This window comes from Nymphalis io, chromosome Z (assembly GCF_905147045.1).
Source record: "Nymphalis io chromosome Z, ilAglIoxx1.1, whole genome shotgun sequence".
Lineage (NCBI taxonomy): Eukaryota > Metazoa > Arthropoda > Insecta > Lepidoptera > Nymphalidae > Nymphalis > Nymphalis io.
Genome location: NC_065918.1, coordinates 9,389,303 through 9,594,603, shown reverse-complemented (window position 1 = coordinate 9,594,603; position 205,301 = coordinate 9,389,303). Strand labels below are relative to the sequence as shown.

At 30.9% G+C, this 205,301-nt stretch overlaps 9 protein-coding genes across 16 annotated transcripts; 3 read left to right on the top strand and 6 right to left on the bottom strand.

Annotated features, from left to right (window-relative positions):
• Positions 1–1,414: 1,414 nt before the first annotated feature.
• Positions 1,415–156,090, bottom strand: LOC126780394 (uncharacterized). Of its 2 annotated transcripts, XR_007670491.1 has the most exons (3): positions 155,818–156,090; positions 154,387–155,727; positions 1,415–1,482 (listed from the first exon to the last, which is right to left on the bottom strand). XR_007670491.1 is itself a non-coding variant. In XM_050504861.1 (2 exons), the coding sequence occupies exon 2, from the start codon at positions 155,662–155,664 to the stop codon at positions 155,146–155,148; it is 519 nt and encodes a 172-aa protein (XP_050360818.1). In that variant the 5' UTR covers positions 155,665–155,727; positions 155,818–156,090; the 3' UTR covers positions 153,476–155,145. The 2 variants fall into 2 exon arrangements, 1 of the variants encoding a protein (XP_050360818.1); XM_050504861.1 differs by lacking the exon at positions 1,415–1,482 and having other exon boundaries at positions 153,476–155,727.
• Positions 60,041–114,899, bottom strand: LOC126780388 (protein apterous-like). Of its 3 annotated transcripts, none has more exons than XM_050504852.1 (6): positions 114,748–114,899; positions 108,050–108,385; positions 80,259–80,432; positions 79,860–80,116; positions 69,844–70,046; positions 60,041–62,609 (listed from the first exon to the last, which is right to left on the bottom strand). In XM_050504852.1, the coding sequence occupies exons 2-6, from the start codon at positions 108,118–108,120 to the stop codon at positions 62,403–62,405; spliced, it is 912 nt and encodes a 303-aa protein (XP_050360809.1). In that variant the 5' UTR covers positions 108,121–108,385; positions 114,748–114,899; the 3' UTR covers positions 60,041–62,402. The 3 variants fall into 3 exon arrangements, with proteins under 3 accessions (XP_050360809.1, XP_050360807.1, XP_050360808.1); XM_050504850.1 differs by having other exon boundaries at positions 108,050–108,372; XM_050504851.1 differs by lacking the exon at positions 69,844–70,046 and having other exon boundaries at positions 108,050–108,372.
• On the bottom strand, positions 117,187–121,614 carry LOC126780651 (probable NADH dehydrogenase [ubiquinone] 1 alpha subcomplex subunit 12). The gene is made up of 4 exons (XM_050505274.1): positions 121,481–121,614; positions 120,992–121,115; positions 120,537–120,731; positions 117,187–117,218 (listed from the first exon to the last, which is right to left on the bottom strand). Exons 1-4 carry the CDS (start codon positions 121,592–121,594, stop codon positions 117,187–117,189), a joined length of 465 nt encoding a protein of 154 aa, XP_050361231.1. The 5' UTR covers positions 121,595–121,614.
• Positions 127,524–140,676, bottom strand: LOC126780385 (inositol polyphosphate-4-phosphatase type I A). Its single transcript, XM_050504846.1, has 19 exons — positions 140,289–140,676; positions 139,995–140,150; positions 139,726–139,917; positions 139,286–139,437; positions 138,893–139,054; positions 138,032–138,387; positions 137,665–137,855; positions 137,421–137,577; positions 136,089–136,282; positions 135,890–136,005; positions 135,003–135,440; positions 133,934–134,099; positions 133,015–133,199; positions 131,366–131,577; positions 130,349–130,445; positions 130,074–130,260; positions 129,837–129,959; positions 128,815–128,950; positions 127,524–128,528 (listed from the first exon to the last, which is right to left on the bottom strand). The coding sequence occupies exons 1-19, from the start codon at positions 140,404–140,406 to the stop codon at positions 128,396–128,398; spliced, it is 3,471 nt and encodes a 1,156-aa protein (XP_050360803.1). The 5' UTR covers positions 140,407–140,676; the 3' UTR covers positions 127,524–128,395.
• Positions 141,694–149,888, top strand: LOC126780386 (importin-7). Its single transcript, XM_050504847.1, has 14 exons — positions 141,694–141,873; positions 142,353–142,904; positions 142,985–143,169; positions 143,258–143,431; positions 143,579–143,724; positions 143,798–144,601; positions 144,673–144,896; positions 145,513–145,689; positions 145,772–145,908; positions 146,986–147,188; positions 147,492–147,631; positions 147,751–147,862; positions 148,102–148,245; positions 148,641–149,888. The coding sequence occupies exons 1-14, from the start codon at positions 141,790–141,792 to the stop codon at positions 148,694–148,696; spliced, it is 3,138 nt and encodes a 1,045-aa protein (XP_050360804.1). The 5' UTR covers positions 141,694–141,789; the 3' UTR covers positions 148,697–149,888.
• Positions 156,091–156,515: 425 nt separating the features above from the next.
• Positions 156,516–167,213, top strand: LOC126780395 (uncharacterized). Of its 2 annotated transcripts, none has more exons than XM_050504862.1 (10): positions 156,516–156,638; positions 157,162–157,203; positions 161,050–162,271; positions 162,387–162,527; positions 162,995–163,267; positions 163,369–163,457; positions 163,779–163,925; positions 164,020–164,288; positions 164,549–164,925; positions 165,027–167,213. In XM_050504862.1, exons 2-10 carry the CDS (start codon positions 157,193–157,195, stop codon positions 165,231–165,233), a joined length of 2,736 nt encoding a protein of 911 aa, XP_050360819.1. In that variant the 5' UTR covers positions 156,516–156,638; positions 157,162–157,192; the 3' UTR covers positions 165,234–167,213. The 2 variants fall into 2 exon arrangements, with proteins under 2 accessions (XP_050360819.1, XP_050360820.1); XM_050504863.1 differs by having other exon boundaries at positions 156,523–156,561.
• Positions 167,214–167,586: 373 nt separating this feature from the next.
• Positions 167,587–168,931, top strand: LOC126780405 (succinate dehydrogenase assembly factor 3, mitochondrial). Of its 3 annotated transcripts, none has more exons than XM_050504881.1 (3): positions 167,587–167,636; positions 167,991–168,214; positions 168,344–168,931. In XM_050504881.1, the coding sequence occupies exons 2-3, from the start codon at positions 168,038–168,040 to the stop codon at positions 168,548–168,550; spliced, it is 384 nt and encodes a 127-aa protein (XP_050360838.1). In that variant the 5' UTR covers positions 167,587–167,636; positions 167,991–168,037; the 3' UTR covers positions 168,551–168,931. The 3 variants fall into 3 exon arrangements, with proteins under 3 accessions (XP_050360838.1, XP_050360836.1, XP_050360837.1); XM_050504879.1 differs by having other exon boundaries at positions 167,605–167,751; positions 168,344–168,797; XM_050504880.1 differs by lacking the exon at positions 167,587–167,636 and adding an exon at positions 167,844–167,909.
• Positions 168,932–169,876: 945 nt separating this feature from the next.
• LOC126780398 (calpain-C) lies at positions 169,877–189,982 on the bottom strand. Of its 2 annotated transcripts, XM_050504866.1 has the most exons (14): positions 189,846–189,982; positions 186,002–186,140; positions 179,374–179,443; positions 178,480–178,591; positions 177,489–177,629; positions 176,594–176,762; positions 176,446–176,511; positions 175,942–176,039; positions 175,629–175,861; positions 175,274–175,493; positions 174,794–175,133; positions 174,164–174,428; positions 172,273–172,331; positions 169,877–171,426 (listed from the first exon to the last, which is right to left on the bottom strand). In XM_050504866.1, the coding sequence occupies exons 2-14, from the start codon at positions 186,137–186,139 to the stop codon at positions 171,400–171,402; spliced, it is 1,938 nt and encodes a 645-aa protein (XP_050360823.1). In that variant the 5' UTR covers position 186,140; positions 189,846–189,982; the 3' UTR covers positions 169,877–171,399. The 2 variants fall into 2 exon arrangements, with proteins under 2 accessions (XP_050360823.1, XP_050360824.1); XM_050504867.1 differs by lacking the exon at positions 172,273–172,331.
• A 6,877-nt stretch (positions 189,983–196,859) lies between these two features.
• On the bottom strand, positions 196,860–203,687 carry LOC126780399 (uncharacterized). The gene is made up of 13 exons (XM_050504869.1): positions 203,626–203,687; positions 203,205–203,358; positions 202,709–202,881; positions 201,734–201,847; positions 200,522–200,722; positions 200,009–200,163; positions 199,700–199,844; positions 199,350–199,501; positions 198,748–198,961; positions 198,076–198,291; positions 197,586–197,753; positions 197,154–197,245; positions 196,860–196,967 (listed from the first exon to the last, which is right to left on the bottom strand). The coding sequence occupies exons 1-13, from the start codon at positions 203,684–203,686 to the stop codon at positions 196,860–196,862; spliced, it is 1,953 nt and encodes a 650-aa protein (XP_050360826.1). The 5' UTR covers position 203,687.
• Positions 203,688–205,301: the final 1,614 nt, after the last annotated feature.

The following is a 205,301-nucleotide window of genomic DNA, read 5'->3' as shown; positions in this document are numbered from 1 at the left end:
TAGTGGATATCGAATAAACATTAACAATCGCTCTCAAGGGTCAATTAAATGCGGTAATTTACAAATTGGATCAACTGATTGGACATATCTAATAAGGTTTTCACGATATCATTAGCATAAAAATAATAATGTGGTGTCACGAGACGCCCAGTGGACCTGACACGTCGATATTGATGGTTATTCAAAGGCATTATAATTAAAAGAAAAACAATAAATGAATATGGAATAAAATAAATAAAAACATAGTTTCCTTAATAAAGTAAATTTAATAAAGTAATATTTTGTATAAATTAAATATATTTATATAAAAATATATTTTTCCTTATAAAATTATAATAATACATATCAATGATGTATAATAGTCGGTACATATATGCGCCTCGCGTATAAAAGTGAGCAGAGAGCAGCTTCGAATATGACGACGTAAGAGAGCGGCATGTGCATGTTGTTCGTTACGGCATACGATTGGATCTCACTCCCGAGGCGCGCAAAAAGATTTTTTGCATAGAAAATCTCGACAAGAGTAAAAACAAAAAGAATACATTCCAGTCATTCACTATAGCTAACAGAATTCATTAAACACTGACCTGACTGATTGTGAATAAATGATGATTTTGAATAACAAAGGAATTAAGATATCTTATAATTTAGCTTAACATAATGTGCAAAGGGCGTTTTTAATATTATATAAAACTAGCTATTGCCTGCAGCTTGGCTCGCACTTTAACTATTAATTATAAATGACTATTTGGAAGTCTATGATCTTAAAAAAAAAGCATAAAATGTCATTCTGGTTAGAAAAAAGAATATTAAGGGGTTTTTTTTTAATTTTAGGTTGATAAATATTTTTTTAATAATCATCAGTGAACTAACTTACTGTGAATCCCTGTAATTTGACTTAATTTATTTTATAGTGACTTAAATGGGTTGAAGAAAAAAATCACTCACTGAAAACTTTATTTATAATTAATAATTGAAGCACCTCTTTGTAAAAGACGTTTGCGGTATTTCCTATTGAGGCAAATTGCTAAGTTACTCGCTGAGCTCACTCTGGAGCATGCAAAATAAAAACTGTCCATGTGATAACAGCCCTCACTAAAATTAATGCCAGTCATGTTCAACGACAGGCCTTGGGAGTTATTGATTGTCATAAGGAAACACACTTTAAGAGGAAACTATATACTTTGAAATTCGAAAATTTGTAGGAATATATATTTTTTTTTTATAGAATAGGAAGGTGGACGAGCATATGGGCCACCTGATGGTAAGTGGTCACCAAACGCCCTTAGACATTGGCATTGTAAGAAATGTCAACCATCGCTTATAGCCAATGCGCCACCAACCTTGGGAACTAAGATTTTATGTCCCTTGTGCCTGTAATTACACTGGCTCACTCATCCTTCAAACCGAAACACAACAATATCAAGTATTGCTGTTTTGCGGTAGAATATCTGATGAGTGGGTGGTACCTACCCAGACGAGCTTGCACAAAGCCCTACCACCAGTAAAAAAATATATAGGGGTCATGTTGATATAACTTTGGACTTTAAAAGTGGGTATAAATCCATCTTCTATAATTTGTTTGACTCTAAAAGAAGTCATTTGCAAACATAATTCTCAGTGGTAGGGCTTTCTGCAAACCCATCTTCTAGGTAGGTACCCACTCATCAGATATTCTACCGCTAAACAGATAGATAGTATTATTACGTTCCGGTTTGAAGGATGAGTGAGTTAGTGTAATTACAGGCGCAAGGGACATGACATCTTCGTTCCCAAAGTTGGTAGCGCATTAGCGATGTAAGGAATGGTTAATATTTCTTACATCGCCAATGTCTATAGTGGTGACCGCCTAATAACAGTTTGCCCAGTTGCCCGTCAGCCTACCAATACCTTAAAAAAAACATTGCTTATACTGTTAACGGTATTAGTTTCACTATGGTAGGGAAGTTTGTATAAAGAAAACGTATGTCTTGCATCCGTCTTCCCTAGGGGATATTGATATTAAGTCATTGTCTATTTTTCATTTCGTTACTTGCACCCAAAACTATGTATATAAAGTTTTGGGTGCAAGTTTTTAGGTAGTACATCTATACAAACGTTTTAACCCTTAATTTCTAAAATATTTAAATTCATGTTTATCACCTCAATTTAGAAACAAAAATAGTAAATATCAAGGAGATCAGATTACTTTTTAAAATTGTTATACTAATTTTTTACCACCCCATTTCTCCCATCTGGGGTTGAATGTCCAAAAACGAATAAAAAGGTATGCATTATTTTAGACATTTTTTTAGATAAAGCTTCTTAAAAAAAAAAATTAACTCTACACAAAAATGACCCCATACAATTTTTCAACCCCTATTTTACCTTCTTAGGGGGTAGATTTTCAAAATCACTGCAATACAAATTTATTTATTTTTAACCCCCAGCTTATATATGAAATTTTATGCTTCTAACTTTAAAAAGGATGGGTTTCTATACAACCATTCATCCCATATATTTTCCCTCTTAGGGGTCAAATTTCCAAAAATCCTTCCTTAGTGGTTGCCTACAGTAAAATGTAGTAAAATGCCTAGCAGTAAAATGTATCAACTGCTAAAATTTAAAGTTTCTGACCCCTGTGGTTTGGGCTCTGCTTTGATGAGTCAGTCAGGACAAGTAATTTTATATGCATAGATTATAACGGCTCCGTGCGGTTTCACCTGCGATAAATGTACATTTATCTTCACCCTTGTGGGTCGTAATGTGATTTTTATATATTTAATATTTCTTAATAAATAGATTTTTATGTAAAAATAAGTTCGATTTTGCCATCATGGGCTATTATCGTTGGACTGGGCCAAAATTTACGCTTAATTGAAAAGATAAATAGAAATATTAGTACATTTTTCAAACGTTGCTATTATTATTCAAAGAAAACTGATTTGCACGTTCGAACAATCGAAAAAGCTCATCACTTAATAATGTATCCATTATTTTTACATAATCTACTTTAGTTTGATTGTTCAAGTCTGTTAAAAGCTGAGATGGTCGAGTGGCACACGTGAGTCTTAATTGATGGTTGCGGGTTAAAACCCGAGCAAGCGCCACTAAATTTTTATGTGCTTAATTTGTGTTTATAACTAATTAATTTCGTTTTAGGCGGTGAACGGTGACGCAAAGCTGCGAGTCTATCCCCTACGATAAACCAGCGCAACGCACCTAAAGAAGTTTTCACTTCAAATACAAAGTAATTTTCAGCATTTTATTTAGTTGGTAAAAAATCAAACGACTGCATGCTAAAGTTCCTGTTGTTGAATAGGTACCATATCTATTTAATAAAAATATTTAAAAAAATTAATCCTAGGCTTATTTACATCAATCTTATCAATATTAAAAGTATTTCTAAATCATCATCAACAACTTAAATGTATAATAAGAACAAAGAAAAATCATCCGTAACTTATACATTACATAAAACAGCACGAAGCGGTTGTTATGGTTTCATGTAAGCCTTCGGGGGATCGATCGATCGCCTACTCGTATATTCTTTCAACGTAGATCAATGCTATTATAATCTGGTACAAGAAGGGTGAAAATTAAATTAAATACATGACAACAGTAGCGCAAAGCTTCCAATTAGATTTGAGAGTAAATAGTATACCTAAGTTTATTAAAGCTGTAATGTATAAATATACTATACATAAATGACCAATGTGGGAATAGCGCTTCTAAAACATAATATTTGTAAACGATGCATGAAGCACACAAATAACTTTGAAGTATTCTGTACTTTATCTGAAGTATTTTATTCTAATACAGCATCAGCGGACAAAAATTATTTATAATAATATTATATTAAATGCTTACACTTTAGTTAGAAATTTCAAAACGAATGGAACAGTTACATAATTTTTTCAGTAAAAATAGTAATTCTACAAAATATGGTATAAGTGTGTACTCTATTTATAAACTTTTAAATATATATTGCACTAGCTACCCATGCCACATAAGAAGAACTAACATACAAAGACACAATCTTGCTTTTTTTCGGTCAGGGCCTTCTCGAGGGTACGCAAAACATTTAACCAAAGCTTTATCGAAATTGTATTAATAGAACGCAAAGAGGATAAACGTACGTACATTTATATTTGTATAGATTACAAACATTATTTTTATGGTATTGTTGTATTATTTGCTGATAATATTACATTACTTTTTTAAGCTGACAGGAAAACGTTAATTAAACAATATATATTTACATACATAAATATTATGTTATTACTTACATACAATTAATACTATAATATCATTCAAAATAACTACACATTCATGGTTCCAGTAAGTGGAATCCTCTGAAATTCGAATTGCATAAACCGATTGACTCGCCCTCACCCAACACAATGATCATTCGCTATAGCTACACATTATTTGCGGACTGCATTTGTTGACTATGCAAATGTGATATATCGTATAGATTTAAGATCAAACACGATTATTAAAATACAGTTATGTTATAATATAATTTGTTTTGTTATCAGTACTGTAGTGATTTTCAATCACTCTCTACTATCACTTACAACATTAAAATCACACAGCGTAATAAATAATAATCAGGAAATAATAAATTTAAATGATAAATTAAACAATTACCTAATAGTAAAAAAAAATAAGATAATACATTTAAAAATCTTATACGTCATATTTGAAACATGAAAATATAATGCGACAAAATATTACAGCAGTATAGTTCCAAACGATTTTCATACAATGTAAATATATCAACAAATGTTCTGGGTCTACAGTTCTCAGTCAACAGAGTGTAACATCAGTCATCAACCGCTCAACATGTCTAACAAGAGCTTCAGGTGTCACAGTGGAAGACGCACACTCGCTCTCCCATTTCAAAGAGGCGGCGGATCAAAGCGCGCCCGCCTTATTCCAGTCACCCTGACGTAACACACGTGGCGTCTTGCAAAGGGGTGACGTAATTGGACTTACTCGATTTTCCCCCAATTACCTTTAAATAGACTTGAACATTTTAATGTATATTTACTTTTTATGCGAATATTAAAAAATAAATAAATGTAGCACATATTTTTCATACACGACTCAAATGCATATTGTAGAATTAATTATTTATCATGTATTAATTAAATTATCATATATGTAGGTAATTGTTATAAACTAGTGTTCGCTCAATATTCGACTGTAATAACCTCTATCAAGTGCGCGAAACGCTAACTTAAACTATATTAAATAACGTTCTGTTGCTAATTCTTTTTAATTGATATCTCTAAAGCTTGGCAATAAAAAAAAGGAATATGGGTTGACAAATAGAGGAGAAAATGTAACTGAGCTATTTTATCTTCATCTATTTATACATAGATGCTTATACGTAAAATGTACTTATAACATATAACATAGCAATATACATAATATCGACGACACGACCCTGTTTGCATATTTGCATGTTGTCTGACGCTGTTTATATGGAAAAATTGCTTCTTAAAATGGAGCGCGAATGTCAAGAATTGGGATTAAAGGTTAACCGCAATAATACGAAGATGTTAATTGTAGACCGGACGAAAAACGACTCGCCCGAGATCACTCAGATTGCGAACTGTGAGGTCGTCCAATCCTATATATATATCTGGGCGCTTTAATATCGAATAATGGCGGATGCGTAGATGAGGTCAAGCGACGTATGGCAATTACGAGAACTGCTATGGAGAGGCTGAAGAAAATATGGAACAGAAACAAAGCAACCAAGATCCGGCTCGTAAAAACGCTTGTTTTCCCCATATTTCTATACGCTGCGGGGACGTGGACTTTGCGGCAGGTCGAAAAAGAGAAGATCGATGCTTTGGAGATGTAGTGCTGGAGACGAATGCTAAGAGTTTCGTGGACCTAATTTCGCACCAATATCTCCATTCTCCAAGAACTCGGCATCAAACAGCGTCTTTCGGAGCTGGTTCGAAAGCACATACTAACTTTTTTTGGACACGTCTCTCGGCAAGGAAATAACTCCATAGAACGCCTTGTCATTCAAAGCAAGGTGGATGGCACCAGACCACGTGGAAGGACACCCATGCAATGGACCGAACAAATAAAAATAACTGTTGGCGGTCCTTTGCATGAATGCACCAGGCTTACCAATAATTCATCTTCACTAATAATTCAATTGGTTTTGTATAAATTTTAACATTTGCAAATTGCAAAAAGTAATTCCCTTGAAACGCAATTCTGTTTATCGAGGTAAAAATTGATCCAGAACCCACCCACTTATACAAAACAATAACCAGATGAGTTGACGTTCCACCAGTTATCCAATTGATTCGGATAGCATTTTCATTCACATTGACATTGATTTATATTTACTGGAGGAGAAGGTCCAAGTCCTACTCGAAAACTTCAAGAAAGAATCGACAACCTCGATTCATCTGTAATATATTTATATACATTTTATGTTTGTATGTTCGTGTATAACTTTTTTTTATGAACCGATTAAATATATCTACAAGGTATATTTAATATGTAACAATATTTGTTATGTAAGTAGCTATGTATGTATATAAGAATAGTTTGTAGTTTGCAAACCTAACATTTTTCTTTGTTGTAGGGCTTTGTGTAAAACGGCCTGGGAAGGTACCACACACTCAGGAAATATTCGTCCACTCCGTCAAATATAAACATTCAGTGTTATTGTGTTGGGTTGGATAGGTGAAGGCCAGTGTTTCTTACGGCGCCAATGTCTACGGACGGTGGTAACCAATTACCATCTGGTGGTCCATTTGCCCTCCGTCTACCTATATTATAAGAAAACATAGAATTTACGCTTTAAAATATAAGTACATGTAAATACTATTTGTACTTCACAAAATAAAATACATAGGTCCTGAGAAGAATAATGAAGTGAAATAGAAATCGTTCTGAAGGTGTGAATATCTCTTTTATATAAGTTGAAATGCGCAGCTGCCTTGAACAAAGGGATTTTTGTTTCGTACTGTTTTTACTTAATAGAAGAGGTGTTAAATGCACACTCACGGTTCACTGTTAACGCGGCGATAATTGAATGGTGTCTGTAAAATTTATATGGAATCGAAATTGTTAACACATATCGTTACAGATGCCTTTATTATTTAATATATTCCCATTTCTAAGTTATACACTTTAATACTATGCTTATACTGTATACTCATTAACTTCATCGAACAGTTTTAGTTTCAATAATAGTGTTTGATACGAACGATCAAATCAATTTTCAAATATTTACTCAAAACATAGAATCTATCCACATTCACACTACACTTGTAGTTGTGTTAAGTTATTATTTGTTTCATTTTTAATAAACTTACTTAAGCAGTTATAACACAACTTTTATTGTTGTTAGTAACTTATTAGAAAAGCTTTACACACAAATAACTAAATAAATTCAATAAATAATCTCGAGAGAACATAAAAATCTAGTAAGAACGTTTGAATTTAATTAAGTAAAAAAATGGCTAAATACAATTTTATCGTCTTAAAATTTATATATTTAATAAAAAATACTGAAAATATTTATATAAGCAAATTTAAAAGGTCATTACAACGCCGCCTAACATTAGCCTCAATTAGCTAGTAAATAAATTTAACTAGCTACCCGATTCATACAAAAGATACCCCGCCCTCCTCCTTATTTCCCTCCTTAAAGTTGAAATTACCAATAATACTTTCTTCTTTGTCAGTCAGGAGAAATAATTTTACAAGTATTTATTTATTATTTGATATATTAAATAAAAATATTATTTTATTTTAATTTAATTATCTGATTAATCATCATCAGATAATGTTTAGTTTATAACAGTAACAGCCTGTTAATGTCCCACTGCTGGGCTAAGGCCTCCTCTCCCTTTTGAGGAGAAGGTTTGGAGCTTATTCCACCACGCTGCTCCAATGCGGGTTGGTAGAATACACATGTGGCAGAATTTCAATGAAATTAGACACATGCAGGTTTCCTCACGATGTTTTCCTTCACCGTTAAGCACGAGATGAATTATAAACACAAATTAAGCACATGAAAATTCAGTGGTGCTTGCCCGGGTTTGAACCCGCGATCATCGGTTAAGATTCACGCGTTCTTACCACTAGGCCATCTCGGCTAGTTTATAAACTTAATATAAAATACACGTCAGAAACACTTTTATTGAATTAACTAATTAAACGAATTCCTAATTTTAATTATTAAAAATATATATATTTTAGTTTTACGAGCTTATTGTATAATTTATATACTTTAAAACACTTTTGCTACATCAAAAAAATCTTAACTGCATTTATAAGCTTGAAAAATATATTTAATTTGATATAACTTTTGAAAGTAAGATAAATGACTTTTTTTGTAATGTAACTTATAATTTATGACATTTCTAAATAGATATGAATGAAATATATTGAATAGTTCGTCTGTGTGCTTGAATCAGACGTTTTGTTTTACCTATATATCAAATCCTTTAGAAAATGACCTAATTAGTAGCATTATTTGACTGAAATATATAATAGTACGTTTAGTATGAAACTTACAATGTTTCTGCCGTTTTGCGTTTGTCTCAATTTTAATGCTTAAGGACAAAACGTCAACCTTTTTTGGCGATGTTCTCTCAAAACAAAAACGGTAATGTAAAATGAAATATCCATAATCACTCTTTGGTACGGCTTTGTGCAAACCCGTCTGGGTAGGTTATTCTACATCAGATATTCTATCACCAATTAATCTACTTGGTATTGTTGTGTTCCAGCTTGAAGGGTGAGTGACCAGTCTAACTACAGGCACAAGTAACATAACATCTTAGTTCCCATGGTTGGTGTCGCATTGACCACATACAGGTGGCCCATTTGTCCATCCAACTACCTACCACCTATTTTATGAAAAAAAAACCACGAAATTAAATTAGTAATTAAATAAAAACCTAAATATTACATTTAAATCGAACTCTAGTTATTATATTCAATATAAAATTATGGGAGCATTACCTAGTTACGGATAATCAAAGTAAAAACTACCAAAACAAGCCCACGACCAGAAAAGAACCAGTGAAAAAACTCGGTATTTTTTTTTACAATTTTCAATTTGATAAGTAAATAGCCAGGTAAATTATAACAGTTTTATGTATGTTAACTGTATAATTATATTTACTTCAAACAATGACACTTCCAAAACAATTAAAGTCAATTCAGTTCTCAGAACAGGACGATATAGATTGTCGACATTTGATCTGTGACCGAGTATTACGAAACAATTGAGGAAATGATTGCTTCTAGTGTCACGTCGAGCAATCGTCAACTAAACGAAGTTCATTAATGTACAGTTGTATCAGACTATATACGGTTATATCCAGTTATGTCCGGATATTATATTCAGAAACGTTTGGTTTTGCATTGGATGGTAGAAATTTCTTCGGGGTGTTAGTTATAAGCGCTCTAATAAAAATCATTTCGTAACTTTTGAGGTCGAATATGTGTGACGTACAAAATTATATGAATCCCTTTAGCAGTTCGTTTCATCGCATATTAAACCTTTTATACATTTGATAAATATACATTAATATATACAACTCAAACATCTCAACTCCGAGCTCAGATGCCCAGTCAATAGAACTTGGGAATATTAACCGAAGGTGGCAGGTTTAAGCCCAGTGAAGCACCGCCAAATTATGTACTAAATTTTTTGCTTATAGTTCGTTTTGCTATGAAGAACAAACATCGTGAGGAAATCGGCATGAGTCTAATTTCACTAAATATCTGCCACATTTGTGCCACCAAGCCACATTGGAGAATCGTGGCTTAATAAACACCGAATCTTCTCCTCAAGAGAGAGGGTAGTCCGGATTACGATACAATAGTAAAATGTGATGCAGGACTAGCTGGACCAGGAACAGCTCTCACAGCAGCAACCGGATAACTCTGAGAAAGTAATGCTTTCACGATCTTAATCAAAGGCTGCAGTAAATTTCCTCTTTTATTCAAAATTGTCCGATTGCCTTTGCAATTAATTATATATCTAAATCTTCTATTTATATGGTCGTGCGATATACTTTATTACGTACGGATCAAAAGCCTTTTTAACCGTTTCTGTGTATAATTTTTTTAACAGAAAACAGATTACAAAGATATACTTTGTTTGTGTTTGCGTATCATTTTAATATAACATATGTTACAAGTAACAATAATGTTGATTTTTTGACATGACCGAAGGATATTAAATTTTTCGAATGAACCAGAAGAAGTAGACCACTCACTTTATATATATTATATTGATCACAAACAGTTGACACAACGTAAACATATTAACATTCTGTATATATATATATATATATATATATGTATTATATATATATATATATGTATATATATATAAATATTTATTTATTTATTTATTTAGTGTACAGGAAACAAACAGTGAAATAATTACAATAAAATAAAAAATATAAAACAATTCTTAAACCAAAACAGTTTCCATTTATAAATTAATCATAAGTAATTACAAAACAAGACATTTTTTATATTTAATAGGTGCATGAAATTATATAATTCATTTATATAATTTAATTTATATATTATATATATATATATATATATATATATATATATATATATATATATATATATAAAATTATAATCAGTGAATCAGACGTTATCATACATGAAATCAGACAGTGCTATAAAATAAAATACACTGCAAAGTAAAATTATACAACAGTTTTTTTCTCAATACATTCATTTATCTGAATGGAATGCTATCTATTTTTAAGATCACATTCGTGTTTCAAATAATGGAATAAAAATCAAACGACAGCATCTTTATTTATTATCGTGGTAAATACAAGTCACAGCTTTGCACACACATGTTAAATAAACTAATAAAATGTATATGACATGTTTTCATTATTGCTCAGTTCGTTTTATTAGTTCCACAACGTGAACTGTAATTGTTCGATAACGCAGTAATTTTTATGTGTATACGCAAATATGACCTTGAACAAAACAAACAAATTCTCATTAAAAAAAAACAATTTGACATTTGGTGATAAACAAGAGACTAAAAAAAATCGAACGCTTTTTAAAATATTAATTTAATGATACCGTTTGAAATCGCGAATAAAAAATTTAATATTATACATATGAAACTGCAAACGATCAACATGAATGAAATTAAATAAGGGCGACTGATTCCAACAAATTGACAATTGATCGCAATCGATTCGAACCGTAACGTTGCCGTTTACCTGTATTCCTATTTTACTAACACAACGATCGAAAAGTTGCGATTTAGTCCAAGTTGGATACGAATAGAATCGGGAACCGTTCTAAATTAGTTGAATTAGGCCCTTGTTGAGTTGGGTTACGATTCAGCTGAGGTTTATTTTTGTGAGAAATAGAATCGGCAACGTATCGACGACCTTAATAAATTCGTAGAATAGTCCCTCTTGATGAAATCAAATTTAAACAAGATGCATAAAATATGTCCATTTATAAGTCTACTATGACTCAGGCGTATACTCAAACAAATAACAACCTATAAATATATCACTGCTGGGTTAAGGCTTCCTCTCATCTTGAGGAGATGGTTTGGTGATTTATCCACCGCGCCGCTTAATTCCGATTGGACGCACATGTGCCAGAATTTCATCCGACACATGCATGTTTCCTCAAGATCTTTTTTTTTTATCGAGCATTAAATTAATTATAAATACAAATTGCAGGCAGATAAACACCGACTTTAAACGTCCGTATTTTTGCGTCGGTGTTATAAAATTTAAATAATAGACTTTTACGATGATTTATATTATATTTTTTTAAACAATTTTCAGAAATAATACTGACAAAGATCTCCTCATCTGGTTAAGAGAAAGATTTAGTGAAGTTTACAAGATGTTACTCTACAGAGATTTTTTTATTTTATTTTTTTATTCTTTTGAGTATACATATACGTACAATAAAGGCACTTGTACTTATGTAGTTCTGACACTTCACAATATACTTTTAACTTTACAAGCGCGAGAATTAGAAAAAAGCAAGTGTTTATCTGGTTGTCTTGTTTCGGGACCTGCTACATTCGGCTGAGCCTACTTGGTTGTTTACACTAAAACATTTCAAGATGACATATGAAATATCTATCTCTTATTCTATTTTATTTTATAAGAAAATCGAGACAGTATATGAACGATCTTTGCATCGCTTGGGATCTTAATCGAACGCATGTTTTATGAACACCACTGTTACGTATATAATTTCATTTTTATGATGACGTAATAACTATCTTACAAGCTTTCGCTATGAAAATACATCGCTCTCCGTCCATTACTCGGTATTCGTTTAATATTATTTTTAACAGAATATGTTTGCCGGAGCTATGATAAAAACGATTTAGTCCAATCTGTAATTACTAATCATTTGTTTTAATACATATGATAGTACTATGGATATTGCTTGGTTAAAATAACATTAATACAAATGTGAAAAATAAAGTGTGTCTAAATTAAATAAAAATATTTACATGGTTAAAAAAAACTTATATTGCATTCAGAATAATTTTCGTTTTTTTTTTCATAGTTTACAATAACATGTTCACAACATTAACATGTTTTACATAAATTACCTTTGAAATATCGACTATTATAATAGAAAATTATATTTAAATATATTGTTTAGGAAAGCTTCTACTGTTTTGAGTTAGCGTGACTTTTGCTAGGTCACAATGAACAGAGTATTTCAGTCATAAAACATATAACATGTCTGTCTATACAGCTCGCCGGCGCTTGGCCTATAATCAACGATTTATTGCTGTTAACTCTATCAAATTCGAACGCATGTCTTTATTTACTACCTCGTGAGAAAATCGACCCGAGTATTCTCAGAAATGTTACCTTTTAATTTCGAAATAAAGACAGAATCCTACAAGTTTTATTGAAGGACTATTGGGTGCTGTATTTATCCTTTTTTTTGTTACTTCGAAATGAGCGGCCGACATTTCGAGTATCGTATTTTTTTTATGTTTATGGTAAACGGTATCGGTACCTTTGTGACGTTTCCAAATTTACAGTAGCTTTTAAAAAATACCCTTTCAATGTACAAAATTAAGTTGTTATTATAGGATATAGCGAATCATTCTTTTACTGACTTATATATTAAGACAAAATGAAACTAAATTAATAAGATAGCATCTGGATCCTGAATTTCTACCTTTGCTATATGACTAAATGTTGTCAGTTGGAAAAAAAATACAATATCAATCTATTATCTATTGGCCGAACGGTTTATTTTTTTTTTAAATGAGGCCATTGTTTATTACCATGTTGTTCTAGATATCTACTGTGGTATTACATAGTTTCTACTCATCATCATTGAACACTTCAAAATTTGAAAGTGATTGATCTTATGTGTCAAATCTTCTTTACTAGACATTAGCAAAAAAAGATTATTGTTTTATTTTTTTACAAGAACACAAAATTCACGCTTAAATCTCGTCAATAGTCTAAATATAAATCGGGTGAAACTTCGAAGCGCTTATAAATATTAGTTTTTTTTATATTTATGCCAAACAAACATCTCCTCATTAATTTGTCTTGATTTTTATGTTAGTAAATATTTTAATATCATCTTGTATTAAAAGATTTTTCATTTTTACTCCATTTTATATTCGTGTACAACTTGAAACTTTAGGCGTTTTTTGTATTTTCGTAACAGACAAAAAATAAATATGATGTAATAAGTAATTGTGTACATACATACTTACACTATAATATTATACGCTTATAATAGGTACTAATCACTCTTGATAAATACAATGCAATTATAAAATATTGATTTAAAAAAAGATGACCCGATCCTATGTTTTATTGTAAATTTATAAATCATTTATGTAACCTGTGGTACTTTACAGATACAATTATATAAATAGATTAGAATAAGAGTCTTAACGGAATGGACTAAGGTTCTAATGAACCTGACGTCTGTTTGGTAAAACAAATAAAATTATATTGTTTTGAAGAGGCTTGGATTATACAAAGTAGCGCTAAAACTTTTATAAAGCTGCTCTACAGAAGTCCGTCTATCGATCATTTAAGTGGTATTATAACTTTATTAATAGTGTTATATTTAGCTCTTTTATTTTAATTTTATGTCTTAATTCTAGTTATTTATGTTCAAGGCCAGGTCATCTATATAAATCTAGGTAAACTAGACTACTAGAGGGCTCGAATTTATGAATCGGTATTCTTGTCTATACATATAATAAATCTGTAACTGATCGCTGTCTGTACATGTAAGATATTGTGTCTGTTTGTCAGTTAATCTGTTTGTCAATGCGTTTGTGCACGCTAATTTTAGAAACTGCTTAACGAATTTGAGTGCGGTGTACACTAATGTATTGTGGCTAACTTCACGTTAAATTTAGTGGTTCTTTAGTTATGTCAAAGTTATGTCAATTTAAACAATCTATTCAATAAAATTGGAATAATTAATAATATTCTTCCAATGTAAGTTGAACTCAGATCTATATTAAATAGGGTTAATATGATCAATTATATTAAATAGGGTTCAGTTTATGTGTATCTCTTTTAAGGTTGACTATTACCTTTTGTATGGTAATCAAATTTGTTCTAAGATAATGCATTATTTGCAAAGTTGTTTTTATTAAATATTGAATCTTATGAAAGATAACAAGATAAGATCATAGACAGTTTTTAGTACTTTTTGAAGTTTGGAGTTTTAAGTTTGACAATTTATTACAACGGGTAGTTGAGTAGGTTACTTGAAAATACTCATACATACGTATTTATTTTCGATTTGTAAATAACTTTGTAAGTTAAAGTTTATAGGTTAGGTAGGTATTTCGTTTCGTTGCCGCATTTTTTTTTTATGGTTTTGTTAAATTTATACTTAGTCGGTTAGTTTGACAAGTGAAGTAATATATACAAAGAATAATTTAAAACAGGGCAAATCGTGACCACTTTGGTGCCAAGAATGCTAGCAGTATTTAAATCACAATTCTGATTATCTGGGCGAAAAATGAACTAGTTAGTCGGTTAGTTGATAATAAATACTTATTTAAAAAAAAACAGATTTACGTTTTAGTTTTAAAAGGACACATTTTTCTTGTGAAGGTATCGTTTGCAGTCACAATAAATAAAATACAGGGAAAGACATTTAAGTATTTCGAAATAGATTTAAGGGAATGGTGTTTTTCCCATGTATGATTCCAATTGTATGTTGCCCTATTAAGATTCGGGTGCCCTAGCAAGATTCGGGTGCGGCAAAAACCGCATAAATACCAACATCACACCATTATAATTGCTCTTAGTGATTTTTTTAAGTTATACGCGGATGAAACCCCATGCACAGCTAGTTTACAATAACAATATGAAATATTCATTCTTACTGTAACAAAATTTATATACCATTATTATAGACTTTGACATTTAAAAATGCCACTAAGTTATCATCATGTAATTATAATCATATATTATTTTGTTATAATAAAATATTAAAATAAATTAATACTTCAACTTCATAATCACGATAATGCCAAAACACGGCTTTAGGGCGCCACCCTCGTGGACTTGAGTCGCCTTAGGGCTTAGACCAATTATTATACTCTACCCATATAAGTATGTATGTTTTTGTTCTCTTCATTTATTTTAATATATTATTTTTTGTTTTACTTAACGGTGTCATTTTAACTAATTGCTAATAATCAACACCAAATAAGGTAATAATTAACCAAAAAAAAGTTAAAAACAAAGGGATTAACATACTTATATACATATTTTGATGCTCTTAGAATATAAGTTGATATGAAATACTATCACTTCTTGGTCGATATTTCATTTTGTAAATTGTATCAAGTATTTATTCGTTGTTATTTTATATTCATAAATTCCGATGTTTACACCTAGATAGATCTAACATTGCTTAGCATTGTTCATAGATAAAATTATAATTTCAAGTGCTTAATGGTAAGATTAACTATGTCTCTTTTTACACGAATTCAGACTTATGTAAAGCGGTCACCCCAAAGACGATAAATTGGAATAGACTTATTGAATAGAACAAATGTTTTATGCTTGGCAATCGCCATGTCCGATAGGATTATCGAATGTTCAGCTTAACACCGAACATGACATTTACTTGTATTAAAGAGTTATTTTTAAATTAATAATCTTACATCTGTTAAAGGTCAAAATCGACCGAATTGCGCACAACAAAGTGACCTTTACTAACTTTTTATTTATTTGCCTCACTGTGTTTTTGTATATATAGAAAATCGAATATATTTGAATATAAATTATTAGACCAGTATATAGTTCGACCTGAGTAGACGTTCATTTTCCGCGCGAGCCAAAATTTTTAGACTTTTGAATTAATTTAGTAGACCGCGGCGGCTAGCGATCCAACTAAGCAGCCCGCCGCGCATAGTCAGGCCTAAGTCATATAATTGTATTAGTAGACGGCACTCGTTATTCATTGACATATTGCCGCGCGAGCCAATTCGCCAACCGTCCCAAAAGCGCACGCGCGGTCGCCTGAAGCTCCTTTGATGCGGTCTCAAAAACCGACAACGAGCGGATCGCCCAGCGGCACGTTCGAGCGCGGCAATGTTCGAGCTGCCGTCTCCCGTATCCCGTCCCGTACCCCGTCTCCATAGCGCGCGGCCGCAACCCCAGTTAATGTTCGAGGGTTTGCCGCGCGTAATGTATACGCAGCTTTAGAGAGGCTTACTAATTGCGAAGATCTCGTATACAACTTAAGTACGGATATTATATAAAATGGAAATTGAAATTATAGAGAAATTAAAAACCTCATAGTCTGCATTTTAAACGATTGTATTCTCAGTGTTATATGCACTGAGAATACAATTAACTAAATATTTAATTATTAAGAATTTGTATAATGTTAAAATATTTCTTTAACCAACGGCTTTTTTGTAACGAGTAACATGTGTGAGATAAATTTGTTTAAAACACATACATAAACACCAACTAGCCCAGGAACAGTATCTTAAAACAAGCACCTTCGCCTTAACAGGCAGATATTCAGCCCACATTTACGAATTTATATTTAACTAATTTTGAAGCCTCTGATTCTATCATATTTTAAATACATAAATATAAAATGAATATTTTTTATTCACATGCTATTAATTATTATTCGAGCGTTCATACCCTTTTTTTCTTCTTAATAGACTCCACACGTAACGTAAACGAGACAAAAACGTCTCAATTGCAAAAATAAAACAATGGTATTTGACAGCGAATTCATTTAGCGCCGGCAGCCCATTCATCAGACTCCTAAACACACACGATCGGGTCTGAGGTTCGATTCCAATAGTTATGCAAATAGCGATGGAGAATGTAATGAGTGGCCGGCAGTTATTTAGAACTGCCTCGTAAGTCAAACGCTGCTTCGAGATTTAAATGTGCTCACAAAAACGAATAGAGTGGTTCTTGATTATTTTAAAATTATAGTCCTTAAAGCGTTAATATATGTTTGTGTGAACGTACTGAGAGTAATATTTCAAGGTCGAATCGGCTACGGTGCAACGGTTTCTTGTAATTTTTGATCAAAACCTATTGACATACCTTCCTCTCTTACTTGAGCAGTCCTTTCATAGCTTCGAATTTATTTGTTAAATTAACAAATATTCAATTTTATATTTTTATTGTATCAAGTATATTTTTGAATGATTTAAGAAAATAACCTTATAACGTCGGTATTGTACAAGATACGAATCACACGAAAATGCGAAAAACATTTACATGATAACGACTACTCCTCGGACATCGCTGTGAGTTCATCTCACACCTTTGCCGAGCACGAAATTAATAACATGTTGATTTTTAATTTTTGTTCTGCTCTTGCACTTATTATTATTTAAACTGTATTTCGAAACATTATTTATGACTATTTATATAACATATGTTGATCATTTTTCAATGTTTCCACACAATTAACACTTCATTTCACTGTTAATCTCTTTTTGGTCAACGGATTTATTTCTCTCGTTTATACCGCTTTGGCACCGGTGCAATGCGCCGATAAATAACAATACATCGATGTTCGGGTGTAAATTGTTTTGTAACAATACCTTAATTTGGTTCATTTGTTAATCAAATTTTTTTTTTACATAAACTAATAAATATAAACTTTATCGCGTTTTTAATTTTAGAGTTCGGTTATGATATATCTAGAACTACAATTAAAAATATGAACTAAAAATTTATACATAAAGGAAAATTATGAAAATGTATTTGATTGAACTATCTGATTATGAAGCTTAAATAAGGTTACGTTATACGTAATGAATAATAGGTCAGTTTGTGGAGTTGACTGTGGTTGGTAGTTGCGGTCTCCCAAATATGGGTCGAGAGAGAACCTACTCTGGTTGTATAATTATTTATGAGCGAATAAATAACGAAACGAAATCGAATCAACGAAAAGTCATATGTAATAATAGTAATACTGTTAAACCTCAGATAAACTCTACCCGCAACTGTTTTAGCTCTATATAACGGCGGCTTTTCCGAACCGATACGACCTGGAAACCTTCAAGGTAAGAGAGTCTACTCTTTTTTTAAAGTCCAGCAACGCAACTGCAAACCTTCCGGTGTTGCAGTCCATGGGCGGAGGTAGCTATTTTCCATAAGGCGAAACACCCCGTTCAGCCCCTATACAATAAAAAAAATTTAGTGGTCTGGCTATTATAGATTGACAGTCAGAACATTGCTTTTTAAATATATATGATTGTTAGACTTAGGTGCTCGGTTTCATTCTGTCAAGTGGTTCCGTCCAGTAGAAATACCGGTCGTTTATGACCGAACAATTATATTGTTTTTTTAGTGTTTTGCCGGCGGTTTATTGTCGGTTAGTAAACGCGGCGATCCGATCGGATTTTGTTACGCTGTAAAATTTGATTGTTTGATTTTTAATTGCTTTACTGCACTGCCGTGTTTTGATTTTGAATACAACTTTTAAAATATATACAAGCTGGTATATACGTCTAATGATCATTGTATACAGTTGAATATGTAACGATTTTTTGGCGTAATAAAGCACGGTTAGCTTGTATGTATCCTTTTACGAAAAGGTATTATAGATTATTCCAACACACCGCTCTTATGCGGATTGATAGATACTGGATACACATGTGTCAGGATTTCATGAGACACATGGAATTCTCTTAACGATAACGCTTTCATGTCTTAACTAAACCAATCAGGATGTGCTTACACGTTGTCAAGGGAACAGAAAAGGATACCTGCCCGACTCCTTTTTCTATAAGAAGTTAAAGACACTGGTAAATTGGATATTTCCCCTTAATATGACAATTAATATAATGGCTTATACTGTATCGGCCTGACCTAAAACACGCTCGCCTACAGTTTTATTGAAATATAGTATTATTGAAACATCTATCCAATCTATACATGAACAAATGAAAAGAACAAGTTACGATGTATAATTACAAATTTTACAACCTGACATAACTTGGAGCTTCAAGATTGGAAAATGTCTATTTAAAATATGACCTTATATTATTACAACGGGACGGAGTATGCGGTCTCCAGTCATACTATAACTACTTAAACGTGCTATTGTTATTAGTTTTGGTGTTTAATAGAGTCGTAACTCCGCGAGATCATGTTTGTAATATATTTAATAAATTAAGATAATTTTAAGCCCACGTTTCCCACCGCATCTAATTTTGGATAATAATTTTTTACTCTTTTATGCTTTGTAGGTAAATGCTAATTTAAGAACTAAAACTTTCAAATAATTGATGCGTCGTTGATCAAATATAGACTAGCTTAAGCTGCGGACCCCTTGGTCCTAGGTTCAAGTTCCCATTAAAAAGGTATTAGATTTATCAGTCGAGAACTTTTTAGTAGCAGTTCACGGAGTCTGGAAGTTGGTAGTGTTGTCACTCCCGTATCGCAGAAACCACGTAAAACCTTGTCTTGTGTCTGAAATCTTTCCGGTTGTGACAAGAATGTACTTGTGCTTGCGCATAGACCTAAATAAAAAAATAAAAAATAATTATAATATTAGCTCATCTGCATTAATAATTGATATAATAATAATAATAAAAAATGAACAATATTTTTATACGAACTAAACCTTAAAATTTAAAATAAAAGTATTTTACCAGCCTATAAATATCACACTGCTGGAATAAGATATCTATGGAAACAGTTTGATGCTTATTCCACCACGCTACTGCGACGCTCCTAGTTATTATTATTAGTACATATTGCAAATTTTCATTCGACACATGCAGGTATTATCACGATGTCTTTCTTTACTCCCGAGCATGAAAAAAAATTGAATAAAGCACATGGAAATTCAAAAATATTTGTCCAGGTTTGAACTCAAACGCTTCGGTTAACATAGTCTTTCTCGGCTAAAAATTTAAATTAAGAACATAAAAATCATCTTCAAATCTAGACAAGAATATTTTATATTCTAAAAACATCATACTTGTGAACAAAATCTTTGCATAAAATATAATTTACGAGACAACCTTAAGAACTGTGGATACTGGTTTTATAATAATTTCATAATAAATAAAATTAAATAAAGGAAGATTTCATTTTAGAGTAAAGAACGCTTTTATTTCCATGCTCGCATTTTATGACAGAAGCGTTACTGGCCCTGTGATTTGCTTTAATTTATTGTTACTTGTGAGTTTATTTCATTTGAAATTGCACTTGTAAATTGAAGTAACTGCTTCATAGCAGTCAGACCTATGATTAATACACCATACAAGATATATTGTGCTGGTACACAAGAAATGACCAATCATGAAGTAGAAACTTATGCCAATAAAAACTAACAAATACCAACTATATATAAGGGATATAATATTTTGAAATGTAAAACAATTTTTATGAGTTGTTATTTATTTGTAACTAGCTGCCCGCCGCGACCTGGTCCGGGTTGAACAATTATCTTTCTTGGTAGATTATGGGGTATCATTTATTTTAAAACGACTCAAAACTAATTACAGGAAATGTTCGACAAAAGTCACCTACAAAAACTCCATTAGTTTTGTCTAAGCTTCTTAGGTCTCTTAGATTTCTGTCACAGCTTCTGTGTGTGAACTCATCATACATTCATCCCACATTATGAGACAGACCTCTTGATATTTTTTTAAGTGGTCATTACTACACATATAATTTGGCGCTATAAGAAATACTAACCATTCTTTTCATCGCCAATGTGCCACCAACCTTGGGAACTAAAATGTTATCGATCATGCACCTGTCGTTACACTGGCTCCCTCACCTTTCAAACCGGAAACTAAGTATTGCTGTTTGGCGGTAGAATATATGATAAATGGGTGATACCTACCCAGACAGGCTTGCACAAAGTTCTACCAACAAGTTAACATGAGACATACGAATACAATGACAGTAACAGCCTGTGAATGTCCCACTGCTGGGCTAAGGCCTCCTCTCCCTTTTTGAGGAGAAGGTTTGGAGCTTATTTGGTACATACGAATAGAACATAAGAATTCTTTGTGCCGGCTACTACGCCATCGCACCGTTGACCACCACCATTAATATTTTTATAGAACGTTTTAAAGTTTAAATAGTAACAAATATAACAAAATTATAAATAAAATATGTAGGTAAAAAATTGACTAAGCGTCGTAGTACTGTTCGCTCCCGATATCCGTGGTTCGCTTCCACCATGGTATTTTTCTTACTCTTTACAATATTATACCAGTCTTAACTTCTAAACGTAAGGTCCGATTCAAATAATTTAAAAAGGAATTCACATCTGGATAATCAATCTTTATTATGAAACTATTTAAATTTAATTACATAAGGATTAATATCATAATACGACTGTCATCATCTCTCGATTCTACCCGTGTTTTGATTGACTAATTTGAACCAAAAAGCAATTCTTGTGACTTAACTATGATATTTAGATATATATATATATATATATATAATATAATATAATATACTTAAGAATACAGAAATTATTATTACAATTACTTGCTGTTGGGAGCGCTCTGGAGTTAGTCGTGATGATGTCAAAATACCTGACGGATAGAAAAGTGCTGAAAGAACGATGCGAACAAAACGCGGCATTATTCGTCTGCAAGTTGAAATAATATAATTGTGCTTTCAGAAGAAACACTTGATATATAATAGTGCAAAAAAATCCCAAAACATATAAAACCCTTTTTTACATCCACTGGTGACAAGCTGGTTCATCTTTAGCACAGAGAATCGAAATTGCGATTCGATGGGGAAAAATTGCTAGCATTCTTGTTACCATTCTAACTGATCATTATTTGTAAAATAATTACTTTTAATTTTGATTAGTACTTATGTATAATGTGTATTGATTAAAAAAAAGTTAATTCAAACAAAAAAATATTTATTCAAAAATACGAGGCTTTAATTTTATGTAAAGGAATATGCACATCTGCTATTTTTCACCTGGCAATTAACGATTAAGTATCTCGTGTTTTAATTTAAATGTACGTTTTTATTTTGTTAAATAATACAAAAAATATCATAGAGATAAAAATGGCAAATTAATTGATTAAATATTACATAATATCTAATAATTTACGAATACCTTTCTATACACTTACGGATGGAACGGAAACTGTAAGAGGACATATTAAATTATCTTACTAATTTGAACTTATTCACTTTATTCAAACTATTTTTTGAATTAGTTTTTAGTGTTCTTAATTGACTTAAATAATTTAATGAAAATTTAAAATAATATTCCTAAATGAAAATCTATTTATATTTCACAGCAATTTTTGTTTTATTATTATAATCTTATCAGATCCTCTTATAAACTACATAATACTAAAAATATAAATGTTTAATGTTAATCACACATAAGTTATCTTTATGGTAAAATTTGAACTTCACAATGCATCTAAAATGTTAAGGTTATTATAACAATCTTATAATTGCCAATTTATAAGTACGTAACCCAATGTTATCTCTGCGCTGTATAATATTATATTTAAGTTACTTAGTTTTATAGAATTAATCATCATTTTTAATGTTAGGAACCCACATTATCCGACTTCATCCATAACGGTTATAAACTAAATGATTTTATTCAAATCATATACAAATAGCAGGTGTGTATATGTTATATTTATAACAGAGATTAATTTATGAAAGTCTAAAATGAATCTTATACTATATTCCTAAAACTTAGAGTATGAACTCCGCATCCGACATTACGGCGTATCTCAACGACTTATCTATTATAATCACTGCGTATAAAGTAAGGTAACATTCATATTTTGTTACTGTACGTGTGTATGTTAATTGAACATTAGACACACATTGAAGACGCATTTAACTACGAATACTTTATTTTAAATTTAAGAAAGACGATTCCACATTAAGATAAAATAAAATAGATCATAATGTTATTGTTATCAGCTGTTTTACTTTTGTCAATAACTGTGAAACGAAAAAAAATGTAAGTGTTTAACGCATATTTCTTTAAAAATCTCACGTAGCCACGTTCAGTGCGCTTAAATTTAAATTAAAGAACAGCTACTAAAACTTTAATTATAATAACTAATAAATTAACCTCCATTTTTTGTTTCTATGGAAAATTATAATTAAGTATGAAATTGTATGAAGAAAGAATTCATAATAAAACACTTCAATTGTATTATTTTCGATTTGAAATAAAAGGTAATGTTATTTTTAGATATTTTCGAATGTTTATTGTAATATCACAACGACTTTAAAATGTACCTCTCGAAGCCTACTCTACTTGAACTCATACATTCATAGAACAAAAAAGTCAATAGAAATGGCTTGAAACAATAGTGTCAAGCAGTGGCTTCTACATCATAGATGTGAATAGTTACTGCATATTTGATAACAACACTATACTTAGACTCACCGGTAATTTATAGGAATTATTCGAGTTTATATTATTGCTTACCCTACACCAAAACGGAACGTACGCTATCGATTTCACTGATTAGCCGTTCCAAACAATATATTATTTTGGCCTGCGTTTTTAATCTCGACTTTGTTACCCTATTGATCAAAATCCAATACAATACCGAAGAAGCTTAATCACAAATATTATTTATTAATATTAGGGCCTTACTTAAATATAATTTTATATTTTAAACATTAAACTGAAAACAAGTTATTTAAGTAACACTTGAAACAATATTCACAAAATAATCGTCAATTGCTTTGAATAAAACACTTTCTTACACTGTATATAAAATATTTTCTTCTATACAAATATACTTTAATCAAAAACGCTCTTAGACGTACTTGAAACGGTAAAATTAAAGCTTTCGAGGCGAATTAAAAGTTAGGCTACCATTTCGGAACGTAAGTACTGCTATCTAAAAATGGCAAGATATTGAGTAGGCAATCTTTTCCGTAATTTATTTATATATCTAATATATAAATAAAATGTATCCATCCCAAATGAAAACCAACGACTCTTAATCTAGTCATCTTATACACATACTTATTTTACCTGTTAATGTCGACGATGTCAGTTTTGTCACACCGCACCGCCTCGTCTGATATACGACACACACAGGCGAAGGAGCAGTGGCCTTAAGGGGAAACAAATGACTGTCGTGTATCACTTGTTCGAGCGACATACATACTCGTACACCTCCTCGGGCTAACGAATATCTCATCAAAGTATCGTATTTATAATTTGTAATATTGCTTTCGAATTCTATACAGCAAATGTAACTTATACTCTGTCCATTTGGTTATTCACTTTTTGACATAAACTGTTCCAGATTACATAATACATACATAAGTTAACTTAAAAATGCGTTATTAAAAAAATATGTATATTATCTTATTTATGACTTGTTACGCATATTATAATACGGTTATTGTATCAGTGTTCATTAACAAAGGAATAATTGTCTTACATCATAGTTATATTTACATTTTATGGCACTTCGTAATGGGATCGAATGTACTCGCTACAAATAAAAAAATCGAAAATATATTATTTATTCAACATTGGCTACCCTACAATGCTCGTAAGGTGCTTTTATGAACAGTGATATGCTACCACCGATTGGGAATGTAGATTCTACCGAGAAGAACCGGCACGAAACTCATTAGTTACCCACTCATTTCCACCAATTTACATAGGAATGTTAATAAAATATATTCATATTATTAATCTTATGATGATAGTTTTAATTATTAATCGAGTAATAAGCCATCAAGATTTTTTTTCATTTTGGTACATTTTTTAGTCTTACTAAGTCGTCTGATGCTATTTTTTGATATTTACGATAACTTTCTTTACAGACGTGGTTGTTGTTTGTCAGTTGTCAATATTATACTCGAATATATAATTAATTATATAATATAGTTGCTAGACTTCACCCGAAATTTTATTCAAACGGAACTATCACCATAATATATTTCACATTCTTCTTCATTTTTATAAAATGTTATCAAAGTTGGCTTAGCGATTTAGCCGTTAAAAAGTAACAGACAAAGAAAATTACATTTATAATATAAGTGGGGAAGAATATAAACTCATTTCTAATGTGATAGTCTAGCTATCTACAAATTAAATGTTACAAGTATTTCATAATAAAAAAAATATTAAAAGTTAGTTGAGCTTTTAGTATTGTTATAATATATAAGGAAAACCATAAAAAGTATTAAAAAAACATAGATGGGCTTAGGATTTTTTTTACATTTTTTAAAAAACAATCATTCGGTTAAGTTTAAATACATGAAACTATTACAAAAATTAAATAAAAAGTAATTACAAAAATACACGATGTTATTCAAACAAGACCGCTACCAACTTAATGTATCAAAATTAAACTAAGAAGCTTAATCGTATAATTTACATCGAATTTGTTGAAAAGGAGAACATTAATTTTAAGTGTATTTATATCAAAGTTTAATGACCTCACGACCGAATTTCAGCCGTGAAAGATTTCGAAGACTTGCCATCTGCGTAGAAGGTATTGTGTTCGCTGTGTTCGTTACACACTATTGTGACTTCTTAGACAGATACTTAATTGGCCTGGCCTGACTTAGGATTTTGTACCGGACCCTGGAGCTCGAGATCTGCAACAATATATCCACTAAGCCAGCGAGGCAGTCTGTAAAGTACACAACGAAAAGAAATTACTGACTTTGATATCACTACTAAATAAAACATAATTATATCACAAAACTTTAATAGCAAACAAATCCTATAAAGCCTAATCGGATCTAATCAATAACAAGGTATTCAATTGATGTTTGCGGTTTCATTAGGCTGCATCTAATGCGTGAGTCTAAAGTTAATGCATTGCATGCATTAGGCAATTTAAATAGAAATTTGAATTTACAAAGAAAATCAACATACATCAATCGTTTCCACATATTACATCAATAAAGTTTATTATTATGTTTCGTTAAAGTATTTTACATTGTAAGAATAACGAGCTTTACAAATAAACAAGTAAATTGTGGCTGCTTATGATATTTTTATGATACTTAGATAACTATATTACATCACGCTTCTTCAATGCAATTAATATTCACGTATTCACTGGGCCATCTCCGCACTCGCTCATGTAGAAAATTCAAATGCAATTCTAGTTACGATGATATAATTACATAAGCATATAGCGCGCGATAGCTCAGAGATGCTGGATGCCGGTTAAAATCCCGGCAATCTTCAGTTCTGTCAGTGCTTACATGACGCAACAGCGCTGTGTCATTGTAATATATATTAAATATAATTATAATATTCGATAATCTCTCGGGTAATTTTTAATGCGTTGAAGGTATTAGAACGTTTTTTTCTAGATTCTCGGCGTTCAAGGCTCGTTAACTTTGCGAAATTTAGAAAAAATATATACATTGAGCGGATGCATTCCTACTCGCCACATTTGTGCGACTTGATTTTCATTACCATTGTGATTTTGTCGTTATATATACATATATAGCGAACACAAAATAAAAATAAAATTTTACTTATACTAATACTCATACCATATTCATACTTGCAAAACCTACCCCGCACCTATTATTATTTTTTATTTTAATTATCAATGAAAATCTAAATATTTCGACATGCAATAAAAATATTGATTTAAATGAGGTTATATTTTAAAATTCTATTGAATAATTATATTGAAAAAAAACCTTTAAGACCACAGCGATTTATAACATACTTTTTAATAGATGAAGTTTAACAAATTGCAAAAGTTTTCACCTTTAAATGACTTACACAATATTAATTAATGGTTACATAAGTTACGTACTCTTGAATTATAAGTACACAATTCCAGCATATTCTAATTATACTTCAATTTTAATAATTTCAAATTAAGTAATCTAAAATTTTAAAAAGCCTACATATTACTTTATGGATTCATGATCTTTTACAGATACGACATTCGTGTTTTTTACGTATAAGTCTAATAAAGCATCGTTAACATGATAATATTTGGATCGTGCTTCATCTAAATGAAGCACATTACTAACTAGGCACATAAGCTTACAGAGCGTATGACAGCTACGATAAATTATATACTTCTAAAAATTCATAACAAAGATTAAAAATAATGTGAACTGTAGTAATTACTAGTAGTAAACTTTCTAAGTAGTAGTATTTTATTTTAAATAATTTTAGCTAACTTAGCTACTTATTTCGTTGCTTAACGAATGCAACGTTACTGTAATAAAGAAAATAAGATTAAAAATTAATAAAAACTACTAGTAACTACGAAACGAACTAGTACAATATCTCTCTCTGACGAGTACGAAATCAGTAAATATTCGTGTCTTACTATCTTATCTACAAAGTATTCAATAATTAAGCAACATTTTACTAGGTGGTAGGTACCATCCGCTCATCAGATATTCTACTGCGAAACAACACTACCCGCCTACCTATGATATATAAAAAAATCTAATAAGTAGAATAAGCAGAGTAAGTATTTTCATATATTATGATGTTCGGAGTATAGCCGTGGTAACACTCAGGATGAGGTCACACGTTCTCCACACAGGCAGGACAATGTCTGCCGGTTTTGCTAGTACATTAATTAAACAAATTGCTACATAAAAAATATTTATTTATTATATAAATCACTATTATTATTTTATTGTTGACCGTAAGGAAACATGCATGTGTCAATTGTAATTATGTCCCACGTATAGCAACACACATCGGAACTTTTACTTACTCACACCGGAAGAAAAAAAGAAAGCAATACAAAGTACTATTTGGTAGAATAATTGGTCATTGGGTAGACGGACTTGCACAAAGCCTTAAGAGTTCATTTAATGTTTTTATAGATTTTTCTCCATTACGTAGTTCATAAATTGTAATTAAATTCGCAGTTTTTTTTTCTCAGCTGTTTTAATATTATTTATTTATATATACTCAATAATTCATTAGTAACAAAAGATAAATCTTAAGTGGCCTTTTACCACCCAACATTAACATAGCTATAAATGGTTTAAATATTTTAAAATAAACTCATAATCATAAAAAAAAAATTAAAATAAGAGATATGCATAAGATTACGTCTAAACGGGCTCATGAGACCATCATTCATAAGCTAGACACATAATGCAAAAAAAATGAGCGATTATTTTGAGGATGTGTCGTGTTTTTGCCGTGTTGCGCATGAGTGCGGGCGCGGCGACGGCGCCTCGGCGTTCGTCTCCGGTTACAAAGGACAACCCGCTCGCGGTCCCTACTATGCATACGAAACGAGAATTGAGTGAGAAATGCTTCCATCTATCTATAAAAAACCTTATTACGATAACTAAAAAATAAAAGAATTATCATCTGCAAACCATTACATATTTCCCATTTTTTGATGTGATGTGATTTTTCTAAAAAGTCAGAAAACATATTGTTAAAAATAAAAAACATATTAATAAAAACTTTAAGAACAAAACAAATAAAGCTTCTACATAACACGTTAAGCTACTATGCATGTCAACTGAAACCACCATTGAGTTTTGTTAAAAATCTGAATGGAAACATTTTTGAGCTACGAATAACTAATTTGAAAGTAGTTCTTGAAAGTAGTTCTTTGATTGAGTAGCTCTTGAAACGTCACTAGTTATAGTTTTAAGATATCCAGTACTGAGATCTATCTATTAATACTATTGCAATACCGAAATTAAATAGCACGTTGCATTACGCTTTGCTGAATTGTTAACTTTGTTTTTATTAGATCATTAACAAATGATACTAATCGATAACTTCTATTGCACTTAAATAATTATTATATCACGTTATTACTTTTCCCGATAACAATAATTTCAATACACTTATACTCAATAGCAGAAATGCAAAATAATTTTAAAATTAATTAAAATTGTCTTGCAAAACAATATAAGTTTTATATGTAATAATGTTGTAACTATCTAATTACGAAAATTATATTCACATACTTTTATCGAGTAAATGTGGTTATTTTATTAATCGTTGAAACATTTCTTGGTGTCGTTTGCTCCACCGTGAAGTGGGTGTTACATGTCATAATTTATGATACATTCGCTTTTAGTAGAAAAAATCTACCATTAAGGAACCTAAACGGTAAACTGGAGATTTAGTTTCCTTCCAAAGAAGCTGCGACATGACAAATTTCATTACAAACATAGAAATTAAAAACATACGATTTCAACCCTTAATATTTAAAAAATAAGGTTGTGGTTATTATTACAAAGTGATATTCTTGAAGTGGTCTTTAATAATTCATTAGACCGTACGAGGGCCGACGAGCCGTTATTCACAGTATATTTTTGATAAATTGCAATTTGAAATTACTTTGTCTAATTTCACTTTTCCTTTTAACTTTTAAACAAATTATTTTTCTTCGTTTGTTATTTAAGTTTTAACAAGACTATAACTAAAGTTTATTTTTAATTACTAGAGTTTGAAGCGAAAACGAAACGGATAACGCGTATTTTTTTATTGATTTAAGTCATATTTAGTTAGAAGTATAATTTTGAAAAGCCTTTATTAAAAATAAAGATTAATAAAAACGTTGATAAAATCTTACTACATGGAAAGAATTGATGACAACGAGCTCCACTGTGTTTTGAACGTAGAATCAGTGTGTTAGGAGGTGGTCTTTATTTCTTAAACTTGTCTAGATTTATTCTCACAATTATCTAATAAAATTATAAAACTTTTCCAAGAACCGATTCTCGTGGTATTCCCGACCCTGGCGTCTGGAAGTTGGTAGTGATCGGAGAACCCGTAAAGCCACTAGTCGGCCACCTAAACTTTTCTATTCGTGTAGGATTTGCCATCCCATTGGATTATTAGAGCAAGGACATAAAGAGTGCTTTTATGTTTGCGGACACACTTGTGCACTATAATATGACCGGCGCAGTTGGTTAGTCTCTCTTTAAAATGACCGCAGTGTCTACATTCGGCCAGAAAAGGAAGTGACGATTTGTAATCTATACACTTGCAGAAATTGTAACAAAATAATCTTTTGTCATAACTCAGGGAAAAACAGACGGTTTATTTTTCATTTTACGGCGTACTGATGGTGATTTGCAATAAAAATACTACTCGTAATGTTAAAATCCGTTGACGAACGTAGGTAAACATCTGGCTGACACAGCTGGCAGACTTACAAGCTTAGATATGGTTATGGAGAGGCCACGTTCCAAGGACTTATAACCGCTGGGGAGAAAGTGCTTGATTGAAGACCTTAGTCAAATAGCAAAGGAAAGCAAAACCCCTGGACCAGTTGAACTGGTGACTCCTTTTTTCGGGTTAACAATGAAACGTAACGCATCGCAATCGATAATGAATCACAACGCTTGATCAACGATTGAAAAAATTATGAGGGCAAATTATGTATTATGAAGAAATTACCCTGCAACGACTTATAATGTCATAATGTCATACATTTTAAATTCTGAAACAAGGCTTTATCACTCGGTTAGCATTGCTGTAAAGTTGCAAGAGAAAATAAAGTTTTATGTCGCTACGTAAATGTTGCGGTTAAAGTAATAACAGTCCACGTAAACAAAGTCATCTAAGTTTCAAATAGTACAAAATATATATACGGACGGACCTTTACAACGTCCATCTGTTATTTTAGGTAGAGATCGCAACGATGGGACTTGCAACTGCATTTTAGAGATTTAATTGATTTTATTATAATATCGCTTATATTAAAAGTACACGTTGGACCTTCGTTTCTGATTTGTATGACAATAGTTTTCGGCCGTGGCTTCGCGTGCGAAGGGGGAGGGGAGGTATGAAGCATATGTTAGATATAAAAACGAAGCCGTAATTCTTAAAAAAAATAAAGTAAATAAATAACGTTTTTGTGTACTGTTTTTGTGTCTTTCAAATACTTTTACACAAAACGATAAAGGCAAACGTTCAAATTTATTTAACATTTTTATTGCTTGGAATTTCAAATATCTCTTCAAGTGAACTATTGCTATTATATAAGAATCTCCGACGTCATGCGAGAATGAATCGCTCAATCAACAGACTAACACTAACTCTTTCATTATATGTATAGAAATGCGTTTCATACATCACATCCGCCGACCGAAACCGCGGTGAGTTAGCATTATGTTACCAATGGAGTTTGGGTGGTAGAACGGATAAGCAGCGGCGTGGTAGTCTTAAAGCGAGAATATTCTGTAAGAGTTTATTCGTAACTTATTCTATACGTGTATATTCGTATCTATAATACGTATCGTATAATACGTGTATTCTTTAAGTATTATAAATAAGTTCATTAACTTTTAATACACGCATAATAAGTTTTAAGGCATCGCATATGAAGTTTTTCCAGTCTCTGTCATTTCACGATTGTAATCTGCACTGACTTTCTATTTTTTTACATAACTCTTCTGAAACCAAACTCCAAGCTTCAAGTGAAATTTCTTATGTCAGGAGTACATACACATGGCACATCATGATCGCTTTAATTCTATCTGTATTATAAACAATTTCGAGAAAATAACAATGTAGAACTAACTAGAAACATTGTATGTCAATGTCTAAATATTTTTTCAATATAGAAAGTTCTGTAAGATCAAACTCGAATCCCACCGCAAAAACGACAGTGAGATGTAGAATGCGTTATGTGACAGTGACCATAATAATTATAACATTTCAAGAATACACGCAACATATATATATATATCACCATAAGTCACATATGTATATCACCATATGTATATCACCATAAGTCGGCTGTCAACATTTCACGGATGATTCATGAAGTTAGTTCTTACAGAATCTGGTAAACTACTGGTGCGTATTGAAATACCTCAAACGTGAGTAAAACCCCCAAAATATTTTTAAGCCGTCCCCACGCGCATGAATTAATTTTATGATTTTATTTAATATTACATAATTCATATGAGCCGTGATGGCTCAGTGTTTAGAATCTTAACTAACTATTCGAGTTCAAACCCTTTTATAATTTATTATGTGCCGCCGTTGTGTCGAAGGTAACCATCATGAAATCTGCAATTTCTTTTACTTTACTAACATATACCATTGTTATCGGCCTTAGTGGTTCAAGACGAGATTGGGCCCAATAACAAAAAGAAATTGTGATTTCTGTCGAAGAGTCTCGAATAGCAGCGCGGAGTTTGGAAATTGGATGTTTATACACTCTCTTGTCTCGGAAAGCAGTTAAAGTCGTTGGTGCGCCTGCACTCCGCTAAGCGTTAATCCACTTGACTAATCTCTCTTGAGATTAGCCGCCGTGGCCGAAATCGATTAAGAGGACATCATAATATTTCATGTCTTTGTAGATATTAGTATATGAAACGTAATAACTAAATGTCCGTTAATAATATAACTATAAAGATCGTTCTGCTATAAGCTTAACACTTGCCCCACATGCGCGGGAGCTATAAAAACTTTAGTCTTACTCGCAATCATCAATAACGATTATCATTAAATCTGGTGGAGGATGACCACGCGAACGGGAAGTGCACGTGCTCTCGTCACGTAGCTTCTGTCGCCAGTGATGGTCCAGCGCTATTCATTTAAAATTTCAACATATACTTATATAGATAAAATTAAAAAGGTAAAATTAAAACCTATCTATAAGGGCCTTCCCTTTTCTTTAAATATATTTAGCGTATTCCAGCAGTATTTTATTTACAAAAACTGTATCGTGTATCGCTATATATATGCCATGTCATCATTTTTGCGGCTGCCGTGAGCAATACAATACCATTTACGATAAATTTAACCTATCATTATTAATAAGTATTATATCGCATTAACCTGAAATAAGTTTGAAATTAATTTCTACTGTCAACATTGTAAAAGTTAATAAAAAATTCACATTTCAGTAATCAAAGAGTGACAAGTGGCGTTGCCACGAACAAGTGGACAGCGGTAACGTTTCAATCACTACTAGAAACGCAAAGTCACGGCGCGAGCAGTGACAGGCTCGTGACCAGGAATAGCTAAGGAATAACATGATATTTATTTATTATTAAATTAAATAATCAAATATTTAATTTAATTAATTTAATGTAATTAAATATTTAATATATTCTTGCATTAAGAGTGTACTTAAATTAAAAAGTTGCCATTTAAAATGTAGACGATGCCCATGTTACTAATATCATAAACTCGTTTGTTTGTGTTTGTTCACTCGATGTATGAATATTACCGATGTAAATGGTTTAAAATTAAACTTGATGCAAAGATAGAGATAATACTCTAGAAATATAATACTAATAGAAAAAAATATGTAGGTATCCTCATCAAGCGATATAATTTACTTTGCATATTAAAATACGACTCATTTTCGCTTACAAATGACGTGTAACTGGTATTATTACGAGTATATAGAATTAAAATATTTACTAACGAGGCATAAGTAAGTAACTAAATTAATATATTTTAATTTCGGAACAGTTCACACTCATTAAAACTTACCACCAGCACCAGAAAATAATTGAAAATTGCTTTATGCATTACCAATAGGTGTAGTATCAAAGAAATTCCAACCAAATTTAGTCGTATTAAAACTTAAATGTGTTCTTAAGAACCTCTTAGAAAATATTTTATTTACATAATCTTTAATACACAAATTCCATATTTATTTTAAATTATTTTCATATTATTTATCTATGTCATTCAAAATATTACAATCTTGCACTATCCAAATCCATTTGAGTCTACGTACATCGGAACTGTCATATTCTGCTGTAGTTTGATAAATGACCTCAGCTACTATCCGACGAGGTTTCAACGCGTCTTCATTTGTGATATTCAATGGAATTTAGATCTCAAATCAGAGTCTCCGGTACAAGTTATAACCAAAATATTTTTTTACTTCATATAAATAGTACAGTCATTTGATAGTTTTACCTGAACAGTTTTCTGGGAGTTTTGGAAATTGGTATTTACGTAGATTTTGATATGCTCTTTCCGAATTTCAACTTTGACACCTCATATCTTTGCCGCTCGCGCCGCTATATTGTCACGTTAGGTGTTAGATATAAAAAATCCTTGGGGTTTAAGCTTGCTTCATACCAAATTTCATAAAAATCAGTTTCAGATGTTTAGCTGTAACGACAACATTGCTATCAAATTTATAATATTAGTATACATTTATCATAATAATGTAAGACTAAAATATAAATTCAGCTTTGTTATATAAAAAATAAAATATGTAAAATAGCGATATTGTTAATAAAGCCTGGATCTCACAACTTATACCAAAAACATTCATACATTGTTATTAAATTATAGAGAAAGAACAAGAAGCAATCGCGTTAGATTCAATTATGAAAGGCTTTTTATGCAGCCTTTTTATTCAACCATATTCTTATTAACTCAAACTTAGCTTAAGTTAAATAAATCTTTCGTTCCTAATTTAATCACAAGCCAGATAATATTATTCATAATAGGTTGCAAAGAGAATACCATTGAGATTAAAATAATAAAATAAGCATATTAAAATACATTAAGTTAACTCAATTAATCAATTTTACAATCTTTTGAATGTACTGCATATTTTTATTTCTATTTTGTGAAATTATCAATGTTGATAAATGTTGAATTTATTTTATTACATATTAATGTTATTTTTTATTTTCAACATATAATTTATTTAACATATCTAATTTATATTTCTCTAGTTCTGAACAGCCACGCTAATTCAACGCAACAGCTATTCCCACAAGCAAAATATCAGTCGCACGTACAGTTTTATCGCAAGACGTTGCAACGTGAGGTGCGATGATGTCGCGATACGCCGCCTGCGTACGTGGAGCGCCCGACGCTAAATTTACGGGACGCTGCATCTCAAACTGTTATATATATAGACTACTAGTTATCGACCTTTGCTTCGCCCGCGTGTTAGAGAGAGAAGGGCGGGTATAGGGTAAAAAATAGCATATATGCGTCCTTGGCGTTCAAGCTTGCTTCATACCAAATTTTATCAAAATCGGCTTAGTGGTTTAGTCTTGAAAGCGTAACAGAGAGACAGAGTTATTTTCGCATTTATGATATTAGTATAGATACTACTTTCTATTAACAAGCCTTAATATTTATGTACATACTAGTTCGATGGAGTAATAGCTAAATTACAATATCAATTTCATTTTTCATTAATAACATTTACATAATCAAATTTAAATAATTATTTGAGATATGTGAGAAACTAATGCTATATTATTTTACAGGTTATTTAATTTAAATATTGTTTTACTTTTCGCATTGGAGAGCACTGGTTTTGATAATACATTTTGTTTATGTAACATACCAAGCTAGTGGATGGTAGATTTCACAGTATAGCGGTCAGGTCTACGCGGGAAATTGTAGTTAACCGGCACAACTAATCTTAACGCCAGATAAAATATTTTAAGTATTTAATATTGTTGAAATCTAAATAAACGGACGAATTATGTTTGCAGAAGATACTAAGTGTAGCTGAACATAATTGTTCTTATTTTTATTACATTTCTAATAAGGTGATGTCATGATCATTGATTATAGTACAATCAGAATATATTCCTCTTGATTATATTACAGTAAAGACAAACGGATATCAATAAAATTATCAAAAACATTGTTGCATAAAAAAATGGTGAACTGCAAGAAAATGCCGTTGACCTTTCCAACATAACAACAAAAAAAGTACAGTTAATGTTTGTATTCGTAAAATTCATAAAATAAATAAAATCAACAATAGCAAAAAAAAAACTATAATTCATCACATGTTAACAAACCCAAAACGTATCAATAATTCACTAGTCTTCGTGGCATGACTTACGATTAACCGTTACGCTTCGTTACATCGGCCTGCAATTACAATTTAGAGTCACGGAATGCCAAAAACAAGAGAAACTCGCTCAACTAGGGACTAGTGTTTTTTAATACAATGATATTACGTATTTTTTCATTCTCGCCTGAGCCGGAAAGCCCTATTGAACTAGTCATTTCACACTCGTAGAAAACACACATAATTATATTATTCGACAGTCTTGATTTTTTGTTAACTACAAATTATGAACGATTGAAATTATCTCGAGGAGCCCATGATTGTAGGCTGGCGGGTGACGCGGCAGTTTCGCAGGAGCTGGGGCCTATTCTAACGTCAATCTTATATATAGTATACTCACTAATTGTGAGTTAAAGAAAAAAAAATATTTAGATATAAAAACGATTTTATTTAACATATAAAAAAAGCTTAATAATTTATATATTAAATTAAATTCGGATCGAAAAGATATTAAACACAATAATGTATAATTTAAATGAAGTCGTTTTAAATCACAGCGTAAAACGTATATGTTATTAACCTATTTTTGTTCTGCCTCAAGATTCAAATGCAAGTTATTTTGTGCAACAAAGATTCATGAGATTACATATATCGCACGTTTAATCTATTTTGTAAGTTCTGCAATGTCTGAGTTTACTGATATCATTTGCAACACTTAGAAATAGTTAACTGCAAAATACTTAATTTTTACCAAATTTATTTTAAAGTCATATAATAATGTATTTCCCAAAACTTATTAAATAATTACATATATGAGAATAGACCCCAGTTTGAACAAGTCGGTGGCATTAAAGGGAATCGTCGGCGGACAGGCAGGTGAGGCTTAGTACGAAATATCGGTACCGACAGGACATGTTGAACTTTGAAGTATTAGGGTTCCTTTTAATAAGAAAGAATCCTAAAAAAAATATCGTTTGATGTAAAATCAAACTATTTTAATAATCATTTATATATTTATGTATAAGTAAATCTTTTACTACGCTATATTGTTAATGGTTGCATTGCATAAAGTATAGGTAGGCGAATGAGCAAATGGGCCACCTGATGGTAAGTGGTCATTAACGCCCATAACCCTGGAAACTAAGATGTTATGTCCCTTGTGCCTGTAATTAAACTGGCTCACTTACCCTTTAAACCTATTTTATTGTTTATTGTTGTGTTCCGGTTTGAAGGGTGAGTGAGCCAGTGTAATTACAGGCACAAGGGACATAACATCTTAGTTCCCAAGGTTGGTGGTGCAAGTACTGCTATTTTACGCTATAAATTATTATTATTATAAATACGGTATACGTTTTTTATATATTACTAAGTTGTTTTATGAAAAAGAATTATCATCATAAAGCATTATTTTTCACGTAGATATCATTCTTAAAAATTAATCGAATTTCATACTTCAAAAGATTATCTATCCATTAAATACGTGTTTGCTATCAATAAAACTTTAAATAATATCATTAAAAGTAAAGGAAAATAATTTCTTGTTACACTTGTGTATTTTTAAAGGCTCTTTACGGAGCCGACACTTATTAGACATGTATGTCAAGCACACAGCGAGTGTTACCTCTATACAAACCGTACAATGCATGTACTTCTGTAAAGTTTGTTTTTATTTTTCTTATCCCTTGTACAAAATAAACAAGACTGTCGAATATAACATAAAGAACTTTAACACGAATGACACATTTTATAAGACAAACTATACGACCTAATATTTTTTATTCTTATATGATAAAGGTGTAATTTTTTCTTGTTCCTCTTTTCAACATATATATTACTACTAGAATTTTACGATATGCTAACTTTTTTACTATGGTAGTATTAAATGGTCATATGAAATGTATGTGTATAGTATAGAATCGTTTGTCCTGACTATCAAACACAGTCGAATCACTGATTCTAGAAAGCTGAAATTCGAAACATAAGTTTATTTTATAAAGTGTGCACCCGCTAAGATTGCTATTGGAAATTTCAACCTTTTTCTTTTAATTGGAGGGGTAACTTTGTATATTCTTTCAAGTTGGAAACATGGAAAAGGTTTTACTCGTGCTACCCGAAGCCGGAACGGTAACTAGTGCATTATATGCACAATACAAATATTTAGTGCCTTTAATTTAATGGTTTTTCCGTTCGATTTCTTTTTTTTTTACAAAAAGTATATTATGAGGTTTATGGCTGCTTCGTTGAAGAGCACTAGATAAAATAGTAAAGTATATGTTACAGAATGTCATCAGAGATATGCCGATTTGCACATGAAAACTCTATGAAACTCTACTCCATTGAACGGATTAGGACCCGCGTTCCTCGATTAAGGTCTACTTTCTCTACCCACTGAGGCTTTATAGTCTAGTCAAACAAGTAAATTGGAATTTGAACAAGTTTACTAAATTTTAGATGTATATTAATTTAAAGTTTGCATAAAGTAGGTAAAAACGAGTTGCAGGCTTCCTCTCCACTTTCGGATAGCGTTCGGGACTTGTTCACCACGCTAGTCAAAGGCGGGTTGGTGAATACATGGTTTTCCTCAGGATGCTTTCTATCAACAGCCAAGAGATGAATTATATACATAAATTAAGCACATGACAATTCAGTGGTGCTTGATTGACTTGAGCCCACAAACGACGATCAATATTCATGTGTCAATGAGTCATATCGGCTCTTGGGAATATTATATTATAATATAATGTTTATAAATAGAATATATTATATTGCTCATAACTAATTTTCAAAACTCTGTTTATAATATTAATTGTGCAAAAACAATATGGTAACGCACTGGAGCAGCGTGGTGGAATAAGCTCCAAACCTTCTCCTCAAAAAAAGGGAGAGGAGGCCTTAGCCCAGCAGTGGGACATTTACAGGCTGTTACTGTTACTGTAATATGGTAAGCTTGAATCAAATTTATAAAGCATATGAATTGAAATGTATAAATTATAAAGCGTATGTAAATGTAAATTTATGTATAGTGTGTAAGGTGTGATTAACGATTCAATGTTTTTTTTTTTATATGAGTAGTTAATATCCTCATATGTTACAAAATTAGGAGCTAAATAAAAAGTCAACTTTATACAAATGCTTCCCTTCAGTTAGCTTAATCTAAAATGCGTACAAAATAATACCTTGGTCATTCGCCGCATCTCATTTCATAGAGATCAGGTGGCGAAGGGAGCATTGTAGCGGCTAATCCGTAAAATCTGCTGCAAGTGACGCTTGACTGTACCATAGGGGATCGCATGAGGTACCCTCGACCCCCGTGACTTATGATACACCCAAGTAAGATTACACACGTTTTGATCTCGCACCTGTCGCTCCCCGACGCGGCGCAGCTTTTAATATTACACGTCAAGAGATAACGGATCATACAATAAAGGATGCCTCAAATGTTACATTTGCATAAAGATAAAAGTACTTAACTGTCTTTATATCCCGCTTTTTAGTTGTTATGTTTTGTTTTGAATTTTAATTTATAGCATATAAGAATGACGGAGACTTAAAACATGTTCTTTCATATACAGTTAGTCACCCACTGTTTCGAATCGCTTTTTATTGCTCGGAGCGCTGTTGCGCCTACCAGCGAGAAATAGGAGACCGCAACTTATGTCTATAATTCAATTACGTAAACCCACGATACATAACTCTACAGTCACAATCACACTCTCTACGTTAATGATAACGATGTTTGTGTAACGAGCCTCGGAAGCCGGCAATAAAGGCAACCGACATCATTACCACGCCAGCAAACACAAATTGACAAGCAATATTTCAAACTCGATGATTATCATATCGGGCGGCGAATACCATAAAATTAAATCGCTAGGGTTGAGTTCAGTGAATGGAACAATTACTCGGTTAGAGTGCATGTGTCGGTGTCGCGACAATGACTTCATTAGTGGCAAATTGCGTGGTGTGCGAACAGCCTTATGATGTATGGTGCTTCACTATTGTAACGCGTTTTGTACTATTGTCACATCAAATGCCTTATTGTTTTTTTTTTTTAGTTGTAACGCATAATAAAATTTATGTAAGATAATCCACGATAATTAAAGTCATCCGAACTTGGACTAATTAAAAACTTAAATATGAAATAAAACAATTATATGTGATGTGTGGCTGTGAATTATAATATTCTTTTTTTTTAATTACTACTATAATGACAAGCTTATATTTGAAAACTTTACCGCAAATTTAAATAGTTGTAAAGTTAAAATTTGATGTGCACATTTTACGGTTGATTGGAGATAATGATCCAGTCAGAGATTGGCATATGTCAGTGATCATCCCCTGGCGCTCTTTGCCAATTAGAGAGGCGTTTGTGAGGGGCACGAGGGGCGATCGTTCAACCGATAATATTGGTAATGATTTATTTATTTTGGTAATTAAATCACCCGGAATCATATAAATTTAATGGAATACATAAAATGCATCGTTCTGCGTGAATGAATGTATCGCCGCACAGCCTACATATAATACAGAGACTGAAAATTTGGAAAGAACCCTTGTATTTTGTATTGGAGAGACATGGTTAAAAAAGACTTTATGAAAGTTTCATGTCTTTATGAAAGTTTCTTTAATGGTGGTAGGGCTTTGTGCAAGCTCGTCTGGGTAGGTACCACCCACTCATCAGATATTCTACCGCAAAACAGCAATACTTGATATTGTTGTGTTCCGGTTTGAAGGGTGAGTGAGCCAGTGTAATTACAGGCACAAGGGACATAAAATCTTAGTTCCCAAGGTTGGTGGCGCATTGGATATGTAAGCGATGGTAGACATTTCTTACAATGCTAATGTCTAAGAGCGTTGGTGACCACTTACCATCAGGTGGCCCATATGCTCGTCCGCCTTCCTATTCTATAAAAAAAAAAAAAAAAATGTCAAAGGGGGCGTTGCACGCCCTCAATCCTATACTTTACTCGATCGTCCAGCTTAATGTATCATTCTTCCCCTTAATTATGCCAAATGTCACGGCTCTATATATTTTTAAGCTAAAGCAAACGCAACGCGCTTAAGCCGTACAAATATGACTTACGTCCAATTCGCTCGATTGATCCGTTCAAGGTTTGATTTTTCAATTGTTCCGGGAAAGCAAGCGTCATAGCTAGCTTAAATTAATATCTCTTATAGATCTTTATCTTTCCGCTTAATTTAATTTAATTTCATATTGCTTATTTTACTAGAATCGATACTTTATAAGCCCCGTTATCCCTCTGAAGTAAATACGTTTCGATTGACTCGTTTTAAAATGTATTTGACAGTTTTCGCCTATTTTAACTCAAGTCTGCCCTGAAATCAAAAGCCAAACTTTCCTCTTCATAATATTAGCATGATAATTTAAATATAATTATTACTTTTAATTAATTTTTAGAGATTGCATTTTATTTAGCAAGTATTGCTATTAATATGCTAATTAGAATATTATATTATTTTCTCGTACTGTTTTTATATGTTAACATTAAAGACTTAATTAAATACATACAGATTAAAATTAAAAATAATTACTGTACAAATTATAATCGCACGGAATAATACCATAGTGATATATGAACATTTTAATTTTTAAATTACTTTAGCTAATTTATTCTATATTTTATATATTATATATAAAATCTTTTATAAAAGTTCTATCGTTGAAATTCCTCCGTAAAGCAATCATCCCATTCTGCTATACAGAATAATTGCTAAGTACATTAATTAATCGAATTAAATGGAAGATTTAAGCGTAGGTTACTGTAAAAAATTGCCCATTCAATTCAACTTGCTATCCTAAACATTCCTACCATAGGACAGAACAATTGGATCTACTTTTTTAAGTCAGATCAAGATTGATCGTCAATTTTTATGAATGTAAACCTTATTATTAATTTCCTCTTTGGAATAAGACGCAGTACAACCTAATTGAGACCATTTATATAACAGGTTCTGCAACGTCAACCCCTAGCGGAATGAAATATAAATCGAGATTGTTATTGCTATTTGAATGCACAGAAGATCACACAAAATCTCTCTTTATAGTTTTACTAATGGAAAAGTATATTTTTTGTGTAGGAATTACGCAAACATATTGTGCTAATTAAACATTAACTAATAGGAATTAACGTTGCAAAGCGGTAGTTAAACAAATCTTTATATTATTGTATCGACTGTCAGATTAATGACAAAAAAAATAAAAAAAATAATGTGTAACCCGCTGTATAAGGTTTATAGTCAGACCTAATCTTGCATATAGATATAATTATGACATGTCGTTATCATTAGCATTGTAAGCCACAATGAATACAACGATTCCCATTACCTCCTGGGAAATCCGAGTCGGTTTCTGTTGCCAAACCGAGACCATGTAAAACGCGGCGCGTGCCTCTGCAGTGTCCACACTTAGGTCGTCCAAACGATCGTACATGTTCAATCATTACACATGGGCTTTGTTGAAATTGCATTTTGTTAGCATATTTTAAATATTTTTTTTGCATAATTTAACAATTCGTGAAAACGTGATCAGTTTGTAGTGTTCATTTTATATATTATAATTGATTAATATTGCAACTTTATCGTAAAACCAAAATAAAAAATTATTTATTTTAAATAATTTTATTTGTGGTCGCAGTGGCAAGTTGCAAGTTGTGGCAGTGTGAAAGTTGCATGCCGGAAGTCTGATTTTGCTGGTATGTAGTTAATTGATGGATTCGCTTATCACGAATTCCCCTGGTCGACTCCAACGACACCTACAGGATGAGATGGAACGGATCTGTCGTACCGTATTTATTTATATAGAAAAATAAACACTAAGTTTGATAAACAGTATCTTATAAAATATAAAGTTTTATTGCATATAATCACCAAATCTATAGTGCTTATATAGATGCTGTATCTGACCCTCTTTACCTGTAAAGTTTTTTTTTTATGTATAATTGTGTAGGGTGTACTGTTTTAAGGACAAAATAATTCGCCGATGTTTTTTGATTTTTTACTAAATTCTTGTATAAATTGATAGATTTTAATGAATTTAATCTCTGTTGAAGTTAAATTGATTTTATATCGAATATACAATCATAACCAGTATTAATAAACCTAATTATTACACGTTAGTTCAAGTCTAAAGAACGCGCCGTCGAGCGTAACAACTAGAATGAACATATTTATCGTTATGTCAATAAAAACGCGAACATAATAATATAATATTTAAATTGACGTGTAAAATCAAAAACTTGTTATATTACTCTAAAAGTCGCCTTTGGAACTATTTTTAGGTGTAAGCCAGCAAGTAAACTCTACTCACTTCCACTTTAATGTTTTAGCCGGCTATTATCCCCTCTCCCTATCTTAAGTGATACACGCTGTACATAAACTGTCACCATTAATTTAACTACCAATGATTCTCTATCCGTTATACTATAGATATAATTATTTTATTGAAAATTAAAACAATAATACATTTATCCTAAATAATAATCGAAGAACCTCACGTTGATTGTTGATACATAAGTATTTGTGTTTATTGTGTATCATAACAATACAATGGCACAAAGGAAAAATAAAAATCAAACAATGTTCTCAAATTTTAACAATCCGTAAATACATCAACCCCAGCTTGAATATTTTAATGTCGACTAAACACTTGCAACGGTGCTTTGGACTAAGTTACTTACGTCAAGCGACTAACGTGTAAAATATTATTATAGTGCAATTGTGAGATTCAATACAATACCACTTACTACTTAATATTATATTTTATTCCAGAAAAGTTTAAGTGTAGCGAAAAATTAGGCATTAAATGAATAATTACTAAGAACGTCTAAACTTTATCAACATGCGATACATGTTGACGGTACAGTATCCTGGATTACTCTATATAACAAAAAAAATGTATATAGAAATGTAATGTGTCATGTTATTGTTAAACTTTCTGAAGTATTACAGACACATAAATTGCCAACTATTTCAGTAAATCGTATACGTATCATAATTTAAAGGTAATTAAATAAATTTTATTTATAGGATATAATTTTGATTAGTTATTATTTTTGTTGTTAATTATTAAAATAAACTTCGTAGCATTCATAAAACTTAAATGCTTTGACTTGCACCGTTAGCTTTGGACAAATAAAGCAAAGAAGATTTGAAAAAGTATAAACCAAGGGGTGGAAACAATTAGTTCTATTTGAACGTAGCAAGTTAGCAAATATTATAAAATATGAACAATTTCACGGTCCTACTGGTGTTGATAATCATTGGGGATGGACTTTTTTATTTGTATGACTTTTGATATCATATTTTAGTGTCCCTCTTTTTTACCATAAATATAATTATTTATTATTTGTTTTAAAAATAGTAATAAATTTTATATTTACATAAATCATTACAGGAAAACTATACACTAATAATATTACCATATAAAACTATAGGTTTTTAATTAATTTTATTGTAAATAAATAAATTAAAAAAACAAATGTAATACTTGGCTTAAAATGATTATAAATGACACTTTTGTTTATTGTTTACGATAAACTATGGAAAAAATTGAGATAGCGCCTTCGACACCTGTCCTTTGTTTCTATGAAAGGTGTTATCTTGACCTAAGACATTTTTATCATATTCCATGTGAATGAATTTCGAAGCGAACTGTCATCATCACTTATAACACTTATACCTTTTTTTAGATGGCTAAGAACCGATAATTCCGGAGCTTAGTAACAAAATGTCCATTCGTTTATCTATCTCGGAATAAAGTACACTAGTGTAAAAGATTACAATCGCCACTTATTCTATCTACATACAAACAATAGACTTTATAAATGATATTCAACATTATAAAATTCAAAGGTAAACAAACTTTAGAACTTTTCCTGTAACTGAGTTAATTTATGGATATGTATAAATTTTTTATAGTTCAATAGAACATACTACAGTACAGAATGGTACCTATATAACTGGTGTTCGACAGAATAAACGCAGCGTGGTCTCGGCGGCCCCGTGTACCGTGTGGTCGCGCACCCGCGTGCACTAATGACTACGCACGGCCGACGCACGCGCCGGGTCACGCGCCTCTCTTCATTACTAACCTCTTTGCCAACTTTATTATTTTTCGCCACGTGTCTATTATAGCGGTTTTTACTATTTTTTGTCCATAAACTCCTTTTGGGCCATGTAATCGGATCCCATTGCAAATAGGGGCGGATTATCAAAGGCCTAATAGAATAGACGCGATCGTGAGTGATATGTGATTCGATCAACATAAACAAGCTATTTAGCAGGGTTTGAGAGGTTAATGGTAGTATTGGTCAAATGATAATCTACGTGCACTTAATGTGGGATTCACGATGTAAACTCATGTTGATTAATTATATTTTTCCCATTTATGATTTTTTATTCAGTATCCTAATATAATAATAATCTAAAATAGTAACCTTGTAATGAATATTGATCAATTTAAACAGCTTACTTAAGTGATAAGCTTATAGAAAATATTATTTCGATCTCATTCGAGGCGACAGTAAAAATCAGCGATTCGCGCAACCGCGTGGAAAGATAACACGAGGCGAAGCGATTGCAACTACAGATATTCACCAACACAAACAAAGTTTCGAAACGTATACATTTGAACGAGCATGGTAACATAAAAACAATTATAACGAAGAAAAGTGTTAAAATAATTAATTTTTTAATTAATCATTATCATTTCAACTCGAACAAATTATTTATAAGAGGACGTTCGTCGCTTTTAGAGATGAATGTGATCCACAGTGGGGGTCCTTCATCGGATGAAGTTTCGCAGTCCCTCCGGAAGGCACACGCTCATTAGAAAGGCCTGTCGGCTTTCCAACATTCACTATTGCCAAAGAACGTGCGCTAGAGCATTTTATACGGTTGAAATTGAGTATTATTTGTAAGGGCGCGTGTCCAACGCGTGACCTATTCTATGCTCAGTTGTTTTTATGTGATTTAAAATGTTTATTCGGCGAACATTTCTACTATTTCAGCAGTTAACTCTCGAGATTCTGTAAGTATTTAGTATTTGTTATACAACTAATTAGTTGATGATACATACAAGGTATTTTTCTCGAGCCAAAATAGCTTAGTAAGTTATCAATGCTAGTGTAATCGACTGGGAGTAGCTATATACTGAATATATACTACGCTTTAGTACTTTTCTTTCTTTTATACTAAACTTAGTTTAAATAAAGTTTTGCTAACCGTTAAATACTGTTATTTTTATAGTGATAGTGTTTATATATTTATCACGGCGCGTATGTAGTTTTTAGGCTCTACTTGACCACGCTCAGAATGACTAACTTATTTCGAAACGGGAGAAAAATATTTCATAATATATGTACATTTAAAATTAAAAATTAAAACAATATTAAACTTTGTAAATACATAATTATCATTCAATTAAATAATGCGGAGCACGTGCACATGGTTCTTAATGCACACGAATTCGGTAACAAAATTAGATTATTTCTGCTCACTGAATGAGGTAGTGGGGGAACGATTTGATTTACACTCCAAGTAGACCAGGTGTTTAATTTCAACTTCTATAAAGGTATACACATACATATCATTATATAAGCGGATGTTGGTATAACTGTTTTACATTATTACACTTCGACACTGTTTGAACGATTACCAACTATGTTTAATTTTTACATATATATATTTTTACATTGATATGGTGCCGTTAAAGCGGTCGCCATGACAATTGATAGCTACTGATTCTATATAATATTATTATTTATTAGTATTTACCGGTATAGCTATATTTATATGTATACACTGGCAGGAAAAGGTCAGCGCGGGCTATACTAGTAATATACAAAGATACTTAGTTGATAGTACTTGCTGTCTATTATTGTTTTTCATACGACTTTACGTTAAGATTCAATATAATTATATAATGGTGTAGCGTTATTTTCGATTTTCGGAAATAAAGTTTAAGAATTACTGTTTTACGCAAACATATAAGTATATGACTATATCATTTCAGGTTGCAGCATTTTACTGACATGTTAATGACATATACTTGACGATCATAAGAAAACTAATTAACTCACAGTCATAACAAAAATAAAAATCCTAAATAAGACTTGTAGATGTAAACTTTAAATAAATCAAATATTAATAAATTGAATAGAAGTGATATTCTAATTGAATTAAGACTATGATTTATGAATTATGAATATTTACAAATACCTCGCGTTTGTTCCAGTGACCTCACCCACGCAAACACCACGGGAAAAAATTAATACAAAGAGGCGTACTAATAATACCTTCTATTGCTAAAACTACACCGCTTTTTCCCAAGAATGCTTGTTCTTTTGTTCCTTTAGTGGAGGGAAATTTACGTGAGTTTTGGCTTGTTTTTTTACCCTAACAATGAGTCTATAGAGAGATGCCACGTGTCGGAAATGTGAACCCATGATTTAAATAACCAAAGCAAAATAAATCATACGATATTGTAATAGTGCTTAAATTTTCGTGACAAATCAAATGAAATGACGTGATGCGATTTCGTAATTACTAAAAGCACATTTTTATATAAGTAAATAAGGTCAAAATTTAAAATTCCGTTTAATTTAAGATTAAACTAATTTATTTATACACCTACGATAGATTAATTATCTATAAAATTAATCTGGCTTTAATAAGATAATGTAGTGTGTATGTTAATTTGAAAAAAAGAGAAAGTTTATATCTAGTTATCTTATCTCCGAAGCCACGGATTCGAATTTGGAAATTTCTATACATAGGCACTGTTTTACTTGAACTTGGGCTATTGAACATACTCATGCCATAAAATAAAGACCACTAGAAATATTTCAATATTCTGATATATATTTATATATAGTTTCCACCCGCGGCATTGCTTGCGTTTGGAAGGGAGATTTTAGGTATAAGGTAGATAAAAATAAATCTTAAATAGATAGCTTAAGCATGTTGTTACGTAATATAGTACTTAATACATATATTTTTTTAATAAGTAGCAGTATACATATAGCATAACGTCCCATTGCTAGGCTAACGCTCTTCTCCTCTTGAGTAGAAGGGAAGAATCCGCAATACTTAGTAAAGAGACACGTATGATAAGCACTGAGCCACTCGCCTCTCATTATAATATTTTATTTTTTTTACAATTCTATTCAACATAACAAATTATGCCATAACTAATCATAATAACTATATAAATTTCAACCTAAAAAGCAATTAGCTAAATAACATGTCCTGTCTTATTATAACAACGAATGTGTGTCATATATTAAATCCTTTTCATACTTAACCTCCTATCTCATATATCAACAAAAGTTTTGAATTACAACTTTAATATACATTTTCTAAATATATTTTTACATTTAATTAAGACAGTTATAGTTTATCGTATTTACAGAACAAATTAATGACATAATTTTTTTATTAAAATTACTTTTATGTTTGAATAAATCAACCACTCCAAACACCGGAGCGAGAACAACACCAAAAAAATATATCTCAAAACATTATTTCCTAAGACGTTGACAACATAAGCCAGTGCGTCCAAGCATAGAGTTAAAGAAAAAAAATAACTAATACGAAAGTGACAAAAACCCATGTTCAACTTGACAGGGTTGACAACGTCATCGCACGATCACGTCGGCGTTCGATCAATTATGTTTGATTCATTGAGTTCACCTGACAGAAGGTATCGGCGTCTCTCGTCGCCTCCAAAATATTGTGATTTAGATTTTATCTATTTATCCAAATTATTATTACCTAGTCTTGCTTATACTTATCTATACATATTTAAACTTTATAAAACAGTAAAAACTGTTTTCATTGTTTACAACCTAGATAACATTCGCTAAACTAAAATCTTACGGAACACTATTACATACATACAAAATTGGCACACATAATGGTGCATATATAACTTACTTAATTTTGGTCACAGAATTAAAATAAAGTAAAACTAATTATTGTCTTGATTTAATTACAGTTTCTGAAATCCGAGATCAACTAAATTGTATTATCAAAGAATGGCTCTAAATTTTACATACACATATGGATAACATTAAGTTAATGATATTTATTTATGTCAGAACGTAATTATAAATTAATACAGTCGGAATAATATGTGTACATTTTTTCCATACATTTGCATAATTAACAAGCGATTCACTGACCACGCCGGTCGTTGGTAAACCACAGTATCCGAGCCGTCGAAAATATCATAACATCGAAATTAAGCTATTTTTATTATCAGAATATTTAATATTGTTTACCTTTTGTCTTGCATAAATAATTAAAATACAATAATGACTTATTTTAATCATCAATCGGTAAAATGAAAAAATCTTTTCTATTCTCTGCGTTTCGTGTTAAGATTTGCGGTTTTAGTTAAAAGCGTATTAATGTATCATCATAGGTTATGAAAAATATTGCATTAACATAATAATGCAGTTTCCTATTGATTTTTTAAGCAACTGATCAATATTTCTTGCAGTGCCAATGTCTAATATTAACTATCCGTTACAACAACAATACGCCAACAATCTTAGGAACTAAGATGTTATGTCCCTTGAGCCTATAGTTATACTGGCTTACTCACCCTTCAAAACGGAACACAACAATATTAAGCAATATTGTTTAGCAGTAGAATATGTGACAAGAGGGGCCTTTTTTTTCTCGCTGGAAAAACACATTTATTTGTTTCCCCCACATGAGGTGGGGGGGTATGTGGGATTCGCCGGCGCTGAAGGCGCCGGAATACCCACTAAAAAACCAGCGGTACCCACTCCGTCTTGTCACGTCACGGGATCGCTTGCGCATATTGGCCTCCAAATCCTAGGGGGTTCTCGGGGTACAGAGACCCCCTAGCCCCGGCGACACTCACGGCGGGAGGAGAAGATGCGCATACCGCCGACATCTTCTCCCCGGTCTTCTTCGGCGAAGCGGGTCAGCGGAGGCACTCTCCTCGCGCTCCCGCTCCGCGGCCTCCTTCTGCGACATGACATTTTCGCAGAAGGAGACCATCTCCATCCAGCACCTTTAGCTACCAAGCATGGCATTTATCACGCTCGGCAGCGAAAGGTCTCCGCCGATTAAAGTCGCCAGGGAATGCGCTGAGGCCCCCAAGCGGCACACTCCATCAGAGTGTGGCATGCCGTGTCCGTAGGCGCACCACACTCTTGGCAGGAGGGCGTTACCTCCCGCCTGACTATTCCGTGCAGGTACTTCCCGAAGCACCCATGTCCAGTAAGCACCTGAGTCACAATTACCGATAACTTCGCCTCGCGGCAAAGTATTTATTACTTGACAAGAGGGGCCTGCCCAGACGGTTTTACACAAAGTCTTGCCATCAAGTAAAGTGATTATAGATAAGTTAAGAAACAAACCAGTTACGGGTTAAGTTTAAAAAAAATAACATTAATAAAATCACATATCTATGTATCCAATTCCAAAAAACTTTTACCATTAAATTATTCTTTATTACTTGCATAATAAATATACATATAAAATAACGTTATATTAATGCTATAAGTTTTATAGTAAACTATTTAAAACTGACGACAATCATTTGATCCTGTAATAGTATATTTTATACTAATATTATATAAAAAGAAAAATGAAGTTAATTTTACGTAGAAAATAACGTCAAACGTGAAATAATATAAATATAAATAACGTGTTAAAATTTGAGGACAATTCGCAGTCTTTGTGCTAACCTTGACAAGACTACCAGAAACCTTCACAAGACCGGAAAGATTGAAGGCGTAAAAATAATTCATTCATGAATTAATCAAACAATAACGGCATTAATGAACGCAACATTGAAGAAAAAAATTAATATCTTATATATACATTAAAATATTTTTTTAAGCATTTAATTATTCTAAATATGAATTTTGTAATTAGGAAGCTAAATTTCTACTAATTTAAAAAGATTTAGTCCATTTAATGTTCGTACTTGTTGTTAGACTGTAGCGTTTTTATGTTACTATTTTCCGGCTGGTGGTCGAAAATTGACCATAATCATTATTTCCAATTCGTTTTCATTGACAGTTGTTTATTAACACATGTTTATTAATACTAAAGCTCAAAATGTCATGTCATAAAAAAAAATCAGTTTGCAAACGAAGGGGGACAAGTTGTATTGTCTTTACCTGTTTATACATACATACATAATGACAGACCAATCAAATTCCTACGGATAACAATAAACGTTAGACGTCTTTTAAATACGTTAAAGTAAATCTACAAATCCTTCGAAGATATAAATTTAACTGAATATGAAGAAGTGCTACACTTCTCTTGTTATCTTATTTATTATTTGGAATTCTATGTTGATTAATAACGTCCCGTCTTTAACTAAACAATTTCACACTAAAACTTGTATTCACTAATTGTAAATTATATGAATCTAATAAATTTAGACTAATTAACTAAATCTAGGAATCTTTAGAAGGTTACTAGTTACGTCACTCATCTTTCTCTCCCTTCTGGTAGTTTTTGTGTCGGTCATGGACCATTTGCGGCCCGGATGCGGTAACTTTAGATGTACCAGCCTATTTCTGTACATGTTTTTGCCGGCGCTCAAATTCTCTGCTTGTGTAGCTACTGTTTTGATTAACATATCCATATAATACTTTCTGTAGATGTAATCGTGTATAACATTTTAGCTACCTACGTTTAAATTAACTGTACAACTATTTAAGGTGTTTGCTTTATGTACTACATAAATTTGAAAAATAATAAATATTATGATATAAAAACTTTAATTTATTTATATATATTAATTATAACTGTGACAAGAAAAAATTATGTTAATCTCTTAATTTTAAAAATCACTGTATATAAATAAACAAATAAAAAATAAATCATTAAATAATTATGCAGAGGTATAAACTTTACTTGTCAACTGTACTTCAAATCATTTGACACAGCCAAATGTGGCTTGAACGCCCCAATATTTAAACTGCACGGTACATTGCGCACACCCATGATTTATATGAACCTACTCGTACATAAAAACAAAAGAATATCGTTGTGGTTTGATCTCAGTGTTTAATTTATTTCACTAGTTATCTTAGTCATTTAATTCCATGGTTTTGTTGCTTAAATGAAAGAGGTACTTGTATCTTTTTAAATTAATTATGTATTATTTAAAGCCTTCAATATACAAATATAAATTAAAAAAAAACTACTGTACAATCTGTGGATGAAAAATGTCAATCTCCTGTCACCAGTAGAGGCAATAAGACGAGGTGTTATATTTTAAATGAAAGTATTTGCACTCTTAGTCCAACAAATCATTATGTCCTAATATAAGTACTCGTATAAATATTACAGTAGAGTGTAAGGAGAGAACTCTACTTATAATGTAACACAATAGATTTTTGTAGTTTAAACTATTTAAGGATTACCAGAGCAACGGAATCAATAGATCAATCGAATCAAGTGATACACAAACGAATGTTCGCCAACTTAGAAAACTTGTAACATGCACATGTAGTGCAGCAGTCGAAGCTCAAAAGACGCTCCACTCACTGTAACGTATTCTCCATCGAAATCCTAATGGTTACATTATAAATGAATGCTCTTGGTGAAAATCAGTTTTTTTAGGCAGACTCTAGAAGTTTACGCTCCTTTGTGGTCGTGTTGGATCCTCAGTCACACACACACAGTCCCTTCGAATAATGAGAGTGCACTTGTGTTAGCGCACAAACTTGTGCACTATAATTAATATTCCCTTCGCAGAAATCGCTCAATAGGATATCAACGTAGTGACGTTAATAATAATATAGAGTATTTAGAATTAAAAAAAATGATTTTCTTATGTTCTTGAATTTCATATAAACTGGGAATAAATTAATACTTATTAAATTTTTACGATATTTAATTAAATATGCATTCATGGTGACACTTTGTGCCTAGCCTCTGTTAGATACATAGTATATGTTATTTATTCCATGACACACTAGCGATGCTTACGTCAGCGCAACGTAATGAAACAACCAAAATTTCTCCCCATAGACCATTGTTCTATAATTCTAAATACGAAATTGTTTATTCACTAATGTAAATAACTAATATTTCTTAAGTCAATTTATTTTCTGAATATATAAAGTCAACTGAGCATTACTGATTTGTGTGTTTTCTAAGAAATACTGACCCAGTTAGTTCCAGTAACGAACTCTGGAGCATTGAATTCAATTAATTACGTTAGCGCTATAACTAAGCTGTTAAAATAAAAAATCGCATATTTATATTACTTTTATAACTTTATAGAAAATTCATATAAATTTGTAGGCGAATACTGTTTTTAAAAATACTACATTTAAGGAACAATAATAAACACTGAAACCAATTATTTTAACGATATTAAAATGTCACAACACTACATAAACATTAACGCAAAAACAGTTTTTAAAATGGAATCTTAATGAACATCCACGAACATCGTATTTTCTCTGTATAAATATTATAACGTGTAACAACAATTTGCATTGGTTTGACTAAAAAACAGAAATCAATCACATTTCCATTTTCGAAATAATCATCGGTAAGGTATTTCCTCTCGAAGTAAATAGGAACTTGCCAACACAAATCGATGAAGCACTTTTGTTCGATTCGAAGAATTATTTACATAAATAAAGCAAAAGTGTGCGCCAAACTTAAACCGAAAAGTGGTCTTCCCGTTAAACGACACTATATATCTATCCTTTTTATTCGTGTACTGTCAATATATATTTCATCTCTTTTACCCTTGAATGGTGACTACCGGATTGCAGACGTACAAGATCGGGGACCAGTTTTTGCGCACCAACCACATCAAAGACATGCCCTCAAACAGAAATTTGTGAAGATGGAGTCACCGTCGAAGAAATAAATATGTAGAAAGTAGTGCTTATATGAGCGAATCCCAATGACAAGGTATGATGTATAATTTAAAAAATAATATTTCATAATCGTACGGACACCGTAATAAGAAATATAATCGTTTTCAAAGTTTACTTGTTATTTCAACATGTCTATATTAATTAAATGGCAATGTTCAGTTTGATTGACTATCAACCTTACAGCTTAAACCATACGACATAGAGACTTGTAATTCGGAAAAGACCTTAGTTTTGTAATGTAAGAAAATATTTTGAAAAAAATATTTTACGGGTCTGTGCATTCTTGTCTTGAAATTCATAAATCGAATAATATAAATAGCGTCTTTATTTTTAAGATACGAAGGTAACTAAATATGATAATACTTTTGTTTTTGGCATTGGTAAAACAGCAAGGGCACCGCGCTCAACTGATTATTAAGCTAAGCTGTTAAATACCAATAGATAGTTCTAATAAATATAAAAATAAAATTAATTAATTATAAATTCAAAATCTGTCATATCATACGATAATACAAATTTAGACGTTATATATCTTAAAGAGATATAATATCCATAAAAGTTAGAGTTAAAGTAAGTATTTTAAGGAATTTACTTAAAGTATCATTATTTTCTGTTACTGTTTCTGTCAAATTCTTAAAGTTTTCGAGAAAAAGTTTCTTAAAAAATAATAATTTCGAAAATTAAATTAAGTGGTGATCGCATGACCGAAATCGGTTGGAGACGAAATTAATTTTACGCAATCATCCTCCAAAAATGGTTGTTGCGTTGCTACCTCACCTTACCTCTTTGCATCCTCCACTCCTCCCACTTTATAACGCCACTCATCAGCTGTGCTTGCTTTTTTAGTTTTTTTTTAATTAAGAACGAAAGTATAATTAGAGCTACAGAGAAATTCATGCATATATTCGATATTGGCAAATAATTAAACTATTCTATTATTCTATTCTAAAATGATATATTAAATTATAACTTTATCAAAAGTTGACTCATAAAACAAGTTAACGTTCTTAGACGTTTTGAGATAAAACAAATTCCAACTTTATGAACAAATTAGGATAGGTCCTAGCAATATCACCTCACTTCCACATAACTGAAACTATAAACACGGTTGTTTTTTTAGGTACACAATCACACACCTAAAAAGGTTTTAATCACCATGACAGTGTCCACAGCAACAAGTCACAATATTGAGTTAGACAGTACTGAATTTTGTGGCTACTCCTTCACGTGCCTAAGTAAGGCGTAGTACAGATCTTCGTCGTACTGATAAAGCCAGGTATTTTCGAATAAGGAATCCAATGGGACCACCCAAAGGCCCAGCTGCCGACCCGCCTTATTTATTGTTTTAATTAAAACAACATAACTCAAGTTCCTCCATTGGACGCGCCTATGTGACAGCTCGTAATTCTAAAGTTTAGCTTCTGAACGCGATCCTTAAATTAAACGACTCGTGCAACTTACACGGGGGCCCGTTCCTCCTTTATCTATAAGCAAGAACTGCCGACGAAATATGACTTATAAAATAAAAATTTTTACAACATATTTGATATATTTGTCTTAATCACCGCCTTTATACAGAGAAGTTTTAGATTACTAGAATAACAATGCTGAAAATAACCTCTTGTTATTTTTATTTCATACTAGTACGCCTTCGTACGGGTAAAATAAAGATTTTATTCCGTGCATTTTTTAATTAGTAAAGTGTAAATATTCGCCAGTCGATCTATTCGCCCATACAATTAAGTGCTAAGTAACCACCTCGTTGGTATAGTGCCTAGATATAAGGTTGTATACCCCGATGTCATGGATTCAAATCCCAGGTCGGGCCATAAAAAAGTTATTTTGTTTTTCTGTCAAAAAATCTCACAATCTCTCAAAATTTTTTCTGTCAAAAAAGCAGCCCGAAGACTGGAAGTCGGAAGGGTGTACACTCCTCGAACGAAAGGGTGTACACTTCGAAAAAGTCTTTGGTCCTGAGCCTGAATTTTTTCCGGTCGTGTCGGATTGCCGTCCCATCGGATTATGGGAGTTAGGAAATAGAGAGTGCACCTATGTTTGCGCACACACTTGTGTACTATAATATGTCCTGCGCAGTTGGCTAATCTCTGACTCTCTAATATCTGACTTATCACCTGAGATTGGCCGCCGTGGTCGAAATCGGTCCGGAGGACATTACAGTATATGTCGTTTACAAAGAATAAAAGATGTAGGTAAATAACAAATAACCGTTGTACTGTTCGCTCCCGTTATGCGTGGTTTGCTCACACCGAGGCATTTTTCTTAATTTTTGCGTTATTATACCAGTCCTAACTTGTAAACAAAAGGTCCGATTCGAATAATTAGTTTACATGCTTATAATCAACCTTTATTATAAAGCTATTTAATTGCATTAGGATTAATCATCATCTTTCAATACAATATTTTTCTTTTATTATAATTATAATTCTTTAATACTTTATATACAAAAGTACATTTAATTCTAATTTGAACAGTTATTGTATTTCAAATATAATAGTTAGATGTACAGCTTTGCGGACTTTTTTGTAGGTAATAATAAGTACTATAAGCATACAATATTCAGCCTATTTTAGGCATCATTAATAGTTTTCGCAACGCACACCAATTAATGATTTTTATAGGAAAAAAATTATACCTTGGGTTACGGTATTGCAATTTTCGTAGGAATCTCAAATATTTTTAAAAATAAAATTTAACCTATGTTTCTCACTGATAATGAGCTTTCTGTAAGTTTAAGAAATATTTAGATCTTTTAGTTTATCCATTACAAACAAACATCCAAAGAATCAAATTTTCTAAAAAATAATAATTAAATTTTGCTATAGGAAAAGGTACCTACCAATAGGGTCGCCCTGTTCTTATGTGTAATTTCTGTTTAAATTTGTGTGTCCTTCTATTCAATTTAATGGCTACATTTTTTTCGACTTCTGCTTTCGATGAAACAAAGCTAAATATTGTTTTACTTTTATTGTATGACATTTTTTATAATTGATTGAGACCGGTTTAGACAAACCTTTAAAATATAAACAGTGCCATTTATGATTTTTTTTAATAACAACTATACACGTCAACTAACTTAGCTGTTCATGTAAGTGCGGCGCTAATTAAAATCTTTTAATTAAATTCATTAAATAACGTTAACTCCGGGTATTATTAAATTAAAAACAATCGGAATAAGATATTTTACTGTGGTAAAATGAAGCCTGTATTTTAAGTTAGACCTCTAGCAATACATCAGTGAAAACCGCATTCAATTCCATGCAGTAGTTTTTGCTTGATGCGATGACAAACCTACAGACAGACCGACAGACGAACAAAAATTTCAAAAAACTGTTGTTTGAGCTTCTATTGCTTTAATAAAGATTCCCATTCGTTTTTTTCAATATATTTAATGTATAGACATCGCCCAGTTACAATTTTATTATGTGTATATGCTAATTTAATAAAAAAATAAAAAATGATAATTTACGTTTTTTAGTATTATAATTATTATTTGAAATTTATGTTAGTATTATTAAGTAATATTATTAAATAATTAATTTCAGTTATTATGATGTCCATATTACGTATTTAAATACATAGTTTTAAATACATAGTTTAGAAAAGCCGAGATGGCCCAGTGGTAAGAACGCGTGAATCTTAACCGATGATCGTGGGTTCAAACCCGGGCAAGCACCACTGAATTTTCATGTGCTTAATTTGTGATTATAATTCATCTCGTGCTTTACGGTGAAGGAAAACATCGTGAGGAAACCTGCATGTGTCTAATTTCACTGAAATTCTGCCACATGTGAATTCTACCAACCCGCATTGGAGCAGCGTGGTGGAATAAGCTCCAAACCTTCTCATCAAAAAGAGGAGAGGAGGCCTTTAGCCCAGCAGTGGGACATTCACAGGCTGTTACGGTTACGGTTTAATAAGATTATATACGATTATAAGATTTCTATTAAAAAATAATTATAAATTAGGCTGTATTTTAAAATATGTATTTTATCATCTCGACACATGGATTGAAAGTATTCAAAAACAAGTTTAAGTTATCAACGCATGTGTTTGATCATAATTAATTAATAAAAGTTAATTAATCCTTGTCAATAATTTGCAGTAGTCGGTAGCCTCGTGTAAGCTGCTGTTGATTTAGCTTAACCGATAAACCTGTTACCATCATAACCTCACAACTTCACCAGAAAATAATTTCCTTATGACAATATCTATAAAACTTTACTTATAAAGCTAACGAATTACTAAATTTCACAAATATACCATTGTTCTTTCTACCACTAAGATCCTTCGTAAGCTATACTCCTAAGTACGTATGCTTTACTTAATGAGAAAATATAGCACCCGAGAATGCTTACGGACTTCTTCTCCTTCTTCTTCTTGGCGGCTTAATTCAGGTCTATTTTAGTAAAATGTTTCGATTGGTTAGATTTTAGTAATTTTACAAGACAAAGTACTGTCCAATATATATTAGGTCCTTACATATGAAATTGGCTTTTTGTATTCCCGTACAGAGGAATATAAAGTCAATTTTTTTTTTGTAAAATATATTTAATTAATTAAAGTATACACCGTTGTTATCTATGAACTTTTGCCATCTCATAGGTAGTTCATTGATCCCTTTACTAAAAAAAACCATGGGGTCGAGAATCAATAAACTCTTTGAAGGCGGTTTGGACTGCCGCATCGGAGTTTAATTTTTTTCCTTGTAAGAAGTTGTCCAAATTCCAAAAAATGGTAATCTGCTGGAGCAAGGTCCGGGGAGTACGGTGGATGTCGCAGACATTCCAATTGTAGCTCATCTAACTTAGTGGTGTTTGTTGTGCAGTATGTGGTCTTGCGTTGTCGTGAAGTAGCAGTCGCCTAGAGCGATTGACCAATCTCGGTTGTTTAGCAGATAATTCTTCCTTTATGGTTTGCAGTTTCTGACAATAAATATCTGCCGTAATCGTTTGGCCAGATTTTAGAAAGTTGTAGTGAGCGACACCGACACCAAACACTCACAAGTAACTTTTTCTGAGTCAATTTTCGTTTAGGGCAGCATTTGGCGGGTCTCCAGGGTTCAGCCATTGCGACGAGCGCTTCCAATTATCGTACAGTATCCACTTTTCATCACAAGTCATTACTTGTGATGAAAAGTGGATACTGTTATCATACACATGCATCATTATGCATGTGTATGATTTTTATTTACGAATAGGTGCAAGTTACCCGAGTTAAATATTCAACGATTTTTAAATATTCAGTAGATAGCTGCTGGGCATAGATTACTGCTTTTAAAATTGTATTTCTATAAGAATTCTGTGCAAATCATGTAAAAAAAATCAATCGCTTCAAAGATTTGGTCAGATAACGTGACGGACAAAAAATTTAAAACAGTGTGATTCAAATAGATTTATTATTTATGAAAATTAGTTTTATGATCCGGAATAAAAATTTTATACGATATGTAAGGACGCATGAAGTATTATAATCAAGATAATAATACAAAAATAATATAATTTTACTCTAACCGCTTTGGAACGGCACTCCCTAGGCACTTTAACATTTGAGGCCCCCTCAAACGTCAAAGCGCCCAGGGGCCTTGGATCTCAAATTCCGGGTCTGTTCACAGTCGTATACAACAGTACACCAGTATTGTTCATAGCTTGTTAATTTATTCGAAATAGAGGTTGCGAATGGATCGAGAATAAATTTCACATTTTCATAGAGGTATCAAAGATTATTATTATTGGTATAAATACTGATCATGGAACAGTGACATGGAACCTTCACAGCGAGTACATTAGCAGTGCGACATTAACAGGCTCTTACCTAGGCTTTATATAGTTTCGTTGTTGGGTCATTTAAACACAAAAAATCGTAGGTTGGAAATATTTTTATTAACAAATCTTTATAATTTTAGACACGTGAATAATTTATCCAGTTTAATGGCTATTGCTAATCCGTATTAAGAACTTTCACCTTAAGCTGTTACAGTTTTGCCTTTATAGTGTAATTGCCTATTGATTGGATACAAAACAAAAACCTACTGTTATTTGAAATTAACTGCGTGATCTTGAAATTTAAAAAAGGAAAGAATTTGATTGTGATTTCAGTAGGTGCTGTAATTATGTCTTGATGGTAAAAAATATAAATAAATACTACTAACGTTACTACTACTTAATTTTCCCTATTTGAGATATATTTTGCATTTGCTATAATCATACGATATTACATGTAAATATTTTAATAAGAAATATTAAGTTTATACAAAGAGGAACTACGAGTGCACGTACTTAGCTCAAATGTAATAATATATTCTTACTCTAAAACTATTGTTACATTTTACGGAACATTTTTATTAATATTAAAAATCTTTTAAATTTTAAATTTATTAGTTATACCATGAATGTTGTTTATGTATTTTTTCATTAAATTATGTTTTTAAATAAGTATTATTTGAAAATATAATTTAAAAAACAATACTTTACTCTCTCGAAAATATTAAGTTATTTATTGTTTTTAATGGTAATTTGTTTGACAATCGTATGTACGTCTTATAAATTTAATCAGTAACACAATAAGATTTATAAACGTAATTAACGTTGAAATCACAAGTTTTCATGAGAGAGAATGTATCAATGAAAATTTTGTATATAAATTCTTTACTCATGGAACAGTCTATTACTGAACATTTTTTAAAAACTCTTATAAGTAATCTGTATAACACTAAACTATCTTACTATGGAAATTTTCATATTCACCTACTGTACCTTACATACTAAATTAAATATAGGAGTCAATAAATAAATAGTATATATTAATTAAAAAATCTTCCATCATATCATTTCAATAAAGTCAAAAAAAATTATAACCTCTTCCATTTAAGAAGCGTTAGAAGTTAATCTTATGTTATATCCACAATATAATAAAATTAATTGTCTAGGTTGTAAATGTCTGTTCTGTTTCTTAGAGATCTAGACATTACAGGCGTGTAATAGCACTTTCAATAATATTCTCGTTATACGTTATGGTGTTTTTTTTTTCAAGTTAAATATTTGCCTTATCGAAAAACAATAAAACCTCTTTTTTGGGCATACCTCTACATAAAACTTGTTCGTATATTTGCAATCATAATTAGCTTCTGAAATATAATTTAAATTTAGTGATTTATGGTAATAAGGGAATAATATCCTTCTCGGTAAGAGGTCTTTGCTTAGCATGGGGACACTTACGTCCTTTTATTTTACATGTCTATTATTGTAACACGTTTAGAGATTCCAAAAAATGTCGTGGCTGCTTCAATTGAATTTAATAAATTATGTATATTTGATTTGCTATAGACAACGAACATGTGTTTGATAGATACAGTGACTACGCTTGATCTTATTTAAGGTATATAAATATGATTGCATATTTTTATTCACAATCTAAGAATCATCAATCATCCTATTGTGTTGAAACTTTTGTGTGACAAAAACAATTCAACGCATGCCAAACCTTAACTAAACTAGTTAATTTTATATTTTTAAAATAATTATTGTCAATTTAGAAAAGCAACAATGACCAATTGCTATAACTGTACTGACTTTATTTCGATATAGTACTATAATTTTTAAAAACATTAAAACTTTGCGGGCCATATTTAGTTCATCGCAGAAAAATATTTAAGCAAATTTAAAATTGAACTATTATTGCATTTATTTCATAACTGCATTAAACTTCAATGTTTTTGTTTTTATTTTATCCACGTTTTATGCCTCGATGCCATACCATAAGTGTTTTATTAATTTCCAAAATGGACGGATATAACTATACGCCGTATTTTTTTAACTTCAGTATTCCGAAATGAAAATTGTAAGTAAATACATATCCGTGATATAGAGCTACGTATTACAATCATGCAAGCTAATGTTTATAACAACTTTATCAATGGCATAAATTATTTTGTCGATATTCTACAAAACAATGTACAATTTAATGTCTAAACAACGAAAAACACGTAAATATTATTGCATGTCATTTTACACTGGGACAATTATTTTAGCATCACTTTAGAGATTACCACCTTTACTTTGTGTAGTCCTTGGTATTTAAAATTTCCGTAACAGATTACAACGTGATCTGTGTCACTGTTAAGTTCCACAAACTTTCACAGAATTCTTTTGGAGCGCTGATTGTGTGTACACTTCGATTGTAAATGTTCAATTGCAGAGCGCTCATAAAGCGCAAAATTGTGGCTATGGACAATCCATGGAGTTGGGACTCGGAGGGCCGCCCATCACACTGTATGGTGGACTGTGCGGAGGTAGCGACTGTATGGAGCCCATCGGCCCGTGGTACATGTCCATCTCCAACGAGCCGTCCGGAGAGCACTTCTCCGCCATTTTGTTTTCCTGTTTCGTGACCATGCGTCTCCATTTCGCTCGTGCATTCTGGAACCATACCTGCGAACAAAAAACTTAAGCTTGATGTCGGAAATGCAAAAAAATGCGAACGCCTTGCAATAAAATGTCGCGGGCACAATAAAAGTGGTTTCGCCTTTATAAGTAAAGGAATCACGTTGCAGAACAAAATGATGTAAAAACAAGTAATGCTGAGGTCAACATTTTTAGAAATAACTTAATGTTTCGCCACGAATAATTATAGTTAATTAGCAATTAGCTACTGCATTTAGCAGCCTGCTTTTTAGTGTTCTGTATAAATATAAACCGTTATGATAATACTTGCTTCTATCTGCTTGTTTTAGTTGTGAATTACTCAGTTTTTATTAAGCTTTCAGTCTTACAGGTACAGTTTAACTAGAAAATTTTAGTTTTATATTTTTGTTTTTAGATGCTAGGTCTGTTTTTATTATCTGCTCGAAATGTGTATATTTTATGAGTAATTTCTATATCCACGTTTATTGGACATGTAATATTTTGTTTATTTAATATATTTATCATAAACGTTTATATTAAAATATAATGTTTTTTTTCCGGTTTATGTTTTATATCAAACAATTATTACTAGATCAGTATATGTAAACTATATTTAAATTATTATAAATTTAGCCAAGCATACATAAATATCAAATTTATGTAGGTTTCTTATTCGACTATTCTTATAAGTTAGCTTGAGTTCTTATGTCATTAAGCTTCAAGTTAGCTATTTGTAAGCTCTTAAGATCTATTTGTAAAAATGGTTTAGGCTTATATAATATCACAAAAACTTAATTTGAAATGACTTATAATGTGGTACAGAATCCGCGCCGTGAATCTCTGTCGAGTTTTTTTTAATCATCTCATATCTATTTGTGACTTTTTTTGTAAAACACGTCTAGGATATACGACTGCGTTTTGCGTTCCAAAGTGTAGATCCAATCTTTAATTAGCATGATTACCCCGCTGAGCTCCCGCCGCCGAGCGTGACGCTCGCCGTCGCCGACCGACACGCCGCGAGCCGCTAGCCTGCGCCTGCGCAGTGCCATTCTATACAAAACAACGCCGGATCTTTGCAAAGTATATGCTTAACATTCCATCACGATGTTCCCGCCGTAACAATTAAACGCACGCGCTAAAACTGTATTCTAAGAACTCGTGATAATTGTTAGTCATTAGGATATCAATTAAGCTCTTTCATGTAGACATGGAAAGTATTTAATATTTATTATTTAAGTTCTGCATACAAATGTCCTGACTTGTTTTGGATGTATCATCGGGATAATCCTGTAACCATTATCAATAAAGATTGCAATGTTATATGTATCGATAATATAATGTGCGAAAGTAATCTATCCTACCACATTTACAGGACGTGCAAATATGATGACCAATAGCGCGCAGACGTTTATTGGCCCCGCCCACCGCGTCATGGCCGCTACGAATGTTGTCTAATGCCAAATTTAGATTATCGTTTCTTTCTCAACAACCAATACCCAATCAAAACTTATGATATAAACCATAGCAAAATATATCTATCTAAAGACAAACGTGATTTTAGAAGTATTTTTTGACTTAATTAGCATTGCCCTCGCGTCAATCAGCCTAGTCATAAATTCATCATAACATGAGAAGTAAAACGATAGCGTCTAGAGGCATTCGGATGAGAAATGGGTGAAAAGCGCAGGAGACATGCGCGCGCGCACGATTGATGATGCCACGTCCGCACATGCCCGCCGCTGTCAAACCCAGATAAGACTGAAGCATGGTGGTCCCAAAAATATTTTTTCCTTATGAATGACTCGACTATTATCTACTAAGTCCATTCAACTTAACGACTTGTTCATACATATAAGCGTTTCCTCAATATTGTAATTTTAAGAGATTATTTAAACATATATTGTCTAAGTACAGGTAAATAACAAACTTATTATGAAACATTATTATAATCTTAATTTACTAAGAAATGAATAATTTATTTAAAAAAATATATCATTTATTATGTTAATTAATATGCTAATAATATTATCATATTTTGATAATTTATTAATTCTGATCATTACTAAGATATCCAAAATAAATAGCATAATTTATTTATACGTTTTTTAATAGCAAATGTTTTTTTAATTGTATATACTGAATTATATTGTATTATAATTGACAACAGGCAACATAAAATAATGAGTGCCGCGTGCTTGGGTGCCGCATTATTACAACAACATTGATATCTATTACACGAGTAAGTCGAATAATGAGAAATATCATGAAAAGAAAAATTTTTAATTGTGTAAGGAAATATTTTAGATTCTTACAGCAAATGATAAACACCTGAGTAAGGTATGAGCGGTAAGCGGGAAATGACAATAATATCAGGATCACAGCATTCTTATAAGAATATGAAAATATTGTACAATAAAAAACATACCTCACCATTTAAACCCGTATATTTATTTACGAAAATAATTCAATTAGATAAGGCTATATTTAAAAACTTAAAAATAAAGAACTGCTTAGTGTCATTATTTACTTTCACACATTATTGACAAATACGTTTGGAAATGTTTAAGACAACACTCAAATAAAAAGTTAAATAATTTATTTCTGTCTATAAACAAAGACAGTGCAGTGTAGTGTTTGCACTTGGACCGCAACTTCGAAATTCTCGCGGTTAGCTCGTTTGAGTTTGCACTGACATGCCATCGGACAAGCCATTTGTTATACCGTCACATAAACTCGTATGACATTTGAAAATAACTTTTCTCATCAAACATTACGTCTCAATTTGCTCCAACATATAGATGTGTGCAAAAACTGTTGTACCATAACGTGTAATTTTTTAGTGAACATATCGCCTTATGCCTGGTAGCAATTAATGTAAAGATATTATTAAGAACGATGCATATAATTGCATTTTTATACGAATACTCTTGTAGTAACAAACGCATCGCAATTGATTATTTTGAACAAAGTTTTAAGAACTTATTATTGTGGTAAGTATTTATTATCAATAATACAAAAAACGTAAAGGTTGAAATAAAATGTAATGGTGATATAGAATTATTACTAGAATATGATGTGAATCTGGGCCGCGCTTCATCTATGACTCTGATAAAGGGCTATTAGTGTGAGTCAATATTAATAAAGTTTGTTGTTGCGTAAAACAGCTTTCGTATTTGCTATTGCTAAAAATTTTTTTTTTAATGTATGATATCTTCGCAGTTTATTAACTGGAATTGTAGTAATCAATTATTACTGCATATTGTACCTTATATGATAAAAAAACACATAAAAATAGTGTTCTTAATGTACTTCAAAACAATCAAAACCACTAAGTGATATCATTTAGGTTAAACTTTTTATTTTTATTATTTTATTTAAATCATTTCAGCTTACAATTCTTATTGCATATTCATTTTGTTTTCATAAAAAGTAGTGTTGGTTTTAAAGTTAGTAATTACATTGTGCACTAAAGAGTAATAAATCATAGATAAGTGCTAAATTATTATAAAATACCAACTAAAAATAATCATTTAAAATCATATTTACATATATTGTACATAAACTTACAAAAATCAAAAGCCTCATTAAATGAACAATTGAAAAATCTCTCAGTGATGTAAATAATTATGGTTTGTTTCCCGGCCAACTGTACCGTAGTATCTGAGTCGTGACCAAATTACTTATTTATATCATGAGATTGATACTGGAAATTCTTTTGTACATTGTGCGGAACATAAATCATCTAGACATTATATGTTTGAAAATTATAGATTTACACAAAGTTTTAAAATATTAAACTTGTATTTATAAGCAAATAACACACATACCTACGTTGTCTACAACATATCCATTATTTTTATTTATGTACATATTTCTTTTAAAGATGTAGCTGTAATTGACATTAATAAACACATTTATATAAAAAGCAGTATCAATAAAGCTTAAATAGCATTCGGCTGAAATAAGCGTCTAAACAAACACGGCGATCAAAGAGGCTCGAGCATTCCACTAATGTGTAAATAAAAACTGAAGAGATGTGATTAATTGTCGCGTTTTCCTTACATAAATAATATTTTAATAAATTAGAAGGCAGACATAGCACGTCCGCTCGGCGCGAGTACGCGCGACCAAATGACAAATGGATGCCTTTTGAAATCGCGGCGGAAATTATCTGCCCAACCGAGCGTCTCAGGGCGATGCGTTCGTACTAATTACTAGAGCGTTTGATTGTGATCTTTAATCCTCCACATGCGGATAAAAAACTTATACTTTAGGAAATAAGGCCGCATTTTCTTTAATTTCGTCTCCTTATTATTGTCACTGAATGTACTTAGAAAGTAAAATTATATCTGGCCTAATGTCGAGGTGTGACCATCCGCTTCTAATTGCTGGGGTTGAAACGCCTTCTGAACTTCTCGGGTTATTTGTGGGCCGTTAAGAAGCATCTTTATAGTGTTCATAATAAAATTAGAGCAATAAAATTTAAAACGTTTTAAATATAGATGGTACCAATTTAATTTGACTTTAAATTTTGTCAAATTTTATAGAACAAAATAATTGTATTATTTTTTAAATGAGAAGAACTTGTGTATGTTTTAACTTGATAATGTTTAAAAAAAGTGTAAAACCAATTTTTTAAACTTCGATAAAAGTAATGGTAACGTTAAAATGCGGTAGTGCATACTGAAAAGGAGTATCAATTGCGTCATGCCAAAGAACAAGGAAAGGCACTTTTTCAATCAACTAATTATGCAGTGCTACTTGAACCTGAGTCATTTTTCACTTAAGAAAAAAATACAAACGGAGCGAGTGACAAATCACGCAATTGCGGACGCACGGAGAGAATTATGGCGCGGTTTGTTCTAAATGCGCCCGCGTCGCGAGTCGGGGTTACGGTGACGGCGTGCCGCGGATATATTACTTGAGGCGCCCGCACAGACTGAAGCAATTAGACGCTCGCTCGCCTGCGCGAGACTGGCTGGCTGCCTTAATCATCTCACAACTATCCTTCGAAGCAACATCGGGAATTCAGGAAGGTTCTTCGGAAGTTCTTCTTGTTTCAGATATAATCAGTTAGAGCCGCGCTGTGGTGAGTGGTGACAATAACTGTCCGAAATGTGGGAAACTTTTACCATTAGCAAAACGTTAGTTGTTAACAACACTGGCACTCGATTATCATTTCGTAAATAGTACCTAAATCATGTTTTATTCTTTAAGTTCAATTGAATTTTTATTTAGAAAAAGGTATCATAAACATTCCAAATGTATTTATAAATTCAGTATTATTCCATACAACCGATCTGCACCTTTTGTATAAAACTTAAATTGATTATAATATAAACATTAGATTAGATTATAGATCTTTGAATTACTTGAGTTTAACACTAAAACAGCGGTACATATTCTACAGCTGGTATGTAGTAGTTACCGCTTTAATTAAAACATCTCACTCTAGTTTTAAAATTAAACTGCATTTCAAAAAGATTCTATTCAATATTCATAAAGTGAGAATAAAAAAACATTTTTTTCACTCGCTATATAGTGCCAGTACATAAATATTTTGAAATCCTTTCAAAGTGAACGCTGTAACTTAAATGAATATTTAATTTTATACAGCTGCGATAATCTACGAGCGCTCCGCGCAGCGAACCTTCGAAGTCCACTTGTATAAAAACTTGTAAGCCAACTATGCTTTTAGTGCGTTGCAATCTTTTACAAATAAATATCAGGATTCCATCTGATGCTATCTTTAAATACAAAAAACGTTCCCCAACATTTCTCCACGGGAGCGTTCGGCCAAAACTCAGGGTACGCAAAACGAAAAAGCCCTTATCTTGGTAAAATGGCGAAGGCAAGCCGTTCGCTTTTTGTGACAAAAAATCTCGATCAATATTCGGAGGTTGGAGGGAGAGAGGGATTCTCTTTCTGTTCGTATAATTGGTTGAGGGAAAATTTATGCGGCGCGCGCTATCTACCTTTCGGGCCAAGTCGGCTTGGCTCGGCATGTCGATAAATGGTAAGGGTACGATGCCTACCGCTTATATGCCTCGCTACGACTTTCAAGACGTCTCGGCTTATGTGTGCGTACCTACAGTTGTGAAGCAACATGCAAAATGACGACAAAATTCTCCTCGTCTTTTCGTAAGTAGATTTTTTTAACGTTTAACATAAATTTTATATAATGTTTTAAAGTAGCAAGTACTCGTGTCCACGTACCAAATACACACGTATTACTTGCGTGTCATTGGATTGACAAACATGCACGTTTTACGCAAGATGTTCGTATCTGAAAAAAACGTTGTAATTACCAAAACAAAGGAGAAGCGTTTGAGTGTACCGTGCATGATCCACATTAAAGGGCCGCAACGATAAACAAATTAGAAGCAATAGAAAGGTCTAAACAGTAAAGGCTCGCCGAAGTATATTCAAGCTATTAGAACAGGCTAGTGTTAACTGCGGCTGACGCGGCTAGTAAGACAGTTTGCTTTCAAATTGTTTGGTTTGGGGTAGGCGGTCTGCGGTTCAGTTCAATTATTACTGAATGCATCAGCGTTAGAGTACTTATGTAGTCAATTACACGTCTTTATAAATACCAAAATGTATATAATACATACTTTCGTATTTTTGTCTACTGATTTAAATATAGTCACTTACTTGTCCAACTGTCCTAAGCCGCAGTATATAATGTTCACAAACTTACCTTTTCTTAATTAAACAATTTTTAAAAAAACAGCTAACAACAGTCGTGTTACGTCATTTTCCTGTAATTTAAAACTAAATCATTTAATAATTACCCAAATTAAGTCGTAAACTCTCTTCCGTATTCTTGAAAGAAAATTCTTCTATAATCTATGATTAATAATCATAGATTACAATTAATCTATACAATAAATCTATGATTATAGAAGAATTTTCTTCCTTCTTTGAGGACTTTTGAGTTAAAACAGTTTATATAGTTGGTATTGTGTTTATCGCAATAGAAAATTATTTCGCTGTGCAATTTATAGTAGTAAGAAGCAAAGCATATATAAAATAAATTCGCCTTTTTAATATGATTAATTACCAATTACATGCGAGTTTAAATTAAGTATTATATTTAATTATTGGTTCTCTACCTTGAAATGAGCACTAAAGACTAAAACATTCCTGATTCTTTTAAGGGATCGTACTTAAATATGGTAATTTTATTAAAAATTCACTTTTCTCGAATACTCATAACATGGAAGAGATAAAAATGTTTCAAATAAGAAATTCGTTATACCTGAAGCACTCTTTTCGGAAGACCAGTCTTCTGGCTCAATTGCTTCAAGTCCTTCGCGTCGGGGTTATGATTGATGGCGAAGTATGACTTCATGGTGCGTAGCTGATGGTGCTTGAAGCTGGTGCGCATGCGCTTTGTGCGCGACGTGGTCCCCAGAGCGCCACCGCCGCGGAAACCCATCTCCAAGTACTCAGGATTCAAATCTGGTAGGAGAAGATCACGCTGCTAAATGCTAAACATGACACGGGTTAGTCCGAGTTGGAGCTCTTTGACTCTACTAATCATACGTTTTGCAATATTGCTTTGCGATAAGACCTCTTACTGCAAACCAATATCTGTTTTTATTTACCCGCTAACCAAGCTTTTATTGCTACAATTAAATAATGGCAATAAAGTGTCTAATATTTATGCATCTTATATATAGTTGCGTAAAATGATTTATTTTTTAAATAACTGTTTAACTGGTAAGGTTATTTATGCTGTACCTGAAATCACATAACATCTTTATGTATATAATAAACAATGAAATTCGTAAAAACGAATTATCATAAAAAAATCGCATCGCTCATTCGCAATACTTAGCATAAAAATATATTTCAATATATTTTGACGTAAATTCATCATTCGGTTTTAAGAAAGTGGTAGGTGATATGTATACATATAAAATAAATTGTATTATTACAAGAATTCCATACCCATAGTCCGTTGTCGACGCAAATTTACAATCGTTTAAATAATTCACTATTGCGTTCAAATATTTCGGTAGTAATCCGATCGTAACGCAAGCCGCTCATTGTTTTCCGTTACAATTTCTCAGCTTCGGCGTGACGTATCCGTGACGAGAATGGAACGCTGCCGCAACGCGACGGGTTTAACGACCAATAAAACTGCTGCCAATAAATATTCCGAAACCATAATATACGTGCCGATGTGGACACAAAAATGATATGAGAAACTTTTACTTATTGTTTTCTAAAAATTAATTTTGAACACAGTACTCACCACCACTATTTAAAAAAAGATTTTAATTAGCTAATATATAATATACATATACATTTCACTGCGGGGGTGACTAATGAGTATAGCAAAAAGTACCACTGGAAACTGGTAAATAAAATCTAATATGTAAGTCAAAAATGTATAAAGAAAAACAACGCACATTTTAATAAGAGCAGTGGATACATAATTTAAATTATACAATTGAAGAACACGCGACACACTTATTCGTTCCGAGATCTGAATGCGAACAATTAGCCCTGTAGGTAATTATCCGGGTACCCGTTGGATTTTACTCGCGAGCTAATGGCCGCCGCGTGCGATTTGCGTAAAATGGAACGCTTTCGAGCGAGCCGCCCGCCGCGTGAGGCGAGAATGTTTACCTTTCGAATGAACTACGATCGTGAGCGTAGGAAAAGTTGCAGTTGACATTATTTAACCTAAGAATCCTAGGTCAAGGCTAAGCTTAGTTCGAAAAACACACAACAAGAGTAGGATTTATCTTCCTACAATAATTAAGATATTTTCAAGTATCTTATCTGTACTAGTATTATAAAGAGGAAAGATTTGATTTTTTGTTTGTTTGCTTGTGACGATCTAACTCAAAAACTATTCGACCGATTTTAAAATATTCTTTCACTATTAGAAAGCTACATCTTTAGCAAGTAACATAGGTATATTTAAAAAAAAATAGTGATCCCTACCTAAAATGGATCCAAATAACCCAAGATATCAAAATGTTGCCTATAAAAGTAATTATTTTGCGTGAGCTGCAAAAACTATTGACGATAAATAAAAAAAATCTTAAATATATGAATAGCACTCATAATTGCTTACAAAAAAAAAGTCCGCGATGGTATACGCCTAACTATTATAGTTAAGCCATAACAGTTTTTGTTTGAATTATCAAGTTCAAATACATGTGGAATCGAATAGTATCATGATATTAATCCTTTTCCATTTAAATAGTTTGATAATTAAGATTGATTATGAACGTCTAAATTCCACTTTAAATTTTTCGGGTCGGGTTTTCGTTTAAAAGTTATGACGGGTATAAAAATTCTCTAAGTAAGAAAAACGACACGGTTTGAAAAAACTGTAACTGTATTGTAAACTGTAACTTTAACTGTATTGTATTTACGTTAAATCATAGTTTTTAAATTTTCACGGACGAACTCGCGTGCGAAGTGCTGATATCGTAATATCATACTGTTTTTCAGCCTTATTTTGTTGAAATTGTTTCATCATGTATTAAATATTAGATATTTTAAAATTAAGTAAAACATATAAGGTAGAGTTATTTGAACATCACATAACTTCCCTATATTAAATTTGATTCGGTAATATTTACTAAACTAATTAATGTTGTTGACGGAGTCGTAAACGTACAACTATATTATACATCAAGGCTATCCGGTAGCATCCATGAAAATATAATTTATTGAGCCACTTAACTATTTTATGAAATGAATTTTAGAAAAAAAAATCTAATGAAATATATCCTTCATTATGGGAAACTAGAGAAACATAAACTTCTAATCAATATGAACTAGAAGTGATTATCAATTCGTGTAATAACGTTTCATTTCTCTTAACATTTATAAAAAAAATATAGGCAATCAATTTATGTCTAATAATAATAAAATCTGTTAAATATTTTATAATTATAAGAATAACAAATTTTATATTCATTTAATGAAAAAGTAATCAAAGGTTATAAAAACTTTTACAACCTTTGATGAATAATGTTTAAAAGCTCTATCCATCAGACAATCATCCAACATAATAAAGGTGGTCCCACACCGATTGTAGTCAAGATGCGCTGCGTTGACGGAACGTTTGTATTTACTTGACATGATTTACGCACCCACTGTCAGCGATAAAACCAGCAACAAAACTGTTAAGAAACATTTGTGACCATGAAATAGCTCTTTCCCAGTCGCCTTATTTGTTGAATCTTGTATAACGATGGGTCCTCCTAGGCTGGTTACGAAACGGACGCCTCGAGCGCTCGTGCACCGGCTAGGTGATACGGTCGCTTGGCAAACAGGGAAGGATTTGCATACAAGAGAATTTCCATGTTTTGCTCACCATACCTAGTACGTCCTCAACTGAAACGCTTTAAATCAAAATACATTCCTACCTTTATTCTGTCTATACATTCCCTTATAGCATAACTACATATTTCCATACGTTGGGGCACGTCCTAATCGATTAACTGCTAGAAAACGTCAAACTTGCTAAAAGAAGACATTATTAATAGACGGAGACACAAAATGTACAAAGATAACTCGAGACAAAAAAACAGGTGACTTATAAAAAGATCATTGTGATCTCATAAATCGTACGCACCATTCATGTTTTAAGGTCAGCAAAAAATCGAGATTTCCTACACGATATCGTCTCGTCCGGTGGCCACTAAATTTTTTAAATGTGACTTTTTGTTAATACCAATGACGCTGCAAAAACCGAAACCCTGAATGATTCTGGTGCAGAAGAAATTCGTTAAATATCATACTGGGTCTAAGCCCATATCATTAAAATATTTTTCAAGTTGTCAGCATACCGAGCCAGTGTGTAGGAGTAACGATTATTAATTTAGTCGGCGATAGTGTTGTAGCGCATAGCGTGTCAGCAGGGGGCGCTACCGGCGGTCCTAACTCATACGCGACCGACTGGCGCGAACCATTGAGCGCCGGTCGTATTTTAACTGTTATTACTACTAAAAATTGTACACTTATACTATACCGATAGATATCAAAACGGACATCAAATAAATATGAATTTCTTTTTTAACTATTTTTATTTTTAACTTGAATTTTTTATACATCCACAGCTACGCTACCATTGTATACCTATGGATATATATTTTTTGTATTTTATTTTAATTTGTGATAAAACTAGCCAGCATTATTTAATTAATTACAAATTAAAACTATGAGAAAAATATATATAAAACTATTTTGTCATAAATATATTTATCATGTATTCTTTTCGTTACTCAAGTGAAACTCTACCATAGAATAACGTAAATTGATTAAGAAGTAGAACATAAATTCATGGTCAGAAACCTAAGTAAGACAAAAATATTTCTCACGTCTCTTCCTAAGTAACTTAATCGATATGTCTCATTTTTTGCCTTTAAAAAAACAACATCCTTATTCCGAGTTCCACAAACAAAGTGTCGTATTCTAAATTCGAGAGAGGTTGAAGTAATAAATAAGGCTTTAATATAAAGCTATTGAGTCGGTGTGCCACTGATACAGATGTCTCGTGTGAGATAGCGGCGGTTACAAAACGAACTAACATGGATATCACATTAGCCGACTGACGCGTAGTAAGACCATGAGCCAAAGAAAATTATATATACATACATATTTATTCTGTTAAATTTTCATAACATTCAGGTAGCTTGTCAACGATACGTATGTCAAATTAGTTATATTAGCTTGATTAGCTTAATGAATTCTATAATTCGTTATACCTTGTTCATTAATATTTCGAGTACTGTTTTATGTAAATACGTGACAGAAATTAACATATATAATAAGACCATTTAGCTAGAATTTGTTTTAAAGTAAATAAAATTAAATAATATTTTTCATTTATAAGCTTGGTGCTATACATATATACTTTTAATTATATTTTGCCCGATTTAAAGGCTAAAACGATTTTACGTGCATGAAAATGTCATTTAATTTTACTAGATGGGTGTGGTAATACTCCGAGATGTAATTCGTTTGTGCATATGTATATACATACATAATTTAATTACTCAGGTATGTTTCGTTAGTAATTGATAAATAATCACTAGAGTGGCTTATTCAAGCATTTTTATATTTCGTATATATTTGTATACATTAAAAATTACGTTTCTCAAGGAACAATCAAAGAATGACATCTTGATACTCTAAGTCAACGCAAACGTCGCAGGTTCATAAGCTCGAACTTAATAAAACTTGCTTCATCGACACCACGCACTGTTCACAACTTTCGTGATGGTATTATCTTTTATCGAAATAAAACAAAGAACACGGAAAACCTTAAAAGTATCCAAACGGACTTTTGTTTTAACTAAAAATAAAAGAGCTCTCCTTTTTTAAAACCAACTACCGTCGGCTACGGAACGCGACCACCATATCTGTATAATCGTCGGACGCTACTCGAAAAGTCCAGTGCTGAAAAGAAATTTAAAAAAATATACCAGGCACATATTTTGGCGGGAAATAAATCACCAGTGCCCTCGGATGTATACAAAATTTATGGCGGTCTAGAGAAGACTCGACTGGTAAAACTACTAAAACAAAAGAAAAAAAGGAAAGGTAAGATACCACGTGACCCTCGAAGCAGATGCGACAACTTCATTACGACATATAATTTACTTCGCTCCCGTTATTGAAGTAGGAAGCGTTTTTTTTTTGTCCGCCTGTTAGTACGTAATTTATGGTTACACCGCTCGAAAAGTTAAAGCGAGCTGACGGGTTCTTGTTGATGTCGAACGAAAAGTGTAATTATAATTATGTGTATGAGTTAAGTTCACTGCACTGCCGAATAATTGTTCTCGAAATATTTTTGAACATTTTCCGAGTAGATTGAAATTCCGTTCCGAGAAAAGTATAAAAAAAGTTTTATTTATGGCTTGTACGCTTATCTCCTCGTTGCGTTTTATCATTATTTCATATTATTAAAACAAAAGATATCCTGAATTTTATAATCGGACTTCATAAGTCATAAATATATAGGTTACTAAGCTTGTTTCTAATTATTGTTATTTAAGATACAAATAAATATCGTTAGACAAAATTGAGGAAGAAATATACGAGTAACAATATTCTAATTTTGGATTCAAATACTTTTGGGGAAATAAATATCATATGGCCTTAATTATAAGCTTTGTATAGCTGGTGATCAGATAAACACTGATTAATTCTCTCTTTTGGTCACCATTGATATAAAATTGAAAGAAAAAGACCCAACATTATTAAGTATAACTAACAACATCAAAATTTATAGGTAAAGCAGATATTTCAAGTAATTATTTATAATATTTAAACATTCCATTTTATATCTGCAATCTATTACATCATTTTATTACATACTAATTAATATTTAAAACTGTATCACTATCAATATGTTCAAATATTATTTATCATTAAAATATCCGATCGTAAAATTACGAATCAAATTTTGTTAGAATAATAAATATATTTAAAAATATATAATTAGTTAAAAAATAACGGTGTAATAAATTGTCTTCTTATATTTTTTAGTATAGCGATGATCCAAACAATGTAAACAAGTAGGAAAATGGTTTTAATGGTCTATTATGTGACGATACTAAGAGTATGAGTTATTTACGTAAGATTCGTTTTGATTCACAAGTCACCGAGTATTGATTAACGCAACGATTGATTAACGAACGTTAAAAACATGATCCGATTTCGGTGATGAAATATTCAAATACTTTGAATTCGTACTTGGTTTTTATAATGGTGAGTTCTGTCGTGTTGTGTGGGGGCAGGTACCTCCTCCGCGTAATCAAATAATCTCACTTATTTGTACTGTTTTGGACATTAAATGTAATAAAATGTGTATTTTTAGGGACAATTTAAGTTATCTGTACCTTTTAATATTTCTTCATTAAAACGATACGTACGGTGTTTTAGTTGTATTTTTAACGAAATGAGTGAACGAAGAAAATAGTTATGTATGAAGTTTTTATGATAACTTATATAAGATCTAAGGGTCATTTATTTTAAATAAATATTACCTTGGGATCTGATTAAGACTATGTACAATTATGGTTATTTTTATTGTATTAAAAACAAGCATTTCATAAATATAGCTAAGACACAATTTCCAACACCGAGTAATGAACATAAATGTTGTCGAAGGTAAAAATAATAATTGGAACTATTACAAGTTTTACTCTGTAACAAACGTCACAATATTTTAATACATAAAGATTTGATTGAATCAACAATGGTAAACTGAATTAATTGCACTTTTAACTACAGGTAATTAAGTCGTGCTTAACAATTAATTAAAACCAAAATAAACAAAAAATAATAATATAAATATTAAATATAATTATGGAGCTAATAAGTGCAAACGAATTTTTGTTCATCTATTTTATAAATTGCAATACATTATCATACCAAAAAAAAACACATATTATTAACGTATTATTTAATTTAATAATTTTAGTGTTATTTATGAAGGGTCTTAGTAAACTTTTCTTAGTGACTGTTTAAAAACTGATTTCACTCTTTCTGTAATTATTCATTTATAATTTGAAAGAAGAAGACAGATAATATAAATAAAGATGTAAATCGGAAAAAATATTAATTTAGTACTTGATACGTAGGCATATAGTATGAATTTAAATAAACGCGTGGGACTCCGGTGTTGAAATCGGCCTGTCACCACATTACGCAAGTCCACGTTCCCTTATAATTGATATGGCAAGCAAAAAGGGCCGCTAAGCGACCGGCCCGATCCACGAAAACTGCTTCCATGGCAAAAACACATCTGACCAAAAGGACAGTCGGAATTTTATACGGCACATCCTACGGAACAGCGGAGTGTCACGTTATAATTGGATATACATATGTACATACTTGAAACGGCTTTATGTATAATTTAAAATGTGCGGCGCGTGTCACATATGGTTATGTGCTTGTTAAATGTATTTTTTTTCCGCAATTTATAATTTAATATTATGCGTACTAACTGTATATAAGCTATTGCAAAACATTTTATAGAATGGGATATTGATGTACCTTTTTTTAAATTAACACGAAGGAAGCTCACGGACAGTTTATATTAAATATTATCGATTCAGTTATTTCACGAGTTGTTGTCACCATCTTCTCACATTTAATATTTTACTTTATGTACTAACTCAACTACATCCCGAACGACATTCCTTATGTATTTACGAATGTATATAAAAAATACCGCCCCTATCCAGTTCAATATTTATGGGCTAGATATATGAAACAGGAATTAGTTTATTATACCTCATGTTTCAGTCTCATTTCGCTTGGGGTGACGCACCCTCGACAAATATAAGAGCAATATATTTATGAAACATGATATGAAGCTAACCTAAAATATCTATACAAAAGTTAAAATAATCACCATTATTTTAGGAACAGCTGATTTATATTTTAAACTGTCTCACAATTGAAAAAAATATTTTTCATAATTAAAAGAAAATATAAAAAAGCCTCATTTGCCCTTACACTAGGTAAATAAATAATTATTAACCGCTATTTATACAAAGATTAAAAAGAGCATGTAAAAAAAATCAAACGTCTAATTAAATTGAAATGGTTTGGTAAACAGGCAGATACTTCTTATTTATGTAGATCAAATCTTTTCTGCGAAAAAGAACAATAGATTAGATAATTTTTAAATAAATCTATTTAGTAAACAACGTACCTAAAATGTAAACTAAATTAAAATAATGAGAAATAAAGTTGGCCCATTCATCGAAATTGTTGTTGAAATTTTATCAATTTTATATTTGGCTTTAAGTTAATTCTTTTAAAAAACGATTACGCTCATAAATATATTCATGTATTTAAAATATCGATAAACAATTATTCAAAAATAAGTCGATTTTTTTTAATACACGAAATACTAACGATAAACTTTAGCTAGTGTACGTTTTAATTTAGACAATCGTCTCGGTTCGTAATATTATGATGCAGTTAACAAAACATGAATATAATTATTTACTACTGATAGTTGCGAATTATTTAGAAGATCGATATTCACATATAATAATATCAAAAACAGTTTTATATATACAATTTGACAGCAAATTGCTCGAGAATAATAAATATGTATCGCAATCTATCTCGATTATACCGAAAGTGTATCCAAATTTTAAGCTCAATCAGTTAAGTCTTGGTTTAAAATTAAATTGAAATTTGAGCCACACTTACTAACGAACAAAACTTGTAAAAACAAAATGTATTTAATTCATTGACAAATATTATTTTAGTTTTACAATTGACTTTTCGTATAAAAGCATGTACGTTACCGTACATAATCCAACTTGGATTTAACTTCATATAGATTCATATACGTTTTATTGAAAATAATTTCCCGATTAATCCATCTTTGCCAATTAATTATCATAGCAATGATGTTTGTAATTAAATGAAAATAGTTCTATTATGCTGCAATAGATTCACTTAACCAAGATGTTCGGTTCATTGAAATGCGGCGAGTATGATGAACTTCGGATTACATCGGGCACGCGAGCGCTTCGGGCTACGAAGCAGGGACCTGTTCATGCTATTAAAACTAGCCCATCTTTGTTCACCCATTGTCTGTGAGGCACATTGCACTTTGATTCGAAAAAAACTCTTCATTTAAGTTAAAAACACTTGATATTTAAAATGCAAATACGACTTTATTTCAAATATGCCTTAATTGTGTCATATATTATAAAATATTAGCTTCCGTACTGATTAAGACATTTAGTTTAGGGTTTGATTCAATTTTTATTGATATGATTATGTAAACATAGATGGTTCTAACTTAATTTTTGTGTATCATTTAAATATTTCTTCGTCGATAAATAAAATGAGTTAGGTTTGTTTTCGAATCAAGACGAAAGTCACATGGCACGCAGAGTCGATTGAACGAGTGCTGTCGGTCAGATAAACAGACTGGTTTCGATATCTCGAAAAAGGCGAAATGTCCTCTTTTTATAAAACTCATACACGGGAAGTTGCCTCCGATACCTAATCTCTTAAGGTAAGTGCAGTTTTGACTTTAATGTGTTAATAAAATTGTAACCGTTTTGTCGGCAAAACGAAACACTTAATTTGTATATTATACATTCTTTTACAAAAAGCTACACCACAAAGAGAATTTTACGATAAAAATATGGAAACTTAAACAATTTATCGAAAAAAGTTATTTATCATTTTAAGTGTATAAAAGAATAATTTTTGAAATATTCGCTTGAGCAAATGATATTTGAACACGCTGAAACTCACCAAGGTTTGCCGTCATGAGTTCTTGATCTTTGGGTTTCTTTTTTCTTGGGCGTCCTTTTTGTCGTGGCGGTGGCGCTGTTGACCCGTTGAAGAAAGGGCCTTTAGGAACATCGGGTTCGACCCGCGCAAATTCGGGCGATGGGTACGGAGGATAATGCGAACCTGGCGGAGGTCCCGCGTAAGGTCCAGGGCACATTTGGGGGGGTCCCGGAACTGCCATGTGAGGACCATAATCTGGCATCGTTTCGTAATGTAGCCTAAAAATTTTTAACAAAAAATAACAACAGTACAAAAAATAAGTCCATGTTTAGATACACCAATTAAAGTTGTTTTTACTAATTTTATCAGAGCTTCATACAAAAATACTAATTATATTATATAACATATAATACAACTCACCTGCAATAAACAGCTGAATCTCTGATACCGAATGTGTCACCCTTTGTTAGTCTCGTGCTACACAGCGCGCACGAAAAACAGTGCACATGGAACACGAGGTCTCGTGCCCGCATCACCAGCTCAGACGCTGATATTGGAGTGTTGCATCTCGCACACCGTTTCGATCCATATAACCTATAAATAAGAGGAAAATTTGTTATTTATAAGTATACTCTTCTTAACTAAATTTCGGCCACTGGCCAATCGTAAACACTAGCCAATTGCACAAGAGATGCTATAGTGAGCAAGTATGAGCACAATTACAGGTACACTTTTAATTCCTTTTATCAATTAAGCCGATGTGGCGGCGATGCAGCGAAATTAGATAGATCTGGTGGCTTAACGTGCTTTCTGATGCACGACAGTGTAACACATACATCTTCTACTGAGAATTTTTTGACCAAAAAAACAGATTAAAATAGCTCATTTGCCCAACTAGAGTATATCTAGCCACTAGAGCAGAGAGCAACGAGGCAATTATATTATAACCATATTGTTTTTAAAAATAGAATTCCGATTAAATGAAAAATTCACAATATAATATAATGTTTATTTATTACGGTATTTTACGCGCGAATCGTTTGTCTTATGAACATATGCCTATATTTATTAATCTCAGTATGGTAAATATAATGACATCTTAATCGGGGCAAATGGATGACGTAGGAGACTTAGGATATTATGCAAATTCTTAATTCATCTCTACGTTACGAAACAAAGAAATCATCCAATTTTCAACTTTCTACGTATTTTCGCTTTTATAATCAGACTGTTCAGAGCCTTTTTTAATAATCAATAATAGTAGGTATTGAAACTTCAATTTATATATATTTATTTATATCGTTGTACATCTTTATATATCAAAATAAATATCAGTTAAAAGTAATATTTAAAACTAAATAAAAATAAGTTGAAATATTAAAATCTGGTAAATCAAACCTAAAGAAAATGTTATAAAGCAAAATAGACCGACATTGTTTGTACATTATTATATTTTCAAGATTGTTTACCAGAGTAATCTTACAGTAGCATTATTTAAAGAAGGCTGAAAGAGTTTTAAGTCATCCTATGGAAATAAGATTTTTCTATTTAATATTAAAATTTTCTCTACTATTTTCTTGAATCTTTTATAACGAAGACCTAAGTTAACTTGCTGTGTTTGGTACGCAAAGGAAAATGTATTAACAATTTCATTTTAAAATGGAGCGTTATATAAGTAAATGTTATTTTTTCAAGTATAGAAATACTCTTGATTCATTGGATTAAACTTTAAATATAATACATGAGATATCTGAACATAAATTAAATAAAAAATAATTATTGTTACAAATAAATGTACATAGTATGTACGTGCTTCGTTCGAATTGATTAATTATTTTGCTCTAATTTGAAAGTTTTGTATTTCCGGTTTCACTTTAAACGCATAAACAAGTTTAGAAGGTATAAGCGATTTCCGCGATAAAATTAGTAGTCACAAACCTCAAACAAGCCACTCTTATTTATAAAACGAGTACCTACTATTACGCTTATAGACAGATGTTAAATATAATCTATCCCGTCCATTATATTATCTCGTCACCATTAGAGCTATTCTGTAGAAAGTCGAAACTATGTCGAGACATGTCAAAAAGTTACAAGCGAAATTGACCATAATAATTAAAACATTTAACAGATACACGTATCAAAATAGCATATCATCGTAATTCGGGTTTGAACATTTCAACAGTGAGATACAAGTGAGTTTTGATATGAAAGCACGGCACAAGCTTGTCCATAACTTTGGCACATCCCAAATCCCTTAGTGACAGTTTCAATTAAATTAATGTGATATCAGTATACTCTTAATTTATAATTTATTTTTAATTATAAAGATAAGGATGGAACTATATTAAAAATCTAGTATTTTTTAAGTGTTTTAGAACACAAAATGTAGAAATATATCAGTTTCAGGCAGGCAACAGTAAAATTAGATAAATAATAATCTATTCTTTAGAGACAAATTTAACAAATTCTAGTTAGATAATTAAAACCGGTAAGGGGTCGAGATCCTAGATAGTGAGTTCGACTCCCGAGTGAGACATCCCCGTGTGGTCTCGATTCCACGACTTCATTCCTATCTCGATCAAACGACTCTGAATTATTTACTAAATCTCAAATAAAATTAAGACATAGCAATGTCCCATAGAGGACGTTTTTTTTTTTACAACACAGCAAGAAGTGTTCTGGTAATTAGTATTTTTTTCCATACATATAAATCGAGGTACCTTAATACCTTTTGTTAGTTATTTTTATTCCACGTACTAATTTTGCTACTTATATACTGAAACTAGCTAATCGAAGTCGTAAATATACTTGTAGAACCAATAAATTGACAAATAAAACACGAAACATATGTTTATTCAATATAATTATAAAATTTTATAGTTGATAAGATTCCTTTTCTTTCATTTAATAAATAGAAGCGCTAAAATATATCTATGACAATACAGCTTTTCACACAGTTCTATAAAAAATGTATTCATTAGCAAGTAATTAATGAGACGAGTGCCGAAATTGTATATAACATTTGTTTTAATATCCGTGTCGTCTTTATTTATAACGTATCAATAATATTAATTGTGAAATTTATTAAAATAAAATATCATTTTATTATTCCATATTTAGTTTAGATACATATTATATTTTCTTTGCTTAAGAGACTTAAGACCCTTAATACTACTTTGCTTAAGGAACGTTATATTATAATTTCTTAAAATATAATAATACTATTACTACTTATTATTACGAACTAAAATGATTATCGAATGTCAACAGATATTTAACTTTGGCATATATTTACAAATATTTAATATCAAGCAATTGAACCGAAAAAAAAACAATAATAACAAAGCTTCCGAATACGTTGAATTATTCCAATTTTTGTATAAAGTAATATATAGTCTTTGGTCGAAATAAACCATTATTTAATTTATATGATATTTAAATAATTTTTGAATGATATATAAGCACATATATATATATAAATTGTTTCCCAATTAAAAAAAGGTTTAAAATATAAAATGAAATAATTGATTAAATCTCTAATGAAACACTATTTATTAAGAACTAAATAAATATACGTCATTTTTCGATACTCACGTATTAATATATAGATTTTTAAAAATGTAAATTCAAGTTAAATTAAGCCCAACAAAATTACTGAAGCCGCAGGTTAAAATGAAGCTATCGAAATGAAGGAACCGTCGTGGTCTACGGTCACGAACGATCCTATCTCGGCCACACAGCCCACAGCACCTAGCCCTCGCTAAGCACTAGGTGTCGCCTGATTACAATCATACGACTATTTTTTAATAAAAGTTATTATCGTACACACATTATAAATTATAAAAATAAAAATATTTTTGACAATTTAATAAGCAAAAAAATATATTAACCATATGTATGTTAAATATAATTTTTACCAGGTAGCCCTCTTTAAGGATATAATAAGTAATATACAATATACAATTGATACAATACAATTTGAATATAATTGTACTTAAGGGGGATTGCGTAATAATTTTAATCTTAAGTTTTAAGCGAGTTAAATATTTTGTTAAAAGTTATTTAAATATTTATCGAACTTGTAATCTGCAGAAACTAATATAATTTTACTTACATTTTAATTAGGGCAAAAGATTTTTGTAATGAAGACGTAAAAATTGAAATTATTGCCATTGTTTCCTGGAAAATGTATTAAGCGGAAAAACTGTTGGGTTTCCTTCAAATTTGAAAATACTAAGAGTACTTAATTAAGAACTAAGGTTAACCCCTTTTATTTCAAGTAATATTATTTAACGACTTGGAGTCACACTATTGCGATAAAATTTTCACGCAAATGCTCATTTGCGCCTAATCCTTTATTCGAAAGGGCTGTTTCTTTTGTTCTTACTGCTTATATTTGTAAATAAATATTAATATTCTGCATTCTCGATCTAAAATTTAACACGCCTGTATTCAATTAGAAGCGCAGTGTATACAAACGAGCTATAAAAAATTTAAACATCACCTGACCCATAGTGGTTGTGTTAGGCTAACGAGAAATGAATTAAAAATTTGGCATCCGAAACCGAAGGCTTTAAATTTAAAACATTCAACGGCGTGCGATAGCGCGGGACGTTCAGCGAGTTTCACGCAAGAAACGCGCTGATTCGACACACTGCCTACAACAATGGCGAGCGGCAAGCTTTATTTGTTAATGTGTCACGGCAAACAAACGTATCACGCCTATTCAGCAACGCTAATCGCGATACCTAATATTTGTTTCTCGATACCGAAGATATGGCAACTTACTCTTTATTTTTTATTCTTAAATAATATTTAATATCAAGGTGATAAAGTTATACGATACTAAAGACTGCTAAAGATAAAAGGTTATTTATGACAATTAAGTTAAGATTTTTGTATTTGTTCCTAAAATAAATAGCATAAACATTATTTTATTAATATCTATGTAAAATAAAATTTCATACAATTTTAAGCACCCGGAACCCAAAACATAAATTTTATTATTACATTAATGTTATATAAAAACAATAACTGCCTTACACCATCACTTTATATATTTGTAATAAACTAAATATTATATAATATTATAAATTATGATAATACTAGCTATTCCGTACGGTTTCATCGCGTTACGTTACTGCTCCGCCTGTGTGATATTATATATTATACCTTTCTCAATATATCTAAAGCAAATATTTTTTTTAAACTGATCAGCATATCCTTAACTAATCTAATATATGGTATAGAAGTAGAATAAGTAGATGGGGTCATAGGATACTTTATTTGGATATTCCAAAATATACTTAAGTTTAATTAATACTGAGCAAAGCGTTATATTAACTGATGAAAAGTCTCTATATTTTATAAAAAACAATATTCCCCTTGTATATAGGAATTATTCCATCAATTTCAACAAAATTTGGTATATTGTTCTGCGCACAAGCACTTACCATCAAGTAGCCCATTTATCAGTTTTCTTACATTTTTAAAAAGAAAAATAAATGTAATAGAAAATGCGCAAGTTACACCTACGGATATTTTTTTGCAAATAAGTTTTCGTTATATTGCAATAATTAGTAACGTAATGAATAGTTATCAGTTATATTATACAATGAAGACAAAATACCAAAAACAGTTATACTTCACCAATAACAAAAAAAATACTCAAATCAACTTTACAACGGAAAAACAGCGTTCAATTATTTTAAAAACAAACACCTGAACTGTCCAGTAAACAAGTTTTTAGCTACAGTAATCCATTATTCAATAATATTTTATGAATTTTCCTATTTATTTATTAAATAAGCGTGCAGGATAAGTAAATATATAAAACGCACATAAATTTCAAATACAACTTGTAAATAAACTATTTCTTATTCCACTTCAATTGACATTTCAACATATATGCTGACGGAATTATGTGAGAGACAGGTGATAAGCATAAACATACCTATTCAGACTTTTTTTTTTAAATTAATAACGAGCACAATATTGAACATTCACTAGGTACTCGTAAGTAAATATCGATTTTGAAATGTTGAATTTAATTATCTACATTTTATTCTTTTATTTTTAATTAATAATCCAATAGAAAATTATTTATCAATTTTATGAAACATTGTGAAGCATGTGAAAATCGTACGAAGGCTTAATTGTTCGTTTGTTAACTTCTATAATCAACTATGACAGTCCAATATAAGGAACAACTGCATTGTTAAGACACCATCATTTTTCTCAACCATTTAACCATGAAGCAAAAAGACAAGTAAGCATGTCCACGCAATAGCCAATCGCCTTTCAGCCGACATACTCTTTAAGAATATAAAGCAGTAAACCGTATTAAACTCATCAACGCCAACGAAACAATTTACTTCTTAAGTCTATGTAATAAGACTCAAAGCTACAACTGGAAAGAACCAAAGATATATTTTGTGGTACTAATTACTACTAATTAGAAAAATTTCAAACGCAGAATCAATTTTTATGGTCAACATTAATACATATTACTCTCCCGCAGTGTATAATAAAAATATCTTCATATAAACATGTTCGTGCTCTTTGATGTAAGATACCTCATTATCGTCTAGGCATAGCTTTTACTTGTTAACAAGTAATAACGATCACAATAGCACCATTAAAATTTATATTCTGTAGAAAGATGTGTATTAAAAATGCTATTTATTATTGTGAGACGTGTAAATATTTAAGATAATATTAACAGTAATTTACTATATAGAATACATATTTTTCGACTTCGAAAATATGTAATTGTGTATTTCGTATCGGCGTATGTATAAAAGATATATCTTAAAATACTCTCGACAAATGAGTGCCGCGCCGACGCTGCAAGATTGATAGGGCGTCACCGATAGATGGCGGTGCTGCCATTAATTAACACTGAGCGTTTGAGGTTATGCCCCGGAATCGTCACGGTGTCGCATGCCAATCGCCCGAAACGCCTCATTCTTACTACTAGAAAAAGAATACTAAGTCGACTCTCAAAGAAACAGCAATTAAGTCGATTCATATATATTGTTATAGAAATATTAATGCCAATATTATATACATAGAACTTCTAAAGCTATACAGATAGCTTTAGAAGTTCTATGTATATAATATTCAAATTAATGGTGTTTGTACGGATTTAAGTCTTGTGGGCTTAGTCTGTGGTTAAGATTCACAAATCTCTATTGATTTGCGAATCTTAACCACAGACTACAAACACCATTAATTTTCATGTACTTCAATTTAATATCGGAAACCTTCACGTGTCGTTTAAACTCTGCTTGGTCGGTATAACTAAGTTTCAAACCTTCTCCTTAAATGGGGGGGAACATTTACTGTCTGTAAGTATGGTACATATTGAAATCGTAATCATTTATTAAACAAGATATCTACATACAGCTACAGTTCTAATCTTATTATCTTTAAGCGGTTTAACAGATCAAATTTCGTAATTAATTGGGCGCACTTTTCATTACCAATTATCATATACCTAACATATGATCGGCAACGGCTTCATGGGAGACAAACTTCTCAGAAAAAGTCTGCGAAAATCGTTTGTAACAAAGATTATGGTCATCATATATTACGGTTACGTATTAAACGCCATCAAGCCATCAGCCTTCGTTATCATTACCGGCCATTTTAGAATACTTTTGTTACATTTTAGGTTTAAATATTTTGAGAAATATCCTAAGCGCTTTTTAATATGTACGCCGCATTGCGCAGAACATGTTGTTTGATGAAACTCAGAAAGGGTAAAAAATGGTTGATAAAACAAATATTTCGATCTATGTTGCTAAAACACAACTGTACTCATACTGTTGCTGCTTTTTACATAACTAAAACTCTCGAAGTGCTCTTGAAGTGCTCTATGTAATAATGATAACGCCTTGAAAATCCATCCGTCCAGTAGTTATCAACATAGCCCGTACAGACAGATGGACAGACGTTCATATTATATAATACGTAATGTAGCTATAATTAATATTTCCAAGCATGTATCTGTTACACCAATGTTAGTTCTGTATTGTCACATGTATAGATACACATGTCAATATTAAGTTAAGAAACATAGATTGAAACATATGAAAGTACTACTTCACTCACACAAGTCTCGCTCGTCTTAGTAGGGGAAGTGACAACTGATTTATTCTTAGGAACATAATTTTAGACGCCGCATATTTAAATAAGAATGAATTGATGACGCCATTTTTACCTGGCCTGTAAGTGATTTAAATTTACAATTTAATCACAAACAAAATATGGGTTTTGATCAAAAAATACAATTTCTGTCATGTTATAATCTACGAATAGAGCAATATTTTATATTAAATGTATATCTTTCCGACGCGATAAATTATTTGTACAATAAATTAATTTATAATAAAATATAATACTGCGAGGCTCAAGATCGCTCCGGTCACACGAAAACCAGGACACCTAAATACGAAGCGATGAAATAAAATGTGTACGCTAGCCAAGAACATCATTTAAGCAAATTCATACATCGGTATGAATACAAATGATTTAAAAGCAGCAACATCGTAGGTCTATTGTGCAAAAGACATTCTTTATCGCAACACGTGTGTAGATTAATATCTATCGCCCACCTCCGTCCAATTTGGGAGACTCGAAAGATGTTATTTCGTAAATAAACATAAGCGTTTACTGGCAACTACAGAAATCTTGATTATTTTGAACACAGTGATAATAAGAAATCTAAAATTAAGTGTCAGTGTATTTATATGACGATCTAATTTAACACTTTTCAGTAGGAACTTTTTGTATAATAAAAAAAGAATATATAAATTGTATACATAATATTTTAAGGCTCAAGGCTCAATGTAAATAATGAAAAATATAATTAATACATACTAATTTACTTAAGTGTGTATTTATAAATTTTGTGTGTGTTCACCCCTACGAAAACGAAGTATAAAAATATTTAAAAGAAATTAACTTAAAATAATTTAACAAAATTAGTTTTTTTTTTAATTATAAGCATAATAAGAAAAAAAACTACTAAAATCAATAAACAGTAACCTGCAGATATCTTTTTTCAAGGATTTTGCCATTTGGCATCATTATGCTTGCAAACACGCAGCTTCTACAGGATCAGAAACAAAAAAATATTGATCTTCTTTTGAAGGTCCATGACGAAAAGCTCGAATTCCTTTTTCGACATAATAGTTTTATATTATAAACAAGATTATTTATTGTTAAAAAGTCTGTATAAAAAGTGATTGGTACGTACTATTGTCACCTAATTTGCAAATATTTTATTAAAACGTTGACTAAAAGTAAAGTTAGGAGTGTGAAATTTATAATTAGTTTTTATAGATTTTTTTTCAATGACAACTCAATTTTCGTATCTTCGTCTTTTGACATCGATAAGATCTTTGAGTCGATAGATTCTCAAAAAATACATGCAGGCTAACAAAAACGTCGCTCTTCACTTTGTACCGTGTTTATTTATATCCTGAGATAAATAACTCGTTTTTTTTACATTATAAATTGATAAGCAGTTAAAACATGAATATTTAACGTTTAACCATTAGGCCTCTTCGAATTTATATGTAATAAAACAATATTTAAAAACACAGAGCTTAAAAAAACAAATATGACATAATACAATATATAAATATAACGTTATCTATCCGCAGTGTCGTTCCAGAGATTAGATGCGTAAAGTAAATGAGCATAAAAAGTTAATAATTTACGGATATATTTAATTCGTGACCAAGGTCCAAGGTAATTAGAACAAAGAAATATTTTATTTACGGTATTTAACTTTTTATTAAATCTTATTAAAAATACTCACAATACCTAATACATTATTATTATTATCAGTAAAGCCTTTTATGATTGATCTCAGTCACTATAAAAAAAATATTGGAAAAAAACTGGTATGTTGTAAACTTCTTTATAAATCAATCGAGTTATAGGTACTATTTACACACGTAATAAGTCTGCTCAATGGACTATGTAATGTGTTCTTATATTGCACGCGTACATTTTTTATGACATATCAGTCAATTGTTCGGAAAATCGACAACGGCTCAATTATAATTTTATTGCAATAGATAGATCGTATGATAAAAAACTTTTAAGCGCCAACTCTATTAAGTATATGAAAGTATATTAGATAACCCGCGACCTCTCTCAACTGCAAATATTTAATTTTATATGCTAATTGTTTTGTACAGTAACAAAACTTTTTTCTCTTTATTAAAATATAAAAATGTTATGTAAAATCAAAGTCCATGTGCCTAAAAAAATTAAACGGTCGACGGTCACATTAGCATAATGTAACAAAATAATCTAATAAACTAATCGCGACCTTAATTCTAGCTGGTATCTCTATTTCACACGAAATGATCGAACGTTCTCACTCAATATCCTACGATACGGATTTGTTCTATCAGTTGTCCAAAAATTATCAACTTCTGTCAAGTAGCCGGTGTCTAAAGTCAATTCGTAATACACGCGTACTGGTGTCTACAGTCGACGGATATCACAGACAACGAGCTGATGAATGAGACTCTTCATTTCCGATATGTTTCTAATTGAATTTCATAGCATTTCTAATGATGATGAATGAAAGACAAAACAAGAAAATACTATTAAAACCTTCGCGAGTCGAGACGTTTTCGATTGTATTATTTTATTACGAGTGTAATAGGTAATTCATGAAATGATTTCAGATATCGAATTGTTATATGTCAATAACTTTATCTTAATTTTAAATTAAACTGTATATTTTATGTTTTAATAAAATTTGTAAACACGTCTAATTTATAAATTTTATTTTAATTCAACTAAATTTTAAGTATGTATATACTAGAAAATCAATAAAAAATAATCATCGGTTACAATCTTTGACATAAAAATGAGAACACATGAAATAAAATAAAAAGAAATTTGAAAAAAACATATTCACACACAGTATAAAAAGTCTGGACAATAATCCAACGTTATGTTTAATTATATTTTTATTATTTATCATTTTTATTTTATTAATATCTGGTATACTTTGAATGTCAAAATAAAAAAGGATTAGTTCTAAAGATTAAGCGCGCACGTTTTAATACATAACTTAACTTTTATTACATTTTATAGGAGTAAACACATTAAACTATTTTGTTTATGAGTGTTAAGTGAAACTTCCAAAGAGAATTACATGTCTATCTCAAAAGATTTTATTATGGTCATGCGTCGGCGTGATAAAAAATATCTCAACATATTAGACAATATAAATATATATATATATATATATATATATATATATATATATATATATATTAATACGAAGTCAAACAAACGGCACGGAGTGTGAGTTCGCTATTGAATAAAATAATAAAACATTTTTGCTCTATAATTAATATTGTTTATTTAAAAAAAACCTTATTAGCGGCATGTTTATATCTCGACATTAGAAGGTTGGATGTGATATACGACGTTTAGTAACGAAACAGTTTATGATAGGGAACCCACATCACAAGTTCCGAATTATGTTTCACCTGCTTTCTTTAACGATTATTATTAAAGATATCGCTGTTGTAAAGTACTATCGATATAAAGTGTAAACCAATGGGATTTGTCATTTCAATTTTACAATGCCTATTAGTCTTATCTAAATGTATTTTTTATATCTGTAGCTGTTTCCTACCGTTTTACATTTTTATTATAGTGTTAGATTGATAATCTTGAAAGCCGGTGTAATGAATTTCTCAATTTTAGAATCCAGCTAATGGAATAGAAAATGTTAAGGCTAAATTAAATTCAAGTTTTATTTACTGTGAATAAATAAGTAACATGGCTTGACGACATCATAAATAGAAAAATCAGAACGCACCACGGAAGTAAGAAGGCCGTAATAGAGACGTGGCCGTGTATCGTATTACCGAAATTGTAACAAATTGCGATATCAACTCGCGAGGGTCTCGTGCGCAGCAGGAGGGCGCGCGCTGTGTTTGCAAATAAACACCCGGCAGGAACCCGGAGCTCACAATAGTGGTAGTGCACCGGGGCTACACAATGGTGACCAGCGTGACGCCGGCGGCCCACCGAGCTATCGCCTCGCATACACGTTTCTCACGCGAAATAGGAAATACGCCTCTATGGGAATTCGATTCGTAGCTCCGTGCTACAGACGATATTATTATTCATAAGCACTGGATCACCCGCTGACGGACTCATATGGATTTTTACACATCTATGGTATGTTACCCACTGCGTTACACGGACAAATTTAATGGAATATATTCACAAACTGCAACTAACGGAAAACAACATTTTGTGAAATCCGTATTAATTAAAGATCAACTCTATATTGGGTTGTGTGTTTAGACAGGGCTTATTTTTATGTGTTGCCTACCGTTTACATTTAAGAAAATGTAACTGTAAGATCGGAATTTTTAGCTCTGATGTTATTTTTTTAGGAATACAACTTTTTGGCTGTTCGAATCTGGAACATTAAAGACAAATGTTATCTTAATATAGTATATTTTCTCTTTAAATATAAAGCAAAATTAGTTTTATAACATTTATAAAGTAATATTCTAGAAGAATATAGATTATCTTTTTACGTTTTCTAGATATAAGTCCCATAAGTCGATAACATGTCTGGAAAAATAATAATAGCATAATACATGGTCAATTTGAATGAGAGAGAAAGTAAGACTATATAAAACAAATAAGTATGGTTTGAGAAGATGAAATGAATTTAGTACAAAATTTCAAATATGAATAACTATTTTAAAGTTTCGATAATGCAGAAATAACAAAGCGAGCGAACTCTACACGATCAAACTACTGAGTATAAAACAATAACTAATTCATTGTTTATACAAAACAGTGAAGAACTTTTTAACTATATAAATTGGACCTTAAGTTAGTTATTAAGGAGGAGTATTTAATTGTTATAATACTCTTGACAGCTAACTATGACATTGTGACAATGGCTTTATTTTTGACGGCGAAAACAATAGCGGCGTGAACACAATGTTGCCCGCTACGATGAACTGTTGTGATACAAACAGGCGGCCATTCAGACTCCACGAAGTAGAAAAACATATTACGGTGCAATTTTTATTTCAAAAAATCTAAGACATTTGCCGTGCCAACTTCCTTTAATAAAATCATTATAAAATATTGACGGAAAAATAATATTTTTAAACATTTTAATAGTGTGAACGCAACTAGATCATTTGTGTCAATATTAATGTCAAAATTGAATATTTTTGCTCATTATTTGCTTATATGTTAAAATAATGGGTAATCATTTTAAAAACAAGAATGCACACATAACTAATAAAAAAGAATAATAGTTAAAACCGTAATTTTGAAAAAAGTTAACTGTGCAGCAACCAACGACCGTAACTGCGGGGAACAACAATATAGAGACGTCAATTGTACAATGGGAACGACCACACAATATAATTGTCATCATTCATTTGTCAACAAATCCTCGCACCGCACACACTACAAAGGTTCCTATGACCCTTATCACAAGCATATAGAGGCTTGACTTACGATTTAAAAAAAAACGCTTCCGTCAGGACCATCTGCGTCGACAGTGCATAAATAGGTCAAATGTTTTTTGTAAACACAAACATTATATTGTTGGTTGCGTTCTCCATGTCTTTTAATTATTGTTACGGTGATTTACCGCGGGTAATGTTAATATAAAAAACCTGTACTGAATATAAATCATGAAGATTTAACTGCGAACGGCTATAAACCACTTACTTGTTGCTTGAATATATATTAGTATATGAAATTTAATGTACATCTAAATAAACGAAACTCCGTTATGATAAAGTATGCATCCAATTTGCTTAGGTCACAAAATAACGAGTTAGTCACAACAAAGAATCACGTGCATCTGGAACTCTCAAAAACGGAGAGATGTAAACAAAGATTTAGTTAATAATCTGATATAGTACAGCATCGTCGTACGTGTAATGAGTTCGTAAGTTTATCTGGAGGAGGTGACTAACTCGAGAAATGATGCTAATTTTTTATAATATCTGCGGACTTTGAGCTTGAGAATTTTATTGTATCTATATGAGATAAATGTAAATAATGATCATTTTTATATTGTTTTAAATAGTAGTAGTAGAATAATTCCAATATTGCGATGTGGATTAATGGTAAATATATATTGAAATTCCGTAAAATCTTGTCTATATATTCTTTATAGGTAGAAGAACTACAAGCCTATTCGTTTCTTAAGCGTTTCTATTTCTACATCACCCGTTTAAAAAAAATATCAGAGAGTCAGCTTGCGATCAATGCAGATGATAAAATATTGGTATTGCGTTTTTGCTACAACTTACGTGATGTAATAAATACTTTTTTAACTTTTGAGATAAAAAAGATAAAAAAGTCTGTCAACGATATGCAAAAAAGAAACCTTCCCTAGAAAGTTATGGAACTCGTACAGCAATAGCAATAGCAAAGTTCAGGTGAACAAACGAAAATGTAATGTTTGATTTTATTTCACACATTTTTGCTTCATCGCCGAACACCTATTGATATAAAAAAAATCATTAAGGTTTGCAGTGATTTTAAGCTGTACCTTTCGCTTAAGATATGTGTTTTAAGCGCTGAACCATCTAAGAAATTAGAAATATAAAAAATCTCGTATAAAAAAATAGGTAGAAATAGCATATGGTTTTATTTTTTTACACATTTGCTGAATATCAACTTCGTGTGTGTATTAAAATTTATTATTAGTATTACCTTTTGGTATTAAAATGTTTTCACTAATTAATGTACCAAAACTTAGCAGCAAATAATAAATGCATTATTACAAAGAAGGCACGTCATTACATTCTGTAAAAAAAATATCACAAAAATATTTAAATTTACGCAATAATTAAAATGGCAACAAGTCTTTATACTGTTCTGTACTTTGCGTGCATAAAACATATAGGTACATATATATATATATATATATATATATATATATATATATATATATATATATATATATATATATAAATATATAAATCTTAACATTTGCATATATGTATGTGTTAAACTACGATGAAAATAAGACGCACATTTTAATCTGAAAATGATGTACCTCATAAATGTTTGTTTATAGCGTAGAATATTAAGTTCGAAACAAGGAGCTGATGTAAGCCGGTACTCAGCGTCTGCACTACACGCGTGATAAGCTATCTCAGAGGTTACCCCGCTTCTACTACATGTTGCAATGTGACAAAATATATAAATAGATATATGCACACTTAATCTTCAATTTCTAGAGTTGTTTTCTAAAAGCATACGTTTTCATTATGAAGTATCATGAAGAACGTGTAAAATGTCTTTTCATAGTCTTATATATAAAAAAAGATATGCTGTTTAAGATTAATACACTTCGACACCGTTTGAACCATGAAAGTTGGCACATTGTTGTGCCTCGCTGATAGATGGCGCTGCAACACCTAAACTTTTATACCGTTTAACCGATCGGCATGACTATTGGTATTGATTTGAGCGAGGATTTTTTTTACTGCTAGTCGTATGAGATATTAGTGTTTAAAAAAAATTAAAGAGATAGCAACTCATACTGCGCATTAGCTATTTTAATATAAATTGTGTGGCATTGTGTTAGATTGCGAAAATGAACGAAATCTAAATAAGAAAATATTTCGTAACAACTTTAATGCATCGATTATTATAACGCTTGGACGCGAGCTGACATTCACCTCCATTTTTCAAGCTTATTTTTTAAAAGGCGTAACGCAGAATCACACGTTTACTCGACGTAACATATTTTATCTTCATTTAATTCAAAAATGTATTATTTCCTCACATAGCCTATCCGTCTTTATAATCTTTTACGCAACTCTCTCTCTCTCTCTTTTGTAATATTACATTTTCTTAATAGAATAATAAACAGCGGCAAAAAAATGCCATACTTCGTTCTGATAAAAAAATAAAAAAACAACTATTGTACTTTTTGTATTATACTCGTACCTCTGCCACCGATAGCAGGAATATAAATTGTATAGAACTTACACACATCACGATCACAAAGTTCGCCGACTAAGTTTCCTTCTCAGAAACCGAGAAGGGAATTTTCTTTAGTCCTATTACTTTCTACTTACAGCAACAAAATATTTATTCAATTATTTCACAACTCATTCCTAAAGGTTGCCCTTCGTCGTTTATGTTAATAATGTATTAAGAATTTCTTAAATAGGAAAATAGACTTTTGAAAAATAAAAAGTAAATATTGTCGTATTCATTAACCTATCTCTTAACTAAATCGCAAAGGAGCACAATAATTTATTGAGAGTTTTTAAGATAATTTAGATCCTATCCAGTGCTAAGTATTCAGATACTTTTTTCTTATTCAAGTGATGATTTCTAAATTAGTGATACTGTTAGTTATTGATAGTGCGTGCGCGCGTGTGTATTGTGTAAACTGAAGCAGGTGTGTGTATATGTATATATATGGAGTGCGTATAAATGTTTTTCTTCTTGAAGGAGGACTCTAATCCCTTTTCTGGTGCATATTTCTTAATATATCATATTATTACAGAAAACACAGAAAAACTAGACATCAATTTTATTCACGAACCTGGATAAAAACACCAAGTTAACTTATACGACAAAGTTTAACAATTATTGGTATATAACTATAAAGTATTGAGCTAGGATACCACTTCTTGTCTTTTTTTTAAACCTGAAATAGTCTATAAAATATATTCCCGTTAGAGTTCGCTAGAATAGCTCCGGACTACCGATTTTCTCCTTTATTCTCATTAATTTAAGGTGATAAGGTATAAGAATATTCATTTTGAACCATAAAACACAATTATCTGAAAGATCATGGCATCATCATCGGAGTAGGCATTTAGAAAATAAACGACTATTTATGTGACATTACTGGCGAGAAAATTATTTTGGTATGAAACAAATTAATTTAACTTCTCCATTCGTTTTCTGTTATTTTTTAATTTCGAAGCAAGGCGGCATATCAAAAAGAAATGAAATAGTAATTCCTGTAACAGCGATAACCAGCGTATACGTTTCGCGAATTGATTACGTAATATAATTGGCGCCGTGTCGCCGCTGTTGAGTGACCAGCGATAATATAGGTATTCTGTGGACTCCGTGGCCCATATCTGACCGTACTAGGCCCGGCTGACCCGGACGCGATATCGATAACTCCGTCTGTTGAACGCGTGACAACACTGTTTATGTTTATAGTGGGACTCGTGCGCAGTTCCGGACCTTACATTATCTGTATAAAACAAGCAAAGTCTTATAGATACCGTGTACTCGCAGGTGTTAATCGATAAAAATATAAGAGAACATTTTACATTAAATAAATTGTAATAAATAGCTTAAACACCTTTATTTAATGGTTACTGACTGTATAAATACATGGAATTGAGTAGAATTACACTTTTTTCGGCGCGTATCCAACATATCAGTGTACCAGTGTGAACTAAGAGACAATGCACCAGCAGTCTCACATGCGATAGCGATCAGATCGCTTATGAATGAAGTTGTGGAGCGATTGCAGAATAGATACGGCTTAGGCAATAGATTATAAATGATAGCCTGTCTCATTGAACACGCCATCCAAAACGTCATAATATTAAGATTTATAAGATCTGTATGTGAAAGAAATGAATATTTTTATTTGTACAATAAGAAGCACCTTATCGAAAACTAACGCATACGCATAATATTAAACACGCAAAATTTGGATGTTAGTTTTTTCCATAATATTAAATGACCGGAGCAATTATAAATAATATTCGCATAAAAAATTAAAAACATAAAACTATTCATCTAAGATTTATAGCGTTAAAAATATATATTATTCAATGATATTTACTCTATGACTAGAGTTATTTCTCGCATTGATTTTATCATTTCGATCTTAACCTTGTATTATCTGAATAAACAGCAATATTATGCAGCACACTCTTAGTTTAATCATACAATTCATGTAAACTTCGACTTTGACTCAACCATGTGTCTGAGAATGATACATTTTAAAATTAGACTACTTATTTTATCTCCTGGGTACATTTACGTAATAACGCAAAAACATAAAGAAAAAATGTGTTTTGAGTTATAACTCGGTAATAATAAGAGCCGCGGTTAAATTTAAGAAATATAAATGTTTTTACAGAAACGAGACATTTTGACAATATATTATATTAATTAATACAACAGATTATTATCACATTTTTTATGATATACATACACCATATTTGAATATTTATATTTTATTAAACAACAAAAAGTTGCATTGAAAACACCTTATCAAAATAAAACATAAAGATGTTATACTTTGTTTAAACACGACTATTAAAAATAGTCGATAGTCGGAGTTGCTTTTCTATTGCTCTATTTGAGCGTGATTATATATGATTTGAAATAAAGGAATGATTAATACTGGTACTGGTGGTAGAGCTTTGTGCAAGCTCGTCTGGGTAGGTACACCACCCACTCATCAGATATTCTACCGCAAAACAGCAGTACTTATTATTGTTGTGTTCCGGTTTAAAGGGTGAGTGAGCCAGTGTAATTACAGGTACAAGGGACATAAAATCTTAGTACCCAAGGTTGGTGGCGCATTGACTATGTAAGCGATGGTTGACATTTCTTACAATGCCAATGTCTAAGGGCGTTTGGTGACCACTTACCATCAGGTGGCCCATATGCTCGTCCGCCTACCTATTCTATAAAAAAATAATAATAATAATGTTTAAAGTAAATTTATAGAAAACAATATTGTATAGTGACTATATCAAAAGTTTTTAAATTTTTCATCATGTTAAAAATAAATAAGTATTTTTAATAAAACATCTAAGATAGATAGTTCGTTTAATGATATTTTTAAAAACTGGGTTTATATCATGTTCCTGTAATCAATTATATATATATTAAGAACAAAAGTAAAATATAATGTTTTTATTTTTGTAAACGACTACCCTATTGGAGAACTTCTATAAGTTCTCCAATAGGGTAGTCGTTAAGTAATAATAAGTAATAACTCTATATCACTGTCCATAGGACAGTGATATAGAGTTATTACTTCTATACCATAATTACATTAACTTTTTCTATAATTCAAGATACCGTCTCCAAGAAATTGAATGTATACTATATTTAACGATGAACACTATGAAATGATTTTCATCGTTACCAGTTCTACTTTTTCGTCCAGGTTTATTAAATAATCTTCAAATTATTTTTGTGACAAGCAAATTAAATTGCTATAATTATAATTGTCTTATAATTATAACTGTATAAATTCACTACATACGTAACCTACACAATTAAATATGATAGAATTGTTAAAAATAAATATTTTTGTATCGTACATATTACTAATTCAGATACTTTTACTCCTTAACTTTAATTAAATTTTATATTTAAATAATTTATTTAAAATATATTTATTATATTTAAGAAATGGAGCAATTACTTGAATGTTTTTGAACATCCTATACCGCTTATAGTAGTTTTACCTAAAAATAGCAAAAAATATAAACTTTAATTAATGATTACCTAATCGCCTATAATATGTGTGAAAATAGTTTTATTTCATGGAAGTCATTAATTAAAATGCTACACAATATTCGGAAACATTACACTTAAAATTAAAATTTTCGATTTGATTACTAGTAGCTATGTATTACTATATACCTTTTATATTAATTGACTTTATAATAGTTATTAACAGTGACACAGACACAATTCACAATAATGACACAGAGAATGTGCGGGTGGGTGGTCGATACCAAGAAAACATGAAAGTAGCAATTTTGACCCTAGACTTGTCAAAAAAATGAGTGTTCGCGTGATCCGCAGGAGTTTGATCGTATTAATCCGTCAGGCAACGCGCATGCGCACAGGCCGTGACGTCACGCGAGCTTCCGACGGGAATATAATTTTAATTTAGCTACAAAATTATATTGAACTTAAGATGAGTTCCGTACAAGCGATAATCACCCGTATTACCGAGAAACAATGACCTACTCTTTGAAATGCTGCAGCAAATCCGTTGTCAGATATGTTTATTGACGACACGGTCTGATAGAGTGAATGATCTCAAACTTACGTCGAAGAGTTATTGTTATCAGATTTAAAGTGATACTCAGTTTTCTTACTTATTTACATTGATATAATATAATAAAAACATAACAATTATCAGTTACTGTATCAACTTTCACAACGCGACCTTGACGATTCCTACGGTGAATAACTGAATTCCATAGTAGAAATATCAAAATTTTATCCATAAACAAGTCAGATCGATGTAAATGATAAGACGCCACGGGAGAAGGCAATAAAGATACGGTACTGATAGTAATTAAACTTTATCTTTTGATAAAATAACTGACGATAAATAAAATTCGTTCCTATTATGATATTATATATGTACATTGAATCTAATTGGTTTCTTGTATTTAGCGCTGGTAGGCTCATGTTATCTGAACAGTAAGCCGGCAGCTTCTGTTAAGAACTTATTGATTAAATAAATAACAAACATATATTTGTTTGAAAAGTTTAACATATTATCAAGTATAATAAATATTATTGGTATTTGTAATTAAATAAAACAATCATCCATCAATCATAAGTCTTACAACTTTGTAAGATACAATTAATCTTCTTTTTTTCTCCGTTGGTTAATATTTCACATTTTTTAATGTGATTCGTTTCATTTATACCAAAGTTGTTATAAACGAAAGCTTACTTATTTTTATTCCTCAAATCAAGTCTCACACATTAAATGTCTAAGCAGACTATTAAAGAGAAATTAATCTCATTTACCAAGTCTTTGCTGATTTTCACTTTAATTACTTGGAATTCATGAGAGAATTCTTATTCAAATTGTATGATTTGTGAGACGGTTAAGCAATGCTCCTCATTGTCTAATTCTCACCTCTAAAACAAAAGCATCCGTATATTTTTGGAGCATGACAACACCTACAACAATAATATGTTCAAAATTATGGTATTTCGCATACACATAATATAATACAATGAGTGGGGCCATAAACAGAGCTCCGCTTGACGCCGGCTCAGTCGGACTCCACTTATGACGACTGAATGGAGCCTGTTATAGATAATTACTTATTATTCTATATCTAGAAGAAAACGTAAGCACGTTAGGACTATATAATATATTTACATATGTAAAAATTGAAATTAAATTCGTTAATTTATGTATTTTCGATTTATAATTAATATTGAATTTATGTTTTAACTTTGTATCAATTTAATGTATGCGTTAAGGCTACAATTTATGTAATAATTACGCTTTGTTTTTTAGTAATTTAGGTAAAAATATTGTGATATTGAATATATTGGATCTATTCGCAAGCTCAGTGACGATCATAGCTTTATACAAATTCCCGCATGACACGTTCCCACATTCGCCCGCTTTTATTTAATATTATACGCTATTTTAACTATTCGTTATTCTCTAATCTAATTTTAAACAGCTTAATACAATAACAGATAAACTCGAGAGAGTGTAATAATAATTAAATTTATGAATTATTCATATAATAAAATAAAATATTTATTAGAAAATAAATATAAATTATTTATAAAATAGTTTATAATTTTGTTTTATTACGTAGTTCGAAAATTATTCGATCGCTATCAATCGATGCACAATACAAAATAAAATAATTTTATAAGATGATCTATCTTTTAATATCTGAACTGCCGTGATAATAATCAAATGCTATAGCAGGTGAAAAATAGAACTTGATTTGGTTGAAATTCGTATGTTTAGCTGTCCGATGTCCGTGTCCGAACTCGGCCGAACCAATCAAAAGTGCCGATACCTTAGCTGAGAGCTGCCATAAACCCATTCTAATATACGCGTATTCGTTGCGTTGAAGACTTTTATGAGCAATTTAACAAGTGTCTCGTAGCTAGGGAAGGATTTGATTTATGCCCACATAACGTATGTTTACGATGTCCGTTTATTGTTTCTTGTATTTCACCGCTCTAGGAGCTGATAATGTTATTTGAGAGGTAAAGGACGTCGAGATAAAGACAGACGATGACCTACGAACGTTTTTTATCCAATCATAGAATATATTATCCAACTTTTATGTTCCAGCTACGTTATTTTCATATGGTAGCTACTTTCATTAAAAATATAATGATAAAGTTGACGTTCCAAATTATCATAGACAATTCTAATTTTTTTAATACTTTATCATCTTAATTATATATTTATGTAGATAATCAAACATTATTTCATGGTATCAAATAATTTGATCAAATACTGAGAAACATTTTAATAGATTATAATAAACTTGCAAAGTATAAGAAGTGTTTTGCACAATGCAATGAATATAACAATATGTACCTACTTACATTTATTAGCACACAACGGTAACATAGCGCAATATTTATAAAAATGTTGTAAATTATATTGTAAATTATAACAACAAATATTTTAATTTTATCATTTAAGTAAGAGACTTTTGGTAGACACTTTTAATTCAAAATATAATTCCGTAACAGCCTGTGAATGTCCCACTGCTGGGCTAAAGGCCTCCTCTCCTCTTTTTGAGGAGAAAGTTTGGAGCTTATTCCACCACGCTGCTCCAATGCGGGTTGGTAGAATTCACATGTGGCAGAACTTCAGTGAAATTAGACACATGAAGGTTTCCTCACGATGTTTTCCTTCACCGTAAAGCACGAGATGAATTATAATCACAAATTAAGCACATAAAAATTCAGTGGTGCTTGCCCGTGTTTGAACCCACGATCATCGGTTAAGATTCACGCGTTCTTACCACAGGGCCATCTCGGCTTTTTCAAAAAAAAAAAATATATATATATATATAATTCAGTTAAAATAAATTTAAAAAGTGGTCTGGGTGCGACCCGTGAGGTCCACACGAATAACTCCCCAGAGGTGAGGAATAAAAAACTATTAAATACATTTTCAAATCGATTTCAAACTAATTTATTATTTTTATAATGACACTAAATAATTATTATACATTTAATATGAAACCTTATATGGCTAAAAATAATTATGTAATTACGCGTCGAATGAGCCTAGTCCCATGTCAACATAATTTTTGGTTGGTTATAAACGTCAAATTTTTGGTTCGCGAGATAATCGATGCGAAAGATAATTCCGAACGTAAATACGAACATACGTGCATACGTACATAGAAACACTCACAGACATCTCTATAAAAACTTTGAATTTAGATGCTGGTGATCTTGAAAGAAATATGTGAGGTATGCAGAAATTTGGGATTCACAAAATCGACCCATTACATTAACTTCCTCTGGGAAGTTAATAATTGAAGTCATTGCCGTTTTCAAAACCGTTATGATCATTAAACGCACATACCATTAAATATACTGTATTATAATTAATATACGCGTTACTTAGAAAATGCATACGATTTTTAAAAGATATGTAATCACCTAACATCTTTTATAAATATAATATGTTTAAATATAATATTATATTTATAAAAGATGTTATATGATTATTTATGTTAGACAATAAATATGTTTATACAACAAGTCTGAAAGGTAGCTACATATGATAATATGTTTCAACGCAATGAATCTAAGGCTTTACTTATAAACGGTGCTTAGCAGCTGTTAAGTTAAATAATGATTTCGCTCTTTCTATCATTATAGATTTGTAATTCGAAATAAGAAGACACAGTGTTGTTTAACTAATCGCTCGCTAAGCAACGTTTATAATTAAGGCCGCTAAATATCTACGTATGTTTACATATCAGTATACAATAAAACTAACTAATATATAGATTTTTACATTCATAAATCTTTACTGGTGGTAGGGCTTTGTGCAAGCTCGTCTGGGTAGGTATCACCCACTCATCAGATATTCTACCGCAAAACAGCAATACTTAATATTGTTGTGTTCCGGTTTGAAGGGTGAGTTCCAGTGTAATTACAGGCACAAGGGACATAAAATCTTAGTTCCCAAGGTTGGTGGCGCATTGGTGATGTAAGCAATGGTTAACATTTCTTAAAATGCTAATGTCTAAAGGCGTTTGGTGACTACTTACCATCAGGTGGCCCATATGATCGTCCGCCTTTCTATTCTATAAAAAAAAACACGCTAAAAATGCGTTCTTCATAGTATATTATAGAATGGTATCAAGATAAATAAAATTGTTAATAATACAACGATCAGAACCTTTACGTTTAGTCAATGATTTAAATTTGACGTCATTCGTACGTCAATTTAGCTAAATGTCAAGTATTGGTTGTGATGGCCGGCCACCTCGAGTCAAATTGCATTCGAATTGATCCATTGCACACGCACTATTAATTAACATGCAAATCTAATGAAACTGTTATACCTAGTTTATATTTAGCTTTTAATGAAAGTTGTAGGTACTATAAATTTCTATGTTGTCTTTTTTTACTAAATACCTTGTGATTCGCGTCGGCTTTGAATATATTATATATATATTTTTTACTACTACTACTACATTCAATATTATGTAATCAATGGATATGTAAGTCAAATTATATTTCAGATATTTTTTTCGTTAAAACGTACTACTTTAAAATATAACTGGTTTCTTAGTCTTATCTATTAAGTAGACAGACTTTTATGGGAACTGCTATATCTCTAAACAAATATATTATAATATTTTTGTCTCGTTCGACATGAAAGCGCCTAAACCGCGACGAATTTCCACAGACTATTTTAACATAATTAATTACATATCATAAAATATAAAAACATATCTAGTCGATGACGAACTATTTTTTATTAAATTTTGTGAAAGTTTCACATAAATCGGATTTATAGCTTATGTGTGGATACCTAAATAAATAAATAATACAATTAATACAAATGTTCCTTTTGTTAAAAATAAATGTTTTTAATAATTGTTACGAACCGTGCATTTTAATATGGGCAACACAGGTGCAAAGTTCTAATAAATTGTATCTAGAATTTATTTTTGAATTTAACGTTATTAGCGTTGTTTACGTGTATTAGCTCGTGCTGTATAAAAATACATTATATTTACGTACATATTTCGTTTTAGGCTTAAAAATGAGACTTGATAATGACCATTATACATTCGCAGATAATAATTAGGTAAATATTTTTTTGCATACGAATTGTATGATTGTATTTCAGGCATAGGTTATTTATTCAAGTTATTGTTTAAGCTAAGTTAGAGTAAGTATATAAGTAAGTATAATAATAAAGAGCGACGGAATATTTTGATTGACTGAATAACAGAGCCATTAGATTTATTTTATTGTTATCTGCTTTCTGTGGTACGGGATTACAATGTCAACTTCTTAGCCGGGATGGTACCGAGAGTTTTTAACCTAGGACCTTGAGATCTGACGCCTTATAAGTTAAACACCAAACCCAAGTCACGTAGAGGACAAAAAGACAATTCATAAAAAAATACGTGCTCTATTATTATGGAAGCTTTACTCGATGGTAGCTTATAATTGTGAGAAAGCTTGTTTGATGGATTTAACATCATAATTTTATTATTATTTGTGATATAGTTTATCATGTAAGCATTTAATTTTTTTTATCTGCATAGTTCATGTCAGATCAGCTGGAGCCTGGTAGACTTCGCCCTGAAGTTTGAGCTATCCTAGAACTAAATTACGTATATCCCGAGTCTATTATGAGATTGCGGCTCAGGATGTAGTCGGTAGTGTAAGATCTTATAGTACAGGTAGACCGTATGAGTTTGAGTATATAGATTTATTGGTCCTATATTTACTAATTGTTTCATATTGTTTGTTCACATGTTTTATGAATGTATTTAAATTATATAATTAATAAAATATATTTTATACATTTATTATAATCCTAGATAATTTGTTTGATTGAACGCACTAATCTCAGTTCTGCGTTACATACGTACGATTATTAGGAAAAATACTTCACAATACGTCTCTGGAGCAGTAACCATGAGCGACACTTATATGGCAAATTGTATGAAATATACATTTACGTTTGTATAATTAATATTTAGAGCTGTGAATCCGCGAGTCAAAACTTGTTATTTATAAATCCAGAAACATGATTATGAATTTCTTTTGAAAACGTACTAAATTTGATAATTTATTTACAATCAATTAATGTTATAATACGTGAATAAACATAAAGTCGGAAAGTGTTGAAAGCAACTTTATTAATTTAGAAAAGCATTAATATTATTTGTATAGCTTGTATTAATTTATTCAAAACATATGCTCTTATTCACTTTTTGGGATAAACTTAAAAAATCAATGAACTGGTTTTGAACGTACAGATTATAACTTTAGCTTTATACCGTTATTATTTAGATTCATAATATATAGTAGCTGCCCGTCCCGATATCCATACGGAAGAATTATATATGATATAAAGCTTATAATTGTTTTTTTGAGTGAGAAATATACAAAGTTACGAAATCTTTACAATGGGAAAAACTCGATTTGGTTAACGTTTAAGTACCAATTTTATTTTAATAGAGACCATTTATATAAAATATAATAAAATGACATTACTGTGGTGTTTTTTTTAGAATATATATTTGCTACTTAATTAATAATTTCTCGTTGGTTCAAGTGATAAGCTGAATGAAATAAGTACCTATTATAATAAGTTAAATTAAAAATTCAGTCCATATTTATAATAGTCTTAAATATATAGAGATCAATATCTTTGAATATCTTTTTGTTAGGTAATGCGGAAAAATATAAAAACTATGTGTACTTAAGACTTGAATAGAAATACGAATCTTTATTTATTTTTGTCCTAGACGGAATAAGTATATACATTTGTGCTTGTATATATATATATATATATATATATATATATATATATATATATATTTGTGCTTATTATAAAATAGATATATACAACTTATGTCAGTTATCGTTATAGATTATCATCTTAGCCCATTACTACCTTTGCAATTGTAATAAGCAATTGTTGAAAATATAACATTCCCTTTTTTATTAACTAACATTTTATTAACCTAGCTAGGTGCTAGGAGTATTTAGCGAACGCTCTCTTTCGTCACTTGTTCCCCGCGGGCCCGACGTCCCGTAGAGATGTCATTGAGATGCGTACGTGCCCGTCGTCCTAGTGATAACACGGAGTGAATTGTGACCGGGGTGGGCTGTAAAACGTTCATCAGATACCACCTCAGATGGGTGACGGCCCACGTGACATATATGGGTGCCTAAACCTAGACGAACATGATTCTTTATTCTAAACTCAGCTTATAAAAATATTGTCTAAGATATGTTGTGGGTTTCATTCATAATATATTTAAACCGGAAAAATATTACAAAAGTTAACCAAGGTAACTATCATTATGTAAGTAGATTAGTTTAAGTAGAGCGTATTTTTTTAATATACGCTTAATTGTATTTTTTATTTATTAATTTATTAATTGTATTAATATACGCTTAATTGTGTGTATTATACTATTTTATTGAATTTAAATGAACTAAAACAACTTTAATTTAATAAAGATCTGTTGAAACTCTATTTGTTTCGAGTATTTCCTAGTAATTGAAAATAGCTCTGGGAATTCCGAACACGTTGAATTAATTATATCAAAAACTATTTATATTTTACGTATTCTATGGAATGAAAATTATTTTTTTTTTTTGTTTAAATAAAATGAATAATTATAATTTTGATGTGAAACCGTTTTAGGCGCGATAAGAATAAAATTTTATGGTTGTCTTTTATTGCAACGTTTCTTCATGTAAAGCTTGCATAAAAAGTTTCTGATGCAAAAATATTTTATTTAAAGAAATGACAAGTTCTTGTTTTATAATATTATTCCACCAAATCATATATTAGAATAGGGGAAATGATCATGACTAAATATATATACTAATTTTTTGAATGCTCACAGTTTTTATAGTTAATACACTAATTTAAATTGTCATTTCGCTATCCAATAATAAATATGACACAAACAAATAAGGAAATAATAGTTTCTGAGCCATAACACCTGTTAACATAATTTTTAGTCATTATTTTCCTGTAGGATCCCGATATGTGTCTAAATAGAATTGCAAAGTATGTTAGTTTAAACTCCAAAGATGATATAATTTTAAATTTATACTATAAATAACAATTTAATTAAAAGCATTTGAATGCCATCTCATTTAAGGTGCTAACGCTAAAAACTGACCTGATGTAGTCGTTTTTGCAGAATATATTACTGTCCCGCGCATAGCATCTCTGTTCTGAGTCAAGGGGCATCTTGCATTCGCAGCATCTCAAGCACGGAGTGTGCCAGCGTCGTTCTAGAGCAAGAAGGTAATATCTGTCTGTTATCCTAGCGCCGCAACCTGCACATGCGTCTTCTGGAGGCGGTGGCGGAGGTTCATCTGGTGGTTCCCGTTTGCGACACGAAGTGCAATCGCGGGGGGAACCCGGTGATGCTGCGGGCGCGACTGGCGACAACTCTGCCCCTGCCTCGTACGCCGAAGATAGGTACCGCTCACTCTGTTGCTGAAACAATATTCTTTATTGAGATCTTAGCCGTTGATCGATACATCCTCAAAATTCACTTAAGCAATATGTGCATATATTTAAAGAAGTAACGATGAGCTTAGATTTTGTAATAGTATAAAGGCCGGTCTCCCTTTTTTCTTAAAAAGAAGGCGTAGAACTTATTACATCAAGAATAGTTATATGTTAACGCATGATATACTCGCTTTGTTTTTCTTCACTGTCGAAGAAGAAAAATTTTAAAAATAACATATTAAGTAAAAGAAAACTCGGAGAACCTAGCCTGAATTTGAACCCGTGATTTTCACCCCACCTCTTCTAATGAGCCATCTCGGTTCCAATAAAAAATAAATACATAAAGTATATAAGTAGATCGTTTTACAGTGTATTTTAAATAATTGCACTAGCTTGAAATATTAATATTTTCGAAATTTCGTTTAACAGTAAATGTGCTCTATATAGTAAACATTATCGAGTACTTTAAGTTAAAATTACAGTGAGTACATTTTAAGCTCTTACAAATCCACAGAGATGTCAACTGTAACCGTTAGTTTTAATCCACCAATTTGAATTACTTTGTGTAAAACTTTTTTAATAAACATTCATATAAATTTGGCTTTTAGTTTTCACGTAGAAATCTGATGAATATTATCTTTATATATATAATTCTTCTATATATGTGTATGTCACTGAACTCCTCCTAAGCGGCTGGACGCACGCACACGAATGGCGTCGCTAGAATATATACAACTTATAAATATCTACAGTTAAATTTTATTATATGAATTATTTGAAGTCTTTTATTTATTTGTATATGTCTGCACCACGTAAATCAAATAAAATATTTGGTTTTATTAAGATGAAAATATCTCTAATGTAAAGTATTTTATTGTAAGTCTGGACTTCTTATCTAATTGAGAGTAACTATCGGTCCCCGATTGGAAACAGAGAGAGAAAATATTTGTTACTAAGAATACTCTAATTACACACGGTTGATTAAATTTATTATCAGCGTTAAGCTTGAATTCAATTCTATAAGTGTACGACCTCATTACTTGTAGTGAAATAAGTTATGCGATATTTTTATATGTGTTATATGATATTTTTACTGGTGTTAGGGCTTTGTGCAAGCTCGTCTGGGTAGGTAGCACCCTCTCATCAGATATTCTACCGAGAAACAGCAGTACTTGGTATTGTTGTGTTCCGGTTTGAAGGGTGAGTGAGCCAGTGTAATTACAGGCACAAGAAAAATAATATCTTAGTTCCCAAGGTTGGAGGCTCATTAGCGATGTAAGGGGATGGTTAACATTTTTTACAATGCCTATGTCTATGGGCGTTGGTGACCACTTACCATCAGGTGGCCCAGATGCTCGTCCGCCTACCAATACTATAAAAAATAATAATACAACCATAAAATAATGTGTACAATCAATGTATATAAATTTGATTTACCGACCAGCCAGCCTTTAGTAAGAGATCTTCCAAACACATTTTAAAATTACTCTTAGTTAAAATTACAGTTTTTAAATAGCATTTTTTATATTTAAAATGCAATGTACATTTTTCAAAATATAATTTACATCTTTGAGATAAGAATTAATACCACGCTACAAAATAAATCGAGTCGTTAATTTTTTCCTATAATTTTAAACATGAAGTGGTTACAGGGACTTATCTTAATATATATAGTATATCAGACGAGAACTGTTTTACATTTTTAAAATATACAAGTTTTTAATTTTTTTATGTATGGTTTTCCCTATTATATGCCACTTTTTAATACTCGGGTTTTCCCCCCGATGGTATAATTTAAATATATTATTAATGGATATGTAAGGACACAATAGATATATATATATATATATGTATATATATGTATAAGCTATACAATGTGAAAGTTCCGTGAGCATAAATTCCATAGTTTTAGTGCGTAATGTGCACAATTTAAAAAACTAATATTAGATTAAGTTGATACTTTTCGAAAGTAATGGCTTAATCATTAAAATTGGGATCAATGCATAGACTCCGGAAGTCAGCTAATCATCAAATCAAAATCTAAATTCAGCTAATTTAGTTTTTTTCTTGGGCCGTCTAACTTTTGTTTTATCACCCTGAAAAAAAATGAGTAAGTAATTAATAACTATAAAATCTTAAAAGAGTTCAGCATCATAAAATTCAGATATATCTCATCAGAATAACTTTGATTAACATAATTATTATTATTACTTACATGAATTTTAATTGAATGAGCAATAACTAATAATGGGTCTCAAAAACGCTGTGCTCCGCCGCGCTTGACGGCGCGAAAATTACACCCAATTTAATTCAATTACCAAATCCCCCAAAATCTTAATATCTTTTGAAAGAACATAAGTTTTTATCGCAAAACAACGGATTTAAAAACGTTAAACAATAAATTTATAGCCTATAAATCGTTCTTTAGTTAAATATTTTTTAATGATTTGCAAATAAACTAATAGTTAATATTCTTTATTTTAAGCATCTAATATATTTTTGTGCGAAATATATTTTTGTTTTCACCCGAAACAAATAGTTAAAGTATATTAAAACCTTTTTTCGTATAAAAAATAAACTAAGATTTTACAAAAAGCTATTTAAAGAAGTATGTTTTTTTTCAAATGTCCATTCGTGACGAATGTGATATATTGGACTCGTTTATAGACCTAAAACGGAAAGCACGATTTGAAATATTCGAGCCTAGAGGCCATTACTTACGCAATTACTTGCCGACGGAAAATAAACATCCTCCTGTACAAACTCTACTCTTAAATTTACCTCTCTGTCGCTTGTTAACTTAACGACAATTGTTGTTTTCTTTTTTTTTCATACATTATTGGTATTAATTTAACTTTCATTAATTTTGTAATTTATGATTATGTACCAAGTGTAGCCCGCCTGCTTCGCACGGCCTATTTTAAATTTTAGTAATATGTTTTTGTTTGCTGTTTTTATCTTTATATAAAAATAAATATGAACATAATCGACACCTATGTTCAAGTTTACTAGAATTGATCCAGCACATCATGCGCAATTGAGAAACAAACATATAAACACAAAAACGTTCTCATTAAAATATTAGAAAGAGAGCTATTAGAGAATTACTAACACGAACTATTGAACAAATAAACGTATTTACTATTACGTTTTTATTCAATTTTGTTATCTTCTATCTATCATTTATAAATATGAATCCAATAAAAGTGTTTAATATTAATAATTTTTACCTACATATGTCAAATAAAAATATCACTCATCGAATATCTCCACCACAAATCATAAATATCGTCAATACATATGTGAAATTCAACAGTTCTTATTGTTAATAAAATGTAACCCTCAATATATTTGCATTTAAGGATCAAGTTCTTAATGGGGTTTATATTTCATCCAAACCTTTTAAAATAACGATTTTTTTTTAATTTATCGGTATACATATCATGTTATTTCCGATTCAAGACCGCAGCTACCAGTCTCAAGGACTAGTCACCTGAAAAGGAAATATTGTATTGCACAAATTTTCTTAAAGACGTATTTTCTAATCATTCGCACTCATAATCCGATGGGATGACAATATTAGATGTCCGGGGGCAAATGAGTCTGGAACAACAGATATGTACCAACTTACATTCGGAAGCGCAGAAGTAGTGCGAACTTTCTAAGTCCTTGCTGATACTGATAACTCCTTAACAGAAAAAAACCCAAAAGCTTTTATTCGCCCGACTTTGAATTGGACTTTAGGCCTTAAAAGCTGGCCATAAGAAGAGCGAGAAGGTTTTATGAGGTGTTATAAAAATAATAAATCAATATCTTTTTTATTGAAGCCTTGAAAAAACAAGTTGTCTAAGCTGGTCTAGCAATATGTTCATATGACAATGTTAAAGAAACGGTTACATAAGATAAATTAATTCTCAAAATAACTATAAACATAAAGGTTAAAACCATGTGTTAAAACGTATGTGCGTACTATTATTCATGTACAAGTACATTGAAAACATTCTATATATATAATAATACAAAACTTTTTACCATACAAACCGGTATGCTAACTTTTTACTTTACATGTTGTTTACTTTGTCCTTTATTATAATTTAGATACGTAAGCAATTTTTTTTCTTATTTATGGTTTATGTCACTGTAGTTTTAGCTCAAAATAAATCCGCTTAGTATTTTCATGTTTCAAAGAAAATTCAAGATCAAAACCATTATTAAACACAAAAAAAATTACGCATAATCAAACTAGCTGCCCGTCCGTAAAATACCTGGAACTCTTGCAGCATCACCTACCAACTCCCGTCAAAACCAGCCAAAGACCGATTCAAATACATACAAAAAAAAAACATCAAAAACTGTCCAGCTGTACGTACAGTCAGGAGGAGCCATGTGATATACACACGTACAGTTAAATTATATATACATATCTACTTATACGTTTTATAAATGAGAAAGTAAATCTGTCTATCTGTTACGCTTTCACGGATAAACCACTGAACCAATTTTGATAAAATTCGGAATGAAGCAAACTTCAACTCCAAGAATGAACATAAGCTACTTTTATTTACCTAATACGGTGGGTATCTACCCCTAAAACGCGGGCGGAGCAGTTAGCGATTACTAATGTATATACAAATATATTGTTTCAAAAGTTATATATATATACATATACATTACATTGTACAAGGTATGTGCCCTTATCTCGCACAAATATATTTATACTCGTATGTTAACAATATAAAAAATATAATTAAGCAACTTAAAATAAACTGTTAAAGTATGTAGTAACTTTTAAACGACGCATGTAAATAGCGGATAATCAAATTCATTTAAAAATAAAGAAGTATTATTCAATCGACCTTCATCTGAATATATTAACAAGTAAAACATATAAAATTCAGCGATATATACATAGATTTACTAATTTACTCTGTAGAACAATAAGAAACGGTCTGCATAAAAATTAACACGCTATGAATATAACGATATATTTTCGGTATAAAAGAAAAAAATACACACAAAAATAATAATAACGTTTCTTTAACTTCAGCCAGTAACTTCAATTGCTTCCTGAAACTTTCCAACGGATTTCCATTATTGCCGGTTAAATTATATCTGCGGTTCAGCATTGTAGGCTGCATTAAACAAAACCACAAAGTAAGCTATCACTGAACCCGATTTTTATCACAAATTAATACCATTACGGAGCACTAAACATTAGTTTCATTTGGATTAATTTAAATTTCTTAGTATTATATATTTTATTTTTAAAAACGTCAATAAATAAGACTAATGTATGTAATTAAGAACTTAAACGTGTCGTTTGTGATTTATTTATGCGTATAATAAATAAAACTTAAATAAATAAATAACGTTGGCGTGTGTATGAATTCAAGTCGTGTTAACAAAGCCGTCGGCAAAAGGTTAATTATCTACCCACCAACGATAAAAAAACTTAGGACCAAATTGAATTCTTATGTCTTAAGGTTTTTCAAATTTTATTATACCTACACTTGGTATTCAGTTTTATCGACGCTACTTGCTAAAAAGTTAATGGCATATTTTACAACGATATAATTTATACCAAAACATTAATTTGCATTTACCTCCTTACAAGAAGTTAAGACTTTAGTACATATATCTAAAATATGTATACAAAAAGCATATAAATAGCATACTTTACATGTTATATTTATACTTAACGCCTACCATTTAAAAATAACAGCTGTGTGATAATATAACATTATTTATGATGTTTTAGTGAAATAATTTCAAATTGTACTTATTATTAGTAAAATTGAGGAGCTTAAAAACATTGATTCAATTAAAAAGTAAATATATAAAGGATGAATATAAAGATTATATTTTTTATAGTTGTAATGAATACCTTCAAACTGAAAGCTTCAAAAGATTTCAACGATATCCTCAGGCATTCAAACTTATTTAGTACGAGTTCTTTTTTTTAAATACATTTACTGCAGTTTTATACTTTCAACAAAATTGTACATATCTTTAATTATATATATTGCGTATATATAATTTAAATAAAATTCAATTGAACATATGTAATTATTTATATAGTTATGTCTTTTTTAAATAATCGTAGGTATTTAATTATAAATATTAATTACAAAATATTATAAACTTTTACAAACTGTCATTTAGTATTTTATAATTTTATTTTTAGTAAATTTTAATTATAGTAACCGAAGGTTAATTTTGTTTTTGTTAAATTGAATTTATATAATAATATAAAGTAATCTTTATTTTATTTTGAAAAAAAAAAACATAATATGAAAAAGTTTGTCTTAAAAGTTTTCCGATAGTTTTGACAGGTAAAGTTTTTAAAGTATAACTTCTTACCCAGTGCATCGCCCCCCTCTCTTCGTATACTCCCATTTGGGGGTCAATTTTTCCGTTTTCTATTTTCGAACGTATGGGCCTCTGCCCCACTACACTTTACACTCACACACGGAGCATAACGTGCGCGGCGCGTCGCGTCCGGCGAGCGACTGTGGCAGCTCTACCGCGAGAACTCGAACTCGATGAACTCTCCGCACCCTCGAGGAGGAGGCTCGACTCCGCCCCCTGTGCCGCCTCCCGGTCGATGCGGACACGAGCCGACTTTTTTTCATAAAAGTTGTTATTGAATTTTTGACGCAACTTTTTTTGCAAATTTGTAACGAATTGCGCTCAAGTGCCTCTCTTGAAATAGTTTTAGTGCGATCGATCAAACAATCGCGATGTAGGTATATTGATTTATTATTTTGAGATTTTTATTGATTTATTCAACACTTAATATACTTCAAAGTAAAAATACAATAAACAAAATATTTCCAATGCACACAAATGTGTGCACACACTGTATAAGTTAAGCTGAGTACAAAAAGCCACTATTTTTAACGATCTTTTTTCATTATGTTTTGTGCATTTTTTGAACTTAGATAAAATTCTTACAATAGGCGTTATTAAAGATATATTTGAGTAAATTTTTTTGAACCGGACTTTTTGATGTACTGTTTTGATACATTGAAAATATAGTAGTTTATACAAATATTATAAAAAATATCTCTGTTTTATTGTTACAGCATGTAATCGGTGAAATATTTTCACAGTTAAGGTTGCTTGCATATATTTCTAATAGAAAAATGAATACATTTTAAATTCATCCGCAACAAACTTATATTCTTTTACAAGGTAAGGGGAGTTCGGGGTATCTGGTTTCGTGTAACGAAGAATGAAATAAATATTTTTTTGTTTTTTTCTTTCTATATCTTCTTCTATAAAGTATAGAATTGGTTACCATAGTATCGTGTAAGGAAAAATTCAGTCGTAACTTTTTTTTTAGAAAGCAAGCACTTATTCATTTTATTGTAGGTAAATATTAATTTATCAATAGTTTCATATTTCTTATAAATTTTATAATAATTAAGTATATATAACTACATACATACAAATAAATAATACATTTTAAAAATTCTATAGAAGATAGACTGTTCTTATAGAAGAAAAAACAATTGTTTCGAAGTTTTTAACAAACAAATATTACTCTATTTGTTGCTTTTATAACAAAAACATAATTAAGGTACAAAAATCAATAGGCACTTTTAATCGGAATTATACGACTACCAACAGATATATGAGAAAACGTATGTTCCGATGTTTCGGGGTTTCACAAGGCTCAGTAGATAGATACCTCAAGAAATTTAAGATAAGCCCATTATAGCTTTATAATTACGTTATCAAGTCCCTGCCACATGCCACAACTTATTAAATAGGTTCTAGAACAATATGCAATACGATAACAATATCGCATCCATTTCGATAAAACGTATTACCCACTGTCTAAATTACCAAAAACGCAAATAATAAGCGATCCTAGTATTTATTTCTCATATTAACATTTTTTAATTTTCATTCATTTATGTAGGTACCTACTGTTTTATTTATACTTTTATTCACTCTATTAAGAGCTCTATGTAGCATTTATGACTTTATCCAAGTTGGTGAATAATGTAAGAAATACTTAAGATTTGTCATTTGCGAACATTTCATAACAGAAAATATCCTCTTGGTCCGCGAAAGGTTATTAAATTAATAAAATAATTTTAAGGAAATTTGAATAATATGATTGTGACTACAAGGTAAGGTACTCAAGACTTATTTGGTTCTTCAAGGAATAAAGATACTAGTTGACGACGTCCCAAAAAGGTTTCAATATTTATAATAGTCATGAACATGAACGAAAATTGTTGTATTTTTTTAATTAATTAAACTTATCATTCTATTATTTGAAAAATACCAATGGCAAAAGATCAATGATCTTTTGCCAATTGATATTATTTGTGGTGAGATATGTACATAAAAAATAGTCAAATCTTCCATAAAATGCGTAATTCCCACCAAACACGAGTAAATATGTAGATATATTAGAATTGAAGTAATTAAATAAACAGTCAAACAGAAGGCTCTGCTCACCCCATGCTCTCCTCGAGCCACCTTCCTATCTCACAATGGCTCCGGTTCTTTATATTTGAAAAAGGATGAAATGTAAACGAAAAATGTAGAATATCTTTATTTAGGAGTTGAACTTAAATGAAATATGTTGCTTGTTTTTTAAATTAATATTTAGTATTCAGTAGCTTTTAATATTTTGTCACATTATTTTAATTTAATGAAACAATTAAATATGATTTGATAGAAATATAAAATGAACATCAACTTTTTATATTTCTGTCAATTAGGTGTCAAATAAAAAATAACAATTGTTTCAATAATATATTTTTATTTATTTCAGTTTTATCAATATGATAAACGTGAACATGAGCTTTTACCTGAAATGAAAAATAAGGCATCAACATCTTTACATATATATTATTGCTGACTTATCAGCTTTTTAGCAATTGAAAATTATGGTCTAATCACATTGTGAAAAATTAAATTTAAAAGTTGATAGGTATGTAATAAATTAAAATTTATATTTTTTAGATATAAAAGTTAATTTAAATTTATTTCTTATAAGAAAAGTCAATACGAGCGCACTATGGAATCAGCTGAAATTGTAGCAGGCAATCGTTAGAATATCAATAAATATAAAAAAACGAAGCTTTTTTTAACAAAATTCTGTCCAATTCTTTAGTTTTTACATTATAAATATAAACGAGCTAATAAACCTTGTTGGATAGATACAACGAACGTAATTTTGAAAAAGACAGGTAAGCACAGATCGACATTACAACCCGAACTGACGGATTCAGATTTCAGACTGAGAGCTTTTATAAAGCGCTCGTTCGAATATCTATGAACGGTTTTCTGTATTGCACATATTGTGCACTTTGCGCTCGAAGTTTAAAATAGAGCGTAGACCGTTGAAAAAACCACCGACATAAGTTCTATTCATAACGTTAAAAATAACGCGCGTTTAAACATTTAACAAGCGCTCGTGTGAACGGTACATTAGACGTTATGGTCTACGAGCGCAATTACGCCGGTTGACTGAAGTCATTTATAAAAAAAAACCGATAAAGTATGATTCGATACGAGGGTATTCTGTCCGTCGTCGATCGTCTTACAATTACAATAGAAAATAAGAAGAGGAAAATATTAAAGTCATCAGGAAAGATTGCAAAAAAATTAGTCTAAAGTAGAATAAAAGTCTTAAAACAAGCTCTAATTTATTTCATGTAGTAAAACCACTTGTACCTATTAGACTGTAATTATATGTATACAATATACACACTACAAATGCATGTGCAAAATTTCAGCTCAGTCGGTTGAATGGAGCTGGTGAAAAAATTTACTAACACGATATTAAATCAAAAATCGTAACTTCTTAATCTTAACATGTATATTTGGCTACAAAACTAATATATCTGTATCATAACCAAATAACAGCGGTTTTCTTCTAGAAAAGAACATAAACAAACACACAGAGACACACAACAATGGGCATGAGAATGATCTAGTATTTTCTCGATTTTAAAATTTTAACAGCAGCATACAATATATTGTTATATTGCACAAATGTGTGCAGAAACAACTTAATCCGATAGGACGGCAACCGACGCGATCGAAGAGAAATCAGGGGTAGGATCTTTGGCTTTGCGTGCACGGGATTGTAACACTGCTAACCTCTTTCTTCGAATTACTAATGAGAATTGTCGACAGAAAAACTTATCAACTTTTTATTTCGATCCGACCCGATATTAAGCCGCAAGACCTCAGGATTTGCTGCCTTATAATCTACTCACTAGGTCATATGTCCGTCCTAAACCTATAAACTCTAACAATGCGGAAGTTCCATATCAATCAGAATAATAGTTTTTGCGTGAATCCAAAAAAAATATCTTTAATATTATTATGATACACATTCATACACACATTTCTCAGTCAGCCATTTCAAGTGTTTTTAAACTCTTATTGCGCTCTAGAACCAATTCGACGTTTTCGTGGCAGTTCCCAGCTCTTTATTACTCAAATACACCAAATACTTTCATGAATTGAATTTATTTTCCTCCGTAACCGTACCGTAACAGCCTGTGAATGTCCCACTGCTGGGCTAAAGGCCTCCTCTCCTCTTTTTAAGGAGAAGGTTTGGAGCTTATTCCACCACGCTGCTCCAATGCGGGTTAGTGGAATACACATGTGGCAGAATTTCAGTGAAATTAGACACATGTAGGTTTCCTCACGATGTTTTCCTTCACCGTTGTTATTTTCCTCGTATTACAAAATTTTATAAAATAATTAATTTAAAAAAACAACTCAACAATAAACAATAATTGAAATGAAAAACAATAATAAATGAAAAACAATTTAACAGTAATGCAATAAAAAGACCGTAACACGATTGAGAATAAAAAACAAAATTAAAATAAACTATAAAGAAAGTAAACTCTACTTTGGCTTAACAGACTTATGAGCTGAAAGCCTGAGTTAAAAACCTGGATTAAGTTTAGTAGCAGGCGGGACCCAATTACAACCTAAATTGTCTTTTCTGTAGTCAGGTTTATGTGTTTTTTAAAAATTTTTATTACTACCTTTTTCTTCAAAACTTGAAAAGATCACTGTTCAAAATAAAATATAAAATAGTTTTAGCATGTGCTTAGAAAAACCTTTCACATGGTACCTAACTTCCCATAATTCTACCATCTAAAAATTTTGATACACCTTTTGACCCCACACATTTTAATGATAAGTAAAGAAAACAATTTATTACTTTAGTTTTAAATATGATTGGCCTACGAATATTTATAACCATTCAGAATTTTATATGATAGCACGAGATCCGACACAAACATCGCCCATTTTTACGGTATCAAAAACATTTTAAGCCAATTTATTATTCTTAATTAAATTTAAGCATATAAATTATATATATTTTGTAATCCCGTTTTAATTTTATTTATATTAGATAGGTTTGGTTTATATATTACCATTTAGCGCCAAAAATCTGCCATTTTTTTCATGCACTTATTTAAGACCACTTGGGTTTTTAAGACGAATACAATGATATCTTAATTGTCGAAATCCATCTTGCCCTTTGGAAGATACGAGGTGATAAATAATATATATACAAGATACGCGCGAAAAACATAACCCTTTGGCTGTCGGGTAAAAAGCAGATAGACATGGTCGAGCGCTAATCCTAAAAGAAATTGATTTTCAATACACAAAATCGACATATTTGAATCGAAACCATATTTCTATTTTACGTTATCCTTCCATGCGCTTTTCTTTACCTGGGTAGATTTAGTTTATTGAAAAAATACATTAATATTACCCATATTAACTTTTACTATACGTATCAATTTATACGATTGTCGTTTGTTTATATGCAATAAAAAATGTCAATAAGACCGAAAATTAATGAAAAAACAGATGAACATTGTACAAGTAATTCCCTTTACATGCTTCTGATATTGTATTCAATTATTTAAATTTTATTATTGTTTTTTTGTTTTATTATTGATTTCACAAAAGCCAACCTGAAGTAGAGATAAAAGTTTGAACGTGTGCAAAATAAAAATAATTAAGATTTTACAGAAAAACAGTTAACCCGGTACTAGAAAATTATAACATATTTATATTTTTCGATAGAGGTATGGAAGCATTTTTTACAATCAAACATATAATATAAGGAAATTGATATTTACCATCCCAAACATTGATGCGTGCTCTAGTGGTACTATAAGGATAGAATGCTTGATCAGTCCCAGTAAAGTTCTCCGAGTGAGGTAGCAACCATTTATGTACGTAGCGGCAACTCATGAGACAATATTTAGCGCAGTCCTCACATGGCACTCGATCTGTTTTGTAATGTAACCAGCCAAACCACTCCGGGGTCACCTATTTAAGAGGATGACATCGTCTGTACTAATATAAAAAAGTTAAGTTTTTTGTTCCACCCTCAAAACTTACTATTTCGTTTATTAACTATATGTATCGTCACGCTATGAGCCACGGGGACGTTTAACGCGGTAAAACCGCGCGGAGCAACTATGTAATTATTTGTAAAGTAGCAAAACTGTATCCATTTCAATTTATAAGCCTTCGGAAAAAAATCTTTCTGAGTACACCGGACCTAAGTATTAACCCTAGGTACTTTCCTGACTAGCATCGTATTCCCATTTAACATCAGAGCTATACTCGACCCAGCGACTACGCCCGATCATGTAGTTTGGATTCTCATAATATTTATTTCCGAAATTATCAAATCCAACGAACTTGCCGTCCTGGTAAAAAAATAAACCTTCATGTTACATTAACTTTATTATAACGTTAATTTAATTGTAATAATACCTATTCATATCACTTTTATTTTAATAATTATAAAATATTAATCATTAACATTTAAAAATTAATATACAATTGAAAACTTGATATATATGTAAGAAGTTCATTTGAGCAATTACACTATATGGTATGATATGAGCCTTACTAGTGGAGTTGGTATTCCAGCGAATTTTACAAATAAATATTTCTTTTTTTCTATTTAGTACATCAATGTACATAAAAATATGGCACTCTAATTTTTTTGTATTTTTTTCCGGTACGTATATGCAAAAGATTTACCAAAAAAATATTCAAGTTTACCTACTTTTAGGGTATCTGTCCGCCACATTTTGATAATTGATTTGAATGGACCACCATTTTTAAATATAATTTTTACTAGACGAGCCCATTTATCAAGTGCTAAAAGCTTTATTATCATATCTCTTTGTCGTAATGAAAACTACTATATAATATAAAATATTTAAAATGAATTCGTAATATTTACTTTGAAACCAATAATTTTTATAGTGATATGACTTTGACGATTGTTATTTTTTTTTTCATATAACTTGCACTACGCAAAGAGTTTACGTACTTCACTGTCACTAAGCTTGCAAAATACTGTAAATAGTTATAATTATTCGTACCATAAATAACGTTTATTGATATTTGATTAATAATTTTTTTTTTAATTTAAAAAAGGAGCACTGCCCATTTTCATAGAATTCCAATTAAATTTTTCTATTTTGACTTCCACATCGCTAATTTGGTTATGAATGCTAATAAAACAAAATGTATAGAACAATAACATATATACGGTATATATGTTACCTACTGTAAAACAACAGCGCTTTTGTTGATGTTGAATAAAAAAAATCATAATGGGACGTTTTTAACGAATTATTGCCATACCTACTTACGGTAGCATTAGTGTTCGCTTCTGAAATAGAATTCGCCATTTAATTATTTGTTTTGTCGATTAATAAATTTAAATCTCCTTTTAAAAAAGACTTTGATTCATAAGGCGTATCATATATTTATTCTTGTCGGTTCTTCTCGATAGAATCTGCATTCCGAACCGATGGTGACTTTAAATTTAATTAAGTCTTGTTAAAAGACTAGACTTGACTAAGACTGTGATTCAAATCTGCTTGCAAGAGCCTACTTGAATAAAGTATATTTTTTTATGCTAGTAAGCTATTGAGACTCAAAGAAGAGTAACTTATTATTACTTGACTAGGTAAATGTGACTTTCTAATCAATTTTAAAATAAACATAATTGAAGGAGAAAAATTAAATTACCTAATAATTAAATTATAATAAACAGCAATTTTATTACGTGTTAGAGTAATTAAAATTTATAGCTACCGCACTTGTTCCGGAAATACATTGTACCAATAATCTATATTATCAACGCAAAATATTAAAATAAATGTATTAATTTATTAACACTAAATGCCCAATATGACTACAATTTCTTAGTAAAAGGGCAGATGGGAAATTCCCCACCGGATTGTAAATGTATATTCAACCCATGAGACATTAATTAATACTTCCAACATTTTTTTACATAGTAAATAGACCGCCAACCATAGTAAGTACTTATATACCTATAATTACCCTAATTATTTATTATATAATATTTAAATATAAATGTTTATCCGTATGCGTTGCAAAATATTTCTATGCACATGAAAAAATAAAAAAATATAGACTGCCTAATTTCACACATATTTTTGTTAATCGCATTATAGTTACGATCCTCCAAATTAGGACGCATTAATGCACAATATTATTGTTTATAGTAAAAAAATATAGACGAAGGGACGGTACCTTTTTTAACGTTGGAATAACGCATTACGCTTTTCCCCCACGGGAACAGTGGGGAGAAAAGCGTAAGCGTAAGGGGATACGTGGGTCTCACCGGTGTCCAAGGTATCGAGTGCGCCCCGAACAGCGGAATACCCACTAAAAAACCAGCGGTACCTTTTCAGTCTTAATTGGAGCGCCACGGGATCGCTTGCGCATGCTACCGTGACGCTCTAACAGCCAGCCCACCTATGCAGGCCTTCATTCCCTATGGAGAGCTCCCAGGGTTCTGTGAAACCCTTAGTTCCGGCAGCGGATATTGCGGCGGGGGGAGAAGGTGCACGTAGCGCCTACCGAATGGACGGTACCTACCCCAACGGTACTACACTTAGACAATCCTATCTGGAGAAAAACGTCAGAGCATACAAAAAAAATCTGAAAAGTAGCAAACAGTTAGTATTATTGTAAGAAATTAGCTTTTGTTGCTTTTTTGACCTTTTTCTTAGAAAAATTAATATCAAGTTAAAAATTTGCATACTTAGGTTATTTTTTTGCCATATTTCGTTATTTAGCGTACTCCAGCCTTCGTTGACAATTATCTTGACGTAGCTAGATAAATCTGTGCTGTTCACCAACCATCATCGCGACATGAACAATCAACTGATCACAACATACCTATAGTCAAGTTTTAGTAGATTTAGCATCCGGCAGTGTGTTTAGATGGCAATCTAAAATATAAGTCTGCAATATCCTTTTCTTGCGTCATGCAAAACACTGCGCCATTCCTTAATAAATGTTATAAAAGCACACCAACAATGATGTTAGCTTTTGTATTTTTACGGAACAGATGAAATTATACCTTGAACATGCTAGGAAAAAAAAAAAATCAATCATTAGGTAAAGCAACGTAATCATTTAATTTCACTAACAACCACTTGGTACAAATACAGGATACTCACAGCCTAATATACGAAAAAAAGAGATAAATTTAACATGTCCGTTTAATAAATAGAATAAATGTGTGATTATAAAGGAAGACATACCAAGGTTGTACAATATTTGATTATACGTCATTATGCCTCAAATATAAACCAATGATTTAATAATAACAATTCTAAAAAAAAAATCTAACGGATTACATTTCAATAAATATAACCACGGCCGCCATTCTTAACGCAGACTAGCCAACTGCACAGGTGTTGTAGAGGTTGCACTGGTGCGTGCTCAAATACAGATGCACTCTCTTTTCCCACACTCTCATAATCCGATGAGCCGGCAATCCGATACGACACGGAGTTAACGCTGCCAACTTCAAAACTTCAGGCTACTACAAATAATTTATACACAGAAAACTTTATAACTTCATATCGGTTCGATCGGCCGAAATTTTTAGAGCTAGTAGACCAAGGGAACTCAATAAATACATTCCTTTTATTACATGTCTAGGATTAGTTACATGTCAATATTACGATGGTAGAGTAATTTTCCATAAAGAAACAAAATTGTTTATAATATATTTCACATGAAAAAATATAAAAGAAAAACTAACCTATGTAATGCATTATATATATATATATATATATATATATATATATATATATATATATATATATATATATATATATAATTAGAGGCACAATAACGAATAATTATAATTAACAAGAAAGATAAACAATGCATAACCATAAAAGTAATTGTAAAATACATTTCTAAGAAACTTTACAAGTACATAAATAACTTACCGAGTTTAAAACAATAATAACCATCCAAACCTCTTTTTTTCTTTCCAAAAGTTTTCGAAAGATATAAATCCATGTACTTTGGCTTATTACACCTCGTAAACTAAGCAATACGTAAACACAAGGATATAATATAAATTAATAAAGATATAAAAATATAGCACTTCATATTATGGCAAAATAACTTCAAGCTCTATGCTCTAAAAACAGGATCAAACTACGACAAATAATATTAAGAATAACATTTATTTTATATGGCGACTATAATAAAAGTAGTTGCAAATGACAAATATACAAATTATGAAATACTACATATGAAGTTACGTCTACATAGTTAAGGAGCTACCGAGCAAAATTTGAATAAAATTTGGTACGGAACGCACCTGCCAACCATTTTAGTCGCTGCATTGTCAATTGAAAACAGTTGGAATTTTTAAAAAGGAGATACTATGTTATTTGCTCAGACGCCAACGAAAACGCCGAAAATCAGAGGCATGTCCGCCTTCCAGGGCTCTGATTTTTGTAGTCAAATTTTATTAAAGTTATATGAGCAAATTATAAACCGAAATGCTCGCAAGCTTCCAAATCAAAACTAGTTATATATTACATATAGTCTCAGGTTTTTACATAATATCATATACCAATTGCGATGTATGTTTGCGAATTAAATTAAATTGGTCTTGCTTATGTAGCGACGACTTTAATACGAAATAGGTATCAGATTTAACATAATAATTATATGTAGCATAATATGAAAATTGCAACTAATTTTCATACTTAAAATTAACGCGAAAAAATTACATTTAAATTATTACATTGATAAAAAATTTAATATGCTTATAATTATTATAACATTTGATTCACAAATGAAATAGTATATATCAATGTCATACGAGTAAAGTAGATACATTTACTTCACTACGAGATTTTTAATGTTCTATTATGTACACTTGCTATATCGTTGTTAAACTAATCGCCACGATTCTATGAGATTAGAAAAAAGATCTACCCATTAGGAATTTATATGGAAGATATACAAACTAGTTACTAATTTTTATATTAATTTTAGGTTAAAAAAGTATAGGAGAAGTAAAACAGACTAGATTCTTATGATTCCTATTTCTACCTTAATAGATATGCTCATCTGAAAACAATATATACTCCGGTATTCAAAAATATATATGTATTTTCTACTTATTTAAAATCTAATACGAGTATCATGCTGTTAAGTAACATACCATGGCTATAAATATGTTTTAGAATTATTATTGAACCTTTGCGATATTCAACAGAAATATCATCTATGATAAAGCGCAATTACACTACTCCATTCGTATTATTAATAGTATTCATGATTGCAAGCCGCAAAAAGGCACGAGATAGAATTTTTCGTTGATCGAAAGAGCGATTGTGATACTTCTTTTGTGCATATTATGTATTTACTATATTATATATATACTAATAATACTATAAAAATACACTAAAATATATTATATTGTTTTTACGGATACAAAAAGGTCAAAAAGTGGACCTCTTAACTATTAGGATTTGATTTTATCAGTCGGATATCTATAAGGATTGAATTCACTAACATGCGCCCTACATTTGGATCAATAGTTTATAAAAATTGAATATAATATTAAACGTGATTATAAATCACAATTATTAAAAATAAAAAAAATATGTCTTACTCTACCAAAAAGTACTTGTATATTATGAAATAATAGATATTATGTAGAACAAAATTATTTGGCACAACTAACTTGGAAGAACCGGTGGTATTATCATAATCTACAATTATATTATAAAACATATTATATCGAAATATAATTTAGGCACATTGAATTATTATATTGTTGTTGGTGGTGTTGGTGTCGGTGTTGCTATTATAAATATTTCTAGTATATTCTAATACATTTCTATTATAATATATTTATTTATAAAGTTACATGTTGCATTTCGAAGCGAAATTGTGATATTTTGTTGTGAAAATTAATATTAAATTTCTAACAGAAAGTTAATACTTCCTCATATAAATATAATATTTAAAGAGACTGTTTAAGCATATTGCCCGTACAGAATATATTTCGTTAGAATTATCATCAACCAATCTTCGTTTTTATCGTTACAAAGGAGTTGTCGAACTTCCGGTTATAAAAAAATATATTTAAAAACTGCATACAACACAATATTAATACTTTGACAATTTAAGAATGCATACTAACTCCTCACATGCTAACTCTCCATTTGCTCACATAAAACGAATGCAACCCATTATTTTACGCAATACATAAGAGTATTTTTATACATGAAGTGTTTCAAGAAGTGTTACAAGCTGAACTCATCTCCAATATAATTAAATCATATTGTGAAAACATCTAAGTTCAAACAATCTAGTTGATCTTGATCAACAACGATCATGCATGCACGATTATGCATGAACAAATATCTACACTGTACTCTAATATAAAAAATTATGAGATTCTTATCTCATTTAAAGAGTCATTATTTCATTTAAATTTAAAAAATTAAATAATATATTTTAATGTAACATTGCCATTGATCACATCACATTTTTTTTTATTATTATTTATTAAAATGTTCAAACGAACATTAATTAAGCAGCTTTTCACTTTAAGTAGCTTTTTGCCTTCGACTCACTACATATACTTATTCGATATCAGTACTTTTATGTAATTACCAAGCTAAGGTAATTTTGTACCCTCAAATATATAAAACAATCTTATATAATACAGAACATTATGATTACATTTTATTATGAAAACCTGTTATGTAAGTACTACATACATGAAAATTGGAAGATAATTTACTTCATTACATAAACGTTAAGACATTAACAACTTTTGACACCTTGCGTGAAAAATGGCGATTTCAATATCGGCACTTATCAAAACTTGTTTAGTAAAATCAAAGTGGCCTCAAGTAGTGAAATGGTATAGAGTTATGTTATAAATTATTTAATCAATCAATCAATCAAGAACTGATTATAAGTACATAATATAACAGCCATTATCAAATCGCATGGAATGTGTAAATTCAAGGTTTGTTCATCTCTACTTCTTGTCATTGGAATAAACTGTACAGTCATAGTATTCGCAAAGACAAACTTTTATCTAAATTAAGTATGATGTAATTTGGTTTCATAAATAAACTTCTATTTTTTATTTTCGTCTGCTTTCCTATTTAATTTCAAACATCACAAAACCGTAGTTGAAAGTGCTTCGATTTGTTTTTTAAATCGTTTTAATTTATTCTGAGAATGGAATGTAAAAAAAATAACTGTCAAAAATAGTCGCGTTCTTGCCATCATCGATATGTTAAAAAATATACTGAACTTTTGTTTAATTTAAGCGATTTTAACATGTTTACTTGTTTACCATGTGCATTTATTTTTATTGTTTCTCCTTCCTCCAGCTGAACATTAACAAATGTAATATAACATTAGGTATACACATGTTTATTTATATATACTTTGATTTCGGAATTCATAATTTGTGCCGTATCGGCTACCAAACAAATTTTTAAGTACATTTATTATAAATACTACTGATTGGCCTCTCTCTCTCCTGTCATAAGTAATATTACCGTGAATGAAGAAGAAAAAACATTGTATAACAATACACCAGGTATACAATATTTCCTATGTTAGTAATGTGATTAATGTAAATGCATTAAGTCTGCGTTGAACCATAAGAACCAGGAGGCGGTCTGTAATCCTCAGGAAGTGACATCACTTGCTTTTTTGTAAACGCGTACTTTCTTATGCCGATATTCTTGTATGTGTTCTCTCGTCGACAACCTTCACTGTAACATTATTTTTGAATAATTTATTTAAAAGTTAAAAAGTTTAAAATAAGATAATCCATGATAAACGTATATTATATTCATTTAAAAAAAACTGGCTTCGAGCTGCGAAACGTGCATAAATTTGTATCATGCCTGCAATAAAACAGCGAAGTGAAATAAGCTCCAGAAACCTCTTTAAAAGTAGAATCTCTTTTGGTTACCGGGGGAAATTTTTTCTTGGGCTTGGACTGTATTTGTTTTACGAGACAAGTACAGATACTTTAGTGTATTACAAGATACCCACCTTCTCATTATATTGAGAGCCTTTTTCATTTCATTTTCTGCTAAATGATATTCAGATGCCAGTATCGTACATTGCTCCAAAGTTACTGACATTCCAGTTCTATCTTTTGCACTCTTACATGATGTGTATCGTATTCCTGAAACCAAACGACATGATCTTGAAACGATAATTTATGTAACAATATATTACATTTGCATAGAACTAGATCAAAACTATATTATTCAATTAAAGATTATTCATCAGTTTTTCATTAAAAGCACACGGAACTCAGTGACGAAATACAGCAACGTCGAACTTGCAGAAGACCGATAAAAACCAGCCAATTTCTAACGAAAACTTAACCTTTGAGTTAATCTCACACTTGGCCGTAAAAACATCACCAAAGCGTTTGGGTTAAAAAAAAATCAGTTAAGTGAACTCTACTTCCAACTGAACTCGAAAATTCAAGCACGAAAAAAAAAGTACGACTAATTCCAAAAAAACGGACCTTATCTGTCTTAGCACAGTAAAGTCGATCAACTAAGCATAGCTTGCATACTAACCAGCCAACATCACAAGTAACTGCTATTTACAAACCGATATTCTAAACTCGGGTAGGGATGCTCAGAACCTTCACAACGACCCGATGGCAACAAATTTAAGAAAGCTTTCTAAAAAGGCTAGCCTGTCAACCCGGAAAAATTTGTTCAAAATTTCAAGAGCGACGACAAGTCATAGGTGGTTGCGATTGCTTTCTTAAGAAAGGATCAGAACGGTTTACTTTTTTGGAGAAATAATATTAGCAAATTTCCATGGTTTAAGTGTTTAAGAGACAACTGTGCGAGCTTAATTTATTGTTCAAAGTTATTAGAATCACGTTGGAATTTCAGTTAGTAGACTATTTCTTTCAGCATCGAGATGGAACTCAATACGCAATAAGAGATGAGACGATTTGTCTTATCAGACATGGAGAAAGTCAGCGAACTGTCTGGCAATGTCGATAGTTGCGGATAAAACGATCTTTAATCATTTATACAACTCACCATTCATAAGTCTTGTTGCTAACGCAGCGAGATGTAGTACTTCAACATTCTTCGGAACTTTTTTATGCACAGCGATACGTAGATTTTCCATTACTTCTTCTAAAGGCTTGGTTCTTGTGGAAGCTAAAATGAAAATATTTTCCATAAAAAGTTAAATTTTCCATAAAAAGTTCATAGCAATGAACGGCTTTGTTTTTGGCTTAATTTAGTATATAAAAGATTAATTATCTTTCATACCTCGGTTAGGAGCCAATGGATCAGCAGGGAATACTTTATTATACTTATGATAATATTTATAAAGTCTGTCCAAGTTGTCGTTATTTGAATGATACTGCGGTGTAGTCTCGCCTAAAGCTTCAGCGAGCGTTGCTTTTTCATTTACACCAATATTGAAGAATACGGCGGTTATTGTAAAGCTTAGGTGCTGGAAAGTGATAAGGTTATTGTTTTTAGGAATACAACTTTTCAAAGGGTAAGTTGTTTTAACTCCATTTATCATTTACATCATTTACCTGCTTATTCGTAAATTTGTTGTAGAGGGAGTCGGAGACGGGTATGTAGACTGTTAAGGCACCTCTTGTTCCAGTCACTTGAGGTATAGCCATGTTACTGCGAATAATATTTTTTACCGATTTAAAACAACCGATTTGTCAAATATCACAATCGAATTTTAAGCGAGTTCAGTGGTGACAATACAAACGAATGTACATAATTGTATTCGTTTTATTACATTGATGAAAAAAAAAATTGTAATTATTGGTTTGATTTAATTTTATACCTATTTAAATTATTTTCATTAAAAATAAGCTTTATATCGTCAACCAGTGATGTGAAAGTCACAAGTTTGACCTATTAGTACCTTGTCATTTTACATAATTCGGTATTTGTCTTTTTTTTCAACATTCTATAAGTATGATAACTATATAGTTATTAAGACACCGTAGGAAGGACCTATGTTTTGTATATACAAAACATAGGTCCTTCCTACGTTTACTCTGCAAATATCCACCCATTTTAATTAGTAAGGTGGTAATCACTAACACTTGTTATCCATAAACATATAACAACAACGACGACAAATTCTAAGTTAAGTATTAAAGAGAAATATATTTATTGAAATAGATTATTTTTTAGAAGTCGAGTTGCCCTAGTGGTTAGAACGCGTGGAACGCGTGGAATCTTAACCGATGATCGGGGGTTCAAACCCGGGCAAATACCACTGAATTTTCATTTGCTTAGTTTGTGTTTATAATTCATCTCGTGCTTGACGGTGCAGGAAAACATCGTGAGGAAACCTGCATGTGTCTAATTTCATTAAAATTCAGCCACGTGTGTATTCTACCAACCCGCATTGGAGCAGCGTGGTGGAATAAGCTCCAAACCTTCTCCTCAAAAGGGAGAGGAGGCCTTAGCCCAGCAGTGGGACATTAACAGGATGTTACTGTACTGTACTGCACAGTTTACTTTTAACCCTTTTTAACACTCCATAGAAGAATTAAAAATATTTATATAAATTAATTAATTCATACCTGTGTCCAACTTTTGTCAATGTAAAAACAACTGTTTGCAGATCCTCTATAGCTACGACCATGTCACCCCACATTGCCTTCTCAGTGGAGTAAAGGCTTAAGAGACCTTCGAAACTACATAACGGACCCAGTTCTGTAGTTAACACTTTCATGATTATATCCCTGGGCATTGAACAGAACCAACAGAGTAAGCCCGCTGTCAACGTTGTGAGCTGAAATTGATAACATTTTACTAATAACTTGTAAAGAACTATACCAAATGATAATTTTCAAATAATTAGTTATAATTATGCAAATACAATAATTCAAGTCTCAAGTCAAGCTATCCGTATGTACTGTGCTCATATATCTCACCGCACGCCGCGTCTCTTTAATCACGCTATTTCATAATTAAGCAAGTAGCAACGTGAGATGGAAGATTAATATTTTCAGAATATTTCTCGAAAAATATACAAAATACAAACAAGTATATTTCTATGTCTGTCCCGAAACTATGACCTAATGTATGTGAAAGTTTCATATAAAAAGGATTAATAATTTTAAAGTTAGCATGAGATTCTTGTTGTAATTTTTCTATTACTTGCCGCTGTTTTATCCATAGGCAACTATATGAAGCATGTTCACTTGTTGCCTAGCGTTGTCCTAGCGAAGGGAAACACTACACCTAATATATATATATATATATATATATATATATATATATATATATATATATATATATATTCGCACTAATATCATATATACGAAAGGTTTTACTGGTGGTAGAGCTTTGAGCAAGCTTCGTCTAGGTAGGTACCACCCACTCATCAGATGTTCTACCGCAAAACAGCAGTACTTGGTATTGTTGTGTTCCGGTTTGAAGGGTGAGTGAGCCAGTGTAATTACAGGCGCAAGGGACATAACATCATAGTTCCCAAGGTCGGTGGCGCATTGGTGAAGTAAACGATGGTTAACATTTCTTACAAAGCCAATTTCTATGGGCGTTGTTGACCACTAACCATCAGGTGGCCCACATTCTCGTCCGCCTTCCTATTCTATAAAAAAAAAAAAAAAGGTTGTGATAGTTTTGAATATTTGTTACCTCTTCACGCTTTATCACAACTATAATATAACATCATTAACATATTTTAACTCTTTTATCCCGTTTAACTAGACTTTCAATTATGACGTGGGCGAAGCCGTGACATGAAAACCTACAACTTATTTATTACGTATTTGTATTCAGTAAACACATGAAAAATTTACATGATTCCACTTACATAAATTAAAAGTGTTACTTCGAGGTTAATTAACACAAAAACATGAGTTAAATACGTTTTGAGTAATGGAAAAATAGCCAAAACGGTGTAGTAAATAGAATACGTGATCTTATCTGAATTTTATGTAGCGCCTGTAGTTACACTACAGGCGCAAGAGACCTTGCGCATTAGCGGTATAAGGCATTGGTGACTGGGCGGCGGTGTATGCGGTGGTGACCACTTACTATCAGATCGCAATTTACTATTATTTGTCCGTCGATCTATCTATGATATAAAAAAAGAATATCAATACGAAAATTAAAATTTTAACAAGAAACCATCGTTAGGAAATATTTATGTATCGGCAGTTATTCCGGATTCTGGGTAGTGTAAGTCGGGGTATAAATTTACCGCTTGTGAAAAACAGGTGTCTCGTCTAGTCTGCAACGCGGCGTGTTCACGTGCCCAAGTGGGTGATTCGCATCTTAGTCGCATAGCTGCATGAGCTACACGCGACCAGCGCGACAAGGACTCCGCCGTCAATTTGAACTCCTCTGTCTGACTCCTGAGACACTCAAGATCATCTTCCGTGATATCTAGAAAAACAACACAAAACTACTTTACAAAATATTTAGTTTACAATTTAGTTACTTATATAAATGAGATATGTACAAATCTTCTTATTACTTTATTTATTATGATATCACTTTTTATATTTAAGACGCCATTCAAAACAAATACTTATTTATTCCTTATAAATAGAAAAGTTTATAAAAAAAACAATGCTGTAATATAAATATACGTATAAATATTAGCTCTTAAAATTCAACGATAATTTTTACCTGGATAATGCCATGAAAAATAAAATAAAATGTAGGCCATTTTTTGTAGCCGAAATTAGTCGATTGTCTCTTTTCATAGGTCGATTAAGTTATAAAATAAAATTTAAAATATATATATTCAATGATATTAAACTTAATAAAGAATTTGGATTTATCATCGCTGATATCGGTTAGGGTTTTTTTAGTGTAACGCAACAAACGCAGCGGCTACAGATAGAGAGCGAGACTATTGAAAAATATTATAAAATATATGCCCGGACTTTTAGTGTACAACGTCCGATCTAAAATATCATTGCAAATTAGTCTTATGCAAATTTGCTTTAAGCAAATTTAATAATATGATATCAATGCCTCAAAACGATATTTGAAAAATAGAATATATTCAAAATATTATTTTTAAAATTACGAAATTTGCCATTTTGTTATAAAATATAAATGTTCTCGTATACATTTATAACAAAAAATAGAATTTTCTATGGAAATATTACCTTCGGTACCGTTAGCAAATTTGATAGCTGCTTCTAGAACTAAATTAATAGTAGCCTCAACATCAGCACCGATGCTTTTTAGAAAAGCCAGATTATTTTCTCGTGTCGTAGAATCTATTTGGCCTATACTTGGAAGAGACGAAGAATCTTTCTTCAGATTGGAATTCTGAAATGACATTTTCATAAAAATATTTCTATTCATTGTACTTTGGTATTGTAATTACGAAAATTTGATTACGATTATTACGATTGCTAGCCACAATTTTACATATGTCACAAGCGTATTTAGCAATGGATTTATGCCTAAGCCCACAAGTCACCGGCCTCTGGGCCAGGCCCGGATTTAGAGCCATTCCGAAACGGTTTGAGTAAAATGATATTAATTGGCTTTTACCGGGGCTGAAAATTTTATCTTAAGCGCTTCAGAATTGGGAGCTTGATCGTATTCAAATCAATCGCAATGCTTTGTACATATCTTTAAGTCGCCAAAATAATACAATCATTTTTTATATAAATAATTATGTACCATGCAATTAAATTATTTATAAATTCGCCATAGACACAAGTTACAATAAGCTACACAAAATTACAAAATTGACTTTCGCCTTTTTTATTTTTTTAAAAAAATTGGCTTTTGAATATATGTATATATTAAATAGTCTCATTAAAAATCGCTTCATTTGTAACAGACAACATAAGCACATTATTATTTTATTTGCAACATAAACATAAAATCGTGCATTTAGCTACGAATATGTTTGAAGTTTGTACATAATACGTTAGTTCATTATATAAATGGATTTACATAAATATAACATATGTCATGATATTGACTATAATAACAAAAACGTAATATTGGGTCTGCAATCAATTAATTTAGAATCATACTTTCGCCGGGCATGTAAGATAATCAAGTAAACAAGCGATATTTTGCTCCTTAATGTGAAATATTTCTTATCACTAAAGACAATTATCATTAATAATATTTCTAATGTGTTTTAGATTAATTCGATTTTACTCTAATTAATCATTAGGTTCAAATGTTATATTATTTTATATAATACTTCACCTTTTTCTTGTCGATTCCACTCAAACTCTCCATAAGACATCGATACGAAACTTGCTCGAGCGACGCGGTACTTTTAAAATCATGTCTCAAACTTCCATGCCTCGTCCTTTTTGAATCGAATGAAAAACTATGTGTATCATTCAGTTTCGGCCTTGTCGGTGAACGGACCGACCTGAATGAATGATTCAACCTATTCCGCTCTTCACTATTGAAATAATCGTTATAGAAGTGCAACTCGCTTCCGTGTTTACTTAAATCTTTATCGAGTTTCTGGCAATTGTTCGAGCATATATAAGAACTCGATGGGAACGAGGCGAAATCAACTGTGGGTGATGTTTCTTTAGAACTAGAGCTGGAGGATGCTTCGAATGTATCGCAGTCGGAATTCGTGTCGAATAGACTCAACTGTTCGGTGAGACGCACAAGTGTTAACATTGTCTGAAATATATATATGTACATTAAACTATTTTACAAATGGCTTCTATAACAATTATATAACTATAACAGCTATATATTAAATTGTATAAAGAAATCGATATATAATAATTAAAATTAAAATATTATTAACAGTTTATATTTACATAAAAATTGTGAACAAATTGTTTAAATTTAAATACGATGGAACGTTGAATATCAAGTCTGAAAGGAACAATAATGGTGTTGATAAAATACATAATATAGTATATATTATTATCTCTTACGGTTTTTTCTTTTGTTTTAAAGTAAAAGTTTGTATAAATCGGTACATGAGACTAAAATAAAAACATTTAACGTCACAAGCGTTTCATCTAAACGTCAAATACAGAATTGCACTGAAATTCGACTTTGAAATTATCATACCGCTTAAGTGTAACATCAAAAACAGACTATGATTATTAAAAACATACTTGATTTTCAGAATCATCAGTGCAGCTGTGTTTTGCCCATCCAATAATAGCCAGCGATTCCTCAACGACTGCCGGTCTCCATAGTTCGAGCATGACTTTAACTTTTGCCTTAATAACTGGAATTATCAAACAATAAACAGTATCAGTTAAGTATGCCGTGTGTATGTATGTGTGTGTGAACAAAACATTTCAATGGTACCTTCAGCTATATTCATGACTTCATTTCTTTGAACAGCTTGTAAGAGAACTACGATCCTGTCCATGTCAGTCGAAATTTCATCTCGCAATCTTATCAAGGCCATAACATTATCGTATTCAGCTTGAATCTTATTCGCAGCTGCGTAGTTCAATGCTGCCTTTGTGTTACTTATATCTTTTACTTGTTGTACGAGTCTACGAATATAACGTTAGTGTATTTAAAAATGAATACAAACAATACCCCCTTATTATTCCACTCATGTAGATTGTAAAGCTTATGTTAGGTATGTGTACGACAAAGCCCAAAGAATCAGTATTGAACCAGTTTCATTCCCCTCGCCAGGGAGCCCGTATACCATTAAATTATCTATAATAATATATAAAGCCGATGAGTTTGTTTGTACCATTGATAGAACTTACTAAATTCAGATTCTAATAGTATGAATTAAAAAAAAAGTTTGCTTTACATTGCCAATTTATTGAGAAAGGTTATAGACAGCCAATTCGTATCTAAGGAGTAGATACAAAAAAATCCTTCGAGTTAAATATTCCATGCAGTTATCTAATAGCTCTGCTACATTATGCTGACAAATCGTTTTTGATTGATACTTATATCCACATCAATTATACTACCAAAAGTGCGATAACAACTTTTCGACATACAAAACGCTATTTTTTCCCGAAACCATAATGACAATCATAAATTGTTCTACATCTCGATTAATTATATCGCGCCAATTCAATGTCCAAGTTGTATTTACTGCTCTGGTGGTTGGAATAGGCTATACAAAACATCAACCTACGACCCACGAGAAGGGGTAGAAATTCTAGTTTTAATAATAATATGTATTGTATGGTTTCCGCGAGATATAACCGACAAAGAAACTTTTTTTTAATGCGTATTCATCAACAACATTCGCACTTAGTACCTCAGGAGCCCTTATAGTGGGGGGAAAGTTATCCACGAAGATAAAATTTCTCAAGAAAATTCCAACATCAGACCCCAAATAAATATGAAAAGAACTAGCGAATCGAACAAAATCAGTGATAAACCAACAACTGGTACCACAACAATTATATTATAATAGGAAATGTAGAATTATCCTAAATTATAAGCGTTAGAAATGTTCGGTAATATGACGCTAATATTAAAAATGTTGACTGCTTATATTTACAAACACTGACAGTAAAATTATTCAACCTTTTTTCTTTCTGTGACGTGTACAATAGCCACACCTCTATTTCATTAAAAATTAACTACTGTTTATATTCTTATATGCCTACTGCATTTTTAATACATAAAATATGTTTCGTAATAGCAATATTGTCATACCTAATCAAACCGCCGGTACGTTCAGCTTTATGTGTGTGAGCAGCAAACGCACCCGCTGTGATGACGTCATGAAACCCAGTCTTGTTCAAGGTGTCGTTGTATACCCACATTCTTTGAAGGTGCATGTTTACTGGAGCGAATTCTAAGCTCGAATCGTCTAAAAAAATACAAGAAATTTATGAAAATTTTAATTAATTATAAAATGTAAAATCATGCACAATCGTGTAAAGGAAACATTTACTACCTTTCTTGGAACTTGCTTTGAAATATGCATGTTCAGCTTGATGTAAGCATCTTTTAGAATGGCAGTAATGCTTCAATAATGATACATGTGTACTCGCTAAATCCAACTGCTTACTTTGCCAATGTCCACAAACATCTCCCACAGACAAAAGCTCTTCTAAAAGCTCCTTTTCCCGTTGAATGTATATATCTCTACAAAACAAATAAAAGCATGATATTTCATACCTTTTGATCAATTATTATATAACTCCTTAAGCCCCTCATTAACAAATAAGTCTAAGCCCAATAAATTTAGAAGCGATTACTTTTCAGAAATCATAAATATAATTTTCATAACGAAACAGGTATTTTTATAATTGTCTACTTACAACACTTGCATTGGCATTTGGTAACAAACTTTTGGTTCCGCCATAATTTCATGAACTGTTATATCTCCCCCTAAGCCAGAATGAAACTTGTATGTAACTTGATGACTATTGACGAAATTCTGTTTCAAAAGGTTTCCATAAGATGGAAATTTCAACTTCAGGCCCAGCCTAGGAGGCAGAGACTGTGACCGCCTGTGACATAAAACTTTTTGTGGGACATCTATGCAATTTCTATCATCTGCATGGCTTGGACTGGTACCAATATATGAAGGTTCTAAGCTCCATCCATTCATTGTCACAAATCCAATTGTTTTGTTGTCACGTGTAACAAGTCCAACTCGTAATCTTTGAGCTTCCTATATAATAATAAAAATATGAGTTGACATAGATAAGACATGCTTACATTTTTTTATTTTTTTTTTAAGAGACTACACGCTTTTAATGTAATGTAATATCATACATTGTAGTATAAACTAATATTATATTATTAAAGAATATCCTTGAAACTGTGAGTGTTTGTTGTCAAGAGTATTAACATGAAGTGAAATTTGAATAGTAAATAGTATTTAGTATATATTAAATAAGGTGAAATTAGGCAATTTTGTTTTGGGCAAATGTTCAATTAAATTTTTATGTCTTTGACATATATACCTCTCGAACAATAAAGTTTCAATCATAAAATTAAAAAAATTATAACATCAATCTGTTATTGATAGTTAAAGTTTAATTCTTTATAACTTTATAATTAATTACCTCCACAAATGCGAGACTACTACAATTCAATATTAGTTTGAATATTTGTGTCATTTTATTAATACTTGTATTTCTATTACAATAATATTACAAAAAAGTGCAATTTACCTGTATAGTACTCAGTTGCAAGGAAGTAAAACCCATTGGTACAGCAGTTTCAGACACTCGCTCTTTAACATCATATACCACGATCCTAACGATTGCATCTCGAGTTAAACCATCACTTGCACGAAACAATACAGTCTTGGAAAAACTGGGATTACTGCAAGTCTAGAAGCCATAAATTACAAAATGTCAATTACGTTAAATTTATTTATATTTAAGTTTTCATGTTGCATAATCAAAATAATGTATTGCAAAAAAAAAAAGATCTGCTCTTTGTCTACATTGAGCAATTTATAAAAGAAATTTAAGTAGAATTGTTCTTTTTAATATAATATAAATAAACTACAAACAAGAATATCAGATATTATAAGCACAATTAATATCTCAAATATTAACCTCTACAATCTCTGTTGTTCCATATTTGACACAAAGGCCTTTAGAATATTTGACATAAACAACAATCAGTGGCGAGGGAGGTCGACCATGTGCATCACATAAAAGATTATCACAAGACAGAGCTAGCTCACACAGAGGTACTTCATTTGTATCTGAAAATATGTCGACATACAATAATTTATTTGTTTATTTTGTCATATATCAACAGTTGAGCATTTACATTAAAATAATATATGCAGAAAAAGATAAATTTAAAATGGGTTGGTGTATAAAAATAACTAAATAATTTAATTATGAGTCACAATTAAGTTACTTAAGACAAAACAAAAAAATGTAAAATAGCATTTGACTTCATTAATTACATGAAAAAATTAGATCAAAAGAATAAATATATCATATAACGAAATAAAATAAAAAAAGAAAAATTTTATGAATCTTACCCAACACAATCCCTTTTTGTAATCTGTATGTTGTTATATCTGTAACTGCCCTTATTTTGTTAAGTTTCTCTTTAAGTGCAATTATTTGTGAATTTATGACATCATATGGCGCCATTTGTATTGCTTTTAACCATGATGCGCGTTCTGCTTCATGGAATGTGGCCATTCTATAGAAAATGCCATTTTCCCACACTAAAGGAAATTTTATTGAAATTAACAATTCAAAATAAAATATGCTAAAAAATACTTATTATTTATCAAGTAGTTACCTATTTGAAATGGCCAGTAACCATTTTCATCTTGAGTCTGTACCTTAACTTGATGCTGACCTAATACAATTATACCGACAGGTTCATGCCATGGCTCTGGGCCTTTTAAGTAAAATAAAAGGTTGCCTCTAAGACGAAACCAGCGCAACGAGCAACCTAGAAAGTAAATTTTAGTTAACATATATAAAATAATAGGCTGTATTATGTATATACATAGTATGTAACAGATTACAATAGTCTAATAATGAGAAAAACTTAAATAATTCCAACATACAAGTCAATTGTTTACAATACCTTCAGAACGACGAAAAAATCCATCTTGCTTTTCCCTAAGCACCATCACCCCTTCTCGATCGAAACTTTGAGAAGTTTGCGAAGCTAACGCAGCCAACTCTTGCTTATTAAACCTCATTTTATCAAATTGACGACATTTGTTTTACGAAAGTCTATCACACGTCTTTATTAAGCGTTGTGATACATATTTACGATTAACTCATTTTAAGTAACATTTATTTATATCTATAAACTACTTCAGAATTGGTAATGGATACTAGTAACCATCGAGTTTTGTCTTATCTAGAAGCAAAATAAATTTCTTTGTTATGACACAATAAATCTGATAAAATATATGAGTCTTAACTAACACTTAAAAGTAAAATGACTACATGTACAGTGTACTCAATACAAGAAGTAGCTACAGAACAAGACAGATCGAATTCATTGACATTGACATGAAATATGAATAACATAACCATATAGTGTTGCATGGTATTAGTGATAATTACCGTATTATTATTAATGTATTCCATAGACTTATTTTTTTAGCTAATCAATGAAGCAGCTTTTGGTAACTTTATTTTTTTATAAGGAAATATTATTAATTTCCAGTTTCCTACAATTACATCGCATACTAGTCAGTGTAATATAAATAGAAAGTGTAATAGAAATCTAGAATCGCCTCATATTTTAAATATAGGTTCACGTCCCTATAACTATATCAGCAGTTGAGTAGATCTCTGAGCCAAGAAAAGTTCATGTTACAAACAAAAATATTAAAAAATCCTATCGAAACAAAAACATGATATATTTTTGGATTTTTAAAGTATCTACTTACTAAATGAATTTTTGTAAGAATAATATTTTCATTAATTTTTAAATTGCCTCTGCGCTTCTATAATTCGCCATACTTTAATAAAAATATTTTGCATCGAATACTTGAAGTTACTGGATAGTTGCTTGCAAAGTTTCTAACTAGATAGTTTTGTTTCGTGTTTTATTTATCGTTATCCCAAGAAAGAAATACGATATTCTATTAAATTACCTCGTCTTACATTTGGTACGATACCTAATCAATAAAATAAGTAAAATGAATGAAAGTTTCCAAATAAAATAAATAATATGAAAATGCTAAGTGGGACTTATATGGGAAATTAAAAATAATTAATTAATATATTTATAGCATTAAATATACGTAATATATAATACGTAAATAAGAAAATAAAGTTATTGTAAATTTAACTTACAAAAAATTTGTATAAATTCTCAAAATTTTTTGAATTAATATTCTACTAATATAAATATGTGCTAACACCTACGTAATTTTTTTAATATTATCTGGAATTTGTGCTACAAAGTGTAGTTCCATGTTTATATTTTCTCTAAATCACGTGACCTATCTTCTAAACTAACCATAGACAAACTGTCTTTTCTATCCACGCCCGGCGGTAGCGGCTCATGTCCTCTATTGAAATTTGAAATATAATTAAATAAAAAGTTTGATGTTAATCACGAAAACATGGACACCAGAAAGCTGACGGAAATACTGCGCGCTACCATTGACCCAAATCAGAGACAGCAAGCAGAAGAACAGCTCTCTCAGGTACATCGCATATTGTCATCCACATGCTCGAAAAATTTACAATGGGACCAATTTGCACAGTTTATTAGTAACTATGATATACAGTTATGCTCATGCCTCCTTAATTTTTATAGACAATAGCATGCCGCGCTACTTTAATTTCTTTAAATAATTTTATCCTTTAGATAAGTACGTTATTTAGTTGTTTTATACATCGTATGTAATGTATAACCTGGAAGATTCTCGATTTGACACTTTGCATATGGCATACACCGCTATAATATATGAGAATGATTTTTTTATAACCACTCCTCACGAACATTTAGATAATGAAGGACTGACTACATTTGAATTTATATTATACTAAAAATAGATAAAAAATTTAGATCTGCCTGTAGATTAAAATCTTACATGAGAATAATGTATACAAATATTTAAGAGATACTAAAAAGTTTTTATGTAACTATATAGATAATTAAATTCATGAATTAATATTTCAGATACACAAAATAATTGGATTTGCGCCTACATTGCTACAAGGTGTTATGCTACATGAGGTTTCAATACCAGTGCGTCAAGCTGGAGTTGTTTACTTAAAGAACATGATTACATCTGGATGGCAAGAAAAGGAACCAGAGGATGGGGAGCCAATACCATTTAGCATTCATGAACAAGATCGTGCAATGATCAGAGATATGATAGTAGATGCTATTGTCCAGGCACCTGATATTATAAGAGTACAACTGTGTGTTTGTCTTAAGACCATAATTAAAAATGATTTCCCATCACGATGGACTCAAATTGTTGACAAAATACACATATATTTACAAAATCATGAACCAAATAGTTGGATGGGAGCTCTATTGTGTCTATACCAACTGATCAAAAGCTATGAATATCACACAGCAGAAAAAAGAGTTCCACTCATTGAAGCCATGAACTTGTTATTACCAATGATGTACAATCTAATTGTAAATCTTCAGGCTGACCAATCTATGGAATCTGTTCTGATACAGAAACAAATACTCAAATGCTTTTATGGCTTAATAAAAGTAAATCTACTTTTGTTATTAATTTATATTATTAAAGTAAAGTTATATTTCAAATATTTTTATAATGTTTCTATTTATAGTACATTTTGCCTTTGGACTTGATTACGAAGGAAATTTTTACCAAGTGGATGGAAGTTCTGAGATCAGTAATGGAGCAGCCTGTACCAGATAGCTCTCTGGAGGTTGATGATGATGAACGTATGGAACTGCCCTGGTGGAAATGCAAAAAATGGGCTGTACATACATTATATCGTTTATTTGAAAGGTAAACTAAAATAAAATCTTAAAATTATAATACTTTAAAAATGATCTTTAATTTATGCAAATTTGTTTTTACTATTTTCTTTTCATAGATATGGTAGCCCAGTTAATGCACGTGATGAATATGCTCAGTTTGCTGAATGGTACTTAACTACATTCACGGGAGGTATTTTAGAGGTTTTGCTTCGAGTACTGGATCAATACAGAAACAAACTTTATGTATCACCAAGGGTTTTGCAACAAACTATCAGTTACATAGATCAATGGTAAGTTTAATATAAATAATACATTTTATCTGGAATGTTAGGTATGTTTATTAATATAAAAAAATTGTAATATATAATATATAAAATATAAAAATATATATAATATATAAATATAATATAAAATATAATATATAAAAATGTTCGCAGTGTGAGCCATGCACATTCCTGGAAATTATTGAAGCCACACATGTTTGCAATCATACAAGATGTGCTATTTCCACTTATGTCTTATTCTGAGGCTGATGAAGAGCTTTGGTTCACTGATCCTCATGAGTATATACGTATTAAATTTGGTAAGCTTTCTGTTTTTATCTTTCAATTACTTTTTTAAAATCAGTTTTTTTTAAAATGAATGTTTTATTTCAGACATATTTGAAGATTTTGTGTCACCTGTAACAGCAGCACAAACATTACTCATATCTTGCTGTAAAAAAAGAAAAGATATGTTAGAGCGAACAATGCACCTCTGCATGCAAGTTTTAACAAGTCAAAGTGGGGAATATGGACCAAGGCAAAGAGATGGAGCCCTACATATGGTTGGAACATTAAATGACATCCTGATTAAGAAAAAATTCTACAAAGAAGAAATTGATTCTCTTCTTAGTCAATATGTTTTTCCTGAATTCCACAGTCAGTTAGGTTACATGAGAGCTAGAGCTTGTTGGGTTCTACATTGTTTTGCTAGTGTTAGATTCAAGAGTGAACCTCTATTGATAGAGGCTGTTCGATACACTGTTAATGCACTACTTAATGATGCAGAGTTACCTGTTAAGGTAGAAGCAGCTATAGCCCTCCAAATGCTTTTAACATCCCAGGAAAAAGTGCACAAATTATTGGAACCTCAAGTTAAGGCTGTGACAACAGAATTGCTACAGGTTATCAGAGAAACTGAAAATGATAACATAGCAAATGTCCTTCAAAAGATTGTACCATTATACACAGAGCAGTTAATGCCTATGGCCTATGAAATTACAGATCACTTAGCAACAACCTTTAGCAAAGTTATTGAAACAGATTCTGGAACAGATGAAAAGGCAATCACAGCTATGGGTCTTCTAAACACAATGCAAACAGTGCTAAATGTAATGGAAGATAATCCTGAAATAATGGCACAATTAGAAAAGACAGTTTTGCGAGTCATTGGACATATTCTACATCACAATATAATAGGTAACTTTTTCACAATTTTGATGAGTGATCATCTTGTGTCTGTACATTTCTCACTTATAATAAAATTTCAGAATACTATGAAGAAGCTATGACTTTATTGTGCAATTTAACTGCAAAAACAATATCAGAAGACATGTGGAAAGTTTTGGAGATGTTGTATCAAGTTTTCGAAAAAGAGGGTTTTGATTACTTCACAGACATGATGCCTGTACTTCACAATTACATCACTGTTGATACTAATGCATTCCTGTCCAATGAGAATCACATTCTAGCTATGTTTAATATGGTCAAAGCGGTAAGTTCATCGAAAGTCTGTTGTATTTTAGTAGTATTAATAAAAATATTTATTATTATAAGTTACTTGTTAATACAACCGAATGCAGTGCGAGTGCAATCTTTTGTGTGATGCAAAGAAAATTAATTAAAATATTAACATTTCATCATTTTAATACTGGAAGTAAATTTTCAATGAATATAGTTATCAATATTTCATTTGGGTGCAATGCGAAATGCTAATCAAAGAAGTACCTATATTTTTCTTTATCTATGTTCACTGCATATTCAGATAATATGAGCTTGATTGGCGGTGGCTAATATACAAGTTGTCTATAAACCTTGAGATGTATCAATGTCAAATCAATTTGTCTGATTTTCTTTTAATGATGCATATTTAATCAGATGATATGTTTATTAGTATACATTTCAAAAGTTTTATTTAAGAATTGAATGATGACAATTTATGATTGTATAGTTTTTTTAAACAATAATATTGGCAAAATTGCAAGTGAATGTTTTGTTGCTGTTGCAATGTATTTCAGCTTTCTTGATTAGATTAGGTTTAAATATTTATATCACTATGTAAACAAGGCATTTTCATGTAAGTAAAGTTTTGAAAACTTCATTTTTATCAGGTACTTAACTCAGATGCAGAAGATGAATCGGAGGTATATGCAGCAAAACTTCTTGAAGTTATAGTGCTTCAATGTTCAGGGAAGATAGATAATTGTCTTCCATCATTTGTGGAACTAGTTCTGAGCAGACTTACGAGGAAAGTCAAAACATCCGAACTTAGAACTATGTTGCTACAGGTACTTTCAATATTACAATTTATAGCATAATATTTTAATGTTTATTAAGAATTGTTTTAATAAAAAACTAATTTGTTATTAGGTACTGATAGCCATCTTGTACTGCAATCCACATCTGCTGTTCACCATTCTTAATAAACTTCAAGAGTCTGTTCCTAATGCATCTATCACACAACACTTCATTAAACAGTGGATACATGATACAGACTGCTTCATGGGGTATGTATTTCTAATCCTACTTTCAATAACCAATATTACGATAATATATTTATAAATAGCAATATATATATATATATATATAGGAGGCCTTAGTCCAGCAGTGGGACGTTAACAGGTTGTTACTGACTTACTGAAATCAGCCTTTTAATGTCCCACTGCTGGGCTAAGGCCTACTCTCCCTTTTGTGGAGAAGGTTTGGAACTTATTCCACCACGCTGCTCCAATGCAGGTTGGTAGAATACACATGTGGCTGAATTTTAATGAAATTAGACACATGCAGGTTTCCTCACGATGTTTTCCTTCACCGTCAAGCAAGATATGAATTACAACATTTAGCACATGAAAATTCAGTTGTGCTTGCCCGGGTTTGAACCCACAATCATCGGTTAAGATTCACGCGTTCTAACCACTAGGCCATCTCGGCTTGATTGCAAATGTTACTGCATAATACTAAAGTATTTATGGCCTCTTCCTATGTACACTTGTATAGCTTATCAGAATTCAAATTTGATGGCACAGACATTTCTTTTTATTATATTTATCTGTTGTCCGAAAAATTACTTTAACAAAATATTTAATGAATAGTATCTCTATAAATGTTAATTATTGTAAGAAAAAAGAAAAATTTGAATAATCTTATAATTATTTTTATTACTTCTTAAATTAATTTATTAATAATTGAGTTTTAATAAAACCTTAGAATGAATACAGCAATGGTCACTTAATTTACCTTCACCCAGTTTTATTTTTTTCCAGGTATTTTAACTGTAAATCTAAAGCTTGTATTCTATTAATCAATATAATGACAATACTAGTTTTTTTTTTTCGACATACATACATCCAACATAATTAAGGATATTATATACAGATTAAAATAAAAAAAAAGTCGAAAAACTTATTTAAGAATTTGAAATATTTTTTAAGTAAAAATTAATTATTTTTTATACCATACTGTTTGTACAGATACACATATTAATAAACAATAGTTACTCAAATTTACAACTAAGTAGGAATAATATAATCACAAATTGAATCTATGCAGTAAAATGCAATAGTTATTTTATTCTTCTGTTACAGTTTACACGATAGAAAGTTATGTGTGCTTGGTATATGCACTTTGCTCGAGATGGGACCACAGAGACCCAATCTTGATGAAATTTTGCCTAAAATTCTTCCCTCATGTTTGGTACTGTTTGATGGCTTAAAACGGGCATATGAAGCCAGAGCCGAAGCCGATGATGACACATCTTCAGAAGAAGATGATGGAGATGAAGACGAAGGTAAAAATTTGCTTAAAGTATATTTTGTTATCAATATTTTAAAAAAAATATCATTTGAATTTTTGACCTATATTTTTCCCCCAACACTGTTATGGTTACAAATGTTTCCAATAAAACAGTACAAGAATGTTTCTAACCTATCTATAATACAGAATAATAGCAAAACAAGTTAAACTTATTATGCAAAAACTCTTCCTTCTTTTATGTTTCATATTTATAGAGTCAAGACATTTCGTTATATGAAACACTGCATTGAAACAATATATTTTTAATATCAGGTTTATATTTTCTTTTTTTTTACAGAAGTGCTTTCTAGTGACGATGATGATATTGATCAAATGAACAATGAATATTTGGAAAATCTTGCTAGACAAGCAACGAAAAATAGTGCACAACAAGGCATCAATCTAACTGCTAAGATTGAAGAATATGAAAGTGATGATGTAAGTAAATAAGTGAAAAGATTTTTTTTATATTATTATAGGTAAATGGTTTATTTTAGTATCCAATAATTAGATTTTAATGAAATGCTTATTATATTTTTTGTTTTGTTTTTAATCAGGATGATGACGACTTTGAGCCAGACGAGACAGCTATTGAATGTTACACCACGCCTCTTGACGAGAAAGATTGCGTTGTCGATGAATATATCAAATTTAAATTAACATTGTCAGGTAAGATATTGAATCAAAAAACAAAATTTTAAGATTACTCAAAATTTTTTTTCATGTTATTAATTTGACACTTCACATTTTAGAATATTGTCTCTACTTGATTTGTCTGTATAGTAAGTCTTGCAAACGAATTTGATCTTATCTGAAATGTAACGATTATATTGTGAGCAGGCAAAATTGCACCAAGATTGATTTTGAAATTGTCACAAATGACCACAGCATGTTCTTTTATCTAACAGCTTTATCAACCAGTGAACCAGCGCTTTATCATGCACTGACAAGTGTGTTGACTGAGGAGCAACAGAAACAGTTGAACACTGTGTTTGTATTAGCTGATCAGCGTAAGGCCCAACAAGACAGCAGACGCATTGAACAAAGCGGTGGTATGTATATTCATGGATTAAGCTCTTATCTTTAAACTATTTAAAATCAGCAAATATAATCATCGCTTTTTAGTAATGTAATAAAACTATTTCTTATATATTTCTGATTGAGTAATAGATACTAACAATTTGTTTTTACTCAATGTCCTGATTAATTGTACTGATTGATTGTCTATTAAATAAAGATATTATATTCTTGAAATATTTCTGCAAATTAATACATTTTCACAAGCTCTACTCAACTAATTTCAAATATAATGTGTAAAAATGTAATGTGCCGATACCAAATTATAATAATATTGTTTAGTTGATAACTTCAATCAATATTCTCAAAACTTTTTCTTTTTTCATGTTAAATTTAAAATTTAAATCCTACTAAAACTTATTTGTTTCAGGTTATTCATTTACTGTTCCTGCACAAGTACCAACTACATTCAAGTTTGGTTCATAAATAATTTTAAATAATATATCAATGCAATTATTTAAATCATCGGTGAAAATAAACTGTAGATCATTAATGATATTAGTAAACCCACACACACACACTAGTTACTTATAAATCTATTTCAAAGTAAAAAATATTAAGTTAATGTAATGGTCAATGACCTTCACCCTGTGACATGAGTATGCTATAGTCTATTAGTGTGTAGAATGCCGATAATATTAGTTAGGGAGCTGGCTTTGTACGGTTCCATTTTAATTTCAAAGTGTTTTTCTAGAGGGTTTTTACACCTGTGTTCATTAAAAAGGCTTTTGTATTATTGAATTAAAAATCGCAACTTTTTATTTTGTTTGTCACTTATGAAATAATTTAAAGGTTCTATAGATACCGAATTTACAAAAAGTAATTATCAAGATTGTTTCTTTTTTATTATTACTATAATTATAAAATATAAAAAAATATATATGAAATTATTTTTTTTTTTCGTCGTTATCCTTAAAATATCGTCTTCTTCAAGAAACGATCTATGTTACGATTTATACTCTGTATCACGAACATTCGTTTTACTAAAAACAGAGTAATATAATGTGATTTCTTTCATCACAAATCTTGTGTCTTATATTTGAAACAGGAAATGAGGTAATAATATAGTTTACGGCATTTTTTTTGCTTAAATTGTGTTGTACTTTATAAGAATGATCGAATCGTTGTATAACACCATATAGCTAACGATGGGTATACTGTTTATGTAAATTGTATATCTTTTAGATTTGTGTTCTGTTCTGCCTTGTACAACTTAAATATCAGATATAGATAAATTAAATTTGGTGATTAGTTACGCTATTTATACTGTTCCTTAAATCTAACGTTTATGTACATAGTATACTGCGTCCAGATCCCTAGCTATATAAAACGCAATCCGAAAAAATGTATATGTCATACAACTAAATTGAATAACACTTATAATTTCATATTTTTACATTTGTAAAGCTTATTCATTAATTCCTAAATCATTTGATTGAGTAATTTTATTTTAGAATCTGATAGATGATGAAATCATTGAGAAATATTGCCTAATATCAAGGGATTATACATAATGTATTTCACGATATGTCAATAAATATAAGCAATGTTAGTTAAATGTATTGCTATTTAATACGAATTTTACGCAATGCCTTTTAATTTTTCTATTACTTTATAGGTGTCGTAGTTTTATTGTATTATATATATATATATATATATATATATATATATATATATATATATATATATATATATATATATATAAAAGTAACTAAAAAGTAATACCTAGTTATGACAAGTACCAAATTAACGTTTAACAACTTTGTAATTTCTTTAGTCTTTCTCAATTCGGAACTAGCATTCTTAATGCAAATAGACTATTAGAAGAAATTTAAGAACGATATATCAGTAGCACGAAATACTACTAAGAAGACCTATTATTAATATGGGTATTATTATAATGGTGTCACAGGAATATAAAATTCGGGTTTATTTTAACTGTTGATTTAGAAATTCGTTAATAACTACAAGATTTTGTTTACCTCGCTGTTGTTGTTCTCGAGCTTGTACTGATTTTGATAACATTTATATCAAGAATTTGCTTTGAAATATGCAACACTATACATTAGACAACTTGCATACACTATATATACTTGGACTTCCCTAAAACCTTTTGAATTTTTTTTTATTTCGTATTATATAAAATAATGTTATATTACTTGAAATGACAGAATTATGAAAAAATGGAGAAATTATACGTGATTTATATAAACAGTTGTTACGTAAAAAACATAAGTCAACTGTGTACGTGGAACACAGTAACATTGTAACATTGAAGTTGTATGCAACATCTAATCGGTTATATTTTCTATGACTATGAGTATCTTAATCTATTCAGGCCTAAAATCATACGAACCTAAAATTACCCTTACTAGTTTAACGATATTAGTAAAAAAAGCAGATTATAAATTAAATTCTAAAAATAATTATCAGTTTCATGCTATGTATAGAAAATATAGTAAGAAATATTTTAACAAAAAACTTAATTTAAAAAAAAAATCGAGACTAAATAACGACTTAAGTAGTTAATTTTAATAACAGCAATAAATATTTATAAAATTATATATTACATTTAATCTTTAAACTAAATAGTTTTGAGACACGATTTTTTAGGTATATTTAAAACATTTGTCATTTAGATTGTTCATGGCAATGTCTAACTATGATCATTCTCAACGTTCATATTTTGTTCTGAACATGTTAATACGGAATTCGGAACTTTTTACATCGAAATAAATGTTATGAGAGTTACATTGTAGGTTTACATTAAAAAAAAATTGACGCGCCATGTCTGTAATTAAGGGGAAGTTTCCAAAACACGACTATCTCTATGTCCAAAGACCATGGTTAAAATGAAATTAATTAAATGCATGCTAATAACATCGTGACGTATTTTCTTCTCTTGAACGACATATATATTGTAATAAATGAGGCAGTAGTTACTCTTGTAAATTTAATATTGGAAACTAGTTGCATGTATAATTTTTAGTCACATATTTTCGATATTATATTGAATATTTGCAAACATATGTACTTTTATTTTTGTTTATTTTTATTATACGAAATATAAGCAAAGTATAAATAGGTACATAAGTAATGATCTATGTGGAAACTTGTGTTGGTTTAAGGAATTAAAGTTGCTTACTGTTTGTGATGTATAAATTTATATATAAGTATAAAAAAAACAATGCTAGTGATCTGGTTATATATATTTATGCGTATTTAATATGTAATAAAAAAAGCTAAAAAAGAAGCAGTATCAAGTTGATGAGAAAAAATAAAAAAACATATTGAGTTTGAAGTTTGATCATTAATTTAAAAAAAATCATTATCAAAAATCGTTTAGTTTTGCTGTAGGTGCTTCATTTAGTAGAAATGATACAAAGTCCATATAATTAATAATGTGCTACCAACTTCCAGAATAATTAGGACTTCGAAATGTGTGTGTTTTAGCAATAATCAACTGTCTATGGTAGATGTACTTTTTATGTGAGAATAATATTCATAATAGTTGTACTGATATTCATTTTTTTAAAACATCATTTAAATATTGCTTATTTGTTTGTCGAGATTGTAAGAACATCATCAATGGAATGGCGAAATTATTTCATTATGTATTTTCGTGTGATATTTCGAGTCCCTAATTTTAAGGTATCAGTTGCTTGTCGTTTATTGCAATATACATTATTTATCATTGCGTATATATAAACTTGAGATTGCTTAAAGGAAAATTGTTAAAAATATCCATTGATTATTGTGATTTTTTATGTTCTTAGATTTTGATTTTTTTTTTTCATGATCCGAACATCTAATTTTTTGTGATGTTTAAAACTGTGTAAATTGTCTAATATTAACTTCAATAAACTGCTTTGACGTATATAATAATGTAATTATTGCTATCATCCAATTAATATTTCAATCAAATAATATATACTTATTATTTCTACTTAGTATTTTTATTGCTACGTTACAGTTATTTTTTATTTAAAAATGGTATTAGGGATATAATTAATTTTAAAAAAGTATTCTTTCGTTAAGGTATATTCTAACTATGGAAAATAGTTTTTAAATTGCTTATACCAAACTTCCATAAATCGCTTCAAACCAAACCATTAGATTTATTATAATAACCGTGTTTTTACATTAGTAACATAATATATACCATACATACCCTTATCAAAATACTGATGACTTTTCCTTTATCAACTAAGTATTAATTTAACCTTAGCAATATACTACTATGATATTTTACATTATGAAAATCTATTAATTATTATTTGTAGATAATATTATATTAATATTCTAAATGGCTGCTTAGATGTAACATAATAACAAAATCATCCTTATTTTTTATATTTAGCTTCTTATTTCATTCTTGAAATATTTATTTAATTTAAAGTGATGAACTTTCACACATTTGTTATCTACAAAATCTAGTGCATTTATAAAATTAAATTCTTATAAACCTTCAATTCCTTCAATATAACTTTCAATTCCTTCATGATAAACTGATATCAATTTTTGTACTTTCTTAATAATTGATTTGTACCCATTGAATGAATAAATGCGTTATTACGTCACACTTAGCAGCTATAACTAATGGCTATTAAAGAAAATGGCATTACTTCATAAAAACCTTTGCTCCAAGTCACAAAAAAGTGTTTATGAACGATATTTTATTGTAATCCGAGCATACCAACGTATAGACGTATACCTATATAAATGCAATGTAGGCAACGGACCGCCTCTTATAGAATACAAAGACGTGATGGTTTTATGTAATGGTGTGCAATGTAAAACAAATCAATATTTTGTTTAGGTACTTATACTCTAACAACTCTAGTATATTTTGTTTAAAGTATTTCGACAAACTGCTATTATAGATAATATAATACGTACCTACGTAAAATAATATCATTTTATGCAACTAAAAACCTTATAAGGAATTATTTAATCATAGAATGGATGTCCAAGTTTAGTATTATCTACTGATCATCTCAGATATCTGATAAATCCCGAGAAAGCAAAATGCTACAGTCACATTTCTGTTTCGTATATGGATGGGTAAACAAAATATGAAAGGATATCAACTTTCATTTTCCACGAATGTTTATTTTGAGATAAATTTCAACAAAAAATTGAATTGAATAAACTGAAAAATCTTTAAGATAAGTTAGGGCATTATTTATCAATAAAACCAATATGTATCAGGGACAGTTTATTTTGGAATATACATAATACATCAAGTAATGCAGCCACCATTTAACTAAACCCCATTCCTTTATGCATAGCTTGAGAACTATTCATAATTTTTATTTAAATTAGAAAATATCCTTGACATAACATTTGTACACAAATAGTTATTTAAATACGATATATTTATACAAAGTGATATATTATGGAAGATATAATTTAAAGATATTATGTCTTAAGAAATATCTTAATAAGTAAATATTTACTATGGGTTTCAAATATTTAATGATAACAAAAAAATACACTTCTATAAAGAAAGACTTCTACAGAAGTAAGCTATATGGTTCTTAGTATGTATTGAAATTCAATAAATGTAATTATTTAAAAAATATTTTGTAATGTAACATGAACAAAAGAACTATGTGTCACAAAAGGCACCCTTGGTGATTGCAAAATAGCAGTGTACATCTTAAAGTTAGCCTTATAAATGATTTTTACAACCTAACTATTGTAGCAAAAAACCAACAAATGAAAATTACTTACTACTACATAAATAGTAATAAATAAGTTTTAAGTACATTACCATTTTTTAATACATTTATATTGAAGTCAACTAAAGTTAGAGCATGGCCTACTTGGTGGTAGGACTTTTTTTTTTTTTTTTATAGAATAGGAAGGCGGACGAGCATATGGGCCACCTGATGGTAAGTGGTCACCAACACTCTTAGACATTAGCATTGTAAGAAATGTCAACCATCACTTACATATCCAATGCGCCACCAACCTTGGGAACTAAGATTTTATGTCCCTTGTGCCTGTAATTACACTGGCTCACTCACCCTTCAAACCGGAACACAACAATATCAAGTATTGCTGTTTTGCGGTAGAATATCTGATGAGTGGGTGGTACCTACCCAGACGACCTTGCACAAAGCCCTACCACCAGTAAACTATGTACAACCTACCTATTCTATCATTAAACAGCAATACTTAGTATTGTTGTGTTCTGGTTTGAAGTGTGCATGAGAAATTGTATCTACAAGCAAAAGGGACATGACACCTTAGTTTCCAAGGTTAGTGTTGCATTGGCTCATTTGCCAGTCTGCCTGACTATAGAATAAAATAAATAAATGTTAATGTAATGATTGTGTAAAATTAATTGTTTTAAATCATTTGTCCTACATTTCAATGGGTTTAAGGAAATAATGTTGAGAAAAAGGTTTTTCCTTAGACACATCTATATAACTATTTATATTTCATTCTATGGTTTATAATCATATGTTTTTTAAATATATATCATGATAGTACATGATATACATATGAAATTATGATTTTAACAGCAATTATTCATAAGCAAATACAATATTAACTGTATATAATTGTAGTACATAAATTTACTTCATATACATTGATTTCAATATGAAATTGATTTACAGAAAACTTTTTTTTTTACTTGTGATTCTTAGTTAAAAAATACTATATGTTATAGTATTATTATGAATGTAAAAATTAACAAATTTCCAATTTTTAAACATTTTTTAAATTTATGACTCACATTACACTATACAACAAATCAATAATTTTTTTTAAAACTAGTAATAAAAGTTCCATACTTAAAATAAATTATTAACAACAAATTATTTTAAATTTACATATTTCAAATGTATAGAAAATTAAATAGACTAAATTGCTAATCCCCTAAGATAATCATATCTGTATCTTCTTTTGGCCTGTATCTGCCCTATTTTAGATACCATGTCACTATCACGGCACAAGCCACAAAATGTGCTGGTTATAACATGAAAAGGACTTCTGTAATATAAATTTGGCTCTTTTAAATTTTTATTTTTTTTGTGGCACCTTACATGTAACAATGTTTCAAGCAACATTAAAATGACACAAACAAGGCTGGGAAATATCATAAGAGTAGGTATAATGAGAAACAATCTAGGGCTTGTTGTATTTGCTCCAGCTAAAATATTCTCTTTAAGAGCTTGAAATTTCTTAGACTTATTTATATATCCTTTTGGGAATTTAAAAAACGTATTTTTCGTATGTTTGGTGGAAAATATAGAAGGAATTTTGTTCAGTATAGAATGCTCTCCTGTTTCATTATTGATTTGATACGTGATAACTTCTCCAGTCTCATCATCACAACAGAATCGTTTGTGTTTTACCATGTTATTTGCATTAATTTCCATTTATTTTAATTTTATATAAACGTCGTTTATAACAATGTAAATATAAAATTATATGATCGGTTCCTGTAAATAAAATTTAATTAAATAGAAACCGAGTTTTTTCATTTTTACATATGATTAAGGCTATTAGATAAAATATTAATTAAATTATACCTTTGATTTCTGAAACAAATATCCGTCACAAATAGGTTTCAATTTTGCACCGCCATCTTCTAATTTCACTTTTTTTTTCACCTTTTCCGGCGTGTATCTACGCTATTTGAGCGCAAAATATTCTGCCAATGTCACGTATAAAATAGATGACACATATGATATGAGATTATTCGATTTCAAATTTTGAATCGTTTTAAAGATGAGTGAAATCTATGTAATTTTACTGTACATATCTAGACTAATTTCTCATTATTAACTTACTTACCAAAGACTACGTTATGGACTTATCAGAAAAACGACAGCAGTAGTCACAGAAAAAAAATGCTACGGCCTACGCTACACTAGAGTAGCACTTCCCTTATTAGATAAAATATAATCACTACATTCGACTGGTTAATAATATAGAAAGTATAAAACCAACCAACTCTGAAAATATTTTACATAAAGATTAATAAGGTACATCACAAAAATTAGTAAGTTCAAATTTAAAGCCATAATACACCACGCAAAAATCTTTGAAACCCTTGCTCTGTACTTAGTCTAGAACACTTAAAAATTATTGTGAATAGCGATAATTTGTTTATTTAAAAAATGCTGTTTATTCGGTCAATGAATATTTTTATTATTGTATAGTATTGCCATATGACAAAATCTAGAGGAATAAAAATTCGATAAAAATTGAATGACTCCCTCCTTTTCCCTTGCTTGCTTGCCTACAAAGCTAGTTAAATGGAGGTTTGATCGGTAATGTCACGTTGAATTAATACCTAATTACATTTTGTGTGTTGAGGATACCTCTCTTCTCAGAAGATAAATTACATGTGGGTTTATTTATTGCTTAGACCGATGTATAGCATAAGTATCTTGTAATTCATGAAAAATCTATACTTAATGTTTACTACAGTGTGCATTATACACAACCATATTTAAAAAAAAATGTGAATCGATTTGTATTCTATAAATTTTTGTTATTTCATAAATAATACGCCTTGCAAAGAGCCGTCATTAGTTGATTATATAGTAAAATATTTCAATGGATTATAATTTATACTTTGAAACAATAATAAAATAATGCATACCTTAGTTATACATTCGTATACTATTCAAAAACTATAATATTGAAAAGGATACACAGACGAACTTGTATTTTTAGTGAATTACATATTAAACAAATTTAACAATAGTTATACCTGTAATTATCAAAAAGCTATTCCAACCGATTTAGTTGCTTAATTTCGTTCACATATACAAGAATCAATAACAACCACATAAATAATTAGTGAATCACAGCTTCAAACCAAATTACCTTTTAAAAGTTTGAAATAAAACATCACATTGTTGCAGATTTGGCTGCAGATTTACTTTAACAAATATCATGGGAAACGAGTAAGTAGATGATGCTGTATTTATTTTTTAATTGTACAATCTTCTTAGAATCTGTACTCTACATACTTTGTTGCTTTAATTGAAATAGTATTTATCTGATATTAATTCTTATTAATTTTTTATATACAGTCGAAACTGAATAAGTGAGAACTGGCTAAGCGAGAAAACTCTTTAAGTGAGAGTAATTGCCTGTTCCCGTCATTCTTAGACTCTAAAACCTCTATGTATGGGAAACAGAAGCCTCTGTAAAAAGTTGTGGATGCTCAGATATTTGTGCTTGGACCTCTATAACTGAGACTGCTTCTTATTTATAACTCTATAAGCAACTTTTGCGCATGTGTGCACACTTGAAATTACTATTTATTTATGTTCATGTACATAAGTGGTAAGAACCACAACCAGTGGTAAGAACGCGTGAATCTTAACTGATGAACGTGGGTTCAAACCCGGGCAAGCACCTCTGAATTTACATGTGCTTAATTTCTGTTATAATTCATCTCGTGCTTTTCGGTGAAGGAAAACATCGTGAGGAAACCTGCATGTGTCTAATTTCATCGAAATTCTGCCACATGTGTATTCTACCAACCCACACTGGAGCAGCGTGGTGGAATAAGCTCCAAACCTTCTCCTCAAAAAAGGGAGAGGAGGCCTTAACCCAGCAGTGGGATATTTACAGGCTGTTACTGTACATAAGTCAATTTCTTTAAATTGTACAATGATCTAACATTTTGGGGAAGTTAGGTACTTACATTGTCTTTGTGCACATTTGATAATTGAAAATTTAAATGTACTAGAGAAGATACACAAGTTTTTTGAATACTTGTTGGTTGGTAATAAGACAATATTAGTCTAAAATTTATGAATTAGAAAAGCATGTAGAAAATGTAAAAACAAAAAATAGAAAAAAAAAACAGATTTTTTGTGAGTGTAAGATATATTGTTTTCTTGTTATGAGTAAAATTTGTGTTATATAATATATTTATACAATTAATCACTGCATATTTGCTGTATTTTATTTAACCTCTATGAGTGATAATTGTCATTTCTGTACTCTTACAAACCAGAAACTCGGGTAAGTGAGTAACCTCCATAAGCGAGAAAGAGATTGCAGTCCTTTAAAAGTGACGAGCCAGTTGTGGTTGGTGGACGCTTGCCTTTCACGCCGAAGGTTGTGGGTTCGATTCCCACGCAGGACAGATATTTGTGTGCATGAACATGTCTATTTGTCCTGAGTCTGGGTGTAATTATCTATACAAATATGTATTTACAAAAGAAAAATAGTATATGTAGTATATCAGTTGTCTGGTTTCCATAGTACAAGCTCTGTACAAGCTTAATTTGGAATCAGATGGCCGTGTGTGAAAAATGTCCCAGGATTACATTATTATTAAAACCTCACTTATCCAGGTTCGACTCTATAGAATAACTTTATTTATTTTGTTTTTTTTTCTACCAGTTTGAATATAACTGTTATATCTTCAGCAGGGGCTAGAACGACAAGGGCACATATTTGATTACCATAATACTTATTGCAATGGTAAATGCTATGTAGATACCATAGAATTTTTTTATTAATATGCATTATCTTCTAAATGGACTATGAATTTTCTTGTTATTCTTAAACCAGCTGAAATTATGTGTAATGTAGATTAAGTGGCTTCTAATTTTGAAGTTTTACTTGAAGATATTAATGTAACAGACACAACAGACATAACATCTAAATTACCCAGGTTTGTGGCGCATTGATGATGTAAGAATTTGGTTAAAATTTTTAGTGGATGCAAAGCAAATATTGAGTTTGAATTAAGACAAGCACAGATTTTCCCTCCTGGCTGTCTGTCTCTGGTTCATTTAATTATTAAAATCTAAATAATATATAGATAGGGTTCAAATAATTTAGTAAAATAGAAAAATTGAAGTGAGATTTAATTGATTACTATGTGATATTATTTGGCATTTAAGATAAACATGATTATGATATGATATAAGTTTCATATACAATACTAAATATAATATGGTATTGAGTGCCAATTATCAATATTGATTCAAATTTAGTTTATATTTTAGAATTTAAATTATTTTTTAAAATCTTTCTTTATAATATAATTGGTATGATGATGGCTGATGGTGACTGCTCAACACTGCCCATAGACGTAGGTTCTGTAAGAAATATTAACTACTTGTTACTAGGACATTGCATCACTAACCGTAAGAAAACAACACTAATTATTTCTTTTCGGTGGTACAATACGTTATATGGGCCCACCCAAATGGGCTTGTACAAAGCTCTACGACCAAGTAAAAGTTATAATTTATTTCATGTTTTTTTTTGATACACTATAATTTTGGTTAGAAAAAAAATCTATTTTGACATATGAATATTTTTGTGGAATAGTTTTTATTAATAGTCTAGGTCAAAAAGACAAAATAAATTTTAATGAAATTTACATAGGTACTTTATTACTTTTTGATATTAAGCCTAGCATTAACAGCATTCTTATCAGAAAATTAAAAAGGAATTAATCTAATAAACATTATACCAATGGGCACAATCTGGTATGATACTGGTAGGTTAATATCATTTAAAAATAATGGTAAAATAAACTAATAATGTAAAGGAAAAATAAAAGATTTATTGAAATTAGTTTTCTGTTGCCAATATTAATTAGTACTACTGCCATTTAAGTTCTTTTTCTTTCTTTCTATTCTTCTGGCGCATATCTGTACTACTAGTTTCGCACAATATTTTGTCCTAGTAACATTTAATAAAAAAGTTAAGTAGTAGATTAAGCGGTTCCTGATTTTGAAGTTTTAATTGAAGATATTAATGTAACAGATACAACGGACATAACATCTTAATTGGGTAATACATCAATGTAAGGGATTTGGTTAAATTTTTTAGTTGTAATGTCTATGGGTCATCAGACTATTATACTACTACTACTGTCTATTATAAAGAAAAAATATTAATATTTTTCTCGCAATTAATTTAATTAAATATTTTGTGTACTAGTGTTGGGAAGCATATTATGTTTGCTGGACATAGAATGTTAAGGAGATGGTGATCCATCTCCTTAACATTCAATGATTTATATAAAGTATCTTGAAATTTTGAATTAAATTAAAAATGTATGGCACCTAAGTAGGAACCGCAAATGGAGCTATCTTTAATCATTTTTTGCTAATTAAACAAGAGTACTGAATATATTATGAAACAAACCTAACATATCATATAAATGGCTTTGTTTATAGAATAATTTATTTTCTTATTTGATTATTTTCTTAATATTTGTGTCTACGTAATAATTCGTTTTTAGTGAGAAAAATATTTCAACATCTGAATACAAAAAGCTAAGTCCAGTAGTATTGGAAAGTAACAATTATTAATCTTCTATATACTCTTTTTACAGATTTTCTTTAAATGTCATAGTGTTGTGATTATTTTCTCATTATCCATTTCTATATATAATTTGAAAGACATTGTCACGTCAATTCAATGTAGCTACTTTAAATAATAAGCTTCTTCTATTTTCAATGATAAGTTACTACCCCATTTTAAAATATCTCCGAACTTAAAAACCACATCGACAGACGTATTTATTAAAAAGTTTTAAGCTATGAATTCAATTTTTTCTATTAATATTTGTATTGAGCTTATCAATAAACATAAAGCAAGAGACCGGTAGGTAAAAATCTGATATTGTTTCTTAGCAGTCTTTTTTTTAATTTTAACGCTATATATAACATTACAGAAATGAGAAATGTTTTTTAAACAAAAAGGAAGAAAAAGAAGCATTATCGCGTACTTTAGTAAGTAAATCTTTTATTTATTTATGGTTGTTTCAGATCTAAACTTGACTTAGAAAATTCGCAAAATGGTGATGACGAAAGTAAGAAAAAGAAAAAAAGTAAGAAACACAAGAAGCGTAGAAGAACATCCGAGGATAATGAAGAAAAGGGTTATAAGAAGAAAAAGAAGTCCAAGAAAGGAAAATACAAAAGTCCTAAACCGGAAAGTGAAACATCACTTTCCGATGTATCAGACTTAATAAAAAAGTCTAAGGCATGTAAGCCTAAAAGAAACGATTCACCTCTGGAAACTCCAATAAAATATTCAGTCAAAACGGTAAAACCAAAAAATGGTGATGGACCTGCTGAAGAACGAAGTAGCAGTAGTACTGTTAATCAGAAAATAAGCGAGACTTTAGAAATTTTATCATCAAATTCAGAAGATGAAAATTATCAAGAAGATTGCGCTAGTCCAGAATTAACAATGATTGAGGACGACCTTAATCTGGAAGAATTAATGAAACAGAAAGAGTTATTACAAGCTCGCTTGGTCGCATATAGTTCTGATAGAAGCGATGATGAGGCTCGTAAAGAATCTATAATAAATAAGGTTTTTTCCTTAAATGACGAAGAAATCAAGACTCCTACGTATAAAAAAGATAAAGGTATTCGTGATATTGAATTAAAAATGATGAGTAAACATAAAATCTTAACTACGCCTGTTAAAGGTCGATCTTCGGAAAAAGACAAACCGAAAACCAAACGTCAAGGAGAAGATTTAAGAGAAATACTTAATAGGGAAAGTAGAAAGGAAGTCGACAAAAGAATAGAAGTAAAGGAACGTGAACGAAAAGACCGCGAGCGTCGTAAACTTGAGGCGAATAAAGAAAGAGAACGTGAACGTGAAAAGGAGAGAGAAAGAGATCGCGAGAAAGAAAGAGTGCGAGAGCGAGATAGGGTCAGAGAACGGGAGCGAGACCGAGATAGGGAGAGAGAACGGGATAAAGATCGAGAGAGAGAGAGAGAGAAGAAACGAGAGAGGGATCGTGAGAGAGACCGAAATAGAGATCGTGATTTAGATGTTCGTCAATCAGAAATACGAAGAAGGGAAAGAGAACCAGTGCGTAGCTGGCGCTCAAGAGATCGATCAACAATATCACGTCGCGATAGGAGGTATTCAGATCGTGATCGCAGGTCACGAGATCGTAGCAGAGATAGATACAGACCACGATCGCGAGACAAATATAGACCTGATCAAAGAGATTATAGGGGTAATAATGTAAGTATTGTCTTAAGGTATATAATTTAATTACTCTCCTTTTACAAATCACAAGTCCTTTAGACATATATAGTATATATTTACATTTTTTATGACAAATAGTATATTTTTTCAGACTTCATCTAATGAAGTTGCCCAAATAGTACCAAGCTCTAGTGACGAAGAACTTGATATATCTATTAATACTGATGATGAGGAAGAATCTGAAGAACAAATCATTGAAAGAAGAAGGAAGCAACGAGAACAGCTTTTGAAGGTACACCTTTATGGTGAAAAGCTTTTTCCCTCATATCACATCTATATTTTAATATTTCATCATTGTTATTTTTCGCAATTTTTTGACGTTTGTAACTTTTATCATAGCTTTTAACATTATGAGCTAATTTGTCTATAACTACACAAGTAATTCAGCCAGAAATATAAAATATTGCTACAATATCATATGAAAAAAAACATTATCTAAATCTATACTAACTTTCATTCTAAAAATAGAAACAGGAAATAGTTAAAACGAAATGGATTTTATTTAAAAAAAAGTGTTTCGATATTTTACTTTGAATATATTTTATATTTGCAGTATTTTTCTTGTTGAAAGTTAAAAACTTTATTTTTTGTTTTTAAAAGTAAAGTACAGGCAAAACCACACACTACTCTTATTTTAGTATATTTGCTGATTGGAGTGTAGGGACATGTATAAATATATACAAATATATAATTTTGCAGAGATTGGGCTGTCACAATAGTGGTAATTCTAATACAGAGCAAACTAATGTAACTCTTCCTGGTAAAGTTGAGTCTACAACAATTGATATTAAAAAATCAAAGGAACCATCTACCACAGTGTCTGTTCCCTCCAAAGCTGATAGCAAAATTGAATTCAAATTGGAGAAAAGCAATGTGAGGAATACGTCCAAAAGTACAGTCAATTTGGATAAATCATGTAAAAAGAACGAATGGGATATGTTTGCAGATCAAGACAATTTTGGTAGTGTAGATGTAAGTAAATTAAAGTCTATTATTTAATATATAATCATATTAAAAAATAAATACTATTTTTTATAAGCAAGTTATTCATTAAACCTTTATTTTATTTGTAGACTCCAACTGCTGGAAAACCTCGAAGTAAGAATGCGCTAGAAAATCCATCGCTTACCGATAACTGGGATGACGCAGAAGGATATTACAGGTAATTTCTTCATTGTAATAGTAATACTATTCTTGTTTTGGAGAAGGTTTGGAGCTTATTTCACTACGCTGCTACAATGCAGGTTGGTGGAATAAACACGTGGCAGAATTTCAGTGAAATTAAGCACATGCAGATTTCCCCACGATGTTTTCTTTCACCGTCAAGTACGAGATGAATTATAAACACAAATTAAGTAAATGAAAATATAGTGGTGCTTGCAATATTGTGGTTTACATCCACGATCATTGGTTAAGATTCACACGTTCTAACCACTAAACCATTTCGACTTTTTAACAATATATTTCATTAATAAAACTGCAGGGTCCGAATTGGTGAAAGTTTGGATAACAGGTACACTGTTTATGGCTACACTGGTCAAGGTGTGTTTTCAAACGTGGTGCGTGCTCGTGACCAAGCTCGTGGCAACATAGATGTTGCGGTCAAGATTATTAGAAATAACGAGATTATGTAAGTTTTTTATGTAGTAATATTTCAATTAAATTTCTTTTACTATTTTGCAATGTATTTATTGATATAAATATTATTTTTGATTTTTTTTCAGGCATAAAACAGGCTTAAGAGAATTGGAAATCTTAAAGCGCTTAAATGACGCAGATCCTGATGACAAATTTCATTGCTTGCGTCTTTTCCGACACTTTTTCCACAAACGACATCTTTGCATGGTTATGGAACCTCTTTCAATGAACTTGAGAGAGATTTTAAAGAAATATGGAAAAAATGGTGGTGTACATATTAAAGCTGTAAGAAGTTATACACAACAAATTCTGCTAGCTTTAAAATTGTTGAAAAAGACGGGGATAGTTCATGCTGGTTAGTAATATTATAATTTCCTTCCACCTTCAAATAACTTTTACAATACACATAGAATTGATCTCTATAAGTATTTGTGGTTTTTTACTGATTTCATTCCTTTTTTTAGTTTAGGTAAAGCGAAAATATTATTTTATTATTAATATTAAAATTATGATATAACAAAGCAACATTCTCAATCCTATCTTTCTAAATTAAGAGGGGTTATTTTTACCTCATTGCAATACATATTTAGTAGTTTTAATTTTTTTTTATTTCAGATATAAAACCTGACAATATACTGGTAAATGACAGTAAATTATTGCTGAAACTCTGTGATTTTGGAGCTGCCGCACATGTAACAGACAATGACATTACACCATATCTTGTTTCACGATTTTATCGAGCTCCAGAAATTATTCTAGGAGTGCCATATGATTATGGTATTGATATGTGGTCAACTGCTTGTACCATATATGAATTATCGACAGGAAAAATTATGTTCAGTGGCAAATCTAATAATGAAATGTTAAAGTATTTTATGGACTTAAAAGGAAAAATACCAAACAAAATAATAAAAAAGGGTAATTTTAAGGACCAACATTTTGATGGGAATTGTAACTTTCTATATCATGAATTGGACAAGATCACAGAAAGGGTAAGTTATTCACAAAGTGTGATAAATTATGATAAAAAAATTCTTTTCTTTTTTGACTATTTTCTTAGTTCAAGTCCATAATGCTCATTTATTTATTTTAGGAGAAAATTGTAATTATGTCAAGTATAAAGCCCACACGCGACTTACAAACGGAATTAGCACCTCCACACCATCGCCTACCGGCCCCAGAAGCTAAAAAAATCTCACAGCTCAAAGATTTGCTTGAAAGAATGATTATGCTTGATCCAGCAAAACGTGCATCCGTGAATCATTGTCTGGCTCATCCTTTTATTCAAGAAAAAATTTAATCTTCCTGCGGCAAGGGAACTGGCAAGCATTTATATATAAATGCTCAAGTTTCGTATTGATATAGATTAAAGTTTAGATCAATATGAAACAATTTAATTCAGTTAATTAAAGTCCTACTTTGCTGCGTTTTTTAGTTATAGTGCTTCAAATTTGTAAAAATAAAAAAGGTCTTAACATTTTTAAAGTGCTATCATTTGATAATGATATTAAAGTTATTAATGTTTGCCATAATATTAATAAATCATATAGAAAATTTATGTTGGCCAGATCCCTACCCAGCCACTAAATAAGTTTTAAAATATGTAAACATTTTTGACAATTGTATAAATTGTCTCAAATTTAAAATATTGTATAATTTACTCCACGTGAAGTTTTAAATTTATTTTTGTGTATATATTAAATTTAAAGTTTGTAACATGTATCTGTCATGTTCTATAACATTGATTGGTTTTAATGTACATATAAACATTAAACACGTAATTATTAAATTATTTTATTTAGGTTTAAATCTAAGTGTAAATGCACACACTTTCAACACCCTTTCAGATTTTAAATGTATATTTATTAGTTTATCAATGTTTATAGTACATTCATTCTTAAAAAAATATAATATAGTTTAATACAAGTTTTTGTTTTGATGGTTCAAAAGGGTTATATTACTAATTATAACAAAAAAAACTTGTAAAAGAAAAAATCTATTTTAAAACTTAGCTCAAAGACATTTTTGATGAAGCTGACCTATTAGTTTTTGTATTTTACAATTATTCTATTTTAATTAATAATAATAAGAACTGATACATTAAGAACTAAGAAATTTCTAAGTGTTGTGACTTTTTCTTTTATTTTCATAATAGTAGTTTAGGTACTCATTGAAAGCTATCCCCCTGTAAAAAATGTAGCTTTATTATTTTCGACAATTAAATTGTAAGATTAAGTTTATTGACTGTAAGCATGGGTGCATTTAAAGGTTTTTCAATGTTGTATTTAAAAAACAATTTTTAATGTATTTTTATCATTATATTTAATCAATCCACATTTTGTCCTCAATCCCAGAAAGAATATTTGTCTGCTACCATTTGAAAGTATGTAATCAATCGTATCACATGCAATTTTTATGATGTGCAGTTCTAAACTGGGTTATAACATTTAGTGTAACAGATTTTAATCTTAGGGTATATCTTAAAATTACTATCATTTAGATCAATAAGACCAGGTAGAAAGAACTATTTATCTTATCTGCCCTTCTATTTTCAAACATACACGAAAAAAACGAGTTTTAAACTTTTGCTCATGATGAACACATATTAGTGTAAACAAATAAAAATTTCATACGAGCTGCACCATTGCCATGAGTGTGCCGCGACGGAGCCGCGAATTCATTAAGTGGGAATAGTAAGAACATCGATTACATTACCGCACCGTTGCATGCGAAACTGTTTCTCTTTATAGTTTTCAGTCTTTTCCAACTTTATCCGATTTTATCCAACAACACCTCCCTCTCTTACATTAAATTAATCAGTAAATCACAATCTTTTCCATAACGATATTTATTTACGAAGTGTACCAGAGGCGGGTCGACACCGACGAGACAGCGGTCTGGCTCATATGCGGTTTGTATTTGTTTACACTAGCTAGCTGTTCTGCGTCGCATCGACTACGGCTCGTGGACAGGAAGCCTTAATGGTCGGCATCTCAGTATAGGAAGCTTATATACTCATTGTATACCTATACTCTATAATTATTATATTTGTGAAAGTAGCAAAAAACCAGTGTTAGTTATGTGTGGAAATTCGTGGTTAAAGTTTCCATTTACAAAATTATTCGACCCCACGAATCAATGTTTAAATTACTATTCATGACTAAATTTATTTTATTCCAATTAAATTATTGCATTAACAGAATGAAGCAGAATAAAATAAGATTAGTCATGACACTGTGCCAATGTATTTTAAACTTGAATAAAAATTATAATTAAATAAGCGTATAAGGCTTTTACCTTTTTTTAATCTTAATTATTAATTCAAGCAATTCCAAAAAATATGTGAAACCATTTTAGGTCTCATAAAATTTGAAAAAGACTAATATTTTTTATCCGTATTTACCAAATATTAGCTTATATCATAACTTGATTGAATCATTTACAGAAAATTAACAATACACTTACAATTTTAAACGACATGCAGTAGAAAATCACAATTATTTCAGAATAATTTGGCTTAAATTAAATTAGATTTTAATTTTTTTCTGTAATCAGGCCAAGGTGTATTTATTTATTAAACCACTACATTTTTGGCTGGTCTGTATTCTGTTCTGTCAGTTGTCACTTTGATAGTTATTATGTCAAATCGTCAATCACGTACTCTAGTACTTAGTAGGTACCTTGTTAATATGAACACTGAGATGTCAGTATTGTAATATTTATAATGATTTCTTAATAGGTCGTAGGTTCATTATAAATGAAGAAACCAAAATTACTATCTCATTTTATACTATAGTTTCTGAATATCCGTGATTAAGGTAAAATAAAAATACGTTATCCATTGATTGTACAAAGAAGTACAGGAATGACATAATAAAATATTTTTATACTTAATTCCTATCCAAACAGTATTAATTTTTTTTTGTTAAAAATTAATTTGGTAATTGGTAAATTCGTAAAATTACTTCAAACTTGAGTATGCTGCTTTTTTAATATATTTATTTTTGTATGTATTATTTAATAAGTAATTTTAACAATATAATTTTTCTGATTACAGATTTCTTCATTTACGAATCATCATCATAAAAATTCGCTTTTTGAAATATGTCTGCTGCAAATCATGTATCACGCGTTCGTACACTATATAAACTCATTTTTCGTTTGCATCGAGCGTTACCTGCTGAACTACGGATATTGGGCGATAATTATGCAAGAGAAGAATTTAAGCGACATAAAAACTGTAACCCCCAAGAAGCTAACATTTTCCTCAATGAGTGGACAGTATGTATATATTATATTACTTAAGTTAGTTTTCTTGTATTTTATACATAAATCAAATATTATGAAAAACCTTTCAAAAGGAAATATTTAAAGTAGAACATTTATTTTTATGTCATGTTTAATTTTTAGGATTATGCAATAAATTTGGCAAGACAAACAAAGCCTCTGCATCAGGCCAAAAGAAAAACTGTGGGAAAATATCTGGATCCTAAAATGTTAGATTATATGACTGATGAACAGTTGGTACAGTTATATGAGTTACATAAAGCAACATCCCTGAAATCTAATGATTCTAACCAAATAAATATATCCAACAAAGATAGTACTGAAAGATAGTGAAATATTTTTTTTAATTACCTTCTAATATGTTTTTTAAAAAGCATTTTGTTATTTTTATTAAAATGTATAAAAATAGTATTAAAATTTCTAAAATAATATAAACAAGCATTCAAAACTTCATTGTTTATATTAAAATAATGACAAAACTTGTTTATAATGCTATGGCAACAGGATTTGTTGTATTTTATTTTAATAGTTATTATTTTGTAGAAATATTTTGCTTTTGCAATTCAATAAAAAAATAGTTGTATTATTCTATAGCTGGTGAAAATTTGAACATTTAAACTAGAATAGAATCTTAAATTATAGAAAGCTTTGTTAATAATTTCTAATTCATAATTTGAGTGTAAGTCTTTATGTGGCACTTAATATTACAATGTTTCTTAAGATGTATAAAACCGAATGCATTCTTAATTTTATTAACATTATTTCTTTACTTGCAAGGCACTGTAATTTGCAATGCATATATTTGTTGACTTACTTGATATATAATTTTAAAGAAGATGATGAATTGATTAATAAATATACATTTTAAAATAAAAAGTTTACAAAAGTTAATAATTATGTTTGGAAATATATATAGTTTTAATCTGCATTGCGATGTTTTATTTGGTTTAAAGCATTTTTTAAATTATTATATATTATTTATTATTGATTTAAAAGTTATCAGCAATTATTTATGTTATGTTTATTTATAAGTTTTAATATGCGACTGTTTTATAAACGTTATGTTAATGTTATTAGATCAAGTACATTACATAAGTAGCTAAATATAAAGATAATAATTGCATCCTTTTTTATTTCTGCACTTCCGTAGTTTTTTAACATGCTTTAAAATATTTTTTTAGGCATTAATGTTTCAACTTCATGCAAAAAGTACTTAAACAAAACTTAAACTACTTAAAAAAAATATTTTCTTTAAAACTTAAACTGAAGCGTTATAAATTAAAATAATTAAGAATATTTTCTTGATCAGAGAAGTTTCTCAAGTCCTATATTGAATGCTTAAATATAATGGGATAGTGGATGTTAATTTAAAATATTAGGCCATTTTTAAATAAAATGCTGACTATTGTTTTGAGTGCAGTATGTTCCATTAAAATAGACAAACCTATAATTCTATAAATGACTTTTTCGAATGTGTTTTTTGATTAATTACTTTCAATTTTGCACAAGGCTTGCATGATCTGCCGTGCGAACAATTTTCGAATTTGGCTTCATTTTCTGCTACTGGAGCCTTTAATCACTCTGTTATAACTTATATAATTTATTAGGACTTTGAAATATAATAAACATATAACTAAGAAATAAAGTAATGCAACGAAATATTTAAAAGTTTATTTAATTTAACAATGAAATATAATATTAATTTCTTACTCAATTACCTGTTTAAATGCTTTACAACACGAGTACTATTTACATCTTGAGTTACTAACATTTCATTCTATGCCTAGTTAAAACATAAGTATATTATATATATCTAAACTTTATAAACGGGAGATACGATATGAAAAAATCAAAATGAAAGGAGTATATTTTTTGTAACATGTTTCGGTGGAATTTAATAAAAAAAATAATACGACATTATTATTTACAATTCATAATAAGATTTTAAAATTATAAAATACTGTTCTAAACCTAATATCGATTCATTTTAAAGGGAGATCGCAGCATAGTTTCAGCGTCTACAAACGCGGTTTGTATTAAAAGAGCAGTAAGGTTCATGGGTTCAGCAGTCAGTTTGCAGTTTCGCTGCAGTTATGTCAACCGCACCAAAACTGCTTCAAAACTGCAACTGCAATTGGCGTGTAGTGGCGTGTATTGGCGTGTAGTTTTAATGCAGACCGGGAGTGTAGACCCTAAGTTATAAAGCCATGCAGTACTTATAAGAATACAAACTACAAACTAACATTATTATTTTTGTTTACTTATATATATTTATTATTTATTTTACCTGTATTTAAATTTACATACCAAAGGCAACGACAGAACTACGTACTCAATGTACACATAATATTAAAAGAGATAGAGAGTGCTGTATATACTTCCTCTATCTTCTATTTAATCCAATCGACCTATTTAAAGGATTAATCTGATCGGTACAGCAAAACAAAAGAGTATTCGTTTTTTTTTTGTTTTAAACAGAGATGTCGTGGTGCAAACGCTATAATATAGGGAAAGCTGGGAAAAGCTTTTGCAGCACTGCTAAAACTTTATTTTAAGAAAATAATTTGATTCGGGACGGGAAAGTTTTATTAAGTTGCGATGATTTTATACGAATTAAGATAACCTTTGTTTTTTTACATATTACTCTGAATTTGATGTTATAACATTGTTCAATTAAAAATCATTCTATTTACCGTACGTTTGTGGGTTAAATATCATATTTTCATATAATGAAGATTCACGATTGTTTTGTAACTCAGCCAGAAAACTATATTAGTCGCGAAATGTTGGTACCTAATACGTAAACATAAAAAAATGACACCAGTCATAGACGGTTGCGCAAATAGGAATAATTATGTCTTTTAAAATCGGGGCTACCTTAGTTAATAATTATTTTTTTAATATTGCGCTTGCAAATTTTCGGCGGCTTGTTAAGAATACAATAAAATTGTTTTATAAGTTGTATCCGTACAATACACAGTGTAAAAACATTAAATAAATCTTTAACTAATATGTTGTAATGCTAAATAGTGATGTAACATTTTAACACATAAAAATATTATTTAAAAATGTTTACACTCATACCTTAAATATTCATAAAAATCGTTACGTAATTATGTATTCAATATTTTTATACACATACATCAATTGTATGTTAAATAAATACTTTTAACCTAGCATCAGCATGTCAAAGCCGACCTCAGCCACTGAAACAAAAAAAAAGTCTCTTTAAAAAGGCCATTGATGAAATTAATGTCATCTTTGATTTTCCAATAAGCGGCCATAACTGCATGTCAATTGTCATTATTATTACGCTTTAGTCACCTATAGTTCTCGTTATTGTTAAGACATCGACATATATGAAAGTTCCATAGTGCTTTAGACGCTAATAAAATTATAAAGAAGCGCGAAAAGGAAAAATACAATAACGATTCTAAATAAGAAGAAATATTTATTATTCAGTTTTCATTTGAACCAAATTATTTACAAAAGGACTTAATGATGAAGTAGAGTATCATATATTTGTTAAACTCTTAGTAGGTACATATTGTAGTATCAATAACCCATAGTGATAAATAGTATTTCACCGCAAGATATTATGCATAACTTTTTATTTGCCTAGGGTTTAATTGTTTACAATATACGCTACGAAATATTGTTTGTCCGATATCGTACTTTAGATAAAGAATCTAATTTCAGTTTACTAAAGATTTCATCTGATCGGACCACCTAGATATCGTTCAACTTTAACTAAAGCAAAGTGACATGCAGTTACGTCCATCACCCCCTCAAGAGGAAATATTAAAATACGTAATCATAGAATAAAGAGATACTGGGATTCAACAATTTAAGTGTCTGTTTGTCATAGGGTTTATTCAAATGTAATATGTAAAACGAAAACACAACTATTGTTTTTTTTTTTACTGAATCGTCTTTGAAATGTTCAAAGATTCATATGATTTATTATACATAATAATCATCAAATAAAGAGTACAATGGAAGCGGAAGAAGAGTTAGCAAACAGGTTAGTGACGTTTAACTAATGTACCTACCTCCGCAAAAGTTAAATTAACTTTGAAAGTAGTCGTAGAGCAGTTACTGAAGAACATATCTGAAATATGATATTAGACTATAAAGCATACTAATATTATTATCGATACAGTTTAATTGCGAAGAGTAAGCATATTAATATGAAGAGTTAAACATGTAATGGTACCTGTTGTACCTACCGAAAAATTGCTTATAAATAAATCTTTAGTATATTTAAAATGGCGGCAGTGCTTGTTTAGTGATTAGTAAATCATTTTAGCAAAATTAGTAAATCATTTTCCAAAATAAAATAAAAATGTGTTTTAAAAAAAAAAAATTACTTGTATAAGATCAAATAGAATTATCTGGGTAGCATTTTGGGCTTATAATAACCGCTATTACGAATTATTTAATATATATTACATTAGATTTTTTTATTAAATAAGTATTGGTTATACTTATTTAATAAAAAAATCTAAAAATAATGAAAACAAAAAGTTTAATAACAAATTTTTATCGTAATAATCACATTTAACGTTAGTTTGTATTGTGTGTATTTGCTTTTAGCCGAGATAAATTATTTTTACTCTACGGGATCATACAAACTGAGTAGTCCAAATGATCCAAGGTACCACAGGTTTATGTAAATAATTTCTAAGCTACTGTTAATATGGTAAGTAGGCATTATTATACATGCGGAATCTTTTATATTATATACATCAGCATTATTATAATCTTAAGATTTATTTCCAAGCCAAGTTTAATATTTTCAAATAATAATTCAAAGTTAAGACAACTTAAAATAGATGTAACCAATTGTTTTGCCGGACATTTGGAATCCTTTTTAACCTTTGAATCAAATTATTCTTTTTTACCATTTTTTGGCACGAACAACTTCTTTTCCTCGTACCGCAGTCAAAGCTGATCGACTTCTTATATTGAATTTAGTGGGAAATTAATGTTTTACATTTAAATAACTTTATTATAGTACTGGAGGTGGACATTGCCCTAATTCCTGGTGTCTATTGGAAAAATTAGTAGGTAAGTTTTTTTTAAGTTAAAATTATTATTTTATCCATCTTGAGTGATGTATCTACCTACAAGCTTGTTGCTAACTGTACCTCTTAAAACTTTTATTTAAGAAAATATTTTTTAACACTTCCCAGATTGTATGTACACACATGAGGAAAGAGTTTTAGGTATTCTTCTACTTATAAATAGCGGCGAACTATTTTATTATTTTATGGGTTATTTCCTTTTTAGGTTTCGACGAGTTTAAACGAAAATCTCGCAAAAGTAATTTGGAGTTGGACTTGGAGGTGTAAACAGCCTGGCATTATCGTAGACGCACAAAATCCAAAAGACGTAGGAAGGAATACTGTTTTTCTCGATCGATACTTAGTAATCCAATATGTCTACCTTTCGCATACCTGCGTACGACATGAGCAATTTTCTATGCCATATAGTGCCTAGATTTAAGATGTTTTACCTTTTTATACTCGATTTGATTGATTTCTGGAAGAAAAATTATGATCAAATAGAAACTTTGTAGACGCAGGCCTTTTTTGTAATGTAATTTAACCGAAAGTTATATATTTAACCGTAAGACGACGCTTTAATACAAGAGTTTGTAAGTGAGTCGTAAGTATCAAACAAGGAGATTGCAATGTCGCTTTAAGGGCGAAGGAAGGAAGTTGTTAGGCCGGAAAACGCTATACAAGACTGTTACTTGTCCTAAGATGGATTCCGGATATCAACACGGAACAAATAACATAGATAGATAATCAAGTTCACGAAGAATATTATAACTTTGTTTGAAAGTGTAGCCTCGAATACAACGTTCCCTTCGTAAAAAAGTTTCGCTTGTGTCACGGGTGTGTTGCACGCGCTTTGATTTAGTTTATTGATACTTACGAAAAGCTCTATGAAGAAGTACAACTGCCGAGACAAAATCCCCAAATCGAAGCATGCCATCTTTTCTCATATACTTGAGAACGAGTAGCGACAAAGCTCGCTCCGGTATCACAAACCCAACGTCACGCAATACGTCACGAAATCTTTCAATTCTGAGGACGCTCATTTTTTCCGGAGCATGGGCCCTGAACACCACCTGCCAATGCTTTAGGCTACAGATGAGGTCCTTAAAGTCGGATAGAGTAATGCGACCGGAACCATCTTTCTGAATTAATATTTAAGGAAAATATTGCCAAATAGTATTTTTACTTTATTCAATATATAAAAATATTTCGATTAAAAACTTAATTTAACATATATTTAAATATTTTCCTTTTTTAATGTGTTGTTGTTGTTAAAAATTTTGAGCCTAAATTATGGAAATCAGACATCTGTATTAACCTTTTATTACAACTTTGTATTTTTATTGCATTTTATGTTAATACTTGGTACATTATTCTTTGTGCTCCAACGCAAGAATTACATTATTTTTGAAATCCAAAAAAAAATTTTTAGTTTACTAATCTACTTTATAATATAATTGAATGTTTCTATGATGTAAATATATTTTTTTGTATTTTTAAAGGATACTTCCATTGACAAAACAATTTGTCTGCACGTTTCAATAGTCGCACAGCTTTTGATGTAATCATTGGGCAAACATCTTTCAAGCAATTCTTGCAGTTCAAAAGCATTGATGGTTTTGTGTTCGTCGGCCAATTGGAGGAATTGCGATTCGTACTGAGCGAAACTGCTCGATTCCACACCCGGAGGCGCCTTCAGTACAGCAGCCTTTAACATTTGAGGAGTGCAATCCAATACTCGCATTTTAAGTTGTTTTATTGAATACACTCGCAATGAAAAGTTAGCTTCCTGTCTCGGTTCAAAGGTAGTCGGTATAACTAAGTAGGCGCCCGCATCTAGATTACACCTAGAATATCATAGAACATAAAAAACACTGATTTTATAAAAATCCTGTAGAGATTTATTCTCTGATTAAATGACTATTTCGCATTGCAAAAATTCATTTCGTGCTGTTATAATTCAAATATTATTTGTATTTGTACTGACCTTTCGCTAACCTGCCGACTGTTTGTGTATTGTGAATTGATAGAACTTTTAGTTTTTTTGAAGAAAAGCGGAGAAGCTGTCTCGGTTAAGGATTTCGGTATTTTATAAATGCTGAATCCAATAACTTTAGGTTCCATTATGCTGTGTTGGTTTAGCGAAATTATAACGGTGTCCGCGTCATTGAGTACGATTTGTATTTGAGGATTCATATGAAAGAAATCTGTAACATAAATTTATAACATCGTTTCCTTAACCTGACAACTGTATATTTATTTAAAAAAAAATAAAAAAAAAAGAATTTTTGTTTTTTAATTTAATATAATGTCGTGACCAGAATACGTCAACCATTACTTACTAACGTGATTTCTACAACCGCCTGCGGTAACGCCTTTCTTCCAGCGCCCTTGATGACTTCTCACTTGCCACTTCTGTTTGTCACTCAAGGAAGTTTCAGCTTTACTTGTCTCTACATCTAAATGCACCATTTCTACTCGCGAGAACATTGATGTAAAGTCGTTATACAACATCCAGAAGCCTTTCGATGTTGATGTTAACCGTTCACGTTCGTGCACCGGTATGGAACTCCAACTGGAAGATATGAAAATTAATCTCAAATAATGTCATTGTTATTGGTATATTTTTTTTATAAATTATAAGCAAAGAGGTACCTTGCGTGATCTAATATAAAATGTGTGATATGCGTATCTCCTGGTGCTAATGGTCTTGCCAATCTTACTAAATATACCGGTCCATCTATAGTTTCTATCTGAAAAGTGTAGATTGTTTTTATATTTCGTCTATTAAACTATGCATTTGTATGCGTTGCTTGTTGTTGCGTTGCATACATTTGTATGCGTTGCTTGTTGTTGCGTTGCATACATTTGTATGCGTAGCTTTATATGCGTAAAGGCTGTGCCCCACTCTTCCACCCCCGTGAAATATTCATTGTCCACCCCTATTTCATACATATGTTCGCCTACAGTTTACAACATTAGTCGATTGGGTGGCAGTGCAATGTTTGATATTAGTTCAAGTTTCCTTCTGAACTTCTTTAATAGCGTACATTTACTGTTCGTACCATCGTTGGTATTGCGTTAAAAAAAAAAGAATAGTAAACATTCACCATAGTCAACCTAAAATATATGAACACATACATAATAACATTAACTTACCCTTTCAACATTGTAAAGTCTGTAATTCATTCCCGATTCTATGCTTTTGACTGAATGCGTCACCGCCTGTAATAGATATGAGTAAACAAAATAAATATCGTAAAAAGTATTATTATTCTTAAATTATATATATGATATAAATTTTTACGTTTGGTAATCTGTATGCTGTAACAACGCTTGTGGTTTTCATGAGATTGTGAAGAGCAGCGGCGTCAGTCAGGTCCGTAATGTTAAGGGATTCCGTTATGCCTCCTGTGAGATCTGCAAGGCCGTCCAAAAGGTTGCCGTACTTAAGTGCCTCATACGACCCATGCATTCTACAAATAGTAAGAATATATAAGCAACTTATAGGAAATTATTAGGTTAAAATTAATAACAACTTTTAACAGAGATACGAATAACTTAGCTTACTCTAATTTGACACTAATATATATACCTAATAAAATATTTATTTATATAACAAAATCTAATATGTAAACATCGAAACATATATAATAATTAATAAACACCAACACACATTTACTGGTGGTAGGGCTTTGTGCAAGCTCGTCTGGGTAGGTACCACCCACTCATCAGATATTCTACCGCAAAACAGCAATACTTGATATTGTTGTGTTCCGGTTTGAAGGGTGAGTGAGCCAGTGTAATTACAGGCACAAGGGACATAAAATCTTAGTTCCCAAGGTTGGTGGCGCATTGGATATGTAAGCGATGGTTGACATTTCTTACAATGCCAATGTCTAAGAGCGTTGGTGACCACTTACCATCAGGTGGCCCATATGCTCGTCCGCCTTCCTTTTCTATAAAAAAAAAAAAAAAACAATTTTGTTTTATGAATATAAATAGTATATCGAACAAATCATTGCAAATAAATGTGTGAGCACTAGGTATTGTCCGAACTCCATGATACATTCATAACCAAGACAGTATTTTGACGAAATGTAGGTGTAATATATTTTAATAAATAATTAATCATATAAAATATCATCATATAAAATTTGACAATTAAAATTTTAGTAAAGTAATCAATTTAACTAACTAACTTTGCATAAGCTTTTTCTAGTAAAGCCGGCCAGAGCTGTTCGGAGTGACTGCAATGCATAAATGCTAGCTTGCCGTGTACCGTTGGTAATCTATCATCTACTAGAACCTCCACCCACTGGCCGCACCACCAAAGACGAAATCTGTAATGTTGAAAATACTTTTTATAATGTATAAATAATAATAATAATAATGTCCTCCAGGCCGATTTCGGCCACAGCGGCCAATCCCAAGGCACGAGGCTGCTACTGAGAATTTCCTGACAGTAAAACCCAATAACTTTTTATTGGCAAGACCTCGGAATTGAACCCAGGACCTCCGTGTCTGTGGCTTTACATCAAGCCACTAGACCAACGAGGCAGTCAATTTATAAATAACAATTTATTACAATAGCAATAAAACGTATTAGTATGCTGTTAATTATATGTCGAAAAAATTGAAAAAAAGATTTAAATATAAGAGGTATTTTCATGAATGGCAAGATCACTGTGTGAATTTTGTAAGTACATGTTATTCGTTTTATTAAAAACCTTTTTTTTGTCTAGATTTTCAATAATTTACTTCGAATTTAATTTTTCAATAATAATATTTTGTAATGATATATTTGTATTACCTATATATTTTTATAGAGTAACAACATTGTGCTACACGACTTGAATGTGATAATTCAATTTTATTGTTTTGATTAAAGCTTAAGCAAGATGGCCTAGTGGTTAAAACGCGTGGATCTTAACCGGTGATCGTTGGATCAAACCCGGGCAAGTACCACTGAATTTACATGACGGTGAAGTAAAACATCGTGAGGAACTCTGCATGTATCTGATTTCACTGAAATTCTGCCACATGTGTATTCCACCAAACAGTATTGGAGCAGCGTGGTGGAATAAGCTCCAAACCTTCTCCGCAAAGAAGGAGAGGAGGCCTTAGCCCAGCAGTAGGACATTCACAGCTTGTTACTATTTAAAGCTTAAAAATTAATAAATTGATACTGACCGAAAAACGCCAGTGTAATTGGAGTCTATTCTTTGGTCAGCTGGTACGACTCTATAAAAAAGTCCTTTGCATAGATATAAGACTCCAACACATGACAGCAGCCATTTGTCTCCTGCAAGAAAAGTTTATAAAAATGTATACATTACTAACGAACGTTAGCAACCAAATCACCATGATTTTTCGCCAAGCAGGATTTCTAATCTCTTATAATATACATATATATATGTCGAATAAATATAATACCTTAAATCGCTATGCATGTACATTTCAATTTATAACAAAATCTCTTTATAATAAATAATACATATATATAGTCCCAGCATAGCTCTCTCAATTCGCACAGCTTAATCCGAGTATTCAATACATTTATAACAATAGAAGATAATATAAGTGTCAATCACATATTGCGACATTTACTAATAAATTAAATGAAATATGGCAATGTAGACTTCGATATTACATAATCGCTTCAGAAGCATTACGTTATCTTTTATGGCCCGTTTCCTTGAATTTCTGATGTAGTTTCATAATCATCTAGATTTTAGATTTCGTGTTAACGCCAAAACGTCTAATTTAAAATTATTTTTAGATCGCAATTTTCGCAGAGCATTTCTTAACTTTAAAATAATATTAATATTTTTACTTGCGCTACAGCTGAACTGACTAAACAAAATATATAATATAAATATAAAATTCACCGCATCGAACATAGAAAATACAATAAAATGCTTTAAAATACATAAAATATATAGGATATTAGCATTCACTTTTATAAAATACAATATGTTGTTTTCTTAATAAGTGTTTAAATAGTTTAAATAGTTATAATTAACCTAATTGTTGAATATATTTAGCCCCGTCAGCATTTCGTTATATCGATATTTATTAACTTACCAAGTCTGCCGGTGACAACGTCGAAAGTATCGCTGCTGTCGAGAATAAACTTTGGGTTCGCATACAATTCCTGTGAAAAATTTCGAAACTCATTAAACAAGCAAATTAATAAGTTAAAGAGTTAGGTGGGCATTTCAAAACTGATGTTGTAACTAAATTATAGTCTTCCCTAAAAAATCGCTTTAAGTTAGTATCAAATATATTTGCTGTATTTTCTTTTCATTTTAGGTTTTTCATGTTCGTCTGTCACTCAGTCTTGAAAGTTTTTAATTAAATGCTACTGATTGAGGAATTCACTAAATTATGAATATTCTAAATATTTTTAGTAAAAAAACGTAAGTAGCAATTTTTATCTAACATTTATTAACCAAAATAGTCTATTAAAAATCTGCCGTGATTAGAATTTCATAGACTTACAATAATTACACATAGCTATTACTTATATGCGTATGAGATACGGATAATATAACTTGACGCTCGCGAAACGGTTACTTTCTTTTATTTACAGAAAAATAAAGTCAGGATATTTTGCTAATCCGATTGATATGTAACTCTCTTATTAAATGATAATTAATATTAAATAATAAGAGTTACATATCAAACTGAAGTCAGTTTTATAGTTTTAGGGCGGATAAAGTATGTGTAAGTAGATAAATGTGTAGCATATTTTTCATTTTGAGCGGTTTCAAGTTGAACGCTGCCGAAACTATTCGGTACAACAAGTGTTAATATTACCCAGAGTTAAATTGAAATACATTCGATAGAAATTAAGATTTTTTTTTTAGTTTAAATACACTTATGTACATTTACATTGTATGTACATGATCGCCTCACTGATAAATATAATATGGCAGTTACAGAATGCTTTGTCTTCTATTATATCGAATGTGAAATAATGAAATTGCTTATGACAGAGAGAGATAAATCGATTTATAACTTTTCAGTTGCTAAACGAAGTATTAGTCAGAAAAGCAGTGAAAATATATACTTAAGTGCATTTCTTTAATTTTACTAATATTATAAACGGTAAAGTTTGTGTTTATGTGTTCGGGTGTTTTGTTATTTAATAGTACGTACATAATATAATAGGTTCATTTTGAACAAATTATATTTTTATAAAAAATAACGAAAATATCAAATTATAATAAATAATAATATACAGTGTGATTATCATACATTACATAAAATTATTATAGTAGCTAATCTAAATGTAATAAAGCATGAATTAATAAAATTAGTACTAAATGACCGTATTTAATTGAAGTATTTATTGTTGATATCAATTTAATGGGCGACAGGCATATTACATATTAAAAGATTATAATTATAACCCATTTTATCCGCTCAAAAGAGACGATAAAGGACGTAGGACTAGGCAGACCACTGGCCAGTTTGGATGAGTACCCACCCGCTTACCAGTTATTCTTTCAGCAAACGGCAAAACAAAGCTATGCGTTATGGTTTAAATATGTAATGACCAGCCAATGTAATTAGAGGCTTAACTGACATATGCTTATTTCCCGATTACAAAGGTAACTGATTAAATATAAACATTTTTTAATAATAACGTATTATTCAATATTAATTACATTTTTTTTTTGTATAAGTGTCCATACAAGCTTTTAAAAATAAAATTTTGTTATATAATTGCTACATTAAATCAATTGATCAGTTGACACATTCCTATAATATGACTATCGTAAGAGTGTACGCCATTTTTTGAGGTAAGCCATTCATCACTTATTATGCCGTTAAGGAGCACTAGTTAGCATTGCTGTGTCCCTGTTTAAAGGGCAAGCGAGTCAGTGTAATTACAGGTGGATGAGAAATAACTCAATCGTTATTTCTCATCCACCTGTAATCCACGATGCAAGGAATAGTTAAAATTTCTTACAGCGCCACTGTGTACAGGCGCTGGTGATCACATACCACTACTCAGTGGTAGTGAGACGTTGTTACACATAGACGAACCATAAGTAAATTGAAATAGTGTATTATTATTTATTTCTTAAGACATTTTATACATAAGATAGTAATAGAGATAATTTACATTCGTGGGATGAAATAAATTACATAAAGGTAAAAGCAATACATTAAATAGCATGTTTATTAATATTTACTATATATAACAGCTGCACAACATTATTACACATATTTGTAGGTAGTAGACGACCTTGGTGAGCAGGTAATAATATTATATTTCTACCTAAGCTGTTTGTTATGTGTTGATGCTCTTAGCCTGAGAAATGTCGAAGTGTGTCACAAGTCGTTAACGGGTTGCTCAATTGCTTGTAGTGAATATTCCTAATTAACTATTATAGCAAATTTATAATAAATAAAAGTATTCTTTATAATTTAAAATGACTGTTTCTTTTCGACTTTAAAAAAAAACAGTGGTAGGTTCTTATTTTTTAATAAATTTAAAAATGATTATACGTTACGTTAAAAATTAATTAAATTAAACACGCAGACGTTTATATAACAAAACACAGAATTGAATTTATGGAATATTTTATCCTACATCAAAGGATCGGACTAAAGTACAAAATTATTAATGAGTGTAGCCAAATTTTTAACATTGGTGAGCAAAACTCGTAAATGTCCCTCGTAAACGTTGGAAAAGCCTCCTCTCGTAATAAGAAGGTTTGAATAACATTCCACCATGCTGCCTCTAAAGTGGGTTTGTGGATTTACATGTGAAATAATTTCATCCAACACCCGCAAGTTTCCTCACGACGTCTCGTATGAAATATCATTACTTTAAACTATGAGGCATAGTTTAATACGATTTTCACTAATGTATTTGTAAACTTTGGATATTTTTATGTCAATCACTCCCATTTTTTGTGTCAATCCACTCAAACTATTATTCGAATTCACAAAAATTAATAAAGTTGTGTATGATTAAAATTAATTTTTCAGTTATAGTCAACATCTATTACTTGGCTCTTAAAACATATTTAATCTAAGTTGTAAATATTGGCATTCAGCATTGTTGTTGTTTATTGGCAAAAAAAATACATATAAATTTATAAAAAGTGGGATAATTTTTAACTTTGTTTTCGATGAAAATCGCATGGAATATAGAAGCCATAGGTTTCTTTATCTTAAATTTTCTTTGATTAGAATAGGCTATAAGTATAGCGGTAGGTATACTTTTAGGATCAGGTATAAAAACTAACATCAAGATGCAACAAGCTCATTTAGGAACAGACTTGCGATTCTGCAAAAACGATGGAATTTGAATTCAATTTCATATCCGAACTTACTTCGACACTCATCTGAATTGAACAATATTTGATATTCTGTAACAATATATCATTTGAAGTGAAACCAATCTTATTGCAGATTAAAAAAAAATCCGATTGCATATTTCTATTTGTTTTAAGTATTTTTTTTTTATAGAATAGGAAGGTGGACGAGCATATGGGCCACCTGATGGTAAGTGGTCACCAAACGCCCTTAGACATTGGCATTCTAAGAAATGTCAACCATCGCTTATAGCCAATGCGCCACCAACCTTGGGAACTAAGATTTTATGTCCCTTGTGCCTGTAATTACACTGGCTCACTCAATCTTCAAACCGGAACACAACAATATCAAGTATTGCTGTTTTGCGGTAGAATATCTGATGAGTGGGTGGTACCTACCCAGACGAGCTTGCACAAAGCCCTACCACCAATTTAAAAGTGGATTATATAAAGAAAAAAAAAACCGTTGACCATCAATCGTCAATTTAATTAAGGGTTAGGTTAAAATAAAAACGAAATTAACGATATTTTTTTCGTATTAACTACACCGTGTGTTTTTGTGCTATTTATTTGATAGTTCATTGATGGATAAAAGACTTTTAATCACGCTCTAAGATGTCTTTTGTAATTTCTTTTAATTATATTTTAATGTTTTCAATAAATAAGCTGTTAGTCATTAATAGTTTATAACCCTATAGGACCTATAAGTTAATAAAATATAAATAAGAAGTTGTGGGTTTTCCTGTAATTTAATATAAAATATGCATCGCTTTGAATTATGTTCATTCGTCGTGTGACAACATGGGGTATCTCAAGATTAAAACGTATCCTCAATTAATAAGTAGGTTTACATTTGAGGTAGTAAGAAATATTATGAATAGGCATAGGTTATTAAGAATTTCCTTTATGATTAGGATTAAAATACTTTATAAATGTAAATACGCAACAACAAATAGTGTTATTGTAATATATTTTCATTGTAAGATAAATTAGATATCTGACAAAAATAGGTTCTCTAAAATTTGTACATCTATTCTCTAAAGAAATAATATTACACGGTTTTTTATTATAAACTCGAAATTGAACAAATGTTATGTAATTAGATTTAATTTTAAGGAGTTTTTCAATCACTTACTGTCGAATGATAACACAGTAATATTTTTTGTCATAACAAAAAGCCAATGCTTAGTTCAGGAAAGATTGACTTTTGAAAACAAAAAAAATTACAATTAATTTTCAAAGGATAATATCTCATAAAATTCCTCCAGTAAGCTCGCCTTCTTCCGAGGCGGAAATGGTTTAGATTAAAACTTATAGGCAGACCTAAAATGTAATCCAGTTAAAAATAAATATTCTTCTTAAGCGACTTTATATTCAAAGAATTCAAATAAACGCCACAAGCTTATGATGTATTCCTTGTAAGCGTCATCGCGAACGGCTGCTCATTCGAGAAGGTCAACAACTAAGGCCTTGATTACATTCAACAACGAAAAAATTGAAACTTATTAAGCAATCATTGCGCGAGTTGCCAATATCAAAAGTAGGAGAAAGGTAGGCGTTCGTAAAACGGTTAACACATTCCCAAATGAAATTACATTTTATTGAAAAGGTTAATATTTCTCAATTTCATTGGTGATTATAATCATTAAACATTATTATAGATAAATGAGTCACAATTTCATTAAAAATAAATGTAAAGCGATCAATACAAAGGACCTAATAATACATTTAATGTTTTCTTTTTAAAATATACATTAGTCTATTGCAATAAGCCTTTCTAAATAATAAAAAGCTGGAAAGTTGCTGATATCGTTTCATTTAATATATTATTTTCTTTAGTTTACTGTGCCCAACAGTGCAGAATTTTTTAACGTTCAAAACGCTTAGCGCGACGTGGTTACTGGATAACGGTAATACCCCTGTCCGTCTCAACGTGCTCTTGCCATTTCTAAAACGTGTCAGGAATCGCTGATACGGTTTTATAAATTGTGTTATATAAATACATATTTATATTTATATAGCATATCCAAATATCCACTATAAAAAGAAAGTACCTTTAATCTACGCCGTCTTGGGTAATTAATTATATATAACTTATAGTTAAGATTTATTTAAACTTTAAATTTCATTTTTTTTAAATATTTTCAAACGAAATGAATTTTTTACTTGACTATCACATCAACTATAATACGCAAATTTACATTTACAAAGTCCAGCGTCTCGCTTTCCCGTCGTGAAACGTTATCCCTACACAGATAGAAATACGGACAGACATACACAATAACAAGGTACTATTTGTTTTATGATATTTTTAGATATTTACATACATAAATATACAGAGGGGGAGGAGGCTAGATATAAAAAAGGACTTCCTATAAGTAATGTCCTTCCTTGGGGTTCTAGCTTGCTTTATACAAAATTTCATCAAAATCCGTTCAATGGTTCGCATTTATAATATTAGTATAATTTATAAATTAAATCTATATATTGAACAATAAATTATTTTAAAAATCATAAATATACGAAAAAAAGTATTACAATAGGAAAAAATTCCAAAAAATAATATAAATAAGTACCATTCATCCAAATGCTTGGGAGGTTATATTGTATTTACGATTTGTTTATGAATATACATGAAAAGAAAGGTGAAAGTAATCAAGTGGGCAGTGACCTACATAATATGACATGTTTGTAGACATTAGCATACCATTCGGAACGTAACTTAGAACAGCCAGTAAATCGTGAGCACATGGGAGAGGGTTTAATATTTGTTTAAATAAATTAACTTTAAGTGATGTTAATTTGACGAAACGTTAATTGTTTTATAAGGTTTCGTTAATTTAAATGTCAATATAATTGCAACAACGAAATATAATTTAGGGCGACGCTTAAATTCGCATGCCAAACACAAATTTGATAAATAATAGGAGAACGCAAGAAACTATTTAGTGTAACATCAATGTATTGAGTTTTTTTTTTAACTCATTGCCGTGGACTTAGGCAAATATATAGTCAGCCTTACTTATACACATCGTTTAGCAGGTGATTAAGCAATGCCGTGTCTTCTTTTTTCAAATATCCAATCAATAAGAGAGAAATAGAGTGTGTAACAAATTTTATAAGTATAGCCGAATAAAATTATTAAGAAGTCTATATTTGTTATTAAAATAAAGAAAAAAATCATCCAATAGAAGTGTTGTTAAATTATTTTTTCTGAAATATTAGAAAAGGCAGATAAGCCAACTAAAATTAGTGTTAGTTATAACTAATTATCTCAAAAATGTAATCGAAGATGAGGTTCATGACATAGAAAGCAGTTACGTTGGCCATTGCGCTAGTTTATAGTGTACTTAGTTCAAAATCACACATTTACTTACTTTAGCTCGTTTCCATTCAAAGGTGAAAGGCGGGACTTGATGATAAAATACAGAAGGCTGTACAGCTGGGAAGTCTGGATCTTCCCACAGTTCGTGCCGTTGAAGGCAACTCGCCTTGATACGCTCGTAGTCCGTCATCCTAAATTATTTCAGAGCTATTAACATATAAAACTATATGAAGGTGTTTTATTAATTTATTGCGATTTCATTGCAGATAAAAGTATGTAGCTTGCATTTTATTTATTCTCAAGGGTTTCGACACTTAAAATCTCATTAGATTCCCAAAAATTACACTCACAAGCGATTCGTGTTCACTAAACATAACTCCTATAATATATATATATATATATAAACAATGATGTTTTTTTCTTTATTAGGTAATATTAAAGTTAGTACTATAACAGTCGAACAATAGAATAATTTAAGAGAGAAGTTTTTTTATTTTGCTAAAGGCAGTCACAAAATAAAGTTTATTTGTATAATATTTTGGCCTGTTTCGTTTTGGAACTCGATTGTTCAAATAAGGAATATTGTAAAACAAAAGATTTATATATAGATGGTATTTGTAGCACATTTGGAATGCTGGACTATAAAGACAAGTTCTGAAAGAGCGTGGGCGGGAGTCGGTGATTTTATATGTAAATACCTCTTATGTAATATCTTTAAGAATTATATATTTTTTAATAAAATAAAACTAAATCAATTTGTGTAAATTGCATTTAAACAAATTAATAATTTACTAGAAAGTTAAAAGCTTCCAGACCAATTAACGATGGAAGACTTAAAAAAATTGTATTTTTATATATATGTTAAATTATAACGCTACGATTTGTTAGTGTAAGTGCGATAAGTTTAGTGAAAGAGTTTTTCTATAATTCTTATACCCATTTCTAGTCCATTTCAAATATTTATTTAGTGAAATGTCTTTAAATGAATAATTTTTAAAGCCATTTGACTTTTTGAATCACATATCATCAGCTTTAATAAGATACAGTTGATTGTATTTGAAGAAAAACGCTTTTTGCTCCTATTATAAAATGGAACAATTGACGGTATTTTCATAGAACGAAAGAGAAAACTTGAATTGTGTTCACCGTTGACATACCTTATGTTCTCTTAATTAATTGAGCCTAGGAGAAATCGCGTGACTTAGGACTCGTATCACACTGATGCTTGGTGAATATGATTATATAATGTATGCGTATTGTGTACCTACTACAAAGCGGAGATGTGAAGGCGAAGCACTAGTTGCATCTTTCTAAGAGCATTACAGCATTACCGTTTACTGAAAATCTGCCTAAAACGTTTAATAAAAATTTGAGTACGAGTTCTAATTTATAATTCAATGTGCAAAATATTCAACCACTTATATATTTATACAAATTTTTTTATTAGACGAGGTATTTATTTTAGTATTCGGAATAATTATAAAAATTCCACTCTATCTATGAAGCTGATATTGATATAAATGGCATATTTAATACAATTATTTACTTCAAAATTGTGCTTGCCTAAAAATAGTATATATATATTATAAAAAATAATTGAGACCTGTTGCCACTGGATAGGTCCGTTAGTACGTATTTAATAAAATATTTTAACGCGCTACTCAACAATTATTTTGTTGTTATATTATTTTATTATTATTAAAAACAAAGATGTCTTTGTTATACGACGTAGGTTAACTTCAATTAGTGTTTTTTTATAAATAATGTTATTATGATTTTTCTTTATCTCTGACTTCTTCATTTATATAGCATTTTTATATTAAATATTTAAACTTAATGACAGACGCGATAAAGATTGCCAGATACCAGTTTGCACGAATGTGTGCAATGAAAGGTCGATATAGGTTTGTCTAAGAGCTGACAACTAGTTTGTCAACAAAAACCTGATTAAAAAAGAAAGTTAGCGAACTCTTATAAGAGAGAAATAACAACAAAAATTAAGTTTCGTAAATATAACGTAAATTATATTATTGATGTAATACTTTAATAATTATTGAAATAAATACATATATTTTTTAATATTAGAGAAAAATGTTTAAATATTAAGCAGTTATAGAATTATATTTAATGAAATTGTAAAATAAATACATATAAAAATTACTTACTAATTTAAATTTCGATTAAAATATCTAACATGGACTTAAGCTTCGTCTAAATACAAACGCATACCATCAAATAGAACAAGACAGAACGACCCACTTGTTCAACTCTCCACTAAGCGTCGGTGTGTGGAAATCTATGGCGTCAATAAATGTAACTAAACTATACACAAATGAAGAAAATACCAATACATAAAAACAATAAAATTAATGTTTTTTATTTGCTTATAGAAAAAGTATATACGTCGAATAATGTTGAAATTATTAGATTTTGAATTAATAATGTCATATATTTATCTCAAATATTTTTTAATAATAATAAAATATATAAATAGCTGTTTAATTAATTATTATAATTAAACTAGATTAGCTTGATATGATTATATTTTATCCAGTTCAGTTATTTCAGGTATTAAATTTAAATATGCAACAACTTTGACATTGAATAGATGCGATATCATTGATCGAGACCTTGAATAATCTATGATATTCATTATGAATTCACGAAAAAATGGCGTTTTGATTGTCGGCGAAGTTGTTATCGGAACTTGGTAAATAAAAAAGAAGTGGATAGAAGTAGTTAAGTGTTGTCAGTGTGTTATCAGTGTGCATAATAAAGCAAACCTATTAGCAAATCGTATAGAATATGCAAATCTATGGTTTGTTTATCTTTATTCGCTTTTCGATTGGAATAGACTGTAGTTGGTAAAATTATTAAGAGGATGTACGCCATTACTTTATAAAGTGTATTAATTGAGACAATGAGGCAAGGTGAAATATTCAGCCTATTCTAAGGAGAAATGTTCACACAAAAAATAAGAAAAATACATTATTAGTTCATCGATAATAATTCGCGAGCTACCGAATAGAAACACATACACTTTTACTATAAATATTTTATATTTATAATTGTGTCATAATAGAATTGTATTAAATTCAACATTTTATTTATTACACTTGTTTCTTGGTTGTCAAATATTCCCACGAAAGCTAACCACAGAAACACGGTGGTCCTTATTTTTATAAATAATTGTAAGGTAGAAACAAAAACAAAATAATTCCTCATATGATATATGAAATAAAATGATTGTAATTTTGTTTAATTTCAACATATAAAGTTATAGAAAAAAATTATTCGTGTTAAAAATTTAATGACGCACAGATGTCCCATACGTTAATTATAATTAATTTCTCTACTTGGAAAAGCGTATTAAGTTATGCTCCAAAAACTACTACATGGTAGGTATGTTTTCAAGAGAAAACTTCACTTTTTAATACATATATTAATATAATATAATTGTTCATAAATATTACTATTATTTTCAAAACTTTTTAGAGGTATAAAAAGGCTTTTACTATTATATTGATGCTTTGTTGTAATAAATGTATTGTTTTCAAATTTAATAGAAGTTGATTTTTGGGCACAATACATAAGGTAAACATTGTTTTTTTTAATGTATCATGTTTTAGAATGAGATTTTCTAAGGAATAATGTTATGCTGTTTTGTTGAATAATTTATTTGTAATTATTATCGTGCGTTATTTTATAACATCAAATTATTAAAAATTTAAAACAAAACCAAAAAAAGCTATGAAACAGTGGCGCCCAGACAAATACGGAGTTATAAAAATGGCCTATTGCATAGTTACTTCATAGATACATTCTAGTAGGAAATAGCTGATTTTTTTATGTTTACGAAATAAGAATTCTCTATATATGAATATTATGTCACTCACCTTAGTTTATATTAAACATTGTCTAATACACTGCCACAAAACGAGGTAAAGGCACTCACGCGCACGTCACACCGTCGGGAGGTAACTGGTTTCCCGCTGAACTTCTCGAAAGACGTCCCCCCTCCCGCTAGTAAGGCTGTGAGTAATTAAGTGAGAGAGCGGAAAATAAAAACTTTATTAGATTGTAAGAAATGGATATTTATGCTTTACTACGCGATTAATATATATTTTTTAAGCAATCATAATTTTTAAATAGTTTAGATTTGTTTACCTCTTAAATTATTATATTAATAATCAGATACCAATAAATAATGCAATTGTATCGCAATAAAAAAGATTTTATAGTTGAATTAGTTTTTGATATATTTCTGAATTATTTTAAATGAATAAATATGAAAATACAAAACAGAGCATTTTAAATGTATAAACGCTTACGCTTTTACTGTATCTAATAAAGTATCGCAAAGTACTGGCGTTAGTACTGACTACACTACTGCCATACTGTGGTTCAAGCGATAAAAGGCCTCGGCACCGGTTGTTTCGGTCAACCCTTTAACTTTCTCGATCACTATTGTATCTCCAGAATAATAACGGTGTTACATAATGGCACATGACAATACAGTTCAAAATACAATGACCATAGCGTTATTTATGGGTACATAGAAATTTTACTTTTGACGTTGATAATAAACTTTAGTACCCTTTATATAAGTTTAACTATAGACAATGGTATTATATACGTGATAAAAATGGTGTCTTAATTATAAAAGGTATTAAGACGTCGAGTTGCAATTATCAATATTCACTTTTTTTTTCATGTGTGATACCTCTCGAAAGATATCCGGCTCCCTTAGTTTGTGTGGGATTCTTACCCACTAAAACCACTGTGATGACCGTCCTCGGCACGGATAGGAGAGGCTGCGTGATCGTGTTGATATAACGCATCCGCGGCCCTTTCCGTGCTATGCTCCACTCGTGGTTCTTCTCAGAAGGCAAAGGTAATCTCGCTCCCCCGGTCCCCTCTCTCCAGCGTACAGCAGCGCGAACGTCGGGGCTGTGGCAGGGCCGAGACGATAACGAGCAAGATCGGGCTTTTCCCGTTCCATCTCCGCTGTCTCCTTCTGGACCATGACGGTCTCACAGAAATAGGCTACGGCCCTCCACGCCGATTCGCTGCGAAACATCACCGACACGATTGCTTGCAGGGAGAGGTCTTGTCCGACCTTACGGACGAGACCTGCGAACAATCGTGATCTCCTTCTCAAGGTGGGGCACGACTCCAACGAATGCTGAGTGGTGACTCGGTCCGCGCCACAGTGGTGGCATATCGTCGTCGATTCGCATCCGATCTTACACAGATATTCTCCAAAACAACCGTGACAGGTTATTACTTATGTAAGTCGGAAGGGGACTCATCGCTTTCGTCTCATCTAGGCTTCGAAGGCTGGTAGGATCACTTCAACGATGGATTTGCGCGCGGATCGTTCTTGGCAGAGACCATCGCGCCACGTCGCAAGAGCCCTCCAGTATTCCCGCGCTTTCACTGTTCTGACGGAGGATGCGGATCGGTCGATAGACCCTCGCGTTCTTATCCGCGAATGTCCAAGGGCGGAAACCTGCAGCGATGGACGCCCGACAGCCTGTGCACTGCTCTTCTGCAGTGTATGGAATCATAGCGCCTCCGTCTTATGAGATGCTATCCGATGGCCCAACTCGCAGATCTTAACGTCGTCGATATTCATCTCAAACTCGGCGAGCTCTTTGGTTCTCTCAAAATTCTTCTCCGATGCCAGCACCAATGTGCCGTTTGCATAACAAATGACGCTGACACCTTCAACAACGCGCCATCCCGACATCGCGCTGTGAAGCCACTATGGATTGTGGATGATTTTTTGGAGATTTTTTTTTCCACACGGTGTCACAATGTGAGATACCCACGGTTCCGTTTAATGCGCATTACGGGTTGGCCTTGTCTAAAACGACTAAAGGCTCACTCACGCCTATTGGTTTTAGTTTGCGTTCGATTATTCCGCTAGCAACCTATTGGAATGACGTACCCCTATCCACCACCTATTTAAATTAATTTGAATTATTTGTAGGTTTCGAATGATGGGCGATTGATTGATGCTCCAATTGAATGTCTATTATTCCCGCATGTCGTAGTTAATTAACTATCTGTGTTGAGAATCAATATGAGTATGGTATTTCATGCAATAACTTTATTCTATTAAGAACAAAAACAAAGCGATCATTGGTTGCATCAACGTTTGTCCATCACATTGTAAATGAGGTCACCTAAAATAAATAAACACAAATTAGTATCTGACATTTATTACACTTTTTCAAGTATTCTAAGTTGCTTATTTGTGTTTGCTTTACATTAATTTTACAAACGCCTTCGTAATACGGTATTTCTCAAAGAGTAGGATCTGTGATACGCTCTGTTAGGTAACCATTTTTAAATCGGTACATCGATATCAGTTTTATTCGTCGGACTTAAACGATAAACTATTAATGGAAAAGCGACCGTAATACCAATGCATTAGATCGTTGCGAATTAAAATAATATTGAAGAATTTGGAGCTCCAAATACCATCTACTATTTAAAACTTTATGAGTTGGAAATACAATCTGTTTTGTATGTGACGTTAGGAAGTTTTTTACCATCTTAATTTTGTGCCGATTACGTTTCGAAAGGCGGACTTTATTGACATAGCCGGACGACGGCCAGCGGGCCTTCGGGGCTTAGCGATGAATCAGATATTATATTGTATTGCGAAGTCTACGAGAGAAAAGTAGCACCTATATAAAATTAAAATAAATAAATAATGCTTAAAATGTAGGCAAACATATCTTTAAGTTGTTTAGAGTTATATGAATCATCCACTATGTTTGCAAACAATGAGATAAACATATTATAACTTTTTATGTAAGTAAATTACGATTAGTTATATGATTAAATTATCAATTATTATTATTACTTTTCTTTTTTTATCTCATATAGGCTTTTAACCGTTTATTTTTATCCCCTTGCATTTTAATACTTTTAATGCATATTTCATTGGAATAATAATTGTAATATAACTTTTTTATTCAAAAATTACTTCAACGTATCAACCGACGAGACCTTTTAACGGTTTCTTTACATTCTTCACACACTATGACGTCATAAGAAATATAATGTTTGGGAATTTGCAAACATGTAATAATATTTCTCAATTATCTTTTGTAAATCAAGTCGTGAAATTGTATTTTTGTTTAGCGAGTTTGATTCACATTTGTGCTAGTTTTTAAGATATGTTTTTCTAGAGCGCTCAATTCCCTATACGCCAATATTATAAGCGAACGATAAAATGTTAATTAATATGTTTAACGCTTAGACCAGAGAAGGAGATAATGTTTATAAATACCAAAAAATATAAATTTAAAAATATAAACTTGAATTAAGTTATCAAATATTTAGCACTAGCAAAACCCGCGGCTTTGCCAGCGTGGGATTCAGTTTAACGAAAATCCCACTCAATTCTTCGTACAAAAATAGGTAAAATAAAAATGTATTTATTAAAATAAATTTTAGAATAAAGTATTTTTGAATCATTAATATTTTAACTATGCCACTGTTTTGTAAATCAATTTCTAGCGAGACACGTGTAGTATTCGTGTAGTCTAGTAGTGTCTCTTAAAATAAATCAGATTTACAATGTGATTATATGGTGTCTGACCAAGTCTGTACAAAACAATTTCTGTCAACCTTCACTGGCACCGCTTAGGAATCCGGATGGATCGCTAGCTCACAGTCCGCAGGAGAAAGCCGAAATCCTGGCAAAACACTTTGCCAATAACTCTGTGATCGATGATTGTAGTGCGCTGCCACCAACAATACCTTCATGTGGCCACACGATGCCTGAAATCAAAATCACGCAACGTGATGTGCGTGCAGAGCTGCAATCACTTGATGTACGGAAAGCCAGCGGTCCCGATGGAATACCAGCCATAGTGCTGAAGAAGTGTGCAGCGGATCTGTCTTTTCTGTTAACGCGCCTATTCCAACTTTCTCTCTTTCTTCAGAATGTGTGCCGGGGGCTTGGAGAAGAGCTAATGTGCTAGCGGTTCCCAAAAAAGGGGATTGGTCTGACCTGGCAAATTATCGGCCAATAGCTATCACTTTAGTACTTTGTAAAGTAATGGAACGAATACTTAACAACCAACTGATCCATTACCTAGAAGACCACTGCCTAATTAATGATCGTCAGTACGGGTTCCGACCAAAACGGTCCACAGGTGATCTTCTAGCGTACGTAACACACCTTTGGTTAAAGCTATCGACAGGCATGGCGAATCTTTGGCTGTCAGCCTCGATATCTCCAAGGCTTTCGGCATTGTCTGACACATCTCTCCAAGCTGCCGGCATAGTCTGCCTGTTCAGGTTTATACCTGAATAAGCTTCCTGCTTAAGTTTAGCCTCCGTGTTTTATGGCGAGAGGATCTTATTATTGAACTCGATAGGGCGTTAGAACTCATCGCCAAAGGAGGCTCTGATAATTTTGTTGAATTTATTGCCAAAAAAACGCAGGTATGCGCTCTCACAGCTAAAAAGACACCATTTTCTCCTCTTCTCTCCCTCTGTGGCACTACGCTGAAGATGTATAGCAAAATTGCGATACCGGGGATTGAAGTTCGGTGCTACCTTAATCCAAGGGATTACATCGAGGCTTTTATAAAAACAGCCTCACGGATACTCGGAGTTCTGAACAAGATGCGGCGTTTTGTGACACGACACAACAACTGTGCCTGTTGCACATGACACAGGCACTTTTCAAGTTTTCACTTCTATCAGCAGTCCCTATGACTGCCTGTTTTTTTATACACGCATATACTATTGCTTAACAACATTATCTGTACCTCATACAATCGGAAAGCACAGATAACCAGTTTTTTTAATATCTAGTATTTATAGTGTAACAGCTATTATGGAATGTGTTTGTATGTTCTTCCGTATAAACCGTATATTATCATAAATATAGTTACATATATAAAGCCAACTCAAACATAGTTTTCGGGTATACTATCTATACTTATACACTATATACTAATATTATAAAGGAATATTACTAATCTGGTTTTAAAAATTCTTTCAGCTACAGAAAGTTACATTATGAACGAGTAACATAGGCTATATTTATTTTCAATAAAAGTAGCATCAGATGTGAGCCATGCCAGTCTGCCTACCTATAATATACTTGTTTATGTTATAAAAATGTAATAATAATTGTTAAAAAAAAACCAGGCCAACTTATTCTGTCTGATAATGTGAGACGAATGTACAATGAGCTCGCACACAGAAGCCGTAGACAGAACTCTAAGAGACAAAATTATGGGAGTTTTTGACGGTGTATTTTATCGAACGCTTCCTGTGATGAATTCGTTTTAAAATAAATTATACCTACGCACTGTCTACTAAGTTAGATAATTGTTCAACCAGGTCGAAGTCAGGGCGGGCCGTTTGTGAAATTATATAGAGATCTAATCAAAGAAATAAATATTACTTCATAGGAAAAGAATACGTAACTAAGATAATTGTAACAAACATTATTTAAAAAAGGTGTCTATAACATGTCATTTTTTCTTCACAAATTTCTTTGTCACGTCTGCGACATTTATTGCAAGCTTAAGTCTAGTCACTTACATGCGTATAACGCATAACATAAAATGGACATTGATATTTACTAAAATTTTACGAACGTATATGTTCGTAGTATAGGAAGGAATACAGTCATATGTCACAGAAACTGTTCGTCCTATTTTATTTTATTTGCAACAAACAAAATTACATAAATCGTTGTAGTATAACGGGCTGTAAGATTTTCCTTTTAAGGAGATGTTTACCAATTACTTTTACAAACACAAGTTAAGTTTGGTTCAATAGTCGCACAATAAATATATATTATAGCAAAGGGTTGTTTTCCATATTCAGGCCGTAAAATACTTTTTAAAAGGTATTTAAAAAAGTAAGATTCTTAAAAAGTAGCTTTTAATTAAACATAAATCAATTTTACATAAGTTTATTTTTATGTAGTACATTTTATTTGTAATATAAATTCGCGTGGACTGTTGTAACACAATTAGTATAAGAAATGTAAAATATACAATACTATATAGATATAATACAGTTTACTTAATTTCTAGTTAAGTATTTACATAAAATGTTAAGCAAAGCATTTTGTTAATATTAAGTCGTTTATATGTGAACGTGAATCGTAAATTTTTAACTAAGACATGCAGTTGTTATTATTTGTTTAAAATGAAATAAATACAACTAAAAGATTTTAAGGGAAATTATTTAAATAAAAATCTAATCAATTTTGTTCAAGTTTAAGTAGTAAAAAAATAATTCAAGCTAAATAAACAAATTTTAGTTCGGAAAAATAACAACCAATTCCTAATCGACATACGTGGTATGTAAATTCGTACATGTGAATTAAAATACGTTTATTATTTGATATGCTATGCTATAGGATCAGAAATTTTTAACTTTACTTGATATTAAATTATTCGATATTAAACTATAAAAGTCGAGATGGCCCAGTGGTAAGAACGCGTGAATCATAACCGATGAACGTGGGTTCAAACCCGGGCAAGCACCTCTGAATTTTCATGTGCTTAATTTCTGTTTATAATTCATCTCGTGCTTTTCGGTGAAGGAAAACATCGTGAGGAAACCTGCATGTGTCTAATTTCATCGAAATTCTGTCACATGTGTATTCCACCAACCCTCATTGGAGCAGCGTGGTGGAATAAGCTCCAAACCTTCTCCTCAAAAAGGGAGAGGAGGCCTTAGCCCAGCAGTGGGACATTTACAGGCTGTTACTAAACTATAAAAATTAGAAGCTTTTTTTATTCCAAATCGATATGCGACTAGTTTGACTAGATCAATCACATTCTACGATACAATATTCCATTGAATATTGTACAATAATTGTTGGAATAAATTAGTACAGTAGTTATGTTCAAAGTTTATACGTAGTAGGAATGTTGGCTGGCAGGACAAGCGTCTTGAGGAGGTGAATGAGTTCCACAACCGACGAGAACCCGACACGTCGGCACCGGAGACGCTGAATATTGCTAAAATATAAAACATCATTCGCTTTACCTTATCCCATTAACTTGAAGTCGAGGCAGTGTGCTTCAGCACTGCACCGTATAATGTTTGGTCAACCAGAAGGCTTTGCCAAGCAGTGGGACATTTACAGTTTGCTACTTTTATATAATTACATTATTTTAATACTATTTATTAGCAATTGAACTTACATTCTGACAAGCAGCCAGTTGATTAACGGTGATGTTAGTTGTACCCAGCACTCGTTCTTCTCTCGCGAAATCTGGCTCTCGATGAAAAGTACCTTTGAGAACATAATATTTAACTGATAATAATATACTATGATATAGTAATTTGGCAAAATGAACTGCTTCTATATAAAAAATGATCAGTTCCTAGATGGGTCTCATCGTATCTCTTTCTTATTTGCGAAATAAAAATTAAATCGGATTTCGTTTATCTCTTAGAATGATTAAAGATTTTTTATATTAGTGCATCGATTTTCTTTTTTGCTCAAATAAGCCTTTTAGCCATAGCCTTCGTTCATAATATATCTCACCATAAATATCTTATGCCAGTTGGTAACATCATTTAGCATCTGTTATTTTTATGGTCTCGAATACATAAGTAAATAACTATCTCACCATCAGATCGCGGCACTAAATCCGGGTTGAGTTCTGAATTGTCTCTCTTTGCCTTCAATAGCTTAATGCAAACAGCGGTGGCAGCGACAGCTGCTGCTATGGCTACCGCTCCCGCCGTCACTTCCAGCCACCGCGTCCACGAACGCATCGGTACATCTTCTGTCACGGCTATTAAAAACTCTTTAAATTAATATGGAAAACAATTTGTAACGGAACAAAGGTTATTCATTACGTTTTAGTCATTGAACTATTCGAAAAAAAAAACAGATACAATATTTATTTATCAATAGAATATATTATTTATTGGATCAATTTTTATTTATTTATTGTTTATTTGAGACTAGCTTCACCTCTACCCGTGTCTTCGATAATGTTAGTAAGAATTAGGTTTTTAGGAATGACTCGACTTTTTTTACAAAAACGATATTACTTAGAAAAAGTAAAATATTCAAATTACCATATTATGTTTACTACCTATAGAATTTATTACCTGAAGGGCTCAATGGTGTTATGGTTTGTAAATGGACAGTCTTAGTCTCACTGCGTCCCCTGGAACTGCTGGCGTATACCAATGCTGTCAAGTTTCTGGTATCATCTACATCGGGTAAGTGGAAATGACCGGCTCCATTAGATATATTTTGAAAAATTGAGCCATCCGAATTGTGGAGTTCTAGATGGATTATCTGAGACCGACCGCCGTCCCAACCTGAACAGAAAAACAATAGTGGACATTTTTATTTTAAAAGTCTAAAGTAGAACAAATTCTATTTTTCAGACTATAGAGTGAGATAAAAAATAGTTTACACATTCTTTATTTTCCAAAATCCATTATTTTCTTGTATGAGGTTATGTAAATGCAGCTTTCTAACAACATGACTAAAAATCCGGTTATAAATTTTAAAGTCATTTTTAAATGTCATTTTATATTAAGATATCTTTCAAACTCTCAAGGAGTCATGAAAGAAGTCATGAAACACAATAAAATAAGATACTTCATTTTCTATTGATATAACGCAACGCAACGAAACGCAAACAGGTGTATCTAAATCAGCTGGTTTCATTTTTTTCGTAAATAAAAGAAGTTTAAGCATCAGTCGACAATACATAGTTATTACGCTTCTAGTCCTAGAACATAAATTTGTAAATATTTAACATAATTAACCTTTTTGACACTGAATTCTAACAGCATTCGGGTAGGATCGTAAGACGGCACACTCGGGAGCATGCGGCGGACCTCCAGGTGTGATGGTGTAGGAACAAGGCCGCTTCTGTTCCCCAAATGCATTAGTCGCTCGGCACAGCAGCAAGCCCACGTCACTGTCTCGAGGCATCCACGTCAGAGTCGAGGAATACCTATTGTGGTGTCCCGCCACATTCTGGATGCGTGTAACAATATACATATTTTTTTAATTGAACGCATATAAGATAATTGTTCCGGTGGGCTATAAATCCAACGAGGTACCTAAATATGGTATTTCGCTAGTGCAGGGTTTATTTTTAGGGAATATCGAAAAATATAATAATCTTTATGCCAGACGTCGTTTGACATCCATTATTTATGCGACGAGTACGATTTATTTGTCCTTCAATTACGGCTTGATGACCACCGCTATGGCTGTTATTTTAATTTAATCTAACTATAATTTCTAAGAAATTTCGGTAACTATCTCCCGAACATTTTATATATCTCATTTTTTTCATTCATATCTAATAATAAAACAAGTAATACAGCATAAGTAAATACGAATTTATTTTAGTCTATACCTTAACGCTAGTATAAAGTGTTCTTGAATCAGCAAACGTCCAACTAAACTGCAATGGTTTCGGAGACGCTTCAACGACGCACGTCACTGTTTCCGTCTCGTGGAGAACTGCACCAACAGTTTCTTCGCGAGTTGTGAGACAAATAGGTCGATCTAAAAGAAGTTTTAAAAATGTTCTTTACGAGTGTTCTTCACGAAAGTAATAAAAAAGCTCCTCGTCAGAAAAAAATAGTACTAACATCGAACTATAAAAATTTAAATAAAAACAAACGTTAAAACATTTCTATGTCTAGAGTTGGTACATAACCTAAAACAGACCACAAAATCATTAAAATCAAAGAAAGCACTTACATCCAACGTTTAAGGTGACTTTATCTTCAAAGACTGAAGTGGGCAGATGAGAGTTATGAGCCCGACACACGAGATCGTGTTTGCTGTCGCGTAGAGACGGCGCCAGCGTTAATGATGACACCGTGTAGTTGCCGTCATGTAATTCCTGAAAAATATAATGGTATATATTTCATATCAAATGAACAGAATTGTTTTCAAGTCGCACATCTATCGATATGATATCACTGCATAATAACTTGTTGTACCTCTTCTAAAAGGCTACAAAATTGTTATTTTTTTTTCAAATAATATTTCGAGATTGTCTCTTACCTTATGTACAGTAGGTCTAAGCAAAGTATCTCCTAGATGCCACGTGATGGCGGGTGGTGGAACACAGCCTACTACCACACAGTCGACGACACGTGGCTGACCCGCTTCGAAATCGAAGTTGTTGTTAAGTCGAATCTCCACTTGAAGAGGAGGAACTGCGTTATGTAAGAAAATGATTAAATTATAAAGTTAGGTAGGTGCACAAAAAGTAAATTGAAAAGTTGAGTAACTGTAATGCTTCAATAATTCGATATAAAGAACAAAAAAATGTTTGAAAAACTAAATTGGCTTAATAGCAAATAAATTATGAAGACGAATTGAATCTAATAGACTTTTAAATAACAAGTGTATTAATTATATTAATTCCATAAGTAACGGATAATTTAATGAAGAAGATGATAATAATATATGGTTATGTGAGATGAACAAAAGATAGAATTTGCGTATAGCTAATTTAAATATCCATCTTTTACAATAGATTACTGCTAGTTGTAAAACAGTTAATTGACTTACGATACATTTTGACAACCACACTAGCAATGAGCGGTTCTGTGACGTCAGCATTTTGTGCAAGACATTCGTAGTGCGCGTCGAGTTCGTCGCGTGTTGCGTTGCGCACACGCACCTCTGCACGAAGCACGCCAGCACGTGCCGTGTGAGCGCGCTCAATAGTGACCCCATTACGGCGCCAATACACCAGCGTGTCCGGTTGATCTAATTGTAATTTTACTAAAATGTGTGGTTAAATTGATTACAAGACTTTTACTATTAAATATTTAGCAATTAAATAGTATATTATATCATCATTAAGTGGTTCATCTAATTAGGTGGTTAAAGACGCTTTTAGGGCGCTATAGTTACGGTAAATCATAAAAATACACACCAATAATGAATAGTAGAACTTAAAAATATGTTAAAAATTAAACCAATCTTGCTTCGTTGGTATATGATACTAATTTGTCACAGTTAGATCATGTTAATATACACTCGTTTATGTTATAGTTGACGCCAAAAGTTCAGTTATATATTTTATTAACACAAACTATTAGGTATGTAATTTAAAGTTTTTTTTTTGTCATTTAGAGTATACACGTAAGCACAAATTTTATTTGCATGCTAAGCAAGTCTATATTTGGCATATAGTTTGTAACACTATTTTTATACATTAAGAAAATGTTTTTCTTTAGAATAAGGGTATTTTTATTAAAATATATATAAATAAAAAAGCTTGTATTTTTGGCCCAGGGCTTCGCTGATCTACAAAAACACTTGACCAAAGTTTTATCATAAACGAATTAATTTATTTAGTTTAAGATCACATTGAAGACAAACATACAACCGTAATACCGAATGAACAGAGTAACTTAACACGGTGATTAGTGCGAGACAATAACGTAACAAAACTTATCTCAAATACATACTTTGATTGCTTATAATTCTTTTATAAAGACCCGAGATGGTCTAGTAGCTAAAACATATCAACTGAAGAATGACCGTTATGAAGCACCACTGAGCTCTCGTGTGCTTAATTTGTGTTTATAATGGGTTGTCTAGTGTTTGGCGGTGAGAATAACATCGCAAAGGTACCAGTTTGTATATAATGAACGTATCTACTCTAACCGACATTGGACCAGCATGGTTAAATAAGTTTCAAATCTCAAAAATATTCAAGGTTTTCCTCAGCAGAAGAACATTTATTTATGTAAAATATACTTGTACAACTACCATCGTCCACTTCGCAGATCAGCGTAAGTTCCGAATTAAGACTGAGTGGGCCCACGTATCCCCTCTTGATTTCTTCTCCCATTTCGTTAAAAATTCTTGGAAGTCCAGGTGAATCTGCAAAAATATTTTGTTGATTTCTAATTTTTTTTACGTTTTAATTCTTTTAAAATTAAATTGTTATAATAAGAATTATATTGGCTTACATAACTGATTTACTCCGAAAATGCAAGATTTATCTATTGTATATGATTTATATACTATATATGAAAATTAAAGATAGAATGTGTTTTTTAAATAAACATACTACGTTTCTAAGACTGTGCCTATGAATCTACGTCATATATAATTTTTAAAACAAAATACTATAATCGTAAAAAAGGGTGAAGATAGCGTGTTCAATTTTGTTATTAACATAGAATGACTTGTAATATAAATTGTGGGATGAGTAACAGATGGCACAGTTAGAAATATTATTAAAGCGATGAAAACAGAACGAGAACAATGTAGTTCAACATAAGTTCAACATGAACTACATTATTCTCGAAACTTAATTAAAATATCTACTAATCATCACAAATATTGTCGACCAATTAAAAATAGGTACATATGTTGTCGATGAATCAGCTGATGGTGGCAAATGGCAGCTAGAGAATGCAATCCCGGTATTTGTCAGACTGAACATTGCCTATATATCCCGCGGGATTCGGGTTATGCAAAAGCTCGCAGATTGTCGTTAGGCTTCGTAAATAAATGAATATGTATGTATTATTTTAGTTTTTTACTATATGGGGTTCATGAGAAATAAGCAAATGATTAAGTTATCTGCAAATTTGTGAAACGGAACAGCAAACTTTCGCGACATTTCGTTATATATTTTATGATCTCAGTGAAAAAGAAGAAGTATCTTTACGATTTCAAAGACATCATCGTTTTGATGGCACAAACAGGCTAGCTAATGTTAATTTGTTTACTTACCTACCAACCTCACATCGATCACGTAATCAAGGGAAGGTGAAGCTTGATAGTGAACTCTACATCGATAAATACCGCTGTCCTGCTCACTCACACGCTTCAGAAGGAGAGAGGTGTCATCGTAGCAAACTCCTGCGTCACATGACGTTCCGAATAAATGGTTTTGGTTAACGACCCTAAAATATAATAATACTGTTGAAAAGTAGCCTTAAACTACAGACATGGAATAACGAGGACTGCTAGCGACATATAATATATAAGATTCGAGATGTCCGCGCCGTAACGATAGGCATCGAAGCATTTTGAAATATGTCGAGCATTCCTTGATAAATTCATCAAGTGAAACTGATTAGAAATTAAAATATATATTTTAAGCCCATTCAGTTTATAGAACTATTTGTATGATTGATCAATATGTTTTAAACATTAAACAACAAACTATATAAAATTATACTAGCGACAGTGTATGTAAATTATACTGTAGACTGTTTGATCTTACCTTCGCTCCGTTTCTTCGTTGGGAAATCTATACAAGAAGTCCCTATCATTCTTTAGCCACAGAACATAAGAGTCTGGGCCATCCAAGAACACTTTTCCTTGACCACACGGTAGCCGGGCGTCTCTTCCTCGCACAGCACGCAGAACAACTACGTCTGCAAATTTTAAAATACTCTAGGTTTATTCGTAACAAATAATAATTAATATAAAGACCATTTTCACAATAAAAAAATGATTAATTTTTCAAAGATTTTCAATTCCAAAATTATTAAAAAATATCTTATAACGTTGGTATATCTTATAACGTAAGTATTATAAAAAAATTGAAAAACATCAATTATTTTTACAATTTATTTAATAATTATTTTTGTGCAATTGAGACAACTATTGAAAAATTCTCTGTATCAGTAACTGTATTATACCTGAGTCTAAGCCAAGGACGTATGTCACCAAACAAATGCAGAACACAACTGGATAAGACATCATGTTATGGCTGAAATATATAATAATGAAAACTTAAATTAAAAAATATACATTTATATCTATGTAAAATTTTATGGTTACTTTCTATATAAGTTAGTACTGATATGATATTTTTTTTACAAAATACGCGTGGTAGAAATTTAAGAGTTGCACAGCTACTAAAATATTCAATAAGGTATAATTATCAGTAACTTTCGCTTAAATCCCATAAAATCAATATCATTTATAGTGATTTTAAAAAAATAAGTCCCCTAAAACTTTTTTCATAGATAAGATTAATCATTATTTATAGTGAGTCACTCAAACAAAAATAAATTAGTTCAATCGTACGGACATACGGCCTTATCTACATATACGGTTCCAGCTTTACTTGATCTTTTAACCGCTAAGCCTTTCTTCCTTTTAATCCAATTGTTGAATGTATTAAGGGGACAGGCAGTTCAAATTACGGTGGACGCAAGAAAATGCATTTCTACACGCAACCTCCCTCGTTCGGGGGTGACTCACGTATTATGTTGTCATAAAACGGGCACCTATTAGTGGAAAAAGCGATTTGAGCGCCTTGTATGACAAAACCCAATTAAATTAGCATAACGACTATAAGCCAGAATTCTTTGTAAGAAAGGTAAAATAGTTTTAGAATTGTCAACGATATCGGGACTCGCGGGTTCAGTTCTTGCACATGACGAATATGTATTTATTTTATTGGACATATATATTTTTGTTTCTGTATTATGTCTTACTGTATCTCGTTTTTGATAAACAACGAATAAGTCAACCTTATTCTATATTTGTTATTGGTCTAAAATATCGCAATTTATTCACATATATATACATTTTTATTATGTGTCTAAAAAAATTTCTGTTTTCTTAAGTTCGCAAAGCTTATAAGTAAAATTCTAAATTCATTCTTTCAAGATAGATAAATAACTTTAACAAATTCAAATAGTTGAATTGGATATTTTAAAGACATAATTTAAACATGTCGATTTAAAGAGATAATTTAAATTTCATTTAGTTATCAAAAAGAAAAAATAAACAGAATTATTTAACATTGTTGTTAAAAAAAGAAATAAATAAAATCAGAAATCATTAACAACAATGATTTTATTTCACTTTTTTTTTAAACCGTATTATATTATAGTAATTATAACAAAAGTAAGCACGTAGTTAAATTTAATTAAGGCTAACAAGAATAAAATAAAATTTAAACATAAAATGCGTAAAAGCGGGAACATATAGCTTTTACAAATTCGCAATCGCTATACATTTGACATTGTATAAAAAAATGTTTATTATCCAATGTGACAGTAATACACTTTAATAATCATAGGGTTTTTTAACATTTTATTGAATATTAAGTATTTTTTAATTTATAAGATGTAATTATTACCAATATAACAAATCCATTGTAATATTTAATACATAAACTTTTTTTATCATTTTGCCAATTATATTAAATATCAAACCTAAAAAATAATATAAATTATTCATTTAAAAAAAAGTTGCTTACCTTTTGTAAACTTTGAAATTTGTTCAATTATTAGTTTTTTTTTCGTACGCGTGCGTCGCACTCGAAAACTTTCTTTCAAATAAACTTTTCACCTCTCCCATT

Excerpts from the sequence above, each read along its gene's own strand:
- LOC126780388 (XM_050504850.1), bottom strand. The coding sequence starts at position 114,783 with ATGGGAGTATACGAAGAGAGGGGGGCGATGCACTGG. Across the intron at positions 108,373-114,747 it reads AGAGGGGGGCGATGCACTGG|CAACAGAGTGAGCGGTACCT; the intron begins GTAAGAAGTTAT and ends ATATTGTTTCAG. Across the intron at positions 80,433-108,049 it reads TGCAAAAACGACTACATCAG|GTTATATGGATCGAAACGGT; the intron begins GTCAGTTTTTAG and ends TCTTATTTATAG.
- LOC126780651 (XM_050505274.1), bottom strand. The coding sequence starts at position 121,594 with ATGATAATAAAGCTTTTAGCACTTGATAAATGGGCTCGTCTAGTAAAA. Across the intron at positions 120,732-120,991 it reads ATGGGAATACGATGCTAGTC|AGGTGACCCCGGAGTGGTTT; the intron begins AGGAAAGTACCT and ends ATCCTCTTAAAT. Across the intron at positions 117,219-120,536 it reads ACGCATCAATGTTTGGGATG|GTAAAAGCTCATGTTCACGT; the intron begins GTAAATATCAAT and ends TTTTCATTTCAG.
- LOC126780385 (XM_050504846.1), bottom strand. The coding sequence starts at position 140,406 with ATGAGGTTTAATAAGCAAGAGTTGGCTGCGTTAGCTTCGCAAACTTCT. Across the intron at positions 137,856-138,031 it reads CAAATGCCAATGCAAGTGTT|AGATATATACATTCAACGGG; the intron begins GTAAGTAGACAA and ends TTTGTTTTGTAG. Across the intron at positions 131,578-133,014 it reads ACACCTGTTTTTCACAAGCG|CTCACAACGTTGACAGCGGG; the intron begins GTAAATTTATAC and ends TATCAATTTCAG.
- LOC126780386 (XM_050504847.1), top strand. The coding sequence starts at position 141,790 with ATGGACACCAGAAAGCTGACGGAAATACTGCGCGCTACCATTGACCCA. Across the intron at positions 143,725-143,797 it reads GTATATACGTATTAAATTTG|ACATATTTGAAGATTTTGTG; the intron begins GTAAGCTTTCTG and ends GTTTTATTTCAG. Across the intron at positions 148,246-148,640 it reads ACGCATTGAACAAAGCGGTG|GTTATTCATTTACTGTTCCT; the intron begins GTATGTATATTC and ends TATTTGTTTCAG.
- LOC126780394 (XM_050504861.1), bottom strand. The coding sequence starts at position 155,664 with ATGGAAATTAATGCAAATAACATGGTAAAACACAAACGATTCTGTTGT.
- LOC126780395 (XM_050504862.1), top strand. Across the intron at positions 162,528-162,994 it reads AACGAGAACAGCTTTTGAAG|AGATTGGGCTGTCACAATAG; the intron begins GTACACCTTTAT and ends ATAATTTTGCAG. Across the intron at positions 163,926-164,019 it reads ATTAGAAATAACGAGATTAT|GCATAAAACAGGCTTAAGAG; the intron begins GTAAGTTTTTTA and ends ATTTTTTTTCAG.
- LOC126780405 (XM_050504881.1), top strand. The coding sequence starts at position 168,038 with ATGTCTGCTGCAAATCATGTATCACGCGTTCGTACACTATATAAACTC. Across the intron at positions 168,215-168,343 it reads TTTTCCTCAATGAGTGGACA|GATTATGCAATAAATTTGGC; the intron begins GTATGTATATAT and ends TTTAATTTTTAG.
- LOC126780398 (XM_050504866.1), bottom strand. The coding sequence starts at position 186,139 with ATGACGGACTACGAGCGTATCAAGGCGAGTTGCCTTCAACGGCACGAA. Across the intron at positions 179,444-186,001 it reads TTGAATGGAAACGAGCTAAA|GAATTGTATGCGAACCCAAA; the intron begins GTAAGTAAATGT and ends AATTTTTCACAG. Across the intron at positions 171,427-172,272 it reads TTAATTTAACTTTTGCGGAG|TGGCTGAGGTCGGCTTTGAC; the intron begins GTAGGTACATTA and ends TTTTTGTTTCAG.
- LOC126780399 (XM_050504869.1), bottom strand. The coding sequence starts at position 203,686 with ATGTCTTATCCAGTTGTGTTCTGCATTTGTTTGGTGACATACGTCCTT. Across the intron at positions 202,882-203,204 it reads AACGAAGAAACGGAGCGAAG|GGTCGTTAACCAAAACCATT; the intron begins GTAAGATCAAAC and ends ATTATATTTTAG. Across the intron at positions 197,246-197,585 it reads TTTAGTGCCGCGATCTGATG|GTACTTTTCATCGAGAGCCA; the intron begins GTGAGATAGTTA and ends ATGTTCTCAAAG.